This window comes from Eubalaena glacialis, chromosome 15 (genome assembly GCF_028564815.1).
Source record: "Eubalaena glacialis isolate mEubGla1 chromosome 15, mEubGla1.1.hap2.+ XY, whole genome shotgun sequence".
In the NCBI taxonomy this organism is placed as follows: Eukaryota; Metazoa; Chordata; class Mammalia; order Artiodactyla; family Balaenidae; genus Eubalaena; species Eubalaena glacialis.
The window spans coordinates 13,334,970-13,623,327 of NC_083730.1; the positions used below are offsets into that span (position 1 = coordinate 13,334,970).

The 288,358-nt window shown below is 44.1% G+C and overlaps 2 protein-coding genes and 1 pseudogene across 2 annotated transcripts; all 3 read left to right on the top strand.

The window, feature by feature from the left end:
* Window positions 1–1,168: 1,168 nt before the first annotated feature.
* Window positions 1,169–39,261, top strand: KDSR (3-ketodihydrosphingosine reductase). Its single transcript, XM_061169761.1, has 10 exons — window positions 1,169–1,419; window positions 6,461–6,550; window positions 8,560–8,616; window positions 12,945–13,010; window positions 13,203–13,298; window positions 20,460–20,651; window positions 26,232–26,315; window positions 28,979–29,062; window positions 31,568–31,669; window positions 35,377–39,261. The coding sequence occupies exons 1-10, from the start codon at window positions 1,312–1,314 to the stop codon at window positions 35,494–35,496; spliced, it is 999 nt and encodes a 332-aa protein (XP_061025744.1). The 5' UTR covers window positions 1,169–1,311; the 3' UTR covers window positions 35,497–39,261.
* A 6,440-nt stretch (window positions 39,262–45,701) lies between these two features.
* On the top strand, window positions 45,702–225,734 carry BCL2 (BCL2 apoptosis regulator). The gene is made up of 3 exons (XM_061169467.1): window positions 45,702–46,356; window positions 46,569–47,418; window positions 224,196–225,734. Exons 2-3 carry the CDS (start codon window positions 46,852–46,854, stop codon window positions 224,328–224,330), a joined length of 702 nt encoding a protein of 233 aa, XP_061025450.1. The 5' UTR covers window positions 45,702–46,356; window positions 46,569–46,851; the 3' UTR covers window positions 224,331–225,734.
* On the top strand, window positions 127,378–133,886 carry LOC133075859 (proteasome activator complex subunit 1-like; annotated as a pseudogene).
* Window positions 225,735–288,358: the final 62,624 nt, after the last annotated feature.

Below are 288,358 nucleotides of genomic sequence, written 5' to 3' on the forward strand. Positions count from 1 at the left end.
AGTTACTAGAAGATCCAGCGATTCCACTCCTAGGTATATACCCAAGAGAAATGAAAAACTTATACATGAATGTTTATGCTCACAGCAGCATTATTCATAGCAGCTAAAAAGTGGAAACAACCTAAAGGTCCACCAGTTGATGAATGGATAAATGAAATGTGGTGTGTCCACAGAATGGAATATAATTTGGTCACAAAAAGCATGAAGTACTGATACATTGTACCACATGATGAACCTTGAAAACATTATGCTAAGTGAAAGAAACCAGACACAAAAGGCTACACATTCTATAATTCCATTCATATGAAATATCCAGGATAGGCAAATCTATAGAGACAGAAAAATTAGTGAGTGATTACCTAGGGCCGGGCCAGGATGGGGAGGAACTGGGGGTGACTGTGAATGGGTAAGGATTTGTGTGTGCGTTTGGGGGGTGTAACTAAATGTTCTAAAAGTGACAGTGGTGACAGTTGCACAACCCTGACTATACCAAAACCCATGACCTATGATGCACTTTAAACGGGCGAATTGTCTGGTGTGCAAATTAGATCTCAAAAAGTTTTTTTTCTTTTTTAAAGCCTGCCTTGGTAAAGAAGATGAACTCTGAGCTCAACGAAACTGAATGATCTGGGCGATTTAAAAAACTCCATGTTAAGGCTTTCCCGGTCCTCGGCAAAGCGAAAGTGGGCTGTGACCATTTTCTAAGTACGCCAAGAAAATATGAAATGGAGCCCGGGATTTCAGAGCTCGATCCCCGGCCTTCCATACACTAACGAGGTGCCGAGATCCCGGAACCGGGGCTTAGAAAGCTCCGACCCGCCTCCTCCGGCCTCGGGCGGACGGCACCCGGAGCCACGGCGCGGAGCGGCCCGGCCCCCGGGAGCGCGGTTCGGGAAGGCCCGGCGCCCGCTCTCCGCGGTCCTAAGAAGCACCATCGCCACCAGCCGCGAGCGTCACCCAGAGGCGCGCCGGGGGGCGCCGTCCGGGCCCCGTCCGCTGCGCGCTCGAGGCAGCCCATCTCGCCGGCGGAGGGTGCGGGACCCCGGCCCGACGCTGGGAGCTCGGGGACCCCAAAGGACCCTCCGCTCCACCGGGCGGCGGCCGCGGCCCTCTCGCCACTGGAAGCACCGCCCCCCGCGTTCGCGCCCTTCGCAGGCTCCGCCTCTTCCCCTCCGGCCGCCGCCCCGCCCAGCGCCGCGAACCCAAACACCGGGCTCCCACTGCGCGCGGCCGCGCGTGATCGCCGGCGCAGCGGAGCCCTGCGCGCCTGTGCCTGCGCCGCCCGCCCCAGGCCCCGGCCTCGGCCGAGCGATGCTGCTGCTGGCGGCCGCCTTCCTCGTGGCGTTCGTGCTGCTGCTCTACATGGTGTCTCCGCTCATCAGCCCCAAGCCCCTCGCCCTGCCTGGGGCGCATGTGGTGGTGAGTGGCCTCCTGTTGCTGCGCCGCCGCCTCCCGGCCCGCTCGGCTGCCCCGAACCCCGGCGCGCCGGTCCGCGACTCAGGCCGGGCCGCCGATGTCCCCTTCCCCAAATGGAGGGTCACTTGCCGCCGTCCGCCCCGGCACTGTCTGTTCGGAGGGCCTCGGGGACCCGCCCTCCGCTGCCTCTGGCTCCTCCCGGGGCCGGAGAGCGGGGCGGCGCGGGCAGCGCCAGCGAGCTGGGTCCCCGCACTGCAGAGGCTCGGGAGGCGCTCGTTAATCCCCGGGGCATCCCTGGGATCTGGATATTTTTGTCCTCGGGTTTCCCGATGAGTCAACTGAAGAACAGAGAGGCTGAGAAACTTTGCCAAGGACACCGCGGGCGGTGGCGACGCCGGGCGAGGCGTGCGGTCCCGGCGGGGTCGCAAGGAGGCGGGCAGCGGGGAACCGGGTCCCAGCCTCCAGGACCCGCCGAGGCAGCTGGGAACTGGAAGGTGGCCTGTGCGAGTGACAGTTGCCAAAGGAATCCAGGAAGTGACTCACCTGGGGGGGTGGGGTGGGATTGGTCTAAACCCGGTGGGCTGGCAGTCCTGGCTAGCGGTGTTGGGTCGCTTCTGTCCAGTCTACACTGCCTGTCTCTTGTGAGCTCAGCCTGGGGTCGGCTGACTGCTGTTCCAGTGCAATCCTCTGCCATCGTTTCGGAGTCAGAGGGATGAGCCGAACGACCTGGCTAGTTAGTGCTTTAGGAATGAAGGGGATGTGGATGGATTTGGTTTGTTTCTTACCAGAAGCTCATGTCTTCAAGGATCCCTTTTCTGCAGGTGGGGCACCTTTCTTAAACAGAGGGAATGGCTTCTTACCTGCGCCCAGCACGTCACATTTTGCTGTGGCTTTCTGGTCCGTTTTCTTACTTGATTTTCTCACAACCCCCGGGGACATTGAGGCGGGAGGTTATGAATAAGCAAAATTAGTTACTAAGCTGGCAGTGCAAATCCTCCTGGTGCCAGAGGTGACATATGGGTGTCTCCGCTAAAATCCGAGCCTCTTCACTGAACTGGGATGGGATGGAATGGTCCTTGCTTTTAGTGTGCTTTAAATCGGGACAGAGTTTGTGAATGGGAACATATATTTTCTTTAATTTCTCTCAGAAAACTATTAGTGTTTTTCCATCTCCTGCTATTTCTGATGTGGAAGATAGAGGAGGAAGTGAGTGTAAATTCATTAGAGAGGGAGAGAGGAGCAAAATTTTACAATCATGCTGAAGTCTGAAAGTGTCACATCTGCAAGAAGACTTCTGCCTCAAAAGCGTGGCTTTGAAAGTTGGATTTTTCAGAAGTGGTGTTTGCAGAGCATAACTTGTAAAAATGGAAAGTCAAAGCAGTAATGAAAAATTTCATTCAGTGTTTATAAGGGACTTTCAGTTGATGTTGACTCTGGTCCTACCAGCCCTATCATGCTTCTGCAGGCCGTAGATAAGATAATAAACGCATCTGCTGGGGTAGATCCCGAAGAATTTCTTATTTTCACCATCCCGTTTTAATATGCCACTATAAATAGTGTGAGGATGACATGAATAATTCACATGATGTCACCATCTGTCTTCTTTTTGAATGTCATAAAAAGAATGAAAGTGTAATTTTTTTTCTTGAGATTTGTTACGACTAGACCCAGTCGTGTTAGAAAAGGGGCCAGTGTTTAGAACGTCTTGCTGATGGGGAAGCATGAGCAGGCTTAGGTCATAACTTGTTTTGTTTTTAGAGCAATTCTGATAAACTAGTGTTACCTCTCTAATGACAGTGGTAAACCTATTCAGCAAGTCTTACACAGTATATACTTATTTAAATCAGCTGTCTTTTTTTAAAAAGCTGTTTAATTGACTTGGTGAGAACTAGAAAATCAAGTCCTCCCTTTTGGAGAGGTGGGTGGGAGTAGCTGTCCTTGCAGCAAAGCACCCCTTCTGTTGCCCTCAGTAAGAGGTATATGGTGCGATTAAAGAGATAGTAACATTTATAACAATATTTGCAATGAACAGTAAGAGGGAGTGACAAAGAAAGGAATTAAACTGTTATCCTTAGGGTCTCACATCTCAATTTACCAATGGCTGGGCAACTCAATACATATTCACCATTTTTCTCAGCCATTAGGAAAATCTCTTATGTTTTCTTATACCATTCAAGAGTAACATACTCTAGATGGACTTATATATATTCTTAGATACCGTCTATGAATTAGCTGGCTTGGCCTAGAAGGTCAGTTTCCCATGAACCCTGACCCAAAAGTTGAAGTCTCATTCTTGTTTTTATGGACAGATCTTATAAGGTTAACCCTGTTCTTTGCTGTGCAGTAATTTTACATAGCTCGCTTACCTATTACAGTCTAGAAAAAAGCCAGCAATAATCAGAATAGCTGGCATCTACATGGCACTTAAGAGCATATAAATTTTCTCAATAACCTCATCACTTCAGCTTCTATCAATTCATTGAATAACAAATAGGGAAATTTTACTTACAAGTTTTTTTTGGCATTGTATTTTTTTTCAGGGAAATGGCTTCGTACACCATTTTGCAAATTAATGTAGACAAGTATTTATTTAGCAACTGCTTATGCAAAGTGCTGTGCTAGGAATGAGGGAGATAACTTGGACTTGGTGCTTGTTGTTGGGGAACTTAGAGTCTGGCGAGGGAGCTAAGGCAGGTACAGAAGTAACTGCACGAGGTAGAAAGTGACAGGCAAAGGACAGGACAGAGGGACAGAGTCCGGAAAAAATTCTTGGAGGAGGAGACGTTGGAACTGGCCTCTGCAAGTTAGGTAGGATTTGGAAATGCAGCTGTGTGGGAGATGTTGAGTGGAGGGACCTCTAGGCAGCAGGAACAACATCATGAAACAGCCAAGGACATTTTTAGGGATCTTGCTAATTACTATGGAATTGGAATATCTGGTGAAAATTAATAAGCCAAAACTACCCATGAAATATTTCAATAGCAAAGAGGTCCTCAGAGGCAACTGCTAGCTGGGGCAGCAGGTATATTTTTACAGTAACCTGTAGATAATTGGTTAATTTTCCCAAAGAAATCCCTTCATTAGTGAGAAGTTGAGGCTCAAGAGAAAGTAGGGGCGTCCCATGGACATAGGTACATTGTGTAGGAGGGTGTCATGATGATTTTAAAATCATGAGATCGATTGGTCGGAGATGTTCTTTACAGCATGATTTATATCTAACAGTAAAATATTCAAAATAATCTAAATGTCTAACTATAGGGAAATAGTTAAATATGTTTTGATATGACTGTTTAATGGAATATTGTAAAGCCTTTTAGTTTTTTAACCTCAGACATTACAATATAATGTTTTCTAGAGGAGGATGCAAAAGCGTGTAAGGACAGTTGCCTCTCTGACACTTGCTTTCCCCCCTCACCTGACAACTCCAGGCCCCCTACTCCCCTGGCCCATGTTATATGATGTGTATAGAGAAAATGACTAGAAAGATAATGTTACATTCGTATTATTAAATAAAATATATATTGAATCCTTCCTATATGCCAGGCACTGTACTAAGCGCTAGGAATACAGTGGGGAGCCAAAATAGAGTTGGTATTTTTATGGAGTTTATGGGGTGGTAATGGAAGAGATGGTTGTGAATCAAATAATCACACAAGTAAAGGCATGGCTGTTTGATTATGGAGTGATGTAAAGCAAAGAAAAAAAGGATGCAGTGCTGAAAAGTGGGTTGCGGTGGGGTAGAGGGCAATCCATGAAGGCTTTCCTGAGGTAGTGAGGTAGAGCTGAGATTTAATGGGTGAATCGATGCCAGTTAGATGAAAAGAGGGGAGGAGAGCATTCCTGGAAGGGAAAATAGAATGTGCAAAGGTCCTGTGGTTGGAGAGAGCATAGAACCAAAAGACAGCCAGTATGGCTGAACTATAGATGGTGAGGGTTAGACTAGTGCAAGAAGAAAAGCTTTACTTTTCAGTATTTCCATGTGATCCTGTATTACTTTATAATAAGCAGTTATTTAAAATATTGTTAAGTAAGTGCAAGTGATTATTCTTTTCATCTCCTGTAGAGCTGGTCATGCGTAGGAGATGTGTAGTAAAGAAATGGTTCAGTTGGGTTTGGACTCAAAGGCAGACTAGCGTATTTTTTTAAATTTTTACTTTTTAATTTATTTTATTGAAGTATAGTTGACTTACGATGTTAATTTCTGCTGTACAGCAAAATTTTTCATGTTTTTTTCCATTACGATTTATCACAGAATATTGAATATAGTTCCCTGTGCCATACAGTAGGGCCTTCTTGTTTATTCACTCTGTATATAATAGTTTGCACCTGCTAATCCCAAACTCCCAATCCATTCCTCCCCCACCCCCCTCCCCCTTGGCAACCACAGGTCTGTTCTCTGTGTTTGTGAGTCTGTTTCTGTTTCATAGATAGATGCATTTGTGTCATATTTTAGATTCCACGTATAGCGATATCATATGATATTTGTCTTTCTCTGTCTGGCTTACTTCACTTAGTATGATAATCTCTGCGTCCATCCATGTTGCTGTAAATGGCATTCTTTCTTTCTTTTTTATGGCTGAGTAGTATTCCATTGTATATACATACCACATCTTCTTTATCCATTCATGGATGTTTAGGTTGTTTCCATGTCTTGGCTATTGTAAATAGTGCTGCTGTGAACATAGGGGTGCATGTGTCTTTTCGAATGATCAGACTAATGTATTGTTTATTAGCTAGATGTACAGGGCACTTCCCCCTCTCGTCCACCCCCGCCCCCCCCCCCAAAGGCCACAGTGAACTCAGAAAAATACCATAGGTGTGCAATTGATAGCTCAGTACTGGAAACAATGCAGGCCCCGCTGACAGTGTAATCTTTTCATGTTTGCACTTAAACTCCATTCATTAGGTCTGGGATGAAGATGCTATAATAGCTGAAGATTTAGTTCCTGTAGGTTGGGTTTTAGAGCCCATCATAGTTATTTTAAATAAACTTCCCACAGAAGGGAAATTTCAAGTGCTAAGATTTCTTAATTTCTGCTTTTAGGTTACAGGAGGCTCCAGTGGCATCGGAAAGTGCATTGCTATTGAGTGCTATAAACAAGGAGCTTTTATAACTCTGGTTGCACGAAATGAGGTAAGTCTTCTAGGTTCATTACTATTCACCTACTAATTCAATGTTACATTAGTCACAGAGGCTATGCGACCGTCAGAGTGTTCACACCTGTGGGGAAATCGCTCAGGTCTGTGGTTGGAGATGTGATTCCTGAACCACTGGTTATTTCTTGTAATGGGGACAAAGACTTCTTGGCTGAAGTCAGGTTAGATCCACAAATATTTTTTCAGTGCCAGCACCTCTTATGCAACATCATGGACACTGCAGATCTAGGAGCGGCCAAAACCTAGTTAAGCGCACACCTGGCCACAGGAAGCCGGGGGGCCACCACCTCCCCGGAGATGCTGACAGCGGCCATCGTGGGGCTGGTTCCTGAGTCCTGAAGGATGGTGTGTAGGTGTTTCTCTATAATTTGCTTATGACATGATCTCCATCTCTAGTGAAACCCAGACCCTGCAGAGGAATCTCACTCTTCCCCAGGAGTTTAGCAAAACGTGTCTTTCTGTGCCGAGTCACAAGGTCTGTTTTTCTTTCTTTTTTTTTTTTAAGTGTCTGTTATTCTTGCCAGAGCCCAGAGGAGTGACACTGTATTCCCACGAGCAGTCATGGCATCCCCTTGCTCTATGGGCGGGGGAAGGACCACGGCTGTCCTGCCCAATGCTGTCGTTCTGTGCTTGGCCTAATTGCTTGGGTCATAGTGGGTGCTCCAGACATCTTTGTTGGATAAAGAAATGAAGGGAGAGATGATAGAGAGAGTGGGCGCTCCAGGGCGGCATCGTTGATTGGGGATTTTGGCTTCACCTGTGAACAAGGAGGGCGGTAGTGTGGTGGCTGCCAGGTAGGGGTGCCCAGCTGAGCAGGGCCCAGTGGGGATGGCAGGTCACGGAGGGCCCGGGGGAGATGTGTAAATAATGACACAGAATTAGGCTTGGGCGTCCATCATTTCTTTTCAAAATGAAGAAAGGCAGAATTAGCTACCTTTTATTTATCCCCTGACCCCTCCAACAACGCATCCGCTTTGGCATTGAAACCACCTTCCGTGACTGAAAACACGACTGTGATAAAATGGCATTTTGTGAGATTTAAACAATGCTGATATTTGACAAAAAGCAGATGAAAAACGAGGCGGGGAGGCCAGCATTTCAGGTGCTCAGAAGCTCATTCTGTGGTCCTGGCATTGCTGGAGGTGAATGAGCCTTCTGGCACTGAGAAAGTCTTTATTTTCTAATGTAATTTTCTCTTCTGATTTTGGCAAAGTCAGGTGGTGTACATCTTTATTAATAGAATAATATAATTTTATTATAGGCACTTTCTTGTTTAGAAAACCCACTTGTCTTTCAGAAGGATTCCCCCCTCCTTTTGTTCTTCTCTGCTGTCATGATGTATTTAAATTTCAGCTTTTATAGCAAATTAAGGCACTGTAAACCGATCTCTGTCTTCTTGAAAATGACTAAAACAAGCAGCATTGACACCTTGGAAGAATTACACGATTACAGGGGTTAGCTTTGCTTGTCCTCAGAGTATCTTTGAAAGTATCCAGGCATAGGTTTACCTAGTCCGTCTAAAAACTGATTTTGACTATATTTGCTTTTTAGTAGAGGAGGAAAACATTGGACGATCTCGTAAGAAAGCATTCTTGACATGGAATCACATGTACCCTTAAGTTTGGGAAGCACTGCATATCAGTATGGTTGTTCTTGTTTCATATCTAAGTGACGTCAAATTAAAACATTTATTAGAATTGATAGGGTGACCCTTAGCAATTAATACTGATAATAGGGATTTTGAGGTTCATTAATTTTTATTATTATCTTTCTCTGCAATGAATTTAAAAACTTGCTTTCACTTAGTCATAGCTTAGCGTACGTTACAACTATGTGTCCACCATAGCTCTGCAATATGGGTGCTGTCCTGCGTGTTTTTTGGCATTTAATAAATCCTGGTACAACTAATTGCTTTTTCTCTCCTTTTAAACAAACAAGTGGACAAATAGACAATCAGTAGAATTAATTGTTCTCTGTTACTTTCAGGACAAACTGTTGCAGGCAAAGAAAGAAATCGAAAAACACTCTATTAATGATAAACAGGTAAAAATCACTGTTCTCATGACGCATTTTCTATACTAATCAACACAGGTGTGCAGAGGAAAAGAAGAGGTGCTTCAACTGTGAATAGTTCACTGAAAGCACGTAAGCTTTTCCTAATTAAAATACATATTAGGCTGTCTTTAAAAAGATGAAATTATTTGAAGTGTCTAGGATTTCATGTTATTACCAAAAAGAACGTATAGACTAACACACACACACACACAAATGATCAAATAACAGAATGCTTTCCTAGAAAATGATTTCATTTCAATTATTTATTTAAATTAAGGGGAAGGAGGTATTAAAATTTTTTTTTTGGTTGTGGAATTTTTTGATGAATGAAATGGTATGTGTATATATACAATGTGTATTTTAGTATAAAACGTAATAATAAATTGATAGCCACACACTGATTACCAGCTTAAGAAACGGCATTTACCAGGGCCCCCGAAGGCTCCTCTGTCCCCACCATCAGCCTCATCTTCCTGTCTCATTCCTAGAGGCAGCCCCCAACTTGATTTTTGTGTTACTTCTTCCATTGCTTTTTAAAAATAATTTGACCATAAGTGCGTGTGACACTAAGGAGAGTATTGTTTACTTCTGCCTCTTTTTGAACTTTATGGCATCATTCTTATTTTGATAGCTTTATTGAGATATAATTCACATACCATAAAATGCACTGACTTAAGGTGTACAATTCAGTGGTTTTTAGCTTATCCACAAAGTTGCACAGTTATCACCAGAATCAATTGTAGAGTACTTTCATCGTCCCATAAAGAAAGTCCATATTCATTAACAGTCACTCCTTGTTCTCTCCCAACCCCCTCCTAGCCCTAGGCAATCACTAACCTACTTTCTCTCTTTAGGTTTATATGACATCATTCTTTGTGTACTCTCATGCAACTTTATTTCTTCACCTGATACTATTGTTCAGATTCCTCTCTGTTGCTGTATAAAGTAGTAGTTCATTCTTTTTTTTTTTTTCCTGCTGTCTAGTGTTTTCTTGTATGTATAGACTACCTTCCATTCATCAGTTCTACTGTTGGTGGATATTTAGGTTGTTTACAGTTTTTTTGTTAGTTTGCTTTGTGTCTTGCTATACTAAAGTTTATCTCTTTGTGCACTTGTGCAAGAATGGAATATACCTAGAAATGGAATTGCTGAGTTGAGCGTATGCATCACCAAAGTGTTTACACTCTCACCAGTAGTGGTCGATGACTCTTTGCCAACACTTGGTATTGGCAGACTTTCTAATTTTTGCCTTCCTGATGAGTTTTAAATGGTGTTTCACTGTAGTTTTAATTGCCTCTTTTCTTCCCACAAGAATATATTAGAGAACTTTGCATGTCAATGTAAATAAGTCGGCCTCATCTTTTAAAACTGCTGTGGCATAATATTGAGTACCCCAGAGTTTATTTAATCTGTTGCCTCTTGTTGGCTATTTGTATTTTTTTTTCTTTTGCAGTCTATGCTGCACATAAAAATCTTCATCCACCTCTCTTTGTGCACGTATGTGAGTTTTTCTGTAGTACCGTGGCCTCTGCCTGCATCCCCTTCTCTGAAGCCCACAAACATTGGCAAGCTGCCAGCTCAGCAAATCTCCCCAGTTTTTTGTTTTTTTAAATATCCCTGTAACTTCTGATAGAGAATGAAACATCATCCAGAACCACAGATCTGAAATGTCCTGGCTGAAGGCCAGTCACGCCTGCTGCTAGCACCATCTCTGCTCTGGGCTTCTTCCTCATTGTTCCCACTCCTTCATCTATCAGAAGGCTTCAGGTCACGTGGAAAGTTCTTGACTTGCACATCAAGGAAGACGAAGATCATCCGGCCTGGGCTGGGCAAGTGGGAGCCTGATCCTGCCACTGGGCCCAGAGCTGGCTTGTTACTCCTCTTAGCAAAAACAGTGCCTTGGGGGCATTCTTTTTCCTGGTAGTTTGTAAACATTTTTTTTGAAATGTCACTGACCTGTGGTATAGGTTTTATTCACAGTAAATGATCTAATACTGTATGAAAAGGCATGTTTAAAATTAATTGTATGATTCCTACTCTCTTTTTTAAAATATGTCTTCTGTATGATGATGGGATAAAATTCAAGGACAAGCCCTCTAGTCTGGAATATTCCAGGTTACGTTTGTGAAGGGGCTTGTTTCCTTTTCATAGGAATTTAGACCATTAGGATGGGGTTCCTTCTTGCATTAAATACAACTTCCTGCCTGATGTATCGGCCCTAAGGCAATGGGGCTCTTTTTATCCAACCCTTTGGCCTCACTTCTCACATCGTGGCTTCTTAGAGCTGGAAGGGATCTTGCTCGTCACTAGCCTGTGACACTGTTACTGTACAGGTGAGACCACTGCAAACGTCTCGGGTTCCGCTCAGCTGGTGAATGAAGGGACAGGATTGGAACCCCAGTGCTGCGCCTGTTCTTCCCACCACATCACACGGCCTTGGACTTGCAACTGCACCTGGGTGCCTATCGTGGGTGTGTGCGCCCTTCCATACACACGTGCTCTGTCTGCCTCTTAGCTTGGCGGCCAGTCTCAACAGTGAGGAAACCATGGAAAGGCTGAGAAACTGCAAACACCCTTCTGCTTCTCTCAGTGACCTCCTTGGGAACATAGAACATTTCCTATGTCGGAGGCCTAAGCTCTGATTTGAAAACATTGTCTGAAAAGGAAAGTTAAAACAGTAGCCCACTGTCCCCATTAGTGTTCTTAATTTCTATTTCATAAATTTCTATCAAAGTAAGCACCGAGGGACTCCCCTGGTGGTCCAGTGGCTAAGACTCCACACTTCCAATGCAGGGGGCCCGGGTTCAATCCCTGGTCAGGGAACTAGATCCCATATGCATGCCGCGACTAAAAAAGATCCCGCATGCCGCAACTAAGACCCAGCGCAGCCAAATAAATAAATAAATAGATAGATAGATAAATAAATACATACATACCCCAAACAAAGTAAGCACCGAGATACATGCTTTTTCCCCCTTTTCCCCCTCCTCCCTCCCTCCCTCCCTTCTCTCCCCTCCTTTCCTCCCCTCCTTCCCTCCCTCCCTCCCCTCCTTCCCTCCCTCCCTCCCCTCCTTCCCTCCCTCCCTCCCTTCCTTTTCAAAGACTAAATGGCTGAGCTCTTCCCACCATCCCTCTGTGCTGTGCATCCCTAAACATGGCCAGGTTTGTACTAGGTGGGCTTGGACTCAGCTTGGTGACCCCTCATCTAGAAAATCTGTAAATGGCAGGTCAGTCCAGAGTCAGGGACCTCAAGCAAACCTCAGAGTGAACCAAATGTGACTAGGCTCCCCCTCGGCTCCCACAGGCCCAGATCTGCCCTTGGCCTAGTAAGAGGATGCCACCAGCTTAGCCTCCCAGCCTGGCTGGACTAAGGAGGCTCCTGGGAGTAGATCCTGTTGACTTATCTCTTTATTCCACCTACTGGTATTGAATCCCAAGAGGGCAGTGATAGCTCTCATATTGCTCCAAAAGGAATATTTTTTTAAACGTATTTATTAAGCTTGCTATTATTTTTTGACCACTTTATTGAGGTAGGATTTGTGTACAATAAACCACACCAATTTAAAGAGTTCAGTTGGATGGCTTTTGACCAATATATCAATATATGCTTGTGAAACCACCCCTGAAATCCAGACACAGAGCATTTCCGTCACCCCTGGAGTTTGCCCTGCCCCTCTGCACCCCGTTTCTCCCTCTACTCCTCGGTGCACGTGGCTTCTGATGTACTTCCTGTCACTATAGGCTAGTTGCATTTTAAGAGGAGAGTTTTTACATTTCTTTTCTGTTTCTAGCTTTAGTGAGGCATACATAGACAAAAATTGTATATATTTAAGGTCTGCAGCATGACGATTTAATATATGTTTACACTGTGTAATAATGACCGCAAACAAGTGGATTAACACGGCCAACACCTCACGTAGTTACCGCTTTTGTGTGTGTGGTGAAAACACTTCAGGTCTACTCTCTTAGCAGATTACAGGTCTACAGTATTAATAACCGTAGTCACTATGCTGGGCATTTGATCCCCAGAACTTATTCATCTTCCACCTGAAAGTCTGTACCCTCCGACCCGCATTTCTTAAAACATTCTTTTGAGTTTGCTCAAAAGAGTTTTCTGCAAGAAAGTGCTCCCCCCACCCCGTTTGCCTCTCCTAATTGCATTGTCAGCAGATTTCAAACCCTGCAATCTGTACCTCCAAAACTGGACTCCTTATCTATTGGAAAAATATTGCCTTTAATTAAAAAAAAAAAAAGTTCTTTTAAAGGTGGTTTCAGACCCCTGCATAGCTTTGATTATTTTTTTCTCTTTCTAACAGGTGGTGCTTTGTATATCAGTTGATGTATCTCAAGACTATAGCCAAGTAGAGAATGTCATAAAACAAGTAAGAGGTTGGGTTAATTGGAATTAATCCGCTCGCCTTTTGATTGGTTTGCCGTTTTGGTGTGTGGCTTGGAGTTGACATATCTTCCCTGTAGATTTAATAGTTTTATAGATTTTATTTATTGGCATTGATTGGCTACTAAGGGATTCTTTTTTTCTCTTTCTTAATGTCCACTCTGATAAATTTTTCCAGGCACAGGAGAAACTGGGCCCAGTGGACATGCTTGTAAACTGTGCAGGAATGTCACTTGCAGGAAAATTTGAAGATCTTGAAGTTAGTACTTTTGAAGTAAGTAAAAATTTGTTTTTTCCTCAGTGGGGTAGCCCATGCACTGAAAGGGAGAACTCATTCATGGCTAAAGGCTTTATGAATGAAATAGGTGAAATGTGTTCAGATTTAACAGAAGCTTTAGAAAACTAGAGGAAGGCTGGACAAGATTTTAGTCACAGTGACCATCCAGCCTTAGAAGTTTAGACAAGTCTCTGGACCTTGGTTTCCTCAGCTGTAAAATGGGAATGAAACCTCCAACCTGACACAGATTACTGCGTTGATTCACTGAGGTCATATCATCAAGAGAGCTCTTTGTACGCCAAGAGATGCTGGATTTTCTTGTCAAGTATCAGTGTTTTTAACAATGAAAACCCAAAAAAGGTGAAGAGCAGACTCTAGAGTTTTGAAACCAAGAGACAAAAGATAATGCGTCATATTCATATTTATGTTTTTAAAAAGGTCAGCCAAAGAAACGCACATCAGATTTGAAGTCTTTCTTAGGTGCAAAACATGTTTTTCTTTTGTTGACATTGCGTCAACCATCTCTTTCTTACTGGTCTCTAGAGCCTTCCTGGTAGCCATGGGTTTTGAATGATTTGCTCTGTGAAGTTAAAATGCATCCCCCTTTTATGGACGAGGAGACTCCAGGAGCGGCAGTTTAGACATCTTGCTTCTGGCGGACTGTGGAAAAGCACCGTAAACTCTGTGATTAGGCGAGCTAGGCGAGTCCAGATGGAGATGGAAGCAGAGGGATTCCTTAGCGGAGACTCTAGTGTCTTAAGGCTCCTTTATCAACTCGGCATAAAAGCTAGTTGTCTTGACCTGTATGCCTTTATCTCTAAGTATTGACAGGGAGATTTTGAAGATTGTCTCAACAGCTGTGTAAAAAATCAGTTGGGGGAAATAGTTGTAGTCTAGGCATGAAATGATGAGGGGAAAGACTTCAGAGGTGGCCAGTGAAAGAGGAGTGTGTGTGTGTGCGCGCGCCTGTGTGTGTGCGTGCGTGCGTGTGTGTGTGTGAAAGATGATATAAAGGGAGAATCAGCAGACTCACCTGGACCGGCTGTGGACGGCAAAGAGGATCGAGGTGTAAGTAGTTATGTGGCTGTAATAAATAAACGCATAGTTGTAAAGCTAAGACCTCAGGAAGTGGGGTGTGTCCAGGGACAGAAGGGGAGGGATTGTTTCCATCTGTGTGTCTGATGGAAGTCCGAAGGTAATGGAGTGAATGATTTGTGGGGATTTATAACTGAGAAGAACAGAAGGAACTAAGAGTATAAGACCAGGTGACTGTATGGGACTTCCCTGGAGGTCCAGTAGTTAAGACTCCTTGCTTCCACTGCAGGGGGTGCGGGTTCGATCCCTGGTCAGGGAACTAAGATCCTGCTTGCCACTCGGTATGGCCAAAAAAAAGAAAAAAAGACCAGGTGACTGTGAGTGGGTATCAATGACAAGGAGAAAACATGAAGCAGGTGAGATGAAGGAAGAAGTAAAATACATGTATAGAATATGAAGCATGCTGAAAGATAAAAAAAAAAGCACAAATCTAATCTTTTTAAAAAAACTCACTTTATTCTCAACCTTCAGTCTCCATCACACTATCTCCTTCCTTCTGTCTGTCTCTCATTCTCTCTCACTTTCATTTAGAAAAACAATCGATTTCTTTCCCACCCACACCAGTACCCAAGCACACAGACTATTTGTTGCTCTGTCCTCAGCAGCATGGGACAGTAGGAAAAAAGCTGGCCTTTGGCATCAGACTAAACCAGTTTTAAATCTTAGCACAACTGGTTTCAAGTCTAACCGTTTACTAACTGTGATCTCAGGCAAACCGTTCTTTTTCCTTCTGGCCTCGGGTTTTCCTCCATCCTCGGCCTCCATCTCTGTGAATGGGATGTACGGCTCCCAGGGCTATGAGGATGAAGTAGCATAATTGGGTGCATAATGCTCAGCTCAGGGTAGCTGTGTGTAAATATTAACGTCCTTCGTCTTTTATTCATTCAACCCACAAATATTCGAGAAAGCCTCTAGTGAATCGAGTGTCATTCTAGGGCCCGGGGATGCTGTGGTGAGCAAGAGAATAAAGCCTTGGCCCAGCTAAGGTGGGACAGACCAGGCAGGATCCAGCGGATCAGCAGTGTGATTACAGATGTGCTAAGTATTGATACTCGGGGGAAAGGAAATGGGAAAGGAAAAGAGGAGGCTCTTTCACACAGTGTGGAAGGTGACCCGAAGGGCAGGTGCAGAGACGCCAAGAAGGAGATCCAGTCCGGAGAGCCAGTGGCTGCAGGGGCCCCGAGGTGGAAAGAGCCGGGCAAACTCCAGGAGCTTGACTAGGAGGCCAGGAGGCCAGAGCTTCCCGAGCCCTGGGCGTGTGGGATGGGGCCACTTTGGATATCAGTTGAAAACCTCTGAAGGGGTTTAAGCCAGGTTGGGGAATAGTGAGATCTGCATCGCAGCTTTTAGAGGCCCTTTCTGCCTGCTGTGTCAGGAGACTTCTAGGACTGTCAGGGGGATTAAGACAAGGGTTGGTGATGTTGGGAAGTGGATGGAGGTGCCGGCGTGGGTCACCGTGGAGTGAGAACAGAGGTCAGCACGGTGCAGGGGCTTAAGCAGCTGACAGGGGATGTTGGAATTGGCCTCACCTCCGAAAGGACTGGGCTTTAAAGAGGAAGGCTGGTTAACCCCAAACCTGTTGCTCTATTCCAGTGACAGGGCCTCGTTCCAGGGATTGTTTGCCGTGGGCCCCGCCGTCTCTGGCCATCGCCCCTCTGCCCCTGGCTGCCCTGAGAGGAGGCAGGAGGCCACCGTGCTGCAGAGGGCGTCCCCTTCGCAGGCCATCACGCGCCCCTCTGCTCTCTCCCACCTCGGTCTGGTCACTTGCCTTGTTCTGGTCAAGTCCAGGTGTGGGCTTATCACCGACACGCCCTGTTAGAACACACACTACCACGTTTGATGCATTTTCTGAAGATAAGAGTTCCTTTTTCTTTAAGATGAATTCTGTCTCAATTATGTTCTTTGGTTTGTTTGGAGTTTTTTTCATTTTAATTTTACTGAAGTTCACATGCATGTAAATCGCAGGTACACAATAGTTTGTGCTGTCATGACTCATTGCCGGGGGGGCTTAATTGAAGCACGTCCTGTGAGGCTCCACAGGGAGAGGACTCATGGAAATGTGCTCCTGGTTTCCTCTGGACTTTGGCCGGTGTGCCTTTTGCCCCGGCTGGTCTCGCTTTGTGTCCTTTCAGTGTGATAAGCCTCAGTCGTGAGCACAGCTGTGTGCAGAGTCCTGTGAGACCTTCCAGCAAATCGCCCACACTGGAGGTGGTCTTGGGGCGCGCCAACACACTTCTCTTAATTTTCCTTTTCAGTGGTTTTCTCTGTGGGTTCTTGCAGCTGTATCTTGTTTTATCTATCTGTAGATATCAATGAGAGTTTTTTTTTTTTAACATCTTTATTGGAGTATAATTGCTTTACAATGGTGTGTTAGCTTCTGCTTTATGAGAGTTGTTTTTGATTGGGATTCACTGCTGCTATAGATCCATTTGGGGAGAACTGACATCTTAATAATGTTGAGTCTTCTAACCCTTATAACATAATATATATCTCCATTTATTTAGCTTAAGTTTTCTTTAATCTCTCTCAGCAGTGTTTTGTAATTTTCAGTGTATGGGTCTTGCACGTTGTTTTTCAGTATTTCATATTTTTTGATGTTAGTGTAAATGGCTGTTTTCATTTCAATTTCTGAGTGTTCATTGCTAATATAGAAAAATACAATTGATTTTTGTGTACTGATCGTGCAGTGTTGCCAAGCTCAACTATTAATTCTAGCGCTCACTGGACTTTCTACATCCAAGATCGTGTCATCTGCAAGTGTTACTTCTTCCATTCCCATCTGGATGCCCTTATTCCATGGGCTGGAACTTCCAGTACAGTGTTGAATAGAAGTTGGTGAAAGCAGACATTCTTGTCGTGTTCCTGACCTTAGGGAGAAAGCACTCAGTCTTTTACTATTAAGTATGATGTTAGCTGTAGTTTGTTTTTGTTTTTTTTCTCTTTTTTAATTCTTTTTTTTTTTTTGGCTGCACTGCACAGCTTACGGGATCTCAGTTCCCTGACCAGGGGTTGAACCCAGGGCCACAGCAGTGAAAGCCCAGAATCCTAACCACTAGGCCACCAGGGAACTCCCTGTTTTTTGTTTTTGGTAGATGCCCTTTATCAAGTTTAGTAGTTTATCCTAGTTTGCAGAGAGTTTTTATAAGGAATGAATGTTGAATTTTGTCAGATGCTTTTTCTGCATCTATTGGGATGATCATAGAGTTCTTCTTTTTTAGTATGTTAATACGGTGAATTACATTGATTAGTTTCCAAATGTTTCCAACCTTGCATTCCTGGGATAAACACCACTTGGTTGTGATTATTATTATCCTTTCTTTGTTCTTGAGGGATATTAGCTGTAGTGTTTTGTAATGTTATTTTCTGGTTTTGTGTAAGGGTCAAGGTGGCCTTATAGCATGAGTAGGGGAATATTCCCTCCTTTTCAGTTCTCTGGAGGGATTTGTGTAGAATTGATTTTTTCTTTTTTAAAGGTTTGGTAGAATTCACCAGTGAAGCCTGAGGTTTCCTTTGTGGGAAGGTTTCTAACTTTAGTTTCTTTAACAGATGTAGTAGGGCTACATCTATATCTTCTTATCTATTTCTTTTGGAGTGACCTTTGGTAGCTTGTCTCTTTTAAGGAATTTGTCCATTTCATCTACATCGTTGAATTTATTGACAAAAGTTATTCATCATATTCCCTTATTATTATTTTAACATCTGTAGAGTTTGTGGTGATGTCACCTCTCTCATTTTTGATATTGATAATTTGTGTTCTTTCTCTTTCCTGACCAGTATGACTACAGGTTTATCAATTTTGTTCATCTTCTCAACAACCAGCTTTTGGCTTTATTGATTTTTCTGTTGTTTTTTTCTGTTTTCTATTTCATTTATTTCCTTTTATTTTTATTATTTCGTTTTTTTCTACTTACTTTTGTTTTAAGTTGCTCTTCTTTTTATAGTTTCTTTAAGCAGAAGCTGAGGTCATCGATTTAAGGCGTTTTCCCTTTTCTAACACAGATATTTAGTGCTACGGATTTCCACCTAAGTTCTGCGTTAGCAGCATCCTACAAATTTTGATAAGTTATATTTTCACTTTCATTCCGTTAAAAATATTGTATAATTTCCCTTTCCATTGTCACTTTGATCCTTGGGTTATTTAGAAGTGTGTTACTTAGTTTTTAAATATTTGGGAGATTTTCCAGAAATCTTTCTCTTTTTGATTTCCAGTTGAATTCCGTTGTGGTCAGCAAACATACTTTGTATGAGTTGAATCCTTTTGAATTTATTGAGACTTGTTTTATAGCCCAGAATATAGTTTATCTTATAGCCATTCCCTGTGCACTTAAAGAATATATAGGGTCAGCCCCCCATATCCGAGGATACAGATAGCTGACTGTACCGTGCCATTTTATATGAGGGACTTGAGCATTTGCAGATTTTGGTATCTGGGGGGGTCCTGAAACCAATCGTCCATGGATACCGAGGGTTGATGGTTTTCTGCTGTTTTGGGTGGAGTGTTCGATCAGTGTCGATTAGGTCCAGTTGGCTGATAACATTGTTCAGGTCTTCTATCTCCTTACTGTGTCTACTTGTTCTGTCAATTATTGAAAGTGGGGTACTGAAATCTCTGATTGTGGCGGTGGGTGGGTTTGTCCATCTGACTTTTTTAAACAGACCCTTAGTCCACATTCCTGTCCTCCAGCCCCACGCCTGCCCTCCTGGCCCCAGAGGTACTTGGTGCTGCTGGAGCCTTTTGGGGCTTCTGTGGTTTAATCTTGCTTTTTAGTTTATCTGCTCCTCACCTCACATTCAGCTTTCTGCCAGGTTAGTTCTCCCTCGTCATTCTTTTCAACTTCCAAAATGTCATTGCTGCTATTTTCTTTGCTCATGTGGATTCTTGCCTTGAAAAAAATCTCTATTGAGATTTTAGTGGGGTCTCCGAAGGGAGCTAAGGTTTACACATGGGTTCAGTATGCCTTCTTTTTTTGTCAAACCAATATAATGATATTAAAAAACATTTGGGGGAAAAAATGGGAATCCCAGAATCCTAACATAGTCACTTACAATTTTCTACATTTCTTTGGTTTTGTACCTGTGCACATGTACTTTTATTTAATATTCAAAGTAGCTGCAGTCACGGTGTAAGTACCGTCTGCCCTCTGCTTTTTGTAAACTTCTAAGTACTTCCCCCTGGCCTGCTGGTGTTTCTGGTCATTGTTTCTAAAAGTTACTTAATGCTGTTGAGTTAACATTTCATGATGGACTTAAAGTTTCCCAATGAAGTGTTTGGTTTCACATGGCGGTAGATCTAGTATTTTTACAAGACTTTTAATATAGAAACATTGTAAGGCAGTATCCTGAGACTTTCAGGTTGAAAATGTAAGGTTTTTAAGAGTTCCCAGGATGAGGGGAAAGTAGATCTTGGTGCCTCTGTGAGTTCTTACCCATCATAATATAAGAGCCGACATTTATTGAGTAATTGCTGTAGGTCAGGGGCTGTGCAGGCACTTGCCTTGTGTTTCCTCTTTCAATCCTTGCTGCAGGCCTGTGAGATCACACCCGTATTAACCCTGTTTTCACTGAGGAAATAAGTAGAGTGTCTGACTTTTCTGTTCATCATCAAATAGGCAGTAAATGGTAGAAACCAGGCTTTACACCACAGTCCCTGCTGTCAACCCCGGTCCTCGTCTCTTTGTGATCTTTCTGTCACTTAGAACTAATAGGGCTGGAAATACTTAGAAGCTCTTTCCTCAAAACTGTTTCTCGAAAAGTATTACCTGCAACATGCAGTGTACTTTTTATAAGGAGAAGACTAATTTTGACCAGTCTTCAGCAAAGATGTAAGTGCTGTCGTTGTGAGAATGTAAGGCTAGATTGAAATAGGCTCCCAGTGGTAGGTCCTGTGTGTCATGGTCACTTACAGCATCATTAGGCCTTTATTCGTTCAGCAGATCGGCTGAGCTCCCAGTCACTTGGGCTCCACTGACTAGCTCAGACTTGGTGAGAAGGCAGGATGCCCGTGGGATGCAGCCTTGGGGCGTTGACCTTGCTTAGTTCTCATGGCCTCTTTGTTCCCTGCAGAGATTAATGAGCGTCAACTACCTGGGCAGCGTGTACCCCAGCCGAGCGGTGATCACCACCATGAAGGAGCGCCGCGTGGGCAGGATTGTCTTCGTGTCCTCCCAGGCAGGGCAGTTAGGCTTATTTGGTTTCACAGCCTACTCTTCGTCCAAGTTTGCCATCAGGGGATTGGCGGAAGCTTTGCAGATGGAGGTAAGAGCTGTCTTCAGTCAGCCCAGCAATATATGTTCCCCTTTAGTTGGTAACTTCCTTACACATATCATTGTATTAAATTAGAGATGTGTAGATTTGGCATTAGTGAAGGAGAATTGACGCAACCCCTGAACTTTGCAGTTAACATGCTTTTCACTGCATAAAAATTTAATACACAGTTAGCACTACTAACATCTTTGCAGCATTACAGGCATACCTCAGAGATTTTGTGGGTTCGGTTCCGGATGCAATAAAGTGAATATCGCAATAAAGGGAGTCACATGAATTGTTTGGTTTCCCAGTGCATATAAAAGCCATGTTTACACAGTACTGTGGTCTATTAAGAGTGCATAGCATTATGTCTAAAGAAACAATGTACATTCATTCCTTAATTAAAAAATACTTTATTGCTAAAAAGCATTAACCATCATCTGAGCCTTTAGTGAGTCTTAGTGATAACATCAAAGATCACTGATCTCAGATCACCATAACAAATATAATAATATTGAAAAAGTTTGCAATATTGGGAGAATTACCAAAATGTGTCTTAGAAACACGAAATGAGCAAACGCTGTTGGAAAAATGTTGCCAATAGACTTGCTCAAGGCAAGGTTGTCACAAACCTTCAATTTGTAAAAAATGCAATATCTGTAAAGCGCAGTAAAGCAAAGCATAATAAAATGAGGTGTGCCTTTACTGGCCTAATACTGTTTGAGTTTTTGTAAGATATTTTATTCTTTAACTTTTTGTTGTTGTTGTTCTTTAACATTTTTAAAGATACTCCTTTAACAAAAAGATCTGTCCTTTATGACTGACTAATAAAACTAATGTGTTTGAAGAAAGAGCTGCTGTGTAGCTCTCAGTTTTTAGACAAATTCATTTAACTTGATCTCAGTTTCCTTGTTTGTAAAAATGAGAAACTAAAAATTGCATTTGGCTTTCCTGATACTTATATTTTAATATCCTAAAGAAATGTTGATGAATGTGAGTGCGTTTTATCTTCACAGTGAATAGAACATCTTGTGGAAGGAGGATGTGGTTAGGATTAGCATAAAATAAGCACTTGTCAGATGTGTATAACCTTCCTCCTCAGCTTCGTGAAGTAGACTTCTGCGTTGTTGTCACATGGGGATGCTTAGTGAGCATCGCACGTATCTTTCCAAAATCACGTACTTTAAGGTAAAATTCTTTCTATTTCTATATACAGTTGACCTTGAACATCACAAGTTTGAACTGCGCAGACCCACTTATTTGTGGATTTCTTTCAATAAAGACTATAGTACCTCATGATCTGAGGTTGGTTGAATCCGTGGATGCAGCTCTGTGGGTACGGAGGGCCTCCTGGAAAGTTATACGTGGAATTTCGATTGCGCAGGGAGTCGGCGCCCCTGACCTCCACGTTGTTCAAGGGTCAGCTGTATACTGAACTATAACACTACGTCATGATGTTAAGAAGTCCACAGGAAACTTCACTGTGGCCAATCCTCTTATAGTAAGAGTGCGATTTGAGAATCCCGTTTAATGATTAAGATCAAGGGTGGATAAATTTTTTTCCTGTAAAGGGCCAGAGAGTAAATATTTTAGCCTTTGAGGGCTAGATGGTGCCTATTGCAGCTACTCACATCTCTTGGGATAGCAGGAAAGCAGCCTTGTGCAAGATTCAAATGAACGGGTATGGCTATGTGTCAGTAAAAACACAGGCAAAGGGCCACAGCTTGCTGACCCCTGATTCAGAGAGCCCCCAGAAGAGCCCTTGGTGGTACATGGCAGAGTGCCACGCTGCCCAGATATTGGATGAGCAATGCAGTGCAGACGTGTTCTCGGGTCAGTGACAGAATCCCGACCTGCCACTTAGGGACTGGTAGACTGTGCTGTTCTTGTCCCAAAGGAACCAGCCACAAATTTCATTGTCATCAATGTCCTTGATACGCTTAATCAATAACAGGTCATTGTCATATATGCTCAGCCAATGGGGCGCGTATGCCTGTGAAATTTCCAACAAGAACACCGGTATTTCTTTTGTAGTTTTTACTTTGAAAAGTCCCTTTATGAATAACCATCTTATTTTTATAAACAGTTTTGTGAAATATACGAGGCAGATGTTGTTATGCCACCTTCTAGATAATAAAACTGAGTCTTCAGTAAAGCCATTGGGTTGCTCAGAGCCATGTCATTACTTTGTGACAGAAATAGTAACAAAGTCCATGCCTTCTGGTTCCGCCTTTTGGCTGCCTGTCTGCCTCTGTAACGTGTCTATAATTCAGGTCAGGGGTTGCCTCACCCCTTCACGTTGGTCTCAGAAACCCAGCAGGAGAAGGGATAGTTTGGAATTGCAAGGTCTGTGCACGAGGGCTTTTTGTCCCCGAGTCTTGTCTTGCAGAATGACTTCAGGATTCACTCATTTAGGGCAAAGTGTGTGATCTGGGTGGCCTGGTTTCATTTCGGGTAGAAAGAAGATGTTAACAAAGAAGAGGGAAAAGACAGGAACTGCTAGCCCAGACGAGTCCCTGAAGCCTCCTAATGACACATGTGATTCACAGGCTGCAAGTGGCCGGTCTGGACTTGCTGGTCAGCTTGACTTCGCTCCGTATTTGGACTCCATTAAAAATGACCTCACATAAACAAAAACTAAAGTAAACATGTACATGGAAAGTAGGTTTGAGGGGAAGTAAATTCAGTAATCAAAATCTTGTTTGTTCATAGCAGAACTTGCATCAAAACAATTGTTTCCTTACAAACTTATCCAAACTTATCCTGTGTTTTTGAAACCTGGATCATTTGGTCTGTTTGGCCAAGGTGATTTTTGTGTTTTTGTGAATGAAACCTTCTAGACTTAGTCAGACTCTAAGTGCTGTTGATCATTCTTTTTTGGTTTAATGAACTCTTAAATCTTCCTCTCCACCCCAGCCCTTGACCCTCAGACTAAAGTTGGACCTGGAAATGTTTTACATACAATGACTAAATTTGAAAGAATGCTTTGTTGGCTTTTTTTTTTTTTTTTTTTTGGTCGTCCTTTTTTGACTCAGTCTTTTAGGTACAAATACATCATTTAAAGATATTAGAAGTTGATCTTTTTGGAAAGCAGACTTCTGAGGTGGGGTGTAGCCAAAGCTGTGGTAGCAGAGACCAAGTAAAAGAAAACTAGGCGTTCCCCCTTTCTATTTCCCTTGGCCTCATGCCTCGCCCCCCAATCCTGTCTTTTCCCGCCATGGCCCACAAGTAAGCCGAAGCTTAAGTTCTGGAGCTTCATGTCAACAGCTGTAATCCTGTTTCCAGCCCCCATGCCTTTGCTTTGATGGAATGAGGAACAGCACACCTTAGGTGAGATAATTTTGGTAATAAGCCAGTTCTTGAGCAAGTGGGCGTCTTTCTGATTGAGAATGAGGGCAGGTAGAAGGGAGGGAATGGTAACAGGATGGGACTAGGGCAGAGCAGTGGGGGAGACAGAACGGTCAGTGAGCAAAACACGGAAACGCAGACAGGGGCTACGTAAACGGGAATCAGTGAAGTCCTGGCTTATAAATTCTTAGCAGAAATGGTCTTGAGGAGTCAGCACTTGTCTTAGCAAGAACCAGTGAAGCCAAACTAACCTCATTTCCTTTTCTGCTGGGGTTATGGGATTAGTCGATTAAAGGAAGGTTGTAGATATGGTTTATATAGATTTTAACAAATTATTTGACCATGAGTTTCAGGGGACTGTAAGCTCCACGAGGGCATAGTAGTAATGCAGTAAGTATTTGTTGGATAAATAAATATAGCGGTTAGGTTACTAGCCACTGGAGGTATCCAGCCGTAGGTTGAGAGAGTCATTTGGCTCCATGATCGTAGGGAGGATACCAGTACCCAGAAAGGGATTGGACTGGTTTCTCCCAACCCTGACAATCTGTGCCCACCCTGGGAAAATGCTGTTCTGGAAAGCTGTTTTAACCATTTGGAAGCTCGGCCATAACCTTGACTTGGGGAAGCACTGCTTTGACATCGTCTGAGCAGTCAGCTTCAGGCTTTGGGCGGGCTGTCTCATGACTGCGTATTGGCTTTTTTTTTTTGGTGGTGTTTCTCTCTGGTCTGTGCACAGCAAAGGGCAAGGCCGTGGGAGACAGTTTTTAAAGTCACCGTCTCAAAAACAAGTGGAAGAGGAATTGCTTACTCATCAGCCTGACTGCTGGCCCGAATCCAGAGCTATTTACCAGCACGGCCGGGCCTTGAAGCTGCATGCCCCGGCGACGTTGAGTGAATGCACTCTCGCACCCTAGGTGCCTGGAACCGAACCGGCAGGGACATCGTCCTCTGCTCTTGCACTCCCTGGGCTGGCTGGCCAGGCTCTTCTGCCTGCATGCTTCTCCTGCCCCTGCGGCTCCTCCACAGCCCTCAGGACCGTGCTGCACAGAAGGAAGTAGGGAGAAAAAAAGCCAAATGTAACACAGGACCCTGGGATGCTCTCAGAGGCTGTTGCATGAGGAAGCAATATAGTATTGTCACTTGCAGCTTCCTTAAGACGCACAGCGGTCTTCCTCATGACCAGCTGCCTGTCTGCTGCCAACTCCCTCAGGCGTTTCCGTGCGGCTAAGCAGTGAGCCAAAAGCAAACAAAAGTCATGGCAGATACTTGATGGTTTAATCCATCATGCTTAGCGTCACTAAGCATCAGGGCAAGATACGAGTGTGGAGCAGGGGGTCAGTGGGAAAGGTGTGTCCTGTCGGACCGGCAGGAGAATCTTCTAGAATTGTTGGGGGTGTGTTTATGAGTGAGGAGACCCAGCAGTGAGGTAAACAAGCCTAGGATTCTGTTCCAGAGAGAGCCAGGGAGCCTGGAAGAGAAGCTGGGAAGGAGTTTCCACGTATAGATACGGAATGAGATGGTTCACAGGTGAGGTTGTCCTGGTCTGACTTGGGGGGTCCCTTCGGGGGAGCGTCCTGTTTGCTGGTTCTGTGGTGGAGGACGTGACCCCTGAGCCCCTCATTGGCAGGGGAGTTCCTGAACCAGCAGACTTCTCAGGGGGTGGATATAATTCTAGACCTGGGTCTGGCGTGGCACACGAAGGGCATTGGGGAAGGGATTTGAATGATCTCAACATATTTTGTAATTGAAATCAACATAACGAGGGTTTGAGAAGCAGCCGTGAAGGAAAACAAACTCGTTTTCCTTCCTGATGGCCGAGGAGTAGACCTGTCCCGTGGCCTCGGCCACCGAGCCCAAGTGGTGTGCGGTGGGAGGGAGGACGAGCGGATTTCCCCTTAGCATCATCTGCTGTCCTCACGGGCAGCTCCCAGGCCCCTGGTCAGCGGGAGTGGAAGAAACTTAGAAGGAGGCGAATCTCCCCAGCTCAGGGCCAGCTGTTTTCTGGAATCGAGGTTGGGGTGAGCGTTTTGCCTTTACTTCTAAATGATCTTCAGGGCCAGGAGTTTCCTGGTTCACCTGGTGGTAGTCCTCTTACAGAATCACCCTGTTGGTCTCACCACCTTTTGAGAAAACCAGGGCCGTATTTAGAATGTCTGCCTGGAAGCCAGTGCAGGTTGATGAGGGAGGATGCGAAATTGTATCTTGTTTACTGAAGGGGTCCATGTTGTCTCTGAAATGCAGGTGAAGCCCTATAATGTTTATGTCACAGTTGCCTACCCACCAGACACAGACACCCCCGGGTTTGCAGAAGAAAACAAAACCAAGGTAAGTATGCCTCGCTGTGCCCTGTTTCGAGTTTTGAACATAGGAAACCCCTTTTGCCATTTTCTGTCTTTCCACCCTTCGGCCTGGGGGCATTTTCATCAGTCAGAAAATTGAGTTCCTTTCAATTTATGTGCTTGCAAGAGGCCTCCGAACTTTCTGGAACTTTCATTTGGAATCTTGGAGGATGTAGCCCTATTTTCAAAGGCCATTTTTGCTAAGAATCTTCAAGCTTTATTGAATTAATAAGGTGTTTGTTTTCTGATTAACAGTACAGCTTGTATTTTAACTAACAAGATAATACTCTTTAAAAATAATATTTTCTCCCCTGGCCTTAAATACATTTAGACACCTGAAATGGTTGCCGATACATTGTCTCTACGCGGGGGTCTAATGGGTGCCTAAGACTTAACATTTCCAAAACAAAACTTGCAATTCCCTCTCCTTCCCCCCTTATTATTTTCCATCTCATTACCCGGCGCCCACCATTCCCCCAGCTGCTCAGGCTGGAAACCGCGAGGCCAGCCTTGATTCCTGCTCTCACACCACACATCCAGCTGACATGCACATCCTCTGGGCTCTGTTCTCAGAATTTATCCCAAATCGGACCTTTTTTTTAAACTGCAAATATCACTACCATCCCAGCAGTGAGAACCACTGATATTTTTGCCTGAACTGCTCTCATGGTCTTCAGCCTGGTCTGCCTGCTCCTTTTCTTACCCCGCTGGAGTCTGTTCTTCATAAAGTAGCTAGTGATCCTTTTAAAGCCCAAGTCGGGTCTTGTCACTCCCCTGGTCAAACCCCTCTTGTGTAAAAAAAAAAAGCCAAAAAACAAAACTTAAAAAATCCCCCAAAAGATCAAAACCTCCTGTACAGCACAGTCCTGTAGAATGTTCTAGAATGGTGGAAATGGTCCTGCACGCTCCTGTATGGTGGTCACATTGTGGCTGTTGAACATTTGCAGTGCAGCTAGTGGGACCAAGGCACTGAATTTCTAATTTTATTTCATTTTAAGTAATTTAAAGTTAGAATTAAATAGCACATGTTGGTGTTGGCTGTGTATCAGAGAGTGCAGCTCCCCTAGCTCCCAGCGTGCCTGGAATACAATCCAGAGGCCTCGAGCCTTTTGGGTCCCGCACTGTCTGGACCTCGGCCACCTGCCCTCAGCATTTTCTCCTCTCCTTGGCCTTAGCCACACCGGAGCCCCGTCTACTCCTTGAGCTTGCCTGGCCTGTTCGCACCTGTGGGCTTTGCCTTTGCCATTCTCTCTCTGGATATTCAAATGGATCTTCCTCCTGTGTTTCTTTCCATCTCTGTACAGCCTTCACCTTGGAGAGGACTTCCCTGACCCTCTGTTATCTCAAGTATCCTTCCCATGAGATGTGAATCCTCTTCCCTGGCCTTATTTTTCTCTATAGTGTTCATCACCTCTGGACATTAACATTAATACAGTGACTGTCAGTCATCCTGAGCTGAATGCCAGCTCTGCACTTTGTTCAGATGAACCTGCCTTGACACGTGGTAGGCACTCTCTGAGCAAACAAAGTGGAGGAGGAAGGAATCAATCAGAACTTATCCCCTTGAACTTGGTATTGATGTGTTTTCTTCTCTTTTATAGTGATGCTTAGTAAGTGTGAATCTGCACAGCATAAAAATTGGCACTTATGCTCCATGGGCTGTATATTTGCAAAAAGATGTTTATGATTTAGAAGCTTTTTCTCCTATTCATTTCTCCTTGGCGCTGCCTCTTAAAAATTACTACTATTTCAAAGAAGTAAATTTAAGCCAAATGCCCTGTTCTAGAATAAGGGGAATCTGCTAAGCAGATTTGCAACATTTGGTAAGTGGTCTTTTAGGCAGAAGCCAAAGCTGACAAAGGATGGTGATTTCCCTGTGAAGATTTGATTTTGTTGTTAAATTGGGGTTTTTTGTTTTTCCTCCACTAAAATGTCGGGCTGACTTCTTTGGGTAAATAAAATTCTACCTTGATCTGCAGGTCCCATAGGGGGCGCCATAATACCTTTAAATCTCCTGAGTATCTGGCCACACATGGTTATGTTAGCCTGGGGGGTCTGGAAGAATCAAATGTTGGCACCTTCAAAAGGGCTTTTCTGTTAATTTAGGTTCATCAAGAAACACTTGACTTTTATGAGCACTATGCTCTTCTATTTTAAGAAAATATGTTCTGGTTTTTATTTTATTTTATTTTTTCAAGCCTACATGGTAAATAAAATTTGTTTCATGCCATTTAAGGCTTAAGTTTTGAAACTTCTAACTGAAACTCCCTTCTAAAGAATTTTTGAGCACATGTGTTGCATGTCGCTCCAAAGAAGATTTTTTAAAAATGAAAATAAAGACAGGGCAGGGTATTTTTTTTCATTTTTTAAACTTAAGCTCTGATGGTCCTCATTGGAACCGAGACACACATCCCACAGAGAGTAGCTGGGCCCTCCTTGTCTTGCTTCAGCTACTGGGCTGAATTTTATACAGTAACCAGTAATCAGTAAACTGATTTGAAATCTAGATAGAGCTAATTCTAAAAACAGGAATCAGTTCAAAGGTAGAAAACTGGAATTATGTATAAATTGGGGGAGGAGGGCTGTAAAATTATTTTTTAATTCGGTGGGCAGTAATGGTATTGATATGTCTATTTTTTTCACCTTTAGCCTTTGGAGACTCGTCTTATTTCAGAGACCACATCTGTTTGCAAACCAGAACAAGTGGCCAAACAAATTGTTAAAGATGCCATAGTAAGTAAAATCCTTGTTTCCTTTTATTAATAGTTAACATTACTGTATTTACAAAAAGATATTTTTCTCAGGGCTTATTTCAAAATATAAATTATTGGGGTTATTTGGTCAGTTAAATTCATCATATCTAATATTAGATTGTACTTTTCTTCCCTTATTGATTCCATGTTGATTAGTAGGTTCTGGAAAGTAGTAATATATCTTAATCTTAGGAACAGATTGATCAGTCTGAGAACTTTGGTTCTTTGAAAGGAAAATGAGACTTAACCTGTGATGTGTAAACGGTATGTACTATATACTGTATACAGCATGTTGTCCTCTTCTTTCCTGCAGTATTTTCAGTTTGAGATTATTTTAGGTGTCTTACTGCCAGATGTGTTGATTAAGGATTTTTCTTTCACCTTCCTGCTTCCCAGTATCCTTTTCCCAAATGTTTACTAGTAAGAAAGTGCCACAAGCCCACTGGGCCATCATCCTGTCAACTCAGCTAATGCACTTCCAGGCTACTGAGTTTATTCAGAGTCAAAAATGGTATTTTTAGAAACCAGGTGCTATTCTGTAGGACAGCGTATGTGCCACAAGCTTTTTGGCAACATTCCCATTAACCCACATGCAGAAAAGTATACATGTACAGGGGATGTCTGTAAACCTTAGGACCCGCTGAATTTAGGAAATTTGGGGACGATTGGAACGAGAAGCGTCAGGAGGCTGGGCCTTGGCCTGGAAGGAACGTCTGTGCCGTTGCATGTTCAGGCCGAACCGAGCAGAACACAGGAAGCATCGAAGGCTATTAAAATATCTGCAGACGTGGGGAGAACTTTGCCCTGATTGTGTTCAAAGGCATAGAAAGAGGGCACCAGCGGGTTGGGCGGACTTTGTTTTTCCTGCTTATCTCAAGTCAAAGCAAACACACTCCATGTTTTTAATGATCTGAAGCAGCTCGTCGTATTTTGGCAGGATTCATTTAATCTGGCGGTTCTCACGCTTTTTCATCTCTTGACTCTAAAGTTGTCGACAACCCCAGAGAACTTTTGTTTCCATGGGTTATACTTATCAATATTTGCTGTATCACAAATTGAAACTGCGTCATTTTAAAAATATGTATTCATTTAAAATAACAATGATAAATCCATTATATTTTAATGAACATTTTTTATAACAAAAATTATTTTTCAAAACAAAATTTAGTGAGAAGGGTGGCGTCGTTTTACATTTCACTGGTTCTTTAATGTCTATGTTAATAGAGGACAACTGGATCCTCATAGCTTCTGCATTCCGTCTGCTGTAACATGTTATTTTGAATGAAGGATATGAAGTAGATCTGGCCTTACAGAGACATATAGTTGGAAAAGGAAGGAATATGTTATAGGCTTCTCAGATAATTGTGCACATTCTTATTTATTTATTTTTTGGGGGGGACATAAAACCTAAACTGGATGAATAGTAGTTTCTTAAAGGTTAGTTGCAACGTGAAATTGAAACTCTATCAATGAACTTCTTGTTCTCTGTTACATGAAAATCCATTGGTCTGCCTTGCACTTTGAATGTTTTGTACCCATTCATGGTTTTGTAACATTATGCATTAGTCATTTGGAAAATATGGATTCCCTGAGTTATCAAAAAAATGACATTCATTACTGTCACTGCTGATCTTATTATAAAAGTCTTTCTGTATTGGGAAGCTGACAGTCTCAAAATGACAGATATACATTTTCCCAATTCTTAATTTTTCCTTGAAATCTCAGATTTGAACATTGATCACAAAAGCTGCCAGTTTTCCTTGACGTGACAGTCCTTTCATTCATTTTCTGCGAAGTATCTTCCAGATAACCGTGTTTGAGTAACCACAGATTGTCAGTCCATGGTTCTTGCATGTAAAAATAGTGTTCTGCAGAAATAGCAGGACCTTTCCTGACTTACACGGTTGGAGGAGGGCTCTTCTTCAAGGCATCTGTCCCCTTCCATGTGGATTTGTCACACAGAATATTAAGACGTGTCCTCAAGGGTTGAGATTTAACAAAACGATTAATTTTACTGCTTTGTCAGGGCATTTTTAAGCAAAACTGACATTTAAAAATTTTTTGGAGATTTAAACAATTTCTGTTTTCTTTGTGTATTTATTTATCACTGCAAGTGTGTGTGGCAGTGGAGAGGCACCACCAGTGTGGTCTGTGCTAATGAGACAGCAGTTTTGCCCGTCAGTGCAAGTGTCACTGGGTGAAAAAGGCATTTAACGTCTTAGTATCATCATGACAATCGTTTTGTCCTCGTGGAAGGGTCTCAGGACACTCAGGGTCCATGGACCCACGTTTTGAGAAGTGCCTGTCCAGCCATCCCAGCCCATCTGCTGAGGCCACGTTCGTCTCTGAGCTGGGACATGTGCTTTGTTACCCTCTCTTCCTACCTGAAGTGAACAGACACACGTCATTGTTTCCAATGTGATTGAGTTGATTCCTTCCCATGTCGCTACTATTGCCTCTGTCTTTTCTTTTCCTTCTATTTTAGCAAGGAAATTTCAACAGTTCCATCGGCTCAGATGGGTACATGCTCTCATCCCTGACCTGTGGAATGGCTCCGGTAACTTCCATCACTGAAGGGCTCCAGCAGGTGAGCTGAGCTGTGTTCTTAGGCCTCCGGACAGATGGACACACAGACAGACAACAGGCGCCTCTCAGTGAACCTCAATGAGAAAAGGCTAAAGGAAGACATAACAACTTTACATGAGGATGTGAAGAATTTTTATTGAAGTATCAACTTTTTTCTTCCTTTACCTGGGAGAAGTAAAAAGGAAGTAGGTTAAAGCTGTAACTTGAGGAATTTAGTCTGGGAAGAAGACTTTCATGCTGGGTACTGTGGATATAGAGAGAAAACACTGTCTCTGCTATTGGGGTGTTAATCTGGGTTCTCCTCTGAGAATCACTCATCTTCTGTGTTTGAAAAATGGAAATCTCTGTCACTAGGGGGATGGGGTGGACTTGCCTAAAAGTCCTAGGATATTAGACTGGAACACTTTCCTGTGAGTCAGGCCACAGAAGCTTAGGGAGATAAGTCAGGGATTCAACGTAATCCCTGCCCTCACGGAAATTATAGTTTGTCCAGAACACACACAAAAGTTAACTGCTCCTTGATGAGCCAGGTGCCGTGTTTGCTACTGGAGCATCAGAGGTAAGGCAACCTCTCTGACCTCAGGGGGCTTGCAGTCTAGAGGGAGAGACTGATAAGAATGGTGAGGCTAGTACAGTGCAGTGTAATGAGAGTTATAACAGAGGGATTGCTCTAGAAAGACCAAGCCGAGGATGATGGAGGGTAGGAGGAGGGCAGGGAGGGGTGGGAAGGCCACTGAGCAGGGGCTGCCCCCACTAGTGGGCAGTTGATGACACAGCGCTACACGATGTGCAGTCGACCACGTCCAGGCGGAAAGTCCCCGGGACTTAGGTGTTGATTTTCCTCCCTCTTCTCTTCTCACTCTGATTCTCTCTTAAGAGTAGACGCTAGGGACTTCCCTGGCGTGGTTCCCTAGTGGTTAAGACTCTGCTCTTCTGCTGCAGGGGGTGCGGGTTCGATCCCTGGTCGGGGAGCTAAGATCCTGCATGCCGTGCGGCCAAAAAAAGAAAAAAAAGGACGAGACACTACATTTCTTTTAGATGTTTTCCCTGGGCTGCGACTTTACGTCTGAAGTTCAACACGTCCACAGGAAGACTTTATAGTATTTTCCCCAGCATCCTGCCCCCTGCCTTCCGTCACCAGCTCTGTGTTCCCTGTCCCCGTGATCAGTGTTCACGTTCACTTCCGAGACCAACCAGAAGCGGGCGTGTCATCGCCCACCCAGCTTCTCCTGCCCCTCACGTCGGGGGGGCCGCTCTGTCCCCCGGCCCTCTCGTCCTGGGTCGGCCCACTTTCCTGGCCCTGTCGCTGCTCCTGCAGCTCAGACCAGGACACTCCGTGCTTGAGGCTCTGTGCGCCAGAGGTTGTGAACTGGGGAGCCACATGCCTGTGAAACGTTCTGTTTGGTCCACCTGCTATGAGCGTGCGTGTGGAAATAGAATAGTTTCAAAATTAGATTTACGTTCAAAGTCGAGATTTCGGACTTCTCTTGGAGACCCAGCAGCCCAGGGTCTGCATTCTCACCTGGCGTCACCAGCTGGCACGGGTGCACAGGACACAGACTCCCAGCCCCTGTGGCACGGCCCTCTGACCTCTGGCCCTGTCACCCCCTCTTCCTTCTCCTCCTGCCCTTCCTCTTCTTTCTGCTGCTTTGTCTTCGTCCCTCCATCCCCACTTTCCTTTGACCAACTTCCAACCTTCCTTCAAGGTCTCATCTTAAACGTTGCTTTTTCCAGAAATCTCCATGACTGGGTTAAATGCCTTGGACTCACGCCTATTTTAGCCTCTTATTATGCTGTAGTATAATTGCTTTTTTGTGTGTTTTTTTTTCATTCCCTTAAGTTTAAAAAAAAAATAATTGACTTTGTTTTTTAGAGCAGTTTTAGGGTTATAGAAAATGTGAGCGGAAATTAGTGAGTTCCTGCAGACCCTCTCTTCCCCTCCCCACCCCCATTATTAACATCTTGCGTTAGTGTGGCGCACTGTTGCAATTGATGAGCCAGTATTGATACATTATTACCAACTGAAGCCCATAGTTTGCACTAGGGTTTATTCATGGCGTTGTCCATCCATCCTGTGGGTTTTGACAAATGTAGAGTGACATGTATCCACCATTATAGTGTCATACAGACTATTCACTGCCCTGACATTCCCCTGTGTCCACCTATTCATCCCCCACTCCCTCCTTCTGAACCCCTGGCAACCATTGATCTTTTTACTGTCTCCAGAGTTTGCCTTTTCCAGCTTCCCTTTGGTTTTTACATTTTTCAAAATTATCCTTGCGCACACTTCAGAGAATCAAATCGTTTTTAAGACTCATTATGAGAAACAGCAAACCCTCACCCCATATCCCGCGTTTCACCTTTCTCAGAAGCAGTCAGGCTGTCCTCTTAGCTGGACCTTCTGACCTTCACCTCCTTATCTCTAGGCAGATACTTACGTGGCCGCTTCCACTTGATTTCTCAGTTCGGGATCAGGTATTAATTAGCTCTGCTCTGAAGGATGATGAGGATGGAGCGCTCCTTTTTTCACCCTGTTCGACCTGCTCACACCCGCCTCTCCTCCATCCCCACCCTCCCTTTTTAGTGATATTGTGATTTTGGTTAGATCTGTATTGAGATAACCATCCTTAGGGCTATTTAAATGCTATTCACAGCTGAGCTCTGTAATGCACATAACTCATTTTCCTTTCTTATACAACCTTTTGTTTTCCCCGAAACTATTGTTGGCCTTTTTTATGTATTATTTCTGTGTATTATTCATAATGACTGTCTTCATCTCCTCTCAGAAATATCAGATACTCTATCAGTTTCACCACTGGAAGGAATGCCTCCTGGTGCCTCCTGACCTGCCTGTCAGGACTGGCTGCCCCCAGTCAGGTGCTTAGCTGACCCCGGCCTCCCCTTCACGGTCATCCTGGGGGACCCCTCTGCCTCTCTTGGGTATTGGGTCCCCTGCCTTCTGCATCACAGGATATTGCCTTTCTTTGTTGACACCGCTCTCTTTGGCTGTTTACCTCTTCTGGTAGCTTCCTAAAAAAAGGGTGCTTGGGAGGCAAATTTTTTGAGGCTTTGTGTATCTGAAAATATTTCTCTTTGTAGTTTTATGCCTTTTAAAATTTCCACTTACAGGTGTTGTACTGAGAGTTCTTTAGTGGAAAGAGTGAAAATTAATGGATATGGTTAATTGCTGTCTTAACCCTGAAATAGTAATTGCCTTTTTTCAGTTGGTTGTCTGCCCTGGTGTGGAGTGAGCTGGTGGAGGCCGGCACCGGTCTTTCTCACCACGGTGCTCTCAGCGCCTAGAGTAGGGTCTGCCTTTTATGATCAGAACATAAACCTTAAACCAAAAAGCCTTGATGGTAGTTTGGATATTTGAGGTGCTGCGCTGGATCTACCCTAGCTCAGAGAACCCCAAGACGACTAAGAATCCCTATTTTGTTCTTTGTATAATTTGCATATATTAACTGGACAAATGTTTTGTCGTTACCTGTCTGGCAGGCCCTGTGCTGTCCAGTGGCTCAGAGCAGACTACTTCTGTTCTCTGTGTTCTGCTGGCACTTACGAAGTTTTCATTATACGTACTTATCCTTGGAGCAGATTGGAAGATGCGACTTAGAAACTATTTGTCAGAGACATATCCTAAAATCCCTTGAAATGGATGATTGTGTCGTCCTGTTGCATGAGCTCAAAGGTCTCTTTGTCTTGCAGGTAGTCACCATGGGCCTCTTCCGTACGATTGCTTTGTTTTACCTTGGAAGCTTCGACAGTATAGTTCGTCGCTGCATGATGCAGAGAGCGAAATCTGAAATTGCAGACAAAACTGCCTAATTCTTATCCCTTGGAAAAAGACTTTCTAAATAATTTGACCAGCTTGCTGCTAAACAGGACGCAGTTTTTGGCCTGCAGACATTCATGTCTTGCTTTCGAATCTGTGAGATTGGACCAGTGCTCTTCAGAAACCTGGCTGCAAGCAGGGGGATAGACGTTCAACTCCAGAGAATATTATTAATACTATGCAAATTTGGAGCAGGAGACCACTTGATTCTCCGAGGCGGAGAAGTGATGGTAAGGGAATTCATAGCGTGTGAGCAGGGTAAAGGACAGGATTCCAGAGTGATCACTGAAATTTTTTTTCTATTTATTCTTTTTTTCCCCGGTAGAGATCAAGTCCAGAAATGTACTTTCCAAGCACTTTTTTAACCTTTCATGAGAGGCAGTTTGTGGGTTTCTGGGGCCTTTTTTTTTTCTTTTTTCTTTTTTTCTTTTTAACTTGGTGTATTTTATTCCAGATGCATTTTATACATTGCCACTGTGTCTGAGTGCATAGTAACGTCCCTCATTTACTCTGTTGCTGGTGGACTCTCGTGGCTTCTTTCTCTTTGATCCCATAAAACTACAAGGGGGATGGGAGAGGGCAATGCAGTGGAACAAAGGAGATAAATATTTTCCAGTCGGAAAAAATAATGCTTTCTTGTCTTCTTTAGACTCAAATACTTAGGGCACTGTTCATTTTTCGTTCACCGGGAAAGGCAGGCTCCTAAAATGTTTTCTGAAGAGAAGTCAAATCTTAGAAGCTTAAAAGTTTACAATTTCTTCAGTAGCCATGATGACCTGAAGCTCACCCATTCCATTGTAGCGTCTTATTCTTCCCATGTCTTCCTTTCCAATTTTGCTTATACTGCTATAATATTTTTGTAAAAAAAAAGAGAAGACCAGTTTTTTTTGACTTGACTTTTTAAATTAATGAATGAATTTATTAAAGCAAATGAAAAAATTAGAAAGCGTGACCTTCGTCTCCTCGTAGCATATATGTAGCTTTTAAGAAAGGCTGATGATAGCATGTTTCAGTTTTATTCATTAAGAAAAAAAATGTAGGACGGCAAGGCTGATGTTGAAGATACTCGTTTTTGAAATAAAATGACCACCCTGTTCTTTCTGTGACTCTCCCACTGACCCTGAGGACATCCTCTTTGTACCACATGTTAAGAAAGCCCAGCCATCACTCTCACCGTAGAGACCTGGAAATCCTGTTGGTCCCCTGAGTGTTGTTTCGAGATGCCAGGCTCCGTTGTCCGTTGGTTGGATTTCCACAGCAAGTGCCTCTGATGAGTTTTAGCCACCGCTACCTGCTTCGCTCTGTCATTGTATGTGTTCCTCCGACTTGAGGGCAGTCACCTCCATTGTAACGCTGTGTCCCCTCCCCTTTGCATACACAGTAAGTTTATACATTACCACCTTCCAGTTCCTTTTGGTGAGAAAAGACCACAGCTTTTGAAGAAGAAACTTTTTTTTATTGTTTAAAAAAAAACACAAAAGACTGTTTTGGTAACAATACAAAACAATACAATTCTACAAAAGATTAAAGACCTAAAAATTATTGCAAATCTTTTTTGCTTTTGAGTTTTTGAACTCTTGACTTTAAAATGACTTAATTTTTACAAAGTAAGATGTCTAATGGCTTTAATCCATGGTGTCTGTTTAAAAGACATGAGAATGGCACATTTTCAAACACTGACAAAGACAGAAGAAATTATTATTTAATATATAAGTTGCTTGGGATGACTTCATTGCAGTTTATGGGGGTGGTTTGAACCCATAATGGTTTCATGAATCTTTCAGCCTTAGAGAGCCGTCGTCTGCAAAGTTGAGTCATATCGGGCAGCCTCTAAAAGGGAGTAAAGGCTGTGTTTTCCTAATTCACGGATACAAATTAATAGCTGGGTGCTTCTCAATTTTATTCTTTTCTCATAAATGTTTCTTGAATGTTGGCACCTTCTACTGAAGGTCTATATTAAAATCTAGTCCCAGGTGATGCCTCATTTAATAAAATTAACTATTTTGCAATAGTTATTTCAATATACATTTCTCAAGGTATCCTCAGAGAGAGCACTGTGACTCCAGGTCATCTACTGCCTGAACAAATTTACAAGCCCCTGTTCCACGGCGGGGAGATATCCCCAATCCAAATGAAGCTCAGGCATGAGAGCAGATTTGTGGAGGTTATAGTATCAGGGAATGGGCTTCTTTGTCAGAGATGGCAAAGGTCTACATTCTTGTAACCAAAAAGCTTTGAAAACTGAGGTGTTCCTTTTTTTCTTCCTAAATTTGGTGCCATAATTCATTTGATAGCAAAACCTGACTTAGTGAACTGACTTGAGATTATTATAGTTTTTATTTATGCCACTCCATGGGCTGTTTATTAATTTTGTCTGAAGAGATACCAATGGGTTTGACTTACAGGGATTGCCCCAGACTCTGTGGAGATGTTTTGTAATATCCAGTATATGCCCCATATTACCTTTTTAAATGCAAAAAAAAAATGATGAATTCTGAAACACATCTGGCCTGAAGGGTTTTGGATGAGGGATTGTAGACACTTCAGCAGCATCACATAACGATCTGGCTTCATCCAAAACATGAAAATATTACAAGGCAAATTCTATTTTTTATCTTTTTTGGCTCAATTCTTGTACAACCTGTTTTTATACTGACTTGCTTTTTTGTTCAGGGGAAGAAGAGAAAGCCTGAGTCAGATTGTTAGGGAAACTATTGGCTTTTTTTTTTTTTTTTTTAAGGATTGCATTGATTCAACACTTTCTATTGTACCCAGAAGTGGGTATGTCTTACTTGTGGCAGAAGAAGGTCAATCATAATTCTTTTGAAATGTGGGTTCTCTGTATGTGAGACATAGGTTATTGTGTGAGTTTCAGTTCCAAGTGTCTGCCTCTGCTAGGTTGGGGTGTACTGTTTCATTATAATGTATTTGTGAGTATATTTATTTTAAAATGCTTAACATTATTCAGCCTTAGACATTCCAAAATATGTTCAAGGACCCTCTATCATTCAAAAAGGTATAAAAACAATTCTCATTTATTTTTACAAAAACAAAGTCAAGAGAGTTGTTCTTTATATTTTAAAATTTAATTTTCACACCTGAAAGGAGAAGAAATTAAAAATGCTGTTAGTGATGGCCCCTTTATACGAACACATATATGTTTAATTATGTCTCTATTTGGATCTGTTAAACCATATATTGTTGATTCTTAGAAGTAAAAATTTGAGAGACCATTTCTAATATTTAGATGACAAGAGCATTTTGATCATAGTTGCTTAGATGCAAAGAATTGTATGTCTTTGTCTTTCTAGAAGAAGTCAATACCATAATAATTTTTTTTCTTACTGAATTGTATCATCAACAGATTTCATTTTATTATATCATATTCCAATTTAAATGTGTCTTAACTCACTTGAGGATACTTAAAAGATTCATATTTTTGACATAAAATGTTTTGAATCTTTCTCATTTCCTTATCTTCTTAGTGACTCAGCTTTGAAAAAATACCTACTAACCATAACCTTCCGTATTCTGGACTAAATCTTGTTTAGTTCAGACCAGTGATGGCAGATTTGGTATTTTGAAGAGGAGGTAATAGCTATTATATTTTACACTTGCTTGATGTGACAACTCTAAAGACATTTTTCAACTGATAAGAGTGCATATGGCTATTTTGATATATATTAGAACCTGTGTTTGCTACTTTAGAAGCTTTTGTGGCAGAATTGTAACCTGATTTTCATATCTTGTATTTCTGAATCACAACAAGAAATAAATGGGGAACACGCTTTACAGATTCAAAAACTTCTTTTTTAGAAATGTCCATTTTTTTAAAGAGATGTTTAAACAAAACAGAAACCTCTTTCATAATGTTATCCTAACCTTGCATCTTAAACCCTTGACAAGGCTTGATTTATGTCATTTTTTAGGAAGTAATATTTTCACGGTAAGTATTTCGTATTCTGGGCCCTTGTTTCAAATATGTTCAGTGTTTGACTCCAATGTGGGATATATGAGTGAAAGAGTAAGAAATGTGGAATTTAAGAAAATTTCTTAAGTAATTATGTTTCATACACAAATAAATTGATTTCCCATACTTTAAACCTTCATATTCCAACAATGAAATATCTCCTAGACTCTTGAAGGGCATAGAAGAGAGATATGGGAAAGAACACGCCTTAATATTTCTCCGTCCTTAAACAGAAAAACTTTGGTCACGTTGAGAAGAGATGCCTTGGGTGTCTTGATTGGCAAACTTAACCTTTCTTTAAATTTGAGCAACTTATATATGTAAATGGCATAGGATATCACTTCTATAATTTTTTATGTTTGGACGTTTAAAAAGAAAAACATTTCCTGACTTCTGTTCCACTCCTGATTTTATACACCCCATTTTTCCTCCTTCAACATGTATTTATTGAGTGCCTGTGACGAGCTCGGTATCCAGGCGCCAGGGATATGGCTTTGCATAAACAATCTGTCCCTCCCTCGTGGCGATTACATTTCTTGTTTATTTCCCTCCCCCCTTCTTCATCCCTCTGAAGGCTCTTACAAGTCTTAGGAGAGGAAGGGGAACCACTCCCCATTCCTTTCTTCAGGCCTCTGAATTTTATGCCACAATTATTTGAATGCCAGGCACTATTCTAGGCTGGGAATGCACAAAGGCAAATATGGTCCCTGCCCTCAAATAGTTTATAATCTAGGGAGAAAAACACATGTCAGAAATTACATGGTGATCCAACAATAGCTATGATTAAGGTACCATAACATTTGAAAACGTAACCTGTGCTAGTCACTGTTGAGTGCTTTGCATTTAACTCATTTAAATCATCCACTAACCCTACCAGTGGTACATTTATATCCCCATGTTATAAATGAGGGCACAGGCACAGAGCGGTTATAAGCAACTAGGTCAAGGTCGCAGCTGCAAAGCGATGAAGCCAGGATCGACACCAGTTTTCTGTCTTTGAAGCTCCTAGCCTCCGTACGAAACCTCTTCTAATGGCATAAGTGGAATCCTAGGACTGCCCAGGATAGTCGGGGATGATCTCACAGGGAGAAAGTTGTTGAGGTAAACCTTGGGGAATGAGTATGAATTTGCCACAGGAAAGTCGGGTTCCTTTCAGGGAGATGAGCAGATGTGCAAAGGCAAAAGACATGCGAGATCTTGGCGTATTCCAGAAAGCACATGGAGGTGATGTAGCTACAAGAAGGAAAAGTTGGGCTTTCCTGGTGGCGCAGTGGTTGAGAGTCTGCCTGCCAATGCAGGGGACGCGGGTTCTAGCCCTGGTCTGGGAAGATCCCACATGCCGCGGAGCAACTAGGCCCGTGAGCCACAATTACTGAGCCTGCGTGTCTGGAGCCTGTGCTCCGCAACAAGAGAGGCCGCGACAGTGAGAGGCCCGCGCACCGCTATGAAGAGTGGCCCCCGCTCGCCGCAACTAGAAAAAGCCCTCGCACAGAAATGAAGACCCAACACAGCCAAAAATAAATAAAAGTAAATAAATTTTTTTTTTAAAAAAAAAAGGAAAGTGGAAGGATTGGGTGGGTGTCCAGGGGGTGGGCTTGGGCCACATCATCCCATGCGCAGGAGTTGAGATTTCGGCCTCTGAAGAGCTTTGAGCAGAAATATGAAATGGCAAGATTTAGAAAGATCATGGTTCCCTTTGAAATTCAGGCGTTGCTGAGCCCTTGCGCCTTGGAATGAACATTTCTCATTAGTTTGGAAAAAAACGTATTAAGATAGAAGATAAACATATTGTTATGGGTTGAATTGTGTGTTCTCAAAAGATGTTGATGTCCTAATCCCCAGTACCTGTGGATGTGACCTTATTTGGGAATGGGGTCTTCATAGATATAACCAAGTTAAGATGAGGTTATTAGGGTCCTAATCCAATGTGACTGGTGACCTCATAAAAATAGGAGAAAACAGACACACACAGGGAGAATGCCACGTGAGGACAGTGGTACAGATCGAAGTGAAGCAGCTGCAAGCCAAAGATTGCCAGCCCCCAACGAGAGCTAGAAAGAGGTAAGGAAAGATTTTTCCCTAGAGCCTTCAGAGGGAGCATGGCCCTACTGACACCTTGATTTTGGACTTTGAGCTTCCAGAACTGTGGGAAAATAAATTTCTGCTTGAAGCCACCCAGTTTGTGGTACTTTGCTACTGCTGCTCTAGATAACAAACATATTAACCTTGATTTTTCTAAATGTGTTCATCAACAGTTAGTGTCTGGGAGATGCTGTGCTCTGTGCTAAAGAGCATAAGAGAATAAACATTAGTTATTGAACATAAGAATGTATATTCTTTGCCTATTTCCCCTCAATACTATGGTGTTTCATGTCAATCCAACAAGAGCAGTAAACATTTGAAACGTGTAAGACAAGTTCCTAATCTCAGTTGATTCACTTTAAATGTCAAGTCATTAATTTGAAAGGAAAAAATTGCCACGAGTGAGTTTATTGTGCTTTCCTTTGTAAACCAAACGTAAACATTATTTGCTGGCTGTTAAACTTGCGCAACAGAATGACTTACCTGCACTTCGTTGCTTGGTTTCAAAAGTTGTTGCTTAATGATTCCAAACATTGTTTTGAGGCTTAGGACCCACCAAAAATTAGCCAGGTGGGTTTTTCAGTTAAACCAAGGCTTGTTGGTTTAGATTTGGTAAAAGAGTTTCCTGATGAGGACAAAGATGGTTTGAGAGCACACAGTGGATTACTTGGATGCGATCACACTTACAGAAGAGGGGCTCTGGAGCATAAATGAGTCAGGAACAGTATTACTGTTAGTATTACTAACTAATACTAATAGGGAATTAGTATTATAATAATAACATTATTATATAATGTTTGCCAACAAAGTGTGTAAACCGTCTTAAAGCATATGGCCCTATTTAGCATAAGAGTTTCTAGTATTTAAGATACTTATGTCAATTATATCTCAATAAAGTGGGAAACAATAATGTAGAAGATACTTGAAATTGGAAATTCGTGTTTTGGATTGCTTATCTAGGCCTGTGAGATGTTATTTTTTAAGCAGTTCCTTTTTCTTTTATGCAGGCTATCTGCTTGTTTTTACTGTCCCTAGTCAGTTCATTTTGTTGATGGATTTATTTTCACATCAGTTTGCCTAAATGGTTTGGGGTCATGTTTTATATTTTTAACTCTTTCATCTTACCTATTAGTTGTCAATTCCCTCTCAGTAAACACTGTCTTTCTATCCTCGTTTTAAATAAAAATTTTAATAGTTGGGAAGATTTGATACATACCTATATTAAATATTAGTATTTATGTTCAGATTAGAATAATGTCCTTTTTGAATTTCATAAACTTCGGGAAGACTTATATTGGTGATGGATGAAGAGAACTTTCTGAATGATACTGTTAAACATCAACCAGTAGGTGGCAAAAACTGGCAATAAAAAGCTTTTTGTTTGGCAGATTGGAGAATAAAGAAGGGAAACACAGGCCTTTCAGACTCTTGGTACAGTCTCCATTCCCTGCATCTTGTTCTTTTCTCTTCCCGGTGCCACCCTACTGCTAGAAGCCAGCCAGGCAAAACCAGGAAAAGGACCATCCATTGGCTCTAAGTGGAAGACGTCTTGGGAAGTGAAAAGCCCACAGTGCCTACATTTTGAAGGTTATCGGAAGGTCTCTAGATTCACACCTAGGACTCCTGACTCAGACCGGTGCTCCCTCCACTAGCTCACCAATACTCACAGACAAATAGTTAAGTCACACACCTCCAAAGAATACTTGTCCTTACACTTTGGGTGGAATCTAATAAGCATGCAATATGAATGGAGGAACGGTTTCACTCTTTTGATTGAAAGAGTATCCAGAACATTCCTAGGGAATAGATAGCCTTAGTCAAGGAATAATGCAGACCTGTCTGGAGAATGTTTGGTTATGGTCAAGATGCCACTTAAGTGTGGAGGAATCTGTAAAGTGAGGCTCTGTGGAGTAAAGGAGAAAAAAATGCAGCTTTCCTTTTTCTGGGAATGGGATATGTTTCCTTCTGGTCTCCGTCTTTGCAGAAGTACAATCTTTTTTCCAGCTCTGGCCTCTCATTTCCTCACTGATGTGCTGGGTCTCAAGCACTAGGGCTTTGAATTCCTCTTAAGTAATTTTGGGGGGTTAGGACAAGGTTCTGAGAAGATCCCTAAACCATGATGTGTGGCATTAACACGGGCTTCTGCTATTCTGTGAAAACATATATCCAGGTCAGTCTTTACCCAGTGTCTCTCTCCAGGCCAGCACACCTCCCTGCCACTGCCATGGATAAAAGGGGACTTTGTTACAGCAGTTGGAAGGCAAGAAGGACCACCTTCCTTCATTCCCTCTTGCCTGGATAAGACATTTGTACCAGGCACCCTTTCCTATATGCAAGAGGTTGGCATGTTGGCCGATTGTATTTGATAAAATGAAGAAATGAAAATAATTTGCCGTGCTTATTTTGCCACAGAATGAATGCTTTTAGACTAGGAATGAGACAAAATATAGTGAGAACATATTTGTACACATGGCAGTACTCACTTGTCATGTTTCTATGACCTCAACAGGCCAGTGTCCCTATATGTTTGTACTTGAGTCCTATTAGGTAAGCCGCCGTGCTACTATTTTTTTCCTGGCACTTTATTTGTCAAAGACTCTTAGAGATAAAAATAAACACATGCAACTTGTTTGCTCTATGTGCTTTTCTCCTGGGAGCTATTCATCCTGGTGAATTTTTTTTTTTAAATGTGCACATATGTGTGTGTAATATATAGGTTTGTGTATGTATAGATAACTCGAGAAGGTGCTAACATCTAAGATTGGCTGCTAGGCGACCGCGGAGGCCTTTAGAAACCCACCCACCCTGGCTGGGGGGCTGCGGGCCTGAAAGTTGCCCTGTAGCCCCCCGTGGCGTTCAGCCCTAACCCAGTGCCGAAATTGTTAGGAGCAGAGGAAAAACATTTACTTAACCACTCGAAAGCCCTTGGTATCCCTCACTAATCCCTCGGCCGCGCCGCTGAGAGCTCTGTGTGGCCTCGGTCACGGATGGTGTCTCCGGAGTGTATGTTGTGCGTGGACACCTAGGAAGCAGCTTGAAAGTAAACACGATGCTTGGGGCTTCCCTCGCGGATGAACGTGCAGCGTCGCCTCTCTTGATGGGAGGGCAGCGCTGAGGTCCCTGGTAACACGATGTGTGGACACACACACACACACACACACACACACACACACACCGCGCGCGCGCACGGCTAGAAAGGGTCGAAGACCCTGGTAACACGATGTGTGGACGCGGACACACACACACACACACCCCGCGCGCGCACGGCTAGGAAGGGTCGAAGCGATTCCCGGCGCTCTTCCAGCGCTTGTTTTGTCGGCGTCCCCCCAGCTCCTGGCCCCGGCAGCCGCCCGACCGGCCGCGTGCGGCTCCCCGGGCGCCCCCGGCCCCTCGCGGGCCCCGGAGACTCCGAGCGCGCGCCGGGCCCGCCGCAGGCCCGACGAGGCCCCTGGCACACCCACCGCGCCGCGGCCGCGCGGGAGGCCTGCGCCACCCACCGGCCGGGCCCAGCGGGCGGGCGCAGCGGGCGGGGGCCGTCCCGGGCGCTCCCTCCCCGGCCGCGGGCCTGCGCGCCATGAGTCCCCGGCGGGGCGCGCCACTCCCGGGCCGGCCGCGGCTCCTTTAACCCGGCAAGGGGAGCGGGGCGGAGGGGGCGGAGGGGGCGGCGGGGCGGCTCCGAGGAGGGCTCTTTCTTTCTTCTTTTTTTGAATGAACCTTGTGACGTACGTACAGGAAACCAGTCGGTTCGAGAGGAGAATGAAGAGGCCAGGCCCCCCCGCGCCGCGCCCGCCCCCTTCCTCCTCGCGCCCGCCCCCGCCCCCGCCCGCGCCCGCGCCCGCGCCCGCGCCCGCCCGCGCCTGCCGCGCTCCCGCCCGCCGCTCTCGGTTTCCCCGCCGAGCCGCCGCCGCCGCCGCCGCCGCCGCCGCCGCCGCCGCCGCCGCCGCCGCCAGCGAAGGTGCCGGGCGCCGGGCCCTCCCCGCCGGCGCGGCCGTCATCGCCCGGAGCGGGTGCGCGGCGGGAGCGCGGGGGAGGCGGGCGCCGCCAGCGCCGCCGCGCAGGAGCAGGAGGAGGAGAAAGGGTGCGCAGCCCGGAGGCGGGGTGCGCCGGTGGGGTGCAGCGGAAGAGGGGGTCCAGGGGGGAGAACTTCGTAGCAGTCATCCTTTTTAGGAAAAGAGGGAAAAAATAAAACCCTCCCCCACCACGTCCTTCTCCCCAGCCCTCGCCGCACCACACACAGCGCGGGCTTCTCGCGCTCGGCACCGGCGGGCCGGGCGCGTCCAGCCTTCATTTATCAAGCAGCTTTTCGGAAAATGCATTCGCTGTTCGGAGTTTAATCAGAAGAGGATTCCTGCCCCCGTCCCCGGCTCGTCCACCGGCCCCCGGTCCCTGTCTCTCTCCCGTGGAGGCGTGAAGCGGTCCCGCGGACAGAGATCCATGTCTGTGCCCGCGCGTGTGTGTGCGCGTGTAAATTGCCGAGAGGGGGAAAATCACAGGACTTCTGCAAATACTGGACTGAAAACTGTAATTCATCTGCCGCCGCCGCTGCCTTTCTTTGCTCGTGCTCTTGAGATCTCCGGTTGGGATTCCTACGGATTGACATTTCTGTGAGGAGAAGTCTGGGAATCAAACTGGAAATTCTCCTAATTTTTACACCCTCCGCCCCCAACTCCTGATTCATTTGCAAGTTTCACAGCAGCTATAACTGGAGAGTTCTGAAGATTGATGGAATCTTTGCCTTATGCATTTGTTTCCACAGAAAAGGAAACTTGACAGAGGATCATGCTGTCCTGAAAAAATACAAGTAAGTTCTTTGCACAGGAAATGGGTTTCATGTAACTTTCAGTGGAAACAGTTGAGATTTTAACTTTAAGTGCATTCGAGTAAGTTTAATTTCCAGGCAGTTTATTATATTCTTTTTAGCTGTGTAACTTGTAGTGTGTGTGCCCTGCTTTCACCCACTGTATAAAGGGAAATGCACCTGATTTTGACTGATTAGTTTTTTTAACCTTTCAGCATCACGGAGGAAGTAGACTGATATTAACAATAACTAATAATGTGCCTCATGAAATAAAGATCCGAAAGGAATTTAAATAAAAATTTCCTGCATCTCATGCCAAGAGGGAAACACCAGAATCAAGTGTTCCGCGTGACTGAAGACACCCCCTCATCCAAGAATGCAAAGCACATCCAATAAAATAGCTGGATTATAACTATTCTTCTCCCGTGCGGGGCCGTGGGGCGGGAAGCGGGGGCGAGAGGTGCTGTTGGTACCCGGCTGCTTTTCCGTGGGGGAAGGATGGCGCACCCTGGGAGAACAGGGTATGATAACCGGGAGATAGTGATGAAGTACATCCACTATAAGCTGTCGCAGAGGGGCTACGAGTGGGATGCCGGAGACGCGGGCGCGGCGTCCCCGGGGGCCGCCCCCGCGCCGGGCATCTTCTCCTCCCAGCCTGGGCGCACCCCAGCGCCATCCAGGACCTCCCCGCCGCCGCCCCAGACCGCCCCCGCCGCCCCCGCCGGGGGGCCTGCGCTCAGCCCCGTGCCACCTGTGGTCCACCTGACCCTGCGCCAGGCCGGTGATGATTTCTCTCGTCGCTACCGCCGCGACTTCGCCGAGATGTCCAGCCAGCTGCACCTGACGCCCTTCACCGCGAGGGGACGCTTTGCCACGGTGGTGGAGGAGCTCTTCAGGGATGGGGTGAACTGGGGGAGGATTGTGGCCTTCTTTGAGTTCGGTGGGGTCATGTGTGTGGAGAGCGTCAACCGGGAGATGTCCCCCCTGGTGGACAACATCGCCCTGTGGATGACTGAGTACCTGAACCGACACCTGCACACCTGGATCCAGGATAACGGAGGCTGGGTAGGTGCATGTCTGGTTGAATGTGAGTCTGGGCTGGACCTCTCAGGTCTGAGATGCGGTGGTTGGAGTCTGGGTGGGCTACCGGACCAAGGGAGGCCGATGAGCCAACGAAATAAAATCAGGGTTGTGGCTTCCCTCCCTCTTTCCCTGTACAGAGGTCTCCCTGCCAACCCAACTGTGATCATTGCTTCCCGGCAAAATTGTTTCCCTTGCTTGCCAGCCATTGAGGTTCAAAGATCCAGTCTTTGATGTTCAGTAGGATCTTGGGGTAAATGGCATCCCTTCAGGGTTTCTCAAACTGGGGGTCCGAGGATCCCCCTCATCATGGTACCTGGCCTGAGTAGCCTGTTGAAATGGGACATTTCAGGGACAACTCGTAAACTAGGTGCCAGGCTGGGTCCTGGCAATCCGCATCAGAAATAAGCTCCCCTGGGGGTTTCTTCTTTGTACTAAAATTTGAGAACCATCCAGTTGGAAGAGCAGACTCTCCCAGAGGACCAAGGGCATGCCTTTTCTGACTCACTTGGTAAGATCTACCCAAAGAGGAAAACCAGTGTAGCCCCTTTCCCTGGAACACCTGGATGTTTGTAAAGAGGTAAGCTGTAAGTTGACTTTCCAAAAGTCCGGCGACTCCAGCCTCCAATGTGTGCCATATTCCTAGTGGGCATGACCTAGTGTCTTGAAGAAGACTCAGCTCTGGGTGTTTATTTCGTCAGTGACAGAATTTGCATTGGCTGCGTACCTTGTGTTCTATTTCTATAACTTGTTTGTGATTTTGAGGTTTACTGGAATTTTAGTAGCTTCTACTTTTCACCACCTAGAATCCACGTGATTTGATGGTCCCCTCTGCTGGCAAAACTTGCATCTAGAGTATCTATATAAAGTGTAGAAGAATTGATTCGTAGCTGTGGATTCTCGTGCTCTGACTTTAGCTGAAGTGATTGATGCCTGTATTTTTGAGGAACATCTGTGAACTGTTTTTTTTCTGGTACTGTTGTGCTAGATAGAGCCTCTATCATGTCACCATAAAGTTTTTTTTGTGTGTGTGGTTCTTTGGGGGAGGGGTACAGGCCCTAAGACTGAAGAAGTGTAATTGACATCTACACTTTAAATCTGAAGTGATTAATTTGTGAAAAAGTGAAAGAGGAATAATTCTTGTCTTTTAATCTGAAGAACTGTCTTTGAAAAAGGATGCAATTCAGTGCTTCCTTTCACAGTCTCTAGGGAGAATTACTAATGTTATTATTTTATAGGACCTAGCAGGAGCAAAAAGCTTAGAAGTCACTACAGGTGGATTCGATTTCAAGAAGCACATTACATATTTTACTACAGTTTACAAAGTGTGCTAATGGTAAGGGGCCAAAAAGAGAAAAGGCCAAGAAAAGTAGATGACTGACATGAACATCTGATCCTACTTGACCAAAGTTGACAAAATATTGATGCCACTGTTCAGTGTTTAAAAGTAAAACATCCCCATTTAATCTCTAAAATTTAAATGTTTTTTGTGAATTGTTTGTTTTTCGAGATCTCATATTATCAGATCTTTAGTAATTCTGGAAGAGTTCAGTGAAGTGTGTAAAGAATATTTTTGTTAAATGTTTGGTTAAGTAGGTGGTTTTATTTTTAACCACCATAACCAAAGAGGTAGGGACTTCCAGACGCCAAAAGGATCATTTTAAGACCAAAGTAAAACTAATATAACAGTTGACTATTACATATTTTTGTGAAAAAAATTTTAAAAATTTTCTTTCTAGTTGAAAGAAATCCATGGTGGTAACTGTCATGTGTCAAGTAATTTAATAAAAAGATGGGAAATGGAGACATATGTTTATGATAGAAATTAAGATATAATCTTGATCTTTATTGTCGAGTTGTGGTATATTAACATCTCATACAGTTGAATTTTCTTTTTAAGTGAAGGCTCACCTTTTCCTCCTTTCAAAATAGAGTTTTCTTAGTAGAGCCTATCTTTGTGGTCAACAGGTATCTGAGGTTGATAAATGTAGAGGCTACATTTTATGATGCCAAACCACAATGACGTACCGTAGAACATGATAAACTTTTTTTTGACAAAACCTCTTATAGTAAAAATAAATCATATAGAAGCACAAATAGCTGATGGTAAAATGTGTAGCTTTCAGGACAACATATAGATGGATGACTAAATAGGAAAGCAGAGGACTTTGGCAAAAAAAAAAGTATATATCAGGAAATGCAATCATAAATCGACACTTTGGAATAATAAAAGTGGTAGTACTTGAGAGCCTGCTGTACTTATCCTTTCAAAGGTGCATTATGAACCTAAATTTTTATTTTAAGCATTTGGCATACAGACAGATTTTCCTTCAAATTTGCGCCAATCAGTGTTGCATCTCTAATAATGTGTTGCGTCTTGCAGTGTAAAGGACTCAGTAAGGATGGTAAAATTTCAGAAGAGAGCTAGCACATTATTTTAACGTTGGACAATGACTTGTACTGTTTACAAGACTCAGTGGATCAGCTCATGTACTGAATCTATTCTTACGGGGGCTTTAGATTCTAAGTCACATTTTTTTTCTTTGCTGCTGCTACTTCTGAGGCCGAGGAAAAACAGTTTACATTCCATGTTCCATAACTTGGAGAAAGCAGGGCCTTGGATGATAGGTGTCTGAGAGATGGTCCTAGAAGTCTACAAATTATATAAAGACTAAAGAAGAAGTTGGCTGTGGAGTGGAGTATGGCTTTATTCCTAAGTCTGAATAAGGCTTCCAGAGGGAGGCAGCAGTTCTAGGAGATGTCTGAGACCCTGCCGCTCCAAGTGTAGCTCAGGGACCAGCAGCCTGGGTGTCACCTGGGAGCTTCTTAGAGATGCAGAGTCTCAGGTCCCACCCCAGAGCTTCTGAGTCAGAATCTGTGGTTCGCCACGTCTACAGGTGTTTGTGTGCACGTGAGAGTTAGAGATGCTGGCTGCCATCACCGACCATCGATTCTCGTGGACGCCTTTTAGGAAAAACGGCAACCTGGGATGGATCCTACAGTGTACCTTTCCAGTGGCCCCGCGGGTCCATAATATTACCTAGGATGCTGAATATTCCCCATGTATCCGCTAGAGTGATCTGACCCTTGGAAGAAATAGACTGGAATGCAAGAGAGACAGGAGAGAAATTATTATAAGCTGCATCCTCTCAAGAATGTTTTGCGTGGTAGCTATACAATTTGTGTTGGCCTTACAGACCCCATGAAAGTAAGATAGCTTTTCTACTCCAGTTAAAGACAGGAAATTTAGCTCTTTTAATAGCTCCATTCGGTATTGTTTGATCCCCTTGTAACACAGTTCAAATTCTGTAGATGAGTTCAGGGGCCCTGAGACCGCTTCACGACCAAGGGGCTCTTGCAAGCAGAGGGTTGAGATTTGGGCAAGTTGATGGTGAATGAACATTGATGGCGCCCTCTGAACTGAGAAACGTGACAACATTTCGCTTCATGTCTTAGGAGAGAGTGAGATGTTTGACAGCTGCAAGAATGAGATGCCGTAACTTGGATATTGGCTTCGTTCTGTTGATGACATGGTGGTGCGACTTTTTGTGTGTGTTTGTCATTTGGTCTTTGTGGTTTAGGAAGACAGGAACTTACTTCTCCACATCCAGTAGAGGGTGGCTTCCTTTTTATTAGTTGGTCAGCAAGCAGTTTCTCTTTTCTGTACGTAGTCCACATCTACCCAAACGTTTGCTTAGCTGGAAAGCAATACTCTTCTCAGGCCAGTGTACAAAATACATGAAAAAGCATCAGTTTTCTAGTGGCTGAGTTTCAGCTGCTTATAGCCAATTTTGGCAGCAAAATGATAGGATTAAAAATAGCCTGAAGATGATCCAGTCTTAAATAATATATTTAATGATGAACTTTCCTTGGGAAAGTGCATCTTTCTGCCTGCTAAGAATCACATGACCCCTTTCAGTAATTTATTTTGTAGAGAAAGATACATTATTGCTCCTAGAGTTTGCAGTTATGTGCTGTTGAGCGATTGCTTTTGGGGACTTTTGTAAAATTATATAGTTCACTCAGTTCTCTTTTCTGTTTTAGGGGCTTTGTTGCTGTTTAATGTCAGTCGAAAACATGGCTTTCTTCTGTGCATCCTGTTACTTTTAGCTGTGCTTTCTAGTGAGAACTGATTGATCTTTTTAGCAATCCTTGATTGAACCGGTACATTTCAGAATTGCTAAATGTTATTAGGCTACACAGCACACCAGGTAACAGAAAGCCACAGATTTTTTTTTTTTTTTAAGCCAAACTCTTAAATAGTTTTTCTTTATCTCGACTCCCAGTCCTAGTCAGCTTTTTGGAGGATGATAAACCCACTCATAAAGCAGGTGTGTGGGTGCTGTGTGTATTAATGGTGGTCTCTCCCACTCAGCACGTCCCCGCACCCATTTCTGAGGTCATCCATCGTGTCTTCGCAAGAGTTTAGCAAAGCAGTATTTCAGCAGAAGCGCATTTGTGCTGGAAAAACAACACTGTATTTGTAGTGTACAAGTAAAAAGGTTTTTTTTTTCCCCCAGAGATATATCCTATTTGAGGTTCAATTCAAACAAAATCAGTGCTTGACATCGAAACGCAGTTAACGATGAGAGTCAGCCAAGGACGGAGACAGTTATTCAACAGACATGACTGCAAGTCTTCTATGTGCCCGGCCCTGGGTTAGTTTGGGGGTCCAGGGAGGAAGGCTTTTCCCCTGCCCTGGATGCCCTCACAGACCAGGGCTGGAGATGTCGTTGTGAACTCAGTTGCCACACAGCCTGACAAGATGATTCTAAACTCTCAGATTTAGAGGGAAAAAGAAGAAACAAAACAAAACAAAACAAAACCCTAAGGATGTGTTATTTTGCATACACTTCAATCTTTGTCTGAAAAAGTTATTTCTAACCATATGGTTGTTCATGTGTGCATTAGGCCTGATTTAACTAGGAGGAGAAATGTAGATGATTTAAAAAATACTATGTTACACGGACATACGCTTAAGAGAACTGAAAGGCAGGGGGAGTTCCCTTGGTAAATATTTACCCATTAGGTGCTCTTTCTACATATTATGAAGACTTAATAAACACTAGCCTGCAGTTTTTAAAGTATTTCATTAATTTTTTTTTTTTGGTAAAAGACACCCGAGACTCTGATGAGGTTGATTAGAATAGATTAATTTGAAGAACTATCTTTCTTAAATCATTCTGGTATGCAGACAAGTCCAAGTCGATTTGAACCAGAACAGGGGAGAGATTAAAACCAAAGCTTTTGTTTTGGTTTGGTGTTAGGTTCTAGCACTGTTCTGTTTATTAAGAGGCTTCTCTTCCAAAACGCTACTTATAGAAATTCCTAGTCCACTGTGACATTTGTGTTCCTGAAGAGCAGGTGTTTACCATCTAACATCTTTTATGCGTGGTCCTCTTTCTTTAAATGGAGGTTGTAAAACTTCTGAAGTTACGACAAAGCCATTTTCATTTCTAAAAGTATTTTTGTAGATTGTTGCATGTTCTGATCTGTGCTCGATTTTGTAGTGCCAACACGATTTCTCTGCCCTTTATTTGCCAGGCAAAAGATAAACCCAGCTGTCCTTCAGTGAGAATGATGGCGGAATGACTGTTTCTCCAAAGCCGTGTGGGCTTTCTCATCGGGGACCCTCCCCCCTCCTGCCAACCTCCATCACTGACCCCTACCTGCCCATCACCCCACCACAGGGAGACCTCCAAGGGGTAGCTCCTTGTCACCTTCCAACATGTGAAGGGTGGGATTCACCTGAAGGAAAGAGCATTATGTCTGGATAACCAGCAAGAGGGGGCAGAAAAGGGGTCTGCCCAAGGTGGAATATTATAACCCTTACTCCAATCTTGCTACAGGCAACCGGGCAAGGAAAAATTCTGTCATCAGATATGATGCTTTCCCTCCAGAGATCATAAATTCCAACCCTGTGCAGGGAAAACATAGAATCTGCTGGAAGAGTTTGTACTAGCTCTGATCTCTGCAATGTGAGAGTAGAGTGAGGGTATACTCTAGCCTTAGATAAAGTTTGACTAACTAAACAACTAAAATAGCTTATACTAAAGAGTACTTCCCCAAACGCCCTCTTAAACATGTTAGAAAGAGAATCTCCCTGACATGCTGGTGTGGCCATTGGTAGCAGTTACAAAAGCACTAAGGGCTACTTGGCTGATTTTCTTAGGCGATTGACCAGATTCTACGAGCAATTTCACTGGCATCAGTATTTCCATTCTGCTCCTTGTTTTGCCTTCAGAATTTCAGGGATGGAGCCATATTCCATTTTTAGTTAATAATTGGCTAATCAGCTCTCTGGAGCGTCAACGTAATGAGTCAGAAGCTTATGACTGACCCCACTCTCCTTTTTACTCTGTCTCCTGAAACCAGCCCAAGGACCCACTGTGTCAAGTGAAGCTTAAATTTTCCAAGGGAGATTTTACCATTGAGACCAATACATCTTTCTTGTGACAGTTCCAATTACTATATTTCTCTATTTTTTAAATGTCTTTTCTTAAGCTGTTAAAGAATATGGAGAATTTATGACTTCTAATGCTTGGAGCACCAAACAAGGCATGAGTGTTGCAGGTTGTCTTTTCTTGACTTTTTCCAACTCTTCTTCACAAATACTAAGATTTCTTCTGCTTTACAGCACGATGAATGTCATACCTATGTATTACCTTTGAAATTCAATTGCAGCTGAATATTCTACTGAGATGCATTAGAATTTTCAAAGGGAATATGGGACAAAAACTTAGTCTTCTTAGTTCAATGCCTTCTTACAATTAGCATAGGAATAAAGTTAATTACAAATTATGTCATCATCTTTAGATATTGATATTTTATCTCTTGGGAAAAAAAGAAAGTCTATAAAGGATGCCAGTTGGCACCTGTAAGTCTAAAATTTCAGGACTATCTCCTTGCTATTTTCTTTTTTTTTAACATCTTTATTGAAGTATAATTGCTTTACAATGGTGTGTTAGTTTCTGCTTTATAACAAAGTGAATCAGCTATACATATACATATATCCCCATATCTCCTCCCTATTGCATCTCCCTCCCAGCCTCCCTATCCCACCCCTCTAGGTGGTCACAAAGCACCGAGCTGATCTCCCTGTGCTATGCGGCTGCTTTCTACTAGCTATCTATTTTACATTTGGTAGTGTGTATATATCCATGCCACTCTCTTCATCACAGCTTACCCTTCGCACTCCCTATGTCCTCAAGTCCATTCTCTACGTCTGTGTCTTTATTCCTGTCCTGCCCCTAGGTTCTTCAGAACCATTTTCTTTTTCTTTTTTTTTAGATTCCATATATATGTGTTAGCATACGGTATTTGTTTTTCTCTTTCTGACTTACTTCACTCTGGATGACAGACTCTAGGTCCATCCGCCTCACTATAGATAACTCAATTTCGTTTCTTTTTACGCCTGAGTAATATCCCATTGTATATATGTGCCACATCTTCTTTATCCATTCATCTGTCGATGGACACTTAGGTTGCTTCCATGTCCTGGCTATAGTAAATAGAGCTGCAATAAACATTGTGGTACATGACTCTTTTTGAATTATGGTTTTCTTAGGGTGTATGCCCAGTAGTGGGATTGCTGGGTCGTATGATAGTTCTATTTTTAGTTTTTTAAAGAACCTCCTTACTGTTCTCCATAGTGGCTGTATCAATTTACATTCCCACCAACAGTGCAAGAGGGTTCCTTTTTCTCCACACCCTCTCCAGCACTTATTGTTTGTAGATTTTTTGATGATGGCCATTCTGACCGGTGTGAGGTGAACCTCATTATAGTTTTGATTTGCATTTCTCTAATGATTAGTGATGTTGAGCATCCTTTCAAGTGTTAGTTGGCACTCTGTATATCTTCTTTGGAGAAATGTCTATTTAAGTCTTCTGCCCATTTTTGGATTTGGTTGTTTGTTTTTTTGATATTGAGCTGCATAAGCTGCTTGTAAATTTTGGAGATTAATCCTTTGTCAGTTACTTCATTTGCAAATATTTTCTCCCATTCTGAGGGTTGTCTTTTGGTCTTGTTTATGGTTTCCTTTGCTGTGCAAAAGCTTTTAAGTTTCATTAGGTCCTATTTGTTTATTTTTATTTTTATTTCCATTTCTCTAGGAGGTAGGTCAAAAAGGATCTTGCTGTGATTTATGTCATAGAGTATTCTGCCTATGTTTTCCTGTAAGAGTTTGATAGTGTCTGGCCTTACATTTAGGTCTTTAATCCATTTTGAGTTTATTTTTGTGTATCGTGTTAGGGAGTGTTCTAATTTCATTCTTTTACATGTAGCTGTCCAGTTTTCCGAGAACCGCTTGTTGAGGACGCTGTCTTTTCTCTATTGTATATTCTTGCCTCCTTTTTCAAAGATAAGGGGACCATATGTGCGTGGGTTTATCTCTAGGCTTTCTATCCTGTTCCGTTGATCTATATTTCTGTTTTTGTGCCAGTACCATACTGTCTTGATTACTGTAGCTTTGTAGTATAGTCTTAAGTCAAGGAGCCTGATTCCTCCAGCTCCGTTTTCCTTTCTCAAGATTGCTTTGGCTGTTCGGGGTCTTTTGTGTTTCCATACAAATTGTGAAATTTTTTGTTCTAGTTCTGTGAAAAATGCCATTGGTAGTTTGATAGGGATTGCATTGAATCTGTAGATTGCTTTGGGTAGTATAGTCATTTTCACAATATTGATTCTTCCAATCCAAGAACGTGGTATATCTCTACGTCTGTTTGTATCATCTTTAATTTCTTTCATCAGTGTCTTATAATTTTTTGCATTCAAGCCTTTTGTCTCCTTAGGTAGGTTTATTCCTGGATATTTTATTCTTTTTGTTGCAGTGGTAAATGGGAGTGTTCCCTTAATTTCTCTTTCAGATTTTTCATCAATAGTGTATAAGAATGCAAGAGATTTCTGTGCATTAATTTTGTATCCTGCTACTTTACCAAATTCATTGATTAGCTCTTGTACTTTTCTGGTAGCATCGTTAGGATCCTCTATGTATAGTATCATGTCATCTGCAAACAGTGACAGCTTTACTTCTTTTCCAATTTGGATTCCTTTTATTTCTTTTTCTTCTCTGATGGCTGTGGCTAAAACTTCCAAAAATATGTTGAATAATAATGGTGAGAGTGGACAACCTTGTCTTGTTCCTGATCTTAGGGGGAATGGTTTCAGTTTTTCACCATTGAGAACGACGTTGGCTGTGGGTTTGTCATATATGACCTTTATTATATTCAGGTAAGTTCCCTCTATTCCTACTTTCTGGAGGGTTTTTATCATAAATGGATGTTGAATTTTGTCAAAAGCTTTTTCTGCATCTCTTGAGATGATCATATGGTTTTTCTCCTTTAATTTGTTAATATGGTGTATCACGTTGATTGATTTGCATATATTGAAGAATCCTTGCATTCCTGGGATAAACCCCCACTTGATCATGGTGTATGATCCTTTTAATGTGCTGTTGGATTCTGTTTGCTAGTATTTTCTTGAGGATTTTTGCATCTATGTTCATCAGTGATATTGCCCTGTAGTTTTCTTTCTTTGTGACATCTTTGTCTGGTTTTGGTATCAGAGTGATGATGGCCTCGTAGAATGAGTTTGAGAGTGTTCCTCCCTCTGCTATATTTTGAAAGAGTTTGAGAAGGATAGGTGTTAGCTCTTCTCTAAATGTTTGATAGAATTCGCCTGTGAAGCCATCTGGTCCTGGGCTTTTGTTTGTTGCAAGATTTTTAATCACAGTTTCAATTTCAGTGCTTGTGATTGGTCTGTTCATATTTTCTGTTTATTCCTGGTTCAGCCTCGGAAGGTTGTGCTTTTCTAAGAATTTGTCCATTTCTTCCAGGTTGTCCATTTTATTGGCATAGAGTTGCTTGTAGTAATCTCTCATGATCCTTTGTATTTCTGCAGTGTCAGTTGTTACTTCTCCTTTTTCATTTCTAATTCTGCTGATTTGAGTCTTCTCCCTTTTTTGCTTGATGAGTCTGGCTAATAGTTTATCAATTTTGTTTTTCTTCTCAAAGAACCATCTTTTACTTTTATTGATCTTTGCTATTGTTTCCTTCATTTCTTTTTCATTTATTTCTTATCTGATCTTTATGATTTCTTTCCTTCTGCTAACTTTGGGATTTTTTTGTTCTTCTTTCTCTAATTGCTTTAGGTTGTTTGTTTGAGATGTTTCTTGTTTCTTGAGGTAGGATTGTATTGCTATAAACTTTCCTCTTAGAACTGCTTTTGCTGCATCCCATAGGTTTTGGGTCGTCGTGTTTTCATTGTCATTTGTTTCTGGGTATTTTTTTATTTTCTCTGATTTCTTCAGTGATCTCTTGGTTATTTAGTAGTGTATTGTTTAGCCTCCATGTGTTTGTAATTTTTACAGGTTTTTTCCCTGTAATTGATATCTAGTCTCATAGCGTTGTGGTCGGAAAAGATAATTGATACGATTTCAATTTTCCCAAATTTCCCAAGGCTTGATTTGTGACCCAAGATATGATCTATCCTGGAGAATGTTCCATGAGCACTTGAGAAGAAAGTGTATTCTGTTGTTTTTGGATGGAATGTCCTATAAATAGCAATTAAGTCCATCTTGTTTAATGTATCATTTAAAGCTTGTGTTTCCTTATTTATTTTCATTTTGGATGATCTGTCCTTTGGTGAAAGTGGGGTGTTAAAGTTCCCTACTATGATTCTGTTACTGTCGATTTCCCCGTTTATGGCTGTTAGCATTTGCCTTATGTATTGAGGTGCTCCTATGTTGGGTGCATAAATATTTAGAATTGTTATATCTTCTTCTTGGATTGATCCCTTGATCGTTATGTAGTGTCCTTCTTTGTCTCTTGTAATAGTCTTTATTTTAAACTCTATTTTGTCTGATTCGAGAATTGCTACTCCAGCTTTCTTTTGATTTCCATTGCATGCAATATCTTTTTCCATTCCCTCACTTTCAGTCTGTATGTGTCCCTAGGTCTGAAGTGGGTCTCTTGTAGACAGCATATCTATGGGTCTTGTTTTTGTATCCATTTAGCCAGTCTATGTCTTTTGGTTGGAGCATTTAATCCATTTACATTTAAGGTAGTTATTGATATGTATGTTCCTATTACCATTTTCTTAATTGTTTTGGGTTTGTTATTTTAGGTCTTTTCCTTCTCTTGTGTTTCCTGCCTAGAGAAGTTTCTTTAACATTTGTTGTAAAGCTGGTTTGGTGGTGCTGAATTCTCTTAGCTTTTCCTTGTCTGTAAAGGTTTTAATTTCTCTGTCGAATCTGAATGAGATCCTTGCTGGGTAGAGTAATCTTGGTTGTAGGTTTTTCCCTTTCATCACTTTAAATATGTCCTGCCACTCCTTTCTGGCTTGCAGAGTTTCTGCTGAAAGATCAGCTGTTAACCTTATGGGGATTCCCTTGTATTTTATTTGTTGTTTTTCCCTTGCTGCTTTTAATATTTTTTCTTTGTAGTTGATTTTTGATAGTTTGATTAATATGTGTTTTGGCGTGTTTCTCCTTGGATTTATACTGTATTGGATTCTCTGTGCTTCCTGGACTTGATATACTATTTCCTTTTCCATGTTAGGGAAGTTTTCAACTATAATCTCTTCAAATATTTTCTCAGTCCCTTTCTTCTTCTCTTCTTCTTCTGGGACCCCTATAATTAGAATGTTGGTGCATTTAATGTTGTCCCAGAGGTCTCTGAGACTGTCCTCAATTCTTTTCATTCTTTTTTCTTTATTCTGCTCTGTGGTAGTTATTTGCACTATTTTATCTTCCAGGTCACTTATCCGTTCTTCTGCCTCAGTTATTCTGCTATTGATTCCTTCTAGAGAATTTTTAATTTCACTTATTGTGTTTTTCATCACTGTTTGTTTGCTCTTTAGTTCTTCTTGGTCCTTGTTAAACGTTTCTTGTATTTTCTCCATTCTATTTCCAAGATTTTGGATCATCTTTACTATCATTACTCTGAATTCTTTTTCATCTGCTGTGTGTTTCTCTGTCTTCTCATTGTGCTTAACTTACTGTGTTTGGGGTCTCCTTTTCACAGGCTGCAGGTTCGTAGTTCCCACTGTTTTTGGTGTCTGCCCCCAGTGGCTAAGGTTGGTTCAGTGGGTTGTGTAGGCTTCCTGGTGGAGGGGACTGGTGCCTGTGTTCTGGTGCTTGAGGCTGGATCTTGTCTTTCTGGTGGGCAGGACCGCGTCCAGTGGTGTGTTCTGGGGTGTCTGTGATCTTATTATGGTTTTTGGCAACCTCTCTGCTGATGGGTGGGGTTGTGTTCCTGTCTTGCTAGTTGTTTGGCATAGGGTGTCTATTACTGTAGCTTGCTGATTGTTGAGTGGAGCTGGGTCTCAGCATTGAGATGGAGATCTCTGGGAGAGCTTTCGCCGTTTGATATTATGTGGAGCTGGGAGGTCTCTTGTGGACCAGTATCCTAAACTCGGCTCTCCCACCTCAGAGGCACAGGCCTGACACCCCGCCGGAGCACCAAGACCCTGTCAGCCACACGGCCAGGTACGTGGGGAGTTTCTTGCCTTTGGGAAGTCTGAGGTCTTCTGCCAGCATTTAGTAGGTGTTCTGTAGGAGTTGTTCCACATGTAGATGTATTTCTGATGTATTTGTGGGGAGGAAGGTGATCGCCATGTCTTATTCCTCCGCCATCTTGAAAGTCTCTCCTAGCTATTTTCTTTATGAATTCCTGCTGGGATATGTGTCTATCTACTTCTCTCTCTCTTTTTAAAGCTGAAAACTTTTAGAGGTGGTTTGGAGCTATTTTCTAACAAAATTTTAAGTATAATGATGCAGAGCCACTTACTAAATATTTAAGTAATAGTATAAGAAGAAAACGATGTGATAAGAATCTGCCTGCCAGTGCAGGGGCCCAGGTTCGAGCCCTGGTTCGGGAAGATCCCACATGCCACAGAGCAACTAAGCCTGTGTGCAATAACTACCGAGCCTGTGCTCTAGAGCCCACGAGCCACAGCTACTGAGCCCGCGTGCCACAGGTACTGAAGCCTGTGTGCCTAGAGCCTGTGCTCCACAAGCGAAGGCACTGCAATGAGAAGCCTGCGCACCGCAACGAAGAGTAGCCCCCGCTCACCTCAACTAGAGAAAGCCTGCACGCAGCAACGAAGACCCAATACAGCCATAAATAAATAAACAAACAAGCAAATAAATAATCCCTTAAAAAAAAAAAAAAAGGAGAAAACCATAAGAAGAAGTCTTAATCAAGGAAAATGAGCAGTTGTTTGCAAATCTTAACCTCAAGGAGTTCCTAGCAACCAGGGCAGTGATGGGAACGGAAAGTATTATAAAGATCTTGTTATTTTGTAGACCATGCACACTACCTTTTTCCATTGAGAAAACGTTTATTGAGGGCCTACTATTTGCAAAGCTCTATGCCAGATGTTTCACTTGAGTGAAAAATGTGGACGATAACCTTTGCCTCTAAGGAACTTGCCTACCAATAGTGAGACTGAGACAAGTACTGTGTAAAGTGCTGTAATCCTTTACACACTTCAGTGGACAGAGCGATCCAGGCCAGGTAGAAGGGGATCTGGAAGAGCTTTATGCAGGAGATAATAGTTGGGAGATGTGGGGAGAGGGCATTCCAGGTAGCTGGGCTGGAGGATGCAGAGCAGGCAGGAATGCATGAGGCGTTGCTGGGGGATTGTAAAGAGTCTGAGAGATCTCTGGTGAGATAAGACTGGCCCTAAGTTGAGAGGTTGGTGTTTAACTTGGTAGATGTTAAAAGGATATCGAAAGGGTTCTGAGACAAGGCGGGATGTGTGGGCTTGTGGAAGATTGACAATGACTGAGGCTGGACAGTGGGAGGCCAGGCAGGAAGTTGGAACCATGGCAGTGGGGGAATGTGGACAGGTGTGGGGGGCTGGTGGAGAAGTGGACCCAAAGGACTGAGAACAGATTGAACGTGAGAAATGAGGGAGGGAAAGAAGCAGAGGACACAAGTTCAAAACCCAGCTGGCTCAAAAAATGATATTGTCCTTCAGAGAGAAAGGAAAGATAAGAACAATGACTGTTTTGTGGGATACATGTGATGAACTTAATTTGGACATTTTCAACTTGAGCTCCCAATAGGATATCCAAGTGGAAATGCCCAGCAGCAGTTGGTCTTAAGGATCTAGAAGAGAGAAGTTGGGGCAGGAATACCCTATGCCTTTTCCCCAGACCATGTAGATTTCCCATTTTCCTCTTTATTTCCAAAAGTGGTCCTAGCTGCCCCTGCTGATTCTACCTTCTTTTATTACTGCTGTTTCTACACCGCCTTTCCCCCAAAGTCCTCTGAGGACTTCTGTGGATTGAATGAAGGTGATTAACTTGAAGTTTTACTGTTCAGAGCTTGGTTCCCCACAACCAGTTTGCCTACTTAAAAGATAATTCACCTTGAGTCAGATGAGTGTCATTTCAACCTCCTAATAGTGTCCTCCCTTTATAGGGGTCTTAAACAGTCAAGGTGTTCTCCTTCACTGGCAATTCCTTACTTAATAAAATAGTCCTGGGACTTCCCTGACGGTCCAGTGGTAAAGACTCCGAGGTTCCACTGCAGGGGGCGTGGGTTCGATCCCTGGTCAGGGAACTAGGATCCCACATGCCGAGTGCCGCAGCCAAAAAATAAATTAATTAAAAAAAATAGTCCTCCTATTACATTTAACCTGCACCCAGCATAGTAGATAATAGGTGCACAGAATGATTGTTGATTGAATAAATGGATTTTGATCACTTTGGACATCAAAGTCACCCTAACCAACTAATGTCCCACCCCACTTATTAAATAGAGTATGTGTGTCCCACTCCATAACATCCCATTATAGGGACATATGTGTTCCAAATGTCCCATCCCACTGATCCATTAATATTTAGTAGCAGTGAACAAAGAAAAATACCTAAAGTGTTTTGATTTCATCCTTCACCATTGAATTGAAAAAGTTTGTCATTCATACCTGAAAAGGAATCTTCTAGATGTTGCTTTATAATAAACATTCAACTTTCACGAAAGTCCTTCATGCTAATATTAGAGACTAGCCCATTGATTGTCACATTGTGTCTGTTTATACAAAAAATACGTGCACACAGTCTGCATATATGTGCACAGTTGCTCTCAATTCTCGTGTTTCTCGTCTCAGGCCCAGTTCAGACAGTCAAAGTCTTGACATCTAAAATTATTCATTATTTTTTTATCTTATCATTAAAAAAAGCAGGGCTTGTTCATGGTTCTCACAGTGGGGACAAAGTGGTTTTTCCTCTCTTGTTATTGTTGTAGTTAAAGTATAAAAGAACTATAGCATACAAATCACAAGGATAAATGGTCCCCTAGTTATTCTCCCCTAAAAACAAGCAGCCAGTACAAGGTGGGAGTTGGTACAGCTCAGTGTTCCCAGAAGAAAGAGAACCTAGGATTTCATTTCTCCAGACGCTGACCAACAAGAAGACCACCAAGGGTGGCACGGAGCAAACCACTGTCCTGGCAGCTTTGGGCTAAGTTCTCTGTTCTGGTTGAAGCAAGCATCACAGCCTTTTTGTGGTTTTTAAGAACTGGTGGAATTTGCATTTTGAGAATCCTCGTTCCTTGGCATGAAGCAAACTCCAAAGCATCGTTGCTCATCATTTGTCATCTGTTGGAGAAAGATTGTATGATTTGTTTACTTGTAATGAAGCTTGACCATACTTCTCCAGGGGCTTTTTCAAAAGAGGGATGTGTCAGCTTACAGATCTGTCCCCATGAATGAAACCACAAGCAAATTCTCTTTCCCCCCCATCTTCCATTCTTCCCTCTCGTTTCTTCCGTGGCCATCTGTGCATTATGTTACCACTGCCAGACCCTCTTCAAGTGGCTTATCTATGAGTGAATTCAGAAACTTCAAATTATAAAGGACACCCAGATAATTGGCCCGTTCTCCAAAGTGTCTGTCCCCTATGCTGCTGCCAGATTCCTTCTTAATGAATCCGTCCAGTGACAGTGGGATTCTTGAGCTCCTCCGGATCCGTGAGAAAATGAGCTTCCCTGCTTTGTAACAGCTTGCGGCTCAGGGGAAAAAAAATGACAGCCATTGCACAAGTTTCCTTTGAATGTAGTTTTCTTTCCCATAAATGATACTTTGAGAATACACTTAAGGGGTTATTAGTTTTCTATTTCATGCTTGGCCTGTGTGTGAGAATAACACAAGCTGTCACTGCAAATCAGTAGCTAAACACGCTTTGTCCGGTTAATGTGAGCATTTAATATTTGGCTCAATTAAAAATTAACTGATGAAAGTACATGTCAAATGGAATTTGAAAATACCTTTTGTAGGGAGTATTGAAAGGGCATGGCCAATGAGTAAATTAGTGGTTTTCAAATATGGAAACTTTGGGGAAATTTAATACGAGTTGAGACACTTGACTCTTCCTTCAAGCTCTCTACCTGTTTGGCTCGGAATGAAGTTGAAAAAGATGTCCTCATTCATATTAGGAAGGGCCCACTTGCATCTCTGTGTTTTCCGGAAAATAATTGCTCTGTGTGTGTGTGTGTGTGTGTGTGTGTGTGTGTGTGTGTGTGTGTTGCATCACACAGTTAAAGCAGACAGAACAGGAGATGGGTTATTCCTTTATCGCGCACATTTTTTCCCCATTGGCTGCATGCTGTAGGCCAGCCTGGGGAGGTGAGAGCTGCAGAGAGCTGGCCTGCAGTCTGGGGGGGTGGAGTTCATGAAACAGCAACTGCAGAAGAGCGGGGTTGGGGTAGGGGTTGGGGAGGGGGGAAGCTGGGGGGTGAAGAAATGCAACGCCAGTCGGGGCATTTATTAGAGTCAGGGAAGTTTTCCCAGGAAACGGAGCTGAAGCCTGGAGGATGAGCTGGAAGTAACCTAGGGGTGTGGGGAGGAGGAGCAGAGATGGCCAGCAGACAGAACCTTGAGAACAAAGGCCAGAGGCAAGAGAGCACGTGGGGAGTTGCAGGGGCAGAGGAGCCCAGCCTGGCTGGCATGAGGAGTGCCAGTGAGGCGGATCAGAAAGGTGAGGCTGGAGTTGTACCGCCATGGCGGGGTTTATTCTAGAAAGGTCACTCTGGCTCCACTTGATTAAGGAGACTGGCGATGTTAGTGACAGGTAGGAGGTTGGCTCAGTAAACGAGCAGACACCATGTTCCTGGTGAAGAGGGACGGTAGTGAGGAGCGCAGGGAATTGCTAGCTTTGAGCGATGATTAGGACTGGAGTGGAGAGGTTTTTAGGAAGATGTAGTGATTGACTGAATGCTTCAAAGCGTTGCTCATTTCTTCTTCGGTTACAGCGGTCTTTCTTCTCTCGTCGCTTTGAAAAGAATATGGTCAACGTTCTGGTTATAGAAGAGTATTTTTTAAATTTGCCATTCTCTTAAATTAACGCTGCCTGGTTGAAAACTTAATTTTGTTGGAATTCACATTAAATAAATAAATAAATCTTCGCAATCAATCAATCAATCAATAAATCGCAATAAATCTTCATTAACAATCAGTTAATAAAGGTGTATTTGAAGAAAGAATTCAGTTATGAAAGCCAGTTTCCATAGAATTATCTTCCAGGTGAAAACATTACAACAGTAGTCTCTTGCCTTGATGGAGGATTTTAAAGTTTCTGAAGGAATTGGGATCTGTTGGCCCACTTGATCTTCACAAAACTCTAGGTAAGGCCGGTATTATTGATATATTCCCACTTCTCTCTGCCTTCCTCTTCCCACATTCTTTTTGTTATTTGTTTATTCACACGTGAAGAGAAAACTTTGACTAACAAAGCTACGTGAGAGCCCATAAGTCAAGAGAAGCGGGAATTCAGTGCCAGACTCCAGGATATTTCTTTATACTGTGGTACTTCTCAGGGTGTGTTTTCATAAGGACACCAATTCCTCAATAGAAACCTAATCAAGTATATCTAATTTTGGAAAATAGTATCCTCTACTGCTCTTTATCTCAAACATTTTCAGGAAAATTAAAATGTAGTCTCACGTTTCAGGTTATTTTCCTTCCTTTGATACAGCTTTTGAGATATGTTTCATGTTAACGTCAGAGGGACATCTAACAGTTTGCCATGTGATGCCCGTGGATGGGCTAGTGAGCTGGGCGCACTTGACCTTGAAACGCCTTCTAAGGGGACGGTAGTATGGTGGATGTGAGAATTTGCTAAAACTCGACGTGAGGGTTCTAGAAAACAGCCCCTTTCAGCAGGGGGCAAGTGGAATTATATATAAACTATTGTTTCTGATTATTGGCATCTAACTAGCAATCTATGTTTTTATTCACTTTTAAGATTGGGCTCCTGTCTTTAGGTAACCAACATAAATTTGGTGAGTGAAGTGGTTTTTGAACTGAAAAAATGGTGGAGCTTTCATCAGTAGGATTTCCTCAGTTCCTAAAGGGCATGTGGCTTATGCATTAGTTCAGCTTCGTTCATTCAACAAATAATTGTAAGAGTGCTGGGGCTATAACAGAAAACAGAACAGCTGTGGACTGTCTCTCATACCTCGTGTGAATCCAGCATTGTGGGGAGGTCAGAACAGTAAACAGGCAAATAATTAACAATGTAATATTGGGGCTACAACATAACAAAAACAGGGGAATTCAATACAGGAGTGCTGATGGGGCAATATTAACTTCGTATATTCGTTTTGAGGTTCTTCTAGTAGTATCGCAGTTTACCCGGAGGAGGCTGAAGGGCTTTTTAAAAATGAATAGCTGAAAACATAGTGTTCTGCCTTAAAATTAATATATTAGTATGATACAGCCCGTACATCAGTTTAAAATGGGTTACCATGCTCAATATAGGATTAAAGAAGACCTACTATTTGGGCTCAAATGTTTGGAGCACTTTCCCCATTACCCCTACTGACCCTGCCAGATCCCCATTCCCCTTTCCCACAATGTTGGTCATTGGCTCCGTCACTGACAGTCAGGAGGAAGGAAGGAAACTAACATTAATTGAACCCCAATATGTGCCACACTCTGGGTTTAACACTTTTATGGATAGAAGATTATTTAACCCCAGTAACCTCCCCCGAGGGTAGGAAGTGGAATTACGGATGAGGAAACAGAGGTTCTGCAAAATCAAGTCACCCTGCCTAGTAGGAGGCAAAACCAGATGCTTTTTAAGGCCATCCAAGTGGTCATTGATGTCCTCTGAAACTTGGAGAAATTTTTGAAAATTTAAAACAGAAACCTATGAAAAATAACAATTTGATGCATGTGACTTTTTGGTTTCTTTTGTGTCTCTTTAGGAAGCCAATTAGCCGTCTTTACTTTAGTAACTAGGAGGTGAAATCTTTCACTACATGGACTTTTTAAAGTTCTTTTATAGTTAAAAAGAAAAGAGAGAGACACACACACAGAAACAAAATGTTTCTGTCTCTCTCCTCTTTGGCTCCAATAGTCTGTATAAATAGCCTTTGAAAAATAAGTAGTAATCACTGCTTCATACCAAGACCAGACACCTGATTCAGAAACTCTCCCCGGGGTCAGTGTGTGTGTGTTGGAATAAGAAACCCACAGTGCTTTCCTGGTTCAAGAGAAATGAGCTCACTGTCCGATTGTAACCTGCCTAATGCCTTAATCAAAAGTGGGAAAAGTCTGCGGTTTTACCTCTGGTGTGATCCCCGGCCCTTCACTGTTCTTATTTTAGGCATGACCTCCGTGTTTTTTTCCAGGAGTCCAGAGGAGGAATGACATGTTACTCCAGTTTATACGATGACGGTGTATCTGTTTTTATATTTAGCTGTAAATTTTATTCTACTCATAAACAAACCCACCTTCAGCAACCACGGTGCATCAAGGGGCCGTTCTTTCCATCCCCCTTGGTTTAATTTGGGTACCTTTGGCCTAGAACAGCACAGTGTTTCCATCATAACATTTGACCAGGATCTGCAGGGCTCAGGGAGTGTCCTCATGGGCCAGGAAACTATTTTCTTAAAAGAAACTTAAACACCAAATTCTGACAAGATAGGAAACTCTTACTAGGCTCCTTATTAAGCAATCTCCTTTTTTCCCTGCAGTCTCATTAATTTTTATATCTCTTGGTGTGATTAAACACATATAGATGGAATCTTTACTTTTAGGCTCATGTGCAGAATGAAGTAACTCAAATTCAGGAGGGGAAAAAAACTGTTTTAAGAGGTTTGTTTAATAAAGCATATATGAATTTAAAAATTAAACATTTCTCCCAGGCACAACATGTATAACTTTTAGAGTAGAACTTCATGGTGTTTCATAAGAAAGCAAAAAAGGAAGGGGAATTATTATTCAGGCAGAGGGACAACAGTAACCTTTCATTAAGCGAGACAGAGTTCAACACCAAACTCCCCAAACCCTGGGTTCTGTGTTCACCGAACTGAAACCCCACCAGCTATACCCTCTCTCTTTTATGGACCAGACTGCTTTAAAAATATTGGTCCAATATAACCTAAAATGTTTCATTTATGAGCTATAACCCAACAGTATAATATTTAAAAGGATGCCTTATGTATCTTTTACAAATCCTTAAGATAATTAGGATCTTTGCTGTTCTCACAGCTAAGTACGTGACCCTGGGGTTTTCTGGCTTGATCTCAGGACAAGAGAAAGGTTTGGAATCTGTGCCCAGGATGGGCTGCTTGGTTTCCGGTGTGAAGAGAAAGCCCTCCTTTCCTCTGTCCCAGTTCTCCCTGGGATTATTCATAGTGTCCACATGGAAATAAAGAGTACCCCTTTGTCACCAGCATTGTCATTTGTGAATAAAAGGCCTTTATGACCGCAAAGTCCATTAACGCCCTCAGAGATCTCTGTTTAAGCAATTCTGATGATCCTCAATCCAGCTAGGAACAAGGAAGTAATTTCAACCCCTGCTATGCAGAAGGATGACACAAAGTTCACGTGCTAAATTAAAGGTCACATCCATTACTCATAAGAGCGTGGCCATCATTCTTAACAGGTTTGCTTTAAATATATATATATATGTGTGTGTATCTAGTGATAAAACATATATAACTAAAATTTACCATTTTAACCATTTCCGAGTGCACAGTTCAGTGACATTAAGCACCTTCACACCACCATCCATGCCCAGAACTTTTTCATCACCCTGAATTGAGACTCTGTACCCATTAAACAATAACTGCCCACTCTCTCCTCCTCCCAGGCCCTGGTAACCACCATTTTATTTTCTGTCTCTGTGAATTTGACTACTCTAGGTATCTCAAATAAGTGGAATCATACTTGTCCTTTTGTGTCTGGTTTATTTCACTTAATGTAACGTTTTCAAGGTTTATCCCTGTTATAGCATGTGTGGGAATTTCATTTCTTTTTAAGGCTGAATAACTTTCCACCTGATTCAAAAAATACACTTTCTCACAAGATTAGTTATCATTTTTCCGCAGCCAATAGAAACTGCAAATAGAGTTATTTAGTACTGAGCTGGCAGAGGAGGCCAGCAAATTATTAAAAAATTATTTTAAGAGTATGATCGTAAGAAATAGGATAACAACGCTATTAAGACTAGCCCAGGAACTAAAAAACACAGCCATGTGAGGCCCCTCTGTGTGGGGCAGACAGTAATGAAGATCTCAGCCGCCCTCGAGGTTAGCAGTGGGGTGTAAGCAGGGGACAGTCTTACTTATTCCTAAGGATGCTGCTGACTCATCAAGACAGGCTTATTTTCTGTAGGAAGTGTTAAAGAGTTCAGGGAAAGTGGGTAATAAGTTTCAGAAGTATCTCCATTCCAAATGGTTAAAATTTTTTAAAAAGTTTAGGCTTCAGTCATCTGAAAAATCCACTTAAGTGGAATGATTCATTCCAGAGGATGAAAGAGAGGAAGCAAAGCAATAGTAGTGTGAAAAAAATTAAGTTAAAAATAGACCAAAAGACCTTAAATGATATTTACCTGTTACATTCCATTTCTTCTCCTACCTCACTGTTTTGAGTGGAGAATTAATAGGAAATTGACCCAAGTGGATATGGATATTGTGATTTCTGGGGGAATTTTTGCTGTAGTACTCTACCTAAATTTTCCTCACTGTGCACACAATTACACTGTTTGCATATTTAGAGTAGCCGCGTGACATGCAGAGTGGCTCGTGTGAGGAGCTGCCTTACAATGCCTGAACTCTGAGCATCTGACTCAGGACTTCAGTCTGAAGCCATCGTACAATCAAATGTGGTCCTTTGTTCATTTCACATTCTCTGTGCCTGCTGGGCATCTGGATGTGATCTCTGGCCTTGTGGAGGGCAGTCTCCTGGGGAGACAGACACACAAACGAATATGATAATCCAGTGAGTTTTTTCCTGAGAAAGTTAAGGATGGCTTCACAGAGGAAGAGCCATTTGGCCTGGGTCTTGAAGGATAAGTAAGAGCTTGCTTCATGGACAATGGGAAAGGCTACCATGTGCAAATCAACAGAGTCAGGGAAGGTTGTGACAAGCTAGGCAGTGGTACAGAGGTCAGCGTGACTGGAATATAGGTGTTATGGGGTGGAGTGAAGGAGGTGAAGCTGAGGGACAGTTGAGGCTGACTCACCAAGGCCCTGAGTGTCTCCCTAAGGAATTCAGATTTGATCTTTCATGCCGTGGAGAGCCGGTGAAGGTTTCTAGCAGGATGGTGGTGGTGGTGGTGGTGGTGTGTGTGTGTGTGTGTGTGTGTGTGTGTGTGTGTGTGTTGGGGGGAGGGCAGCAGGGAGGCAGATGGGAAGATGGGGCAGGTGTCCATCTTGGGATGGAGCTGGGCACCTGCCCCTGCACACCTGCCCCATCTTCCCACTGAGATGGGACAACCGTGCCAGTCATTTCAAAGGTAGAGTCAGCAAGGTTCATAGGAGTTGAAGAGTACGGATGCGACTGGACCATCACTGAATACTCAGGGCTTAGCCCAGGACGAGCACAGAGTAGGTGCCCAGTAATGCCAGCTGACTGCATGGACAGCTGCCCGTGTGGACCTACTACGCGGTACCAGCAGCATTAACGGGGCGCCCCAGCTATACTCGTGGTAAAGCAGATGTTCCTAGGATACCTACTCCGTGCCAGACACTTGCTAAATGTCCTGTCTACATTAACGCATTTATTTCTTCTGACAGTCAGAGGAGGCTGGTGCCGTTTTGTCCTTTGTCTCGCAGATGAGGCTTGGAGAGGCGACTAACTACAGTTGCTTTGGTGGTTGAGCTGGGATTTGAACCCAGGCGTCCATGGAGTACTTGGTGCTCTTCCTCACGACTCTCTGTCACCTCCCTTCTTCTGCAGTTTCCAGAAAGCTGCTTCTATCACGGCCCCAGAAGTGATGATTCGGGGCAAACGTAACCCGCGGCAGGATGCGGAGAAGCCTGTTTAGGAAACCATTTATCTCCCGTAGACGTAGACATACCATCTGAGATGACCTTAGTAGAAGTAACAGTGCAATAATAGCGCCACAGTCTTTTCCCTGGCATAAGAAACCCCTTTTGTAATGAAAATGGAATTTCTCTGGGAAATCATCCTAGAAAGAGATAGGCAGCTGAAATAAAATAACAGAAATGTTAAATAGTATCAAATTGTTTTCCGGGTGTTTTCCCCTCGACACTTGCCTGCCCAGTTGTGCCATTTACTTTGTTCACTTGCCACCTGCAGCCTGGGCCCCTCGGTCCCAAAGGAAGAGAGACCGGTGTGTGCGTCCAGAGTCGCTCCTTTACCTCGAGGGTGCCCTCCACACACCAGGCTGAAGCGAGAAAGGGGCCATTGGGGTCAACACTGCTTTCAGGGTGGCAGCCTGTGGTTTTCTGGAATGAAGGGTGGTGAGTTTGGTTTCCCCGGTGGCCCACGAGCCAGAGTCTGAGCTCCATGACGTTCAGGTGCGTGTGCCTGCCTGGATCAATACAACCCCAGCAGAGGCTGTGTTTTCAGGCCACAGGTCAGAGTCATAGAAAATAAACTCTTGTCATAACAAAGGAGGCAGCAGCCAGATTACATCTCAGAGTTCCTTCACTCGTGTACCCCAGAAGACACTGATTTTCATGGCAGTGTGGGGAAGGAGTCCATTTTTATGCTGATTCTAACTGGGGGTCTGTCTTGTTCTCCCACCCTCATAAATAGTGATAAAGCATGGTGGCCAGCGCAGCGTGGAGGAAGAGCACAGCCTGGAAAGCCGGCCAAGCTCTCTTGGCTCCAACTTTATGCAAATTTGCTTAACAGGATGCAAATGATTTCGCAGGAATATGGGACCCAGGGATAAGTGCTCATCTGTTCTCAGCCCTCTCCCTGGGCTTTTAGCAGCGGCTGCTTTAGAGGCAAGGACAAGTCTGCAGTGAGGCTGGTTAAAGAGAGTTTGGGAAGCAAGGGCTCACAGCATCGGTAGAGACCTCGCCTGGCATTTCGTCCTGAGCAGCAGCGTTTCCTCTGGCAGCCTGAGAACCAAGACTTCCATGTTGTGAGAACAGGAAAAGGTCAACACAGGCTAATGCCTTTTATTTATTTATCTTTTGGCCACACCATTCGGTATGCGGGATCTTAATTCCCCGACCAGGGATCGAACCCGGGTCCCTGGCAATGGAAGCGCAGAGTCCTAACCACTGGACTGCTAGGGGTTTCCCAGACTAATGCCTTTTAAAGCCCTTTATTCTTCTTCTCATCCCAAAGATGTTCCATGATCCCAGTATACATCCCATCATTTACGCATCCCACACATTGACTCACTACGAGACAGTGTGCTAGGTACTGATCCAAGGCTCATGTGCGCCATCAAAGTGTGGAACCCAAATGCCGTGTCTAAAATCTGCCCCTGTACCGTCCAGTTTGGTAGCACTAGCCACAGGTGGCTACAGGGCACGTGAAATGTGCCCAGTCCGATTGAGATGTGATTGGAGTATAAAATACACAGCAGGTTTCAAAGACTTAGTATGAAAAGATGAATGCAAACTATTCATTAGTCATTTTTCTGTTAATTGCGTGTTGAAATGATAATATTTTGGATATATTGGTTGGAATAAAATATATTCAGTGTGGCTACTAGTAAACTGAAAATGACATATGGAGCTCACATTATATTTTTATTGGACGCACTGGTCTAGACTGCTAACTGTTTATTACACAGTGTGGTCCCTTCTGATTCCCGTATTTGGATGTTATCCTAGAAGAGGGTAGAAAGACTTTTTCTTTTCCCACAGATGGAGTGCAGCATAGACAGTTTCGTGGCACATTGTGTAACTTCACCAAGTACGTTCACACCCAGGTTCTAGTTGATCCCATTGTCGGTCCACTGAGGTAGGGAGGGAAGGCCTGGCCACGCTTATTTTATAGGTGAGTATTTTTCAAGTATAATTTCAATCAAGTATAATTTAAGACTTTTGACTTATAGTCCAATGCCGGTAAGAAATAAAATTACCCATGGAAATATTTACTTGTGTTTCTATACCAAAGATAATAGAACGGGGTCCAATTTAGAAGTAAATATGTGTGTGTCTGTGTATGTAAATGGACACAGGAATATCCTGCAGCCTAATATGATGCTTTAATCAGAGGTTGTAGCTAATATTTAATGGAAAGATTTGACTCATGTTGAATTTTTGCATCCATCAGGTCAAGGTCAGGGGAGGGTTAGGGCATGTTGTCATGACAAGGAGATCTTTTCTTCTGATGGAAGTCAGCTATTGTCATGTCAGATTCCTGTCAGCACGAAGCAGGGTTGGTGGATCTCACCAGTCAGGAAGGTCTGAGATTGAGTTCGGTCATTCACAGGATGGAAGGACAGTCATCCATGGGGTGGAAGGACAAAGCAGGACCCTGGACTAAAGAGGCAAGGGATGAGATCCAGGAAGTCACATCTGAGGTATTTTACTCTCAACACTTCGAACAGCAAACATGTGGGGTTTTTCCTTGCACCAGCAAGCAATTCTCCAAATCTCTGGACATCAGCGAGGCGTCCTGCACTTTAGTTCAATTTGGACACTGACTGCCTGGAGTTAGCATCAGATCCCACACGTTAAGGGCTCAGTCCCACAAGACTGCCCCACTTTAGACACCAGTTGAAAGTCTGGGCCACCCAAGGGTTCCTATAACTCCTTCCTCATGCTCGATAATTTGTTAGGATGGCTCACAGGACTCAAGAATATACTTTACTTACTGTGACTGGTTGGTTATAAAAGATACAACTCAGGAACAGCCAAATGGAAGAGATGCATAGGGCAAGGTATGGAGGAAGGGCTGTGGACCTTCCATGCCCTCTCTGGCTGTGCCACCTGCCAGCGCCTCAGTACCCTCACCAATCTGGAAATTCTCGGAACCCCGTAGTTTAGGGGTTTTAATGGAGGTTTCATTATGTAGACATGATTGATCAAATCATTGGCCATTGGTGATTAACTCCATCTCCAGCTCCTTCCCTTTCCCTGGGAGGTTGGGGGTTCCAACCCCCTAATCATGCCTTGGCCTTTCTGGTGACCAGCCTCCATCCTGAAGTGATCTAGGGGCCCCAGCCATCTCATTAGCAGACAAAAGACACTCATCACTGGAGATTCCAAGGGTCTTAGAAGCTCTTGTGTCAGGAACTGGGGACTAAGGCCAAATATTATAACAGAAGCTCCTCTCACCCCATCACTCAGGAAATGACAAGGATTTTAGGAGCTCTGTGCCAGGAACTGGAGACAAGACCAAATACCTATTTCTTATTATGTCACAATGTCACACACCCAATATGGACAAAGGATGGAGAAGTACACTTCTAGGGAAGAAAAGAGGAGCTGTCAAGGTCAGGAGCAGGAGGTGGGTATGGCCAGTGAGATTAGTGCTGCAGTATTGAGGGCACTTAGGGCCAAGGGTCTTGCATTGTATCCTCCTGGTCTTCCCAGGAACCTGCTGTTTGTGTGAGTCACACACTACTCTGAGTTTCAGTTTCTTCATATGCAAACCAGGGAGTTGGGTTAGAGGGTCTGTCACTAAACTTTGGTGATTCTATGAGTTTTGAAGGCCAGAGAATCAGCAGGTATAATCTTAACAAGCTATCCATCATGGCATAGGGGTTTGGTTTCTACCACTGTTCTTCCTTTTGTCTAATATACTTGGGGCCACTGAGATCCATGGCAAATACAGTCCTTGGTCTGGACCATTCAGTTGGTCCCGAATGAGACGGGTTGAGTCTAGGGTTACTTTACAGCTGTGGCCAGTACACACGTTTTGTAGTGGAATAGCTAAAAACATGTATACTTATTTGTCTTTCTTGGCTCTCTGTGTTCTCCTCCTCCTGATACTTTCTGTGATTTATAGTTATTTCTCGTCTCGTATCTTGAGAGTCTAGTATTACACAGGTAGCCGTTTTCCCACATGGATCATAGGCTTTAGTTAATCACTGCTGTTTTCTGTCTGCAACTATTTTCTCTACCCTCTACTTCCTGTGAATTAAAAAGCTTCTGGGCCACAGATGAACACCGTAAGAATTTAACTGCCTTTTCTTCTCAAAGAAGATATTTCAGTTGCTTAGTAGGTGTGGGAGACAAAAGCCCTTGGGTCTTGAGATAGCTTTGTATTTTTTGAGCACCGCTCCAGGGGCACATATCCCCTCGGAGAGCCCCAGCCATCTCTCCCACCTCATCTACTCTGCTCAGCACTGAGAAGCCTGGCACGGTTTCTGTTGGAATGAAAAGACTGGCTGAGCCGCCCTAGACAACAGTCCCGCAAAACACTGTGGCAGAAGGTTTGGTCTACATACCAAGGCAGCCAGCGTATTAATTGCATTCTCTGTGATCACAAAAAAGGCGCTGAATTATTCTCTTCATGCTTTAAGAATGACAGGCTTTTGCTCTGCCAGCTCTAAGCATCACGGTATCACATGGAAAGGAGATGCTAGATTTGACTTAAAAAAGTGTAGACCTGACGATCTCTGGTCGGCAGGCAGCTTGTTCTTAAGAAAGATGTAAAGTTGAACTGTTCCATAACTGGTACCTGTAGGTCAGGAGCCCGGTGAGGAAGGGTTTCCATGAATTGACGTGCGCTACGAAAGCGTTTCCCATTTTGAAATCTTAAAATTCTGAAGTGGGACTTTTCGGGTTGCCTTGCTACAGTTGAATCCCATTTTCCTTTGTGTTTGTGTGTGAACAGAAGAAAAGTGGTCCAGGTGATTTCCGTGTGTACTTATCTTCCCCCAGGCCCTGTACAAACACGCTCGTGCGTGTTCCGAATCTCCAGGGTCCTCCAGACGCCGTGCTCTTACCTGCTGCGGCTCCTTTGAGCCCCGTGTCCCCTCTGCTGGGAGCATCCCCTTGTTCACAGCCCACACTCACGCCTCCGCCACCCCACGCCTGCGTGTTTTCTTCCTGGTCACTCTCATCTCTGAACCTGCCGAGGCTTTTTCGCTAAGAGCTGTTTGTGATGATTGAACTCTGTTGGGAGGAGAGTAGAGAAAGCAGGTGTCAGCCCGTGTAGTGGGGATTTTCCTATGCTGAAAATTGTTATTCTGTGCAGCACCCCGCCCTCCCTTCTCAACCCCCAAAAAAGAGAAGTAGAGCGCTGATGTTCGGGGTTTGAGTATGTTTTGGTTTAAAATGTTCAGTGGATCAGAGAACGTTTCATTCTGGGCAGTGCAGCCCAGAGGAGTATTTTGATTTCCTCTGATTAAACTTTGCCTTCTCTTCCTTCCCATTTCTGCGGCTCATGTACTGTCTTGCAGGGCGGAGGGGGACGGCCACTGAGAGCCTGGCTTGGCCCTGATGGGAGGAGGGCTGGGTCCGACCAGGGGCTGGCGTCAGCTCGTGCGCATGTCACGTGTTCACGGGAGTCTTGGAGTTCAGCATGACTCTTCTTTTCGGAACTTCCCCATTAGAGCGTACCCCCAACCAAAGGGAGGCTCCAGCAGCCACCAGGTCGTGGTATGAGAGCCACTGTGGACATTACTTGTTACCTGCAACAGGAGGGAGATGCCCAGGGCCTGAGAGTCTTCTGTCTGGGGGCCCACTTGCCTACTGCATGCGGTAGAGCTTGCTCTTCTCTCCTAGTGCGCGGTGTGAGAGGGCGCTTCACTCAGTAGAACCTTCTGCAACAGAAACCTTTTCTGACAGTCCTTCCCCCCCCACCTACACACACCTATTTCACTCACAGAATCACCCAGAACTTTTTTTCTTTTTTTAATTTTATTTATTTATTTATTTATTTATTTTTGGCTGTGTTGGGTCTTCGTTTCTGTGCGAGGGCTTTCTCCAGTTGCGGCGAGCGGGGGCCACTCTTCATCGCGGTGCGCGGGCCTCTCACTGTCGCGGCCTCTCTTGTTGCGGAGCACAGGCTCCAGACATGCAGGCTCAGTAATTGTGGCTCACGGGCTTAGTTGCTCCGCGGCATGTGGGATCTTCCCAGACCAGGGTTCGAACCCGTGTCCCCTGCATTGGCAGGCAGATTCTCAACCACTGCGCCACCAGGGAAGCCCACCCAGAACTTTTAAGCCAACCCTCAGTGGTGTGTCTTGTGGCTGAAGAACCATTCATTCAAGACACTGGTGAAAATGGTTCTGTCTTTGCTTTCTTTCAAAGACCATTCTATTTGCTGCCCATGTACCGAGCACCTGCTGGGTGCCACACGTCTATGTGTGAGCCCCGCTCTTTATCATCAGACTGCAAATCCCAACCTAGAATTGTATATGTAAGTGCAATATAGGAAGTCTGGATTATTTATTACATATATTGCACAATCTAGAATTTTCTAAAACTTTTTGTTTGTTTGTTTCAATGTTCACCTTAACCTATTAGATTGCCATTCTTTCATATCTAGGAAGACCATAAAATTTATTGTCCAAGCTGAGATACTTCTGAGAGTGAAAAGAGGTATTAGGAATTATTACTGTGGGATATCAGGGTAAACTGGGATGGTCCCAGGCAAACTGGCACCTATAGTAATAACACTGGGCATATCCATCTTTTTAAGGATTGGACATGACTTTTTTTTTCCTGTTTTGTGCTGAGTCCTTCCAGCATTTTTCCGAAAACCAAATGAACTGTTTTATAGGTTTCTGCGTCCTTATAAATCACCTTCCAAACTTATTCACTGGAACTACCATAGCTGATCTGTTCAGTCTTTTACTAGGTCTTATCCAGACACTGCATTTCCACCCTCACGATGCAGCCACCTCGCATTTTCCCACTGCATTGCTCCCCTGTGAGCTCAGCACTGCTTTAAAGTGGCTTCTAGCCTTCTTGGACTGTAATTGAACTTCCTTCCCATGGGATTCTTCTCTTATACAAATCCACTTCTTTGTTTAGGAGTCTAAGAATAGGAGGAAGAGACATAAGCTAGACTCTGTGTCTAACTGTTTCAGTAAGGTTGTCTTCCACCTTTCCTACGTGAGAAAGGAATGCATCTGAAAAATCCTTTCAGCAGTTTTTTTCTGTTTTATTGAGGGGAAAAAAAGAATACTCATGAGTACCCCAGGACCTTGTGAGTGTGACAGAAAGGGTTCCAAACATACTAAGTAGTTCCGAGACTGTTGGCGTGTCTTTGTGCTGTTGAACCTGCCCCTACTTGCACTTTTACGGGTTGGGATAGATATTCTTTGATTTAAATTGCAAACTCCAAGGGGCTCTGTTTGTTTCACTTTCTGTGGATGATGCCCAGCGCAGGGCCGTGAGTCCATGTCAGTGTTGGTTTCCAGTGCTAATGATGATCTGTTGAAGAGCGTCAGGCCCTGTGTGACAGTAGCTGCCCAACTAGGTAATGTTCCCATCAACACCGTTTTGTGAGTCTTTGATAAGAATGAGTGATGACTTTTTGAAAAATGTAGAAATTTTCTTTTGTAACCACAAACTTCCATCTGCCCAGTCAAAATAATAATACATTTAGGGAGCAATTTAGAGATTCTTTCAACAAATAAAGAAGAATGAAAACCAAACAAACATGCCCCAAGAATTTGATACTGGAAGAAAATCAGCTTCATCTTCCTAAGTAACTCTTGTGAAAACCTTATCCATTTTTTGCTTTTTTGCACTTTTCAATCTGCAGCTCAAGTAGGCCACAGGAAAAGGATGGCGTACCTTCAAAGAGCCAGTTGGGTTGGCTAGGTTCTTTGTATTCGTGGAAAACAGCTGTGGGTGCCGATGGTAGAAGCCAGGCTTTTGTTCCGCGCAAAGGTGGGAAGATTTGCTCTTGAGACGCTTCACTGTTCTGTGGAGGAGGAGTTGGCAGATGTGGAGCTGCTTTATCAACATCTTCGAGGTGTTTGATATGTGTTGATAATTACCTGGGAAAGAGAGATGGGCGGGATGACAGTGGGAGGAGGAAAGAAACATTCATCCTACACGGTACTCTCACATCTTCTCTTGTTTTTGTGTCTGTGCTGTGGCAGATTAAATGAATTGGGGTATTTGTTTCCATTGCCTTCTACCAAGTAGAAGTACTGGTATAAGCCCTACGTTCCATTTTTTTCCCCGCCAGCTGAAGCGTGAATGAAGTCTGCGAAAGGAGAGCTGTCCAGAGCAATGGGTTATATTTCCCTCCTTCCCTCGTGCTCTCTCAAGCGAAATGCCAGCAGTGGAGTTTAGCCTGAGCTTTGTCGTAAAGAACTGCAGCTCTCGCCCTTCTTATGAATGAGGTGTTGAGGTGTTTTCTTTATTTCAAGTTAAAAACGAGTTTAGGAATTCTCTTTTGCTTTGAAAAACGTGTTCTGGAGGAAAACGTTGAGTAAATGGTTTGGAAGGTCCGTTCATACTGCTTACCTTGACACAGCTCTGTCAGTCTCTGTCTCTCTCTTTTTTTTTTTTTTTTTTAAAAAAGTAGCTTTATTTTATTATTTTTTTTTAATTAATTAATTAATTAATTTATTTTTGGCTGTGTTGGGTCTCCGTTTCTGTGCAAGGGCTTTCTCCAGTTGCGGCAAGCGGGGGCCACTCTTCATCGCGGTGCGCGGGCCTCTCACTGTCGCGGCCTCTCTTGTTGCAGAGCACAGGCTTCAGACGCGCAGGCTCAGCAATTGCGGCTCACGGGCTCAGCCGCTCCGCGGCATGTGGGATCTTCCCAGACCAGGGCTCGAACCCGTGTCCCCTGCATTGGCAGGCAGACTCTCAACCACTGCGCCACCAGGGAAGCCCTGTCTCTCTCTTTCTTTGACTCTTGCGAGGGACCTCCGTCCCCGCAGCTTGAATATCACCCATATGCAGCTGCTTCTCAGATGGGTATTTCCGCAAACTCCAGTTCTGCTCATATACTATTTTCCTGATGAACCTTTCCACCTGGATTTCCTGTTGGCAGCTCACATTTTACGTGTAATCAAAATATTTAATTCAGGACTAAGCTCATCATGATCCCTCCAGCACCTTTCTTGGGCTCAGTGATTTCTCTTCAGCTGACCACTGTTCTCCTGGTCTCCCAGGCGCAGAGCAGAGGCTGCATCTTCCAAATTCTTCCGCTCACTCACTACCAAGTTCCTCGGTTCCGCACTCATCTTGCACCCCTAATTCGTGCCCAGGCAATTCTGTTAACCCGCTTCAGTTTCTCCTTACTCCAGTTTATCTTATGCTTTGTAACAGATTTGATCAAAATTCTTCCCTGATTAAAAAAAAAAAAAAAGGCTCCTCGTCTCCTCCAAGATAAAGGATTCTGCTGCTTAAGAACCTTTTAATCGTGAAATTTCAGCATTCAGCAGCCCCTGCTACCCCTGAGCAAGCTTTCCTACTCCTTAAACCCATCCTGTCGTCTCTGCTCTGGGCATTATACTTTCCTGCTATTTTTACATCCCAGAAGGCTCTGCTTCCACCCAAGTTTTCCGAAAGTCTCTATCCCTTCAGGCTCAGACCTCCTGGAGGAAGGTGACTCCACTGACTAATGCATCTCTACCTCCTTCCAGCCTTTGTTGTGACTCCCTTCAAAGCTTTGTGAGGTGTTCTCTGATATGGCTTTGATATACAAACATTCGCTATCTTTTTTTTCTTCCTTGCTGAGGTTATAAACCTGTTGATGTCTTCTGCGTTTCTGTATCCACAACGTTGCCTAAAAATAGTCTCGTACCTGTAATGATATTTGCTGAACGAATGAATGAACAAATGAAGTATAGTAGCTTTGCCATCTCTTATTTAAGACCTGTTTACTTCCCTCTATGCTTCATTCATTCTTTCAACAATCACAAATTGAGAACCTGAGCAAAACAAAGATCCCCGCCCAGAAGTTGCTTACATTCTAGCTTCTTCCTAAAACAAGCCATCCTTGAATGCACCCTCCTCATCTCTTGAAGAAACAGGAAGCAGTCATTTTAAATGTGATTAACTTTATAGTTTGTTGTTCTGTGATTAAACTCAGTTTCCAAGAACATTATGCCTTCTTGGTCGTTTGCAGCTTTGAGGATCTGGTTCTTAAAATTGGTTCCATGTCCCAGTGGCTGTAAGGATGTTGAAAACTCTACTTCTTTTCCCCGCCTGCCTGGGAAATCGAGTCATTTTGCAATGGCAAGAAATGGTGCCCTGGAGCTACTGGGGTAGAAGAAACAGAGGGACAGATGGAAGCAGCTACCCATAGGCAGAGGCAAATTGCTCTGAAACAGTGACAAAGGTCTCCTAGATTTCAGTCTTATCTGCAGCACTGAAACTCTTGCTAGGCTGCTGCCGGTTTACTAGTAGCAAGTCGGTGCTCATCTTCCTTTGGTTATTTGCTACGTCTTATAAAACAAAAGCAAAAATAAAACAGCAGTGAACTATATCCTGGCATCAATACAATGGAAAGCAACTGGTTTTCAAAGTTTGATCTGTATGTTATGGATGAGGAAGAAAAGACTGTTGTGTGGGTCCATGAAAATATGGTAGTGTTAATGGCAAATGCATTAATGGAGAATGTGCCTAAAATCTGGATTGGATCAGGACAACTCTCTATTTGTGATTTTGAATGACTGTGGGTCACACACTCACAAACTCAGACTACTCTAATGTGCGTTTTCATGTAGGACTTTATAGTCATGAGTTCTTTTTTTATTGTAACTGCAGTGAAACTGTATTTGTGGAGAGAGATTGCTTTCAATGCCAAAACCCAACAGTTTGGTTTTCAAATTCCTGAAAACTAAAAAAAGAAATCTTGGTGACATCAGTGTTCCAAATTCAAAATATCCACAAGTGGACTCATCAACTTCCTCCTTGAACCCGCTGTTCCGTCTCTGTTCTGTCTGGTTAATGACATCGCTGTCTACCCAGACAAAGCCCAAACCCTTAAGTCATTTTCAGCTCAGTTTTCTCGTCTGTAAGGTAGAGCTTTCCTGGAGGTAGATCTTTCTCTTAAGATCCTTTCCAGCTCTAAATCCCTGTACATCTGTAGTTCTGTGATTCCTTCTTTATACGTATGCTCCACGCTTTTGAATCCCACCTCTGAAATCTCTCTCACCTAAGTCCGCCCACCCACTCTTTTATTTTTTTTTTAAATCCTGCTACTGCTGTGACTCAACTTCTCATTACTTCTTGACTATTCTGTAATCTCTCAGCTGGTCTCCCTGTCATTTTTAAAAAAATAATTTTTAAATCGACATACAGTAAAATTCACTTTTGTGTACAGTTGGTGATTTTTGACAGATGGATAGAGACATGGCCACCACCATAAGCAGGACGCAGAACCGTTTCCTCACGCCTAAAAAAATTTTCTTATGCTGCCCCTTATAGTCAAACCCTCCCCCACCCTTGGCCCCTGGCAACCACTGACTCTTCTCCATCCCTTTTCCAAAATGTCATATAAATTGGTCTTTCTCTCTCTGAGCGCCTGTTGCCAGTCCGTCCCTTCTTTTCATCAATGCCATATCTTCCTAAAACACATCTCTGCCCTAGACCTCGAGAAATCCTTAATTTCTCTGAGCTGCCATTTCCTCGTGACAGGGCAAGAGTATAAAATGATTAGCCTGAAGAATTCTAATACTTTCTATATGAAGGTTGGCTCCTGAAGAAGACCCTTTGTCTTGCTAATTTTTTTTTTTTTTTGGTGATAAACAGAACAAAAGTTTTCTTTTTATGGACACTCATGGAAAATCATATCGTCCTGCTAATTTGAGTGACTGATGTGGAGGCCAGAAATGCAGTTAAGTTGCTCTGAGTAAGAAATGGTGCCCTGGAGCTACTGCGGTAGAAGAAACAGAGGGACAGATGGAAGCAGCTACCCATAGGCAGCAGACCAGACCGTTGGGGGCAGTGATGTCTGCAGAGGAAGTTGAGGATAAGTGTCGTGGAGTGTGCAGGTCATCGCCCGGTGCCCTCAGGACCCCTTCGTTAGAGACTACATTCCCTCAAGTCCCCCAGAGCTGTCAGGGTGCCTTTGAAATGGGTCTTCATATTGAGAAGGGAGTCAGGGGACCCAGGTCTACAACGGGAACAATAACATCCACTGCACGGGGTTATCATGAACGTATCAGGGTTTAGTGAGTGGGCACCGTGCCTGGCAGACTTTGGATGCTAAGGAAATGTTGACCCTCTTCCCACAGTTTTGTGCCATCTCCAACCTGTCCTGCCCTTCTTCCCCAAATTGCCCCAGATCCCAAATAACTCTTTAGCTTGGTGTACAGGGACCTCCTGGGCTGACCTCCTGGGCTGGCATCAGGTCTCCTCCCAGCTCACCTCTCTCTCCTCTGCTTCCTGCCCCGATCTCGTGCTCCAACTGCGTTCACCTCCATTTTGTTGAATCCTCTCCCCCCTTTAATCCGAATTAATCTCTCCTTTGTCTACGTTCTTTCTTTGTTTTTATAAAGTACATAGGTTTTGTATCATAGTTATTCACCTATGTCTCTCTCCTCCCTCTTGAGCTGTGTAAAAGGGTCTCAATTCATGGCTGATGAAATGAAGTTAATTCCTAAATAATCACAGCAACTTTGAGAATAGTGAAAGGAAAGTAAGGCATTTTTCCCCCCATCGCGCTCCCATTTTTATGTTCACGTAGCAGGCCTGTGATGGGGCAGGCTGTACTCTTACAGATTCCCTGCAGTTGTGAGTACATCAGGCGGTCTGCTTTCAAAGAGCTGTCATACGGTCGGAGCTCCTCAGGTGACCCTTTAATGTGCCCAAGATTAGGACACAGTCCAGGTAGACCCAGAGGAATAAGGGTATCCTTGCACTGACAAAGCCAGGCAGGCTGCTCTTGCAGAAGGTTGGGGGAGAAGGCCCCCTTAGGGCTTTGGGAACCTGACGCCACAGCCCCTGCCCCTACATCCCCATCCAGTCACGTGTGTGCTGTCAAATTTAAGTTGCCGGCAGAAGGCAGGGAACACAGAGACATGCTTGCTAAGGAAGTTGAGTGGGTGACCTTCCAGTATCTTCCAAGCCCATGCTGAGATGCAGAGCACCCCCATACACACACACACACTTGCCCTCCGTGTAAACTGGTACCACTTTCACTTCACTGTCTCCCCGGACACCACGAGCCTGTCTGTAAAACCCAAGCTCAGGACTCTGTTCCTGGGTAAGAGCCGTAGCACATGGCTGACATATGTTCAGTCTGCGGCCCACACAGGCGTCTAGAATACTTTTCCCATCCAGTGCCTCAGCATCAATTACCCATCTTGTATTTGCATATGTTCCGTTTCCCAAGATTGTGGGGAGGATACAGTCTGCAGCTGCCTCCCACCCAGATCAACTCCAGTGAAGGCCGTGCATCCCCGGGGAAGTGTGAGGGGAATCGCAAGGGCCTCTTCCCCTACTCTGGGGCTCGATTCCAGAGGTCAGCCAGAGAAGGCAGCAAGACAGAGACACCCCCTCCCCGACATTTCTCTTCTCACCCCTCCCATCTCCAGGGCAATGGTCTCCAGTGGTGAAGAACAACCCTCCTTCCTTGCCAGGGGAGCTGAATACACACGGCTCTTGGACGAATGAGAAGTTCCCCTAATGATCTTTATTCTTCCATTTAAAAAGAATCCTTGCTCCAGCCTCCTTCCCTCCAGCAGCTCACAGAAGCCCCACCTCAGTCCCTGGGGTGGTATAGCTGCAGGTGAGCTGGCCGTGGTGGACCCTGAAAGACAGAGCGGGGTGGGGAGCCTGGGCTGAGAGACCTCTGGAGGCTCCTTCCTTAGGGATGCTCTGCAGCCTGTTGCCAGAAACACCTTTCCCTTTTTTCCTGACGTCTACACTCGCTGGAGTGGAGTCTGAGGGGGAGCCAGCCCCTGTATCCTTTTAGGATTCTCATAGTCTGGAGCCGGAGCTGCTTAAACCTAACTTGGGCCTGGTGGGGGAGGAGGGTAGTTTTGAGTAAACACTCACATTTCTCCCCTCCTTCACCCGGAATACACTGCAACCAAAAATTTAATCAAGATGCCCCCATGCCATTTTGAAATAAGATGCTCACACTACCAGGGAAGCACAGAGTTCTCTGCTCTGAAGTTTTATGCTCTTGAATCATGTATTTGAAGCTAGCTTTTTTGGATTTAAAATTTCAAAACGTTAAATACGGTCCCTGTTCATCGTTGGGAGCCCTGTGGGGTAAGCGTTGCAAAGGCTGAGTCTGTTGCAGGCATACAGGGCCCAGGGCCCAGCCTAGCAAAGATCACCTTGTTGTGAATGACCCTTGTGAAGGGCCTGAACATTTTTGGTACAACTCAGATCCTAGGGATGTCTACTTCTGGGGCCCCAAATAGGGGCGAGTGATGGGCACAACATTTGGATCCTTGCTCAAGAGCCCTGCAGGACTACTTGTGACCCCCTCCGCCTGCCCCCGAGCCCCCACCCCCCGCGTTTGGGGGATTCTTGGCCTTCTTAGCCGGGAGGAAACCATGGCTGATGATGGGATCCTCCCCTTCCCAGCAGCATCAGCTCAGCCCTGGTCTCATTCATCTCATAGGGTTTCCATGAGCTCTGTGCCCAGGGGGCACCCCCGCTGGCCCATCCTACAGCTTATTTTTAAATGGCCTGGGACATCTTGACCACACTTTTGGTTGCTACAGACTGAACGTTTGTGTCCCCACCCCCGAATTCATATGTTGAAGCCTAACCCCCAATGTGATGGCATTAGGAGGTGGGGTCTTTGGGAGGTGATTAGGTCATGAGGGAGGAGCCCTCGTGAATGGGATTAGTGCTCTTAGAAGAGAGGCCCCACAGAGCTCCCTCGCCCCTTCCCACACGTGAGACACAGAAGATGGCTGTCTGTGCACCAGGAAGTGGGCTCTCCCCAGACGCTGAATTTGCTGGCTCCTTGATCTTGGACTTCCAGCCTCCAGAACTGTGAGAAATACATTTCTGTTGTTTATAAGTCACCCAGTCCGTGGTATTCTGTAATAGCAGCCCGAATGGAGTAAGACACAGGGGTTCTCAGCCCTGGCTGCACATTAGCATCACCCAGGGAACATTTAAAATCCCAATGTCCAGGCCACTTCTCAGACCAATTTAGTCAGAACCCGGGGGGGGGGGGCAGAGGAGTGGAGGGTGGGACCCAGGAATCAGCGTATTTTAAAGTCTCGAAGATGCTCCCCCAGGCAAGGCTGAACCGTCACCTTCATCAGGGCTCTCAAGTGGACATCGTACCCTTTTTGTTGACCTGCTGCAGTTCCTGTGACAACTGGGTTCTGGTTGCCCAGGAAAGTAAGGCTTCTTTTCTGTCACCGCAGAGTCTGAAGTCAGATTTTTCCACTGGGCTAGGAAACAAAAGCCAAGTTTATTTTAAAAGTACTCTTGATCTACCTAAAACTAGGAAGTATAAAGAATCCTGTGGGAGCAGTTCTCACATTTGGATGTGTCTTTGCTTCCTCTGAACTAAGCCTTGTGGTTTTATCCATCACCAAAGGGGCTGTGACTTCCTAGGTCTATAATTGAACTGAAAATTCTGGAGTCGTGCATTGGGTGACTGGGAAAGTGATTGAAACAGTTTTTTTCACCAGACAGTGAACAGTAATTTGGAGAGACTGCAGGTCCCTGTAAACCGCATTCTTTTCTGTCGTGTTTCTAGATGGGGGATATGTGTCTCACAAGCACAGGATTGTTCCTGGTTGATTATGTCCCGTGATTGTTTGTTTAAAACTTTAAAAGAAGAAGAGCAGATACAGTACACTGGCACTCAGTTAAACACGCAAACATTTTTATGCTAAGAAAATAAACAACTAAATTGGTTGGTTGTTTTATTACCAAACTGGTCAAGTTGCAAAGGCAGGAAAGAGTCTAGCTCCCAGACTGGTAAAGGTTAAGTATTCTCATCAAGGAAGACTGAAAACTCAAAAAGCTTTACTATTGGTTGAATTTCACTGAAATCAGAAAGTGATCCGTTTGATACCTACCGACCAAAGACCTTTACCAGTAACGTGGAATATTTTTAAGTCTGAGAGACGGGCTTTTCAGAACCCTGCAAATGATGTTTGTTTTGGCGTTTGGCATTTTTGGTGCCATATTTATGGCCTTTAGGCCCTAGTGGGAGTAGTTTTCTGCTCCTAATTACCCAGAAGGCAAGAAAAACAAATCACTCCAATAGAAAAAAGGGGAGGGGAAATATGTCTTGAAAGTTTCATTAATTGCAAAGTGAAGTTAAATGGAGCATTCACTAAAAGTACTTCTCAGAACCTGTGGAGGGTTTCTCAGAAAGAACCCATTAAAGCTGGATCCTCTAAAGCAGTGGAAATCCCAGGAACAAAAGCCAAATGCCTGGGAATTGAGTTTCAGAAGAATTTCCGAATTGGTGCAGCTCAATAATTTACAAAATAGAATGGAATCACTGACTGTTCTAAAATCTGTTCAGCTAAAATGAGATAAGACATTTAGCTTACATGGACCATGCACATTCAACTCTTGCTATTATTATATATATATTTTTTTTACTGCCATTTATTAAGCATTTTTCTGTGAGCCAGGGCCTGTGTTTTGACATTCATGATCTTACTTTTCGTGATTACAAAGATTCAGTGCCTTTCATAGAAGTCATCATGGAAGGGTCCCAATGCCAACTCTTTGGTGTCTGGAGTTAAGTATAATCTGTAATATGATTCTGTAAAATCTGCCATCTGAAATATTATTTAGATGTATGTGAAAGCTAACCTTGAAAATCAGATTTCCATTCTATCGACCTGCTTTACAAATTGGACCTCCATTCAGGAGGAAAAAAGAAAAATAAGTGAAGTCCACTTTCTTTTTAGCTTAAACCATGGGTTAAACTGGGGGTTTGGACAGATTATTTTCAAGGCCACTATAGGCTATAGCATGCAAATCTGGGGTTTTGAAGATTGGAAGCAATTCTGATAAACTTCCAGGGTAAATTCTGATCCTTCGGCACATGAGAGAAATAATTGCTAGCTGCATCTCATGGATTAGAATTGTAGTTTAAAGATAATCAGAATTGCAGTTAAATATCATCAAAGGGTGACCTGGAGCTTAACTTTCTTTTTTTTTTTTATAATTAATTTATTTATTTTTGGCTGTGTTGGGTCTTCATTTCTGTGCGAGGGCTTTCTCTAGTTGCGGCAAGCGGGGGCCACTCTTCATCACAGTGCGCGGGCCTCTCACTATCGCGGCCTCTCTTGCTGCAGAGGACAGGCTCCAGATGCGCAGGCTCAGTAGTTGTGGCTCACGGGCCTAGTTGCTCCGCGGCATGTGGGATCTTCCCAGATCAGGGCTCGAACCTGTGTCACCCTGCATTGGCAGGCAGATTCTCAACCACTGCGCCACCAGGGAAGCCCGGAGCTTAACTTTCTTAATTACACATAGCAAGACCTTGGGATACCAACCCTTATTGAATTGAGTGATTAAGTCAGCTAATATCAATGCCCTTTTACTCAACTATAATCTTTAATTTACCTGATCAGCATTGAGCTCACCTTAGCTAATGAAGGCTGCAATCAAAGTACAAACAGAATACTTAGTAAATCTGATAGCATTAGTTACTGCTATGGACTAATTTTAGTTCACACTTTACTGTAAGAAACTCCTGTTGGTATTTATGTTGAGTATGGGATGGAATTTAAAAAAAAAAAAAAAAAAAAAAAGAAACTACTGACAGCCAAATAACGGTGAGCCCATGTGGATGTGCTGGCTTCTCTCTCTTGGGAATATGTTAAAGTTAACTTCTGGTTTGGGGATGTACCTTACAATAACAGTTGCTGCCATTTCTTTTCTTCATTTGCCCAAACAGAAACTCCGTACCCACTAAACACTAACTTCCCATCCTCCCCTCTCCCCCAACCCCTGGCAACTGCCATTCTACTTTCTGTCTCTTATGAATTGACTACTCTAGGTACTGCATATAAGTGGGATTATATTTGTGACTGGCTTATTTCACTTAGCATGTGTTCAAGGTTCATCCATGTTGTAGCATGTGTCAGAGTTTCCTATTTAAGGCTGAATAATATCGCATTGTATTTATAGACCATGTTTCTGTTGGGTACCAATCAAATGGTAGAATTGTTGTAGATGGAATGCCAAACAGTTTTCCAAAATGTTTGAATTAGTTTACACTCCCGCCAGATGTATGAGAGTTCCTGATATTTTGCTTACTCTCCAAACTTAGAATTGTCAGTCTCTTTATTTTAGCCTATCTGCTGTGTTTATAATGGTATCACAGGGTCATTTTGTTTTTGTTTTTGTTTTGCTCTTTGTGTTTCTCTTATTATCAATTACTGATTACTAATTGTTTTTCATATGTTTCTTGACTGTCCTCTTTTGTGACATGCCTATTCAGGTCTCTTAGCCATTTTTCAACTGTGTTGCCTTGTCTTTTTCTTGTGCATTTGTAAGCGTTCTTTACATCTTCTGGACTGAACCTTTCACTAGTTGTATGGGTTGCAAATATCTTTCTCCCCCTCTGTGACTTACCTTTTTATGCTCTTAACAGCATCCTCTGATGAAAAGAAGTTCTTAATTTTAATGTAGCCTCATTGATCATCTTTTCCTTTATGGTTAGTGCTTGTTGTGTCCTGCTATCCCAAGGTCATGAAGATTTTTCTCTAATATTAACTTCTAAAAGTTGTATTGTTTTGCCACTTAAGTTTACATTTATATAGCACACCTGGAATTGAGTTACATGAAGGTTTTGAGCTGGGAGAGCAAAGTTTTCTTGTTTCCCACATGGTTAGCCAATCAACTCAGCCCCGTTTACTGGGGAAAGCATCTTTTCCTAATGCTCTGTGGTGTTAGATTTTTCAAAAATTCGATGTCTCTGTATGTGTGGGTCTGTTGATGGGCTCTCTGTTCTGTTCCATTGGTCTGTTTGCTTCCACTTGTGCCAGTGGCACACTCTCTTACTTGTTATAGCTTTATAAGTCTTAACATCCAGTCGAGTAAGTTCTTTGCCTCATTTTCTTTTTCTTAAGTGTATCGTGGCTGTCTCTGGCCTTTTGGCTTCCATAGGACGTTCAAAGTCAGCTCATCAAGTTCCACAAAAATACCTATTGGGATTTTGATTTGAAGAGCATTACTTCCTGATAATTTCTGAATACAATTCATTTCAAAGAACAGGGGGGGTCGAAAAATGAAGAAAAGAGTAAAGGAGGACACACTTTGGCCATCACCAGTCAGGATCTAGCCCTCTTAAAATATCTTTTGGTTTGAGTTGCATTTATTGGGTATGGAATTGTAGAAGTTGGTTCCTTTTTGAGGGACTTTGGGCTCTTCGGGAAGCAAACCTTTGCCTCCACAGTGTGTGTCTGTACAGTGGGTAGAGAGGATGGGCAGGATGTCCTGAAGATTAGGGGGAGTCCCCTTGTTAAGAGTCCATCCCATACAGCTTGTCCTGCAAAGATGGTTATTTAAAAGAATTTACCCTCCTCCTTTTCACTGGCTTCTTTCTCTTTTACTGCTCTTTGGCTAAGAAAAGGGTGCAGCATGAGAAACATGGCCAGTGGAAGAAAGCACATTTTGCAACACCGGTCATGGGAGGATTTGTTATTTCCCAGGGAATCTGAGCCCCTTGGTAGGACCAAACTTCAGTTTGTCTGTTTGTTCCTTTATTTGTCAACAGATGTTAATAAGTGCCTTCTCCGTGTCAGACAGTGTTCTTGGTGCTGGGGAACAAGATAGACAGGTCCTTGGTCTCACAGACTTAGTTCTAGTAGCAGAGAAAGCCAATAAACGATGAAGGATAAAATTTAACGTCGAGCAATGATAAATTCTATAGAAGAAAAAGGAGAGTAAAGGGATGGTGGAAGGGAATGGAGGAAGGTAGCCTTGAGGATGTCTGAGAGACACGCCTTCCAGGGAGGCCAAGGTGAAGTCCTAGGGCAGGAGCAGGGCACCTTCAGAGCCTAACAGAGGGGCTCAGAATGAGGGGAGAGGTGGTGCGAATTGGCCCCGGCCAGACCCAAACCCTGCTTTTCATAACAGATATTTAGTAACACTCCTTTTACTCTCCTGCAATGAAATTTGTAGAAAATACAACCTGTCCACCCACATAAATTACAAACCATCAATATAATGCCTTAACTGTACTATAAAGAAAATACAAAAGGACAGTCACTTATAATAAGCATCTCAACATGTCAGCGGAGGCATGACTACATGGGAAGTCGTAACAGGTGGTCACATTTTTGCATGTCCTTGTAAGATCCCTGGGAACGTGGCAGTAATAAAGGCAGGGGCTGCAGATGTGTTATATCGCGATTCAATGACAGTCAGTGTCGCTATTAGTGATGTGATATTTCTGATATGGTGAATACTTCTTAGTCAAGTTCCCAACAAAACAAAGTATGTTGTTCCCTGTTGCATTCCTAGCATTTGGGTGTTCATGAAAATCGTGGACAAAACTCTTCACATTGACATGAAGTGTAAAATGGCGTTAAGAATGTCCAGGGGGCGTTGGGAGCTCACAGGGGGCTTGGGGCGTTTCTGGGCTGTGTGGGACCATCCCATGCGTTTCAGGTTGTCTGCCCCCAAAACACCCCTAATGACCCCGTTTGTCATGTGACGTCCGGAACAGCCCCTACGGGTTCCCCCGGTGCCCCCAAGGGCGGTTCTGTTCCCACTGGGAACCACGGTAGGGCCTGGTAGACTCTGGCAGGGATTTGGATTTTGTTTTGTGTGTGATGCGAAGTCAGTGGACAGCTTTGAGCAGGGAAGTGAAGTGATCTGGGTTTTAAAGGAAACTCCTGCAGAAGAGCAATCGGGGGAGACTGAGGTTTCAGAGTCTCTCGGCAAGAGCTCACCCCCCCTTCACCCCGCAAGAGAGCTGCAGAGGTGAGAGCTGACCTTAGTCTTTCCCTCCCAGAGTCTGTTTGTCTGTCCCAGAGCATCTAAATCAACCATCCCAGGGCCTCCGTAAAGCATCTCAGCAGAACTCTGCTGTCCACTGCAGGGTGGCATCCCTGTGTGGTCCTCTGAGCCCCAAACCCTTTGTAAGTGCAGGTGTTGGCTGTCACCTCAAGCAGCTTTCAACAGCATCGCCCTCCCATACACACCCCTAATCCGTTTTCACTCCCCTTCCTACAGCAAAGATCAGATCCATGCAAAGTGGTTGGAAGTAGCTTTGTAGTTGAACTTCACACTTGGGTTGTTTTGCCAGGCAGCCTCTCCCTCCCAGCCGGACCCCCTCCGGCGCATACGCGCCCTCTGGCTGAGCTGCCGTCTGCTCCAGGGTTTGCTTTGGGCCTGCGATTGCAGAAGCGTTTCCTGTAATTGGAGTCCCCTGTGCCAGGCCTAGCAGACAATAGGTAGATAATTGGATAAGTCCTAAACTGGAAACTGCAAACAATAACAAAGAAAACTACATGTACTGCAGTGTGTGCGCTTCTCCGAGCGGCGATGTTTGCATGTGAAACTACTTAAAACTTGTCCTTTATTTCTCAACAACAGGGAAACTCTGTTAGTCGTGAAACCCAGGGCACTCTCACAAAGTGTTCTAGAAAAGTCACGGCTGTATGGTATTTAGCACCAGAGTGGAAGGCCACGTTCCAAGTTCTCTTCCATCTTGTGGCCCATGGGTTTTGGGTTGAAGGCCGGTAAGGGTAGTGCCCCTTGGAACCTGCCATGCTTGGGTGCAGGTGGGGCAGGGTTTGGGGGTCAAAGGACCCCACTGGGATGCCACCCTGCAGTGGACAGCAGAGTTTTCATGAAATCTAACATTATTGACCATGGCCTCAGTAACTGAATGGTCTTCAGGTTACCCAAACTTTGGCCATCAAAAATTATTTCCCGATTTTTGGATGTAAAAGGATATTGGAGCCAGAGAGTGGATGTGTATACCATAGTAGTTGAATAAATACTTCCTTGAGGACCACACACGGACTTTGAAAGGCAGAACCTGTTTCTGTTCTTGAGTATATTGGTGAACGAACGTTTGGGTCCTAGAAGGTAATGATAGCAGGGCTACGCTCTTTACAGCTTGCGTGTAGCTGGACTTAGAATTTTCTGTTTTAAAAAATCAAGCATTTATTTAGATGTACCAATTAGGTTGACAAATACCTGGATTCAGCCAAGAGCCTGGAAGTTTCTTCTTTTGGGGCAAGGTGGGGCTTGTGGGAGAAATCTCTGCCGGCTCGGTACACAGGGCCTTCACTCATATGTGGCAGCTTGAAGAAAACTTGACTGCGCCAAAAATAAGGGGGGGAAGAATCCAGATATCAGCCTTTGTGGATATCCAGTGTGGGAAAAGTGTTGTTTAAAATACCTTTACAGAAGGTCAAGTCCATGGTAGGTGGGCCTAGTCAACGTTTACCAGGAGGTCTCAGAAATCAGTGTATGAAATGATAGTCATGAAGAAATGATCCCCATTTGGCTAAATCAGAAGATAGTGAGAAAGAAATTCTCTGTCCATCTTTCCTGGTCCTGTGGGGGATGGGAAATAAGAAGAATCAGAGCCTCAGAAATCGGGACTGAGGGAGTAGAGTATGAAAACGTCCTCTTAGATCCCTTCTTGAAAAAAAAAAAAAGCCCAGAATTTCCAGAAGTGGCTTTGTCCTCCTCACAAATGTGTTTTTCTTCCTTTTGGAGGCATGTCATCTTAATCATCTTAGTTCATCCTTTGGACCCTCTCCTTACTATTCATCTGATCTGAGATGTTTGTAAATCCAAGAAACAGAAAGCATCTTGATCAGGAACATCTAAGAAAGATCTCATTTTCGTCTGCTACCATTGCTGCAGGGTCCAGAAAACCGTGGAGACCGAGCCTCGGAAGAGATGAGTCAGGCGAAAGGCTTGGGATGGGGGGGTCAGAGTGGGTGTGGGCACAGCCTTTGATCACAAACCATGGACAGTTAGAGCTGGAAGGAACCTCAGTCACCTTGCCCAGATCCCTCACTTCATAGATAAGAAAAATAAGGTCTCAAGAGTTAAAGAGCCTGCCAGGGGTTGAGCCAGCTAATTGGTGGCCAAGCCAGCAATCTAAGGGCAGATTTTTGATGAGGAGCTTTCTGAAGATAGGCTCACATAACTGAAACGGAGACAGTAGAATGGACTTGAAGGATTTTTTTTTTTTTTTTAAGCGTAGGCTGATTTAATTCTTTATCATTGACAGTTTATTTTGGTTTGCCTTTGACCTTCACCACCCCAGCTGGGCAACGTAAATTGTGGTGGTTGATTTGCTCTCCTGGACAAGTTTGTGAAGGCCTCTCTTTTTAAGGAGTTAGCAGGGTTGAGAAGGGAAAGTGTTTGCTGTACATTGCATACCTCTACTCTGTGATCCAGTCCAGAATGGCCTTGGAAGTTCTTAGTAGGCTGACACAAAGCAAAACCCGGACTCCGGTCTGCAAAAGTTTGCCTGATGCATCTCCATGTGCACTGGTTGATTGGTTTTGCAGGAGAATCTCACCAAGACAAAGCATTCTGACACTGGCATTAGCCTCGCTCTTTATGCATCCAATTTATACGCTCTACATTGTCTATAAAATTTACCGCTTAAAAAGAACTATCCTTTCATCGAAAGTGGACTTGATGTTTTAAAAATCTATAGCATTATGGAAATGTTGCTGCATTACCAAACCCTCCTAGAAGGTTGGAAAGCTTACTTTTATTTGATCCCCGTCTTTCCTGTGATTTGAGACTGGGTTGTAAACAAGCCATAATGCAAGGGGGCTACCAGGAGACATACAACAGAAGCAGGCTCAGAAATAGAAATTGAATTTATAGGCAGTGAAATAGGATAATTAGTTTTTATATTTAAAAATATCCTCAAACCAGCGGAGTCTGTTGTCTCAGATGGAGAAAGGAACTGAGTTTGAATCCAAATACTTCAAATAATAGCTTAGCGGAAACTGTCTGCTTTGTATAAAATAGATGCATAAATCTGTGTATGTGTGTATATATGTATGTAATACATGTATATTCCTCTCAAACACAGGAACTAAAGTGTCCGTTTAAATCCAAAAATTCAGATTGCACAAATCGTTTATACTTATAATTCCTGGCCTTAAATGTTGTTCATATAGCTGGTTACCCCACTATGTGCATGTTTTCCTCTGAGTAGTTACTTGGAGTTCCAAAATCAAACAAACAAAAACCTTTTCTGCTTTTTGCCTGGAAAGCAGGAACTGTATCTGGTGTTTACTCAAAGTTTTATGTTTTTTTATCCAGCTGTTGTTCACTACAGAATGTACATTTAAAACCCTAGATGTAGGTAAAACAATAAAAGACAGGAGGGTATGAAGTGTTGGCTGATGTTAAATATGTATAAATTCAACATACCTTCTGTAAGGACAGTGTCTTAGCCACTGGTCTCTGTCGTTCCGAATTGGCAGAAACCAGATCCTGGTTTTGGATCTTGAACCGATTTTTTTTTCTTCAGGGTTGCATCACGACTTTGGGAGGGCATCCTGTCTGAAATGTGCTGTCTCCCCAGTCTGGGTCAATGGGGACAGAGAGAAATAGCATCTGTCAGCTGGGCTGAAGTCTCCCACATGTGGAGTCGGTCACTGGTTCTTTGCTGAGGGTTCAGCTAATGAAACTGCCACTGCTGTGGCATCCTTGTTTCCACAGAGAAAAGTCTAAGAATGGGATGAACTTGTAAACAAGAGGAAACCGTGCCTCCTTCCTTACTTGGTCTGCCTTTGAGCAAAGAGAAGTCAGAAGCACAAACCCCTTGGTACCTGCTCTGTGCATCATAAGAGGGTTTCATCAACCCTGCGATCTTTGTCTCTTTCTCTGCCTCCTGTCGTAAATCTCTGTTTCAAAGGAAAGAAGAGAGAGGGTTGTTAAAGCATAACCCTCTAGGTCAGCTCTTATTACATCAAACTCCAAGATGACGTCCAAAGCCTTTAGTTGAACTGAAATGCTAGATTGATTTGAAATGAACTGAGCCATCCGTTGCCTGGGGATAGGAAATCTTTCTGTTGTAAAAAGGTGGCTGGGTGGTTGGTGTGTGGGTGTGTTTGCCTATGTAGAAAGTGGGATGGGCTTTGGAATAGTATTTGCCTTGTGGGGACTGAACACAGGAAGCAGCAAAACCCCCCCAAATGCACCTAAAAACTAGAGAAAGTTAGATAGGGGAGCTCGTTCATCTTTTTAGAGCAGTTTTCATTCAGGTACAATTTCTTTCACTTGCTTGAAGTTTTCAGTGTCAGATCAAGCTTTCTGTCTTGCACCCCGATACCTCATATGCTTGTTTGCCGTCTGTTCATTTCCATTGCAAACTGCTCTTCACACAATGTTCCTCGGTGTTAATTAGAACATGTGTCTCTTTGTCATTCATCTGGGGAAGGGGTTAATGATGATTTATGTCCCTTTAATTGGTTTTCCTCCAAACTGCTATATGTCATTTATTATTTTATAAGAGCTCCAAGAGAATAGAAAGAGGAGGATCACCTCATTTTTATTCTTCATAGCATTATTTAAAAAACCCAATCTTGGCCTAAATGTTTTGGTGTTTTAAAAATGTGGTCCTTCATGTTCGTATTAAATAGTAATACATATGAGTGTGTATTTACTGCTTACCCGTGAACAATTTATTATTATTTATGTTTGTCAAATTATTTTTGAATAGGTAACATGCTCACATGGTTCAAAATTCAAAAGGTCCCAAAAGGGGCTAGCAGATGCAAACTATTATATATAGAATGGATAAACAACAAGGTCCTACTGTATAGCATGGGGAACTATACTCAATATCCTGTGATAAACCATAATGGAAAAGAATATGAGAAAGAGTATATGTATATAACTGAATCACTTTGCTGTACACCAGAAACTAACACAACATTGTAAATCAACTACACTTCAATAACAAATGAACAAACAAACAAAAACCCCAAAAGGTCCCTAAAGGTATGCAGGAGAGGGACTTCCACTTATTCCTCTGCCCAAGCACCTGGTTGCCTTTCCCAGAATCTGTGTTATCAGAGTCTTGTTATGTGAGTGTATATTTATACTTACGTATACACATATGCATCCGTATATATGGGTATACGTATATGTACACGTATGCATACATATGTGAATATACTTATTTTCCCCTTTCTTATATATGGCAAACATAAATGCTGTTCTGCGTATGGGCTTTTCACTTAAATACAGTCTGGAATTCAGTGCATATTAGTAAGATGAGTGAGCGTCCTCTTTCTTTGTTACTATGGCTTATTCACTAGTCCCTTACTGATAGATATTTAGACTGTTTCCAATTTTTTCTGGGACAGATAATGATGCAGTGAATAGCTTTGTATTAAATTATTTTGTGTGTCTATAGAAAGAAATCCTAGAAGCAGAATTGCTGCAACCAAAAGTGAGTGTGTTTGGCATTTTGATTGGTTCTGTCAAATCACCCTCCATAGGAGTTAGCAGTTTACAGCCCCACCAGCTGTCTGACTAGTCGTCAGCCTTTTTTACATTTGTGAAAATAATAGGTGAAATAACTCAGTTTATGGTTTAATTTATCCTGTCCTTTCTCTTATTTTGAGTGATGTTGGGTATAGTGAACAATTTAAAGATAAACACTTGTGTGTGTATATATATATATATGTATAAATTACAAAGATGGAAACCTATCTGTGCATCCCGTCAAAACACCAATAAATTATATCTGGTTTCTAGTAAATTAGACAGCTAATTTCTATATTGCTGTGTGATTAACAGCAAATACTCTATGCATGTTGTAAGATACCTAATATTCTCCCTTATATGATTACCAAAGCACACTGCTGAAATCAGGTTTCAACTGAAATTATTTTTGAGGATGATGCATTTCAAACTAATCTAATCCAGGCTTTGGTTTAAGAGGGTACATTACCTGATATCTTTTAAGATACAATATTTTAAGTCAATTAAACTCTGACATATTGCTTTTTACTAAAAGTACACAGATTCTAGGGAAATCACATTTTGACAGACATGATGGGAAAAAAACTCTTTTTAGATAAAAAATGGCCACTTTCTCCTGGTTGGTTTTCTTTGTGTTGAGCTCTGCATGAAATCTCTTGTGGCTGTTTGTGCTGTTGGCTTGCTATAATAACTGAATTCGTCTGGACGATCCCATGACTTCTATGGGAGAGAGAAGGCAGGTAGTCTGTTATCAGGTTAGGTCTCCTCGTTCATATTCCTGCCTTGTTCTCACAAGTCACATAAATCTCTATAAGTGGGAAAATACATTGTCCATTTCTTGGTAGACTGAACTATCTTGCATTTTAAAAAGGCAGGCCTATAATTTACATAGTTAAAGACTGAGTAGTCATCCATGCCTTGCATGGCATTTTTCTCTCCCCTCAGAGTCCCTAGCTGTGGTTTCTTCAGGAAAAGAGGTGGCTTCTTTGGCCAAGTAGGAGTTTGAAAAGTGAGTGGCACTTGCTGGGTTATAACAGTTGGGGTTTCCCTTTGGGATAAGTATATGGGCCATTGCAACAGACTTGGTGAATGATAAAATTGGAATATTTCTATTGTCCAGCCAGGAAATCAACTAATCTCTAAAACTGAAGTTGCCTTAAATGTTTACTGGCACGTTTGAATTGCTGAAATAGTCCACACTGTCATGAGACCAATTTCCATCCTCCCTCCAATCTAGACTTCGCAAAATTTTAGAGCCAGAAGGAGATTTGGAGGTGGTCTAGCAATTGACCGCGATTTTGTAGGTGAGGAGACCAGAGCTGAGGGAAGTTTAGGATCATGTGAACGGGTGAGTGAGTGAGTAACAAAGCTGGAAACTCCTGAATCCTGGCCCCAGGATCCTGCCTAACTTGTTCCAGAAGTCTTGCTTAAACAAGATTTTACTTTTAGTAGAAAAGTAAAAAGAGCGTACTTTTAGTATGCTCTTTCAGAAGTCAGTTCTAACATCTCTTAGTAAAACCCTTTGGGAGGTGGTCTTTTAGTAAAACCCTTTGGGAGGTGGTCTTTAAGTGGGGTTGGATTCACTGAAGCCCCTCAGCAGGAGAGAAAAACCACAGAATGCCCTTTCTAAGAAACACCTAGACAGTGCAGCCGTTGAGACAGACACATGGAAAGATAAGGTCTTCAGGGATGCTCCCCGTCACGTGGAGATGCGTCTACAGGACAGTGACAACTTTCTAGTGACTTCTGCTGTGTGTAAAGAGAGAAACAAGAGCAGGGCAGGAATGTTGGAAAAAATAAAGCCTTCATCACCAGTTAGCTGGGACTGTCAGAAGTGGGTTGCTTCACGTGAAGCATTTAAGGAAACCTCTTAGGAGAACTTTTTCCCATTTTTAGGAAGGAAGGAGGAGGGGGGAAGAGAGAAGAAGAGAGAGGAGGGAGTATAAGAAGGGAGAGAGGGAAGGAGAGCAGAAGAGAGGGATGGAGGGAGGAGCATGGGTCTTACCTGCATCACAGGTCATGTATCTTCTCAAAAGCCTCTTACTTGGACCAAAGGGACCGTTGCCATTTGGTGGAAGCTGCCTTAACCATAGTCCAGAGCCTTTAAGTATTACAGATTTGTCTGGTACCTCCCAAAGCTGTATGTGCAGCCAGAGTCCATCATCTGAGGTTTAGATGCCTGTAGCTAACCATGGATTGCCTAGGAGACATTTGAACCTCAGCAAACCTGGGACCTAACCTACCATCTTACCTCCACCCCCCAACCAGCTCCTTTTTCTGAACTCCTTTTCTCACTGAGTTGCGTCTTGGGCTTCCACATAAGCCAAGTCAGACCTTTGGGAATTATCCGTGGTTGCATCTTCTCCACCCTCTCCCCGGCCAGGTCCACACGCCAGGTGGATTTGGCCTCCTTTGTGTCTCCCGAATCCTTCCTCTCCTGCTTCCCCGCTGGCACCATTTTGGCTCACAGCCTCCCCATTTTTCTTGAGTTGCTGCAACAATGTTTAAGTGGCCTCTCTGCCACCCAGTTTGTGCCTCTCTCCAACTTGTCTTCCAGACGGTTGCCAGAGAACTCTTTCTAGGAAAGCCTGCCCAATCATGGAATTCCCCTGCCTGAAATGCTCTATTTGCTGCCTGTTCCCCGCAGAGAAACTGTCCGGACTGGTCCACGCTCACTCCTTTAGCCCCGTCTCTTCGGTTCCCCCGCCCCTCCAGGATGCCCTGTGTACAGCAGTGTGCTTTCCTACCCCCTGACCTTTGCATGTGCTGTTCCTTCCGAGTGGCACATTCTGCTCCCCCCTGCTTCTGTCTTCCTGGTCGAATTCCTGTGGATCTTTCTGATTTCGGCTTACATGGTGCTTATTTAACAGACACTTGTGTACATTTGCTGTGTGCCAGGCACCGGTCTAAGGGCTTTATGTATATTCATTCATTTACTCCTCAAAAGTACAAGAGGAAGGAAGAAGTATCCCATTTTATGGATGAGGAAACTGAGACTTTGGTGAGGGAGCTTTTCTCACTAGCCCACTGGCTGCAAGGCTGGGCCAGAAGCCAGCTTTTGCCACTGCTTGGCACTCGATTTTGATTTGTATGCAGTGTATCTCTATACGTGTGTGTGTATAACTTGTTTTTTGAATAGGCGTAAGTACATGTTATTAAATTCAAAAGATACAAAGTATACAATGACAGGGAAGTCTCCCTCCTACCCTTGTATTCCAGCCACCCACCAGCCTTCTCCCTGGAAGAACCTAGTGTAACAAGTCTCTTGTGTGTCTCTCCATGGGGTGCACAGAAATACATATGTATACTCTATGTAATTGTGTTTTGACATTTGTGATAGCATATTCTGCTTGCCATTTTTACTTTGCTTTGTTTGCTTAGCAGTATTCCTTGGGGCTTGTTCCATATCAACACATTAAGAGCTTCCTCTCCTCTTTGATGGCTAAATAATAGGCCATTATAAGGAGATGCCATAACTTATTTAATCCGTCTCCTTTGGTTGGATATTTCGGTGGTTCTCAGACTTTGCCTGGTACAAACATTGCTGCAAATATTGGCTTTCTATAGGCATCATTTTGCATGTGTATGGGTTTATCTTCAGGATAAAATCCTGAAATTGGAATTTTGGGTCAGAGGGTAAAGACAGTTATAATTTTGATAGATAGCGCCAGATTGCCTTCGTAACGGATGTATCCATTTAGTCTCTCATTAGTAATTTATGAGAGCGCCTCTTTCCTCATATCCTCACCAATGCTTGTAGAATAAAACGTTTCAGTGTTCACTAATCCTAATATATTGTTTAGTCTGCATTTCTCTTATGAGTAAAGTTTAGTATCTTTTAATGTGTTTGTGAACTATTTTGATTTTCTTTTATATCAGCTGAATGTCCTTTTGGTCTTGTTGGATGTTTTCTTATTGATTTATAGGCATTCCTTATATATTAATGGAATTAGCCTTTGCCTATGATTTATGTTCCCAGTAGTTCTCTGGTTTGTCTTTTATCTTTGTTTACGGTGTATTTTTCCCAGGCAGAAAATTTTTATTTTCATGTAATCAGATTTATCAGTTTTTTTCTTTTATAGCCTCTGGGATCTGAGTCATAGTGAGGCCGGCCTGCCCCACACCTAGATTATAAAATTCTCCTCCATGTGCATGCATGTATGTATAAAGTTCTGATTCTCAGAGAATTCTCAGAGAGAGAATCAGTAGAGTATAGGAGCTTGGAAAACGAATTCTGGAGTCAGACTGATCTGACTTTTAGCCCTGGTTTCATCTTTAACTAGTTCTGTAATCTTGGGTGACATCTTTAAATGGGTTATTAATATCTACATCCTAGGGTTACTATGACGATCAGATGCAACAACACAGGGAAGTGTCTTGTGTTTGATTACTGATGGCTGCCTTTATTGTGTTATTGTTTCTCTCCGAATTCCGTAATAGCTGCAGGAGGACAGAAGCCCTTTCTCCTCTTTCCTTTGCATTCCTCTGGCCCCGTCAAGCCCTGCCCTTACCCGCCCCACTCCCAGCCTGAGTCTGGGGCTCTGCTGGAAGCGCATGAGTGCTTGTTTGATTGCTTCAGTGTTTATTTTGATTCGAGTGGGAAAGGGCTGGAGTTCTGGCTGGAGCCACCTGGAGTGTCACAGGTGCTTCTCCACGGCGTCCCCACTTGTCACGCATCTGTTCTCCCAGCCCCGGCGCCTCACCGGATCTTGAAGCTTTGTTTCTCTCTATGGGTCATCAGTGAGAGTCCTGCTTTTCCTTTGAGCCACCTCGCGGCCCCTGCACTGTAGGTCCCTTGCCTCTGTGCCTTCCCCTCCGTGGACAGTCTTCCCCTGGCCGCGTACGCAGTCGCCCCCTCTCCCTTTGCTGTATCTCGGTGGGCTGGTGCCTCTCCCGTTCTCATTCACAGGCAGAGAGGACTTGATACAGTGCACTCCACATGCTACGTGCCCAGAAAAGACTGTGACCGAGTGGGTGGGAGAGTGTAGGTATTGATTGTAAGAGCCGTAAGCCACTTGGTGTGGTCTCCATTTCCATGGACCATATAGAAAGGATAATCCCAAGTAGTAAGGTTTTTAGTGGATGATGGCCCTAAAAATTTCCATAATGTCAGCTTCTGTTAATATTTACTAAAATTTTAGTTAGTTGTCACAGATGCTAGCTCCTAGATGCTAACTCTTTAAAAAAGGCTTGAGATTATGCAAGCTGTTCAAAGACACTGGTATTTTGGAGGCAGAGCTGAGAATTAAGACAATTTCCTGACTTGCATCTCTGTCGCTCTCTTTAATTCCTCCTTTGCCTCTTTAAGTATTTCCTTTGTGTACTTATTTTAACATTGTCCCCTTGACATTCCAGTGGTAGGAGATGCAGCAAAGCAGTAAGATTATCTCATATTTTATTTTGCCATTATCCTTGCCATTAATAAAATAATGCTTGGAGTACAAGTGTCGAGTTTTACGGTGAGCTGTACCAAATTTTAGTCATGACTAATTGGAAGCATGCTGGTACACTGCCCGGGAGAGGGTTCAAGGGCAAAGTGCTGTGGGGGATAGATACCAAGGTGAGTAAGTCACAGCCCCTGAACTCAAAGGCAGGACCCACTGTGTGTAGGCACTTCACTTATAATTTTACATTTGAGATTTTCCACAATCCTAAAAGACGGGCGTCTTTATTCCCAGTTTATGGGTAAGGAAGTTGAGTTGAAGAGAAGTTGACACAGACTGCATGGTGGTCGCAGAGCTAGGATTTAGATGGTGACCCTGGTTTAAAGCCCGGGGTCTTCGTCCATTTTGCATTTCCTTCCAGGAACGTCCAGCCTGGTAAAGGGGACAGAGGGACAAACAACAATGTGACTGTTTTCAGTGAAAAGTAAAAATAATGACATGAAAATAAGAGAAATAGACCGATACCCTTGCGTTCTCTTTCTGGTTGGCGACTTTGGCTCTAAATTCCATCGTGCAGCTCGTATGGTGAACATACCAGAGAGAAAGGTCACTCATCCACTGTCCTGCTCCCCAGCTCCCACCTTGATAAAAGAAGGCTCCTTACCACCTGACTTCCCTGCAGGTCACAAAACAGGTTTTTAAAATATGTACTAAAGAAGCCCTGCTTGTTCCTTCCTGGCAGCAATCCCGGTGGAAGTACAATTACACTGGCACTGCCTGGAACCCCGGGCTCAAGGAGTTAATTTTTAAAAAATGCTTGAGGTTCCTGGGTTCCCATGGTATGTTACTAGAATGTTCTGTAGCTTTAAGAACTCTCAGCGCTCATTTCCCCCCCACATATTAGGGGACAGGTCAGCTCACCATCCACACTGGATGCCCCTAAATGCTGACACTGGCTGTGCTTTTTCTTGGAAGGATTTCAGCTCCTCTGTGAAAGATTTCAGTTATCTCCTCTCTTGCTTCCAGAAGTAGCTTCTTTACCCCAACTGGAAAACTTGCTGTAGTCCTAAGTGTTTTGGAAACAAAATGTACAGTGGGAGAATTCCTGCTTTGTGACTACTGGATCACTTTGTTCCCTGGCACAAGAATCTCTCCTTTGTATTAAACATCTGAGAACAGAAGTTCTCAATAACATTTTTATATTCCCTGTTGATATGAGTTCTTTGTTTGGGGACAACAGTTTGGTGCTGATTCCTCTGTCAAGTTCTGATGTCCTTTCCCCTTCTTAAGTGACAAGGGTGCTCCAGACCCCCAGCCTGGAATTACACTTGTGTCGTGGGATGAGAGGGTGCCTCCCCACCTGGGACTTTCTTATTGGGTCTCTTCTGTATCCAGTGAGTGGTCCGTGTCGTAGTGGGATGGATGGCTGGTCAGAGCAAAGGCACCACATCTGCTGGCCTGACCTTGAGCTGAGTGGCTGAGCTAGCCAGATACAAAGGGACCAGATGGGCAGACAGACTGAAATAGCCCCTTATCCACCTCCTGCCTGGAAATGCAGAAGGGCTACCCCAGAGGTCCAAGGAGGCCTAATTTGGTCCCAAAAAACGACACTTACCCTGAACAGGAGGTTGAGTCATGACCCTGGCGTGAGTTCCCGACCTATAGCGTTTTATCGTCACCAGCTTCATTTGCACGTTCTCAGGTCCATCAGCCAGATCAGCAACAACTAACTGGTAACAAATACCCTGAACAAGAAAGCACTTCTGATCGTTTCCCTTTATTTTGTACTTGTACAGGGTACTTGTACTTTTACTCCAAAGAAGAGAAGTATGTGCTCTCCCATCTTTAGGCAAACCCAACGTTATAAAAATTCAGTTTTGTAAGACAAAGTAGGATGGAGGTTCCTTAAAGAACTAAAAATAGAATTACCATATGACCCAGCAATCCCACTACTGGGCATATACCCAGAGAAAACGATAATTCAAAAAGACACATGCACCCCAATGTTCATTGCAGCACTATTTACAATAGCCAGGTCATGGAAGCAACCTAAATGCCCATCGACAGACGCATGGATGAAGATGTGGTACATATATACAATGGAATATTACTCAGCCATAAAAAGGAACAAAATTGGGTCATTTGTAGAGACGTGGATGCATCTAGAGACTGTCATACAGAGTGAAGTAAATCAGAAAGAGAAAAACAAATATCATATATTAATGCATATATGTGGAACCTAGAAAATGGTACAGATGAACCGGTTTGCAGAGCAGAAATTGAGACACAGAAGTAGAGAAAAAACATATGGACACCAAGGGGGGAAAGCGGCGGGGGGGTGTGGTGTGATGAATTGGGAGATTGGGATTGACATGTATACACTGATGTGGGTAAAATGGATGACTAATAAGAAAAAAATAAATAAACATTAAAAAAAAGCAGTGTGAAATCTAAGGTATTGTGCATAGCTTAAGATATCTGATTACTTGTACATTATAAATTAAAAAAAAAAAGACAAAGTAGGACAGTTTGTTTTTCAGAAAATTTACCACCATGTTCAAAATGGTACAGATAGAATAATAAAAATATGATTTATTCCCCAAGAATGTTTACATTTCTGTGTAAGTTTCAAGGCTATCCCCTTTTCTTATTTATTGGACTAATACACGTTGAGTTGTCCTATGCAAGGCAGGTCTGCCCTGCGTGGCTGGCCTGTAGCTAATACAAAGGAGCTCATTGGCTCTGGTATTTTATCTCTTTGGGTCAGAGATATCTCCCTTGCCCCTCATTTCTTCAGTAAATATGATTTTTGTGCTTCCTTTGGGCCAAGCACTGCACTGGTTTTCTCCGAGTCTGCCTTGTTCCTGTTGGGAGAGGTTGGAACAGCGGTGCTGTCTTCGCCCTTGGAGGAAGGGGCGATGTCTGGTCTAACCCACACCCTGGCGGCCGGTCCTTGGTACAGCCAGGAGGGCTCCTTGGAAGCTGACACACCCACAGAGGCCCCATGAGCCTTCAGCACTGGGATAGATTGTATTATCCTCTAAGTGAAAGACATTCTACTCCTCCTATTTAACCTTTCCTTGCAAACTAAAATGGGAAAATCACTCCCTGGACAGACCAGCTCAAGTGATAATAAAAAATATCCTTTGCTAGGCAGCCCGACAGTACCTGCATTAGTGTTTGGATAAGAACAAGCCCCTCGAGGGGGAATGGAGCCCTACTCTGGACCTTAATTGATATTTGCGTTTGTTCTGCTTCTTTCAATTCTTGGTGGAAAAGTGATTTGCAGTGCAAAGTGGCTTTCCATGTTATAGGCGCTGGATTATGTAATACCGTTCTTATCAAAAGATCATTTCTGCTTGTTTTGCCTTTTTTTTTTGCTCCTGATCCAGCTCGTGTTTATTTTTCTTTTTTGTTTTATTTCTTCTTGTTTATACAATTATTGTTCCTCTTACTGCTCCCACTTCGTCAGTCCCCATCATCTGCCAGGGGGATGGGGAGAGAGAGGATGCACTTGGTCCTTTTTTTTTTTAATTTTAAAAGTCAATTGGCTGGACATCTTTAAGAAATCGTCACCTTTTCCCTAGTGAGTTTGTTACATAATGTGGAGCCTCATTAGTTATAAATCTGACCCCCAAGAAGTTGGGTTATGTTCCTTCCTAGCGATTAAGGAAGCATCCTGGCTGGGTTGTCCCTTTGGGGTCTGTGCCATCATCTACCCCTGCTGACCAAGGTGAGCCTGGCTCATGAATGGGGCAGCTCCTTACAGAGGTACCCTGTAGTATAAGAATAGGAGCTACCAAATTCTCTTTTTCGTAAAATGAGGTTGTGAAGCCCTCCGTTATGTGCCTCTTAAACAGTTTACCTAATAAAGCCAGAACCTGGTGATCCAAAGGGTATTGGCATATCTTCAGTTACGTTGCAAGGGAGCTCCACCTGTGTCCTCATGTGGTACGTTGCTGTGTGCGTGCGCGTCTGTGCACACATGTGTGCATATGTATGGATTGAGCAAAAGGAGACAGTCCAATGTTAGGTGCTATAGGGCAAGACTTGTTAGGCTTACATCATAACTAAAATGACAATTTGTTTATGGCAGTATTGATGTGATCAAGAACAAAGCAGGTGAGAAGGAGCTAGACATGATCAAAGCACATCTAATAGCTCAGGTTTCTGGAACATCTGAGTCTCAGGGTTTGGTCTTCATGACGATATGTTGAGAGGTGATGTTTTAAAAGCAAGAAGGGGGGAAAGGCCAGCTGTGGAGAATGGTAACGGAGACAGTGAGAAAGCAGATGTGTACGCTTGAATGGAGCCCCTTCTAAATGGAGCCACACTCTCCTCTGTCTGTGGGGCCGGAGGGAGAGTTCCCTGAAAGGCCACATAATAAAAATCAAGCCAACCTGTTCCTTCTGTTCAGTATAGATTCACGCATGCAGTGGCTTTGCCAGTTGTGACTTGATTTCTCGTGGGCACAATTCACACCTGTCTTGGGAAGTCCACTCGGGGTGACCTTGCCACCTGCAACACGGAAAGAACAACAACACTCGCTGAGTCTGGACGTCTGATAGCCAGGAGGGCAGGGCAGGTAACCCCCTGGGTGGCTGGGAGAGGTCACCCGGAAACTGAGTGCTGGGATGGAAATAAAAGCAAACACGTTCCCCCGGAGGCAGGGCATTGACCGCAGTCAGGATCCGAGTCCTGATAAAACGCCGCCCCTTTGTTCCGCTCCCTGCGTGTTCGTCCATGTGGTGGCTGGTGGGTGTGTCATTCAGTGTTCATCACCTGGCACGGCTTCAGCGCCAGCACATGGCGAGGTGCTCCGCAGCTGCCACGGGAGCCGCGTGCCCATGGGCGAGAGTGGAGACCTTTGGGGCACACACACCGTATTTGTCTTCTGCTTTGTCTCCCTCCCTGGGCGAGCTGGGAACACCGCCCCGCTGTCCTGCTCCTTCTGGGACGGGGGCTGGCGCCCTTGCACCGGATTCCACGGTCATCAATAGGCCTATTCATGTGGGAGGTGACTACACACTTTTCCACAACATCACAGGCTGCTGGGCTCAATGTGACCGTTCTTCTTAGAGCGAGCAGAGGGCATGGGACCTCTTCCGTCCTTCTGTCCCTCTGGGAAAGTCATCGCTCGCATCACAGATCCAAGGGACTTGATCCAGGCCACCGGGGAGCACTTGGCATTTCTTTTTGCGGGTTAAATAAAATTTGATGAGCAAATGATTGTGATTAAGCTCCATTGTGAGGTCTTCCAATACTGTGTAGCGTAATCATGGAAATCTTTGTCAGGCATTGTTTTGCGTGTTAATCTGAGAAGGAAGCCAGTGACAGGCTTTCTGAGGTTCTCTGTTTTCATTGTTGTCGAGTCTTAATCATCCAAGTCAATAGGGAAAATTACTGTCATTGATGATGCAAACCCAGAGAAAGTCCAACAGTACTTGAGAGGGGGCCGGCAGGCGTGTGAGTGCCCATGTGTGCAGACATTCAGCCGCTGTGCGTCCCTGAGGACAGACAGGGACGGTGTCCAGGGAGTGTCCACTGCAGGGGTGAGGACGGGGCCAGGGGATCGGGCAGAGGGGATGGTCATCAGTCCTCAGAGTATAGCATCAGCTGTGGAGAAAGCTGACCACGTTTGGCTGGGATGCCATCCCAAGGCTCTTTTATTTAGACTTTTCAAAGGTCAGAGTAACCCACCTGCGGGGTTAAAAAGCCAAATATTGCTACAAAAGGCATTTGATACAAAATAACGGCCCGTATGCCACTTCCTCTCCTCCCTTAGCCCTGCTTCCCAGAGGCAATACCTTTTAAGCCTCCCACACTTTTTAAAAGTTCTTAGGGTGATTACCTTCATCTCTTTAAATAATATATGTATACCATTTGGACTAAGGTCCTAGGGCTGCTGTAACGAAGTACCACAGAGAGGGTGGCTTCAAGCAAGAGGAATTTATTCTCCCACAGTTCTGGAGGCTGGAAGTCCAAAATCAAGGTGTGGGCAGAGACATGTTCCCTCTGAAGGCCCCAGGGGAGAACTTTCCTTGTCTCTTCTGGCTTCTGGTGGCAGCTGGCCATCCTTGGCATTCCTTGGTAGGCACCTGCATCTCTCCAATCTCTGCCTCTGTGGTCACGTGCCTTCTCCCTCTGTCTGTCTTCACGTGGTGTTTCCCGCTTCTTGTGAGGACACCAGTCATTGGATTAGAGGCCACTCCAAGGACCTCATCTTAATTTGATTACATCTGCAAAGGCTCCATTTCCAAAAAAAGGTCACATTGGCAGGTACCAGGGTTAGGACTGGAATGTTTCAAAAGGGGACACAATTCAACCCCTAACATCACTCTTTCTCAGTTTGTAATCATTTGGTTTTGTTAACTTCGTTCCAGGGTAAATGGCTTTTCTCTGCCTTCATCAGCCCCATTTCTCCCACCAGCATCTTCCCTCCACGGTTATGTCATCCTTCCCAGTCCCTCACCTCAAAGGACAGTGCTTAACATTTCAAACACAGTCTTCATTTCTTATTCCATTAATCATAGAGATTATCATTTAATGATCCATTAAAAAATGAGAACATTAGCTCTTCTGACTCCCTTCCCCTCTCCCACCTCCCAGCCTCCATCAACTAGTGCCAAGGTTGGTAAGACCTCGGTTCTTTTTGGTTAACTGAATGGTTAAATCCTTTGCCATCTGTCCCCAGATGCAGAATCGGTGTTTGTCTATAGCTTCTATAGAGAGGATCTACAAGTGGAAAACCAGTAAACAGAGTTTTCATTCTTTATTATTATGCCTATGTCTGTTGGATTATATTGTCTTTGTATGCCCTCTGGGTTTTAACGAAAATGCTTTCTACCTTTTGAAGAATGACAATGTAAGTGTATGTTTTATAGTACTTTAGAATCTACATTTCATTTGATTTTAGATGACAGCATACTTTTCTAGCTTAGTTTGGAAACTCCATTAGTACAGCTTGAAATCCTTTTGCATTACAGGTTGAAATGAAGCTTTGTGCCTTATTAGGAAACATTTGATCACATGAAATAATACCCACTCTTTATGGGTCTCTGCTCTTTAAGAGTTTCTAACAGCAGGTAACTCATTCTCAGGCAGAGCTAGCCAAACCTGCGGATTTCAAAAGTCTTTTTATTTTACTTTTTCTATTTAAGGACCAATATAGAGGTGCTAACTTCTTATTTTGCCAAGTTGGGATATTAAGAAATCAGCTACTATTTACTCTTGCTGGTAAAATAAAGACTATTTAACACCAAAAATAGGAAGGGCATAATCTTAGAATAAATTACACTATTTTAAATGGAATGAATTTAACTTAAAAAAAAATCACTACCTTCCCTATTTTCCCCATTTTGTTTAGACTGGTAAAACCAGACTGGATGGAGGGTATCCTAGATCAACCTTGTTTCACGGACACACGTTTCGTTTTAATGGATGTTTGAACGTAACTGGTTTTTTTATATACATTTATTTATTTTATTTATTTATTTTTGTCTTCGTTGCTGCGCGCGGGCTTTCTCTAGTTGCGGTGAGGGGGCTTCCCATTGCGGTGGCTTCTCTTGTTGCGGAGCACAGGCTCTAGGCGTGCAGGCTTCAGTAGTTGCTGCGCGCGGGCTCAGTCGTTGTGGCTCGTGAGCTCTAGAGCGCAGGCTCAGTAGTTGTGGCGCACGGGCTTAGTCGCTCTGCGGCATGTGGGATCTTCCCGGACCAGGGCTCGAACCTGTGTCCCCTGCATTGGCAGGCGGATTCTTAACCATTGCATCACCAGGGAAGCCCCTGAACGTAACTGTTAATTTCTCCACTTATTCTTGGCTGCTTAGGTTAGTTCATTAGCACCTGCTATGAAAAACACTCAGTTCCTAGGGACAGGCTCCATATGGGGTGAAAAGGCTGTGCTCCCTATTCTGTGACCCCAAGCTAGAAATCAATCCCTGTATCCCCAACTGTGTACCCCTAGTCCAGGCCACCAGAGCCAACTCATAAATGTGGGTGTTGATCATGAGAGCAAACAGGTGGAAGGGATTTAAGTCCACATATGCAGATCTAGCACTTGTATGTAGCCCTTGAGTGAGTCACCCTTTCACCCTGCCTTAATTTCTTTTTCCATAAAGTGGTCACAAGACAGTATCTGCCCATCTGTGTTCTCCCAGTGTCATTTTGTAACTGAGGTTCTGTAACTGGCAAACTTAAGTATTTGATGGTTGCACAATGACAGCATTTTTATAGTATTCTTAAACTAAACTCAATCTAAAACAGAATGAGATTACCGGCTCTATTTGTCCCATTAAATAAATTTGATTAATTAACCATCTGGTTAAGTTCTTTCTCTCCTTGAAGCACTTGTAGATTGAATATCACCATTGCAAGGTTTTACTATGTTCCCTTGCTACATACAATTGAATTTAGTTTTCGGAAGGTTAATGTTTTTAATATGACATTTTGTGAAGTCCCTCAAATAAGAACAGAATTAATTTCTTGCTGTGAGGTTTTTTGTTTTTGTTTTTCTTTTTGGTAAAAAATGTTGGTGTGTGTGCCCGTAACCGACCACAGACGATCGTAGTGAGGGTAACGTACAGCACCTTGTGCTGCCCTAGGACCATGTGGTTTAGGACACTGATTAGGTGATCTTTACAACATCCCTGAGAAGTAGTTAGACATTGTCTTCCCACGTTTTTTACACAGGGGAAATCCAAGATAGACCAAGGTTAAGACGCGAGTAGGCCAAGTTTACTCAACAAGTCAGTTGCAAAGTGAGAAAAGGAAGTCCAGTCTCTTGAAACCACATTGCCCATCCTGGCTAGCAAGTGGTGTCTCTCTGAGTCCATATCCTCGACTTGCAGGATTCACACTAGACCATTTTGGTTTTTGAAGAACTGAACAACTGACAGTTGAATGAATGAATCAAGCATGGCTTTCCAAGTAGAAGCACAGAGTTGTGTCCCTGGAGGTTTCGATGCTCCAAGAAATGGAGGGAGAGCTGGCTGTCGTGCTCCTGAGGGCAACCCAGCCCCCATCGAGGGGGAAGGGGCTCTAAACTCGCTGCATCACGGAGCTTGGTCTGTTTGTTAGGAGTAATGGCCTAGATCGAGCAGTCCTCATTACCACCCTGTTTCATTGGTGACCAGTACCAGATACTACGGAAAAGATCTGGCTATAATCTATGGAGCTGAAAAAGGTGACAGGCGCTGGCCTTACACTGCTCTAGCTCTATGGCAGTTGGCTCTTTTGGACCTCAGCTGTGCCATCAGTAAAATGGGAAAGCGATGAAAACGATGAAAGCAGAGGATCAGACCAGACTTTCCCACTGTATGTACTTTGATCAGTCCAGACGCCCCCAAGAGGAATCAGACTTGCAACCAAATGCTCTCCGGGTCTAAGCACTCAGCAGCCGGGGTACAGATCCAGGTACAGGCAGGGCAAGCCTCAGTAGCTTCTTGTTCTGCTCCTCTACATTTCATCTCTGCCCGAGTTCCCCGTGACCTTTGGAAGACCTCATCCCTCTCTGTCTTTTTGTTCCCATCGCACGGTTTTTGCTGAAATCCAGGGAATGTGCCACAGGTGTGCTGTCAGGATGGTGCCTTGTGGCAAGCTACCTGAAGATACGATCTTCACTGGAGTTGAAGTCAAATTCTTAGGGTGCAGAATGAAGACAGTGCAACTCAAAGGTTTGGACCACCTCCTATTGCATCTTTTCCACAACCCATATTTGGAATATATGTATTAACTCATAATACAAACGTTGGGAAGTTTCACATAACATTGGACTATTAAAAAACAAACAAACTGGCATTGATGATCCTGACCCCAATTATGAGATGTACTCATCAAAGAAAGATGGAATTCAGTGCAAGCAAATTTTAGTTTTTGTCCTGTCATGTTGTACGTGGGAATTGTTATAAAGTAGAAAAACCACCAGGCATCACTTTATCTCCGAAGCAAACATTCTAAATAGTTGGGAATTTGCTGCACATAAAAGGAAGCTTTCTCTCACGCCAAAGCTGGCCAAACCAATTGTAACTCCTAAAAGTAAAGCCCAAAGACAGAATAATTGAAACAAGCTTTCAGTGGGTGGAAAATAAACATTAACTTTATATGTATTTCAAAAATGTAAAAGACACAGGTGGGAAATGAATCCTCCTTGATAAGAAAGAAATGCTTAGTAGGGTAGAAAAAAAAAAGAAAACATTCAGTAGTTTTTGGAACTGTGCAAGTCCAGACAGTTTCTTTCTTTCCTTTTTTTTTTTTTTTTCTGGTTAGCTGCTCATAGCCACAAATATGTATATTATTTCCTTCTTGCCCACAATTATACTAAGAATCATCTTTCTAATATACTGGGGAATCCCAGATAAAAATCTCATTTTCCTAAAAAACAGACAAGTCTTTAACGCTAGCAATTAAATTATTCAATTATTCACATCTAGAAGGTCAAAGAAATAATCAAATTGTTATAATAACAGAAGTCTCTAATGTTCACCTCAAATAGTTTTCTCCCCAAATTTCTACTGTAAACGGCTGATGTTCTTAGAGACGTTTGGTTTGCCCCGGTCACTGATGTTTGGAAGTAGCACTTAGAAACCTCCTTCTCTCCAGTGATTAGGCTGACCCAGTTATGCGATGTAGTGGTAGAATCACAGAATATTTTAACCCTTTCTTGTATATATATTTTTATATGGGACGTGATTATTAACTACTTTGAATGTACTTCTTATGCAGGCATGTCAGAATAGGAAACCCAGCTTAAGCTCCGTAGTTGGTGGCAGGTCTTAGCAACATGTGCCCAAGACAGCCTGCCTGGATTCAAGCCTCAGCTCTGCCCTTTTCGACCCAGTTCTCGATGTTTCCTTTTGCTCATCTGCAAAGTGCCAATTATAATAATAACACCTCCTCATAAGTGCTGTTGTGAGTTAATGTGAGTCAAGAGCTTAGAACAGTGCCTGGCATGCCCTAAACCCTATGTCAGTGACAGCTATTGTTATTTTCACCATGAGGGAAACAAGGAACTGTGTTTTCCTCCAGGGATGATTCTATTTGCCATTAAAATATGTTTTTGTTTATAGAATTGGTAACTGTTGTCTATGCATTCATGTAAAGAAAAACAGATCTGAAATAGCAGATGCTAGGAAGCTATTTATTTTGCCTATTCTGCTTCCTTCTTAATTTCTACCCGCTGTACCTCTTTTCTTCTAGAACTAGATCTGATAGATTTCCTAGGCAGAACTTCTCTGTGCCGGACCTACACAGAACTGACCCGTTCAAATTTACTTGGATATGGGAGGAAGTAAATACTACTTTTAAAAAAAATCAATATATTTATTTGGCTGCACTGGGTCTTAGTTGCGGCACGCAGGATCTTTGACCTTCGTTGCAGCATGCGAACCCTTAGCTGCGGCATGCATGTAGGATCTAGTTCCCTGACCAAGGATCGAACCCAGTCCCCCTGCATTGGGAGTGCAGAGCCTTAGCCACTGGACCACCAGGGGAGTCCCTAAATACTACTTTTTTTTTTTTAAGTCTTTTTTTTTTTTTTAGTTGTATTTATTTATTTTGGTTGTGCCTGGCCTCCATTGCGGCAGGCGGGCTCCTTAGTTGCGGCTCACCGGCTCCTTAGTTGCGGCATGTGGTATAGGTGCTTTCCCACTAAGACATGAGGACTTGTGCATAAAGTGAATAAATAAAGCGCGTTTGGAATGTTAATGAAGCAAGTGATAGAGTAGGTGTTGTCAATTTGCTTGTAAGTAAATTTTCTGTCGATAAACTATGACACGAATGATCAAGATTTAACAAATTCTGATTCCTTGTAAATTTTTGCTTCTTATATCTAATAATCTTAGTGAACGAAGATCTCATGGATGACTTTTTAGAGATATAAGAAAAACTAGCATTTTTCATATTTGAAGGATAAAAGATTGGTTGAGGCATAAATTCACTCTTGTAACTCATTTTTGTCTTTTTAAAAAATTTCCAGGTGGGAAACCTAATGAGTGCACTATCTGACACTGACTAAAAAACGTATCTTGACATTCAAGTATAAAATACCCTCCTTAGTCATTCTTTTTCTTAAGGTTACACAGTCATGGTTGACTTTTATGTACAAAAATTAAAAATTTCCCCTTCTACCAATATTGAAACTCCATGTTATCCATAAGCTGAGTTGCACACTAATTATTATAAAGAGCAATATAAATCCTCCCAGGCCAGTATTTTGTCTAATTTGATTTTTCATGGATTTGTGACTATTATTATTTGTTGTTAGTTTATTGTTGTCAGTTTTACTACTCGGACTTATGGACCACATGTTGCTTCAGAAGCTCCCCCATAGACACTACTTCCACTACTAAGTGGAAAACTCACTTATTAGTGTTCAAAATACCTCAAAAATGCAAATAAAAAGTTTTTGAATTTTTAAATTTAGATTACTGAGAAATGAATATGAGAACGTACACTCGTATATATCAGTTGATTATATCTGCAAGTCTTCTTTCTTCATTAAAACTATAAGAGTTTTGAAGAGTGTATGTTTTTGATATAAAATGAAAATATGTCACCACCACCATCATTATCGTAGTAACTGGGCTTGTGCCCATCGTAGATTTCATGAAACATAACCAAACACTTAACGAGAGAAGCCAGTAACTTCTAACGTTAAGTGGTCATGCAAAACTTTGCAAATATATTATGTGTGATAGTCAATATTAGCAGAATGTAGCTCTCATTACTTGATTCAGTTGGTTCAATTTTCATTAATTAAAAAAATTTTCATTTCGTTAACAGTGAATTCAAAAATTCACTCTCTCCTTCACATTCACAAGTGATAGAGTCTTTTGATGGAACAAAGGCTTGCTGTGTGTTCTTTCTTCCTTGCAGCACTGGCCATAGTCTCTGCCACTAATTTCAGATATGCAAATTCCTGGTTTCGTATGTAATTCCACATGCTTTTTCTTGAGGGCCTCTTTGTGGAGGGAGTGTAATACACTAGCAGGAGGATGTGTTTAGGAGTCAGACTGTTCTTGGCTCAAACCCTGGCACAGTTTCTTGCTTACTGTGTGGCCTTGAACTGCCTCGTCTTTCAAATACCTGACCCAGGAGTTGTTGAAACTTTTGAGACAGGACATGTTTAAGAGTTAAGTGGGAGGATGGCGGTGTAAGTGTATGGCATTCGGAGGGTTCTCTAAGACTTCCCTGCTTCCCTCTCCTTCTCTCCCCCAGTGGGGACCCGCTGCTGTAAGCCCTGACTACAGTGTACCTGGATGGCAGAGCATAGGTGCCTGAAACCACCCTTGCCTTTAGAGAGCCAAACTGTGTTGTACTGTGACATCTTTGGCTGGTCCCTTCACCGTAGGGGCCTTGGTTAACAGCTCTGTTACATTCAGGGGTTGACCTTTACTTTGTGATTCTTTTCTAAGAGCACTTCCAGATCTGACCTTCTGTGAGTCGATGATATTATGAAGCAGTAGGTTAAAGAAGAGGAAACTCACAAGAGGGTGTTAAATGGGCAGAATCGACCACAATAACGTATAGCGAAGGAAGAGTCAATTAGATTTAAGGACAGATGAGTTGTGATTAGACATGAATCAGAAATTGCTCTGAAGTCGAGTTCCCCAGTATGTACTCTACAAAACACTAGTTCCTCAAGATGGTAACATGTATGAATCGAGAAAAGCTTTCTGAAAATCACATGGGAAATGCTGACTTAAACAGGTTTGTTGTCTGTAGGCCCTTTCTGAGTCTTTCAGATGCTCAAATGCTTTCTGATTCTGAAATGGGGGAATATAGTCTGAAGCTTTTCCAAAACGTATTTCATCATAAAATCAGAATTATTTTGCACCCAGGTAACCTCTGGCTGGACTAGTGTTTCATGGGAGGTATTTTGCAAAACGCTGCTCTGTGGTTTTAAACCAGGAATGTGGTAGAACACAGGTACCATTGACTCAACCTGCTGAGCTGAGTATATACTGAGTATATACTGAGTGTTGACCAATTGCAAGGCCCCGTGGAGGCCAGAGATGAGTAAGATCCCGTCACCGCAGCAAGTCTGGTGACCGGGCTTCAAGTGTGGCACTGGTGGCGTGGCTGCTGCAGGAATGGCCTGAAAGACAGTATCCTAGCAGATTGCTGATGCAGAATCAGTTGAGGCAGCATCCTGAGGGTGAAGAGTCCTGGTTTATGCCTTGTGTGTATTTTTCTCTTTCTCTAAAACTCTTATAATGGTATTTTTTATTCTGTTCACATTAGAGAAATTCCAAAGGGAGAATGAACGTTCGGTGCCCCACCTCAGGCAATGGGGTCAAACCAGTTGGAAGTTCATTCAGGAGATTTTACAAAATTGACTCTGAGCTTTTTTGAGGACAGTCATCCCTCGGGGGGATTGGTTTCAGGACCTCCCACGGAACCAAAATCAGAGGATGTTCAAGTCCCTTATATAAGATGGCCTAGTGTTTGTATATAACCTACCACATCCTCCTAAACACTTAAAATCCTCTCTAAATTACTTATAATACCTAATACAGTGTGAAGGCTGTGTAAACAGTTGTAAATACAGTGTAAATGCTGTGTAAATAGTTGCCAGCCTACGGCAAATTCATGTTTTGCTTTTTGGAACTCTCTGGATCTTTTTTTCGGAATGTTTTCCACGTGCAGTTGGTGGAATCTTGGATGTGGAACACGCAGACACAGAGGCCACCGGTGCCCGGTTGTCACCATCACATGGACACTCGGCTCTCATGTCAAAATATAATCCGAGGAGAGGAGCCTATAAAAACAACCACCACACACACAGGCAACCGACTCCGTTATGCGAGGCGTGGTACTTAAATGGCGGTTGAACCTGCTGGCATAATCTGCATGTGCCTTTCTAATGGATGAAATACGGACTAGGGCCTCGTGGCAGGTTTTACTGAAACGAACCTTTCAACCTCTCACAGTCAGATCTGTGGACCGTTTCACCGCTGGATTGTTCTGCCGGTCGGGCCTTAGGAAACATTTTGGCAGGTTGTGCCGTTATTTTGCTCATGTTGTGAGCAGCATTTCTCTTGACCTTTTGTTATTTACTGAAACAGTCCGGCCTGTTTTCTTTTAAGAGAAGCGTGAAATGAAGGGGAGTCAGCACAGGCTGACTTTGGTATCAGAAGACGGACTTCAGGCTGCTTGGCTTCAAGGAGACTTTTCAAGTGAAGGGGTCATTGGCCTCCTTGTTTCTTATTCCCACGATTTTGAGGGGTCTTTTGGGGGGATATTTTTCCTCACTGAAGCAGATGCATGTAAAGTTACTCATTTATTTTAAAGATTTCACCACCTCTAAAAACACAACCCTCTAAGAGTTTTCTTCTGACATCTTGCGCATGGTGGGTGTCCAAAGCCTCTCCTGCTTTGAACAGGGGTGTGACGTGTTTCAGGGGAGGACAGCTCTGGACTCACTCCTGACCTCTCACGACTTTTGTGTCTCACGTGTTTCTCAGTATCTCACAGGGGTTCTTTCTCCCTTCTTTCTGCCTATATGTGCCCTCCACACCTGTCTCACTGGTACTTTTCTGCCTTGCCCCTGGTAGAGGACTCCCCATTCACTTCAGGTAAAGGAAGTACCAAGATCCCATTACATCACTGAAGACGAGAAAATGTGTGTGTGTGTGTGTGTGTGTGTGTGTGTGTGTGTGTGTTTAGATACACATTTGTTCCTATCTCCCCATCTATTGACCAACTACTGGCCTCTTTCAGCCTCAGAGAGAAAATTCGATAGAAAATCATGTCTTTTCGTTGGGATCCCCATGGCTCTTGTAACTCAGCTGCTCACATTAAAAACATCAGTCACATTTTTGTCATGTTTATCCTCTTGGCCAAACAGAATGACCCTGACATCCGTAAATCAGCCTGAATGATTTCTGTGTCATTTTATAATGGCCTGTGGGTTTGAGAATTGCCACAGTCTGAGAATGGGCCGTTGCTTTGGAGGTGTTTCATTCACCCTTCAGTCATTCAGTCAACAAATACCCACTGTCCTTTCCTTGGTATTGGGATTCACCGGTGAACAGAAGCCACAGGCTTCTCATGGAGCTCATATGTGAAGGCAGAGATACAGATAATACATAAGTAAACCAGAAAGTTAGGAGCCGGTAGACATCAAAAGAGTAACGCCAGGTAAGTGGGGAGGGGTGAACTGGTTTAGATGGGAGCATCCCTGGAGATGTTGTTGGACCCCAGGCCTGTAAGATGAGGAGGGACCCTAAACGTCCTGGGGGAAACTTCTGGAGACAGAAGGAAGAACAAAATCTTGGCCTGGTTCCACCCCTCTCCCCTCCCTCCCTGTTCCTCATCCGGTGACCTCAAGTGTATGTTTGCCGCTTGAGGCTACGACCTGATTGCTCTTTAAACCCCTGTGTCATTGGGAACACCCAGGAAACAACAGAAGGACGCTGTCTTATTGGAATCCTGGTCGTAATACACAACCTGCTGAATCCAGTATGAAGCTTTCAGAAACCTAGTTACCCCTCCCCACGCCCCCAGCTCTCTTATTCACACAGGCTGCAGATCAGAAGCTAGGTTGACTTCATTTCTTTTCTGTTGTGGTTATTGTTGAAGTATAGTGGATTTACAGTGTTGTGTTAGTTTCAGGTGTACAGCACAGTGATTCAGTTATACATACATATATACATATATATCATATATATGTATTCTCTTTCAGATTCTTTCCCCTTATAGGTTATTACAAAATATTGAGTGTAGTTCTCTGTGCTATACAGTAGGCTTCTTAGAGAAAAGTCATAGGAAATCCTTTAAAATCCTCTGACTAGAAAAAGAAGCAGCCTAGAACTTCAAAAACAATTAGGCGAAGTTGCGCAAGCTACTGCCAGACAAACACGAACTTTCTCATGGCACTTTTTAAACTTTTTATTTTGCAGTAAATATAGACGCAAGAAGTTGCAAAAATAGCACAAAGAGGTCCCATGTACCCTTCACCTTGCTTCCGCCAGTGGTAACATCTTGCATAACCATGGCATAGAGTATAATGTTTAGAGTATATACATTAGCAACACCAGGAAATTGACATTAGTATAATCTCCAGACCTTATTCAGATTTCGCCAGTTTTTACATGTGCTTGTTTGTGTGTGTGTGCGTGTATGGGTACTTTACCGCATGTCCAGATTCCTGTAGCTACCACTGCCATCAGGATACAGAACTATTCCATCACCTCTAAGAAACACCCTTTGTCTCATGGCACTTTCGTGTATGAGCAATCGCAGCAGATGTCGTCCTGCTTCTTGTCTGGATTATATTCTGGATGAATCTGCAGTGAGAGAGGTTGGGTAAATCTCTGAAATCTATCGCTTGGCTTGGCTGCCATGGACTCTGCATAATTGACTTATCAATGGCGATCCTTGGTCTGACTTGTAGGAAGAGCAGGTATAAGCCCAGAACAAAAAACCACAGGTTTGAATAAATAACCCCAACCTTAGCAAGGGAGCCCGTTAGTTGATTTAAGAGGCTAAGACCAGTCATGTGACCTCAATAGTTTACTTCTAAGAATAAAACCCTTTTTGATGCCACGTAACTTTGGGGACTTAAGATATAGGGGACTTCTAGTACAATATTTCTTGAAGATGGCCGAGTAAGAAAACACACCGGTAGTGGGTATACAAGTTACCTCATGAGTGGATGCATTCCTTATAGAAAAGAGAAGAAATTATAGAAAGATGCCTCTTTGTATGTGGAGGGAAGAAACCTTTAGGACGTGCAGCTAGAGAGAACTTGAGGTGCAGGCCGAAAGGGAAACAGCTATAAACAGATTGAAGGAGAGACAACGGATTTAAGGGAAAACATCTGCCTGCATCTGACATCCAAAAGCTGCATCTGTGGCCTAGGATCAATCTTGTAATGCTTAAAAAAGGAATGCGAGGGGGCCCGAAGCAGGCTCTGAAAGTTTCTTTTTTTCCTCGAGATTTTCTGTTTGCTTTGCCCAGAATGCTGCCAGGATCTGATGAAATAACTCATATGGTCCCGTTTCTTGATGCTGCAGTAGCATTCCTTGGAAGCTAACTTTAGAATGATTGATTTAAAGGACATTTTACCTGGATTGTTCTAGACACACTAATCAGAGGAGCCCATTTACTTTGCTAAACAAAACCTCTGGAAATCTCCAGACGGAATCTTTAAAGATTTCGTATTTCAAGTAGAATTTTTCAGTGTTAAAGAAGCTGGAGACCAGAAGTAAGGAGCAGATAAGTTCTTGTGAAGCCTCAGAAGAGATGAAGAGCATCTCTCTCGATGCTAGATTGAACTTCAAATTTGTCAGATAAGTCCCTGACCTAAGTATTATTTTTTTCCCTTGAGTCACTTGTTTGTATCCTGTAGGCACAGCCCAAGAGGCTGGTTTAAAGGGAATAGAGACACAGATGTAGAGAACAAAAGTATGGACACCAAGGGGGGAAAGTGGTGGGGGGGAGGGGTGGTGGTGTGCTGAATTGGGAGATTGGGATTGACATGTATACACTGATATGTATAAAATGGATAACTAATAAGAACCTGCTGTATAAAAAAAATAAATAAAATAAAATTCAAAAAAAAAAAATGAACAAAGGGAATATAGATCAAGTGTTCCCTGCAGGTAGGCCCGTTCTCCGTTTCTCTGAGTGGAAGCCAAAGAGGATTGTGAGTAAAGGGTCCTACTCTCCACTCTCACATGTCGCCTTTCCTCCTCACCCAGTCTGCACAGCAGGAGGCCGATACGTTTATACTTCACGTTCCGAGATTTTTCCCTTGGGGATGTCAGGGACCTGATCCATGCTACCGGAAGATTGTCATAACTGAGGTGGAGGAGGTTGTCCTCCATTATTGTCAACAACCTTTTGGAAATTTCGCAGTAACTGTCTTTACACTTCCTGCTCAGTGTCTACTCCACGTGTTCCCTCTTTTTAACTCGTCTTTATTTTTGTGCATCTTACTCCCAGCCAAGATCGCAGTGAGCTTTGCATGTGCCACTGCCACATATGTTGTCAACAATTTGGAATTGTATCAAATAGAAATTAAGTTTGTATAAATGATATCACTTCCCGTGCGCGACGCTGTTTGCTAGAGCTCCGTTCTGAATGACGATGACAGTGGCCTCAGTGTTTGGCAGCGGCGGGCGGGGGTGGGGATGTTGCAGTGAGAGTGACTGATAACAGGCCTGGTGGCTCTAGAGTGTGGCAGACAAGCAGTAAGTGATGATCACCTGCTCTCTGTGCTCAGAATCTGCGGCATATTCATTTTCCACTCTCCAACGCAAGCACGTAATAGACTCAACGCTTGCAGAAATAAATCGGGCCAGAAACAAGAGTATCCCCTGTTTCCCAGCTTTCTCCTCTATAAGGTGGATGTCCTAGCCCTGTGTTGAAAGTTAGGGCAAGTTCCAGTAACATCAGATCATTTGCCTCAAGTCACGTAGGCGACTTGAACTTGGTACGTGGTAGATTTGAACTCAGTATTTTGACCCCCGCAATGGTACCTTCCATTTGCGAGTCAGAGGGTCTGATTTTCTTAAAGCACAGAGTCTTTCTACTTGTTTGGTCTGGGTGTTGAGGAGACGCTTGGCATAAGGGAAAGGCTCCAATTTCATTTTTCTTTCTTTCAAGTAATCTCTAGAAGTGTACTTGACACCCTGGCGATGACTGGTGCAGTCTGAAGATCCCCGCCTGAGAGCAGCCCGTCTCACGGATTGTCAGCTGGGGGTGCTCATTTCTGTGTTGTTTGCTGTGCGTTTCCTCATACCTCGAAAAGCGCTAGTTGAATTTTTCCAAACCAAGCGATTGACCTTAGCACTTAGCATCCTTTGAGTTTACACCATAATTCAAATCCAAATCCTTTTTAAAAACACCCTATTGGGACTTACCTGGCGGTCCAGTGGTGAGGACTCCGTGCTTCCACTGCAGGGGGCGCGGGTTCGATCCCTGGTTGGGGAACTAAGATCCTGCATGCTGTGCGGCCAAATAAATAAATAGATTGCTGATTAAAAAACAAAACAAAACTGTATCACACACAAAAGGTGGGCTGATAGTGAGGCAAAGAGTAATGACGGGCAGGGCACTCTCAAATCAGGCCGGGTGACAAGCTGGACATCTTGTTTCCATCAAATTCTCGTAGCTGCCCCCTACTATTCTGTGTGTTTGCCGGGCTTTTCAGATTCTGTTGTGCTCGTTGTAGCTGGATGTTTTCCAGAGGGTCATCAAGAGAAAGGCGTATCCTCTGCATTAATAACCTTTGGAAGGATTTTAGCAGTAAAATCAGAGACCAGATGATGTGGTGGAGAACAGGAATGGCGGGTTTGCTGGGGTGGGGGGGGGAGCATTTATTCCCCCTTCCAGGAAAGTGTCAAGTTCACCATGCCCCAGCACCAGACCCTTCACCCAGTAACTCTGAGATCTCATATCAAGTTTACTCAATAATCATGATGTAAATGGCAAAACTACTACCCTCATTTGGGGAATAAGAATTGTTCCTGTTAAAGGCATACAATATACAAAATAAGTGACTCCAAGCTCTTACTTGGAGTAACAGCTAATTTCTGTATGTGCTTTCCTATTTTTTTGTTTTTTGTTTTTAATGAATTCATTAATGTGGAGTTCCAAAACAACTCTTGAATGTTTACATCTAATTATTGAAAAGTACAGGTGCCATATGAAAATTTAAAGAATATACTGAGATGTATGGCAAAGATAAGCACCATAGATGAGGACTCAGAAAACTATGGCCTGTGGGCCAAATCTGGCTTGCCACTTGTTTTTGTAAATAAAGTTTTATTGGAATACAGCCATACTCATTTGCTTATAGATTATCTGTGACTGTTTTCCTATTATAACAGCAGAGTTGAGTAGTTACAATAGAGACCAGATGCCTTTGCTCTCTGGTCCTTTACTGAAAGTTTTCCAACCCGTCAGAGACATCTCTATGATATTTATTTACTCACTCATTCATTTATTCATTTGTTCAGTGAACACCAACTTTGTTAAAGAAATGTGAGAAATGTAGAGATGAAGAAAGCAGGGGGAGGGCGGGTGGGGCAGGGATGGATTGGGAGTTTGGGATTAGCGGATGCAAACTAGTATATATAGGACAGATAAACAACAAGATCCTACTGTATAGCACAGGGAACTATAGTCAATATCCTGTGATTAGCCGTAATGGAAAAGAATATGAAAAAGTATATATGTATAACTGAATCACTTTGCTATGCAGCAGAAATTAACACAACATTGTAAATCAACTATATTTGAAGAAAACAGATAAAAAAAAAAACTAATACACATTGAACAGCGGTGGGGAGAACAGGCATTTCTTGTCTCTTTCCCAATCTCATATGAAATGGAACTGAACGATGCTCTTCATCAGATTCAAGGCGTTCTCTCCTAGTCCTGGTTGGCTAAGAGATTTTATAATAATGGGTGTTAGATTTTATAATGTTTTTGCATCTCTTGAAATAACCATATAATTTTTCTTTCATTCTGTTAAATGGTAAATTAGAATGTTTGATTTTTAAATCAGTCACTTGTTTTAAATTAATCTTGCACTTCTGGAATACAAAAACTTATGAGGAATTAAAAAAAAAGAAATAAAAGAAAGCAGTCCCTAATGTCCAAGAACTTACCATGTAACGGAGACGAGTCATGGGCCCAAATTGCCACCTCTGGCAACATGTATGCGAGACGAGAAAGAACTAAATTGCTGTGTAGTTCAGAGATGGTGGAGGCCCTGGGCAAAGGGAAGGAATTTGGGATAAGCAAAAGGATATCGCTTTCATAACTGTGGCTCCCCGTGATTTCCCAGTGGGAACTTCATGAGAAATAAGAGTCATTTCCTTCATGGAATTTTATAAATTGTAGTATCCAAAGGGTGGAAATGATTTAGGATATTGCTTAGCGTCCAGATTTCTTTATCTGGAAGCATATTTCCTCTGTAACTATGAGGATAATCGTATTTCTAGAAAATTTTTAAAGACTTGAAGGAAGGCTTCCTTCTTCAGAGTGGGAAGACAGAGGGAATTCCTTTTCTTTTTTACTTTACTGTTCCCTGAAGAAAGTAATATTAAATGGTATGACTCTTAAGGGAGGGATCTTGGCAGGAAACCCCTCAGATATCAGATGGATTCAAAACAAGGTGCAACTGTAGACCCCCAGCCATCAATAAGCATGAGTCAGTGACTCTCAGAAGGCCACAGCCAACAAGTGTGAAGGGAGCTTTGGGTGAAGGTTCAGGTCAAATGCCACCTCACCCTGGAAGATTCCACGCGGGAAGCCTTCCCGAATCCTTCAGTTGGGGTTAATGTCTGCCTCTTCATTTGTGACCTGCTTGAGGGCAGGGTTCCCTTTCTGACTTCTGTATCACCAATAGCGACTACTCCACTATTTCTGTTTCCCAAGGATCTATTGAGTTAGAGCGAGTTGAATGCCGACTGACACTGTGTATTCAAAATCTAGGTGGCCGATTTGGGTAAAGGACCCAAGAATTTGCGGGTTTATCTAAAAATGAAGCAAGTGATAATCTTTCCATTCTGCTGCCATCAGAGGATCAAAAACGTTGGCTAAATTCTGGCCACCCATTCTCTATATTCATGACAATAACGCTGCCACAGAGCGAGTGCAGCTTATTTAGGTTAGAACACAACCCTGGGACGTTTCACCCACGGAAATCATAATATTTTGACTGATAAAGTGAATAAAGCTTTCGGTGAGGAAGCTACTGAAAGAAAAATGATACTGGACCCCAACAGGTAATTTTAATCTTAGGAAGCACCAAGCCGAAATATTTCATATTTCCTCCTCCTGAGTCACAGGGCCCCTGAAGTTACTCCCCACCCTGACAGCATCCCCTGGGGCTCTGGCCTCCCGTCACCAAGGAGCCCAAATCAGCCTTCCATGTCCTCAAGGGTTTCCTCAGTGCCCGGCTTTCACAGTAGCCTGGGTTCCAATTGACAGGGGTGTCCCCAGGTAAAGACTAGAAGAGGGACACACGTTCCGGAAGCTCATCTTGCTTGTCCCCTCCTCTCCCTCAGCCCGAAGAGGAAAACGCAGGCTTGGCGTATGAAGAACACACTTTAGGGCATTTACTGGCAAATAGATAAAGTCACTGCAGACACATGCGGGTGCTGTCTTCTATCAAAACCGTCTAAAAAAACACTGACTCTATTGTCTCCTTCAAGCCCCGCCGTGTATTTATGAATGGGATTGCTTCCTCATTTGCTTTTCGTGTCAGTAGCTGGGAAGTCAGAAGGCGTTACCTCTAAAATGGGGAAAGAACACTGTGAATCCATACATTTGCAGCCAGCTGCGGCAGGAACCAGCACATAGAATCACTTCACCCTGTCCCTACGGGATGTTTTCCTGAGCTTCTGATTTATAACGATCACTTTCGAAGGCCTAGAAATGCTTAGGTGAGATGAAATTACTGATTCTCCTAAAGTTCTGTTTGCACTGGAGTCTTTCTGGACGGCTGCTGGTTCTGTCCTGTTTAAAGCATTCGGTGGCGTGAATCCACGGTTTCTGCCCACATCACCGCATTCCTGGGATGCCTTTCACGGGCCTTCGAAAGATCATCTGACAGCCGCCTGTGAGGTCAATGAACTTTATACATAATTAAACCTTCGCAGTTAGGAGAATTAATTTTTTTTCTCCCTGAGAAGCGGAGAAACAGGACATGTTGTGTTGCCCTCTGTTACTGAGTAAAAGTTCTGTGGAGTCATCAGGCTAGTTTCACATGATTTAACGCTGAACCGAATAAGAAAGCGGTTGCATCCTCTACTGGGCCTCACAGAATAGTCACCACCCACACTGTTTATTCAGACTCGGATCTTGGCCATTTGGGGTTTAAGCCAGAAGAAAGGGGGGGAAAATCTAACCCTGGAATGAACGCTTTTGAAACTCTGTATTCTTGATGAAATGTGGCCAAGGATTCTTTAAAAAATCTATTTAAAATCAATTACTGGGATCATATTTTCATTTACAGTGGATTGTTAGCAACAGCTAATTTTCTCCGTTTCCATCCAGCTTTGGAGTCTAGGCTGGAATTGGAATCATCGGCCTGTTTTGCCTGGGTATCTGATGCCACCACCCAACTATGTGTGGGTAACTGGGCAACTCTGACCTTTGACCAGCTCTCCATAAAATAACAAGGAAAGGTGTGAGGAGGCAAGGAATCGAATGAAAACAAGCCTAAGGGATTGTAGCAAGTGTGCTCCCCCGGGGGGGGAGGAAAATATACAGGAGGCGTCTGTCATATTGAGAGGAAAGAGAAAGCAAAGGGCAGGACCGGGTATGCCTGGGAAGATAGGCACCAGGACCATCTGGCAGGATTGCAAAAAAATCATCTCAGATATGTCGGATTGTTTCGGGTTTTAAAGATCTCCAGAGGAGATTCTGGAACCTCCTTTGGTTACCCACCCTCCTCTTTGGCAATCTGTACTGTCAGGAAATTCTTTCTTATTTCCAGCCTAAAATGTGCACGTGGTGCTGCTTCAGAGGCTAAGTTGTTGGTGGGGACCACCGCATCTCCCCACAGCATACGTGACTCCGAGGGTGGGATGGGCATATGAGTTGCTGCTAGGTTGAAGCCACAATCACTTTGACCTCCATGCCCATCGGTCCCCAGGGCTCAAGAATGGGGCTGGGGCTGGTGGCAGGCAGGAATAGCGCTACTGAGACGTCCAGATACCAGGTACTGTTACCCAGCATTTTGTGTACGTCACCAGGAGGAGAGGACATTGTCGTGACACGTCCAGGAATGAGCCTCACAACATGTGTAAATATTAATACGAACCTTCTCTTTTGGATTTTAAGAGATCCAATTTTTAAGGAAAAACTCCTTCAGGGAGACAGACTGTAGAATTTCACTGGCCTCAAGATGGTAGCTCAGCTCCTCAGTTTTATAAATAAGAAGAGCTGAAAGCCAGAGAGCATGAGGGACCAATCGCGGACCCGACTTCAGGTCTTATGCCCCCAGCCCAGCGATATCCTGCCCTTCAGAGGCTGGTGCTCTGGGGGCGAAGTGATGCTGGCACTGAGGTCACTTTTCTCACTTCCTCTAGCCCTTTCCTCCTCCTGGGCAGATGCACGGGGGATGGCCTCCACGAGTGAGTTACAGATTCATTGAAAGGCTGTCAGATGACCTGGGCAGCCCGCCTCCTTCCCTTTTTTATCGAGTTATGCCATTGCCCTACCTCACGCTGCGGTTTGTTCCAGAAGGGAAGAGGTCATCTTCCCCTTCATCCGCCCACCCTCATTTGCACTGAGTTCCAGTTCCCTGTGTGTATAGATTACTGAATGAGTGGCGTGAGCATTGCAATCTGATGAGGAGGGCTTTGAGCCCGCAGACAATAAGCCCTGTGCCCACCGCTCCCAGCCCTCCCTCACCTCTTCCTCTGTCAAGTGATCATAACACTTGCCCTACCTGCCTTAGGGGCACCTAGGAACAAATGATCATATCTATCGATATCTTTAAAATATGCAAAACACGGGGTTCTTATACGGTGAAATAGTTCAAGCAAACAGGAAATATAGAGAATAAGATAGCAAGTGCATGTGTATGTACCATCGCTCTGTCATGTCTTTATGCCATATTTGCTTCAGATCTTCTTACCTACCTTTAAAAAGAGAGAGAGAGAGAAAGCACTTCCCCAGTCCCATTCCCCTTTTCTGTGAAGCATCAATTTAACTTTGATGTACATTATTACCATGCATGACTACATCTTTTACACATATGTGTATCCATAGACATTTACATTTTTAAATGTTTTCAAACTTTATCTAAATGATATCACTGGCTTTGTGTTCTACATTATGTTGGTAAAATTCATCTGTTGTAAAACATGTACCTCTACTTCATCCATGCTGCATAGTATTCTACCAAAGGAAGGTTGCTAAGGTTGTTTCTAACTTTTAAAATGTCTGTTTGAAGAATATTATAGCTGTTTCTAACTTTTTGGCATTACAGATAGTGCTACAACATGTACATGTTCTTTGCCCACATGTGGGAGACTTGAGCTTCTCTTGGAGATGTATCAATAGATAGATAGATACATACATACATACATACACACACGTACACATATATACACACACACACCCAATAGCAAAGTCATAAAGTTAGCACATCTTAAACTTCCCTACATGTTGCCAAATTGCTCTCCAAAGTGATGGTACCAGTTCACCACCATATGGTCTCTCAGTATGGGTCATCACCATATTTAAAATTATCTTATGCCCATCTGATGGCCGGGTAGGTTTTAGATGTGATTTCCTGATTACTAGCGAGGTTGAGTATCTTTTCACTTGCTTACTGAAGTCAGGTTTCCTCCTTTATGAATTCTCTCTTTTTATCCTTTGCCCATTTTTCTGTTGGTGTGTTTGTTTCCTTACTGATTTATTGGAGTATATAGTGTATTCTTGATACCAATCCCTTGTCTATTATAGGCATGGCATGTATCTTCTCTTGGTTTTGTAATTTTGTTTTGTTGATGATGTACTAAGAGTTTTTCGATTTTCATTTTGTTTTATTCTTATAACAAGTTTGTGAGCTAAATCCTATCCCTATTCCTATTTTATAGATGAAGATAGCACCTTTTAGAGAGTTGAAGTAAATTGACTGAGGTCTCACAGCCCCAGTGGTGGGGCTGGAACAAGTCCACATCTAATTCCAGAGTGCTCTTGAAGACATAAGCACTGTGACTATCCCCATTTTACAGATGAGCACACTGAGGCCCAGAGAGGTTCAGTGACTTGCTCAGTGTCACGCAGTGTAGCAGTGTTAGAACCAGGACTATTCTTCAGGTCTCCAGACTGCTAGCACAACTGTATACCTAGATAGAAAGATGGGGAAAACGGGCAAATGAATACCACATCCACACATCCTTTTAAAATGTAACTTTAAAAAATGACGAACTATTTGAAATGCAAAAGAAAAAAGTCACAGAGAATAATACATCAACCAGTAGTCGCCCTCTACTCACAGTTAATAAATGTTGACATTTAGCCACATTTTTAAAATTTTTTTTTTTTTTTTTTTTTGCAGAAAATGTTACAGTTAAAGCCTCTTTTCTAACCCACCCTGATCCCATTCCCCTACAGCTTTCCTAGAGGTAGCCAGTGTTCCAAAGTTGTGTTGTTACATACATGTTGTTGCATTTGGCTCCTGGCTGTGTGTCATGAACAATAACTCGTATTATTTTGTGAGTGTAAAACATTTACCGTAGTGTTCTTACTCAGTAATCCATCTTTCTCCAACTTGCCTTATCACTCAAAATTATGTTTTTAGGATTTATACTAATTAATTGATGTAGAGCAAGTTTCCTTACCTGCTGTATTAATTCCTTTTAATGAATATATCATGATATATCCAATTCTCTAATTGATGGGAGTTTAGATTGTTTCCACCTTTTCATTTTACAGACAGAGCTGTTGTGTACTTCTTTGGGCTTGTTTCCACGTGGACATGTGAGCTTCTCAAAGGTATAGATGCAGACGTGGATTTCTGAGTCTTAGGGGACAAACATCATCCACTTTGGTAGATGTTGCTGAATTGCTCTCAATTTGCACTCCAGAACCGTGTATGAGAGTTCTTGTTGCTCTGCATTTTCTCCAGCTCTTGGCATTATCAGGCTTTTACATTTTGCTAATCTGTTAGATTGAAAGGTATCTTATTGTGGTATTGATTCGTACTTCTCTGATTTCTAGTGATTTATGCTTTTCTTTCTCATGATTGTTGGTCATTTGGGTTTCTTTTTCTATGTATTGCCAGTTTATAGATTTTGCTCATTTTTTGTAGTGGGTTATTTGGTTTTTTTCCTTACAGTTACCAAACGTTCACTATATATCCTGGATACTTAAAAAAAACAAAAACAAAAACAAAACTACTGTCTCCATTTCTTGCCTTTAACCTTTGTTTTCTGGTGTCTTTTGTCACATAAGTTTTAAAATCAAATTGGTCAACAGTTTTTTCTTTTTTTGCTTCATGGTTTGTGCTATTGTGTCATTGCCTAGTCTGCGATTATAAAAATAGTGTCTGTATTTTTTCCTAAATATTTTAAAGTTAACTGTAATTCTCTTGGAATTCATTTTTGGATATAGCATGAGTTAGAGATCTATTTTTTTTCCCTGTAAATAACCAATTGTCCCAGGACCATTTAATAAATAGTTCAGTCATTTCCCACAGTTTTATAATGTCACATCCCAAGTTCCTATACGCAGAGGGACTCTCTCTATTACGCTGGTCTAGTAAGCTATATCTGCACCAATTCTATTGTATCTTAATTATAAGGCTTTAATAAATGTCTTGATATCTGGTAGGACAAGTGTCCATCTTACATTTTTTCAATATTGTCTTGGCTGTTTTTTGACCTTAATTCTTCCATATGAATTTTAAAACCAGCTAAAAATGTTCATGAAAAACCTTTCTGGGACTTTAATATGAATTACATTCAATTTATGTATTAACTTAGGAGGAACTGGTGTTGATGTTGAATCTTCTCATCTCTCAGCATGAGATATATCGCTGTTTATTTACGTCTTAGGACTTTCAGTGAACTTTTATAATTTGCTTTCATTTAACTCTTGCACCTCTTTCTTTAGATTGAATCTAGGTTTGTCGTAGTTTATTGCTATTGCTGATGGGATCTTTTAAAAATTACATTTTCTAATTGGTTGTTGCTGATAAGGATGCCATGGATATTTGTATATTAATCTTATCTCCAGCATTCTTACCAAACTCTCTTATGACTTGTAATTGTTTGTAGTTTCTCATGGATTCTCAATGTAGACAATCTTATGTGCACATAATTCTTCTTTTGTTTCTCTATTTCAAATCCTTATTTCTCTTACTCCTTTTCCTTTGTTTATTGTGGCAGCCAGATATCTCACACAATGATGAGTGGAGTGGTGATAGAAAAAAACATATTTGTCTAGTTCCTGACTTTAAAGGAAATATGTTCCTAAGGTTTATCATAGATTTTTAGTAGAAACTGCTTAGTAAAAACTTCCTTATATTCTGGGTTGGCTAGGTATTTTATTGTACTTTTAAATTGTGAATGGGTACTAAATTTGATAAATGTTTTTTCTGCATCTATTGTGATGATTAGTTTTTCCTTCTTAATCTGTCAGTGTGGTGAATTACAGTAAGACTTTCTAATGTTGAATCTTCCTTGAGCTTCTGGGATAAACCTTACTGGTCATCACAAACACACACACACACACACACATGCACACCATATATTTACCATGTGATAAATATGATACATGCAATCATGATATATATGATACCTGAGGTATATATCAAAAAACATATTTTAAAATAAATATACATTTATACACACACTACACCGCTTGGTATGTTTGCTAATATTTTATTTAGGATTTTTGCATTGATGTTTCTAACTGAGATTGACCTATTGCTTTCCTTTTTTGTACTGTCTACTTCTAAAATATAGCTTTAGACTGAACTTATAAAAATACATTTTTATAAGTATTTATAAGTATTAAAGTATTAAATATAAGTATTAATATAATTTTTATAAGTATTTATAAGTATTAAAAATACAAATACAGGAGCTTTTGTTCTTTTTCTGTTTTTTTGGTGTCAATTTTGGTAACATATTTTTCTAGGAGATTTTCCATTTCATCTGTTTTTAGTTTTACTGCTTTAAAGTAGAGAATCGAATTCTCATGCTTAAAAAAAAAATCTTTAGTTATGGCTCCTTTTCATGCCTAATAGTGTTTATTTGTGCCTTCTTTTGTTTCTCTTCCTCATTCTTGTGGAATATCTACCTATTTTATTTGTTTTTTTAAAGAATCCACATTTGTTTTGTCCCTGTGTGTATTGTTTCTTTGTTTTTATTTTATTGATTTGTTATTATCTTTATTATTGCCTTCCTACTACTTTATCTTTATCCATTTGTGGAAAAAGAATTTTCTTCTATTGTCTTTGAGTTTACTTTATTGCTTAATTTTTTATTTTCTTAATCTAAAATTTTTCTTGTTTTCTGATGTTGCATTTAATGCTAAACATTCCTTCTACTGATATCTAGGGTTTTAATTATTGTTCAGTTCCAAGTATTTTGTTACTTTAATTTTGATTTTATTTAATAATTTAACAGCATGTTTTTGAAATTTCAAGATGTCCTGGGGTTTCGGGCCTGTGGTTTTGTTATTGATTTCAACTTTTATTGTATTTTGGTTGATGAGTGTGGTCTGAATGTTAGCACTTCTTTGAAATTTGTTGAGACTTGCTCTGTGGCGTAGAACCTGGTTAATTTTTGTGAACATTTCATGTTTATTCTTTATTGCGTGGAGGGTTTCTTCATATCCATTAAATGAAGTTAGTAATATGCATTATTTACTTTTGTCCTATTTTTTTAGCTTGATCTATTGATTTCATAGAGATATGTGCTAAAATCTCTCACTATAATTTTGAATTTGTTACCTTCATATAATTAAATCAGTTTTGCTGTATATATTTGACATGGTGTGATTAGGTATATGGAAGGATTGCTGGTGAATGTATCTTTTTATTACTAAGCAGTGATCTTCTTTATCCCCCCAAATGCTTTTGGCTATTTTAAAGTCTATTTTTTCCTATTAATTGAGTCATTCAATTAAAATAAATATTTATTGAGCATTTATTATTTGTAGGAACACTTATTATTTGAATACAGTTTTTCATGTTTATCCTTATGACTTGTTTTAAGCTACTCTCTTATAAACAGCTGGAGTTTTACAAAATTCAGTCTGAGGATTTCTGCCTTTTAATGGATTAGTTTAAGCCATTTACATTTATTATGATAAGTCATATATTTGGAATTCACGAGGAATCCGAATGTTTTCCATCTGCCATGATTCTTCTTTACCTATTTTTTCTTCCTATCCTGTCTTCTGTTAGATTACTTGAGTTTTCCTGTTGATTTTGCTTCCTCTTCCCTATGCCCACTCCTTGCTCCTTGTGTGGCACTAGGCTCCCCAGCCATAGCCACGCCCGGGGCCCAAGCCCAGGTGGATATGTTTCACAAAGACCAGTGCAAAAGACAGAACCTACCTAGGAGCTATTTCCCCAGGAAGATTTTTGAGTCGGATAAATTTTTGAAGGAAACAACTCTCAAGAAGCCAACCTGAGCTATCCGAAGGCTCTGTTGGACATCTTGGTGCCTGTCCAGTCCAGAAGACGGAGAAGGAGGAATGGAAGAAACAGCAGGAGAAGGAGGATAGGGATGAAAAGACAGAAGGGGAAGATGAAGGCAAAGGTCCTCCCAGTGGCCCAGTGAATGGCAAGGAGAGGACTGAAGTCCTCCTGCAGGGGCCTGAAGCTGGGGACCACAGATGTCACTGAGCAGTCCACAGGGTCACCACCTGGTTGCAGCTGCAGATACCTGAGACTGAAGATGGGAAAAGTTTTGAAGAAGGTGTTTGAGCTGGTGAACACCCTTCACACCAAGCTGGAAGGCTTCCACAGTGAAGTAGAGTACCAGGAACTCGCTGATGATCATGGAGACCCACAAAGCTTGTGCTGTGTTATATGATGTCATCCTGAAGAACTTCAAGAAGCTCAGGAAGCCCAGGGGAGAATCAAAGGAAATGATGTATTGAGACTCTCCTCTCATTCTGTGATGGGCTCAGTAGAGACCTCCCTGCCTCTTACTGGAGACTCCAGAGCTCCCCCTACCTTTCTCCTGTTGAAGTTTCTCCTTCCTCTTGCCTCCCAAGCACAAAAATATAGTCATACTGTTAAGACAATGATTACTGTTTCCCTCTTGATTTGTAACGTATGTGTTTTGTTCTGCATCTCAGCTGTTACCCTTAAACCTTAAAAATTATATTTGCGTTCACAGAGTCTAAAATTAAAGTGTTATCTGTATCTCTTTGCTTCCCAGACAATGTAATACAGATTACTTAGAACACTTTAACCCAGCTTTTCTCTCTCTCACATATTCTGTTATGACACCGTCAGCTATTTTATTATCATCTATCATTTTGTTTCTATCTGTTTTGTCCACATACAATTATTTTTTTTACAAGTCTACTTTTTAAAATTTATCAAAATAGATGTCATTTTATTCACATTGTGGGTAAGACTATGAAATCCAGAACCAGACTGCCTTAATCTGAATCCCAATTTAATTATAAATCACTTAGAATGGTGCCTGGTACACAGTACAGAGTGAGCCCTCAATAAATGTTATTGATGTTGTTTCTTAGATTCCATTCCCCCTTTCTCAGTTCAAATTCCTTCTTACTGAAGTACATCTTTGAGTAGTTATTTCATCAAGGGTTTGGGGATATGAAACTATCTCTGTCAGTCTCTTATCTGAAAATATTATTTCATTGTCTTCCGATATCTGTTATTGATGAGGTGCAGTCAGTGTCAGTCTGTCTTTTGTTTAGAAGGGTTTTTTTTTCTTTTTAGTGAAAAGAAATATCTTTGTTTTTCTTTTTGTTCCTGTCTTTGATGATCTGCAGTTTCACCACAGTCCTGTTTGGGATTCAGTATATCTCTTGAATCTAAGGATTCCTGATATTCATTGATTCTGAAAAATACTGTCATAATCTCTGAATATTGTTCCTCCCAGCTCTCTTTATTATCTTTTTCTCAGTCCTCTGTTGTAGGTTATTAGATCTTGTTCTTCTCTTCTTCTTCATGTCTGCTAACCTGTGTGTTAATATTTCCCACATCTCTACTTTTCTGTGGTCTATTTCTTCAGTCTCCCCCTACCCTTTCCATTCCTGTCCTCCTAAGGTATATAAGGTTAACATCTGGTATGCATCCTTCCACATGTCTCTCCAAGCTCATATATAAACACACAAAAATCCAATAATACCTTGTGCATTACTTTACAACTTACTATCTCTCTTAATAGTACATTAAGGATATCTTCCAGATAAGTAATACAAATTTAACTAATTTTTTTAAAAAATAGCTAAGTAAGTTCCATGGTATGGCTATACTACAATTTATTCAGCTGTTCCACTATTGATGAACATTTAGGATATTTTCAGTTTTATGTCGACATAAACATTGTAGATAAAAACATTCTCATACATATTTACTTATGTGCTGGTTCCTTAATTTCTATGGGAACAACTTCTACCCCATCCTACTTCCCCTAACCCCCACTTCCCAAAGAACATCACTGTCTCTATTTTAGCTTTTTCTTCTGGCATTTCTAAATAATGTCTATGCTGTGATCTTTTATCAATTTTACTCATGATGTCTTAACTTCCTATTATAGTAAATACAGATTTAGCTCTCTTACATAACCATATCCGCTGCTTTTCCAACCCCTTTCTCTCAATATAATTATATTGCAATATTGGGTTAAATCAGTTGTTAGTGTTTTCACTCTTTGGCCTATGGAAATAGTGTTAGCAGTTAAACTTTTTTTTTTTTATGAAGTTAATATCTGCCTTTTAAAAAAATTTTCATTGGAGTATAGTTGATTTACAATGTTGTGTTAGTTTCAGGTATACAGCAAAGTGAATCAGTTATACATATACAGACATCCACTCTTTTTTTAGACGCTTTTCCCATATAGGCCATTACAGAGTATGGAGTAGAGTTCCCTGTGCTATACAGCAGGTTCTTATTAGTTATCTATTTTATATATAGTAGTGTGTATATGTCAATCCCAATCTCCCAGTTTCTCCCTCCCCCCTTATCCCCTGGTAACCACAAGTTTGTTTTCTACATCTGTGACTCTACTTGTGTTTTGTAACTAAGTTCATTTGTACCCTTTTTTAGATCACATATAAGTGATATCATATGTTAATATCTGTCTTGTTTTTTTTTCTTAATTTCCTTAGTGTTCTTCGTCCTTGTAGGGAAAGATGTTCCCCCTATATCTTTCATAGTCTCCCTGTACACGTTTCCACAAGGCCGATCACATCAGAAATCCATGAGTTCTTCTTTTCTTGGTAACATCCCTTTTTTTCTGGACTTTTTTTCAGGCCTGTTGCACAGCTGTCGTGCTGGGATTTCTCTTCCTTGTTATTCTAGAACTTTCCTTGGCCTTTCTTCTGAGCTGAATCCCCTTTCGTGATCTGCTCCATTGAGGAAGCACATCCTCCAGCAGGATCAGAATTACAGCCTGGTGCCCTGGTGGTGGCCCTCACTATCTGTCTCTCTTGATCCACTGGTCCAGTCCTCTCCCTTCACTACATCACCCCTCTGCTTTAGTCCTTTGTTGGATCACATAAATTTCCTCTTTTTCCACTTACACATTTTTGTGGCTCCCAATCTATAAGCAGCCTTTCCAAAATGGATCCAAGAGAGATAGATTCACACTTCAAATGTCCGAAATGTCTTTATTTTATCTTCTCACTGGAAGGCTTGTCCATCTGGTACAAAGAATTCTAGGTCAAAACTAAATTTTCTTCCAAAGGGTGAAGCCATTGCCCTATTGTATGCTGCCTCTCAGTGTTGCTGCTAGAAGGCTAAAACCGTTCTGATTCTTGATGCTTTGTACCTGACCTTCTTTTTCCTTTCTCCTGGGACCTTGTAGAATCTTTTCTTTCCCCCAGTAGTCTAAACTTCACAATGACTTTCCTATGTGGGAGTCTGTTTACTTCTATTGTACTGGGCAATCAGTGTGTTCTTTCAATCTGTCGAATGTGCTTCTGCTAGCTCGTCTTTCTTTCCAGAACTCCTATTATGTGGGTGTTGTACTTTCTAGACCAGTCCTCTAAATTCCTCCTATTTTTCTCTCCTGTTTTCCATCTCTTTATCATTTGCTCTCTTTTGGGGCAATTTCTTCAACTTCAATTTCCAACCTGTCTATTGGGTTTGCAGTTCTGTTATTGTTTTAAATTTCCTCTTTTCATCTATAAATAGTTGGGTTTTTTTAAGCATTCTGTTCTGTTTTCATGTGTGTGACATTCTCTCAGCATTCTGAAAAAAAAAAATTATTCTCTTTTGAAATTTTCTTCTCCATTCATGGCCTCTATTTCCTCCGTGTTGCCTTTTTCTGTTTGTTTTGAACTCTGTCTTCCCTATAGAGGCTTTCCTTGCATATCTGGTAATCCTTGAGTGTCTGGTCATGTTTAAGAGTGAAGAACTAATAAGTTTATTGGAAGCTCTCAGGATGTGCAGGGCTTGTTGACTTTGAGCATTATCATAGAGTAACATGATAATGCCATTTGTTGGGGAACTTCTAATGTCAACCCCTAAAGTCTCCTACTGAAGAACCTACAGAGATGGTGAGATTCTCCAGGGAACACCCTTCCAAACTCTCCCCTGGAGGGTGAAGCTCTGCCTGTTCCAGTGCTGAGAGCTGAGGTGAGGAATCAGACTGGAGAGGTTTGCATTCAATATACATATTTTCTGCTTCGTTTGATGTGTGGCATCTCCCAATCCAGGAACCTTGTCTCCAGAGACCATACCTCCAGTTTTACCCGTTGGGGTAGAGGCTGCTGCCCGGAAGGGTGGAGAAGAGGAGGGGATCTGGGGGTCTGGGGATATAACTGGTTCTTAAACGGCTTTCATCCCATCTCCTCATTTTAGTCACTCCTCCCTTCCCCTCCCTTCCCATTTCCAAAGGTAACTAGTGCCTTCTGTTCCTGGACCCTTTGAGCATCTGCTACTTGGTTCCTAACTCTCCTTATTCCTAGTTTAGGATTCTGCCTCTTCTGTTCTGCTGGTTCTCTTACCACTTGTCCAGCTGTTTTCCATCTTCCAAAATCTTACTGCTGTTACCCCTTCACTTGTTCTTCGTGTCCTTCTGGGTTTATGTCTTTTAAATGGTCACTTTCTCTAGTTTTAGTGAGGTTTCAGAGAGACCAATGTTAGATATGGTGTGTTCAGTTCTCTGTTTTTACTTGGAAGTCCTGTGTTACATTTTGGTTGATTTCCTCAAATCTCTTTTTCCAGTTCACTAATTCTATACTTGTGTCACTCTGCTGTCTAACTTTTCCATTGAGTTATTTTTAGTTCTGTTTTGTTCTTTTTCAGGTCTGCTATTTTCTTTTTTTATTTACTCCTATTATTTCATTATGGTTTTTAGTCTTTCTTTTATCACTTTAATGATTTTAAGAAATCTTATTTCGTAGTCTGTTTCAGATTGTAGTATTTTTCCAGTTCTTAGATTTTACCTTAAAAAATATTCTCTTTACGACTGTTCCTCATGGTAGTTAATTCCCTTATGTGTGTGTGTGTGTGTGTGTGTGTGTGTGTGTGTGTGTGTGTTGTCAAGTTCATCTTCATAGAGATTTCCCTTCTATGGGAATCTTGTAAGTCCTGAGTTGTGAAATCGTCCCTATGTAGTGGTCACGTATTTGTTTATTCTGGTGATCAAAGGCATTTCGATGGTCCTGGAATTGTGTTTATATTCATTGCTTGTCCCACCCCCCCACATGCAGATAATGTAAATTCTGATCCTACAACTGAATGTGGTTCGTGTTTAGGGTTTTGATTTCTCAGAGGCTCCCTAAGCTCTGGATATAAGGCAATTGTCTGCTCTTCACCTTGAGGCCAGCAGGCAGTGTTTTGGTCCCTTTTTCATGGATGGGTGACTTTAAGATTTATGAAAAGGGCTCCGTCCCGCCTCCCTCCCTCCACCTTATGCAGGACCAAGGCCACGTCTCTTCATGGGCATTAGAATTTAATCACTATCCCCAGATCCCCAAGGGCATTTGTGGGGTTCTGAAACTCCCTTGGACCCCACGGAGTCAACTTTTTGTGAAAGCTCTGGCTTCAATTTTTCTTCATTCCTGTAGCCTATGCTTTTCTCCCTTTCTTCTTTCCTTCTAGGCACAGCATTGTGATTTTTCTTAAGAATTTCGTATCTTTGTAGTGGAAAGGAACCCATCAGCCCAAAGTTTGCCATTTTGCTGGAAATAGCTCAACATCCACTATTGAGCTAAATCTAGAATAAATAAATAGATTCATTAAATTAAACTAAAACCTGGAATTGACTGTAAAGGGCCAGAGATTGAAAGGTTCTTAGAGATCTCTTCATCCAACCCTAGCATTTTATTTAAGGAAACTGAGGCTCAAAACTGATGAAACCACTTGCCCACAGACACATGGCCAGTTAGTGAAAAAGCTGAGGGTAGAAGTCAAGGTGGCCACTTTTTTCTCACCACATCACAGGGAGGAGCACTGTCGTCTAGCAGCCAGCGCTCGTCTGCTTGCAAGACACCCCAGTCTGATGATGGCTGTGCCTTAAATCATGGTGAGATTTTGGGAAGGACACATAGGCCATTTGTGTTGGTTTTGTCATTTTAAAATCTTCTGGACTGTAAAGTAATAGAGCTTATAGAATCACTTAAGTGGTTTATTCCTCTCCCAATTTTGTCTTTTGTTTTTTTCAAAGAAAAATACCTTTTTCCCTCTCCTTTCTTCCTTTTTTTTTTTCCCTTTTAGGACCCAGTTCAGGTTCCATCATCTCCCAGAAACCTTCCCTGCATCCCATCGAGGGTTTTTTTTTTTTTTTCCCTTCTCTAACTCCTTTTGAAATTGTCATTTGAACCATGTCACTGGCACCAGATTACGAATCTGTCCGACCCTGTTTAATTATCGAATGTGTATGTGCTTTGTCTCCTCAACTAAATCGTAAGTGCTAGTTTGCAGAAGCCATGCTTATGTATCTTTACCATTTCCCAAAGTGATTTTCGTGATTAATTGATGAGGAAACAACTTAGAGGAAATGTGTTCCCTGAGATAGAGCCTGGGTTTGGTGTCAGGAAGCCTGGATTCTGCCCCTTTTCTTGGCATCAGCTCCCTGGTGAATTTGAGCAAACCGTCTTACCTTGTATGGACAGGCCGCTGTGGTCCGACAGTACACGTGTAGATAGAGTGGTCATATAATTTATCATTCAAATGGGGACAGTTATGAGAGTGAAGGGGGAGGCACTATTAATAATTTTGCAGGGACAACAGGTGTAAACTGGGACTCTTCCTGACAAGCAGGGACATATGGTCACCTTATGTCATAGATCACCTTGGGCTCTTCAGAAAACTTTGCACAGCTGCCATCAAAATACCAGTCTTAAAATAAAAAAATTATCATCCCTTGCAAGAGCTTTCCTCCACCAGCATGACTTCACAGGTAAGAGAATGTTTAGTTTTCCCAGACGTTCATGTTTTCTCAGCTAATTTCCTGGCCTTAAGTGCTTGTTATAACTGAAGTTAAAGTAAATGATGGGTTTGAGAATTAGTGCTGCTAACAGACAAATGCCTTTGTTTTCCATATCAACCCATTCTCTGTCCTGGAAAAAAAGAACAGCCCCGATTTTGAGAGCTCTGAGCCTTGTTTTCTTGGGTACTTTTGAAACATAGGATCTTACCTCTAGTACATCCAGTGATAGAGGGAAGGGTTATGAATGGCTGTTGACCCTTAAGACTGGGTATGTCTTCATATAATGGTGTATTCGGTGGCTTAGCATAATAGGTGAGGTAGGTCTTTAAAAAGACACATTACAAACACCATGGCTCACTAGCTGGCTTGCTTCTGCAGCTCCTGCCAGAGTGCTCTGTATAGAGTAGGTACTTCATAAGTGTTTGTTAGCTTGCAATTCCGAGGAACACTTGGAAGACAGTGGTGGCTAGTAAACTCACTTCCCAATGCTGGTAACTCCATTCCTGCTTGTGCTGAGGGAGTACTGTTGTGGTTGGGCCGTGGTGTTGGAATGCAAAGACAAACAGATACTATCTCCTTCCTCCAGGATTTTATATCTAGAGGCAGCCTTGGAGCTGTAAACAACTAAGTCTAAGAAAGTTCAGGAGAAAGAACAATCAGTTTTGACCTGGGGTAGTCAGGTGGCATGTGAGCTAGGTTTGAAAAGTAGGATTTTACCCGAGGACAGAGTTGGGTGAAGGCCATTTCACAGAGCGGGAATGGCACAAACAAAAACCTGTAAGAGTCCAATTGCTTGGTATGTATGGAGAATCAGAAGAAGTCCTGTGTGTCTGGAAGATACGCGTTAATAGTTGGGATGTCGTTTAATGTCAAACTAGGGAACTCGGGTTATATCATGCAGACAACAGGAATTACATAAAGTTTTGGATTCATGCAGTGATATCAAGCAACTCATGTGTTAGAATGATAGCCTGGTTGTAGGGAGACCGGTAATGAAGAGGCTTTGGTGTTCAGGAGAGATACCAAGGCAGGGGAATAAAAAAGGAGGAGCCAGATAGGAGATAGAGAATTGGCAGTTGGTTGGATGTAGGGTTGAGGAGGAAAGAAGAACCAAACAGGACACCAAGGGACTGAGAAGATGGTGACCCCAGGACGAGACTGTGGAAAGCTGGAGAAGAGCAGAGCTGGGCTGGGAGAGTGCCCTTGATTCCTAGGGAGGTTTGTGAGGAGATTATGTGAAATAGTACATGAAGAAACCTTGAAAGATGATTTGCATGAAATAGATGTTGGATAAACACTACATTGAAAGAAGGAGGGAAGGAAGGAAAGGAAGGGAGGAAGTTCTTCCTCTCTCCGCTCTGTGGGATATTTAGGGGTTTAGGAGATCCAATGGGAATCATGCACTGGGGCTCTTCCCATTAAAAAAACTTGCCAATTATTTCATGTTAATTGAGCGTACAAACCAGGAGAGGACTCAGATAGAATGAAAGACCCGAATTGGTTGGTATCAGACTGAGGAGAGGTGGGCTTTGAGCCAGACTTGGAGGAAGAGAGGGCTGTGGGGTGATGAAGAGCCACACGGAGACCCAGGGAGTAGCCGCCGAGAAGGCAGGAAGGTGGAAGGGAACACACCACCCATATGGAGAACGGGAAGGATGCCCATTACCATCAGAGGTGGTCTCGCAGGTGGAGAAATGTCCTGGGTCAGTGATGGGCGGCAGGGGGCGGCGTCTTCCGGGGGGCAGCTGGGCTGTGGCTTACTTTCTGACGAGCCCACCCCGAAACTCTATCGGGAGGACCCTGGTTCTCTGTGACAACCCGTCCAATCCCTCCCCAGTTTTTTCTGACCATTTGGAAAAACAGCAGGGCAGTGCTCTGTGTGATTAGAAACTAAGTCACATCGACTTTTCCTCTTGAGCCATTTCAGGATAACTCTCCATAAATCCTTTTATTGGAAGTACCGGCCAGTACTTTGTCTTACAAAATGCCTTTTGGTTTTTTTGCCTCGGTCTTTGATATTGGGTAAACATTTTAGTTTCATGATTACGTGGTGTTTAGATGGCAGTGCATGAATTGGCATTACTAAAATTGTTTGCCTTCAGTTATATTACATCTGCTTCAGGAATGCCAGAAAAACATAAACATGGCTTATTTAGTAAACTACCTCAATTGGAACATCTGAGAGAGAGAAGGCACAAAATTTGGCAGTTGGCATGATGTCTTCTCTTGACTCAGAGACTCTTGAAGCTGGGAAGTCCTTTGGAAGCCTTCTACTACCACCTTCTCAAACACGGTGCCGCCCATCCTCTTCCTGAATACGTCGAATGAAGGGGAGTTCTCAGAATGTGCCAACTTTTAGAAAAAAGCAAACCACAATTGGATAAAAAATTTTAAATTAATTTCTCCTAACACTGATCAGAAACTTTTTAAGTTGGCTACAGTATAAAATGAATGCAAGCCAGAAGTTACCTGGGAATATTTTTATGTGATCTACAACATTCCAGTGTTTGTTGGATGCAGTGCTTGTCAATGACTTGTCTTTTTTGGGTGGAGGAAAGCTTTTTACATCATTGTATCACATAATTTCTCTTTATCGCCTATGGTTTCTACCACTTTGGTCTTTTCCCTTGGGTATTGTACCTTTCTTTGACATGGCTTGCAAGATGTGGCTGCATTTAGGGGCGTGATATTCACAATGGGTTGGTCTCTCTGTACAATTACAGTTGTCTGTAATTTTGGATTAAATCAGCCGACTGACATCTGGCTGTGTTTTTGCGGGCATCCATATAAACTTTACAAAGGGCCACTGAGATTAGCGGTTCTTCTTCATCAATGTTTCACTTATTCATCCCTTTATTTAGAAAACATCTGAGGCCCACTATGTACCTTTCCATTTCCGCCATTTCCTCTTAATTGGGGGCCATTATCAACTCTCACTGATACTACTCCTTCGTAAATGGCTTTTAATCTCTGTCTTTGGGGACCACTGCATAATATCCTAAAACATCACTCATCATTAATCATTAAGTGACCCTTCCCACTTAAAAACTTTCATGGCATAATTTTTTAAATAATACATTTTTTTTGTTCTGATTACAAAAGCAAGACATGGTTTTTGCAGAAAATCCGGAAAATAGAGAAAAGCAAAAAGAAGAAAAAAAATCACTCATAATCTACCACCAAAACAGCAGCCTGTTGTTACTATGTTGGTACACAGCCTATAAGTTGTTCTTTTGTCTTTCCTGTTACTGAGAGCCTTCCCAGTCTGGTCCCAGCTTGACGTTGCAGCCTTCTCTCTCTAGTTGCTTCCTCTCTGGGGACCTGTATTGCCTTGCATGGGACTTTTTATATTTCTCTCTCAATGAATTCTTCTGATTCTATAAACAATACAGGTGGTTGTAAATACTTTTCAAAATATATATAAGAAGTAAAGTAAAAATTATATTTAAAAACATCTCAACACCCTGAAATAAAAACCATCGACATTTTGCAGACTGTCTCATCATCTTCTGTTTATAGACGTGTGCCTGAGCACACACACATGATTTCCTATAAATGAGATCGTGGCATCCATGTGGTTTTTATGGTTGCTACCTTCTTTCATTTTCACTTATTTCTTTCCTCTCACTCCCTTCCTTCCTTCCACCCTAATCCCTCTCCCCCATGTTGCCAGTGTTATCAACCTTGTGTGTCATCCTTCTGTGTTTCACTCCACTTCACTCATATAATTATATCAAACATTTAGGTAGATAGATGGATAGGCACAGAAACATGTGATTTTGGTCATTACCTTATAAAAATCAGATCATATCATATGTCCCTCTCTGCATCTTGTTTTTTTCTCACTTCACAGGATACATTGTTGAAATTCCTCTGTTCTTTCTTTTTCATGACTGCATACTATTCCTTGGTTGACCATGGCATAACCTATTGAATGATTTTACTCCAAACAGTGCTGTGGTCATATGGGCATGAGATGACTTCATCAATGATGGTATTTTTGAATTTGGATAGATATTTCCAGATTGCTTGCTAAATGGTATAGCAATTTCTGTTTCCACCAGCAGTGTATGAAGTACCTTTTTTTTGCATCCTTCTATGTGGCTGTGACATTGTCACCACCAAGGAGCAGTGCCCCTAAATTGCAGGGAAGGATGGGGGGACAGGGTCCATTTGAAGTCCCAAACTTCAAGACAAACATGGGGCCACAATAAGACCATCACAGTAATATATATAAGAGAATTCATTAAGAGGAGATTATGGTTTTCTAGAATTGGGTTCTGGGGAAGAAATATTTATGGAAATGAATCTTATGGCCTGAAGTGTTATTTTATGTTTAGGATGGTTTTTTTTTAACCTGACAACATTTGGTTAGCATGGCAGCTAGAAATTTTCCTCTTGGCTTTCATTTTTTCTTTACAGTTTTTGGCAGAATTCAAAAGGTGAAACACATCACACACAACTTCTGAACCTTTGCGTTCAAAATATGCAGATGGGGGACTTCCCTGGCAGTCCAGTGGTTAAGACTTCGCCTTCCAGTGGAGGGGGTGCGGGTTTGATCCCTGGTCTGGGAGCTAGGATCCCACATGCCTTGGGGCCAAAAAACCAAAACATAAAACAGAAGCAATATTATAACAAATTCAATAAAGACTTTAAAATGGTCCACATCAAAAAAATCTTAAAAAAAAAAAAAAAAAGCACATGGATGTATGGCAAGATGGGATCTGAGTAAGAGTTCTCATAACATGGTTTACATTTCCAATGCTTTAAAAATAACCATCCATGTGGTGTTAGAAGTCCGCAAGCAGTGGGTGGGTTGGATCCTACAGACCATCTCCTGAGCTGGGCTGTTTGCTGTACCTGCTCTCCTCCAAGATGGCAGCTCAACCCCTCTCTTCCCTCCCCACTGCCTGTCTTCCTCTAAGTCTGGACTGTCTGGTGCTTTCTACTCTTATCCTGGATGCCAAGGTCTGCCACCACTTCTGCTGTCCTTCTTGCTTTTCTTCTTCTTTTCCCTTCTGTCCCTCTCACTTTCCCACAAAGAGGCTTGGCATTTGCAGCCAATGCCTGCCGTTGAGATGGCGCTTTGAGGCCAGCAAGCCCCCCCTCCCATATCATTTTTGATATAACCTCAAGGTCATTGGCCTGTGTTAGCTGTTTCCATCCCTAATTTTTCTGTTGATAGGCTCTCCACCTGACAGAAAAGTTTCTCCCAGCACCCCCCCTTTAATTTTTTATCTAACATCATTTTGGGACCTTGAGTCCCTGAGAGCCTGAGGCTTCCCTGTACTTCGAGGTAGAAATAGATTCTGTCTCCTAGAGAATTCTGACCAGCCTGTTCTGCAAAAGAATGTTGGCTCTTGGTATCCCACCAAGAAAAGAACCTCTGGATTAATGTGGGTTATTAGAGTTGCATGGAGAACAAACGAGGTGATCTAGAATCCAGTTCCATCATTCTTCAGTATAGTCTCAATGTCAGGGAAAGTCTTGAGTAGGATTCTGGTTTTAACGTCTTAATTCTGAATTTACTCACCTTTGTGGATTAGACAGAGCCTAAACATTATTTTGATAGTGTTTGTGTGAGTGTGTGTGTGTATGTGTGTGTGTGGTTTAATATGTACAACTTGGCTGAACGCAGTAGGTCTGTGGTTTATCTTTTACTGAGAACTGCTTTCCCCCCCCCCTTTTCTAAGAAAATGCTAGTTTCCTAAACTAAAGTCTTTCTTTTGAGTTTGTTAGCAGTGAGGGGTGTTGTGTGAGGCCCTGTCGGTGATACTAAGATCAAACAATCCCCCAATTCAGGTGACTTTCACACAAGTCATAGTGACTGAAATAGTATTGAGCGTGTGATGCTGGTGTGTGACATGTGAATATTTGTCAAGAAAAGCACCCAAGTCACTACAACTGGCTGCAAGAGTAAGTGATTTGCCTGTTTTACTGTTTTTACATACATTTTTATTTGAGAATCTGAAACCAACCTTTATAGTTTGGGGAGGGAAAGTAATATATTCAGTCAGCATGAATCTGTTTACCTGCTTTTCCCTTTCACTGTGTGTAAGAATTCAGGTCACTTAGTCTTAATCAAGAGCAATGTATAAATTAAGGGACATGTATCTTAACAAGTTTGAATTTTCTATATGTTCTTTCTCTCTCCCACTCCCCCTTCCTGCAATTCCTTTCCACACTTTTTCATCCTTTTTGTAAAGGTAGTAACCTATATTTGATAAGGCTTGGAATTCCGACCTGAGATACCTCGGTCCCAGTTGTGGCTTGTGGCTACTTATCACTATGAGACTCACTGTCTAGCCTTGCTTTTCTAATCTCTAAAATGGAACACCCTAATTCATGTGCCCATTGAAAGCATCATAACTTCCTTCCCTTTCCTCCTTTCCGTTGGAGAAACTCAGAATTTTCAAAACTATTAAATTCAGTATTTTTAGGGCCACTTAGAAGTTTCCTGTAACCATAGAGAGCAACTAGAAATGCAGTGTTCTACTCTCATAGTCATTAAAATCCCCCACCCCCAGAGCAAACTGGTTACATTTCTGATAAAACCTGTGCAAGGACCAGGAGAATCAGAGATGGTCTGTCCCCTGATTTTCATGATGTAAGAGCTTCCCTCTGGTACCTCGTAGAAGGGCCTTTGCTTGGCGTGGCTCTGCTGTGTTGGCAAGGGCGTCCTTAGCCAGGGAGAGCCAGAGATTGCAGCTAAGTTAGAGTAACGCCAAGCGCCGTGATATTTTACATTCAGGAGAAAAAGACTATGCCTGTCAGCAACATCTCTTATTGTCAGGTGCCGATTTCACTGTATGTGTCTGAAGGACTAAAATCAGGCCCCATTTCCTAAAATGTAGACAGTAAGGGGTTACCAAAACTACAGTGTTCCACCAAAGAGAATTTTAGCAAAGGATTGAGGTGACCACTTAAAAAGCAGAGTTGGCTTAAAACTGGAAATAAAGGATGCCACCCACAGAGACTCCCGTGGGCTCAGAAAACCAGAAGAGGAAGGTTTGGGTGGGGAGAACAGGACCAGCCATACTCAAGAGGCAGTTTTCTGAGGCTCTGGAAGGATGCAGAGGAAGCAGCCCACAGCGGGACGGCGGACACGCAGAGGACAGAGCAACGCTTGAGCCTAAGACTTGGTATTTGGGGCGAGGTGGAGAGAAGTAAAGAGAAGGGCCGGAGATTCAGAACCGGGTCAGGGAACAATCAGATCACGAGTGAGGACGGAGCTCGTGGGTTACAAGCAGTGACAGGCAAGGGCCCCGCCTTCAAAGTCGGGCTCAGCACGAAGCAACTGGACTGATTCCGAGGAGTCCTGCAGGAGTGAATGGCAAGAAATAAGAACCCGCCACCCGGTCTGAATGGCAGGGAAAAAAATGAACTGAGGAAAGCAGAAGGCTTAAGGGCAAGATAAGCTTGTTCTGAGACATATGACTGAACTGAAACGCAGATAAAATATTATCTGTTAATCCAGTATCTTTCATTAGTTAGAAGTTCAGTTTCTTTGTGTCTCATTCACAAAAGAGCAGTATGCATTTAGGGGAACACATTTGCTCCCGGAATCGCTGCTGGAAACTCCTTGCTGATGAGGGTGTTACAGACTAAGGAAGTTTTAAGCAAACACATTGGGAAAGTGCGACACAGGAATGAAATCTGAAGCCAGCGATAAGATAATAAAGACTCAATGCTAATGTTGCCTTCACTATTTTGTAAAAAATAAAAGACTGTTCTTCCTGGGCCCTGAGTCCACACTGCACCCCTCCCCTACCACCAAGGTTATAACCAGGGGGTGAGCCCCGAGGCCTCCATGAAGGACCTTCTGTACACTCACATCTGTCCTCTGTTCAATAGTCCAGGCCCTTCCAGGCCTCCCCAGCCTTCCAGAACCTTCCAGAATCTTCCCCATCTCCCCTTCACTGTCCACAAGTGTACTTAGGGCATCCAAATCCTGGAAAACATTGCCTTTAACTCTGCTGCTCCTTTAGGACTACAATCATCTCTCCTCCCCATGTTTTTAAGCTTCTTAAAAGCTGGCTTGTCCGTCTCTAACTCCAGCCCTTCACCCCCTACTCCCCCTTCCCACCACCCCTCCCACCTCTCCAGTGGGTCTTCTGTTTCCATCGCTCTCCTGAAACAGCTGTCTTACAAGGGGATTACCAATTTCTGAGGACATCCAGAGCCATGCTGCTTTACTTTTCTGCAGCAGTTGGAACCCCAGGAAACATCCCTCTTGAAACACTAGACTTTCTTGCCTCTATTGCACAAGGCTCATTCTTCCTCCCACCTTGCCGAGCAGCCCATCTGACCAGCTCCCCAGCTTTTCTTTTTTTTTTTTTTTTAAATTAATTTATTTATTATTTTTGGCTGCGTTGGGTCTTCGTTGCTGCGTGCAGGCTTTCTCTAGTTGTGGCGAGCGGGGGCTACTGTTTGTTGCGGTGTGCAGATTTCTCATTGCGATGGCTTCTCTTGTTGCGCAGCACGGGCCCCAGGCGCGCGGGCTTCAGTAGTTGTGGAACATGGGCTCAGTAGTTGCGGCACATGGGCTCAGTAGTTGCGGCATGCGGGCTCTAGAGCGCAGGCTCAGTAGTTGTGGTGCACGGGCTTAGTTGCTCCGCGGCATGTGGGATCTTCCCGGGCCAGGGCTCGAACCCGTGTCCCCTGCACTGGCAGGCGGATTCTTAACCACTGCGCCACCAGGGAAGTCCTCCCCAGCTTTTCTTTCTCCTCCTACTTGCGTAAATCCAGACGTGCGGCCTGGTGTCGGCCTTCTGCTCTCGCCCTCTCTCAGATCGCGTCTCCTCCCGCTCAGCCTTTCTGCTTGTGTGGAGATGGTTCCAAACCCCCTACCTCCTGACCTGACAGTCCTCCCGTTTCCGTCCCATATTTCCGACTCTCTGCTGGTCACGTCCACTGGATGATCCATCACCATTTCCAACTCAGCTCTGCCTCTTCCTCCCCCAAACTGCGCCCTCGCCCTGACGTTGCCAGTCTCTGGTCACGGGGGCACCTCGTCCTGGTCCCACGTCTCAGCCAAGTTTGGTTCCACCTTCTCTCTTTCTTCCACACCCAAACCCTCTCACCTCATTTCCTCCAATTCCAACTCTGTCCTCACGGTGTTGCTAGCTGTGAAATCCATGGACAGGCTACTAAATTCTTACTTGATCTGTATAAGCAGAACAGTTCTAGGTCAAGTGAACGTAAGTCAAACTTGAATCATAAAAACCGAAAGTCATGGCCCCTCAGTCAATTCCCAGACTTGGGCCAGTTTACAGAGCCAGGGCCCCTTGAATGAAGGGGAGGCTGGTTCCCCTTGAGGAAGCACCCTGCTACACTGCCCCAAATTTATACTCTTAATCTTTCTCCCAGCTTTCCCCAAAGGGACCTACAGCCTTTCACCAGGGTGACGGCGTATTGGGGAAAAGGAAACACTAGACCTTTTGAGGACTGCTGGGCATGGGCACTGAGCTGACACTAATCCCAGGAGACCCAAAGCCACCAGACTCTGGGCCACCAGTGAGACCAGGGGCTTATGGAATCAGGAGATCCCTGCGCTTTTAGCTCCGATGCCATTCCCACAGCACTTTGTGTTCCCCTCCCTCTCCTGGGTGCCGCCCAGGCACCACTGGGACCTTCCTGTTCCCTGGCTCAAATCTTCTGCTGGTGCCCAGTTCTCTGGAAGAGGCCAGCCTTCCTCAGCTTGATCGTTAAAGGCCCTCAATGAAGAATCCCCCTCTCTCCCAGCCTTCATGGCTGCAAGTTCTCAACCCAATACCCTTCCCTGCATCCCCTCCGTCCTGACGTACAGTCCCCCAAACACCGTGCACCTCCTTTCTTCTCGCTTTGCTCTTACACTGTTCCCTACACCTGGAATTTCTTTTCGGCTCCCATCTCTGGATTTGTGTGGTGCCTGTTTTTAGCACAAATATACCATGCCCCCTTTAAAACCTTTTTGCTCCACTTTCACTCGTAACAACCAGGGAAATGAGCTAAAAAGTGTGGATGGATTAATTCGCCAGTGTTGGGGACAGGAGGAGTCCTTCTACGAGTGGGTTGTTAACAATCTTCATAAACAAAAGATTGCCTTGTTTGTACCTGTTCTTCGGAGTCAGCATTTCTTAAATCTGCTCAAGGTGAAAGGGAGTGCTTTGTGTTTAAAAAAAAAAAAAATCATATGGGAAGCACGGAAATAAGAAATGTTCACTTTGTTTAATGCGTGAGTCTATTCCACGACAGGTGGCTTCTCGACGTGCACAAATAAAACAGAATTGGTCGGTTGAAACCTATCAGCAGAGCAGACAGGATAATGGCCAGGTGGCAGGCCCAGGAGCAGATGGGGAATATTTACTTAGGTCTTCAGTTCTTCTTGTTAAGAGTCCCTCTAATCAAGTACCTTCCCTCGGATGTGAAATCAACTGCCAGCGTCTTTGAATATTAGTCTTTTTTTTTTCAAGGAAATTCCCATGCCAGTTTTTCTCTTTCCAAAGTCGAGGTTAGAGTAACCAGTGTCAGTGGAATCCATGCAAGCCTGAACATCCCAAGTTTCCTTTCAGACTTTTATTCAATGTTTCCAGATCTCATCGTCAAAACTGAAACAGCACAGAAATTAAATTGAAAATATTATAAATCCCAGGGATTTTTTTTTTTTTTTGATGCCAAGTAAGGCAGCGCCACCCTGGGGAGTCTGTGCAGACTTTATGGTGAAGGCAGGACCTCCCGGTGATGAACTCACTCACCCAGCGCTCTGGGGGACCAGGCAGCCTGGAACCCTTGGTGTGCCCTTGGGTTTTCAGAAAATCATGTAATTCTCCACGCAGCATTAGCCCTTGACCATCTTTGAGTTATTCTTCTCCTTTGACTAATGTGACTTGGATCCGTTGCTGGTTTTCTTCCCGCTTCTCTGACCACTGCATTTCCCTTTCCGTCTCCGAACAGTTACGAAGCATTCATGGAGCGCCTACGGGGTGGGAGGGGTGGGAGGGGTGGGGGGCGTGGGGGGCAGAACCACGCCCACTTGCAGGGACGTCTACAAGGATGGATGAGACTGGCCCTGCCTCCGCCTCTGCTTCTTCCGTCCTAACGCTGAGCGTGCGGAGTGATCCCCGAGCCCGTCCCTTTTTCTCCTTTCCTGTGCCTTCGCTCCTCCACAAAGGCTTTTATTCTCATGGCTTCCATCATAAAACTATATCCCCAGTCCGAGTACCTCATCTGAAGTTGAGTAGTCTATTTCCTCTTGTTTTCTCCAAAATTCATTGGGTCCTCAGGACAACCCGCTCCCCATGAGCGCTCTCTGCCTCTGTGAGGAGTGGCATAGGTTTCCTTTTTTTTCCAGACCTGAAATCTGGAAAGCATCCTCCGTCATACATTTCTCCTCTGCACCCAGGAATCAGCATTCAGGCTTCCTCTGACCCACTCGTTGATTCTTTCCTCTTTGCCATTTCCACTGCCTCCCTTCTACCTGGTCCTGATGGCCGCCCAGCTGCCTGACCCGTCAGTGAACTCTGCGCATCCAAGCCAACATTCCTTTCTTTAAATGCCATCTTATCAGTGTTCCTCTTGTTAAGTGGCAGAGATGATGTCTTACTCTTTTCTGTCTCTGACAGCATCTAACTCACCTCCTTGCACACAGCAGGCACATAAGCAACGCTTGTTGATCTCTTGTGGCAAAAGCATAGCTGCCTTTTAGTTCGTCAGCCTCAGCTTTCCGACCTTCTTTACCTTGTGGAAACTCCGAAGGATGATCCCCGCGGTGACAGAGTCCCCATTGTCGTAGCTGTGGGGGAAATGCAACATGGCAGACAACAGTGAAATGGATCCACAAGTTGGGAGATGAAATCAGAGAGAGCAATTCAGGAACTGGAATTATTTGATATGGGAGAAGCAGAGATGGTTAGAACTTACAGGGGGAAGATTTTGGTGCCCTGGCTCTCTTGAGACAGTGGTATACACACCAATTATGCGTGTCCTTTACTACTCAGCCCTGGACTGTCTGCCTTGTATTGCCCGTGTTATTCCTCTTATCTTGGCTTGTGTTAGAGGAGCACAGACAGAGCGCCAGGGCCATCACGGGATGCTGTTGGAGGACGCGGTCCAGGACGCCCGGGGGTTGGGATGGCCGTGACCGAGCACATCTGGAGGGGGAGATGTGGACACAGGGATGGAGGTGAGGTGACCCAGACCTCCTCCTCCAAGAGGTTAAGCTTTCATTGAGTCAGACCCGGAGACAGCAAACTGTAACAGAAGAGGCAGAGGGGAGGGGACAGGAGGGAAGTTACAGGTTCAAAGTAAGTGACGATTTCCAGGGAGAATTGTCAAGCCCCGAAACGAGTTACGGAGAAAGACGTGGCCTCCTCTTTCCTGGAAATGCTAGAGTCGGAACAGACAACCTCTTCACAGTGGCCTGAGCACCGACTTCTCTGGAGGCCTGAGGATGGGGAAGAGGACCTTCTGGCTCCACATTCCCACAGCCCACTTATCTGGATCGCTTGGTTGGCTTTGCAGAGTTAGCTGGCTGCAGGCTGCTGCTTACTCAACCACAGAAGTGAAATTTGTTACTGATGAGAAATAATAAAAGATCTTTCTTTTTCTAGACTTCCTCTATGGGTGTTGTTGTTTTCTTTCTAAATGGGGGAGTTTCTTTTGCTTTTCTTCCTTTCGTGGCATTCAAATTTAGCTTTTGTGTATACCCTGCCCAGTAGTTCAGAGTAAGTTGATGAGAGAAGCCAACCCAAAATATGATGGATACTCACCATTTTCTTCAAAGATGGTGTGTGGAGTGTATGTATGGATGGGAGAAGTTAGGCTGAAGATGTTCGAGAACTCATCAGCATTAACAACGGAGACCTTTGGTGATGTCAGAAATGTTATCTATTTCTTTGACTCAACAACCACTTATGGAGCACTTACTCTGTGCCCTGCACGATGCTTGCCAGTTTCAGAAGAAACAAAAATGCATGAGACCTGATCCCTACTCTCAAGACACTTACAATGTAGCAGGGAAGATAAACTGTGTTTACAAATCACCTTATGTATTACAAAGAGAGGATTATTCTGGTTCAAAGGAACGCTGTTGTAAGGGATGACATCATGGTAGAATTATAATAATCAATTTGAAATTCTACTTTTTCAACCTTTGTCATTTCTACCTTGGATTAGTCTGATTTTTTACCTTTTTTAAAAATACATTTATTTATTTATTTATTTTTGGCTGCGTTGGGTCTTCGTTGCTGCCCGCAGGCTTTCTCTAGTTGGGGCGAGTGGGGGCTACTTTTCGTTGCGGTGCGCGAGCTTCCCATTGCGGTGGCTTCTCTTGTTGTGCAGCACGGGCTCTAGGGGCGCGGGCTTCAGTAGTTGTGGCACACGGACTTAGTTGCTCCGCGGCATGTGGGATCTTCCCAGACCAGGGCTCGAACCCGTGTCCCCTGCATTGGCAGGCGGATTCTTAACCACTGCGCCACCAGGGAAGTCCCTGATTTTTTACTTTTTAAAAAATATTATTTCTGAGTAGGTAATAGATTCACAGGGTTGTACACTGAAACAATTTAGAAACATTTTTATTGATGAGTTTCACTCCCACTGAGTCCCCATCTACCCCAGTTCACTACCCCCTAACTCCCTTGACACAGGTAGTTATGTATGTTAATTTCTTGAGTACATATCCAGTGTCTCTTCATGCAAAATAAGTATATATACATATGTATTTAAATTTTTCCTTTTTCCTACATAAAAGGCAGCCTTGTTCTTCACTTGGCCTGTTAATTTATCTCTGTATCTTGGAGACTGTAGCATGTCAGTGCATCCTTTTTCTTTCTTCATGGGTAGGCTACTACCTTCATAGTATTTCACTGTTTGGGGAATATCATGGTGGTATTCATTATCTATCACTGCATGACAAGCTGCTCCAGAACTTAGTGGCTTAAATTAAAACAATGGTTTTATTTATTCACAATTCTTTGGTGGGCTATTTGGACCGGGGTCAGCTGAGTGATTTTTCATGGATTTACTCATATGGATGAGGTCATCTGGGAGTTTGGCTGGGCCTAGATGGTCCAGGACGGCTTCACCCACATGTTGGTGGTAGATTCCACCACCGGCTGGATTAGGTGTCTCCAGGAGACTAGCCCAGGCTTCTTCCCATGGTGACTGGATTCCAAAAGCAGAGAGGGATTATGCCCCAATAAAAAAGGGCTTATGAAGACTCTGCTTGCAGCATATTTGCTAATGTTGCATTACCCGAGCAGGTCACAGGCCCAGCCCAACATCAGTGTGGAAGGATCTACCCAAGGGAGTGAACACCGGGAAGAGGGATTTGTTGGAGGTCATCATGTAACTATCTTCTCCACATGTTTAATTAACCACCCCTAGTGATGGGCACCTGGTTATTTCCAATCGTTTGGTACTACAGATAATGCCTTAACAGATAACATTGTTCATCAGTCAATTCATATGTGAGCAGGATACATTACCAGAGTGTTGCTGCGGCAGAGCGTAAATGCTTTTTAAATCGTCTCTCTATTCTATTTCTGTGGTGTTATTTCTCTGGTTATTTTAAACTTGTATTCTTCTGACTTGTGTAGGAGCTTTGAAAATGTGAAGAGTTCAGATAGGAAATACGTATAAACTGAATTAATTAGAAACTCATTCCTAAAATGAGAAAAAGGACAAAAGCTAGACTACATATCAAATAATTTTGAATAGAGTAACATGTATTTGAATGAATATGTCTATTATTATAATACTGCTTTACATTTCTGTTGTGTTTACAGTATAGAAACGGTTTGCTTATAGTGTCTCACTTAGTTCTCACAATTCTATGAGTTGAAAGTATAATTGGCCCCTATATATATATATATCAATATATCATGTGTGTGTAGGTATAACATACATATATATTTATACTTCTTTTCTTTTTTAAGACTCAGAGAAGTTACATGACTTGCCCCAGTAGCAGGTTATAGCCAGGATATGTATCCAGCCCTGTGACAAGAAACTTGACCTCTTCCCATGAACTACCTCTCTTTTTGTAGGGACTTGTGTCATGTCTTAGCTTAGCCTCAAATGACATTCGTTTGCTCCACTTGTTGATTGCCACATTAATACATCCCAATCACATGAGATGTCTTCTCAGGAGGCTCTTTTTTAAAAATTAGAAATAGGTCATTTCTAAGTTCTGAATACTTGGGAAACATCCCTCAAGTTTTCTCTTGTTTTGCATGTGACATCGTTAAGTTGAGAGCTGCGTTTCCTGATCTGAGTCACTAGTAAATCTTGAAAGAGGAATTCTTTTTAAGCTCATGTGCTTGCTTTCAGCCTTCAGGAAAGAGGAGGGAGTTATTTTTAAATAAAACCTTGTCTTGGCCCTCCTGCAGCAGACATGGAAAGTAGACTGTTGAGGGTTTTTTTTTTTTCATTCACACTCAGACGTTTTCATAGGGGCTTGGTCACGGCAAAGTGGGCCCCACGTACAAACCACCCACTTCCCTGAAGCTTGATTGATGAGCAAAGCTGTTCTGCCCAAGGGCAGCCTGTGTGCCGGAGCCTGGATGATGACAGGTCCGACATGCACAGATTTTAACCCAGGTCTCTCGTCCCGGGGCTTCAGGCTGCGGGCCAGGACGTTTGTTCTTGAGGCAGGAGAGAGGAGGAAGGATCCAGATCGGGGAGCAGGGCAAGCTGCATGGATCAGGAGCCACCCCACATTCTAGAATTTCCGAAAACATGGCAGCTCAGGCCGAGGTCATCGTTGTCAAGAGAACTCCTGCTGGTGCCAGGTGCCAGGAAAAAACCTGCAGAACTGTGATATGCAGGTAAGTGGAAGGATGCTTAGGCCAGGCCTGTGCAGATAGGAGGGGCCCCGTCTGACTAAGAATCTCTGCACATCAAAGAGAGGCATACACTTAAAGGAAGAAAGAAATTTGATCCCAAGTCAACGGAACCTATGACGGAAGTTTGGAAATACAGCCAAGCAATGACACTGTAAACAGGATGCGTCGGGACCGTGTCTTTGCACGTTTGCCTCCTCGTTGCGTCCAGCAGAGTGTCTGTTATAGAGTAGATTCCACATACGTGTGGAATCCCCAAATGCTAAGGTTCAAAGTAACCTTGGAAACCATCTTGCCCAGGCTCCCCATTTTAGAGACAAGTAAACTGAGGCGCACGAAGGTTTAGGTAAACGGCCTGGGGTTGCTCGCCTGGTAGAGCCAGGTCTTCTAAATCTTAGTAAAGTTGCGGATTGTGCTGCCAACGTTCTAACGGAAGTTAAGGGAAGGAATGAGTAAATTAATTTCCTTTTAAAAAAAACTTACTTAAAAGTTACTCATGCATTCAAGTCACATAAAATGATCCACTTAATTTACTTAAACATCTGTTGACCGTAGAGATCACTCCAGCAGGTACATCCTGTCGGGGGTGGTGGGAAAAGGGGGGTTTATAAGGATGAATTGGTTAGTGTCTTTTGTTTTTGTTTTGTTTGTTTATTTTTATTTTATATTGGAGCATAGTTGATTAATAATGTTGTGTTAGTTTCAGGTGTACAGCAAAGTGATTCAGTTATACATATACATGTATCTATTCTTTTTCCAATTCTTTTTCCGTTCAGGTTATTACAGAATATTGAGCAGAGTTCCCTGTGCTATACACAGGGAAGTAGGTCCTTGCTGGTTATCTATTTTAAATATAGCAGTGTGTACATGTCAATCCCAAACTCCCAATCTATCCCTCCCCCCTACCGTTTCCACCTGGTAACCATAAGTTTGTTCTCTATGTCTGTGAGTCTATTTCTGTTTTGTAAATAAGTTCATTTGTATTATGTTTTTTAGATTCCACATATAAGTGACATCATATGATATTTGTCTTTCTCTGTCTGACTTATTTCACTTAGTATGATAATCTCCAGGTCCATCCATGTTGCTGCAAATGGCATTATTTCATTCTTTTAATGGTTGAATAATATTGCATTGTATATACGTACCACATCTTCTTTATCCATTCATCTGTCAGTGGACATTTAGGTTGCTCCCATGTCTTGGCTATTGTATACAGCACTGCAGTGAACATTGGGGTGCATGTATCCTTTCGAACCATGTTTTTCTCCAGATCCCACTCCTGGGCATATATCCGGTTAGTGTCTTTTGAAAGATCTTCAGGAATCTGGCTTTCAAGACATTTTGACCATCTTGTAGAAAGTCTTACATGTCGGTGTTAGATGAAAAAAATGGACTTTTCTTAGAGTGATTTGTTATCCGCTCAAGGTGGAGATAGCCTGGTGGGGAAAATTCAGCCCGAGGCTGAGCATTGGCTTTGTGCACTGTAGTGAACCGGATATCAGTGTAGCAGGAGGAGCATAAGTCTTTAAGGAAGAGGCCCCGATCTTGCACTTGCTTCCTCTGCAGTGCGGCAGGCTCACTGCCCGCTTCAAGCAGCAGGTGCCTGACTTGTTCCAAACCCCTGCTCGATGGGGCTGAGGGCTCAGCGGATTCAGACATTCAGGCGAACGCCACCCCTTCCTTCAAAGCTTGGTTTTTCTTCCATCACGTGGTACACTGTCAATTTTCTATCATCTTTGGCTCTTGACTCTCTGGGACGGCCGGGAGAAACTTTCGCAAGTGCCTTCACAGAGGCATCTGCCAGAATCTGTTGTCAGGAATAAATTCTGACACCTGACAAAAGAGTGACTAGACTAACTTTCCTCTACCAGGGGTAAGGGGTAAGTCGTTATCTCCCTTCTTTGGCTATAAATCAGGTATTGTTCTGCCAGCCATTGAGAACATTTTAGAAGCCCATTTATCAATATCTACAACACTGCCTCATATTTGGTTTCCTGTGTCGTAAAGAAAAACCTGCGAATAACTAAAAGTAGGGATTCCAACGAAATGTGGGTTCTACTTCGCTAGATTTGGTGTGAGAGGCTGTGTAACTCTAAGAATACCGGTAGTGGTATCTATCTACGTTCTAAGAATTAGGGAGGCGAGGTTTGTACCGAATTAAATCACCCTGTCATATCTGTGAGGCTTCCTGCAGAAAGAAGGCAAAAAGAAACCCAAACAAACAAAACAGGAACATGTTTGAAAACAGTGAGATGTGTGCTTCCCGAGCAGTAAAGATCTTGAAACGGTCCTTGAAAATTTCCTTGCAGACCTGCTTGCTTGCTTGAAGGATGCTTTTTTGTGGCGGGAGGGTGTTGTTTTGTTGTTATGTTTTGGTTTTGGTTCTTACTACCATGTTTACCCCGTGTGCGGTTGCAGATGTCAGGGTTTTCTTGATAACAAGGGGAGGGGAGATAAGATGCCGCCGCCTGCAGCACGGGGTAGGTGGGATGAGCCCAGCTAGCCGTGTGCGTGTGTGTGTGTGTGTGTGTGTGTGTGTGTGTGTATGTGTCTATCTGTATGTATGTCTGTGTGTGTCTGTATGCGTCTCTGTCTTGGTGTGTATGTGTGTCCATGTGTCTCTGTGTTTGTGTGTATATGTATGTGTGCTTCTCTGTGTGTCTCTGTGTGTTTGTGTGTTCATGTGCCTGTCTGTGTGTATCTTTGTGTGTCTGTGTGTACCTCTGTGTGTGTCTCTGTGTGTTTGTGTGCCCGTGTGCTTGTCTGTGTGTGTTTGTGTGTCCATGTGTCTCTGAATGTTTGTGTGTCCGTGTGTCTGACTGTGTGTGTCTGTGTGTGTTTGTGTGTCCATGTGTGTCTGTGTGTGTTGGCGCGGACACAGGTACCTAGGATTTTCAGGCTGAACCTTCCTTCAGCATCACTGTTCTCTTTTCCTCTAACTGAAACTACTTCACTTTGTTGTGAAAGCAAACACAGCGACTTCCTTACAAAATAAAGACCAAATAATCTGAAATGCTCAAATAAAATCTACCTTATGACCCAATATTAAAAACATAGACGTTTTCCATGGAGAAATTCCCACCCCAGGCTGAGGAAGACAGGCCAGTTTAGCTTGAGTTTCTTGCTTGTTTGTGTTTCTTTTCCACCCCCTGCCCCCATTTGCCAACGATAGATGCTGTCTCACCGACTACACATCCCACCTCTCCATATCTGCCCGGTAATGAATGGCTTTCATTTGAACTTAAAATATGTGGTGGTGATGGGAGAAGGATGAGGATGAGAGCTTGAACGTGACATTATCTTATGGAAGCTTTCCTCCCTGCCTCCCTCCTCTCTCTCCATCGCTGTTCCTGTCGTTACCCTCGCTTCCCAGACGTGAGCTTGCAAAGGCCAACCCTAGCAGTGATCGTCAGCTCCCAGGCAGTGTCCCTCTGAGGCAGCCCCCAGCCCCCCGCCCCCTGCTAGGAATTTCACAGAAAGTTTGGCAATAGTTTGGCTTCCCAATGCATCCTGCCCGACTGCCGCAGAAGGTGGTACCACAAGAGCTCCCAGGTCCTGAGTTCTCACCAGATGATGGTCACAGTGCTAGGGGCTTGCCTTGCACTATCTGAGTCCCGAAAACCGCGGGCAGGTACCGGCATTCTCCTCATTTTCAGACGAGGGGGCCGAAGCTCAGAGAAAGTGAATGGTCTGCGGCCGATGGCACAGCTCCGAAGGGCCAGCCTGGGGCTTGAGCCCAGGGTAGACTCTGAAGGCCAAGCTCTCGTCACTGCAGCATCCTTGGAAGAAGCCAAGCACTTAGGAGCACGTTCAGGTCTATTTCAACCCTTATGAATTTGGCAGCCACGTGTCACCAAGCCATAACTTTCTTACCTGCTTCAGGAAAATGTTACTTTTTCTCACCTGGTTTGATATCATCATCCTATTTCCTATTCTAAGAAATCAAAACAAGGGAAAGACAGATTTGAAGAATTGTTCTTGGCCACTTCTCGTTGTGAGGTGCAGTCTGGGAGATAGAGGTTAGACGCTAAAAGATTGGGATTATATGAATTATATATATATATATACACATATACATATATATATATATGTGTATATATATATATATATATATATATATATATATATAAATGATTAAGAAGAAAAGTTGGTGCAACGTGGAATTAAGAAATCCAAGAAATCCAGGAAATCCAAGCCAAGGGGAAGTCATAGCTATAATGCTTCAGGTTTATCTGTGCCCCAGCCTTCTGGAAGGGTGTTTGTATTTTACCCCGTGTGATAAAGGCCCATGTGATTCTTTCTTGCTGCCTGAGTTAACTAAGCATCTTAACAGTACAAAATGCTCAGCTCTCATTAATTTTCCATAGGCTCACTTGACTTTGATGATTTCATTTGAAGGCCCCAAAAGACCATATAGAGGGAGAAACAATCACATTGTATCTCTTCCTCCAGTATGTGTATTTCAACCCCTAATGATGCCTTTCAATCAGGAAAAAGGTTTTAGGAACCAAATGACTAAATTACACAACTAAACTTTCCCCCTCCTCCTTCATTAATAATTATTATTGACTCTTTTCTCGGCTAAAACTCATTTCAAAATCTGCACAAATGAACTTTTTCCATAACTGAACCTTTTAAAGGATATATTTGAAATATCTTGAAGCCTAAGGGAATAGCTTCTAAACAAGTGACGCATTGATTTCCTCTTACCCTGAATTATTTCTCGCCTGATTTTCCTGAGGTTGTTCCTGAAACATTCTTTGTGGTTCATTGAACACAAAAAACAAGCCGTGTACCAGGTCTGGTGGGCGGTGGAGTGGAGGTAGTTCTAGGGGTTTTCATGGAGGGTAACTTTTGTGGGGGAAATAAGACACTTGGACAAATAGCCGAAAGGTAACGTAGAGAATTGTCAAGTGCTGTCATTTTAAAGCTGATCATTACAGACCTAAAAGCTGGTTAAATTACAGTTTTATTGAATGCTAATAACGAACTATTACTCCCCTCCTGCACAGAATTTCTTAAACTCTTTACTTTCTCTGGCTTATAATTACGGTGACCACTTTTTCCACACCAAAAATTAAGACACATGATCTGACAAAGGATTCTTGTACCACTTCTAGGTGTGAGACCACCCATAGTTAGATTTTTTTTTTTTTTAAGCAGGCTTTTTTAGGCCGGCTCTATAAAAAATAGAGGTTTGTTAAATAGGTGTGTTTTTAGACTTTTCATTAAAAACCCACCATACAAACAGTATTTTATTTTGTATCTGAATCAACATGTTATATCCTAAAGCACAATTTTACAGCCTAAGGGTATGTGTTAGCCTATTCATAAAAATATACTGCTGGATAGAGTAATAATACCTGCCATTATCCAGGTATAATAAAAAGGTCCCAAGGGGTCTGCTCCAGGTCTTTAATTTTCCTTTTGAAGATAAAGCTCCTTATTTCACTTTCAAGGGTTCAATGTTTTTGAACCTTGCAAATGATTACCGTTGAGGCGTGCCAGATGTGAGCAATTGTGAGCAGTAGTTCTTGAAAAGAGGGTGAAGGAGTGACTTTTTCTTCCTTATTTGCTCCCCTATTATCATCTGTGGTTTCTGTACATGTAATTTTTCACAACAGCAAGGCCATGTGGAGGGATACTGGCCGGGCTGCCATAGTCCAGGCATGGGACTTTTGAACTTTCAGAGATAAAATAGGCCAGTGTTGATCATTTGAACTCCATGAAACCAAGGCCTGCTTGACCAAATATTAAACAACTTACCCGGAGCCACACAGCTTGTTGGTGGCAGACCCAGCTCCTTATCCCCAGCTCTCCGACCAAGGTAGGTTTCTCTTCCCCAGGATGATGTTTTCTTCTGTTCGGGACTCACTCTGGTCAATTCCCAACCACTCTGATGTCGGGGCAGCCCCAGCCCTGGAGAGGCGATGACAGGAGAGGTGGCCTTGTGGGCACCCTCAGGCTGACCCTCAGCTACCTGGAAGTTGAGTTCAAGGCCAGTTATATATGGTGGTTCCCACTTTCCTGGAGATCATTGACCTGCTGATCCGGGAGCCCTTGGGACCAGACTTTTCCCATTGATTTGAGGTTGAAGTATCACAATAGATAGTTGAACAACTGCTCTCTTCCATAGATGATTTTGATCACTTATTTTGTAAGAAGGCTGCATTTGTAAGTTGATTGTCTGAATGCACTTTCAGAATACATCTCTTCCATCAAAAACATACCAGACAATTCAGCTATTAAGATAATTGACCTTTAAATTTAACCTTGTGTCACTGTAACCTCTCATTCATTCATTCATTCATTCAGTGACTATTTATTGAGCACCTACTGTAAGGCAAGCCTTCTTCTGGGTGTTGAAGATACAGCTCTGAACAGAGAAAAATTCCAGCCCTTTGCTTAAATGCCATTGGATGGTGTTAATAAATGTGCCCCCAAATTAAAACTCTTAGCTTGCTAAAAATGTGGATTACCATAGAAGCAGCATACCGAAGGAATAGTGAGCTGACAGTAATTGGGTATCTACAACTTTGCCATGTGCTGTGTTGGGTACTTTATCTCATATAATCATCATAACAACCCTGTGAAAGATGGATATGATTATCTTTATTTTTTACAGATGAGGAACCAAGGTTTAGGAATGTAATCTATCTTGCTCAAGGTCAGGCCAGTAAGGAAATAAATCTACATTGGTCTTCTCACTAACATGCTAGATGTGATCATATCATTTTAGAACCATGTATTTGATGTCTGGCCACTGTACAATCATGGAAAGATAGGTTGAAAAACCTTAGGGCACATTTTTGCCAATGTTAATAATATATATCTAGTAATGTTATTTCAGTGGACTCATTTGAAATATTTGAAATTTAGTTATTAAGTCCATGTTCCATTTATGTGCATTTATTTAATTTTCTGAATAGCAGTAATCACTGTAATACCGTCTCCTTTCATAACAAGCATCTTACCTAGAACACCTCACCCCAGATTAGCTGTTCGATGACCGCAATGACATGTGCTTCTCAGATAACACATGACCTTGCATTTGGCTCAGAACTTAGTGGTTGACTGCTAAAAATAAGTCTTTAATGGTTGACTGGGACATTCATCATGGGGGGCTGATACTTGGGAGTTTTCTTCTTCGTATCATGAAACATGTTTATGTATAGCTGCAGAATTGATGAACCTCGTTTCTTTGATGAAATGCATTAAGGATTTCAGAGATATTTTTGTCCCCAGAAGTAGTTAACAGAAGTATGGGATCTGCTAGTGCCTGGGGACCCAAATGCTTCTGTGTGTCTCAACGCAGAGAGGAGACTGGGGCCGTATTTCTGGGGAGGAGTGAGAGGAGGGATTATGTCTGGAAGTTGGGGCAGCGGCAGGGGGAAGGTCTTTTGCTGACTTTGGTCTCGACCAAACAAGGGTTGATGTCCTGGCCTGTGCTGTGGCCGTGGTGTCACAGGCTGATGTCATCCCAGGAACCCAGCTGCCCTCCGTGCTTCTCACTGATTGGGGGAGGGGTATCCAGAGACAGGGGCTCTTCCGCAGCCCCCTCTCCCCACTGTCTCTGGTCGTCTCTCTAGTTTGGGGTCTTTGCCGAAGAGTTTTTTTTCAGTTCACCTGATCACCCCCAGTACTTCCCGTCACGCTTACGGTAATCCCCAAACTCCTCGTCCTGATTTACAAAGTGTTTCACCGCCTGACCCCTTCACAGCTCTCAAGCCCGTGGCTCACGAGCCACGTGGGCTGACTGCTGATCCGTAACGCAGCAAGCTCCCCTCTTAGGGCCTTTGCTACCCGTGACTTCTGCCGGGATTATGGTCCTCCTAATTGTCCTGGGACTGCTCCTTCTGGCCTTTCAAGTCCCTGTTTAAATGTCACATCCTCAGAGAAGCTCCCCCTGACCACCCAGCCCTCCCCACTCCTATCACCCTACTTTCATCTTCTGGATGTTTTCATATTATACAGTCAGTGCTTGGCATGTTTATTCTTTCAGCTCCTTGAAAGCAGGGACCATGCGTGTCTTATTCTCTACACCACCTCCCAGCACCCAGGGCAGCGGCACATAGTAGTTGATTGAACAGCTGTCAGATGAAGGAAGGAGGTCCGCAAACTGTAGGTGACTTAAATATCACAAGCTATGTTTTTAGGAGTTTTTTTATTGGAGTATAGTTGATTTACAACGTTGTGTTACTTTCTGCTGTACAGCACAGTGAATCAGTTATACATATACGTATATCCACTCTTTTTTAGACTCTTTTCCCATAAAGGTCATTATGGAGTATTGAGTAGAGTTCCCTGTGCTATACAGTAGGTCCTTATTAGTCATCTATTTTATATCTAGCAGTGTGTGTATGTCAATCCCAATCTTCCAGTGTATCCTTCCCCTCCTTACCCCCGGTAACCATAAGATTGTTTTCTACATCTGTAACTCTATTTTTGTTTTGTAAATAAGTTCATTTGTACCGTTTTTTTAGATTCCACATATAAGCGATATCATACGATATTTGTCCTGCTCTGTCTGACTTACGTCAGTCAGTATGACAATCTCTAGGTCCATCCATGTTGCGGCAAATGGCATTATTTCATTCTTTTTTTTATGGCTGAGTAATATTCCATTGTATATATGTACCACATCTGCTTTATCCATTCATCTGTTGATGGACACTTAGGTTGCTTCCATGTCTTGGCTATCGTAAATAGTGCTGCTATGAACATTGGGGTGCATATATCTTTTCAAATTATGGTTTTCTCCAGATATATGCCCAGGAGTGGGATTGCTGGATCATACGGTAGCTCTATTTTTAGTTTTTTTAAGGAACCTCCATGCTGTTCTCCATAGTGACTGTTTTAGGTTATTTTTAAAATAATGCGAAAGAAATAAAAGCCAGGTCCTTTTTTTCAAAATTTCCTACTCACCTCAACATTGAGCTCCTTCTGACTGGTCAGAGATGAATCAGTCGTATACAACAGCCTGTCCTAAGGGCATCCAAACACACTGCTCTTTTACGCTTTGCAAACAAACCATCCTAAAACCTTACTCCCTGGCACTGATTTCAGAATCTCCACTTAATGCATCAGGAAACTTTAGGGCTTATCCTGGACTTCAGGACTGGTTTCACTTCTTCTGCAAGCAGCTGCTCTGCACGGATACCCACAGTGAGTGATTTCCCTGAAACCTGCCTCAGATGCTCAAATAGAGTTTGATGGATTTCACACACACAAAAAGCATTTTTTCATTTTGAGTAAGTTAGTGGTGACACTATTGAATACAAATGATAAGTTCCTGAATATCCTGGAACCTCATGAAAATTTTTCTGGCTAGAAAGTGGGATACAGTCAAAGATAGGCCTATCATAGACCTACCAAGGGGATTTATAGCTGCTAAAAGACAGATTCTTAAAGTGGTTTCATTTGCTGGGACATCCTCATGGTTTCTAGAGCTTGGAAACCATCACCAGGGCCTTGACCTTCAGAAAGGGGGCTGGGAGAAGGCCTTCGTCCCTTGCAGGGGGAAGAGATGGTACAGGGGTTGTGGTCCTGCTTTCTGAAAAATGAGATGTGGTCTCCGGTGAGTAGAGACTTAACTCTCACAATACTGTTGGTGTCTGGCTTCTGATGCTTTATGGAACATGTCTTTGTGCTTGGAGGTGTAACCTTATTACTTTGGGGAGGAAATGTAGATTGAGTTTCAAAAATCTGACTTTTGCAAAACTTTTAGAAAATTAAAAAAAAATAAATGAGGGGCTACGTTTATATTAGCAAATCACAGAGAATATATACTGCGGCATAAAATCATTTAGTCAAGCTTTGCATCGAAACCAGTGACTTAATTACTCTAATCTCAGTGGTGTCCTGTTAACTGGGAGATCTTTATCAAGGGTGGATTTAACAAAGTTACTTGGGATATTCTGACTACAGGGAATGATGGGAAATAGCTCTTTTTCAAATTTTTTATCCTGGTTGGCAGGGTGGGTGGGGTGCAGTGGGCATCTATTCTTTTGCTCAGTTTGATGGTAAAGAAAAGAACGAGAACTTTTGATGGTGAGATCAGGGGTGAGTAACATGGTAAATTCCAGTTTGTCTGAAGTACAGTAAATGGCTCGCATTAGCTAGAAGAGGGAGGTGTTCTGGTTAATTCAACCCTCTGTTTAACCTAGACCACTTCTTTATGACTAGTTTTTACAGAATTTAATACAACAAAACACACCTAACCCCAAAACTACACCAGACACATACATATCTCTTTGAATGATTCAGAAGATATTTGAGGGTTTCCCCAAGCCTCGGGGTCATCGAGAAACACATCAGTTATGTTGGACGTGGCCGTTGGTAGGGATTTAGGGCTGAGAGAAGGCTGGCCTGTTACTGCTGGTTGGAAATAGCACTTGCATTTCCTTGGGGGAGGGATGGGGGAGAGGGAGGGACGTGGGGAGCTTTGAATCGTCACTGCTGTTGGTCAGAGGTGAAGGACAGTTCTTATTTTCCCAGGTCTCATCAGGCAATCTGTGAGGCTTTTATTGGGCTTATAAATACTCACAAATACACAGACCCTAAAGTGAGATAATGTATGTAAAGTATTTAGTGCTGAATTGAACACACAGAGAAACCCTCAGTCAAGGCAAGGTAACTTGAACACGTTTATCTGTGATTCCTTTGGTTAACTGTTGCTTTTTTCTTCTGGGTGTCGGAGAGCTCTTCCCACACCTCCTTCTTGGCTGGAGGAACTTTATTTGCCCGAGCGAGGACCGCTGGCATTATTTACATTTTTTTAAATGAAGCGTCTGCAGATGAGAACTGCAAGGAACTATCATGAATTTAAGGGTAGATAGTGAAATCAGTTAATATTACGATTTCAGATTGTACCTTCATCTCTGGGACAAGAGAGAGAATTAGGCAAGTGTGAAAAAGTCTAGGTTTCTTGTTTTTTGTTTTTTTTTTCATACTGTTAAAGGAAGGGTAGAGTCTTATAAATTTTTTGGAGGGTAATTTGACCTTAATTTTGAAAATACTAAGTTTACGTACCCTTTGATTCACCCATTTCACTTCTAGGCGGTTTTCCTGCATATATGTAAGGACATCCATTGTGGCATTATTTATTTTGTTTTTGCAGCAAAAGCCAAAAAACCAACAAGCAAACTGGGGGGAAAAAAGAAAAATACCTGTGTAGGGGACTGGCTAAATGATGGTAAATTGTTTCTATGAACTAAAATTCAGCTGTTAAAAACGTGATCGATAGACATGAAGTCACATAGAAAGATGCCCAATTATTGTAGAGCGGAAAAGTTGAAGTCTCTATAGAGCATTTGATCTCATACATGAGGAAAAAAAATAGATACATGTATGTATGCATGTTTACCCATAACATTTTCTGGAAGGATATACGGTATATTGTTCTGTTATTAAGGTATAATTTAATAGTTATGAGTACTATGAGTTACAATGAATAATTATGACAAATCAATACAAATTAAGATTAGTTGATATACACCTATTGTTTATAGTAAAATGGGTACTATTAAATTACTTAAAAGTTTGCTCTTTTATGTTCGTTAAGGATTTTCTAGTTTGCCTTCTAATTTGCTTATTCAGACCTTTATGCATGTCACATACATAGTTAAACTTCAGTCCAGCTTAGGGTCATTCATAATTTCCAGAATGATGCTTTGACTATTTCTCTGACAGTGGAGGAGGTGGTGGTGATCACGCTGGTCATTACTTACCGAACGCCCACCTATGTGCCAAACACTTGTACTTATATTTTCTCTAGACCTCACAAAATTCTGAAAGATGATGAGGAAACAGAGGCTCTACCAACTTAAGTAACTCGCCAGGAGGTTGGAGCCAGGAAGTTTGGAAACTAGCAGTCAAACTGGGTCTAACTCCAAAGACCATGCTATTTCCATATGTCCTTCTGCCTGATATGTGGCACTGGTGATTTAATTTTTCAGAGAGTCTGTTTTGCTGTTGAAACAGATAATTTTGGAAAAAAAAATGAACAGAAAACATGCTTTAATTGTTTGTTCTTATTCTTGCTTTCTAGCACATTCCACTCATCATTGTTATTAACTATTTCTTCTGCGCTTCACATTTGTCTGAACTTGGAACATATGCTTACGAAGCTGTTGGAAACTTCCCAAGCCTATTTGATTCTGCTGATATTTCCATAGTGTGAACTAACCCGGCGTTTTCGGGGCCCAGTGCAGTGTGCCATCTGAGAACTACTCCAGCCTTCAGGGTTGGACCTGATTCAGATGAGAATGCCATACCATTGTTTATTTTCTTGAAATAAAGAACAAAGAAAAATACAAGAGTGAAATCTGCTTTTGAAAACATTCAAGTAATGTAATTTTTATTAGTTGAACTAATTTTAGGCTTGGCCTGGTTTTGCTTCTAGAGATTTCCACAGTTCCATAGGGTTCACCCAGGGTGGCCATGTAGCAGTAACAATACCAGTCACAGGACAGTCCTTCCGAGCCCCCATCTCCCTTCTTGCTTTTCTGTTGTCTTTCATCCATTCTTTCCTTCAGCTCTTTCCTGAGATCTGGTCTTTATCTGAAGGTGATCCTGGCATTTTCAACCCAGTAAGATAAGTGGGGTTGGCATAGGGGGCTATGTCCATAAAATGGGCATCTGACCCAGTTTTAGGAAAGGCTTATCATTTAGAGGAAATGATAATGATTCTGAGTCCCGAAAGAGAAATAATAGAGGCGCCCAGTTATCTAGGAAGAGAGATCAGAATGTGTAGAAGCCCAGAGGTTCTCCCAGAGAACTCGGTGTATCTGTGCAGCTGTGTCTCCAAGTGTCTGACCTTCTCTTTTGAATGAGGTTATTGACTACAGATTAGGCCCTTGACCTTGTTAAAAGCTCATATCATATCAGTGTGACTAGGGTACAAAAACATTCATGGAATAATTGACTTTTTTTCTAAAAACTCCTACAACATCATTATTGATAGTGTGAGTATTTATGACTCCTACATCTTCCGTATCTGTCCCATCTTCCTAAATTCACATTGGCAGATGACGTACTTGGTCAAGGAGAAAACTTTAGGGACTTGTGTAGAATGAAACGATAACTGCCGATTCTTGAAAAGGGACTGTTGGTATAATACCCTTTTTGCAAAAACAGGGAAATGCTTAAGGCTGGAGTTTCTGTTTTCAGTAATGAAGATGGATAGTCAGTCACAGGAGGAGAGGACAAAAGAAAACAGAATACCCCAGCCTTAGGCTATGCGTTTGGGCTTGCTTTGTCACTGATGGAAACATCAAATGACAATTCTTCCTTCACTTCTCTTCCTGCGTCCAGCACTAAGGCATGCTTCTAAACCTTGCGTTGTGTTAACTCCTGACAATGCATAAACCTGGTTCCCCATTTTATATATGCCATAGTTTGGGCTCTCATCTACTCTCCAGCAGTTCAAGGAAATCTTTCTTTGGAGTTCTTTTCCCTATTCTATTTCCACAGCTAAATTTGGTTTTTTGCCCATGAATATGAAAACTGAAAGAGTGAAGATCAAATTTGAAAATGCATGTGTGCCAATGCACCAATCAGCCTGAAAAGATAAGAATATATATGTGTGTGTATATATATATATATATATATATATATATATATATATATATATATATATATTCTTCAGAAAATCAGCTGAGAAAAAGAGGCAATTGTATTACAGCTTTAAACTGACAGATCTATTCTGGTTCAAGGTCAGCCATAAGTGGAATTGTAAAGAAATGATAAAAAATAATATACAATTAATATTCAGGGACAGAATGGTCATATCATATACAAGATGAATTTAGCTAAAAGAGAAACAGTAAAATGCTATTCTTTTAATAGACAACAAATGTCCACTAATTATAAATTAAAGAGAATCAGTAGTTCCCTTAGATAAAAAAAAACCTAGTTGGAAACTGAGAATCCTGTAGTAAATACTAAGCATTGTAGGGTACATTAGTCACATGTGTATAATAAAGACAGTAAATCGACATAAGTATGGCTATGATGAAATGTTATAAAGCACTTTGAACTCCACAGAAGTAAGCAAAGTATAAATAGACAGCATGCTCAGGCAGAGAGAAAATCAAGTGCTATTTTAGCACTTGGGCTAGTGATAATTTATTGTTCAGGCTCTTCGGTTCAGCCAATGTTTATATGGTGCTGTATATTAACTGAGACAAAAATAGTCTGTACACATTACTGTCCTGCACAGATTCCTGAGTGATCAGCAGAAACTGTTCCAACTGACCACTCCCCTACAAGCAAGGGATTTATAATATTTTAAATATTCATCCTAAAAATCCAAGCTGTTTTGACAATTTGTTTGGTAATATATCTGGTTCAAAGAGAAGCGGTGTGGCATAAGTAATGGAAAAAGACAAAGTGGTTAACATTACAAACTCAGGGCCCAGAATGCCTGGATTCAAAGCCCAGCTCTGTCACTTACTGGCTGTGTTGACCTTGGGCAAGTTACCTAACCTCTCTGTGCCTTGATTTGCTCGTCAATAAATGGGGTTACTGATAGTACTGACCTCACTAGGTTGTTGGGTAAGTGAAATGACCTAATACAATGAAGCGTTTAGAACAGTGCCTGATGCGGAGAGAGTGTAAACTGTCCTCATGTCTTTTCTCATCCTTTCCCTTCCGTGTGGATATTTTTCAGTGACCATTCCTTGAGCACTTCCCATGTGTCAGGCACTTTGTTCCCACCCCGCTTAGCCTTGCCTGTACCTTATGAAGTCACAAACAGTCAAGCATTTGAACCCAAGTCTATTTGATTCAAGACCCATCCTTTTTATCATGACACTAAGCTGCTTTTCCCTAGAAATACCTCTTTCAGAAAGCCTTTTGAGTTCAACTCCACCCAATTCTGGCTCACTCCTCTATCCGTTTGAGCTATATTTTTATTTGTGACATTGCATATGTTTGATCTTCTTAGTTTATATCTCCCCAACTAAATCCTGTGTTCTTTGAGAGGAAGTGTCTCTCATAACTCCTTCTGGGCAACCTTTTTGACTGCCTTTCAGTCTGATTATATCAGAATCAGACATGGCTGAAGGATTAAACAGATCTGAATCTATATCAGCTGTGAAGTTTTCCATATACCTAAGGAGCGGAACAGATGCTCACTGCTTCCGTAGAAATCATGCACAACATCCAAGCCCTGTAAAATGCAGGCCATTTCTGAATCTCATCGAGTCTTCACTCAAGAAAAAGTGTAGTAATCCAAGAAGTAGCCATGGAAGCCTTTCAGCTATCTGTTGGGCTGTCACCGTGGGGAGACTAAAAGTGTGACCTCCAGGAGACTCCCAAGGGTGGCATTACTGGCTGAATTCAGCACGGTCCAAGGTCTAAGCTTCATCCTGGCAACTCGAAGATCTGATTTGTTCAATCCGCAAGGACAGATTCGTCTCTTAGGGACCGACTCCCATTAACAGCCCACTGGACAGGTGTTCAAACCAGAAGGCCAGTGTATTCATTTGTAATGAGACATCGTGTGCTTACCTGCCCCAGCCCATGCTCTCTCTCTGGGCAGGTTTTCTTCGGAAGCCAGATAGGCTTCAGAGGTAGCTTGGTGAACACAGAATCTGAACAAGGAAAGTTAGGAGACTGGGTTGGTTTCAAGATAATGGCACCAAGGGCTTCCCTGGTGATGCAGTGGTTAAGAGTCCGCCTGCCAATGCAGGGGACATGGGTTCCAGCCCTGGTCTGGGAAGATCCCACATGCTGCGGAGGAACTAAGCCCGTGCGCCACAACTACTGAGCCTGCGCTCTAGAGCTCGCGAGCCACAACTACTGAGCCCACGTGCCACAACTACTGAAGCCCACGTGCCTAGAGCCCGTGCTCCGCCACAAGAGAAGCCACCGCAGTGAGAAGCCCGCACACCACAATGAAGAGTAGCCCCCGCTCACCGCAACTAGAGAAAACCCGTGTGCAGCAAAGAAGACCCAATGCAGCCAAAAATAAATAAATAAAATAAATAAATTGAAAAAAAAAAGATAATGCCACCAAGATGACGTCGCGTGCTTACTCCTAAGATTGCCTCGGTTAGTTGACCAAGGCTGGCATGGAAAGGACCAAGGTTGGCCTCCCTGGCTCACTGACCAGCAATTGACAAGTCTCCGTTTTGATTGGCAGAGTCGTCTCCTACTCCTCCAACCCGTCGGGTTGGAGTCAAAAGATTTCAGGATCGGATACACTCGGTTTCTTTAAAGTGCCTTTACTTCTCCGTTCTGGCCGCCATGTATGCGTGCCTGTGTGGTCCTGGAGATGGCGCATATCTGAGGGCCAGGGCCCAGGGCAGCCTCTCTTCCCCGTGGAATGGAGTGTTGGTGCTCCTTGGCAAGCCGCCTTCCAGTGCAGCTCATAGTGGGGCAAGAAGAGAGGGGTACAGTTATTCTTGCTAAAACAGATCACACCACTTAAAGTACACAAGAGATAGGAAGGAGAAGAGAGCAAAGGGATTCTCTCCAGGCAAATGTTGACTCTTCCAACTGTGTGATTACAGATAATGTCCATATCGAGTCCTCAGACACATTTGCTCAAGCCCCCCAACCCTCATAAAAAAGGGTGATGTCACGACTTCCCCTTCCTCTGAACTCCTGCCGCACATGTCCCAATTCAGATGCCACCTCTCGTCTTCGGTCACCTTTTTCAGAGCTGGTTTAGTTCTTGATGTCTTTGAAACTCCTCTCATGTAGAAGCATGAGAGCTTCAGCTCTCCGAGGTACCCATGGGCACAGCTGAGCTGGCGGCCACGAGGGGGGCCCCCTCTGCAGCTGTCTCTCACGAGGAACAGCTGTCCTGAGCCCACTGTCCCCTAAGCATCTCTGTGCCCCCCGCCCCCCTTGTGGCAGTGGCTCAGCTAAAGTGGAGTCTCGTGGGGTCGGGGGCAGGTCCCACAACAGCAGGTCCTACAGGAGGCCCGATTTCCTCACCTGGGGGGCCTGGAGGAACTGACACCCCACCTCTGCTCTTCTCTCCTCGATCTTGGCCCACAGCCCAGGAGAGGGGTGGGCAGAGGGGTCTTGCCCTGCTCTCCCTGGCGGCCTGCTCTCAGGGCAGGCCCTTGCCCCTTCTGCACTCTCATCTGCCAACTGGTCTTACTCCATGGAAAGCCTCGTGTTTGTTATCCTTCCCCAGCACGTCCTGGTCTGTGGCAATTAGTGGGTTGAGGCCACTATGGATATTCAGTATGACATGGATTTGCCCAGTCGCTGGTGACCTGCGTGCACCAGGCTTTGCACCACGTGCTGGAGATGGGACACATGCTCTCCGCGGCAGTGCCGCGACCTCACTGGGTCGCAGAAGCCTCCTAATGCTTTAGTGAGGCTCTGTTTCCAGCCCACTCATCCCTGATGGGCTGCAGTCCGTATTAGATGGGGAATCCTTTGCAATGAGTTATCCTTAGACAAATGACCAAAGTGGGAACATGAGATTGTGTTGGTCTGAAAGACTGCCTTAAGGAGATTGGCGCCGAGCAGAGCTCTATGTAAGATTTCCTGTCCTTCTTGTGGGTGTGTGTAATGAAACTGGGCAGCTGGTTTGCAGAATGGGTGATCAAGCCAGTTTTATGGGCTTCTTTATGGTGTTGATCTCACCAGGAGAGAGTTTGCACAGCCACTCCTGTTCCAGGTTGTTTGATATGCAGGGAGGCCATGGTAGCTGTGCTTCTTCCCGTTACCCACCCCATGGCCTCCCCGGTCCCAAGGGAGCAGCGTATGTTCTCCCCGAGCCCCTCTGCAGAGACCAGACAAGGCACACTCTGCCCGTCTAGGGCTGGATCCTCTCCCCGTGTGGTCAGCTGGTGTAGTCGGGTGTTTTCTCGGCGGATGTGGCTGGAGTGTCACCTGAGGCCACCTCATGCTTCTTCATGGTGCTCAGTTTAAAACAGTGGCAGGTGGTCAGCCATGAGTGTGTTCAGGTGAGCTTCTGGATTCTGCAGGTTGTATCTGGCAGCTTTCAATAAGGCTGGGCTCCTCCATCCTAGCTGCATGCTAGAATCACCCGGGAGTATTTAAAAGCCTGATGCCCAGGCTGCATCCTGAACAAATTCCTCCAGACTCTCTACAGGTGGGACCCGGAACTCCCTGAGTGATTGTGTGAGTGATTGTGTTAGCAAGACCTGGGACTCACTGCTGTAAGGAAAGGAGAGAGGATGAAGGCAAAGCAAGATAAGAGGAAAGAAGGGGACCGAGAAGGAGAGAAGAAACAAAGGGCTGCCCAGGTGTGGTGGAGAGAGGTGGTCCCTAGCCAGCAAGGTCCCGGTACTCCCCACGAAAGGGCAGTGTGCCAGCCCAGCCCCCAGCCCCCAGGACGTGAATGTGAGGAACCGAGGCCGTGCTGGAGTCCAGTTGTGGTCGAATGCGTCTGGTCTTACCATCAGATGGAACTATTTGCCAGCTGTGTGTGCCTGGACACGGGGCTCCCCTGAGCCTCCCTGCGGTTGCAGGTCCTCTCGTCCTCCCTGCGGGGCTGTGGGACCATCAGATGGAACTATTTGCCAGCTGTGTGTGCCTGGACACGGGGCTCCCCTGAGCCTCCCTGCGGTTGCAGGTCCTCTCGTCCTCCCTGCGGGGCTGTGGGACCATCAGATGGAACTATTTGCCAGCTGTGTGTGCCTGGACACGGGGCTCCCCTGAGCCTCCCTGCAGTTGCAGGTCCTCTCGTCCTCCGTGCGGGGCTGTGGGACGGGTTTGATGGTGAAGTTGGCACATGCCAGGCGTTCCGCAAGTGTAGCTTCGTAATAAGAAGCATTAGAAGAAATGTCTATTAATAGTTCCATAAAAATTTACCAACTCTTCTCATCAGTTATTTCTCTCTGCTCTCCTGAAAGGCAGCGGTTCTGAAATAATTGGTTTAGGAGCACTAATACAAAGTATAGAGGCCAGGCTCACAGAAGGACCTGTATTTTCACCAGCCCCCTGGGTGATTCTGATACAGCCAAAGCCGGGGAGCCTTTCTGAAAGGGAAAGCCGGGTCCTCGCCCTCTGTAGTGAGGACACAGAAGGGTCACATGGAGGCACCGGGGATGCTCTGCAACGGAGCCTCACCACCTTCTACTTGGTTTGCTCTCCCTCCTAGTTTCCTGAACTTTCTAATGATTTTGGTGAACCTCTGCCCCACCCCTACATAGAAAAGAGGGCCAGCAGGCACACAGCAGGGTAATCTTGGCGAGGTTCCACCTTTCATTTACAAGTCAAACTGAGACGGACTCTAAAACTGGCAACCTCCGAATTAGTAACCCCTCGCCAAACAAGGCAAAAGCCTTTTCATTTCTGACTGCAGAGGCAAGAATGAGTTGTCTCTCTCCCTTTTTGTACTTGACGGCCCTGAAAGCGTCTCATTCGTAGCCTTGGATCATCAGCTCTGAGAGTGCAAAGTGAAACAAAGCACCCTCTCAGCATTAATATTTATTTTTAAAGGCATGAGGAGCCCCTTGGACCACAGTGAATCAAAGGGTCAGTGCACTGACAAGTTTCCGTGGGTGTCGTGAGAATGTCGGTCTGTGGGAGCCCACAAGGACCCTCAGTGGATTTTTTGCTTATTGTTTTTGTTGTAACTATAATAGGAAAAAGGGTGTGTCTGCTCATAGGAGCAGCTACTGTAGGGGCCCTGCACCAAAGACTTGGGAGCTGGAGGGGCGTGGAGTGTTGCTGATGGAGCCCCGTAGCTAGAAGAGGGTCTATGGAGGATGGATGGGAGATCTACCTCCTCTCCTCTGTGGTCCCCGCTGCTTCTCCGAGGCAGAGTTCTCACTAAGAGCGGCCCGGCCACTTGGCTGGCTGGTAGCAAATCATTCACGTGGCCCTGGTCGGCCTGGGAAAGTGGAAAACGCCATGGAGACTAAGCCCGATGGGGTGGGCTGACAGCCCGCCTCCACTCCCGCTCCAGGGGAGTAAACGCTGCACTGTCTCACAGGGGAGCGGCCAGTGGTTCATTTTCCATTTCATGAAGGGGGGGGGGGTAGGGATTCCTGCTGCAGTTTTTGCTTACGGAGAAGAATTCTTAGCAGCACCAAGGGCTTCTGCTTTATGGGCGGGATTTTAATCACTCTCTTTCCTGCTTTTCGCGATGTGGCCAGGGTGCTGGTGTTTGAAAAGCAGCTTTATAAATGACCTTTATCTTCTTACTACTAAAACTCATTTCCCATAATCTATCAGGGGTTAATAAAATATCTGCTAGGTATGTTTAGAGGATTTGGGAGAGAGAAGACGGGAAAAGAGGGAAGGAATGTTGCAGAAATGTAAGGCTTTAAAAATCATGTCAAAAATTGTGCTTAATTGATAGATAGCATAGATTGCCATATACTTAGTTAACGGGGAGATCCTGGAGTTCTTTCATAAATGAAGGGGGTATTAAACATTCATAAAAATACCTTTTGATATGTGTCAAAATACAGTTCTCGTTGAATGAGAAAACAGAAAGCTAAATGAATGAACAGTCAGAAAAATGGCACTCACGACAGTAATGAAATTTAATATCTACTGAGCACCTACTGTGTGCCGAGTTCCATTCAAAGCACCGCACATCTTCATAAGCATTCATTTCATCTTCGTAAGAACTCTAACCTATAAGTTAGATACTTTTATTATCCTCCTCTTAGAAAGGAGGATGAGCCAACTTGAAAAAATCTCTGGACTCAAGTAGTCAAGGGATAGTTCTTCAATGTCAATATCCATGCAAAGACCAATGGTAATATTCAGACCTGGAAACAATCAGGCCCCTTGCTGAGATGTGCTTCCTTTCTAAGGTGGAGTTGGGGGCTCTCCCTCCCACACCCCAACATGTGGTTCTCTGGGAGACAAAGCTATGGGATTCGAACTTCTCCGGCATCATCCATCTTTCCTCACCTTTACAAATGGCACCAGGAGGGGACGTGTGGAAGGGCTCCTATATAGAGCCGGCGTGGGCTCTTCCAAAGATGTGGAACCAGATGAGAGACTCAGGTGCTCTGGAGGCATCCAGGGCTGCCTTCTGGAAAGCTAAGGTGTCCTGTGTGTCTGAGGATCTGGCAAGGCTGCCAAAGCAGGCAGCTTTCCTATAGCTGGTTTCCAACTCTCTAGTCTCTTCTGCCCATGCCTTGAAAACTACAATACTTTTTCTTTCCCCAGCTGCAGCAACTTTGCTGAGCACCTGCCTGGCTCTCAGGAAATGTTCTTTGGTTGGGGGACCATTCATTCTCGCTCTCCATTGCAGAATCTTTGTGTGTCAAGTGCAGGAAAGTAGGTAAAAACAGCTGCTCGGCACCCATGCTGTGCTTCAGGAAACCTGTTCCGAGGTTCCCAAGCTGGCTCAAGAATGAGCAGAGAGCAAGCCAGAATATCCTTGCTGCTTTACTTTAGTATTATTTTTAAATTACGGGCTTGTGCTTTTCCATTCGTTTTAATTGAGTCAAGTCCCATGACTTTTGTGATTCCCAAATCCTCCATAAATTCACATGCAACTGGCATTTTTCCCCCTTGAAACCCTCTCCCTTCCCTGCCTGGGAACCTGCCCTTTAAATTTGACATGGCTCGGATTTTAATCTCTCCTCAAAGGCACAGTGACAATTTCACAACAAAGCAGGGAGTTGGGTGGTGGGAGAGTTTTGTTTTCTGCTCCCATTAAGAGAGCAACTGTTCTCTCTTTGTCCCGTGGGGCCAGCTCTTGGCAGCAGGCTGGGGAGACCTCGAATTCGGTGTCGCAACATCCATCAGACCCAAGTGAGTCTGGGCTCCTCGAAGGTGAACTGCAGCTGTTTGGATAAAATTCTAAAATCTTGTTTGTGTGATTCTCAGCCCTTGTTTTACAATCGCTCTTCCTGGCAGAGAAACCAGGAAGTTTTACTTTCCCAGGATCCCAGGCAGGTAATTGTTTTCCCAAACCGCATTTTAATCTTGGATGGAAATGGACATTCTTCGCCCTGAGAACCTTTGCCCACATCTTTAAACCGTCTGTATTCTCCCTGTGCCTTGGATTCAACCCTGAGATGGGATTACAGATCATCCCTCCCTCCCCCTAGATGCATTTCCCTCTCTGGGTGTAATTGAAGGCCATTTACATTTCTAAACAACGGTTATGAGCCTTTTAGTCTCTTGGAATCTTGGAGTGCTTTCCTATTAAGCGGCTGGCTGTAGCCAGGTGGCCTGTGATCTCCAGAGAGTAAGAATTGACAAAATCTGTTACGCGGCCGTGCCATTAAGTACCATAATCTGCCACTAGCTGGTAGTTTATGCCACAGCCAAGTGTTTTCATGGCCCCTGGTCTCCTGTTGATTTATCATGAGGCCCCTGGCTCAGGGGACACAACCCAGGAGGACCCCAGCGTCCCCGATTCTCTTGCCGCCCTGCAACACTGGGTGCTTTGGGAAGCGGCTGATGACCAAACACTGTTTAGAGGTGTGTCCATCCTACACGGCCACGCCGGTGGGCTTGGTGGTGCTGTTCTTTGGAGGAAGAGGAGGGGCGGGTTCATTTTCCACTGCTGTCTCTTCCTGGCGGGGAGGGCATGCCCCTCCCTGGTGAATGGCCAACCTGCAGATGGGGAGGCTCGGAAGCTCGACCCCTCAGACACATCTGGTGGCCCTGCTCCTCCAGCCCCTCTGAGAGCACATCACCACTGCTCACCCCAGAGTCCAGGGCTGTGTCCTGAGGGTCACTAAAAATGTAAAAGCCTAAACTCTTGAAGGGCGACTCTAACTGGCCAGAATGCTTTTGTTATTCATCAACAAACATCCATTCGTCAAGCCTGGCGCTAGTTTCTCCGACACTGGCCAACTCACCGTCCAGTTTAGAAGGTGAGCCCGGGGAGGTGGGCGGTGAGAAGTGTGGCCAGGAGGGCCTCTCGGGCGACAGGGAAGTGGCCCGTGGTCTCCCGAGGTGGGCTGCTTAGGAGAGCAGTGAGGGAGAAGAAAGGGATTTGCAGGCTGAGTGGACAGCGTGATGGGGGAGGTTCAGGGTGGATACTCAGAGAAACTGCAGGGAACCCTCTGGCATATCGTCCTGGAGGGGACCACCTGTGCCTGGAATCAGAGCCCCCGGGTTAGGTTTTGGTCTCTTAAGGGTTCTGTGTACTGTTCTTTATATTGTGGTAGAGGTGAATGAGATGAGATGTGCGAAGGTGTGGCTGAACAGTTAACCCTTCACCTGCCCTTAGCAAAGGCGTGTTTGGTTCATTCTACCTGAGCGGGGGGGGGGGGGGGGGGGGGGCTCGGTGGGGGGGGGTGGTCCCAGGAATTGACTGAAATCTGGGTATTACTGCCCTTGCCCCTTACCACACACCTACCACTCACTCCCTCCTTCACTCACTTATTCACTAACTCATTCATTCATTATTTCAATTACTCATTCACTCACTCACTTAATCAACAAACATTACCTGAGCAAGCGTTTACTGTGCACTGGACACTGCTAGGCCGACGAACTTCCCGTCACGAGCCAACAGTAGGAAGGTTTTCAAATCCCAGTCCTCAGATGCCTGACCACCCGCATTGGCCTCCTAGGCCTCCGTCCACACGCTCAGAGGGTTCCTAGAGTCAGAAAGGTGTGGAAAGAGGACCAGAGGCAGAGCCATTTCTCCGGCCAGGTCTCATCATGATGGAAAATACTGATTAGTCTGCAAGTGATTTTATCACCAGGGTTCTCAGGACACTGGTTTCCATTCCCGCCCCTGCTCCCTGTTTCAGTAGCATGATGTCCTGTTAGTGGACCGCGCAGAATGCCGACGGGCACCAACTGCACGGCTTGTCCGCGGAAGCACACGAGCGGACGAGAGCGGCAGTAGCGCGAGCTGAGATCGTTTCGTTAGACTTAGCTTTGCTTGAAAATGCCATCCACAGCCTTCCCCCGCCTTCCCATCATCCCACATCAACTTCATTCCCATCATCCAAGTCACCTTCATTCCCTTTAGCCTAAGTCAAATCTCTGGTGTGAGAACTTCCCTTGTGAGGCTTCAAGGATTCCAGTGAAGTGAGTGCTACTGACCCAGCCCCTGGTCACTCTGTTCTGAGAGGTGCAGGCCCCACAGAAACCTCGAGAACAGAGCTCCCCTGTCCCACAGGTTCTAAAAACGTGTCTAAATAGATCATCTCCTGTGTGGTCCCAATAGCTTCATGGTCCCACGTGGCATGGGCTCCAGGCAACCTAGTCTCCCTGGAAATATTTTTGGTCACGTGTCATGGGAAGAGGAGAGAGCAGGGGTCAGAAAATCTGAATTTGAATCTTATCTCTACCATCAACTGGCTGACTGGTCCAGGCCACTTCTTAACATCTCTGAGCTCAGGTTTCCTCACCTTTGAGTTTCTTCTCAAACCCATTGGTAAAACAGTTTAGTACCAACAAGGGACCTCAAATGAACTAAACAGGGCTGGAATTCATCTGGGATGCCCCAGCACAGCTGTGCCAGCTGCGTGCAGCCAGCTGAAGTCTATTCTGATTGGCTTGGGTGCACACCATGCTGGTTGTTAAATATTTTGATATGACTCCTGGAAATAATTTATGTGAAAGAGCTTGTAGACAGTACAGCACACGAATAGCTAGTTTGATGATGGCGTTTGGGTAGTCACCACTGCCAAGTTTAACTTTAAATATATATTTTTCTATCATCTGACAGATTAGTAATCTTCAAATTAGCCTCTACCTTTTAAGGTTCAACAAAGGAGAAGTAACGCAACATTTAGGTTCAAACATTCTTATCTAGTATTTTTTCATGAGTCCTAAGAATTTGGCTTCCTGATTTTCCAGGGGATGAACCACTTCTGAGCCTCAGAGAGTGACGGAAGGACCACTCATGTTGGCCTTTTGAGTGAAGATTATATTTGAGCAAGGTGACTTTTGACAAAATATGATAGACTTCTCTAGAATGTCAGGACACTCCTTCACTTTGATTGGTGGTTCAGCATGACATCTTAGGTGAAAGGGCAGACAATAAACATTTTTAAAAAGGGGTATGGGGACTTCCACTGCAGGCGGCACGGGTTCGATCCCTGGTTGGGGAACTAAGATCCCATATGCCTCGCGGGGGTGTGCTCTGTAGTTTTAATGGAATGCCATAAAATGCAGCGTTTTGCTAGAGATGACAAGAGATGTGATTACATTTAAGGAGGGCCACAGAGACCCTCTTTAGGCCACTTATAATGGAAAATGATGTTCCATTTTTCAGTTGGGTCTCAGAAAAGAAATGCACAATTTGGTGCTTAATTTTAGACTAGAATATAATCAACAGGAGACACATCCATGTGCATCAGGAAAAGAAGAGTAGGGAGACAAAAATAAAAAGCAAACACGGCCATCCCCTTACTCCCACCCCCCATCGTGCTGAGGCACCTGCTAGAAGTTCTAAGTTCCAATCTTGTTTCTCAGAGAGTAATGTTTTGGGTTCATAGTCTTGTTTGGGTCCCTTAGCTTTCAGTGAAACAACTGCTACCCTAGAAAATAGGTAATCTGGCTTTCAGAACAGACTGTGCTACCATCTGACATATGACTCTGGACAGGTCATTTACCTCTGCTAGGCCTCAATTTATCACTATAAAATGAGGGTCAAGTAATACTGACTCTATAGGGGTTTTATAAAGAATTAAATGAGTATATGTGAGTGTATGTACATGATTTTATATATATATATCTCCCTTGAGAATTAAACTAAAGCTATGTACCTTCTCCCCAGAAAAATTCACGAACACAGGAAACTTAGCCAACTATTTTCAGGGAATTTATGGACTCCCTGAAGCCATAGGCATCCTAATAAAGGGTTCCGTTATCTAAGGGAAGAAACGCTGGATCGTATGTTCCTTTCTCTGCTAAAATTCTTATTATGTTTTTCTCACTTAAAAGGAAACTGTAAGTCAAATTTGACTGTAGTCCATATTCTACAATAAATATTTATGATCACTACCCCCTAAGATTTCTAAGCTCAGTTAAGAATACACCAAATGAGGGAATACCCTGGCAGTCCAGTGGTTAGGACTCCGTGCTCTCATTGCCAAGGGTCCGGGTTCAATCGCTGGTCGGGGAGCTAAGGTCCCACGTGCCACTCAGCGCGGCCAAAAAGAAAACAATATACCAAATGCTAAAAAGTCTGGTACAAAAAAAGGCTTTATATAATTATTATAGTTCATAGTAACAGGGTTTGATATATAATAACAGGAAGAACTTTTATATGGACATGTATTAATTTATTTCTAAGCTTAACTCAATATGAGGAATATTTTTTCAATTCCTCACTTGCATAGGGTGGAGATGTGCTTTTTCCTTTCAGTTTGTTTTTCCACATCTATTTAGAGCAACCAAAATAGGAAAACCACTACACAGGTCCTAAAATTCACTTCCTCCATCCGTTTTCTGTACTCTGCTCCAGGTCTGATGAATATAACTTTTTAAACATGTCATTTATTTTTATTTTTATTTTAGTCTAAATGTCCCTTCAGAAACACCAGGGGGAAATATTTTTAGCTTAACTAAGAAAACAAACATGTTTAAACAAATAACACTCAAAATGTTCAGGTAGAGTTGGTATTTCTGGCGTTGGTGCATTTTAACAGTGAGCCCATAAGGTATACACTAGAACAGAATTTTTCTTCATCTTAGATGTGTTAATTTCTTCCAGGAATAAGACAAAGAGAACAATTGAGCCCAACTTTTATATTGAAGCTAATGTAGCTTTGAAAGGTAATTTCAAGTTAGACAATATACTGCCATTTTTTCCCAGTTTTTTTTTTTCCCAGTTTTTAAGTGCTATTTATAGACATCCTGTGCAGAGCCAGTGGAAATGCTGATAATGGTGCAAATGAGGAAAAAGATGAGCTAGAAGAGGAATGAATGCTGAGTTGAGCCCCGTTTGTGCAAAGATAGACTTTTCTGCCTTCATGACCTCCTAGGTGGCTTTTTAAATTTTCAGGTGGGATTGATGGTTTAGGATTCATCACATTCCATTTTGATCCTTACTCTGAGAGCATGAGCCTTGGCTCCCTGCAGATCCTCGGTGGGAAAATGATTATCTTTTGATTAAAAAGCAAGATCCATGTCACCAGCTGTTCAGGGCCAGCAGTCGCAGCAACCTTCATGTCCTCATTGTTCCTGCTTCGTAAACAGATAAGTGAGGACTAATAAGAATGAATTAGTAGTTACCCAGGGAGGTGCTCCCCTGGCTTCAGAACGTGTTCATTCAGATTGCGTTCATTCGCTGGGCTTTTCACTGCATAGACCTTGAGGAAGCCCAGGGCTCTTCATCTTGGGGGTCAGTGGAAAAATCTGTGCCTTGGATGCCTTAGCCCAACTGCAGGTCAGAGTTGAAATCTCGGTTCTATTCATTATACGTATTATCTCCATCTCCTAGAACTTGAAGCATGTTTATCATATATATTTGGCTAGCTTTCTTCCAGAAGGTTCTCCAGTTTCATTTTACCCGTTGCATTGTGTAGTGCTTTTGTGAATGCACTTAACTAGACTTGTACAAGAATAAATGACGTTATCAATCTGTTGGTTGTTGTCAGTAACATCCCTTCTCCTCTCATGATTATAAGTGCTTTTCTTTTGCAAGCCTTCTGAACCCTACTGGGCCCCCAGTTGCTAAGCATTTTCCTTACACTTTATCTGAATTTATCAGGATCTCCTAACCTCCCTAACCGGGGCAGTGAATTGGGCTCATTCACACTGTGCTTGTAGAATTGCAAGATGGACACTGTGAAATGTATTGGTGGACTATTTAAAGCCTTTCACTTCCTAAAAGGTTAAAAGGCCAGATCTTTGAAATTAAGGGGTTTTTGTTTTTGTTTTTTTTGTAACCCATTAGGCCAACATGGGGACTAAAACTTGAAAAGTACACATTAAACCATCGGCAGGGTGATAGCTCCACATCACACATGACTATGAATACATAGGGAAAAACATGGATTTTAGACTTATACAAAAAAGTTCACTTTGAATTCACAGTAGAAGAAAACATTGATTATAACAGTGAGAAAATCCCACAGAAACTCAGTTTGTAATATTTTATTAACATTATCTCAAAGATAAATTAACCCTTTTCCAATCTTCTCAAAAAAGTCTATTTACCAAGAATACCTAATGAAGGGTTGTCTTCTGATTCTCAGTTTTTGGAAGAAGGCACCTGATTGGTATAATTCTCTTTGTACCAATGCCCAGCCAACTGCCAGCAGCAACACAGTGACCTTTGATGACCAGCCTGATTGATGTCATACACCCTTTTCATGTTATCATTTGTACCTGTGTTTCCTTATGTGCAAAAGAGAAGTACAAGTGGATGAAGGTTTCAGAGGGAGCACGCGGCCGCATGATTTGAAGACTCAAGTATAAAGAGAGGATGCGAGGGAAAACTTGTAGAAGGACAATGAAGCAGGGAAAAAGAACTCCAAAATGGGACCCAACTTACTGGTCATGTATCAGACTGTGACTCTGCATCTCACCGTGTTAGTGGAGGATTCCCCCTGACCTGGGGCTGGGGTCTGGGCCTTTTCTGAACACCAGGGATGGCAGAGAGGAAGCAAAATGTGGTGCCCCAGAGCTCTGCAAGGATAAGACAAGGTCGAAAACAGCAGATCAAAATAGAAGTAGGTCCCCGCTGCCCAGGGTATAAATGGCTAACACTGCACCCTTACTATGCATCAGGCACTGTTCCAAGCTCTTTGCTGTATTATTGTATCTCATCTAAAATCCAGATTCATGGGAATTCCCTGGCGGTCCAGAGGTTAGGACTCCGCGCTTCCACTACCGGGGACCGGGGTTCGACCCCTGGTTGGGGAACTAAAGATCCCACAAGCCTTGCGGTGTGGCCAAAAAATAAATAAATAAAATCAAATTAAAATCCAGATTCCTAGATGTTGCCCTGTCTGCTAGGTGTTGATTAGCTCCATGATTGATTCATTCTTAATACAATACTAGCTAACATACAGCACTTACCGTGTGCTGGGCCAGCACCGCTTTAAGCATATTACATACAATGACTCATTTAATCCTCACAAGAACTTAATGAGGCAGGTACTGTCATTATCCCCACTTTACAGATGAAGTAACTGAGGCCCAGAGATGCATTTAGCACCTTGCCCAAGATCATGCCGTAGGAAGTGGCTGAGCCAGGATGAAACCCATGTTATGCTCTTAGCTGCCATGTCAGGCTTCCTCTCAGGTGCTGATCACTGATTATAATCATAATCTGGCTATTGATTATATGAGTTTGGTCGTTGTAATCACAAAGAGGACATCGAAAAATGTAAAAGAATGTAAACAGGTCACCTTTGCTGTCCCCAAAAGATCAAATTTTAAATAGGGTTAAAATTACTTTGATGATGTCTGTTGGTATCTATCCCTAAAAGAAAAGGCAACTCTTTGTCTGCATTTAATTGAGAAAACAGGCCCGGTTCCTTTTGACAACTCCAAAGAAGTCCCCCATGGAATCAACTGGGGAACTCATGTCACTAGACATTATTGGGTGTCTACGTTGCCTAGAGACCTGTGGAGCCCTTGTCAGACTTTAAGGATCAGGAGTTCCTGGAGTTCCTCCAAGACAGTAAACCAGAGCCTCAGAATCAGACCCGTTGATTCAGTGCTGTTAGGCCAATAAGCAGTTCTTATCAAAGATAGTTAAGACCCCAAGATAAAGACTCAAGCCCACTGAGGCTGCCAGTGTGCAGGATGCCATGTTGTTTATGTTTAGCTGTTGAGGGTGACCAGCCCCTTTGGTTTGGATGCACTAGAGAAAGTGCAGTAACCACTGGCCAACAATGTCTCTAGATACCACCCTCGGATTTCCTTTCCTCTTCCCATGGATATGCAGACCACCTAAAAAGCCCTGCTATCCCAGGAAGACTTTATACTTAACAGAAGATGAGGGAACCTATGGAAATTAATGCTACAGAGGGCAAATTAATTTACCAGCGAATGGAGCAGTCTCCATTTCCTTCCAACTGGAAACAGATCAGAAGCTTTAAGGCATTAGAAAATGCAAGCTACATAACAAGATTCCGAGTCCAAGCATCTCATGGATTTTTGGCTCTTGATGTCAGCTAGGAATGATTGTAACCCAGGTGTGACTCTTAATGCAGAGTTGGCAGTCTTTATTAGAACAGCAGCCAGCTGCAACAGTGACCTCTAAGAATATGGAAACAGACCCTCCAGGGCTGCCATTTCTCAGCTCAGCTTTTGGCCTGGGCAGCCGGTCCCAGTGCTGAAAGGGTAGCAGCTGCTTATGGTCCAAGGACACTTAGGGGTTCTTGGCAACAGAGGAAACAAGGACATATAGGAGCCCTTGAAATGTCCTCTAGTCAGCCCGGCTGCCTTTAGGCAGGACCATCTAACCATTTCAGACAGATGAGAAGAATCCTCTTTCAAAGACCTCTGGAGAAGGAACTCCAGACTCCCTTTGGCAACTTTCACTTTAGCAAAATGATCTGTGGTAGCTAGGCTGTCCCTGCAGCAAGGATAAGAGCCTATCTTAGAAAGTTACATGATTTAAAATGTTATAGATGGATGGATGGATGGGTAGGTAGATAGATAGATATAGATGATGGGTGGAGAGAGGTACATAAATAGATGATGGAAGAAGGAAGAGAGAGAGGGAGAGACAGAAGAAGAGAAAGAGTGGGAATAGGTGATTGTGAAAGACAGATAAACCCCTAGCAATGAGACATAAGAGAAATATTTATTACAGAATTATTTGCCAGGGAGTCCACTAAAACCCATTCAAAGCAGATGCCACCTTCCGTCATGCTCCTGAAGCATTTCCCACATGCCTCTATCATAGCACCTTACGGTGTTGCAACATTAGAACGGGGTAGCTGTTGGTCTCCCTAGCTGGAATGTGAGCCCTATAAGGCAGAGATCATATCTTATTCTTCTCGTTAGTCTCAGCATCTAGCCCAGTGCCTAGCTCCAAGGAAGGATGGGAGGGAGGGAGGGAGGAAAGAAGGAAGGAAGGAACGAATGAAGGAATGAAGAAGAGACGGAGGTAGGTAGGTCAACCAATGTGATACATAAACTTCTATCCTTTAAGGAGTGCATCATTCCTAATGCTATAATCATCAACGTTTTCCTACCCGAACTTAACCTGATGGCCTGTTTCCCCTCAGTTAGCGGTTAGCTATCACACTCAAAGTCAATACGATTATATATATAATCTGCCCGGTGTTGGAAGCGTTTGTTAATACTTAACCCCATTTAACACCTTTCTAAGGAATACCAATTCATTATGATAATGTTTCTCTCTGCAATAATTTCCTCCCAAATGTATTTCGTTAGAGCTCATTGTTTATATATATATACGTTTTCCATAGTTCTGTTGTATGGTCTCAGCCAGTGAGAGCTGGTGTGACAAACGGTAAGGTATCCTCTCGGCCAGTGACTATGAGAGTACCTTCTACAAATGTCTTCAGCCAGTGAGTTTTGTCTGCGTTTTCTATTTTTGAGTATGTTCTGTTTTCTCTGACACTCTGCCTTTGACACACGATGGCTGACAAAAGGCATGGGAGTGAAAGGACCAGCTCCAAATGCTGGGAAGCACTTCCCACTTCGTGGGAAGTTGAGGGAAATGAAGCAAAGATCAGCTGGAAGTTCAGGTTTGCTGGGAAGTCCTGTGACCTGGCGAGGGACATCATCAGTACCATTGGAACATGAAGGGAACTGAGGAAGAATCAGGGCTGGAGGTGTGGCATGACTTGGGGGGGTTCTAGGAGAATGGGAAGTGACAGTGTGATGGTGGGGACATCACTGTGACCCTATATGCCCGAGATCGTGTCGCAGAGCCAGTCAAGGATACGCATGTATGATCCCTCCCCCCCGAGGGCTCCTAGCAGCTAATCTGTCTGGGTGACTCTCCTTCCTTTTCCCCAAATCCAAACCCTCTCATCGTTCAAGGCTCAATCCAAGGTTTGGTTGGCCAAGTTTCTCCTTCTCCGCGGAGTATCCTTCTCCTTCCCTTGGAGCCGTCTCTCCTCTCCTTAGCACCCCCTTATGTCCCTCTGTCCCAGTGACTGTCTGTCTGGGGCATCATACTGGGCAGTCTGTAAAGCCCTGAGTGGCTGTCACCCCATGGTCCCTTCTGGGTAGGGCAGCCAGCAGCTTTCTCACACCCGGGGGCCAGGCTTTGTGTCTTGTGGGCCTGCAACCCTGACCATAACTGATACTGGATTAAGGCCCATGGTTTAACAAAAAGGCAATGGGCTTGCTCTAAGGTAGAGAGCATAGCTTGGCAGGAGATCTGGTACAAGAACTCTGCTCATTTGGGGCACTGGTTTTTGACGATAACTGGTCCAATTAGACCTTCCCTGGGAGTCATCTCTATTTTTTAACCTTGTCTTATGGTTTGTTTGTTATTTGCACTTTCCCCTGGGCTGAGGTCTTTTTCATTCCTTTATTAGATCCAAAGGTCCTCAAGGACAGAGTCTTACCTAATCTTTCTTTTCTCCCCATCGGTACCTGGCTCTTGGCATTCGGTAAATGTTTGTCGAGCAGGTGAATGTGAAACACCTGGGCCTGATGCCTTCACCCAAGGAGTAAATTATTCCCGTGGTTTCTTTTCAGGGGTACAGCCCACAAGAATGAGAGAGATTTGGGGTCAGAAAGGTCTCCCAGCATTACTGGCCAGTGTGGACAAGGCCACTGAGCAGGGCAGTAGAGGCAGGGGTAGCAGTTGGCGAGGATGTGGTTGGAGGGATAAACACAGATGGTGCCCTGTGGGCTACCCAGACCCGGGAGGTCTGAGGCTTGGGGCCTGGGAGATGGGGACAAAACCATCCCAAAACAATGAATATAGAGCCAGAGACATAAAAAGTGACAGCGGCAAGTCCAGGGAGAAGGACAGACGGAGTTATACCAAATACATTCATCGCAACGAGACGACTTCTCCCAGTACTGGTCAGCCCCGAACTCCTGTCGGTTCCCCTGGGTTGTAACTTCCTCATGAGCAGGGCTTCGAGTTTGTTCATCTTGGGATGCTCAGGGCCTCGCAGGGCCTACAAGGGACCTGGCACATAGTAGGCTCCCAGGAATGGTTTTTAACCTGAACTGAGTTGATAAAAGAGGATTTCACAGCCTGTTTTGACAGCATATCCAGCGGCTACCAAGGTTTCTATCACCTTGAATATTATGAAGTTCTCTCCTTAAATCTAACTGTGCTTTCCTGACACAGCTTAAGTCCATTTCCTCTCAAATGGCTTAAAATTCATGGGATGATTCTTCAGCCCTTTGGGAAGAAGGAATGCTGTGTATAAAGCCTGGATTCAATAAAACCAGATTTTTAAAAAATAGCTCTTAGCATCTTCTACTACAGACACTGGTCTGGGCGGGGCTTTTTATTTTATTGAATCCAGCTGAATAGCTTGACTACATTAATAATGGGGCTTCATTTCCAACCACTGGCTCACAATCTCTTCCCCTAAAAGCCTTATGGTACTTAAGCAACTGCTAATATATGAATAATTGCTGGTGGCATCATTTCCTGCTATGATTTGACCACCAGGATGAGGTTTTTCTTCTTGTATCTAATCTGATGTTTTCAAGAATGCCATGTGTGGGTCTGCAAGGTCATATTTAAAATATAGTAAACAGATCTAACTGCAGCTATGATTTGGATTGTATTAGGTTTCTTTATGTTGAGAAATTAAGGATTTGGGAAGATGCTGTTGGGTGTATAGTAACATTGGTCTGAAGGGGATTCTACCTCAAGGTTGCCCAGAGGTTTGAACCTGGAATTTCTGCTGAGCATGGTCAGTGCCATTCCGCGGGGTCCCCGGGAGGGACTGGCAGATTTTATACCCTTCACGTTAAAGATGCTATTTATTTAGCTCCCACATAGCCATACTTCTTTTTGAAGTTTCCGTGCAAGATGACATTTAACCATCAGTTCTGTTTACGTTGGACTTGAGTGACGACAGTTTTTAAGTATACCTAACTGGGACAAGATAGCCCTGTAGAAGATGGATACCTAAAACGCACCTGTTAATAGGAGTACAGCCTAGCACCTAAGAGCACAGCCTGGAGCCACGTGACCTGAGCTTGAATCCAGCACTTTCTAACCATGTGGCTTTGGCAAGTTACCTATTCTGCCTCAGTCTCCTCCTGTGAGAAGTGGGGTTAAGAACAGTACCTACTGCATACAGCATGAGGTTCGGGTGAATTGATGTTTGTCAGATGCTTAAACATAGTGCTCTGTGAATGCCTGTTATTGCCCATGTTTGTCATTTTGTTGAAAATTCAACAAAATATTTATTCCTCTCCACGTAGCCTCCAACTAGGATGAAGAGTAAAGTTTCTCTTTCAGCTGGCATGCAGTCACATTGAACAGAGAACTAAGAGTTTGTTAAGACCTTGCATACAACACCTTTTTGGCAAAAGTAAAGTATTTCTTCTAACTGGGAAGTTCACGTTGCCCATTGCCGTGGGGCTCGGTACTGTGGGGATAAATGGGAATAAGATAACGTGATTCCCCTCCCCAAAGAATTTGCAGTCCAACTGGAGAAGCATGACTGTCGTATATCAAGTGGCAAAATAAAACTGGAGAGCAGACGAAATGAAATATGGGAGGAGTTGAGGAGACATAGATGCTAAGACAGCTGGACTGGTCCAGTCAGGCTCCCTGGAAGGTTTTCAGGTGGGATGAGCTGAGGTTGAGGACGGGGTGGAGACTCGGGTGATGGAGGTAACAAGGTGCCGTGGGGCGGGAGAGACGGAGGGTGGTGATGAAGGGTGTTGGGAGGTCGGAGGGAGTGGGTGAGGCTCTGGGGTGGGACCGATTCAGCTCATTGGAGAAGCAGTGAAGACACTCCCAGGCTGTAGCCGCGGATATGTTGCACAGTTAACATAGACAGCACCGGAAAATAAAGTGAGAGAGGCCAGACTATGGAGGTCTTCACAAAGCAGGCAAATGAGTTTTTAGATTTGGTTTAATAGAAAAAAGGAAGTGAGAAGGAGGTAGGAACCACTATCTGGTGCGCTTGGCAGCTGTGTCACCCGACGTCCTTCCTGCAGCAGCAGTGTCCCCAGGCCGGGCCCTGCGCATTCTCCAGCGGCAGAGGAGTGAAGACAAGCCGGGGAAATTAAAACATTTTAATATATGTGAGTTGTCCAGTCCAACCACAACACATCCCAGGAATGTTTTTCTGTTTTAGGAAATGAAGTGGTGGGTTGTTTGGAGGTGGTGAGGGTGCGAGTTCTACTTCTTTACATCTGAACCTCCACTGGAACAGAAAGAGACACAGTAGTTTTTGTTTAGATGAATCCTCATTGTATTAGAGTTTTATGAGTTTTTCTCAGAGCTCCTTGATCATCGACTCATACGAAAGAAATGTATTAGCTCGTTTGCCTGTCTCTTTCCTCCACTGGTCTTTTATTTTCTCTTGTTGGATGCTGTGCTTTGGTTCCTCCTCCTGGGCCCATTCCAGGCTTGAGTAAGGAGCAGGCGGTCCCCGGCAGCCCATCTGTATCATCGCTCGGTCCCTGTGAAGTGGAGGGAAATAAACAGCACGTGGGAGGGGGGAAATCTGTGTTCTAAGAACTGCTTTGGTTTACACATCTATAGATACACTCAACCAGCACTGCGGGTCACATGGACCGGCTGTTGAAGCTGAGCATGAGTCACTTTTAAATTACTCATAGAGAAGGAAATATGTTTCTAAAAGCCAAGCACCGTTGGCTTACACACGAAGCCGGGGGAGTGAGCAGGCAGCCTCATAAAGCACTCAGGCCTCCTGTGACAGCTGGCGTGCACAGTGCATCTGGTGGGAAGAGTGGGTCCCGGGCCTCAGAGCTCTTTGCCACGTGTTGTATTTGGAGGTGAGAATCTTCATCAGTGGGAACCCCTGCATTGGGGCAGTGGGTGCTTGGGATCAATTTCCCATTGAGACAGTCTTTCTCTCACCGTCTCACTTGGTAATTGGCACGAGAACTCTTGATTAAGGCCTTCAGTAACACAGTCTAGTGGTGGAGACCAAGCCATCTGAGCCTGAAATATGGAGAAGTATGTCAGTTCAGCGAAAGGTCAGGTAGGGCAGGGCCAAGGAGAGGAGGTCCAAGGGCACCATGGAGCACGTGAGCTTCAGCTGAGTCTTGAAGGGCTTAGTTCTTCGTGAAGGAGAAGGAATTCCATCCCAAGCAAGATGGAAAAACCATCTGAGCAAAAAGAAAGCAGAAATGACAAAGGCTACCCCTTCATTTTATCCGTTGGGAGTCTAAACTTTCTTGACACACGAAAATAGAGAAGACAAGAGAACCATCACCAAGGAAGGCCAAAGCACTGCTTACTAAATTGGTCCAAAGGAGGGATTTCACCAAATGCAAATTGAACAAAGAACAATATGTGTGACTCAAAATATCCGTTATGCTCTTAATGTGAGAGGGTGTGCGGCAGGGAGGTGACCTTTGAAAGGTTTTAAAGTTGTAAACTTCTGTGACCACATTGTTTTGATTGCTGGAAGATTTAAGAAAGGATTACCTCGCGGCACCATCTTGGAAAAGTGATTAACAGAAAAAAAGAAAAAAAAAGAAACTGCTTCCTACATAATGTTCCGGGACTTTTTTCATTCTGTTTTAGCTTTGAAGATGTACAATTCAAACGTCCGTGAAGTAGCTCTACCTTTCCTGAGAAAACAGAAGTCTAGAGGTGCAGGCGCCTGCTGCATCTGGGCTTCTGCTCCTGGCCCCTCTGCCAGAATTTTGGTTCCCTGGACCCAAAGGAAGCGCATTTGGCCTCGTTTCTCCCCCCCAGCCCCGCCCCTGCCTTGCCAGGAGGGCGACGGTCGTAGCAAAGTGGAGCCACCGTCCCTCACCCTGAATGTGTGCCTCTGGGCCAGACGTTCCCTGAAGGTCTCCTCGGAAACTTGGGAAACAGGAAATGTGAAGAAAATTTCTAATTTGCCTGGTCATGTGAGCTCCTCTTTCGATGTTGCAATAGAATTTTGGAAAGGAGTGCTCTGAGCTGGGTTGAACCCTCCTCATCAGAGAGCCTTGGCTCCTTTGAGAATATGGTCGATTTGACTATCCCGCCTCAACTTCCCTCTTTCTAAACATGTAAACCCTGATGCCTTAAAGAACAAAACCAGAAAAGAAACCCACTGGGTCTTAGTTGCATGGTCAAGTTGCCAGCTGGGCTGCTGAGAGGGGCCCACGTGCTTGTCCCTGAAAAGCCCCTTGGCATTTACTACAAGCTCCCATCCCTGCAGACGTGTCTGTGCAGGCTCACGCAGCATCTTCGGAACCTTCACAACCTGTGTTTGCAGTAGATGATTGATGATGAGGCTTGCTTCCCACACATTTGGCTCTGATAATCTCCACGCTAAAACATTCAGATGCAAATAATTTTAAAACAAAGTGGCTTCGAGGGATCTTTCTGGGAGGATGGAAAAGGCTCCATATCTTGAGAGGGGAGTGGGTTCCAGGGGTATTTGCTTTTGTCAAAATTCATCACACTGTACACACACGCAAAGTGTTCATTTTGCTGTTTGTAAATTAAACCCCCATGAACATTTTTAAAATAATAAAGTGGCTTGAGCTTGGGGAAAAAACTAAAAGTGACTCCATTCAAGGGATTTAGAAACGTTAAGAGTCAGCCGGTAGAAACTAAGAAATATTCGTGGGCAGTCCCCCCATCCTCCGTACCGCCGTCCGGGAAATCTTTGCAAGGTGAGCAGATTCAGCCCAGCTTGTAGAAACTACAGCTGGTTCTGTGCATGCGTCTGTGTTTTCATATGTGGTGTTTTATCTTGATGTCCATTTTTGTTTGGCTTATTTCCCTGTTTAATTGGATTTTTTTTTCTATTTCCTGAATATGACTCCCACATAGTCCCAAATATCCCAGGCCCTATAGAAAGTGAATGCCCAATAAATGTCCACCCATCCCCTGAGATGCAGTGCTTCCCCTTGCTCTGGAACATTCTACTGAAATTAGCCAGTGCATGTTGGCCTTAAATGCATATGTAAAAATGGAAAGTGAAAGGAGAAACATCCCTACTTGCACTAGTTTTCAGAAAATTCCCAGCTATGTCCGTTTCTAAAAAAAAAAAAATCCATTTCAGAACTTTTACTTTGGAAGAACTATTTTTGCCCCATAAGAAAAATAAAACATGTGCTCAGTAAGTAGTGCTATTTATTTTAAAGAAAACAGGGTTCATGATTCTGTCTGAATGTGGGTGAATGGGAGCAGAGCTTTCCTTTGCTTTCTCTCCCTCTTTCCTCCTCTTCATGGCCACTCAGAAGAACAGGTGTGGAAATTCCCGCAAGTGTAAACTGTGACCGTTTACACGTTTGTATACGGAGTTTCATGTTGTTTTTTTTTTTTTCTGACAAGTCAGTCTTTCTGTCATCATCTCATCTTGAAACTAGAGAGGAAGGGAATGGAAGAGCAAATTGCTAATATCAGAGGCTTCTGGAAATTCCCCTTTTATGGTACATGAGTCTTTCTTAAGAATAGTTCTCTTTCAGTTGTGTTTTTGCAATTTTGGTGAAAATCACTTGCTCGGCCCTACCTCTGGTTTGCTTAAGCCTGATCCCAGCTCTCTTTAGAGCAGAGGCTGGAGAAGGCGTTAGGCAGAATAACTTGATTTTCACCGCTTGGGAGAAAAAGAGCCCGACTGAGATACTTTTTTTTTTTTTAAGTAGATAACGTGAGTATAAATCGATAGTCACATAATTTTAAATAATTAATTTCTCCAGTCTCTTTTATAAACTGATGAATCTCACGTGAACTAATGACTCGCCACTGCCTGAATGGTATAAAATACTCCTGGCATTTTGTGTGTTAATGGATACCCTTCAGTTCCAGTTCCACCCTGGCTGAATGGAAGCTGACCGACCTGTTTTCAAGTCAGTACAATACAAGGTGATTCTCAAGCAAAAAAGCTTTTTTCCCACACTGCTTCAGAGGATGCCTTCTTGAAGATGGATGTAGGTCTTGGATCCTGGGGCTGGGACAGGCTTATGTCCGATGTGCCCGCAGGTGGAAGGGCCCCCGGAGGAAGGCAGATCTCACCGCAGCTTTGGGGACCAGCTGGCAGGCTGCCTGGGGGGCTCGGAGGGCCCGGCACAGACTGAGGCCTGGAACGTGCGAGAGCGTGTGACAGCCAGCCCCAAGGCCGGGCTAGAGGGACTATGCTAATTAGCGAGATGCCTGCTAGGGCCGGGTCACTGGGCGGCCAGGTAAACAGTACTGGGCTATCTCTGCGTTGGCAGAGGGGGGCAGTGGCTCAGTGCCTTCGCTGCTGAGTTGCTCTTGGCAGTTACTTATTAATCGCACCTCAAGGCACCGCTAGGTTAGACAAGAAAAATACCCCTCCAGGAGCCCTCTGCCTTTCTCACTCCCCCAGCATCCTTCCCATCCACTCCTGCAGCGTGGGAACCAGGGGGGACCTCCTACCTGGGCACTTGTCTGGGGACAACTAGCTTCCCAGGCCTCCGGGGGCCACAGCCTGTTCCCACCCCAATCACAGGAACCCTAGACTCTAGGCCAGGTGAGTTTAGACCCAGTTGGAGCTTTTCTTATGAAATGTCTTGACTTCTGAGTTTCTTTTTCCTGCTACGTTGAGCCCCGAATATGTTTGTTTTCTTTCTAATTTTGGCTTTTGAAAAAAAGAAAAAAGAATGTTTGGTAGAGTGTAAAAGTTTTCTCATATCCAGATTGGAAACTCCCCGGTCACCCTGAACCCGGGCAGGTGTCTCTTTGTCTCTCTGTCAATAAACAGTGCGTACTTGGCCTGGACAACCTCCGATGGCCACGGTGGGCCCGGGCCCGTCTCGGTATTCAAGGAGGGCCGAGCCGCCCTGAGTCAGAAGCCGGACCTGCCTCTTGCTCTTCTTTTTTTTCGATCTTCTGATAGAGACCACATAGTGTTCTCTTCACGGTATTTTGATGACATATGACGTATAAGCCCAGGTGTGACGTTTACACCGTGCATGGCCTTACAATTATAATAAGTGAGAGAAGATAAAGCCAGCTGGAGTTCAAGGTTAAAGCCAAAAGCAGCTGATACTAATTTTCACTGAAAACAGGGTCACAGAGCCGGGCATAGGTGCCCCTCTGGGGGACTCTCTTCCGTTGTCACTTGCGTTATTTTATAGACCAACCCCAGGCACGGGGTTTCCATGAGAGAAGCCACCTCTCGAGGTACAGACGTACTGGTGACACACACTCTGAGGACCTCCCTTCCCTGGGGCCACCCTCCACATCATGAGGTGTCTGGTCCTGGCTTCCATGCTGGCTGACATTTCACGTCTCTGGGACTCAAGTTTCCTTGCTTAAAAAATAAAGCGACTTGGCCCCTTTTCCTTCATCTTCTTGCATTCTGGTTTTTCCAGATAGAGGACGCCAACCCCCAGTTGAGTACTTAGTTCCTCAGAAAAAAAAACTGTCCGACCCACAATTAACGTAATTGTTTATTTGTGTGAAGGCTTTCTTATTTAGCTCCCGGACTCGCTGTCTGCATGTGCTGGAGGGTGGCCCCGGGCTTGGGCTCACATGAGTCGCTGCTGTGTCTTTTTCTCACAGAGCAGCCAGCTCAGAGGAGAGAAAATGGAGGAGAAGATAGAGGGCAGAGTCTCCACTGGTTTACTCCTCCAGCCCGGAGGGAGCTGCCTCTGGGCAAACGCTTTGACCCGCATCTCTGGTCACCCAAGAAATCGGGAGACCAGCACTCTGGGTGCAGAGCCCCTTGGGGTTATAAGTCCACTGATTTGCAGGTCCTGAGCAGAACAGGAGAGGGGCCCCCCAGATCAGGACCTGGAAAGGGGTTCCCTGGCCTCGTTTCTGTTTCTGAGTGGCAAGTGGACGGGTAGGCGGGCATGTAGCATCCTTGCAGCACTCAGGTCAGGGCGAGGTGCAGGGGGAAGCACGGCTCCCGGCGTTTGGGTACAACCTCCCAATGCTCTAAGGCAGGGCTTCGCGAGACGGCACAGTGGCAAGGTCTGGAGACGTTTCTGTTGTCCCAACTAGGCAGGGGTTTCCACTGGAATCTAGTGGGTGGAGGCCAGGGGTTCCGCTGAACATCCTACGATGCCTCTCCCAACAAGGACACGTCTGGGATGGTCTAAGTCCCGAAGCCTAGCCATATTCTGTAAATTGAAAACACTGGGCTGAGGTGAATGGGAAAAGTCATTTGCAATTTTCCCCGCAAGGGACAATCCCTCTCTGCTGCCGGAGGGGGCTTGGTGTTAACTCTTGCTTCCTTCACCTCTTTGTGTCCCCCCCACCCCGCCCCCGTCTTCTGCCCCCTCAGCCTTTCTTTTTTTTTTCCCCTCAACAAACTTCATGAATATTAACTGGGGCATTCAGGGCCAAAAGGGCTTCTGGTCTTACTTGGGGAATACCCTCAGGCAAGACAAGCAGTGAGACCCGGAGGCCCAAGAATGCTAAATGCACCTTCCTCGGTCACACCAGTGGTCCACACCAGGGTCCCCGGAGACCCAGGTGATGAACCTCCGACCTGCAAAGAGAAAATGGGGAGGGGGGAGCGAGGGCAGAAGAGAGAGGCTATGCCAAGCACTCCAGGGACAGAAAGGAGGAGAGGGCCCCAGTGGACCCTGGCAGGCCCTGCTCTCTTCCCCACCTCCACGGCCTGCCCCCCTTTCTTCCCTCCCCTCTCACCGGCTTGCCCTTCTCTCTCTGCCTCTCAGCCACCATCCTCCCCTTCCCTCTCCACACCAACAGGGGGCAGCAGACAGCAGCAGACAGAGCCCACAAGCCACAAACCCAGTCTCCGAACCATCCCCTCACCTAGACTCCAGGGCGCCCTGAGGCTTCCATCCCAGCAGGTTGGGTCTCTGAGACCCTCCTCTTCCACCGGCGTCTCTCCTCACCCTCAACCCCCCGAGACGTCCCTCCCCACTCCGTGCATTGCACAGCCCACGCCAACCTGGCTAGGGGCTGTTGTTGGCTTCATGACACGTCTGATAGTATCGACTCGCAGTATGGTTTCTCAGCCTTTCCAGCGAGGATATTGTGCCTCTTCAAGTTGAGCATCCGCCCCTTGAGGCAGGAGCTATGCTCTGCCCCCGCTGTTTCCCCACAGACCTCAGGGTCTGCGCTCAGTTCTGTTGATGCATGGAGAGGGCGCTGACGTCTGCTTCCTGCCCACGGCGCCCCCTCCGAGGGACCCTTGGCGAACGTTATCTCACGGCATTCTCACCCCAGCCCTTGCAGCCGATGCTGCCATCCCCTCATTTTTTATAGATGAATAAACTGAGGCTCAAAGGGATTAGACATCTCAGCCAAGGTCTTAAAGCTATGACGTAGCAGACTCGGAAATCCATCTCAAGACTCTAGACTCTACCACACACTGCGCTGCTTTCAACTCCAAACGGTCCTGAGACTCTTACAATGTGTCATGAGTCCATCTTCCTTGAGCATGGCACAATCTTTTTGGATTGTGTTGTTTAAATCATTTTGATTTCAATTTATTTACTTATTCACCCCACAAATGCTTACTCAGCTTTTACCCGCGGTGCCAGGCACCGTTAGAACCTGGAAGACAAAGATGAAGATGACAGAGGCCCTGCCATCGAGGAGAGGAAGCAGACATGTAGTGGAGAGCTCAAGAGCGAGCAGAGATGGGCAGAATAAGAAATGGGTGTGGTGGGGAGGTGATGGGGCTTGGTCAAGAAAGGCTTCACAGAAGAGGTGGTGTTTGAGCAGAGTCTTGAGAGGCACCAGGATGTGGTGTGAGCTGGGGTCAGCTGGAGGTATGAGGTTTCAGGCTGATGCTGCCAGTAGCACAGAGAGTTGAAGGCAGGAGGTGGGCATGGGGAGAGGTGGGTCTGGAGGCATAGGTCAGAGCCAGTTCACCCTGTGGCCAATGGGAAAGCGCTCGGGGCATTGGAATGAGAGAGACGGACGCAACTGCTCTGTTGTTTAAGAGGAAGCCCCTGGGAGCAGTGCCAAGGGCAGGCTGGAGGGACAAGGGGAGGTAGGGAGATCAGGAGCGATGCAGAGGGCCAGAGGGATCTGGCAGCGGTGAGACTAGAAAGAGGAGACATCCGCACGGCAGAGATGGCAGTGATGGCGCATGGGTGGGGAGGGAAGAGGGAGAAGTTGAGGGTCACGTCCGGGTTTCCAGCTGGGTTGTAGGCTATCAGGGGAGCTGATCGGGCTTTTAGAGAGATTTGGGGAAAGCTGAATGAGCTCCCTTTGGGGTGTGTTGAGCTTGAAGTACCTGAGTTACATGTGGACATATTTTATTCTAAATTAGGGTTGAAGGCTCATTAAGAGATTTGGGAACCAACAGCCTAAAAGCCCCTTAGCGAGGTTGTAGCTGAAGTCAGGAAGGGTGTGAGGTCTCTACTCCTTGGGGAGGTAGGTAGCCATTTCCATAAACCTGTGTGGAATAGTATTGCATTATCTTTGTCCATAAACTAAACTTTGTCCCTAAACTCCAATAGCCCAGAGTTGGAAGGTTCAGGTATGTGATGAATAAGTGATTTTCATCCTTTCTGTGCACCGTTAAAGAGTTCATGAATATCTCCAGCATCTGCATTCAGGCTTCCCCTTTCCAGGGCCATACCTGACTTTTAAATATTACTGTCTTATGGAAGGTTCTTCTCCCCTTGACTGTGTCAGCTGTCCATCTCCCTCTGGACCTGCCATTGGCTTTTTGAAGTAGCCGGCTCTCATAGAATATTCCAGATGGGGACCTCATGGCTTAGTACAAGGTCAGAGGTTCTTTCTCTTGGGTTGGAAATCCCTTCCTGATGAGGACAGGCTCGCCCTTCTGCACCGAGGTCGTGAAGGAGTAGCTTCCGCTGCCTCCGGAACTCCTCCAGGCTTGCATCTGGTAGCTCAAAAGTACTGAGTCTGGTTGGAGTTGTTTTTTCAAGAACTTTCCTTGACTAATGATGTAAGTAAGTAAGATCCTCAAATCAAAAACTACAAATCCTGCAAAAAGAACTTTACCAGCTTCAAGCTTTTCACACCGCTATTTTCACATTTGCATTTCCTTTCACCTCCCAGAAAGGGAAGGGAAATTGAGATCTCTGACAGTTAAATGGAAAGATGAGTGAAAGGGAATCACAATGACTGATGCCAGTCCCTGCGCTAAACGCTTCACGGAAGTCATTTATTCTAATGACAACTCTAGAACTATTTTCTGTATTTTATGAACTAACACTTGGAGGCTCAGAGACGCTGAAGACCTCATCTACCGACTTAGATTTAAGCATTCCAGGGAAAGAAAGGAGAACAACGAACTCATCCAACTCATTGACATAGCTGGGAATGTGCAGAGTTGAGGTTCCAACCCAGTTCTGTCTTTTTTTTTTTTTTTTTTTTTTTTTTATTTATTTTTGGCTGCGTTGGGTCTTTGTTGCTGTGCGCGGGCTTTCTCTAGTTGCGGTGAGCGGGGGCTACTCTTCGTTGCGGTGTGCAGGCTTCTCATTGCGGTGGCTTCACTTGTTACGAAGCATGGGCTCTAGGCAGGCGGGCTTCAGTAGTTGTGGCACACAGGCTCAGTAGTTGTGGCGCACGGCTTAGTTGCTGCGCGGCATGTGGGATCTTCCTGGACCAGGGCTCGAACCCGTGTCCCCTGCATTGGCAGGCGGATTCTTAACCACTGCGCCACCAGGGAAGCCCTGACCCAGTTCTGTCTTATTCTAATGTTTGTGCTTCATCCTGTCCCTCAAGCTGCCTCCTGAAGGGGTGGAAGTGGAGTGGCAGAATCAGGGGCCAAGGGAAATCGTTTTTCAGGTGACGGAGAGTGGCAGGCAGTGGATCTTCATGCGAGCAAATTGGATGCCAGTTCTGAGCTGAGGCTATATGGGTATGCTGGCCTCCTGTATCCACTGCTGAAGGAGCCATGGTCAGATACATAGGTAGAAAATACCAAAATTGAAGACATGATGAGGCATTACCACCTGACTATCCACCATCCTGAGGCAATGGGTATCTTACAGTTTCACCAAACCCACATAATTATATCTTCCAATAAGCAAGTAGGTGCTGACAGTAGGCACGTGAGTTGTTATTATCTTTTTGCCTCCCAGGAACACTTTTTGCACTTTATTATTTAACAGTAAGAACATTTAAGAGTAGCGCTTTGTAGATAAGTTGCTCGGTTAGGTTGACAAAAGCTGATACACAAATGCTAGGAGATTAAAGAAGAGATTCGGTCATCATAATCCCTTCTGCCTTCACGTGACCTGACAGTAAAATCTCAGGCTTTTGGACTAATTTTGGGGAAGGTTTTGACAAATTAATGACAAAATGTATAATTTTAGAATTTCTTGAAAGAGGTATGTTTTAAAATTTTCAAATACCTAAAATTGGGCACACAAAGTGTTGCCAAGTGGCAGCTCTGTTTAGCAAATAGTGACCACATCAAAACAGCAGGCTCAGTTTGGTGTGCTCTGTTTCTGCGCCCATGGCAGTTACATCGCTTTGGTGTCAAATGCATGTTTTTAAAAATCTTGAACACTGTTTTCTCTCAGTTAGATAAACAAAGTCCTTGATGGCTATTTATAACTATTCGTTACTGAGTCTCCCCTAAGCTCTACAAAGCAGTTAGAACATGAAGGGGATGTTTTGCAGGTTGGCTGTGGAGTAAAGACCATCTGTTTTGATCAGTCTATCTATCTCCCACCCAAGCCCCTACTTGAAGTTCTGAATTCGTATTTCTCAGATTGTTGTCCGAAGCTGTGCGGCCAGCTGCTGTAGATGACATCTGCAGGGGGCAGCTACTGAGCCTCCTCCTTTCTGTGTAGGAGCCTGGCCTTGAGAATTCACCGATGGGCCCATTTCACCCTGTTTTCTAGCTTGTTCATCCAAGGGCTCAAGGCACCACTGAAAACCTTCATATCACAGAGAGCCAGTGTTTGAGGGGCATTTGGTTTCAACTTGCTTGTGTGTGAACATTTATATTTATAATCATGCTAATCTCTAAGGCACTCAAATCACATTAAGAGCTTTAGCTAAGGCTGCCAAGGAAATGAGCACGTATCCACATGGCTGGGAAGGATGAGACATTGGGTTGGGCCTGCAGAAATGGAATAGGCTCCGACGTTCATTTCAGTGATCTTTTCCATGAGATTTTGTTTGGAAAGACATGCAGCCAGGCGTTCCTCATGTACACGTGTCCCCTCCCCCTCCAGCTTGTGCTGTCACTCTCACCCTGGCCCCTCACTCACTACTGGCCACCTTGCCTGCATGAACTGTGCACCCCGTTCCATCTTTCTGGGAACCCTGCTCAAGGCCCATGTGTCTGTGCCATCCTCTCTGCCACCTAGGTCCTTGCTTCTTGTGTCACTCCCTCTTGGCTTCCCACATAAACTTGACTCCAACTAGAGCGAGAGGACGGGCGATTGTCTCCTGAGGCCACCCCAGAATTGAGGTCGTGCTAGTCACAGAGCTGATGCCCAGGAAATAATGCAGGACAGACGGCTAGTCTGGCAGGGGGTGGCTCAGTGTGGTGGGAGGAGGATGAGCCACGGGGGGAAGTAGCTTAGGGTCATGACAGACACCGTCGGTGTGGGGAAGGGAATTTTGGTGGAAAGTCTGAATAGGTTAATTTGACCCATCTCTTAGGCTAATTTATAGAAAAAGCACAAGAAGGGGGAAAATTCCCTTTGAGCAATGAGAGAGGTGAAAGCGAAGCAGGGAATGTCCCTTATTGCATTACAGAAGAGGAAACCCAGATGACTTCTCAAGTAGTTTATTGAAGCTACCATGAGAGCTCGGTGTAGTCAGGATGAAAGAGGCCCGTTTGCCTTCTCGGTGGACATATGGCTTAGGACTCTTTGAAGAGTGTTGCCTGTCAAATTGGAAGAATATGACAGGAGTCGCCCAGTGGAGGTTGGAGAATTCATCTCCATTCTCGCAATCTGGATAACTCCTTCCTAAGCAGTAAATGTTATGCCAGATTCCAACATTCCTAGAACGTTTACTGCCAGAAGTTCTCCAAAACGTTGTTCACTAAGCTTCAGCGTTTTTAGGACTCCCCATCTAAATCTACCTCTTTATCCCTACATGGAGACTGTGGGTGTATTAGCCTGAAACAGCTCACTAGAAGGCTGAGCAGAGTCTGGTTCTAGAATTTGTGCCAGGCTCTGGGAGTTCAGGAAAGGCTCGGTAATGATAGTTTCACAGCATAGGGAGACTATGCCTTGAGAGAAGATAGATGGGAGCAAAGACAAACGCTAAGAGAAAGTGGGAGGATAGCAAATTAAGAGGGATAAAGGAAGAAAAAAAAAGAGTAGATATACATAGCAATAAAAGAAGAAAAATCATTACCATGTGCAGTGGACAGAAAAGTGACTTTTCTGTTTTTCTTTGGGCCCTCCTAGACCACCACTGTTGCTAGAAGGTGAGAGCAGAGGGCCTTCTGTGGAATCCACTCTGGAAAAGGAGAGAACCCTTGGGAATCTTTCTTCCAGATCTCCATGTCTTCCATTTCCAGGCTGACTGAAGCAAAGTGGGGAAAAATCACATCTGGACAAAGGAAACTTATTTCCTCAAATCTAAAAGACTTATGTCAAGAGAACCCTTACTGTAGAGAGCCATAGCGTTAAACACTGAATTTGATTCCAACCAGTAATTAGATAAAGGGTTAGAAATCAATATTTTGTGTGCCATCTCCTTCCTTCCTCACTGCTAACCCTCAGCCAGGCCACTATAATAACAGTGTTATTTTTCATGCCTGAAAGGAAAATCAGAGACTCCATCAAGAAAAGTCTTTTAAAGGAAGGCTGTGTTATTGCAATATTATTTGGACTCTCCCTCTGAATATATGAATGATTCCAATTTCTCTTAATATGGGTTGAGGGTGGTGAATTAAATCTCGCTGGGTTAGAGAAGCAACTTAGAAACAAGTCAAAGGCCCCTAATGTCAGCCAACATTTATGTTATAAATGAGCTTCATTTTTTTTCCTCATAATTTTTACTTTTTTGAAGAGACAGAGCTGTTATAAATAAGCAAGTCATGGCTGTATTCAACTTATGACATCTTGGCTCTTTGCAAGCGCGTTTAGCTGGGAGTCATAACTTCGTTCAGGGAGGCCGTGTGAGAGAGTGGAAAGGCAAGATGCTTTCTGTCAGGATTCTGGGTCCGAGTCCTGGTTCCGCCATCAGTTAACTATGTGTCCTTGGAAAAGTTACCTATTCTTGGTCATCTGTAAAGTGAGGGTGACAAGAGTCATGACTTATCTATGGCTTGTTGGGAGGATCAAACCAGTTGATAGATATGGAAGAATTTTATCAACTGCAGTGTGCCCTGTGAATATTCGTTTCCATTTTTTTTTTAATAAATTTATTTATTTTATTTTATTTATTTTTGGCTGAGTTGGGTCTTCGTTGCTGCGCACGGGCTTTCTCCAGTTGCGGCCATCAGGAGGCTACTCTTTGTTGCGGTGCACGGGCTTCCCATTGCAGTGGCTTCTCCTTGCAGAGCACGGGCTCTAGGTGCGCAGGCTTCAGCAGTTGTGGCACGCGGGCTTCAGTAGTTGTGGCTCGTGGGCTCTAGAGTGCAGGCTCAGTAGTTGCGGCGCACGGGCTCAGTTGCTCCACGTCATGTGGTATCCCCCCGGACCAGGGCTCGAACCCGTGTCCCCTGCATTGGCAGGTGGATTCTTAACCACTGTGCCACCAGGAAAGCCCTCGTTTCCATTTTTTAATAGGTACCGTTATATTAATGGGAAAGAGACAGTTATGGTTTCATCCTCAATATACATTTGCTCTTTATTTAATAACACTTTTTATGTCCTACTGTGTTTCAGCCAGCAAACCAGAGACCAGGAGGATTCCATTGCCACTTCCTAGACTCACATTGCAATGGTGTGAGGTTTACTCCTTATCCAGCGCCAAATGATAATTTTTGGCCTTTAAAAATAAAGAGAAAAGGCCAAGAGCCAGAAAGATTAAGGATTAAGTTAATTTTTAAAATAACAAATCTTTCTGTATATTCTCTTCTCCTTTATATGGTGCTGGTAATTTTTAAAATTAGATTTTCCTTTGGGCATTTCATACTAAAAATGATGAAGTTCCCTGTCCCTTGTAATTGCATTTCTTTTGATTTTCTTTTATTATGACTTGCATATCACTGACACTTTTCCCCTGGAATGTTAAAAGTATACATCATCTGGCTAAAAGGAAAAAATACTGTCTTAATAAAAATGGAAAAGACAGAGAAAGTGGAGGTTCCTCTCTTTTGGTTCCAAATAAGACAAAGTCTTCATTCCCTTATTCTTCATACATGCCAATGTTGATGTCATGGAACCAAACCAGTTTTGAGTTATCTGAAATGAAAAAAAAAAAAAAAAAAAAAAAAGCAGTTCAACAATCTTCTGGATTGAGAAACAAATTTTCTACAGCCTGATAACCCAAAAATGACTTGAAGGCATTTGCTCTGTAACTTCTTGGGTCGGGGGTGGAGGGTGGGAAGACATTCTGGGAAAGACTTAAGGAGGAGAATTTCAGTTCAAGGGATGCTCTGGGAGATCCAAGAAGTGCTGGAGGGGCCACAAAGGAATAACATGGTAACCTTGAGTACCATAGGGATCTATAATCCACGGAAGAGGGATGAAAAAATCCCGTATGATTCCTTTGGTTGATGTATTAACATATCATTGAAAGTTACCACTAATGAATGTTATTTATGAGTGATAAGCAGCATACATCCAGGGAAGGTGTCTGTTAGTTTTTCACAGAATCATCTTCGCGTTATTGAAATACGGCTTTCATTCCATTTGAACTGTAGTCCTAAATCGCTGTTGCACAGAGTCCTAAGCAGGAATGGATAGTGGGAACTTTAGGAACGCTACCCGGGAGTCTCATTTCTGGTGCCTTGAAGGTCTGGGTGCTTGTTTCTGTTGATGCCTGGAATAGCAGGCACATTCCTAGCTTCCCTGTTAGGGCTGTGGCTTCCAGTTTCTTCCACTGTGACCAGCTGTAGGATTCAGGCCTCCATTGCACCCAGAATAGATGGAATGGCAACTCTGGGACTTTTAATGAGAACCAAGAAGGCCCTAGTGGACTGTTTCTCCCAGTCTCCCAACTATGTAACCCCTTTCCTCCCTGCTTTTGATGCACAAACACAAAACGGGGTCCCCGAATCTACAAGTTATGAACTTTAGGACCCAAAAGGGCCTTCAGAGGACAGGTGGGGGCTTTCTCTTCCTGTCACAAATGAGGCCCTTGAAACCTGGAGAGGTGACTCCCTTGGTGGCAAGGAGGAGGGCCTGAGCCTGGGGTAGCTGACACTCAGACCCCATAGCTTTCCCCCTGTGTGGGTTGTCATGACAGCAAGGATGGTGTGATGGGCTTCTGAGCCAAGGCACAGCTTTGCTCAGACTCTTGTCTTTGAAAGGGTGTGCTCCCTTGTCCAACATTAGAACTTGGAATTTCTTACTTTCTTACCAAAAGGCTTGTGGACTTGATGGCAGTGAAATTATATATTTTTTAACTGACATGACTGATGTAAAACATTATACTCGTTGCAGGTGTACAGCAGTGATTATGTATATATTGCAAAATGAATACGTATATATTGCAACATGATCACCACGATGTCTATTAACAATTCATCCATCACCACACATAGTTATAACTTTTTTCTAGTGATGAGAACTTTTAAGATCTACTCTTTTAGCAACTTTCAAATATACTATACAGTATTATTAACTATAGTCACCATGCTGTACGTTACATCCCAGGACTTATGTTACATCTGGAAGTTTGTATAAAAGGTCTTGTAGACATGATGGCAGTGACATTATAATTTTTAGCATTTAAAATGACCCTTAAGGGCTTCCCTGGTGGCGCAGTGGTTAAGAATCCGCCTGCCAATGCAGGGGACACGGGTTCAAGCCCTGCTCCGGGAAGATCCCACATGCCGCGGAGCAACTAAGCCCGTGCGCCACAACTACTGAGCCTGCGCTCTAGAGCCCGCGAGCCACAACTACTGAAGCCCGCGCGCCTAGAGCCTGTGCTCCGCAACAAGAGAAGCCACCCAATGAGAAGGCCGCTCACTGCCACGAAGAGTAGCCCCCGCTCGCCGCAACTAGAGAAAAGCCCGCGCACAGCAGCAAAGACCCAAGGCAGCCAAAAATGAATAAATAAATAAATAAGTTAAAAAAATAATAATAATAATAAAATAAAATGACCCTTAATAAAATGGCCTTTTCCAACTGATGTACCAAGTAGTAAAACTTACCTAATCAAATCTGTAAGTCATCAACCATGAACTTATGCCTGGGGGTCAGATATCCTTGAAAAACCCTCCAAGTGTGAGTGGAATAACCTTAATATTTTTTTTGCCAGTTTTGGGGGTTGTTTTAATTGGTGAGGATTACCTCAAAAGACATTTAAGTGATGTTTCAGGTTCAAACGGAAATGAAAAGCACGTAAAACTGTAAGACAAGAACTCCAAGAATTTGACAGAAGTGAAAACTCACAAAGAAAATATGCAATTAGACGTTTTTCATTCTGCCCATTTATCCTACTCAAATCCCTCTCCAGTTGCCTCACCACTACCCCAGGCATTTAACCCTGCAGGGGTTAACAGATTCCAGCCAGGATCTCAGGCCCAGCCTCCTATCCAGCTGCCATGGTCGGAGGGCAACAAAGATGCCTCGCCTGACCCTGCACCATCTCCTGCAAGCTTCAGGCCCATTGGTGCCCACGACCGGGGTCGTTCCACCAGGTCATTCCATGGGAGGTCCCCATGCAGCCCTTCCCATGGCTGCAGAGACCTCACCAAATAGCCCACGTGCAGCCCTCTACACATCCAAGAGGGTGGGGACTCACTGTCTCCCAGGAAACTCGGAGCAGGCGTGTCCCAGAGAAGGGCAGACAAAGGGAGACCAGGAACCAAAACATTGGAACTAAGAAATGAACCTCAGCCGATAAAACGCAAGACAAGGAGAGAACAGCAAAGCCACACAAAAGACCAAGGCAAAGAAGAAAAACAGAAAGGGGACTTTGGGGGAAAGGGCTCTGGGATGGAAGGGTGGTGTCCTGCCTGGGTTGGTGGAGTCAGGCAGCCAGGTGGTGAGGCTCCGAGGACGAGCTCAGGCCCAGCACCTCTAGCGCCTGTCCCTCGCGCCCCGCTGGTGGGAAGTCAGGTCCTGTGTGCTCAGGGGGGCTGAGCTCAGAGCCGCCGCGTACACAAGCAACTCTTCCTCCACTTGCCCATCTTTAGCTTGGTGTGTTAGAGGCCTTGCCCTGAACATATGCTCTCTCAGCTGCAACTCCTGAAACGTTTTAAAAAAAAAAAAAAGCCATTCTGACTAAGTCTGGCCTGACTGTGGCGATCACAAACTCACCTCGCAAACTTCCAGCTTTCCAGAAACAAACCGAACATGAAAGGATTAAATACCCAGCGAGCAGGTGGGTTTTGTAAAAAGCTCTGTGGGGAGGTTCCTAGGGATTTAAAGGCCTCTGGCTTTGTTAAGTTCTGAACAATGTCCAAGTTGAAGTCAGCAGAGAAAACTGTTAGTGGTCATGAGATGGAGTGGGTGATGCCTGGATCACACAAGCGCTCTCGGGCTGGGTCTGGACCGCATGGCTGGCTCTCCTTGCCTCTCTCTCCGCCCGAGACCGGGGTCAGGGGGGCGCTGCTGGGGACACTTTGATTCAGCAGGAACCCTTGAGCAGAACCCTTGGAAGGGTCGAAATCCACTCCCCACCATGGAGGCTCTGGAGTCTCCTATCTTAACATCCTAAATAGGCTTCTAGCTGGATTTGTTTTTGTGACGCAAGGAAACATTCTCCTTCACCTTCCAGATGTCCCGGTGAAGCAGCCCCATACGTAGGAGGGCTTTTCCCGAACACTGTGGAAGGAGTTTCTCCTTTGGGGTTCACATCTCTGTCTACATGTCATTTTTAAATACTCTTGAGGTGACATGTGCAGGAGCAGCCACCAGGGCCAAACCACACAGTGAGGGATTCCAGAAAGCCGCACACGTTCCTGGGGGATCCAGACTGCAGAGCAGCTGGGCTGGTGGGGGGCTTGGGACCTGCGTGTGCTCCCTGATCACGGGGGCTTCTTCCCTCCACTCGGCCGCACCTGCACACACAAGCCTACCCGCCACGGTGTGGCCCCGACCCCGACCTGAATCCCTTGCCCTGAAACACCAGCACCTCTTTCCTCCCCTTATGCAAGTCCTTCAGGCTGGGCTCCTGTCTAACTTTGTCCCCTCCAGCCCATCTTAAAGACTGTTGACGGGTTTATCAAGCCTTCCCTGTCACCCTTCAGGACTTTCTGTTTAACCTGTCTGACTTACTGCTTGTCTCCTCAAAGCCTGGATCGCCTACTTCTTTTCTGTCTCCAACAGGAGAAGCAAAGTGAGTTGAAAAAGCTCATAACCAGGAGTTGCACAGTTCAAACTGCAGCTGTGCGACCTTGGGCAAGTCGTGTAACCTCTCTGACCCGTCTCTTCTGTGTAATATCGTTTATGAGAGCCGCCTCATGGGGGTGGGCACACAGTTAGTTCTTGCTCCTCATCCCGGAAGTAGACACTAAAGAAGTACTTGGATAAGTGGTTTGACTGTGGATGGAATGCTTGCTTCAGATGTGTCTGAAGGAGAGATCAAAGTGAGAGGAACCAGGGCCGTACTCGTGAAAAAGCCCCATGTGGTGCCACCAAGAGCCTTCCAAAGTGAGTGAGTGTGTGCCGAATTTATTGTGAAAAGCATGTTGCACGTGGATCCAAGGTTCATGCACTTGGCCAAGGGGTTCCCTCGGTGGAAATAACAATTTGTTAGAACTAAAGTCCCACCTGAAGGCTTCGCCAGCCCAAACTTGAACTTCTCCTTATGACCTTAGGGGTGAGCAGTGTTTCCAGTGGGACGCTGCCACCTCTGAGTCATCCCGCTGCGAGAGTGTTTGCTGAGTCCTTGATTTGAGGTTGGAGGAATTGGGTTGGAGGAATGCATTGTCATACAGACGCCGCGGTCCCCCGCGTTCTCCCTGGGCGCCGAGCGCAGTGCTGGGCACGGAGCAGGTGCCGGCTGCATGCCTGCATCGTGGAGATCAGCTGCAGCTGCTCCGCTCCAAGGCATCAGTGACAGGAGGAGCTGTGAGGCCTGGCACATGAACGGGGCACTGGCCGCCGACCTGCCGGGGCCACCTGGGGGTCCTGGGCTGGCCCCTCGCCAAGGAGGAGCCCATCCTAGGTCCAGCCAGCAGATGCCCAAGCGCCTCTGCGGGTGGGTCCCTTGGGCTCCGCGTGGCCAGCTGCACGTGTGTCTGAGCACGTGACGGGAGTGCCAGTGGCCTGGGAAGTGGAGCCCCAGGGGCGTGGCCTCCCCCTCTCAGTGCCCACTGCCAACGACACTGCAGGCCTGTTCAGGGCGCACATGTCATGTTGCTACCTTGCTGGTTTCCACAGCAGGCTTGCTTCACTGCGAGGGGCGTCCTTGTGTGGAGTCAGCAGTCCCCTGGAGGCTGTGCTGAGGGAAGATCCAGGGTTGCTTTCAGGATCTCTGTCTCTCTCTGTGTCTCTCCCTGTGAGTCTCTCTGTGTCTGTCTCTGTCTCTCTGTCTCCATCTCCCTCTCTCTGTAACTCTGTCTCTGTCTTGCGGTCTCTGTGACTATCTCTGTGTGTGTCTCTATCTCTGTCTCTGTCTTTCTCTGTCTCTCTGTGTATATGTCAGTCTCCTTCTCGCTCTGTCTCTGTGTGTCTGTCTCTGTCTCCCTCTATCTTTCTCTGTTTCTGTTTCTCTCTTCTCTTTCTCTGTTTGTCTCTCCTCTCTGTCTCTCCCTATAAGTGTCCCTGTCTCTGTGTTTGTATATAAGGCCCTGGATCGTTCTGGCAACAGAGAGCACACACTGTCAGATGTCCTTCACCGTGAGCATCTATTTAGACGAGTGGCTGCACCAGCATATCTGGATCCCTGTTAATGAGCCTGAAACCAGAACCACAGCGCTGACCTCGCCCGGGTTTGTACATCTCAGCAATAACAGCTGCTGCCGTGAACGGAGACTTTGCGCTTTCCTTGTGATGGGGAGGTCTGCTCTCCTCCCTGGACGCAGGAAGACTGTCTGATGCGGAAGGAAGAGGGCTGTCAAAGAGCCAGGCCGTGCACCTTGAAATGCATCTGTTTTGGTTCCCATTGAGTCTTTCCAGGTGAACTGAACTCAATCATAAACTACAAAGTGAAAGCAGATTTTTCGTAGCACACCCATATGGAGCCGACTGAGCAAGCTCACCGCCATGCCCCCCCCTGTCCCCAGGCGTGGAGGGCAGGCTTGCTGTTCTCTTACTGAGAGGTGGACGGATCCGTGGTGTGCGGGAGAGGCTTCTCTCACAGGCTGCTTGGGGATCCCCTTGTCATTCTCACCATCTCACAATGACTCAACGGGGCTGCAGAACTGGGGAGCTGGGAACAAGGGTACGGCTTATTATATCCCGAGGTGCTTTTCAGCGGGATGCTAGCTAGCATCCTGGGAGGTATAAGCAGAGCTGGCGACTCACTTGCTGCCGACTGAGAACACCAGGACCAGCAGCATCGTGGGGGGTGGGCTGGGGGCAGGTGGGGTCCTGGACAGATGTCTAAGCCTGTCATCAAGGCAACGGCCAGTGTGGTGTGGAGCTTCCAGAAAAGATGCCCCTGCTGATTTCTTAACCGGTCCTGAAAGCAAGCGTCAGAGCAGGCACGGCTGGAGGCTGGCGGAGCCCCGCTCAGGATGGCGCCCTCGCAACTCACTGGGCTTTGCTCTTTTCACTCTGACACACCCCCTTCAGGTCTGAGGCCACTTTCAGCAAGTTCCTATTAGGAAATGCGGGTTCTTTGTACTCTGCACCACCACCATCCTCAGTCAACACTTGCTGATTTAAACAAGTGAGGATCAGACATTCGGCCCTCGACTCTGGTCCTCCACGATTGATAAATGAAGGACCCTCTTTCACCCCGTCCCCCAGCAGCAGTGTCCTGATGACAGCATTTAGGCCAAGCTGCAGAGCTAAGCAAGCATCTGCTTTCAGTTCCCATTTTTGGTGTATGAATTAACTCTCGCAGTGGCAGGGAGAGGGGGAGAGGGGTAGGTACCTTGGCCATGCCCTGCGTTCACAGACCACGTGGCAGGCACAGCCCAGACAGTGACCTCCGGGGAGCGCAGGTGCTAACCTGCCGCCAAGCGCACAGGGACGAATTCATGCTCATATAAAGGTAGGCCTGGACACTGGCGAGGGGGCCGCACCTGTGAGCAAGGGTTACAGAACAAGCGAACCCTTCTGTCCAATTCCGCGTGGCATAAAAATAGTTTAGTGCCCTTCTTCATGTAGTTGTAAAAAATATAATTTTTTAAGAATAGTTGATGTACCTTAAAATTCAGTTCAAAATGGTTGACTTACTGGTTTTCGGTTTTTCTATTCATACGGTTGTACAATCATCACTGTTCCCTAATTCCAGGACTTTTTTATCACTCTGGAATAAAAAAGTCCTGTACACGTTAGCAGTCACTCTCCAGTCTTCTCTCTCCCCAGCCCCAGGCAACCACGAATCTACTCCTGTCACTATGGATTTGTCTATTTTGGACATTTCATAGAAATGGCATCATTACAATGTGTGACCATTTATGCCTGGTTTCTTTCACTCAGCGTAATGTTTTCAAGGTTCACCCATGTTGTAGCTTGTATCAATGCTTCATTCCTTTCTATGGCTGAATAGTATTCCACGGTATGGATGGTACCACCCTTTGTTTATTTGTTCATTAGCTGATAGACATTTGGGTCATTTCCACTTTGGGCTATTATGAATAATGCTGATGTGAATATTTGTGTACAAATGTGAACATATATGTTTGTGTGAACATATATTTTCAGTTACCTTGGGCATATATCTAGGAGTGGAATTGCTGAGTCATGGGATAACTGGTCAACCCCTTGAGGAACCACCACCGTTTTCCACAGAGGCTGCACCGTTTTCTATTCCCACCAGCAACGTGCGCAGTCTCCAGTTTCTCTTCCTCCTCGTCAACACTGGCCATTGTCCACTTTTTACTTTAAAGCCATGCTAGTGGGTGTGAAGTGATATCTCATTGTGGTTTTCATTTGCATTTCCCTAATGATGGATGAATGTCTTTTCTTGAGCTTATTGGCCATTTGTATATCTTCTTTGGTGAAATATCTATTCAAATCTTTGCCCATTCTTTAATTAGGCTACTTGTCTTTTTATTGTTGAGTTGTAATAATTACAACTTTTTTGCTCAATGTACTTTCGTCCTAACAAAATATCATAAGGTGATATTTCCCCCCAAACAGTGAAAATAGCATAAGCCCAAAGCAAGAAGAGGTCAAGCGCCAGAAAAGGCAGGGCACTCTAGCCAAAAGAAGGTAGTGGAATGAGGAAGGTCAGGAAGAAAAATGAAGTAACTTTGTTTTAAAGCCAAAACACTGCAAGGCGGTTTCCTGTGGCCTCTGTGCCTGTGAGGTCCTGTGGAAGGCACCCTTCAAACGAGGACAGCAGACTTGGTCTCCCCCCTCCTCCCCAGAGCCCTGCAGGGTATACGCACCTACACACACAACGTGCTTTGAACGTGTTTAGAGAACTCTCAAGCTCACCAAAGCTGCTGTGAATGCGTGAGAATATCAAGGAGCAATTCTTACAAGGCAGGCCTGTGTCTTATTTAGCTTTAAGACTCCTCAGCACCTTATAAAAAAATGTTTGGTTCCCGAATGCATCAGCAAGTCAAAGATGAGATTTCGAGGTCTCGTATAGATACGGCTTTATTCTCGTTTTGGTTTATTATCCGAACCTGATGAACCAAATGACCCAATCATTTAACATAGTTTTTAGCACATTTTGCTATAGATGCATTACTTTTCCCAATTCCGCAGACATCTTTTGAAGCTCTGGACTGGTCTCGCCTCCTGGCAGGAGGGACCTAAGCCCACAGGTGGCCAAGTCCCCACTCCCTGCAGTATTTGCATGGCTAGTGCAGCCGGGAATCTGCCACTGTACTTCTCTCCAGATAGCAGTGTACCCCAGCCCCAGGGCGATTAGACTAGCAGAGCCTCCCGAGACTCCTTCAGCAGGTGGACAGGGCCAGCGGCCTTTGACCTGGCTCTGTGGCTGCAGGGTCCCCAGAGCAACAGACGCCTTTGCAGATTAGTTTCAAACTGTGCCCTGCTCTAAAAGGGAAGGAACCCTTGGGGTTCTCATTTTTCTGCCCTCCCTCGCTCCTGAGGGCCCCTGCCTGATTTGCATCCTCAGCTCAATTTGCATCACAAAATACACCCAAACTTCCCTGGACCCGCTGTGGTAGGCAGGCAAGTTGTGTTTTTTTGTTTTGTTTGGGTTTTTCATCTCCTGCCATTTCTCTAGCAGGTTTCTGGTTACATCCAGATGACACTTAGATTAGGTTTCATTTTATGTCCTTGGCCTATGATTCAACTAGCCCCTCCCCCTGGGCCAGAGTCCTCCAAGATCAAGCCCCATTCACTGGTGGGGGCTCAGGGGGCGGCCCCTGCAGTCCTCGTGGAAGGATCACCCTGCTTCTCACGCTCACTGGGCACCTCGATCTGCAGGCCAGGCAGCTGCGCGTCCTTCAGTTATATGCTCTGGGGTTGTTGGGGGTTTTTTTCTCCTTCCTTTTCCCCCAAACCCGGAATCAATATTTTGGGAGTAAAGGGGATGGGGAGGAGGGAGGAAGAGCCCCAGGGGACAGAAGTTTGCAACCGCCCAAAGCAGTTTTGTTCTCCAGACGGAACCCTCCAGACTCATTCAGCACCAAGTGGCTGCAGAGGAAACCCTGCCGGGCCAATGATAAGGGGGAAATGGAGTCACTTCCTTACCAGCTGCTTTATTCAGGTAGAAACAGTCCTCACTTCCTCGCGTGTGCTGTGCTGGCCACCGCTCCCAGCGGCCTGGCCGCCTGCTTCCCCTTTTGATCTCAGCCACAGTGGGCGTCGGAGCATCACCGCCTCCGGGCTTTAGGGAGAGCCCTCCTCTCTGCTGTGTGTGCCCCCCTCTCTCCTGGGGCTTGTATGTCAGTTGGCTCTGGGCGTTGGAAAACCATAGATCGTGTTTACTGGGAATGAGTCTCAGACTCCTTAGTAGAATCCAAGACTAGTGACCACCGGCGGTCTTTTTTTTTTTAATTTTATTTATTTATTTATTTATTTATGGCTGTGTTGGGTCTTCGTTTCTGTGCGAGGGCTTTCTCTAGTTGTGGCAAGTGGGGGCCACTCTTCATCACAGTGCACGGGCCTCTCACTATCGCGGCCTCTCTTGTTGCGGAGCACAGGCTCCAGACGCGCAGGCTCAGTAGTTGTGGCTCACGGGCTTAGTTGCTCCGTGGCATGTGGGATCCTCCCAGACCAGGGCTCGAACCCGTGTCCCCTGAATTAGCAGGCAGACTCTCAACCACTGCGCCACCAGGGAAGCCCCACTACCGGCGGTCTTTATGTTCCCATGAAGGTCCAGGATCAACTTGGGGCCGCTGATCATCTCCCCTGTCTTGTACAACGGGCACCAATGCTGCCTCTCTTGTCGTGCCCAGGATTATTTTTTTTCATCTCCAGGCAGCATTTTCAGTCTTCATAACGTAGCTGGAATCTCCCTGACAGAGGGGTAAATGGTCCAGTGAGTTTGGAAAATGCCCGACAGCTTATCCCTCCCTTGGAGACTCACAGGGCATACGTGTGGGATGATATTCAAAATAGTTAGCCACCGATATGGCATAGACACTGACCAGTGAGATCCAGCGCTGACCATTATGAACCATCTGAACATCACTTCCTCACAGGAAGACACTAGAGGCTGCTGCTGCAAAAAAAGGCAGCGGCTTTTGTTTAAGCCCATCATTTATTTGTCCTTTGAACATGCTCCTTTTAAAAAATATCATCTCTTAAGATACATTTGGAAAACCTGTTCTCTAGTAAAAGAAATCAGTGTATTTCAGTTCCACAGACATTTGCTGAGTGCCGAATATGTGACAGACACATGCTCCAGGGATCCAAAGATAAATAAAACATGGTCCCTGCACCTCCAGGTGCTAATCGTTGAATGGGGGAAGACAGACATGTAAACAGGGACTAGCTGAGGATTATTCAGCTCAACCCAGGGGCTTGGAGAAAGTTGCCTGCAAAACACGATTGCACTGAATTCCTGAATGAACTAAAATGAACTTACATGTGACAGAGCTGAGCAGGAAACTAGGTTGGGGCAGAGCATCGGGAGCCTTGGATGTCATGTTAAAGAATTTGGAGTTAAGCATGGAAGTGACAGATTTGATTCTGAATAGATCACTCTGCCTGCAGTAGCGAGAGGAGATTGAAGGGTAGGGCATTAGACTAAAGGCAGAGAGATCAGATGGGAAATCCTAGCAGTAATCCTGGGGAGAGAAATAGTTAGGTGGTGAAATCAGTGGTACATATACTGTCCTGTGGAATCCCCTTGCCCTTACCACTTCAGAGCTCTCTAGCTTGACCTCCAACTTCAGGAGATACAGCATCTGGATCTCTTGCCCCAAGGGCTTTCTCTGGCCTCTAGAGCCCACTTTACCTGTGCACCTGACTGGCCAGAAGTGCTGGGATATTGATACCTCCATAGGAGCAGCCCTCAGCCAATGAATGGAAGGAGGTGGTGTATAAATACCCCAGCTCCCTAGCTGCTTACTGGAATAACGAAAGGTGCGTGTTCTGCACTGACCCCCAGATTTCCCAGCAGGATTCAGTTCCAGTTGCCAGCAGCAGTAACTTGCTTGACAAGGTAACTCATGGCCACTTTACCTTTTCTGTCTCACTTCCCCACTCTCCTGCTAGTGTTTCCTGGGATCACCTCCCACATAAACTGCTTACACTCCAGTCTTTTTCTTAGGGTCTGCTTCTGGGGGAACCCAACCTAAGACTGTGGAATTTACCTGTGAATGAATGGATGGGGGAGAAGAGGAAACATCTATCTGGGAGACCCTCAGGGTGTGGGTTTACTTGACAGTGTGGACACTGTAAAGGTGGGAAGAGAGGCCGGCTTGCTGGAGGGGCTTTGATGACTCCAGTCTGGACAGGCTGTATTGTAAGTTCTGGTGGGTCATCTAAGAAGACGATTGGAATAGGAATCTGGCTGTCAGAGGAGCAAGTGGGGCTGGATATAAAGGTTTCAGAAACATCATCATGGAGGGGGTGTTTAAGACCATGAGAGTGAAGATTAGCCAAAGAGAGAGAAGACAGTCCAGGCCGCTCAGGGAGCATCAAGTACCCATCAGGGCAGACAGAAGAGGAGGTGCCCATGAAGAGATGGAGAAGAAATTCTCCAGGAGGCAAAGATTTACAGTGATATCAGCATCCAGTGTGTCAAAATGCTCAGTCAGGTATGATCTGAAAAGAAGTATTCAGTGGATTTAGCCACATGGAGGGTATTGGTATTCTCGGGAGAGTGGTTTCAGAAGTGCAGTGGAGGACTTCCCTGGTGGCGCAGTGGTTAAGAATCGCCTGCCAATGCAGGGGACAAAGGTTCAAGCCCTGGTCCGGGAAGATCCCACATGCCGCAGAGCAGCTAAGCCCGTGCGCCACAGTTACTGAGCCTGTGCTCTAGAGCCCGCGAGCCACAACTATTGAGCCCAGGTCCACAACTACTGAAGCCTGCGCACCTAGAGCCGGTGCTCTGCAACAAGAGAAGCCACCGCAATGAGAAGCCTGCGCACCGCAATGAAGAGTAGCCCCCACTCGCCGCAGCTAGAGAAAGGTCACGCGCAGCAACGAAGGCCCAACGCAGCTAAAAAAAAATCAATTAATTAATTAATTTAAAAAAAAATTTCTCTCTTTAAAAAAAAAAGAAAAGAAAAGCGCAGTGGAGGAAGTGGCCAGGCTGAGTGGATTAAATGTGGTGGAAAAGCAGCTGATGAGAGTAGGTTAGCAGTTTGTCTTGGGGGGAAAGAAGAGAAAAGGTAATGTTTAGGGTGGAACCCAGCATCTGCATGGACATTTTGAGGAAATCTGAATGTTTATATGCCAAGGAAATAAGAGACAGAAGGTGGATGAGGTTGACATCGTAGTTGGGAGCTGGGGCAATTGATGGAGGAAGGTTCCAGAAGCAACAGGAGACAGTGGAATAAGGGAGCAGGGTGTAAAGAACAGGGGAGGACAGATAGGGATGTGAGTTAGTCGGTGCTCCCAGATAGGAAACTGGGGTGATTCTCACCCAATGGCCCGATTTTCTCAGAGAAGAAAGAGGTGACATCAGCTGTTAAACAGTGAGGGGACACATGAGAACAGTGGTGGCAGTTTGGAATAGTCATGGAAAGGAGCAGAGCCAAGCTCTGACCCAGGGTAAGGGAGTGCTCAGTGCTTTCTAGAACTCACGAGTCGAGACCATGAATTTAGAGCAGCCCCCATCTGCCTGGCCAGACGACTTTCTTCAGCAACGCTTGGAAGGACAGAGGTGACTGGGGGGCAGGATGGGGTCAAGGTTGGATGGGAGGAGCAGGGTGAGGGAGGCAGGGAGGAGGGGCGCAGGGAGACAGAGCCGAGTGCCTGCCAGGGTCCTCAGCCACTGAGCACAGGAGGCCGGAGATGCGAACGCAGCCTCTCGTCCTCCTCCGCCTCATAGCAGCTTATCAGCACACACTGTGGGTAATTTACTTACCCAGTCTACATTTCATTTGCCTCATTTATATAAAGGGCGTTATCATTACTAGGTATTACCACACCAGTGCAGGAGATCTGAACTTACTTGGAGGTAACTGCCCGTTCAGTTTTGAGTTACTATGGTTTGCCTTTTCCATTTTCTTTCTTTTTTATAAATTTATTTTATTTATTATTTTTGGATGCGTTGGGTCTTCGTTGCTGTGCGTGGGCTTTCTCTAGTTGCGGCGAGCGGGGGCTACTCTTCATTGCGGTGCGTGGGCTTCTCATTGCAGTGGCTTCTCTTGTTGCGGTGCACGGGCTCTAGGCGCACGGGCTTCAGTAGTTGTGGCTCGCAGGCTCTAGAGCGCAGGCTCAGTAGTTGTGGCACACGGGCTTAGTTGCTCCATGGCATGTGGGATCTTCCCAGACCAGGGCTCGAACCCGTGTCCCCTGCATTGGCAGGCGGATTCTTAACCACTGCGCCACCAGGGAAGTCCATCGTCTTTTCTATTTTCTAACCCTTGCCCTCAGGTTGTCATGAGGGAGGCGGTCCCCATGGAGACAAAATGATAAAGCCATGACAAATAGAAAATATCAAAGGCATTTGACAGCAGTGTTCAGTTTCCTGTTAGCACCGTCTGATTTTCTTTTTTGTTCAGCCGACAGGACCTTCTGCTCTGTGCAAGGTAGAAAATGGCAGCGTGCCTCCATTTATTTTAGTTCAATGTGCACACAGAGGCATCCCCTCTCTGGACTGGAAGCTCTTTGAGGGCAGGATGACTTCCCCCCCTTAGGGTCTCCCGTGATGATATAATGTATCCACAGAAGTCAGCTCAAAGATTGTGGAACGTAGCTGAATTTCTGATTTGTCTACAGCCAACCAAGACCACATTAAGTTTCCCCACGGTGCAAGGAGCAATGAGAGCCAGCATGGAGCCAGGGGCCTGGACTTACAGACGCTGGTTTCATTGTTACCTGTTTCACTCAGTGTTATGTTGGGAACATCTCTCCTTGCCAATAAATATAGGGTATAATTTTTAGTGACCGACCCATATTCCATTATCATATTTTCATATATTTTTGTTGTTTTCAGGTTTTATTAATTTTTTCAAGATAAATAACTAGAAGTAGAATTACTAACAAAACGACAATATTTTTAAAGCTTTTGCTACGCATTGCCAAATATGAAAGGTCTCTCCATTTACCTCTACCTGGGAGTCTATCAGTTGTGTAAGAGTATCTGGGGCTCCCACCCCCATCCCTACCCCATCCTTTTCAGCAGAACTCAGTATTCTTTTTCAGTTTCTGCCAATCTGATTCGTTTTTAAATCTCGTTTTATTTGGAATCAGATTTAAACGAAACTTTTTGAAGGATTCTGAAGGGGAAAGGAAAATTTTGGAGGGTGGGCTGCCTTGAGGGACCTGTATGTGTATGTCTGTGTCGGGGAGGGGGGAAGGAGAGAGAGAGAAATAGAGGAAGAGGGGAAAGGAAGGAAGGGAGGGAGGGAGGAAGAGGGAGAAGGGGGTGAGAGTGGTCCCAATGCAGGAGGGATGATATACTTTTACCGCCTCCCCCCAACTTTCCCTGGCTTAGGAGTCTTGAGTCTGGTCTGTTCCCATCCGTCTGTCCCGCTCACATCTCCCTGGCTTACTTCCAACCCTGCAGCCAGGGTCCGGGGTTGGGATGTTGGCCGCCCTGCCCCACTGATGCCAGCCCTGGGTGGAACTCAAGACTCAGACCATCTGTGGCCTCTGAATTTGTAGTTTGTGGGAAAGCTGTCTGCAAAAGAGCACGCAGAGCTGGGGCACTGCCTGCCTTCTCTATGATGTGAGAGGCCAACAGGAGAAAGGACCCTTCCCTGGGGACTTGCTGTGCCCATCCCTGAGGTCAGGCAGAGCCCTTGCCAGTCCTGACATGAGCAAGGGCTGCCGTGCCTTCTGAATATATAGGCTGGGATTTTGTCCGAATCACATGACAATGGCCCAGGTTTTCTTTTTCCCTCTTTGTTGCTTTTAATACATAAAATGAGCATGTGTTTATTTAAAACAGCTTTCAAACTTAAACAAATAATGACAGACTGTTCAAACAGACTTCGGAAATCACCCTAATCAGGATGTTTGAAAAAGCAAGAAGACGACTCTCCATGAAAGTAGCTTTTAGGATCTTCAGTCCTGAAACAACAGGCCCTGCTCTGCACTTTAGAATCACAGATGGGCAAACCGTAGGAGCCAGATTCCATCTCAGGGGGTTTAAAGAACGCCCCTCAGCCCTACAACCTGACTTAATAATTTACGAGGAAGTAGAGTTGGGCGTGTGTTATCACCAGAACACATGACGGGTACGTTTGAATTCACAGTTTCTATAGAAATCACCAAGCATCTTCAGAACCAAAAGCTGACACCTTAGAGGGAGCTAGTAAATTGTTTCTGGAAATTAGCAGGCTCGGTAGACCATCTGGAGGGAACGGCAGTTTTAGGAGGGATGTAGCAGGTTAGCAAGAGGACAGGCCAGAGAACAAGGTACTGTTTCCACTAGTTCACACTCTGGGCCATATTTACAAATGGCCTCAGTCACCTATGTTTATCTTCACAACAACCAATTTTATGGGTGAAATAAATGAAGCTCAGGGTTGGGTGATTTGTTCAAGGTCATAAGCAATAAAATGTCAAAGCTGGGATTTCACCCAGACCCTCTCCCCCGAGTTCAGAGCTAATTCCCAGATCCCTGGGGCTGCATCATCGTCTCTGTGCTCATTCTTTGGGTTAAGAGATGCTTCTTTAGCTCATTCCACTTTAGAAATGATTTTTTTCTTTATAGTGCACATTAGAAATGGGCCATGAGGTCCGTTAGAAGCATAGTTATTAATGTGAGGGGCTGGGGCTTGGGAGAGGGAATTATTCTGGCCCCAGAGAGTTGGGGGTATTTGGAGAGGTTGTTTCTTCTCCTGCTGGTACTGTGCACCAGACAAAGCAGCCTGAGTTTGTCGCTGCTTCCTCCACTTTCCCAGGATGGCTCCTGGTCTGGAAAGGTCAGATGGCCTAGGCCTTAGTCTGTTTCATATTCTTCCACAGAAAACTCCACTGATAACTAAAGGGATGCTGGGTCCAACCACTGACCCTCTCAACATCAAGCCGAATTGCATACTGCCCAGTGCTGGTACTCTGAGGAATTTGGGGTGCCCTTTGGCTGGGCTCTTGCGGGTTCCAGCCTGCCCATCCCTCAGGGAGAACAGCACGGAGGGGAGGGCTGTTTGTTAGACGTTTGCTGTTCTGTCTGTGGGATCCTGGGATGTACTTTGCAAGAGGCAGTTTCTCTAAATACATCCTGACCCCTTTCTGCCCCATTTATGCCACTTACATGTAGGGAAAGTAGGAGGTGTCTTGACAAACAGCCGTGATTGTCAGCTCAGCTTTGCGCTAAGGGCACTAAGCACATATTTCATTTATGTCTATTGCCTTGCTTGCTAAGGCTCAAACTTAGAAAATGTTAACAATAGATTAAGAAAGAAGAAAACCCTTGCGCCCTCTCCTGGTAAAAGTTAATCCAGTACATCTGAAGGTATAGCTTACTCACTTATGGGGAGCAGTTATCTGTCTAGACTAACTAAGTAATCTTGTACTAATTTGACCAAAGCTATTGACACACTAGATGGACCATTGGGTCTTCCTTGGGCTGTGATTACAGAGTTTCTTCTAAACCTTTCTTTGCAGGGCTCCTCAGCCTCAGCACTGTTGGCGCTTTGGGGTGGATAATTCTTTGTGGTAAGGGCTGTCCGGTGCCTTGTGGATACTGAACAGCATCCCTGGCTTCTACCCATTAGATGCCAACAGCACTCCCATCCCAGACCATGACTACCAAAAATGTTTCTAGGCATTGCCAAATGTTCCCTGGGGGACAAGACCAGTGAGCCCCACTGCCCTAAACCCATGTCTGCCTTTTTTTTTTTTCTTTTTTGGCCACACCTTGCAGCTTGCAGGATCTTAGTTCCCCGACCGGGGATTGAACCCACGCCCTCGGCAGTGAAAGTGCCGGGTCCTACCCACTGGACCGCCAGGGAATTCCCTCTTGTTTGCCTTTTGTAAAAGGTGCCACTGGTCACAGGGCAACCAGTGAGAGAGTGAGGGTGGCTCAACACAAACCTTTCGTGACTGTGGGGAGCAATTTTGATGATTGGTCAACTGAGTTCACCTCTGGGAATTTGTCTAAAAAAAATCCAAACAAGTAGACAAGAATTTATGTATAAAGCTGTATCATAATGTTGTTTATGAGAGCAGAAGTTTAAAACAACCCAAATAAAGAATTGGTTAAATAAAGTACAGCATAGATATAGATATATAAACATATATGGTGGAATACTATGCAGTCATGAAAAATAATTGTGTAAGTTTATATTCAATAACATGGGACTTTTCCCTAATGATGCCTTAAACTCTCGAGACTACTGCAAGATGTCCAGAGGTTTTTGTATACAAAAGGAATAATTTCAAGAAGGCAGAGTAAGCATCTAGGTGAAGTATTAGGCCAAACACAGAATTCAAACCAATGTTTGACTTCAGAAAACTTTACTCTTTAATTGAACAAACATTTCTCAAACACCTGCATGTACCAAGACCACACATAGCACTGGGGAGACAAAGACGATACCTGGTCCCTCTACTGCAATACTTGCCCCAAACAGACAAAAACACGGTAAACGTCGTCAGACCCTCCTCCCCACCGTGATGCTGGACGTCTCCTTATGTTACTGTCTCCCATCGTGAAATCGTGTGCTCTAATTCCAGGTTTGGGGGCCTAACCGGAGCTACATCTTGTTTTCCTCTTCATGCCTGATTAATCACACCAAGGGAACAACATTTCATTTACTGCTTTATATATTCAGATATATTTAGAGCTGTCCAAATACTCATTGGGTCCAAACATGGAATCTAATCCTCCCCAACAAATCTAAGAAATGAGCATTCAATGGTCTCAGCTTTTTTCCTACAGCACAGGAACAAAGAAAATGAATCCATAAGATGGGTATGAAGAATAAATAAAATAATGCATGTCAGGCATTTGTTACAAGTGCCTGGCATATAGCAAGCACTCAATAAAGGAGTAGTTGGGTTTTTTTAAAAATTATTTTTACGAATGGTCATGCTAGCTAAAATTGCAAAGCCTGCCGTATTTCTAACAACTGCCTTTGCTGTTTTATCTTTTCCCTTAGCACCTACCACTCTCTAATACACTATATGAAACATGTAGTTTTGTTTACTGTCTATCCTACTCCACTGGGTCAAAGCTTTTGCGCTTTTAGCCTATTTCATTCACTGCTGTATCTCTACGGTGTCTGGTACATAAGTAGGGTCTCAAAAAATATTTCCTGAATGAAAGTGAAAAGAGTGGGTCTGAAATCATTGCCCCCAAAGTGCGTTTGACCTTTCCCCTCACCCTCCCGAAGGTGCCCAGGCACTTCAGATGCCTTTCTCCCTGCCATCTGGCATTCCGTCCGTGCCCGCTCTAATATTCTTTTTCTTCCCTCCTCTCCCCACTGCAGGATGCCTTTGTGGAGCTGTATGGTCCCAGCATGCGGCCTTTGTTTGATTTCTCCTGGCTGTCTCTGAAGGCACTGCTCAGTCTGGCCCTGGTGGGAGCTTGCGTCACCCTGGGTGCCTATCTGGGCCATAAGTGAAGTCCACAGGCCTGCCACAAACACATATGCAAAAGGTTCACTAAAGCAGTAGAAATAATATGCATTGTCACTGATGTACCATGAAGCGAAGCTGTGGTCTCTTAAAAACAAAAACAAACCACCACCAACAACGAAAAAACAGCTTTCAGGCTCAACGTCGAATCAGCTACTTACTGCCAAAGGGAAATACAATTTATTTTTTACATTATTAAGAAAAATAAGATTTATTTATTTAAGACAGTCCCATTGAACCTCCTGTCTTTGGAAACCCTACCACTAATTACTAAGCCCCACCTGGATGGCTCCACCTGGTCTCCTGTGCCTATAAACACGGATTTCTGTTCCATGTTGTTGGCCCAACTGACTCACCATCTGAAAAGCAAACAAATTGACAAAGGACTTGACTGTTCCAGAAGCTGGGTTTCTGGCTGCTGGAGGTTAGGAAGAAGGTATTCGCTTTCTTTGCCTTTTTTTTTTTTTTTTTTTTTTTTTTTGCCCTGGAGGCTGTGTTCTTAATAGAGGGAAGGTCCTTGGAGGGGAGACCATTCTTCCCTGGCCTGCAGAACAGGCACTTTGCATATGGTACACACCCGGTTGGAAGAAAACCATCGGGAACTTCAGATGGACTTGGTATTTGCCAAGATCTCCACCCCGAAGGACAGTGTTGGGAAAAATGCCCTTAAACCAGGAAAGTATTTTTTTAAGCTACCAATTGTGCCGAGAAGCATTTTAGCAATTTATACAATATCATCCAGTACCTTAAGCCCTGACGTGTATATTCATATATTTTGGATACGCTCCCCCTCCAAATACTGGCTCTGTCTGTGTATGAAACAGAATCCTCTGGAATGCGAGGAAGTGAACGTTTCGGTGACTTCGGCATCAGGAAGCATCAGGCCGCCACAAGTGCCTGCTTTTCCGCAAGAGGCCGCGGTCTGCTCTGCCTTGCCCCAGCTCGGAGACCTCGTCCTGGAACCCAGCCTGGGCACTCGCTGGCCTGCTCGAGGGGTTTTAAACAGAGCGGTGTGGTCTGCGAATGTCTGGAAGGTGACGGAGCTCAGAATCGCGCGGGCAAGGAAAGAAGGCAGGAGGCCTGGGCCTGCTACCCTGGGGCCCCCGCTCCACGTGGAGCGTGGAACCTGGGAGCCAAGGCTCCTCGGGCGTTCATCACTGTGGAGGGAAGGAAACAGGCACTGCGCCTTTGCTCGCGGAGGGAGGTGGTGATGGCTGGGGATCCCGCCCCCCAAGGGAAACGCTTGCGTGCGCCTCGGCCACGCGGCTGCCAGCCTGCCCGTGCAGCTTAAAGCAAGATTTTAAAGACTTTGGGGAGGGTCATAAATCCTAAAGGAAGCGTTAAAATGGATTAACTGACCTATGTCTGTGGAATTACGATGTAAAACATTATCTTGTCATTGTAGTTTGGTTTTATTTGAAAAACCTGATGGGGGGTGGGGGGGGGAAGTTCCAGGTGTGGAATGTGGGGATTATCTGTACATCCTGGGGCGTTAAAAAAGAAAAAAGAAAAAAAAAAAAAAATCAGTGCTGGAAAACGCTAGAGAAGTAGCAAAAGAAGTGAAATCTCCAGCTCATAAACTAGAAATATTTTTTCAAGTTTAGAATCAGCCTTGAGACATACGTGGAATAACTGTGGCATTATTGCATTATATACCATTTATCTGTATTAACTTTGGAATGTACTTATGTTCAATGTTTAATGCTGTGGTTGATATTTCGAAAGCTGCTTTAAAAAAAAAAAAGATTACATGCATCTCAGCATCTTTTTAAAAAATTGTATTTAGTTATGGCCGCTACACTATTTGTTAGCAAAAATGATCATTTTTTCCATTTGAGATTTTTGGCTCTTAATTCTTTAAAAGCATTTCTGAGGAGGTGAGATAAGCCCTGGGTCTCAGCTACCTGAGAAACCCTGGAGCATGCTGGCCACCCAGCCACTTTGCTTGAACCGAGTTACGTCCACTTCCATGTCAACAGAATTATTTATTGTGAGGGACGTATCTGTTGTCCCTTTGACCTTGTTGCTTAGGTTTACTTGTCCTTGGCCAAATCAGAATTTAACTCACATCATTTAGGATTGCATACATGTTTGGTTAAACCCATGAGGTTCATTCGGCTGGAAATCCAGATGGAAAATGACCAGGGGATTAAATTCTGGCTCCGATGGTTTGCCCTTTAGAGATGGCTTCCGTGCCTGTTTCCACGGAGACCTGTCTGGAGCCCTCCCACCCTCCTTCCGTAGGGCCTTTCTCCGTGGCCGTCCTCAGGTCCTTCCTGAAATGCAGTGGCGCTTACGCCCCAGACGGAGAAAGCAAGAAACCCATGGTATGAAGCCAGACCTCCCTGGCGGGCCTCAGGGAACAGGACGATCAGACCTTTGAATGATTCTAATTTTTAAGCAAAATATTATCTTATGAAAGGTTTACATTGTCAAAAGTGATGAATATGGAATATCAAATTCTGTGCTGCTATCCTGCCAAGATCATTCTAATGGAGTCGGTTTGCAGTACACTCCAAGTGGCGAGATCCTCCAAGCTGCTTTAGAAGTAACCATGAAGAACACGGACATTTTTAATATAAAGCTTGTTTGTCTTTTGTTGTTGTTGTTGTTATTGTTATTGTTCAAGCTGGGATTTGCAGAGTGTTCTAAAAATGTATATATAAAAAAGGTCACAGGGGCTAATTTCTGACTGGTTTCCTCTTGCTGTGGGGTTACATTATCTGGTTTTAATGATAAATGTTCCCGGCCACCTGACCCCAGAACTGTACAGTATTGTGGCTACACTCTCTCTAAGAGTAGTTGAAGTTGCATTTTTCTTGTTGTTAAAAACATGTTAGAAGCAATGAATGTATATAAAAGCCTCGACTAGTCATTTTTTTCTCCTCCTTTTTTGCATTGTCTCAATTATTTTGCAGTTGGACAGCAGAGACCCATTCCTACCTAACAGGTGTGGAGGAGGGATTCACACCTGAATTACCATCAGCGTGGTGCACATGTTGGCCCAGGTCAGGGTTCAATAGAGCACGTGCACTTTCCAAACGGAGGTTGAGGGCTCTAAAAAAAGCCACAAGGAGAAAAGCACCCAAGAACCTCCTGGGTCCTCCCAGGCCCTCGCTGCACAGACAGCCCGAAAGAGAGATCAAAATGACAGCTCGCACCTTCTGCAGCAGACACTCATCTCAGATTCTGCAGGCTTAAGATGTGGCTTAAAGTCACATTTCGAATGAAGGAAGCACTTTGCTATAGTTCAAGCCAAAAACCAACAGCCTCTGCCCCAGCTCACTTATCTCTGTCTATTCCGATATGACCTTCCATTAAGATGTGACTTTATTTCATTAGTAAATGTTTATGCTTATCATTTAAAGACCTAGTCCTGGCCCAAGGTGGGAAATTAGGAAGTGATCATAAATCAAGAGGAGTTCTAATAATCAGGATTAGACTTAAATATGTAGGACAGTCCCAACACACGTCTGGGTTTTTCGCATCAAGGATCTATGGGATAAATAGAATTGCAAATTGTCTATATTGTAATTAAACTTATGCTAAAATGATGAACTTATACATGTGAACTTAAATTCTAATTTCGACTGTACTTCTAAGGCAGCGGCTGTTTTTATATACTTCCTTATCACTTATAGTTAGTAATGGACACCTCCTCTATCAGAAAAAAACAGGAAGGGCTTGAAATATAAGCCATTCTAAGGAAATTAGGGAGTCAGTTGAAATTCTATTCTGATCTTATTCTGTGGTGTCTTTTGCAGCCCAGACAAATGTGGTTACACACTTTTAAGAAGTACAATTCTACATTGTTAAGCTTATGAAGGTTCCAATCAGATCTTTATTGTTATTCGATTTGAATCTTCCCAGGGATTTTTTTTTTTTTAATTATTATGGGACAAAGAACATTTGTTGCAGGGTTGGGAGGAAGAATTTTCAAATGAGCAAAACATTCCCAAGATTGGATCAGGGTGTGGAGGCTTTCAGAATAGCCAGGACGGTAGGATGTGAAATGCAAACAAGTGAAAACTTCACTAGGATCAATGTGATGCCTCGGTGAAGGACCTTATGCAACAAACAAGAAACATTTTCAAGCTCTGTGGTATATTTAGCTTCTAGGGACAACAGAACAACTCAAAGTCCAGCTCTGTATGGCAATGCAGATGAACCAAAACTCTTTGAAACATCTGCCATCAATGGTAATGGTATTAATTTCAAGCCTGGACATGTCTAATGGCTATTTAAACAATAAATTTGTAATTTTAACCAACAGGATATTTAATGAAAACCTTCTGGTTGGTAGGGACATCTATTTCTAAATACTTATTATGCACAATACAGGGAGAAAAAAAGTGAGACTGAACTGGGTAAGTAATAATACAAGTTCCTTATCCTTACCCAAAGAATCATTCTGTTCCATGTCTGTGCTCATAAGACTGGCCTTAGACAACCATGAAATATGCATCCCACGGGGCACAAAGAAAACCAGATGGAGTATGAATGGTATTGCCCCAATTCATCATGACTACCCCAGAAAAATAACTGAAAGGCAATATATATCCTATTGATGACAAGGTTGTTTTGGGTCCCAAGGTAAGCTCAGCAGACAGAAACACTTGTGGAAGATGGAAAGGCTTAATCAAAAAATCCCGGGACTGTTACTAAATATGACTATAGTATATTAGTAACTCCGTGTCCCTAAACCTTTTAGGGAATCTGCAGTGAGCCCTCCAGCCAGCTCATTTCATTAAGTTTTTGCCTCTGGGGTAGCATTTAAAGGAGTGATAGCCGATCACATTTCTTTGGAGGAAGCTTGTGTTTATTATACTATCTTCTTAAGTTTTCAACCAAGTTTTGCTTTTGTTTTGAGTTACTGGGATTATTTTTGTTTTCAATAAAAATAAGTGTATAAAAAGTGGTTTTGTATTGAAAGCTTTTGTTATCAAGATGTTCACACTTCTCCCTTCCATGGACTATTTTTAAGATGGATACTTCTTAGGGGTGGCTGATATCCTGCAACACTGTACACACACAAAAAACTATATGATAAGTGTACTTTAGATAGTTAAGATAAAGTAAGTCTCTGGTTGGCCAGCATTAAATATAATGGCATTTTCTTTGTATTGTTGGGGAAAGCCCCACTGCCATTCAACTTTCTTTGTCTGTCCAGTTAATATTGTGAAGAAAAATAAAGTACAATGTGAGATATTGGTTGTACCCTGGAATTGTTTGTGATGCGGTGATGTGATTTTGCCCTGTCATTCAAAGACCTTCTTAACAAGCCAGTAGAGCCACCCGGAGCCTGACTGGTTATGAAGCCCTGGGGGGGCCAGGCTATGGGATTGCTCAGCGGGTGAAGCCACCTTAGAAGGAGGTTTTGTTTCCTCGTTACTAACCCTTCTGGTTTGGTTCAAGGTGGACCAGCCTTGAGCTCTACTCCCATTGTTGCTGCCAGGTGTGCTCCCTCATACCAAGTGAAGATCCCAACCTCTGCTCCGTAAGATGAAAGATGGTATAAAAAGGAGAGAAAGAAGCTAAAATTCTGGTTTGAAGTGAGCGTTTTAAGATAACCAAAGCAGTCACTTGTTTTGGAGCATAGAAATCCTGAATAGCCGGGCACCTATGTTTCCCTCTTACACTGCTACCCTAGGAAGGCATCAATCCTCCAAGGCTCTTCCCTTCAACTCAATTAAAAGGACTCCGATAGCAGCATCTGCTGGCTGCCAGCCCTGTACACGTAACACCACCAGTTCTCATTACCTTGGAAGGTGGGTACTGGCTTCTCCTATTTTATAGGCAAAATCTGAGACTCATAAAAGTTAATATGCCCAAGTCCTCAAACCTCGTGAACTGCAGAGGCAGGATTTGAGCTTGTGGTCCGGCTGCCTCCCAGACCCTTGCTTCTCTTCTATCAGTGGTCTTCAAACAGCTGCACATGGAGCCTTGGGGCACCACATTTGCAAGGGGTAAGCAAGCTTGGGGTGTTTAAAGGAATCAACGTTCTTGGCATGCCAGGGATGCTCCGTCCTAAACTGTCCTCCGTGCGAACACTCCTGAGGTCAGGCCAGTTCTCATCTCCCACCTTCCCTTTCACAATCATCTGTCACAGCTCACAAAACAGAGGCGCACACAGCCGTCCCTCCCGGAATCTGGCTGTGAGGCACTGCACCCTGTGCTGGGCTCCCTTGCCCTAGCCACGGGGGCCAATCACGCCCGTCTCTTCCCAACTCCAGTGAAGTCAAGTTCGGTAGCTTGAAATCGGCCCTGGTGGAAGTATTTACACCATGGAAATGAGCACAAGATACAAAATAGAGCTTTTTTCCCCCCTCTTCTTTGTTTCTTTTTCTTTTTTTTTTCCAGAGAGCCAATTTACCTGCACACCTCTGGGCACTGTCCTGGGGATTTAAAACCCTTCAGTTACCAAAAGGTATGATGTGAAATCCTTGGGCTGTATTAGACACTAATGCCTGGGAAACGAATCCTTTTGCAAATCACTTTTCCAATTGGTTGCTTTCAACAAAGGTGAAAGAACACCTAGTCAAGACGGCCACCTGTCAAGCTGGCAGGATGTGGGGGTTTTTTTCTTTTAATATGATTTCAGAATATAACTCAGAAATCCAGAGTTGTGTAACATTACTATACAAAACTCCTTCCACTCCCTCGTACTTGGTATGTGAACAGCTCTCCTTGAAGCTTACATCCATAAAAACAAAGAATGGGTTTGATGGTGAACCCTAGCTCTTTCTAGTAACAGGTCATTTCTATTTATAGATACTTGTCCTTCTTGGTGGGGAGGGGGAGGATGACAAACCAGCCCCATTTATCTCATTAACACTTGTATTTCCAATAAAATTAAAAATTTAGATTTAATAATGGTTTATCAAAATGTGTAATATATTTGTATATTTTTATTAGTTGGGTAATAATAATAATTGTAATTATTCAATTATTCAACCTAGGAACAAAAAAGTAAAGCCTTATGGTCACAAAAATTTGTAGTTTACTTTCGTTGTAGAAAGTTATGACAGGTTAACCAATTTTAAACTTTCAGTTGTAAGACATATCATATTAGGATAAAATGGAGGGTAGAAATATGAATTTTAGGGAAGAAAAGGAAAAACGTAAAACTTCCTGGGGTCAAAAAATAACTTGTTCCTGTTTTTTTCATGTAATTGACGCTGAGTATTATGCAAGATTATTGTTATGGTATTTAGATTCCACTGTCTATAATGAAAAAGTGATGCAACAAAGTTATTTGTACAATGTCATTTGCTAAAATAACTTCTCAGACAAACTTGTTATTAGTATGTGTCAAAATTCTATTTCAAACTGGCCTCAATTCAGGGATTGCCAGAGACAGACAATCCAGAGGGAAAAAAAAGTGGTCCCACAACCAAAGAATGCCCAGAGTCTGACTGATGTGTCTTAAGATAGTGAATGGGGAAGCCTAACTTCTCAGGATTTCTTAATTCCATTAAAGTCTACCTGGAAATTACTCAAGCATTTTATCAAAAATCATAATTACTTCACGGAAGGGGTTATAAATTACATCATACAAAAAAAGTTCTGCCACAGATAGTTTTGGGACAATTTTCTTTCCCATACTATTCACAATGCATTGGAAAGAAAATCCTTTGCAACTATTTATATTTAAGTTTTAAAAGTTAAATGTCAACTTGAACATATGGAAGGGTGGTAAATGCCTTTTCAAACTCCTTTTAATGGAACATTCGCAACTGTTGGAAGACTCCTGCCCTGTCTGCCCCTCTAGGCACTCCCCCTGGACTTTATTGGAAGCTCCAAGGTGGATGGGGGAGGGGCAGAGGATACACTCCCTCCCCCCCAGGACCCAGCAGGTAATTGGGTAATGATAATTGTAATAAATATTCATTCCAGGAACAAAATAAATAAATAAATAAAAACAAAGCCTTAGCGTCACAAAAATTCAATTAAATGCACAGGCTCACTTCTGTCATAGAAAAGCATGAGAGGCTAGTCAATGTTAAATGTATTATTTTTGTTGCAAATCTGTGTTTTAAAATTCCTTTTTTTTTCTTTCACATTGAAAAACCACAGAACTGCAGCTCATTGCCCATCTCACCCCACTTGTCATTTGTCTGTCTGTGTGTCCTTGGTTGTATGATCCTGTATCATTCTTAATCTATGCTGCTGAAATATCTGAGCCCACATCTGTAAGAAAAGGCAAATCCCAAAGCAATCAGGGCCTGTTCTTTCCTTCTTTCTTTCCTCACCCCCTGGAGAACTCTGACTGGTCTCCCACAAGTTGATGAGTGGATCCAGTGGTCCAACAAACGTTTGTTGAGCTCTACTCCTAGGACAGGTGTGGGACAGAGCTCTAGGATTTAGGAATTATTAAGACCCAGTCCTTAGCCTCAGGAACTCCCTATCTAGTGTCTTGTCTGTTTGGCTTTTTTTTTTCTTTTTTTCTTGATAAAATATTTATCAAGTCCAATTGAATAAGCTCCTTGTTTTCTGGGGTCATCTTACATCAATCAGGCTAACTTGCTATTTATATGACTACACATTCTCTTTCAAAGTGGGTTGTTTAGGCGCAGGTTCCCACAGACAAAAAAACGTAAACATTTCTCTCTTTCTAGCCAAGATTTGGAACTTTCTGTCTGAAACAACTGGCTTAGATGCTACGTAGCTGTGGATTTTTTTCCTGCATTCTCTCTCTGTTTTTCCAAACTTTTGAGCCCACTTCATCTCAGAGGCCAGTAAGCAGGAGGGAGTAGAAGCTGCAAAGACCGTGAGGAGAATTCAACAGCAAGTAGACCCAGGGCGGCTTTGATCTTCTCTCCCAAGGGGGACATCATCTCCTGTGTCCATGTGGAACTCCTCAGCCAGGGTACAAAAGAAAGAAAAGGAGGAATAAAATATTTATAGGAAAATTATTTCTCACAAGCAAGCATTTGTTCTAAAAGTTTTTAGAAATATAATTATTTGTCTCCTTCTTGGGTTTTTCTGTTTTTAATATGAGACACTTTCAAGTCCCCTAGTTAAGTTTCCAGGAAGCAATAATCCATGTTGCCTTGGGTGGAGTTTAGGAAAGAAACTAGGTCTCAGGAGTGAAAATGTTTCCATTGAAATTGCCACATGGAACTCTTGCTGCTTCTTTAATGTTCTTGCATAATAAGGCCCCATTCCCCAGGGCAGCGTGGACCAGCTCTCCACTGGCCCTCTGCTGCAGGACTCTCTGTCCTCTTTGAGACCCAGCTGACCTCCTGGCCTCACTTACCCTCACCTATCAAGTCTTATCCAAACGGGAAATCTCTGGACCAGTGCCATCCAACAGAAATAAAATGTGAGCCCCATTTGTGATTTTTCATCTTCCAGTAGTCGCATTAAAAATTAAAAATAGTACATGGAATTAATTTTAATAACATTTTATTTAACCCAATATATCAACATATAATGAATATGAAAATGACTGAGGTCATTTTCATCCGTTTTTATATGAAGTCTTTGAAATTGGTGTGGAATTGACAGTTGGAGCACATCTCAATTCAAATGAGCCAGATTTCAAGGTCTCAATCTCCGCATGGGGCCGGTGGCTACCATGTTGAATGGCACCACTCTAGACTCTGTGTACAGATGTTTTACCGCCCACACACGAACAACATGCCTGTAAAATGCCTTTCTCTGTCTGCCCCCATTTAGCATTACCCCCATGCTAATTAAGTTGGGAAGGCTGAAAAGCATCTTTCTCTCCGACTGCCTCTGTTAGGGGAACCACTGACGGAAACCGCCCGCCCTGGCCAGGCACAAAAGCAACCACTTGCATGAGTTACTTCACAACAGGAGCTCCTGGTAAGGAACGTGGAACTAACAAGCTACCACCAACAGAAGAATTTCAGAAAAGTCAAAAGGAGAGAGGAGATGCCAGTCCATATGTCCTACCAACTCCCAGGACCTTCCTCGCTGGAATCCATCTTGGCTGAGCGATGTGCACGCCTCCAGGAAGGACCCTGAGTCAAACTATGGGCCAAGCAAGATGACTGGCCAGAGACAACCCGGAAACGAACCCCATTACCATAAAACCTGAGACCGCGAGCCACGTGGCAGAGCAGTTCTCCTGGGTTCCCTTACCCTGCTGCTCTCCGGCCCAGGCGCCCCTTCCCAATAAAGTCTCTTGCTTTGTCAGCACGTGTGTCTCCTCGGACAGTTCATTTCCGAGTGTTAGGCAAGAGCCCACTCTCAGGCAGGCCCTGGAAGGGGTCCCCCTTCCTGCAACACCTCAAACCCTCTTTTCCAGACTTTCCCAAAAGAATTCTTACTTTTGAAACATTTGCTGTTAGGTCAGAAGGGAAACCAGATTGCGGTATGTTCAATGAAAGTATTTCAAGCCCTAATGGTGGGCTTCAAACACTTGCTATCAGAAGATCTGGATTCAAATTGTGGCTGGCTAAAAGTATGAGCTTGGGTAAAGCATTCCACCTCTTAGAATCTTAGGTTTCTCCTCAGTTCAGCAGAACTGTACCGTTTGTCCTGTCATGTCCTACCAACCTGCTGAGGCAGTGGTGGGAAGATCAAAATGGTGAATGTGAAGGGCTTGAGGTGCCACCCAAAATAGAAAATCACATTATTTATTATTCCAAACTATTAAAAGCTGTGCAGCCACAGAAAATAACAGCCCGCAATATTTACAAAGACAGAGTAAGGATTTATATTAGGAAGCTGAATCAAAGAAGCAAATTCCTATAATTACCTACAAGGTCAACAATTTTCTTAATTATTTCCAAACCTTGACTTTTCATTTTTATTTACTGAGAGAGACACAGAAAGGGAGAGAATGATAAATGACCCCCAGGATAATAATCAACTGTGGTCCTTGGAGACAGGTACTCATCATGAGAATACATCTTGATAATGCCTAGCTATAAACTTAGTAACTATCTTGATAATGGCACTGCAGAGAACATTGCACGTGGACCTTATTTTCAAAGACCAACAATTTGAGACGTCTGTGGAGAGTTCCTGCAATATCTCTACCCCATAACCACCTGGATAGTTCCTTGCCCTGATAGCTTTCAGATTAGTAACATTAGCTTCTAACATTTCCTATGACACCACTTAAAACTTACCTTCTCATTGTTTTCTTTAAAATGAGATCTGTGTGCAGGGGACTAGGGAAATATGTTGTCTTCATTCCTAAATGGTTCTCTGCTCAGTGTTACTTAAAAACAAAATTCCAGTTTTGGACTTTTCCCATTTGCCTTCACTAATTACTTCCCCTGTGTTCCACCCAGCAGTACCACAACTAATTCAAGTTCGAACAGACTTTAGTCATTATGTCATCACACTCATCCCCTACTCGTGGGGAAGCCGTGTACATACACTCCACAAAGACAGAAACCAAGAAGGGTCTTGGGCTTCCCTTAGCCACAGTTGTTGTCACTCTGATCTGTTCACATGTGACCAAATTCATCCACGTCCATGTCCAGGAACACAGAGCATGTTCTTACTCTGAAATCCACACCCGCCAGTTGCCTGCTTCACAGCCACACGGCTTGGTGACATTTTTCATTTGCCACTGTCACATTATATGAGTGCCTTAGGTGCACCTACAGCCATTCAAATGCCACCAAGACCGTGGCTGTGCGGAGCTGGAATGCAGGACTTCAGTCACACGTCTGTGGGTCCCCAAAGCCTTCTGGGATAAAGGACTCAGAAGCATCTCCTTGGGTTCCGGCAATCCTAAAATGCTGTACCATAATTTCTAAGAAGAGATGCAGCCACTTCCAACCATGCCAAGTTGGCTTAGTACAGTGTAGTGGGTGTGCTTTAAGTCAGACGTGGGATCCAGCCCTGGGTCTCATAATATGACTTTATAAAACACATGATAAAACCATCTACGATTTACTTGACATCTACTTTGTTAAGTGCCTTAGATACATTGTCTTATTTAAACTGTCACAGCAGCCCTATGAGGTGGGTACCATTATCGTTGCATTTTATAGGTCCCACTGGGTTAAAATCAAGGTGTCGTCAGAGCCATGTTCCTTCTGGCAGCTCTAGGGGGACTCCACTTCCTTGCCTTCTCCAGCTTCTAGAAGCCTCCCACATCCTTGGCTCATGGCCCCTTCTTTGCATCATTCCAACCTCATCACACCCCTCTCTCACTCTCACTCTGACCTTCTTGCGTTCTTCTCATAAGCACCCTATGATGACACTGGACCCACCCAGACAACCCAGGATTCTCCCCATCTCAAGAGCCTTAACTTAATCACACCTGCAAAGTCCATTTTACCATATAAGGTGACATATTCATACATTCCAGAGATTAGGATGTGGACATCTCGGGAGGGTGGGGGGGTGTCACCATTCAGCCTACCACAGTAGAAACCAGGGTTCAGAGACGTTAATTTATTTTCACAAAGCCTCACAGCTCATAGTAGTGGAGCTGAGGTTTGAGTTTTCCAACTACATCAGACTTCCCTTTCTGAGTTCACCAGTAATGCCTTTGAGGCCAAACTCAGCACAGTGTCACATGTGTAAAGTATAATCTTCACCCCTGCACTGCCCCAGTCATGTTGGTCCCCATGACCACCAGCCCGCACAGTCAGCTCCCAGTCATCCACACACCTTGATCCAGAAGCCCTGGCGTTCAGGGAGACCATCATCTGCAGGGTCAAGGTCTGGTGCCAGAGCTGCCCCTCTGCAAAGCTCAGCCTTTACTTCCCAGCCGCAGCCCAGCAGTTTCCTCTGGTTTCATTTCATCTTGCTTCCTGTGCATCTTCCATGCACACCTCACTCCCACTCCAGAGCCTTTAGGATTCTTCCCATGCTCTGTCCTCAGAGCACACAGGGATAATACCTTTTCTACAGATGGTTCTCTCTCCATTTCCTCCTTAAAATACATCAGGAGTTAGGAAGAATATCTGGTTTAACTGATAATCATTTCCAAGGAGCATGGATGCACTAGCCCCTGGCTGGTCAGGGTGCTGCAGACTAGAAGACCCATTCCAAAGACCGCATAGCACATGTCCAGGCTGAGTCTGGGCAGGAGGAGGGCTCACCTTGAGAGGAGGAAGATACTCTTGACATTGCCACCAAGGCCTTGCCTTCTGCACCACTTTAACCCTCCTTCTTGACTATAAGAGAACTCAGGGAGCCCTTGCTCAGCCATGCCGGGCAAAATTACAGGAGACCAGAATACTACTGTTGGGTTTGCTAATCCTCCAACCTCTGGGCTCTGGCCCTTATTTGCCCCGCCCTGTGGTATTTGATGGATGCTCCGTGCCTCATCTGTTCTTCTTGGACTTGGTCTCCTGTTTTCTGAGTCCTCCCCATTTGGTTTGCTATTCTGGGATGTACCTTCTTATCGTGTAATTCACCCGGTACACTGGCCAGAAGTTCTTCCACTGTCCCAATACTCAGTGTCTGTTCGATAAAAATCACACCCAAGGGGCACATCAGCCTTTTACGGTGTCTTCGCCAACAAGTCTAAGCCCCAGAGTTAGAGAAACACAACTCACTGTGACGAGAGAAGATTCCTTGCTGCTTTCTTTGGTGCTTCCTTTTTGCACGTGGGTAGGCAAGGGCTCGGTGGAACACAAGGAGAGGTATTCATTACAAAGAGGAAGTTAATAAGAGCCACGGTGAGCCCAGATTCTTTCTTTTATCTTCTCTCTATACCATGGTTTGGTTAGCTTTTGAAATAATTGCAGATCAATTTCACTTAATTAATAACTTAAAACAGTGGTCCAGAATCCCCTTTGATCTCCATTGGGATAAATTCCTTGTATCCAAGGGAGCCTAGCAGGCAAGGTGGCTCTCAGAGGAGTTTCTGGGCCCCTCCTCTGGACGGACCTTCTTCAGGAGTCCCCAAGTCCTGAATTCCCCATCTCTAGTGCTCTGTGGCTCTTTGCATTTGATTTCTGCACCTGAGCAAGGCTTCAGCCCTGCCACCCAAGGTGAATTCTGGTCCGCAGTGAGATCTCACACCAGGCACTGCATAAATCCTGGACACAGTTGAGCGAGAAAGACATTTATTGTCTGTTTTGGCTCTAAGTGAAGCTAAGAGTCTACGAAGAACATTTGGAACACACATGTGTGGTAAGTCTCTAGCACTCTCTTCCCACCCCGAGTCTGACCAATGATGCTAACTGACCGTGGATGTTACAATGATGGGTCCTGTGACTCCCCGGCCTTCTCATGTAATTGATTCCAGTTTTCCGAGTGTCCTTAGTAGCATAACAATATTACTAACACAATCCAGGATAGGGAATAAATAAAGCAATGTTTCTCCAAAACTTAATCTAGACTTCCTTTTTTTTGTGAAATTCACAGGTCACTAAAAGCAGGAAAAATAATTTAGACATAATTAACTATAACAGGTTGAGCATCTCCAAAAAGAATCAGTGTTTTTATACCGCAAACCATCGTTGTATTCGATTCCTTTACTTGCAAAAATCAAATATGCATTTGATGTAGAAATTGTAAAAATCAAGATCGAAATATAGGATATCCTCAGGATTCCAAAACAGCCAAGAAATATATTTTTCATAAATTCCTGGGTATCCTTGGAAAAGTCATTTAACCTCTTTGGGTCTCAGTTTCTTAAAATTCAGCAAAGATGAAGTCCCTGTCTGGCTAATCTCTGAGGCAGTGCCGTTCAACAGAACTTTCTGTGATGACAGAATGTCCTATATCTGAGCTGTCTGATACAGCAGCCACCTTGAGCACCTGAAATGCATCTAGTGTGACCAAGGAACTAAATTTTAAATTTCATTTAATTTTATTTCATTTAAATTTAAATAGCCACATGTGGCTAGTAGCTGTGCGTTGGACAGGGCAACTCTAAGGGGTCCAGATTGACGTAGGGAAAATTACAAGTGGGGTGAAGGCTGATGTTCTGCGACTGAGTGGCCTTGGGTCTACGATTAGCTATTACGACTACAGGGCGCTATGCCTCTGCTCTCAGACACTTCCAGCTGAGCGAGGAAGGGACGGCTGCAAGGCCCAGTAAACCACACGCTTGCTTTATGATGGGCGAGCCCACTTAGCATCCAGTGGAGAAAGGAGAGAGGAACTGGGTGAGCACTTTTCAGTTACCACTCGGTAGCTCATGACATCAGATGAGAAAGAACAGAGCAACTTCTTCCACGATCCGTTTGGCCTTCCTGGATGTTCGGGGTTTTTGGAGAGAAGGTGGGAACTTAGTCCAGTTAGATAAGAGAGCTGGCTCCCTGCCGCCAATCAATCAGAAAGCTTTTAAGACAGGAGTCTATGAAATATGTATTAGATGCAAAAAGAAAAAAGAAAAAAAAAATCAAATACAGTAAAGTTTTCAACTTAGAAGCACTCCTAAGAGCCAGAGACCTGGTTCTCAAAACATAAAACCTGCATTAAGACCTCATTCCGTGTTGGACCCTAATCCACCTTTCCTAAGGGATCAGTGAGGTCCCTCAAGGTATTTCCCTTTTTCAGGGTAGGGGTCTGAAATATGGTACTTTTCTGCCCTCCCCCAGAGCTGATTTCCTTTCTGAAAGAAACAAAAGCAGCAGAAACACTCATTTGTGCCATTGTGTTTTGCACAATCACTCGCCTTTAAATTGCCACATGAAAAACACTTTTCAGGCCCCGTGGAGTTAGGTGATTACGTTTAATATAACCTTCTGGGTTTTGGCTTCATGCAAATCAACAAAGAATATGGAAACATGTAATTCCATACTGCCCAAAGTAGTTCTACAGTTTGAGTCTCAATTAAAATGTTTGTTTACTTATCTGCTAATCTCATTATTTTTTCTCAAATCGCCCTCCCGTGCTCGGGAGTTCAGACTCTGAAGTTCAGCCATTTCTGAAATATGACCAAAATGAAACCTGGAGAAAGAGAGTTTTATTCAACAAGGGAAAAGAAATACATAAACCCCAAATGAAAGGCCTGGAGTATCCTTTAACTTTTTCTAACAGAAAACCATTTTCTATGGAGAAGGTATGTGCACAAAGGGGTAACTTTTTAAGAAATTTACCAGTGATTTTATCATGGTAAGTTGAGCCACGATCCCAAGGAGAATACGTGCTATTATTGCTAGAAACGCATAGAGCCTGTATTTATTTTCAGAGGAGTTTGGTATCATTTTTATTAGTTGCTCTTCGCAAAAAAGCAAAACAGAAACCACCCCGAATCTCTGGGAGGTAGATCAGATTTTATCTCTTTTTTTTTTTCTTTCCAAATGAGGAAACCACACAAAGTGATTTGCCCTGGGGTCAGCCAGCCCATCGGTGGCTGGACTCGGGTTAGAAGATCTGGTCTCTAGATTCCCAACCTGCTGAATTGTCCCTGGAGCCAATCCTGTCCCCAGTGGGGACTCGCCACGGGGCGCTGTGCAACCAGTAAGGATGCCGACAGACGCGTCCTTCTCCCTAAATACTCCCGGGTTTTACCATCGTCCAGTCCCCGAGGGCTCAGAACTGCCGCACCAGTGAGACCTTCTCCCGCGGTTCTTCTGGCTCCTTTGTAACTAACACCACCTGGATGGAATCCAAGATCCTTCTTATTCTGAACTCTCTTCTATAGCAAAGAAGTCAGATGATTATTTTTACTGCGATCTGGCCGTAGCCCCCAGGCTGTTCTAAAGTCCCTGTTGGTTTATCTCCCCCGAGGCAGAATGATATGTGGACAGAGCAGGGCTCTCCCACATCTACCAGCACACAGATGTGGTGGGGAGCTGGGGAGAGTCCTTCCCAAGGTTGGCACGGGCTTGACACGCAGGGTAAGGTCACCCCCGTCCTCAGGAAGCCTAGAGAAGGGCCGCTGCCCAGGTGAGACCACTCCTGCCTGCTCTCCAGTCACACGGAGAGCAACCCCATGATCCCAAGGCTCCCTGAGCTGCAGACTCCAGGGAAGAGAATCCCAGCTTCTAGAAGGGGACAAAGCGCGATTAAGAAAACAAAACAAACAAGAAAACTTAACAGGTCAGTGTAACAAGAGCCTTGGCTCTGCACCCGAATTTCCAGGTTGGTATGTTACCCCCGTTTCCCAAAGAGTGTTCTGTGGAACGCCAGCTCCACACTTTGAGAAATAAGTCAAATAAGTTCGAGAAATACCACGTTTTACATTCCCCTCTTGTCGAGTCACATCGGCATATCAAAGGCTATGAGAAGTTCCACGATGAAGACCCTTTACTTTGTTCCACCCAGGGCTCCTGAAGTTCAACCAGGGGTAGGTCCTTCCTTGCAGGGGACGCAGAACCCACTTTGGGAGATGCGGCCGTGGTGTCCCAGCCTGAAGTCATTTCTCACCTCCCAGGGGCCTCCCCTCCAGAAAGCTTCCTTTCTGCTCGTGGTGTCACCTCTCCAGGCACTTTCCTCCGCCCGAGGCCTCTTCGATGGCCCAGTTCTGTCTCCTTCTGAGATGCCTTTCTGCTCGGCCCTTGCCTCTCTTTTGCTACCCTCTCCACCTCGGTTTGGGGCCACAGTGCCTTCTAGTGTTCTCTCGTGCCCTCTGGCATCTTCCAGCAAACCCCCCCGCGCCGTTCACGTGTTCTAAACACACCATTGTCCACATCTCTCTGGTGCTCAAAGACTGGCCACAACTCCCTGTGGCCTCCTGAAGCAAGACTGGGCTCTTCTGTTTCCTCTCCTGTCACCAGTGTCCATACGGACCCCTCCATCCACCCACGTCTCCCCACTCAACTCTATACCCTCCACTTCCAACAGGCAGGTCTCACGAGAGGTGTGATTAAGAACAAAGGTTTGGAGATAGATGTGAGCTTGCATTCTATTTCTTTCCCTTAGGAACCCCGTGGCCCAAGCCTCTTTGAACCTTGGTTTTCTCATCTGCAAAACGAACATGATAATCAACTCTCAGGGCTGTTGTAACGATGGGGTGGGATAACGTGGGTAAATGTGTCACCTGGCAGGTGGGAAGCTCAACCAGTGTTGACCACTCTTCTTAGCCAATGTCCCCAGTTGACCCTGCTTCCAAACTTGCATTTGTTCTGACACACGCACACACACTCTCACACACACTGATACATACATACACCTTCTAGAATTCCTTCCCCCTCCTGTCCATTACCCAGACCATCCTCATCCTTCTGGGGCCAAATCACACCCCCCGCCTTGTGAATCCTTCCCTGAAGACACCCGCGCAGCAGTCCCCCCTCCTGGATTTCTCCTGCGCTCATGGCCTCAGTTGTCCTCTAATGTTTCCAAACACGTTCACCTGGTTCCCCAACAGGACTGCAAATTCTTGAAGGCCGGGGCCTCATCCTGCCATCTATGTGGTCCCATGGACCCCTGCTCTACAGAGATGGGGAGCTGACCGGGTCAAATAGTCACACTAGGATGAATCTAGTATCTTTTCCTCCAGGCCCTTTGAAAGCCCTGTTAGATCTCAATTTCCTGTAACTTTTGAAACCTGACCTTGGTGGCATATTCCAGGGAAAAAGAAAAAAACCTCAAAAACCTACTCTTTTTTTATATCCCAAATACCAGAAGGAAAAGCAGTGAGTTGATGTGGGGGACCATCATCCACATACACTCGGTGAGCACCGTCTCTGTGCAGAGCGCTCTCTGGGGCTCTGGTCAAACCTGTGCTAGAAGGAGCCTTAACCGTAAGGATCCAGGTTAGGGGACCTGAAATAAGCACCCAGACTTGTTCAACTAGCCTGTTCCCACCCCCATGCTCCCAGCATCCCCACCCTCTCCTGCCACACATGGGGAAACAAGCAAAGGGAACATAGTCCAGTAATTCCACCTTAGGGGGCACTGGAGGTGCTGGAAAGCAAGGTGTGACCCCCTCAGCCCACTCACTTCTCCCCAGCTAAAGGCTTGTTTCACTGGTCCCCTGTCTTTTTACTGTGTTGGTCCACTTAGAAAATGCTTCCCAGCTGATATCAAAGGGAAGTAACCCATTGGAAGATTCTCTTCATTTCAGGGGTCCCCTGGGACCTCTCAACCACCAGCCCTGCCCCTCAGGAGGTGGAGAGACTCCGTTCTTCCCTCGCCAGGAGGTTCCCAAAGCTGCCGCCGTGTCTCTGCTGAAGCGGGCCTGGATGTGCCCCACTCAGAGGACTACCTGATTCTTCTGACCCTTTTCATGCAATAGGGGATTTTCTCCAAATTCTATTTTAAAAAACAAGGTCTTTTCTAACCCCACTGGGGTCCCAGGGAATCCAAAGGAGCCTTCCTGAACCAGCTTCTAGTCCAAGCCAAAGGGTTTCTCCTTTTTTATTCTTAGCCTTGCGCCCCTGCTCAGAAGAACTTTGTCTCCTGTCTCCTCCAGATCACTAACCAGCGTCTTTCGAAATAATTGGCTCCGGCCCTCTCCAGCCACGTGGGGCTGCTCCCTTCTCCTTCTTCCTGGAGTATTCACACGCGTGCACGCGCACACCTACACGCACACACATGCACGCAGGCACACGCAGTCTCCCGCCACGTCCGCATTCCAATCTGTGACACTGTCCTCCTTCCAGCTTTCATCGTGGGCGCAGACAACTTTGCGCAGCATAAACTGCAATGCCCAACAAAAAAGGCTGGGGTTTTCTTATCTATCTGTCAGCGCCTCTTCATTACCGCTGAGCTGATTTGAAACGAGGAGATTCTTTGCCTCCCACCTCCACACCCTAGGAGGATCTGTTTACACAGCAGATGTCCATCCACTTGCCCACCGTGTGGTGACAAGAAGCTGTGGCTTCCCAGGTGGGCACAGGCGAGCAAGCTCTGCGGGTGTCAGGAGCCATGGTGAGGAGTGGAGACGCAGGGCAGGCAAAACACCCCCAGAGGAGCCACAAACGCTGGACAGAAAAAGATGTCATGATGATGGAGGGACCCCAGAACGACGAAGAGGTGCTTGGGCTTCGCTTCCAGTCCCAGGGCTTCCAGGGGACCTTGGACAAGTTATCCGTGAACTTTCACGATCAGCCTCTCTCCCTCAACCTTTCCTTCCCACTTGAATTCTTGGAATCATGCACAGCAGATAAACCGCTGGCACTTAGAGTCTCCTCACCAAATTACTGGTGAGCAACTGGTGGAGGGGGAGAGGCGGTGAGACGAGAAAGGTGGATTGGGGGCGGTGCTAGGGATTGGATGTGCGCAGCAGAGCCCGGGGGGTCAGACTGGGGACGTGCCTTGCTGGACCACATCTGTGTAAATTCGGCAATGGCACAACACAGAAGGCTCTCCGTACAGCGTGGGAAGAGGGCGGGTCCTTCTTCTCCCCTGGGCTCCAGGCCCAGGAAAGAACGAGAATCAGGTGACCCGTGCAGAGAGGCTGCAGCAGGCAGTCAGGGACACTAGTTGGCTCACCTGTGGCCCCGGGTGAGATGCAGGGACAGCGTGAGTGCAATGTTTAGTTCACACGTGCACGCACCCCACGGAGGTTTGTTTTAAAGCATCCTCCGTTCCTCACGGCCTTTATTCCAGTTGGAGCTTCAACGTCCTTGAATGTGCCACGTAACTGTCGAACCCAGTTCAGTTAGGGATTTGGAGCTTCAGTGAGCCTCCCCCTGATGTCAGGGGGCAGAGGTGAGGGGACCACGGGCTCAGGCTGCAGGGGTCCCCCTGCCCTATGGCACGGAGCCCGGCTGTCGGTCCCTCATAGCTGAGCACAGAGGAGCAGACAGCAGGGGACTTCAGGTCCCCCGAGCCAGTCACTCCTCTCCGCCCAGTCCGGGGCAATGCCGGCAGTGCCCTCAGCAGACCTAGTGGAGAAGAGGGCCCCGGCGTCCACGCCCTGGCCAGCCGGCTCTCCTTGGTCTCGGCGTCCTCGGGCTGCTCTGCACCAGGAGCTGCAGCATCGGGCTGAGCAAGCCCTGGGCTGGGGGTCGCCCCTGTGCACACTTGGGTGGCACCTCCCCATGCACCCCTCACTCCGGTTTCCCTCTCCTTTTCTCTCTCCTGTTCTCAGTCCCTTGAGGGTTTTTTTTGTCTCTCCTATTCTTTTCCCTTTTTCTTGAGCCCTAGAACTTGTGTGATCACCACTTTGGCTTATCCTACCTTGGAATTTAGAAAGAACCTGCCATGGGAATTCCCTGGCGATCCAGGGGTTAGGACTTGGTGCTTTCACTGCCTTGGGCCAGGGTTCCATCCCTGATCGGGGAACTAAGATCCCCACGAGCCACATGGCGTGGCCGAAAAAAAGAAAAAGAACCTGCCGTGGATGGTCCTTGGGATGTACAGTCCCTCCACAGGTAAGACAGAAGCCCAGGATGGCATGGCCGAATTGGCTTATAATCAGGTCAAAACATATGTTTGATAGCTTCGCTGCTTCCATGACGTCTTACACTGGCCGCCCAGTCAGAGGGCTGTGATGGAGAGGAAATAACTGAATAGCAATTGCTCAGGAGCGAGGGGCGCTCGTGGAGTTCACGTGAAGGGAAGGCTAATCACTCTTCCACGGCGAGAGCTTCAGGGCAGGGTGAGGACCTGACTGGCGAGTTGTTGGTGGCAGTTTGGGGATGCAGCTGTCAGAAAGACTATTCCTCCCTGATGGAGCAAAAGCCTCTGTGAATCCACCAGACACGCGGCAGCGCTGAACTCACTGTCAGCCACGCGGCCGGGCTCATCCACTCATCCCAAGTGGGACCTGCGGCCTGAGCCCTTCAACGACAGCCCCGGACACATCTTGAACCAGGAAAGGAAGCCAGGGGCCCAGGCCAGACCCCAGGCTGATGACTGAATGAGTGAAAGGGAAATCAGCCACCGTCCTCCCCCCACACAAAACTACAGCCACACCTAATTCAGACCAACTTGGAAACTAAAAATAGGTGATGGAGAGGAGATGGAGGAGAAGACAGCCCTCGAGGAAGTTTGGTTTTGACCAGAGGGGTTGGACAAGCCTCGTCTCTTCCCTCCGTTGGCAGAGCAGTTGATTGTGCAACGTGTGAGGAGCCCGCACCCTTATCTGGGCCACCAGTTAAACTGGCGGAGGAGCTCTGCTCACAGCGGGGCCGCTCTGAGCCGGCGGCCTGGGACGGGCCCTTCCGGGTGCCGGCTGTTGGCAGCAGTGCCCGCTGCCCCGGTGCTCCTCCAGTCCGGGCTCAGGGCTCCCGCCGCTCCCAGAGGCCCGGGAGGCCTGCTGGTACTCACACCCACCACCCTGGCCCTGACCCTGACCCTAACCCGAACGCCTGCGAGACTGCCGTGTAGTCCTTGGCTTCCCAGAGAGAATCAAAAGTCGAGTTAATAAGTTAACTGTTTACAGGCCACCGCGTACCCTTGAAAGATAAGGGAGCCCTCAGCCTGGGGATAAACATTGTCCAAGGTCAGAAGTCTGTGAGGCAGGTGTCTTTGGAAAATGCTGTTTCCTATGGTCAGCGGGGCCTGGGCCTTCCAGGTTTCCCGGATGGAAGCATAAAGACCGGCCCTGGGCACCCGCTGGACAGCATGGGGCCACGGGGTGCCCGCTGTGGGGATGCTCGCCCCTCAGGCTGGTCGTGAATCTGTCTCCTGGCCGGCCTCCTTCTGCGGCCCTGCTCCAGGCCATGGCTCTCCCCTCTCTTGGCCCAGTTTCCCATGAACACTGGAAAGATTGTGGTGTCTGCATTCGTGTGCTTAAAAATAAAAATGATTCCACACCATCAGTTTAAGAATCCCGGAGTTCTGATTTTCTCTAATGATAACTTAAATAATAATGCTGTTGCTTCTTCCTCTTCTTTTTCTCTCCTTCTTCAAGTGTCAAATTCTTTCAAAACCTTTATAACACTTGGTGTCCCTGCTTGGGACATGGCTAAGCTGAGCGTGGGCTTCATCTGCTATTTGGTGCTCGTCCCATCCTGGCTTTCAGCAAACAGCTTCCAGCTGTGAGAAGTGCCCCTTGGTCACCAGGACCCAAACCAGTCACCAGGACGAATTCACCTATTCTAGCAATGCCAACAGTCCTTAAATTAAAGATATGGGTACAACTGGTCTACTTAGAACGAACTTGAGCCAGGAGCCCCGAGACCCAGGGATCAGTCCAGGCTCTGCCTCTAACGGGCTCTGTCTCTTTGGTCAAAGCACTGTCTGTCCCTGGACTCGGTTTCCTGAGTGGTAAAATGAAGACGCTTCCTCATCTGTACAGTGACTACAAGACTGCCCAGGTCCCTTCCACCTACTGAAGACTATGCCATCAACTGGATTCGGGCCCAAGCTGGACAGTACACAGCCCTCTCTCGGGGACACCTCTGTCTTTCCTGCCTTGCACTTAGTTTTTGTCTAGAAAGCTGTAAGAGTCGAGACCGTGAGAGAAGGCTGAGTAGCCATTCATCCCCCGAATCAGGGGTTTGGATCAAGTTGAAGGGTGGAGGGTAAACTCAATGCCTAGACCTGACACGTTAACCACTGGATGAATTATTTTCACTTCTGTTAAAAAGTCTTCTGCTATCGCTTCACGGAGAAGCCTGCCGCATCTTAAAACCGCCAGTGTCACGAGCTGTCTTATGGAAAGTGGAAATGGGCAGGATGTGGTTTGAACTGACAAAAAAATGAGGCAGCCCATTCCTCATCGGGGAGCTTGAAGGCTCCTCGGTGGGGAGGCGAGAACAAGAGATTGTGTCTTTCTGACTTGGAGCCAACAGTCAAGCCTGGATCAGCCAAACCAGTTGCTTAGTGCCAAGATGGTCAAACAGCCACAAAACACATACACACACAACCACCACAAAAAACAATCAACTAACAATATTTCTTGTTTTTGGTAGTAAAACTTTGCATCTTTAGAGCAACGTACACACTTCAAGACACGTTCACATACATGTGAGGCTTGCAGTCACTTACAGAGAAACGCACAGCTATGTCGATACTCCTATTTTCCAGATAAGAACACTGAAGTAGGGTCTGGTTATGAAGACCAGTTACAAAGCCGGCTCAGGAATCCCGGACTCCTGACACCTGATCCAAACCTAGTGTCTTCTGAATTTATGTGAACAGCGCCCCGTTTCGGAGAGAAAAGCAGGTTCCCAAGGCATGTGCCACCATAGCTTATACCAGCAGTCCCCAGCATTTTTGGCACCAGGGACCGGTTTCGTGGAGGACAATTTTTCCACGGACGGAGGCGGGGGGGTGGGGTGGGGAGGAGGGTTCAGGCGGTAAAGCGAGCGATGGGGAGCGATGGGGAGCAGTAGATGCAGCTTTGCTTGTTTGCCTGCCTCTCACCTCCTGCTGTGCAGCCCGCTTCCTAACAGACTGCGGACCAGCAGCAGACCGCCACCCAGGCGCTGGGGACCTGTGCCTTACACCATATCGCACTGCCCTGACCGGGGGGCCTCATCCCTGCTTTACCACGTGCTCACGACACCTGTCACCTTACCAGCCCACTGAGTCACTCAGTGAAAGTCTGCAAACTCAACAATTGATTATAAATTATGAAAACACACACTCAAAGGTCACTAATCTCCAAAGATTTAGATACAGAATTCTCTGAGCTACCACAGGATCTTGTGGTAAAAAGGTCTCTGCCGTGCCCCCCTGAGCCAGTTAGAGAGATGAAAAGCCTTTTTCTTCGCTTTCCTGGAAAGGAAAAGCGTTGATGCGAAAGGAACAGGAGTTCAGTGAGTACCTAGAAATCGATGGCGGTCCACAGTTCCCAGAACCGTACAAGTCACCTGGCTAGATCACTTTCTAACCCAGGACCATTTCCACCAGATAGCACTGCGTCCCAGCTGCAGGGACCTTCCTGGTCAAGTGTTTGTGACACCTGACGTCTTTGTTGAGAGGAACCGTTTTGAAGAACGTGACAATCCCACCACCTTTGTTGATTGGCTGGTTTAGCCACAGTTTAGACTGTTTTCCTTCCAAACGATTTGGTGGGAAGTGACCTGAGGCCTCTGGGTCTGATTCCTCATCTCTAACATTGGGGTGGATGACAGCACCCATGTCGTGGGTGGTCCTGAGGATGAGCGATGTCGTCCTGTAGGTGCTCAGAGTGAGCGCCCTGGTGTCAAGTGAGCGCCCAGTATGGGGCAGCTACGGTCCCTCTCGCAGGGTTCTTGAAGCAGGTAAGCGTTCTTAAACCATAAAACCCCCGCCTGCTTTTTTTCTTCCAAGACATTATCCAGAGCAACAGACCTTGTTTAATGTTTTCCTGGCTTCCTTCCCTCTGTTTGCAATCTCTGGGGAGGAAGGGGGCTGGGCAGAGGGAAAAGGAAGGATGTCCACATCTTGCAAACACGACCTCTGCAAATGCCTCCGATTCATCCACTGCACTCCACCCAAAGGACTTGTTATTTTTAGCACACGTAAGCATTTAATATATGATCAAGGTGACACCATGCATTGGTGGGGAAACAAAGGACCAGGCCATAAATGAAGCTGGAACAACCAGCTAATTATATAGGAAAATGGACAGATCAGAAATTAATGCCCTCCTAAATCCAAAATCAAACAGATGTATTTCAGAATGAGGAATGCCTTTCTAAGGGTAAAAGTGAAAGAAAGACATACAGATTTGACCACATAAAATACAAGCCTGGGAAAGTCACAGAAATAAGGTTAAAGAGTAATTGTCACACCAGATTAGAATATTTATAACATATGTGAAAGCCCATTATTCCATTGGGTTACTTATCTTTTTATTCACTTTTAAGAGCTCTTTGTATATTAAGGAAATAAGCATTCTGTCTCATGTGTGTCATATGCCATTATCTATTTGTTTGTGGTATTTCCTGTCTCTCAGAAATGTTAACTCCTATGCAGTTAAATTTGTAAATCTGCAGAAATTAATTATAAGCTTACTTCACTGTATATATATATCTATATAGTCACACTTGATGTCACCTGAGCTCTGTGCCTTGCCAAGAATAGTATAAACAGTGCCAAAGAGCTGTTTGTTGTTGTTAGTAGAGAGGGATTATACAGAATTTTGGATCTAGAGTCTCCTGCTGCCTTAAAAAAAAGGGAGGGGGGCAGCTGATAAATATTTTTGTTGGAATTTTGACATGAAGCTGCCATTCTTAAAGCCTTCAAGCCCTGTCTGTTTTCAATCCATGCCCTCATTTCTTTGTCTGAAATACCAACCAAGTTGCCAACTCTCACTGAATGTCTTCAGAGGCAGAAGCCAGAAAAGTTGTCGCATCCGTGAGTGATAACATGTGACAGGCTCCGTGTGGAGTGGCAGACACCGAATGTGCAAGCTCTCCCCCATCTGGGTAGGCTAGATAGCAATATACCCAATTCCTTGACTGGCTTCCATTCTGTTTTTCAAAGCTGGGCATGTGGAATTTCCCAGGAAGAACTAGAACAGGTAGGCATGGAATTCAACACTCCTGGTTTCATTAGGTGTCTCTAAATCTCCATGAAGTTTTTATTAGTTCTGGTAACCAAGAAAGAAAGAAAGAAAAAAAAGTCATTTGTTAAAGTCATAACGCTGCACTAAATGGATAAGGTCCTCTAACTGACCTCAAGGAAGCTCAGGGACACCACAGATCAGCTGCTAAATGACTCGAGATGTTTCGATTTAGAGAAGATGTCTGGCTCCCTAACAAATTTGTCTGCCCATAAATTTCTTGATTAGGCTAAAGGCCTCTGCCAACATAGCCAGATCTTCAATTCAGTACGTCCTTCACTTGAGTTAGTATCGTGACTGAAAGCATGTTTGATCTGGGTGACACAATATTTAAATTTAAAATTGTGCTCATAGTTCATTTCCAAGAGATGCATTTATTAGTCTAGGTGGGAGATGGAAATCACGAAGGTTGGAGCCATGATGCTCTTGGAGGTTTATTAATGGGAACTGTGGGCCAGAGGCAGAAGCTCCTTCTGACTTCATACTGCCTGCCAAGGACGACTTGTCTCAAGTACATCAGTGCCCCTTGTGGGAAAATACTGTGCAACATTTATTTTTGATGGTCCAATTCAGGCTCCACAAGACACCACTGAAATGCCCAAAGTAAATTAGTATTAATCACTGGCATTGAAGATAATACAAGAACTTCTCACTGTATCTCAGTTGTCTGTTCAAAACCAGACAGACAACTGGTTAAGAAGATGCGTGGAATTTGGGGCTTATTTACCAACTTTTCCACTCTTCAACTGTTGGAAGTAGAGATACATGGACAACATAGTCACTTTTGAATTGCTATGTTTCCCTTTCATTTTTTTTTTTAACCCCTAATATTCTTTCCATCAAGAAAAACAAGCCGATAATAGTAGAAATGTGAAAACTCCGCTTAGAAATGCTCTTTTAAAAAAGCAAACAAAAAAAACCTCAAAAATTTTTGGTTTTCTAGAACTTTCTTTTCCCAAGAAAATAACCTATTTTCTTCTGGGTAGTTAATTTCCCCTACCAAGTATAACTAAAAGCTCTCTCACCCAGGAAGAGTCAGGACAAAAATAAATAGGTATAACCATGGATCCTGCCAAAACAGAATTGTTTTGGGATAAAATTACTTCTGCAGGTGATTCCTTAGCAATGGTAGTCAAAACCATTGACACTGGATCAAATATTCCGAGTGTCTTAAATTAATTGAACATTAAAGAAATAAGACCCAGCTACTTGACTTCTAACTTTTGTTTCTGAACATGAAATGGTATATTTAGACTCTCTCTTAGATCTTCTTGTGAAACAGTTACTCCCCGGGTGGGCTAGTGCTTGGAAGTATTGTTCTCTGGTAGCCTACAATTTGCAAATGAGTTGGTACTTTGATCTTCTTATCGTATTATGAATGTCCTTCCTATTCCTTGCCCTCCCATCAGCTTTACAATCCTCTCAATACCATAGACAAAGGAAAGGTTGGCCCCTCTTGTAGCCAACTCATAGAAGATCTAGAATTTCACTTCTGTGGGGCAAGCACACCCTATTTCTGCAAAGAACAAGCATACCGATCATCCCTCAGGTGATCTTCCCTGGCATAAATGGAGGAAATCCTTCTTTAAGTTCCCCTGAGGTATAGATATTGCTTGTGTAGTGTGGACAATTCTCATTCCACAAACTCAGATATGCAAGAAATAACACATATCTTTATGTTATTGAAATGAAATTAAACAAGACTCTAAAACACCCTGACAGCAGGCTGGCAGAAAACTTCATCTCATTCTTGATTAGTAAGAGGAGTTCTCCCTTTCCCTAGAAGAATCCAGAAGGTTCTTGCCTAAAAATGGAGGATGAGGGCTTCCCTGGTGGCGCAGTGGTTGAGAATCTGCCTGCCAATGCAGGGGACACGGGTTCGAGCCCTGGTCTGGGAAGATCCCACATGCCGCGGAGCAACTGGGCCCGTGAGCCACAGCTACTGAGCCTGCGCGTCTGGAGCCTGTGCTCCGCAACAAGAGAGGCCGCGATAGTGAGAGGCCCGCGCACCGCAATGAAGAGTGGCCCCCGCTTGCCACAACTAGAGAAAGCCCTTGTACAGAAACGAAGACCCAACACAGCCAAAAAAATAAATAAATAAATAAATAATAAAAATAAGTAAATTTAAAAAAAAAAAAAAAAAAATGGAGGATGAGCCAAGATCTCCAGTTCGTTATGGCTGACACTGATGTCATTTCTCAGAGCCAAGGTGAGCTCTTGAAGGCAAGTTACCCTACTGCTTCTGGGTCAGGCTTGGGCAGGGATCTTTGCCAAGACTGGGAGCCCCAGGGCCCAAGACTGAGCCTCATTTGGTGTCCCACAAGCTGTCTCCCCAGAAGTTCTGTGCTGTCACCAGGCACTGCCAGGGAGACAGAATTGGGTTCTGCTTCTCTCCCTTGAGGGAGACCACCATATTGCCCCCATATGACACAATATGTCTCCTTCCCTGTCTCAGTCTTGTTTTTTGCTTCACTCAGAGCCAAGCTTTAGACGAGCAAGTCTTCTTTTTGTTCTGTCTGGTGGTTTTCTCTAGTTCAAGAGTGGTACTCATCAGAGGACCTAGCTTGTATAGGTATCTCTGGTCTGACATTCCAGCTTGCAGTGGTCCTAGGCTCTGCCCACTGCCACCAGGGCCGTAGCCTCTTAAAGCCCAAGATCTAGAACACCATGGATGGTGAATGCCTTGGGGTGAATGGCAGCTTTGATTTTCTCTTATATCCTTTCAGGGCTTTAATCCTTTCCCTTTACCTCAGCCATACATTTGTGAAGTTATAAAAGGGAGGTTTCTCCAGAACCTCAGCTGCCATATTACCCACATGATTTCTTACCATAGACTCTCTTTTTTGTTCCTACTATAGTCTCTCCCCACCCTTTTTTGTTTTGTTTTTGTTCTCTCAGTCCTTCCGGTACTTCTATAACCAAATTTCTGTATTAAATCCTCTCCGTTTGACATACCTACTATAATTTCTGTTTTCCTGACTGGACCTCTGATACATACAGATGCAATTCCTGAGCCTGACTCAGCTCCTCGGCCCTGACCTCCACCTTCCTTCTCATCGCCCCACTTCAGGGACCAGTAACTTGGGCTGAAAAGCAGGCTGTGGGTAAGAAAATACAAAGCTGAAATAAGCCCGAGTAACTTACACACATCAATTGCATAAATTAGTGTACGGGAAAGAAAAGTTTGGGAGTCAGTACGAGGTTCAAATTTTCTCTTCACTTGCAGTGATACCTTAGGCAATATACTTCGCTGCTGTGATCTACGCTGAACTGTGTCCTCCAAAAAGATATTTGAAGATCTAACCCCCAGAAGCTCAGAATGTGACCTTATTTGGAAATAGGGTCATTGAGATGTAATTAGTTGAGATAAGATCTTACTGGAGTAGGGTGGGTCCTTAATCCGATATGACTTTTATGAAAGAGGAGATGACACAGACACCAAGATACATATAGGGGGAATGCATGGGATGACAGAGGCAGAGATCAAAGTGATGCAGCTGAAAAACAAAGAACCCAAGGATGGAGAGCCACCAGGAGGAGTCAGAAGGAGGCAAGGAAGGGTGCTATCCAGAATCTCAGAGGGAGCACGGCCCTGCTGTCACCTTGAGCTCAGACTTCCAGCCTCCAGAACTGTGAGAGAATAAATTTCTGTTGGGTTAAGCCACCCAGTTTGTGGTACCTTGTTATAGCAGCCCTAGCAAATGAATACATTATCTGAGTCTAAGTTTCCTCATCTATAAAAGTGGGATAGTAACACTTTTATAAAGTTGTTTTGAAGATTAAAGTAAGATAATGTATGCAAAGCATCTGGATGGTAGAAGGCAAACAAGACATAGTAACTTTTATCATTATTTTGCAACATTGAATTAGCTAGTTCAGAACCCCTTTCCTGTAAGCAGTGCCTGCTTCCTACACACACACACACACACACACACACACACACACACACACACACTGTTCTGTGCATAGCCCTGTGCTATGTTGTAGCAAAGTCTGATGTGCTTTTGTCCACTTCAAAACCTCCAGGATGTTCCTTTCAGCCAGGCTTGACTTGTATAAAAGGTCTGGCCACGTGTGAAGGGATCTGAATTGGACGATGGCCCTGGATAGAGGTAGGACTGTTGGAGAACATCATATTCTTAGCTTGGCCCCTGCCCCACCTGGAAACATGGCTCCCTGTGGCTTTAACATCTGTGGCGTTAACTTACAACCACAAAGAGCTGAAGTTGAATGGAAAGTGTCCTTGCTTGCCAAGGCGTTTGCCCGTGATTGATAAAAATGGCCGTAACTTCCCTTCTTTTGGTGTGCCTTTCACTTAAAAAAGAAAAAGATTGCTGGCAATATCTCGAACTCAGACGGAGGGAGACAGCACAGCTTGGGTTGGGTCTGAACCTGCGTGGGGATCACGGGGAGAAGGGGAGCCTGTGGGACCTGGTTCCCCACACAGTACTCCAGGCTGTCGCTTGCCAGTCTTACTGCCACTTAGGGACACTAAAAAATACGTTTTTAAAGGAAGTAGGTAACTTTCCCAAATGTCCATAGTGTGAATGAGTAACAGAGGGGTTTCAGCCTCACACGCATGGGCGAGGAGAGCCCAGCTGCCGAGAGAATGTAACGTGCCCGCCTCGGCGTCCCCTCGGTTCTGGCCACCAGCTGCTCAGAGCGGAAAGCAGAGCAGCCACAGGCCGGAGATGCTGCTGCAAATATGTGCACGGAACCTCTCGCCAGTGCCAGCGCCCCTCCCTCTTCTCCAGATGCTGAGAGCAAATCAGGACTCGGGAAAAAAAAGCCTAACTCAGGACTGCCCTGCTCTCTACCTGAGTCATCTTTGAGCCGTGGTTGGATGGAGCTTCAGAGCCGTTAACGGCGCAGCTCTCCAACAATCACAGGGCCGCCCAGGAGAAGCAGTGCCTGGGAAAAAACGATGAAGAGCAATTAGGCAAAATCCTGAATTGCAGAGTTCTCACTCCGCAGAGAAATGCAAATTATAATTTTGCCTCCTCCAAAAGCCCACGGCCTGATTTCGCGCTCCATCTGCAAACTGCTTCCATCCTCCGAAGGGCCTTCCCCAACAAGCTTTCCTGGACAAGCGGCAGGGGGGACTCGCTGGGGGTCGGCTCAGCCTGCGTGCGCGTGCAACCTGAGGTTGCCCCAGAAAGACAAGCAGAACGTGAACGGGAGGGATAGGGAGAGGAAGAAGTGGCAGGGGGGAGCGTGGGGGGGGGGAATACAGCAAAGTCCCACCGGTGTGGCCACATGCGGCAAGAAGCTACCTTCCCTCGGCCTGGAGCAGCCCTCTGCCCTCCATGCTTCCCCAGGACCCCAGACCTGCAGACGTATGAACATCACCCATCCCTCAGGCCTCAGTCCAAACACTTCCCAGGTGGGTGGGCCACAACTCCCTCTGTGCCTCCCTGCGATGGGCCCGGTGTCCCGGAGATCCTGGGGGCAGGGGCTGTCCTTCCCCCTAACAAAGTGCCTGGGACACAAGGTCAAGGAGCTGAGTAAAGGAGGGCAGCATGGACAGAGAGTGGGCTCCTGGTGGGACATCTGCCCATGTGTCGCCTCGTGTTCGGTTCAGTGGGCTCTTGGTGCTGTGACCAGGACCCCAGGCAGTCAGAGAAATGTCAGCTGGGGGGCCGCCTGGGCCCTTCTTCTGCGGTGCAGTGGGGTTCCCTGCCTTTATCACATTTGTCAGGCCCCATCCCACTTGTCCCTGCAGATTTTGCTCCAGACCCAGTGAGCTCTCGACCCAACAGGACATGGCAGGGTTTGGCGACAACCCTGTGATGTGACCACAGAGCCTGAAGGGTAGCAGCAGGGGGCTGGCCCCTCCTCCTGTGATCCCCCCACAAGGCCAAGCCCTCGGCCAACCTCCCCTTCTCCTCCGGGCTCTTCGGACCCTGTTTCTCACCTTCTGGGTCGCAGAAATTTCCAGGCTCTGACCTATAGGACCTGACTCTGCCGCAGGCTGGGCTCTGGAGAGGAGCTCCCCGGGCAGGCAGATCTGCACCGGGCCTACCGAGCAGGAGCCCGGGGCAGCGGAGGAGGGGGGGTGGTGGGATTGGGGGGTGGGGGGAGGGTGGCAGGACTCGCCTGGACCGCACAGCCTGCCGGGCCTGCTGGGGGAAACGGGGGAAGGAGTCAGCTCTCGGAGGACCTTGAGCATGACCTTGAGAATTTACCCTGTGGTAAAGGAGAGCCATTAATAAGTTTTCAGCAGAGGAGACACATGGTTAGATCTGTGTTTTGGAAAGATAGCCCCCAGCTTTGAAATTTTTAGCTATAAAGTGTTGCCTAGGTTAATGAATCACTTTTTACAGGCCTTGTTCTGTCTGTCCTCATCCATCAATACCCATCTCTAATCCAATATCCAGACACCCAGGGCACTCAGATTTATGGGGATGTGGGAGAGAGTCAAGTGTACAATGGGAATTCGGGGAGAATTCTGAACAGGGAGCCTTTGAGGTCCCCCTGACCTGAGGTGTTCTATCACCCCTGTCCCAGGGTAAAATCTGATTTCTCCATAAGCCATTTGGATTTTTTAAATCTCTCTATTTCATAACCCACCAGAACTAGGTTGCTATATACTTGTTCAGGAGAGGATGTGTATAAATCATTTGATTATTACTGGGTAAATCAAGAGCATCTGTATGGGTAGAGAGTCTGAGGTCCGGTGTTGGCGATTTGCAGCACTATGAATAGTATCTTCACCTGTGCGGCATCACAGAGCCAAGAGGCTCCCACCGACTGCCACCTCACTTGAGCCTTGTGACCACCAAGGCATGAGCTCCAAGGTCAGCCTGCCTGGATGGACCCCAGCCCTACCATTTACATGCTGTGCAACCTTGGGCAAAATACTCTACCCCTCTGTGCCCTCAGTCATCTCCTTTGTAAAACAGAAATTGTAGCAGAATCCACCCCATGGGGGGCATTGTAAGGACTTAATGAGTCAATACACGCAAAGTGTTTAGAATAGTGTCTGGCACGAAGGGAGCAGATTCTAATAGAATATTAGATTATTCTTATTATAAGAATATAATATAATAACAATATAATATTCTTATTATCATCCCCCCCCGGCCATGGAGACATGACCAGAATTGGACCTATGTTTGTTACTTTCCCATAGACTCAATATGGATTCATGGCCCGTCCACATCCAAGCAAAGAGCCACTGGGTATGGTCCAGTGTCTGTGAATTTCCCATTGGTGCTTTTTTCCAGCTTGATTCCAGATCGCCTGCTTGTCTCTTTGGATTGTGTCAATCCCCATCTAATTAGTAATTAAGATATTTGCAGGGATTTAGGATTGGGTGCCTGGCAATGAATTACTCTAAGTACCTGTCTGATGTGAATTAAACCCGCGGCATTTGTATTTCAAGTTTCCAGAATATTCTAGGCACTCCATAATGTTTGGTGAATGAGTAAGTGACATGAAGGGCAACAACAGAAGGTACCATCTGGGCTAGTGCAGATTCATTATTCCATTGCGTACATCACACACTGAGTCAGCCCCTACTGTGAGTAGTTATAAAATGATCTCATTTAATTTACTAAGTGTAAACCTTAAATCATACTGTAAAGCTGAACACAGTCATGAAATCACATCAGTTAATTCTGGTCAACTGACCAGATACTCTGCCACTTGATAAACTTAAAATGCAGTGTTTATTGATGTAGATTAACCATGACTTAAGAAAACTAAATTTACAGACTTACACAATTGGCAAATTAGAGGTTATTTGACTTACAAAACCATTCTTCAACTTTACAAAAAAAAATACCCATTGGAAGAATCTATAAATTTCAAACTCTCTGTGAGTAGTCAAAATATAATTCAATTTACTGAAATTCATTTTTTTCAGGAATATATCCACTGTACGAATAAATCCAGCTATAGGATATTGCTGCTGAACTTAGTAGAAATGGCCCAAGAGCAAATGTAGATGCTAATGAGTATATAGAACTTGTAAAAGAATAAAATGTAGAAATGTATTAAAGATGAAAGATGGGAAGAAGAACCAAAGATGACCAGGAAGGAAACCTAAGAAGAGGAAGAATGTCAGGAAGGCTAACAGCCAAATGGAATCAAGGCTTGTGGGGGGGTATCCTAAGGACAACAGAAGGAGTTTATGTTTTCACACCTAGCTTAGAAGAACAAAGAAAGACCAGACCCGACGGGGCAGGCAGCAGAGTGTTAGCAGGTAGACAGAAAGAAGCTTCTTAACCCTCAAGCTGTCAAGTCCAGTGTCCGCTCAGGCAGGATCTTGGCCCTAAAGGGTAGACCCAGATGCCACAGGACTTTGATTTAAAACCCAGCTGCCACCGCTCATGAGCACCACTGACTGTCCTGGCCACCATGCTTGGGCTCTCCTTCTGGATCTTAGCTGGGAATGGGCTCAGCCTTTGATTCAACCTTTGTCTCTCATTCTTCAGCTGAATATTTTGGCCATTTTAAGACCTGAGATCCCATGTCTCTGAAGTCTCCCAGCCAACATGCACCTTGATTACTCTTGCACTCTTGGGCTCAGTTCTTAACTCTCTCCTCCTTGGACAGAGCTGATAGACTGGTAGCACAGAGGCATGCCGTAGACTTTATCTTGATTATAGCAGAGCACTTGATCAAGACTCTCATTTAAATCCTAGTGGAACCAATCGGAAACGCGCGTGCTCACGCTAATAGGATTCAGTCAGTGTTTCCCAAGAGTGTGTTATGAGACTCCACCAGATAATACTCCCCACACAGACACACGTAAAAGGGTATTCCACATTCTTAATGATTCACTGGGCACAATAATAAAAACTCAGAACATTTTCTTTTAAAGTAAACCTTAACAAAAAAAGAAAAGTAAACCTTATCAATATTTAAAGAAACAGTTCTTCCATCAGACATACTCTGCAAAACCCTGCATCTGAGCCGATACACAGTTGGTTGAATAACTGTACTCAGAGACCACTGCTCAGTGTCAACTTGTGGAGACATTTCCAATCCAGATCGACAGGCTCTGTACTTGGGCCTGGTCAGTTCAACTTTTTTTTTTTTAAGCAATGACTTGGAGTAAGGGATAAAATCCATGCTTATCAATTGTTGGTGGAAAGACAGTTAATAGAACAGAAGGCAAGGACAAAAGTCAAAATAATCTGAGCAATGACTACTCATTGTTCCTTTTTGGCAGCATTTATGTTTAAAGAATTAATTGCACAAGAGGGTAAGAGGGGAGAGCTGATTTAGCAACAGTTCATGCTTGGACCACAATCACAACCTGAGTCAACACCATAATGGTAATACAACCCAAAGCCACATGAATAGAAGTTTGCTGTCTGGACCATGTCTGGAGTGTATATTCCATCCTAGATACTACATTCTAAGAGGGCCACTTGAGACTAAATTATGTGTAGAAGAGGTTGGACAGGGGGAAAAATGTGAGTATATGATAACTATTTGAAGCCATTAAATATGCTTAGCTAGAATAAGAGAAAGCCAAGAGGCCAGGGTATTGATTTGTCTTCAACATATAAACAATTATCTTGTGTACGTTGTGTAAGACTTTATCTGCGTGTTCAAAGTCTAGATAGTGAACCAAAGGGTAGAAGTCAAATTTCACTCAATATAAGACCTTTTTATATTTCATATGGTCCAATAATGGAATAGGCTGTCCTCATAAGTAGTGTCCCTTCGTGGGAAGTGTTTAAACAGATGCCAAATGCCCAGGTGTCAGGGCTAAAGAAGAAGGGGTGACATTAAAGGACGCTTTCAGCTCAGGTTCTAAGATTTTTTTCTGGTCATTTAAATATTTACTACCTCATTTTGGGGGGATGATAGTTGGGATTACCTAGCCTGTCCTCGACACAGTTCACAAAATCGTATCCCATGCCAAATCCTCTATGATGTTTCTGCCTTTAGTTCTCAGTTCAATCTGAAAAAGAAACACTAGCAACTGAGACCCCCAGCAGCCCTGGTGCAGCCCCTGCCCTTCTTAAACACTGTGTCCAGATCATTCTTTAATGCCGCAAGACATCTCCATATCTCTCCAACAAATTCCTCTTGCCCAATCTGGCATGACTTGGTTTCTATTCCTGACAAATTAAAGAACTTTAACTATGACCCCTAAAGTCTAAAGTCTAGTGCCTTTTACAATCTTATCTCACCAGAGGATCGTTCAAGTTAATTGAAGCAGGAATTTTGGTCATAGTTTTATAATATACTTATTTCCCATCCTCACACCTTGGGCACCGAACTCCACAAATATTAAAGCAACGCGACAGGGAATCTGTGATTAGCCTTATAGTAATTCACCCTCAAGTGTGTATGGTCTCTGGAAGAACCCAAAGAAGGCTGCCGTGAACAGATTTATTTACATTTTCATTATTAAAAAATACTTGTCCTGCAAGACACATTTTTATTTGGAAGGCAGCCTTTCATTATGCAAATACCAATTTCTCTCTGAAATGTCTCCCTAATGGTGTAAGTCTTATACCAATCATTTCTGGCCTGGAACCAAGAAAATGGCACAGCCACTAAAAGTTCACTCGTTACACAGCTGGTCTGACAGTTAATCAATGGGCTTTATTAGGCTGGAGGGCAGCAGGCCTCCCCAAGCCAAGTTTAGGATCCAGTTGGGTCTCAAAGGTTGGGGGCTTCGAATGAAGCTCTGACATCATGCTGTTAACCCCCAGGCTCTTGGCAGAGAAGAGGTTTCTATTTTGAAAGTAATGGCCTCATGTCTCTCGTGAACAAGTCCTGGTAAAGATCAAAGCAATCTTTCATAACCTCATTTTGATGAGTTCAGGGAAAATGAACCAGAAACATGAGGATTAAATGTCCCTTAAAACTCCCCTTGGGATGTAAATACTGAGAAGAATGTGCTGGACCAAACCATGTATGGGATTTTATCAGACCCCAACCATGTGGGGGAAACAGAGCAAGGCTTCTGACAAATTGAGACACATCTGGGTTTGTCTCTACCTAATTGGTCTGTATTATGGTCCTTAAGGGGGGGGGGGGTCTCATCATGGAAAGGGCATCTGTGCTCTCCTGGCGGCGCTGCTCCCACCTACAAGGCTTGTTCTCTTCAAATGGACCAATTGTAACTCTCTAACATTTAGGTTGTTACTTTTGCTTTAAATCACTCATTACATGAAGCAATTCCGCCCAGTTAAAGATGTCTGGTAGGGCTCCAAGCTTATAAGGAAAAATGATTTTATGTGTTAATTTCTCACTAAAAACACAGCTCTTTCAAAGGGATTTCTATAACATATAACCAAAGAGGAATGCTAATTCGATCTGTCTCTTGTTTTGTTTTGTTTTCAAATATCTTTTTATCTAATCTAAACATTTATCCTGAAATTATTAACAACTCCTAGCCTACATTTAATCTAAAGAATACCCTTAAAAGATAAGAAAAAGGGGATGGTAGAGAAAAGAACATCTGTGAGAGGAAATAAAGGTTGGGAATAATCCCTTGCTTAAACGTGCAATGAATGTAAAACCATAGAGGGTTTTATTTGTTCATTATTATTGAGGTGAAATTCACGTAACATAAAAATAACCATTTTAAAGTGAACAACTCAGTAGCATTTACTACAGTCACAATGTTGTATAACCACCACCTCCGTCTACTTGCAAAACATTTTCACTCCCTTAAAAGGAAACCCCGTCCCATTAAGCAGTTGCTCTCCAACCCTTCCTCTTCCCAGCCCCTGGCAACCACCAGTCTGCTTTCTGTTTCTGTGGATTTAACTATTCTGGACATTTCATATCAATGGACTCACACAGTAAGTGACCTTTTGTGTCTGGCTTTCTTTCACTTAACATATTGGGTTGGCCAAAAAGTTCGTTCGGGTTTTTCCATAACCTTGTATGAAAAATCCGAATGAACTTTTTGGCCAACCCAATAATATTTTCGAGGTTCACCCGCCTTGTAACATGTATAGATACTTCATTCCTTTTTATGGCTGAATAATATTCCATTATATGTACCACATTTGTTTATTCATTCACCCATTGATGGACATTTGGGCTCTTTCCACCTTTTGGCTATTGTGAATGGTGCTGCTATGAGCATATGTACACATGTGTGCAGATGTATTTATTTGAACACCTGTTTTCAATTCTCTTGGGTATATACATGAGGAGCGGAATTGCTAGATCATTTGATGCTAGAAAGCACTGTAGCTATACTTTGCATGTCTATTTTTTTTCAACACTGTAACACACACAGGTAACAATTCCCACCGCTCCTTTCATCTTCCACCATCACCAGTGGACCCACCGCCCATTCCCCTGAATTGGAACTAAACTGCTCCCTGGCATTTCAATGTCCGAGGCCACAAAGAGAATAAGAAAGAGGGGAGGTCAGAGTGAGTGCTGGAGGGCTGGCGCTGACTATCCAGGGGAGCTAAGAGAGCTACTACACTAAGAAGGAACAGTGTTCAAAGAAGCTGGGGGCTTACCCCTAGGGTGTCTATTTGTACTTCCTGCCCCATGGTCAAGGTTAACAAAGGACTACATCAACTCCGTATGGGCAGAATCACCAAGGAGTCACACTCCTCAAAACTAAAAGTTTGGATCATGTTTCAAGCAAAGAATCAACCAACTGAGGTGCTGGTAAAAGGCAAGGGAAATATGGGGGTAGAATGGGTAGTTATTCGACCAACCTTATTCTTATGACCAGCTGCAGAAAAGCAGACTGACATCTTTAATAATTTCCTCCCTTTTTGTGTTTAGATAGAAGTTATACCCCTCAGTATATGCTCTCCAAAATGAAAACCTATGTCTACAAAAACTGGTACACTTATGTTCATAGCAGCATTATTCATAATAGGCAAAAATGGAAACAACCCAAATAGCCGTCAACTGATAATTGAATAGATTGTGGCTCTCCATACAATAGAATATTATTCAGCCACTGAAATAAATGAAGTACACTAGGAATGGAAAAATATGATATATCCCAGATGCAATAGAAATGAAAATACTCATAAGGGAATCTGCTGCACAATTTTATGTCAAAAAATTTGGAAATATAGATAAAATTGCTAATTTTCTAGAAAAATATATAACTTTCTGATACTGAAAAAGAAATAGAAAACTGAAGAAGGCAATTTTAGCATTAAAAAAGTTGATTTGACAAACGTTCCCACCTCCTGACCACCTTCCCCCTACAACACTAGTCTTAGATGATTTTAATAGTGAATTTTACCAAATCTTCAAGGAAAAGATCATCATTATAAGCTCTTACAGACAATAGGAAAGAATAGCAGGTCACTTGATTTGTAAAGCTAGTATAGGCTTGACACCAAAATGAAACAAGGGCAGTACAAGAGGAAAAAAACCAACAACTATAGGGTAATCTCTCTTATAAATGTAGATTAGAAGTCCTAAATAAATATAATTAACATACAATTCCCTCAAAACGGAAGCACTTTTATAACAAAATATATCGTAAAGTTTGAGATTAAAAAAAGAAGAAGAAACAGGCTTAGAGAAGATAGTTGCACGATCTATAACAACGGACCTGATACATATTTTATTTTATCAGGGAATTTATATTTAACGGAGAAAGAACCTAAATAAATAAACAAATAAGAAAATGAAAGCACTCCAATAGGAAAGTGGGGAAAAAATGAGAACAGGTAATTCAAAAGTGGAAATCCAAATACCTTTATTATATATATATGTATGTGTGTGTGTATATATATATTTCTTATTTAAAAGATTACTTAAATAAAATTATGGCATTCATATTTTATAAATTTTTTCACTCAAGGTAGGCATTTATGAGAATTCCACTACCTCTTGAGAGTGAAAGTTTATAGAATATGAACACCATAATTCTATTTATAAAAAAATTTTTAAATAGGATAAAGCAATACTATATCACTTATGAAAATATTAAAAATGTGAAAAAAAGTGAGAAGACTGAAGCTTGCACAGGGAAGCTATGACAGTGATGTCCTTCAAGACAAGGCTGAGGGTGTCAAAGAGCACCAAAGATTTAGTTGTATTTTATTCCTGGGAAAAAAAATAAAAGTGTTGGCAGTTGTTAATGGTTTGGTATGGATTCTTCTACTCCATTTGCCACACTTACATAGGAATTACAATTTTTTAAATGTTCCTCTCTTTTCTTTCTCTTTTATAAAACGTGAGAAAGACAAACTCACCATTTGATCTATCCGTTATAAGATGTTGCAATAACAACATGAGAAAAATAATGGAATTTTCTCTGTACAAAAATCACAGAGGGGAATCCCCATGCTGGATTCCTTCCAAAATAAGCTTTTTTAAAAAATAAGTAAATTCCTGTAGTTTTATTTTCAATTCAATTTTAAATTATACATGCACTTCCCTCTCATGAAATAAAGAGAAAAGACCATGAAGATTCACTTATAATGACTTCAGGTCTTAAAAAATAACTAACGGTTGTTTTTTTCTCCTGGCATCGCCATGTTCTTTGCAGTGTTTCTATACCTTTGTGTAGCCATGAACCTAAGCCTCCCAAGACCACAATTGTGACACACACTTGTCATTCACAGGCCAAGCCACAGGATGCCACTGTTGGATTTGTGCTACAATGGACTTTTACTTAAGCTGAGCTGAATGAAGAAAAAAAAAAATCTCTTTTTCATAAACAGACACATGACAACCATTTAAGATTTAAGATTCAAATCTCATGAGTTCTAATTTTAAAAATCCCTTTAAGTTGGATTTTGAACATCACATATTGAAATTATATGTCTTTTATTAATTGCATTCCAGAATCTAATCAAAACAAATTATTTTGGAACAGTTTAAAAATGGAGCACCCACTCATGTTTAGAACAAAGCTCTCTGAGAGTTATACTCTCAAAATCCGTTTCTACGCCAGCTATGTGAAGTCGACTGCTCCATTTATAGACTCAGAAGATCTCTGTGATATATCACTTGCTAAAACTAACAATATATTCACTAGTATTTAAACCTATCTAAAACTGTTTGTTTTTTTAATGGGGCCAATGTATGTTTAAAAATCAAAGTGTTGGGTAAATCAAATTGCAGTTTTCCTTTGACTTACCCAAAGATACTTTATTTGCATTTCTGAATTGAACCACGACTTATAGTTACACCTGGCACTTTAAAATTTCTTTCTGACCCTGTTCCAGACTCTAGCAAGTAATTAAAGGTTTATAAGTTAACAATTACAGGTCCCAGAGAAACTGATATTTAAAGGGAAGCATTCCTTTTGTCTTACGAGTAAATAAAATATACAATAAGGCATTCCCAAAGTAGAATGCATCCTATTAAAAAGTGACTAGATTTATGAATATCTGGTCTATGCATGTGGGAAATAAACTGTAATCACTAAAAGAGACTGTAGCCTAATGAGGGACACATGACACATCCATATGAAAACACTGTCATTAGGAATATGGCATGCCAAGATATTTTAAAGGGCCCAGCTCAGAAGAGGAGACTCCCCGAGGATTGCAGTGTCCAGGAAGAGCTTTGGAGGGGACAGCACCTGTGGCGAGACTGCAGGGTCAGTGTCACCTCCTTGTAGAGTTCCACCATCCTGCACTTGGCCCAGCCAAGCCAGTCCCTTTCCTCTGCTGACTCAGTCAGCCTCTGTCTTCTGAAGTTTTTCATAGCTCTTTGAACATGTGTTAAGTTATAACTTTCAAAAATTGTTCATTTATTTAAAATACTAGGCACAAAGCCTACAACCAACATGGTATTGTCCCTGGCCCTGAAGCTTATGGTCTAATCCATGCATTGCAGTTTGCTCACTCGTCTCTCTCTTTCATGGGACTAAGAGCTGTGCAGTGTCCCCAGAGTGGAGGACAGAGCAGATTGTGAATAAATGTTGGCTAAATGAATGACGTGCCAGGATGCGGTGGAGGTAGGAAGATAGAATTCAGCACAGTTGTCCAGCCAACGGTGCTGGGAGCTGGGATTAGAAGGATGCGGTGGTGACGGGAGAAAAGGGACAGTTAAAGAAGAAGATGAAAGAGCAAAGGGACGTGTTCCCCACAAGCAGTTGGGAGAGGGCAAAGCCAACATCCACTGCAAGGCTGGCTTTCCCAAGCGGGTTTGTTTGTGTGCTTGTTTTCTTCACTAACCCTTGGCACTGGCAAACCTTTTAAGTTACAGAATTAACCGTGTGCCCACCTAGTTTTTGTGCATAAGCTTGCCTCTTCGGCAGTAAACTGTCATCCTGCAATAAAGGCAAGGCTCCTTGAAAGGTCAACGTGGAGGTCCCCTGGGTGGGTTCTGGTCAGTGTGCTCAGCCAGGGGAGAGCAGGGCGCTCTGCACACATGAATCACGGTGCGTTTGTCCCAGCCCTTCACAGGCACCCGAGCCACAGGTCTCAGTTAATGCAGAGTTAGAGGTGACTCTTAAGGGTCAGCATGACTCACAGGAGTGGGACATGAGCACAGTGATGGGCTGACTGGTTGTAAGGTAATAAATTTTTAAACTTAACTAAAATACCCTGAGTCTGAATTCAGGATATTGGTTGTCTGAGCAACAGAGAGGTTAAAGCAGCAATAAATTATGGCTGGTCCAATCAAATAGAGCTGTTACCGCTTTACAACCGGGCACCAGCGCCCTCGGTGTTGGCTGCCAAACACAATTCAGTGTGGAGAAATGATGGGCAAGCTCGAATCAAAGGAAAAGAGAAGACCATGGTCAAGGTCCAAGCTCCGAGCAGACCCTAATCTCAGTTTAGAGAAGAGAAGACCTAGGTCCTAATGTCTGCCCTTCCTGATCATGCGGCCTGTGGGGCGGCTCAGCTTGCCCCTGGGAACCGCAGACTGCCCGCTTCAAGCGAGAGATGTTGTAAGGCTCCAGGGAACACTCTTTTTTTTTTTTTTTGGCAGCACTGCACAGCTTGCAGGAACTTGGTTCCCAACCAGGGATGGAACCCAGGGCCCCTGCAGTAGAAGCACGGAGTCCTAACCACTGGACCGCCAGGGAATTGCCCAGGGAACACTCCACAGAAGGAAAACACTCTACAGAAAAGGTACTGCTATTTCTCATATGCCTTCCTCTCTGTCTTCCAGAGCACCACTGGGAGAAGTCAAACCCGTGTTAATCACTCGCACGTCTGAATAACCTCATTTACCAACGTTTTTAAAAATTCAGGTATAATAAACACAGAAAAATGCACAGATCTTAAGTGGTCTATTAAGTTTTGACAATTGTATATACCCATGTAACCACCACTTCGATCGAAATATAGAACATTTCCATGACGCAGGAAAGTTTCCTTGTGCTCCTTTCCAGGCAATTCCCACCCTCACCCCCCAGAGGCAATCACTTTCTGATTTTTATCACTTTCTATTTTTTACATTTCATATGAAAGGAGTCAAAAAATTTGCATTCTTTGGGTTCTGGCTTTTCTTAGCTCAACATAATGTTCATCTATTAATATGTTGTTGCATGAATCAGTAGTTTGTTCTTCTTTATTACTGAGTAGAGTTCCATTGTATGAGGTACCAGAATTTGTTTATTCAACCTCCTGTTGATAAACATTTGAGTTGTTTCCAGTTGTTGTCTTTTACTAAAAAAGCTGTTGTGAAGAGTCATGCACAAATCTCTATGTGCCCACATTTCCATTTCTCCTGCGGAAATACACAGGAATGGAACATCTGTATCATTGGGTTATATATATGTCTAACTTTATAAGAAACTCTCAATTAAGTTCCCCAAAAATATGATATCATTTTACGTTCCCACCAGCAATAGATGAGCGTTCCAGTTGCTTTACATTCTTTCCCAAGTTTGGCATTGTCCATTTTTTGGTTTTGTATCATTTTCAGCAGGTCTAGCAGATACAAGATGCTACCTCATTGTGGTTTTGACTTGCATGGTGACTGATGACAGGGGATGCTGAGCCCCTTTTCATGTCTTAAAGCCATGAGTGCATCCTCTTCTGTGAAGCGGCTGCTCAAGTCTTGCTCATTTTAAAACTGGGTTGTTCATCTTTTTACTGTTGATTTGTAAGTTATTTATATATCCTGGATTCAAGTCCTTTGTCAGATATTTGTGCTGCAAATATTCTTTCCCAGTCTGTCCAGGATTATCTGGTCATTTTCTTAGCAGTGTCTTTTGATGCATAGAAATTTTTAATTTTGATAAAGACTAAGTTACCAAGTTTTTCTTCGGTGGTTAATGGTTTGGGGGTTCTGTCCAAGAAATCTTTGCCTACCACAAGATTCTGAAGACAGAGTCCTATACTTTCTTCTAGAATTTTATGGTTCTGGATTTTATATTTAGGTTTATAATTCAGCACAAATTAATTTTTATTCATGGAGTGAGGCAGAGATTGAGGTTCACTTTTTTTCCATATGAGTATACATTTGTTCAGCAACATATGTTTAAAAGACTTTCCTTTCCCTATTGGACTGACTTGGTACTTTGGTCAAAAATCAATCGACTATCTATGGGTGGGTCTATATCTGGAGTCATTAGAAATAATTTTTTAAGCAACACACTCACCTGGAGAGCAGGCCTTTCAAGACTTCCTAAATTTCAGTCTTTCCTTTAAAGGGAGTGATAGAGAATCCTTGGTTTTGAGAAAATAAAAGCACGTGCTTGTTAAATTACAGTACTTTGGGGGACAATATTTTCAGACACCAAAAGGAAGCAACGTGTCAGGTATAAACCTTCCTCTACACAAAAAAAGAAGGACACATTTGTTTTATTTTTCTTGAACTAAAATTCAATCTGGGGCTTCCCTGGTGGTGCAGTGATTAAGAATCCGCCTGCCAGTGCAGGGGACACGGGTTCGATCCCTGGTCCGGGAAGATCCCACATGCCCACGGAGCAACTAAGCCCGTGTGCCACAACTACTGAGCCTGCACTCTACAGCCTGTGAGCTACAACTACTGAAGCCCGCGCGCCTAGAGCCCGTGCTCCGCAACAAGAGAAGCCACCGCAATGAGAAACCTGCGCACCACAACGAAGAGGAGCCCCCGCGCGCCGCAACTAGAGAAATCCCGCGCACAGCAACGAAGACCCAACGCAGCCAAAAATAAATAAAATAAAATAAATACATTTATTAAAAAAAAAATTCAATCTGCCTTTAAGCCCTTATACCTCCGTGCTGGTAGGAAAATCAATCCAAGTCTGTCTTAAGATTTCTCCCTCCCTGTGGTTGCAAGAGAATCTTTCTTTCAGCAGGCTGAAAAATTGTGGGGGGAGGGAAGGGCTAGGTGGGAGGTGGGGACTCTATTCTCTGGTCCTTAAAGGGAACAACTGACATCCTTAAGGATCAAGCCTGACCATTTCCTTGAAGGCAAGCTGGAGTGAAACAGAGGTTGAGGTTCATTTTTTTCCTATATGGGTATCCAATTTCCATGCGGTATCCAGGGGCCATGCCAGGTGGAATACAGGGATCCCTGCACAGGCTGGGGGTCTCTGACCTTCCCCAGGCTGCCCCTGTAGCCACTCCCCTCGGATGCGTTTTCAACTCCTTGAGTGTCACCAGCTTCTATGGAATATGGCAGTGGATATTTGATATTTTTATCTACCCAATACATTTCTCCTTCTTCCAGCAACAGCACTTCAATTTCTCTTTGGGAAACCATCCTCCCCATAAGTGATTGACTGAGCTCCTGACCCAAATTCTAAGCCAATCCAAAGCAAGGAAAGTCAGCCCCTGGGATTGCTCTCTGGGAAGCTCTGCCTGCTGAGCTTCAGCTCGGTGTGCTGAGGACTCCCTGCTTAGTGGGATTATCCTACATGGAGAGAATCTGACTAAGAATGAAGCCAGCCCAGAGGGCAGCCAAGCCATGAGAGAGATCAGAAGAGACCAGTCCTCCCAAGCAACAGAATTCACCCATGCCTGAAGCTAGATCCACAATTACGTGAGCCATTAAATTCTCTTTAACAGTCAGCCTAAGTTGGATTCTGTAACTGCAATGAAAGGAGTCCTAATTGTCCATAACTTGGGCAGCCCAACAACCTCTGCCCTTCCCAATCTAGGGATATGTCTCTTCTTTTCCTCACAGCTTCTACACCTACTTCTCACTTCCAGAACAAGTCCGTCAAGAAGAACAGAAGTCAGGAAGAAGGCTGTCTTGAAGGAGCTCCCACTTTCTTACCTGGCATGCTTCCTACCTACTGGGAATAAGGGTAAGGAAAAGTCATAGTGAGGATAAACACAACTTAATATCTCAATATTTCAAACCTCTTTCTAGACCTCTTTCTGTCTCCTGCTTTCTTATCACTGACAAATTTTCTCTCCTTCCTTCCCTATCCATGTAATCCTCCTCCCCAATACTCTTGCTTTTAAGCTGATAAATGCATGAATCACTTACTTTGGGCCCAATACTGTTTGGAATCATAAAACATGGTCTCGCCCCCTTGGAAAGCTCAGCTGTAATGGAGGAGAATTGGGAGCTAGGAGAGAGTAAGTGAATCCATTTTGAATTTGAAGAAACTGATGATGCCATTGAGAGACTCATTCCGGGAAGAGGAGGGGCTGGCAGACACGTAAGGTGGGGCTTAGCCGATGGTGGGACAGTCAGAGGAGAAGACTGATAAGCATGGTATTCTGAAGGAGGAGATTTGAGAGTCCATTATATTAGACAACATTTCTGTCAAACAATACCTGAGAGATCATCTAATCTGACACAGATAGCTCCTTTTATTTCTTTTAAGTAAAATTAAATCCAACCCTAAGACTCAATTTCACAGTGTAATCAATGAGATAACAAAGCCAATAGTTCCCATGATGTGCTAGAGTCAGGGTGCCACCCCCCGCCATGTCTTACAGGGTCTATCAAACAGAGGAACTCAGCTCTTACCTGCTTTATTAGTTTGATTACTCATGTGATCTTATAAAACAATCTCTAAATACATTTGACAACCTAAGAATTAAATTCATTTCCCTTGCAGTGCTAACATAATTTCTTCCTTCTTTTAAGCCCAGTCTGCTTCCCCAGATTTCCGCCTTTTATCCTATGGTCTCCTTTGCTGCCTTTAGGACATCAACTCACATTTCTGGGTAAAAAGCATCCGGGCCTGTCAGTTCAGCTGGACCTGTATTCTGCGCTTACGTCCAGAGTCTCTCGCTGCCAGGACACTCCACCTGGGTGCTCTGCTCACAGACCCTCCACCGGAAGGAAGAGAAATTCAAATTACTCCACTAAGTGGCAGTGCTATGGTGCTAGTGGCTACGACGAGGCTCTTGGCTTATCTGATTTATGTTTTCCACATTCCCTGATCCCCTGCATGATGGAGTGAGGGCCACTTCAACAGATGCATGAAATGACTGAGCCGCAGGTAGACAGCACTCCACACCTGCTCAGAAGCTGCAGCCATCAGGCTCACAGCTGTGCGCTGGGTGAAGATGGACATCCGCCTTCTGCTTCCGAAGACTCGGTAGAAAGTGGAAACAATCACCACGTGATTCGCATGCAAGGACGATCCTTTACGGTGGGCCTCAAAACTGGAGCTGCATCACAGTCCCCTGGAGAGCTTGCTAAAACACAGAGCCCTAGGTTTTGCCTCCAGAACTTCTGATTCAGGAGGTCTCGGGTGCAGCCAAGAATCTGCGTCTCTAGCGAATTCCTGGTGATGCGGCTACTGTTGGTCCAGGCATCCCACTTTGAGACCCACTGCTGCAGACGAGGGTGGCATGACCTTTGCACTGGTTTTTCCTTCTGCCTGGAATACTCTTCTCCCAGGAGGCCCCATAAATCTCTCTCTCACTTCCGTTAGGTTTTTATTCAAATATTACCTTTGCAACGAGACCTTCCCAAGTACAATTTCAAACCTCCTCCTCTACTGGACATTCTCTCTCCTCCATCCCTACTTTCCCCACAGCACTTCTCACCTGGATGAGTTCCCTAAGGCTGCTGTGATAAATTACCACAAACTGGGTGGCTCAGAACGACACATTTATTCTCCCACAGTTCTGGGAGTCAGAAATCCAAAATCAAGTGCTGGCATGGTGGATTCCTTACAGAAATTCTCAGGGAGAACCCTCCCATTCTCTCTCCCAGCTTCTGGTGGTTGCTGGCAGTCCTTGGTGTTCCTTGGCTTGTAGCTGCATCATTTCAACCTCCACTTCCTGGTTCACATGGCCTTCTTCCCTCTGTGGCTGTCTTCACATGGCCTTCTTTTTTTTTTTTTTAAAATAAATTTATTTATTTATTTATTTTTAGCTGTGTTGGGTCTTCGCTTCTGTGCGAGGGCTTTCTCCAGTTGCGGCGAGCGGGGACCACTCTTCATTGCGGTGCGCGGGCCTCTCACTATCGTGGCCTCTCTTGTTGCGGAGCACAGGCTCCAGACGCGCAGGCTCAGTAGTTGTGGCTCACGGGCCTAGTTGCTCCGCGGCATGTGGGATCTTCCCAGACCAGGGCCCGAACCCGTGTCCCCTGCATTGGCAGACAGACTCTCAACCACTGCACCACCAGGGAAGCCCCCACATGGCCTTCTTATAAGGACACCAATCATTGAATATAGCACCTAATCCAGTATGACCTCTTCTTCAGTTAACTGCAAATACACTATTTCCAAATAACCTCACATTCTGAAGTTCTGGGTAAGCATGAATTGTGGGGGGACCCTAGTTAATCCAGTACATCACCCTTTAACACAGGATATTTTAAATTTATCTTGCTTATTTTCTAAGCCCTCTTCCCATGCAACTGTTTAAGCACCATGAAGACTGGGGATTTTTTTCCTTTTCTTTAAAAAAAAATCATCAGTGACCAGAACAATGCCTGGCATTTAACAGATACCTAATAAATATGTATTGAATCAGTAAATGAATGCATCATAGAAAAACGGTATTTTAAGACAAAGCATGGCGTAAGGGCATCAAGACTAAGAATTCCAGGACCAAGCTCTGGAGAGCTCGGCCGTGGAGAAGTGAGGGAGATGGGGAGGGGCCACCTGGGGAGGAAGAGGAGAACCAGGACACTGTGCTGTTCTGATAACCAGGTGAAGAAAGTGCTTCAAGGAGGAGAGAGCATCATCCGTGTCTGATGGATCTGTCGAGTGGAATGAGGATTGAGAATTCAGCCACATGTAAGTCATTGTTGACCTTGACAAAAGCCATTTTGGTGGAGCGGTGGAGGAGAAAGATGGATCAATGCATAGAAAATCATCTGGTTGGAATCATACCAAGATAATCGTGGTTGTCACCTGAAGGCTAAAAATACTGCTGCCATTATTATCTTCTTTTTGCTTGATTATACCTCTTTTAATCTAGTGAGTGTCAGCTGATTTTAGAAAAATAAAATAATCTTAAATCATAGATGATAAAATAGAAAAAAAATATCTGGAATTGTTTAAGGTTTAAATTTTTTCTGATTTACTTTTTTTTTTTCTAAGCATACAAGTACATCCTATATTGAGTTCATATCTTGGGTATCTAATCAAAGTACTTTAATTTAAATTCCAATGGGAACATTTTAAATTTACTTTATAGCCTTGCTTACTGTTACTATTTCTTTTTTTTCTTTTAACATCTTTATTGGAGTATAATTGCTCTACAATGGTGTGCTAGTTTCTGCTTTATAACAAAGTGAATCAGCCATACATATACATATATCTGATTTACCTTTAACCTGCTTTGCTCATCTGCCAATGTGTTCACGAAATTTTAGAATCGGGCAAAATTGAATATTACCATTTTCAAAGTGTTTTGGCATAATGTAAAACACCTTTTATAATTTATTTAAGCAATCCACTATTGTTAGCCTTTTGAGTTGTTTCCAACTAAACTCCTATTGTTGGACATTTTGGTTGCTTCCAACTTGGCCCTAACAAACCAACACAAAGTCAGAATAACTGGATGAAAATAAATCGCAAATAGAGGAGGGGGGAAAGGAGGAAAACAACTGGAGAAATTCTGGAAAGACAGACCAAATTGTTTAAAGAAATGAAGTGTTTTAATAATGCCCCTTGGTGCACACAGTTTGCCAATATTTGTTGAAAGAAAGAGAGAGAGAGAGAAAAGAAAGAAAGAAAAAGGGAAGGAAGGAGGAAAGGAGGAAGGGAGGAAGAGAAGAAGGAAGGAAGGAAGAAAGAAAACAACCAACAGTGATTAGAAATTATTCATTTTCAACCAAATTATAATTAATATTTTTAGAAATTATCTACTCAACTAAGTTGCTTTCAACAAAATCGTGTGTGCATGTCTCCTTCGGGTCAATGCTTATGTAGCCACTTGAAGAGCTGATGAGCATCCATGGTGTAAACTGAAAGAGTGCTTGTTATCTTAATATTTGCAAGATTGCCTTCTAAAATCCAGGTCTTTCTTTCTTTTTTTTTAATAAATCTATTTATTTATTTATTTACTTTTGGCTGCGTTGGATCTTCATTGCTGCACACGGGTTTTCTCTGGTTGCGTCGAGCGGGGGCTACTCTTTTGTTGCGGTGTGCGGACTTCTCATTGCTGTGGCTTCTCTTGTTGCGGAGCACGGGCTCTAGGCACGCAGGCTTCAGTAGTTGTGGCTCGCGGGCTCTAGAGCACAGGCTCAGTCGTTGTGGCGCACGGGCTTAGTTGCTCCGCGGCATGTGGGATCTTCCCGGACCAGGGCTCAAACCTGTGTCCCCTGCATTGGCAGGCGGATTCTTAACCACTGCACCACCAGGGAAGTCCGCAGTGTCTTTCTTTCAAATCTCAAATCTGGTAGTGGCCCTGATATAGTCCTAACACAGTCGACTGGCAAAGCAACCAGAGGGCATTACCTCACTCTTAGCACTCAAATCCAATATCTGACTTGGTCCCGAGGGAGTGAATTCAATCCTTTCTCCTCCACATTGATCACAGGTCCCACGGTGGCCTGTGCAGAAAGGGAAGTCGGAGGAGTTGCCTGGGTTCCAGCATCCAAAGCTTGGCTGGTACATAAGAGAAATGGAGAGCCACTCTCAAAATAATGTGTTTTCTCCTGCTCCAAATCTATCCTCAAAATAGTAAGAGGATACTTCATATTTTTCAAATGGAAGTGGTCTCAAAGCAGTCAGGGGCCACTGTCAAAGCATTCACGACGTTGGTCTTAACTTTGACCAGCCTTAACCTGTCCTCTGAAGCAGGGCCGATTCTCAGTTCAGACTGAGAAATAAAAACAAAACTCAGCAGCGTATTTGCCCATAAAGCCACAATACGAATTCTCGTTTCTAAGGAAGATGCATTCACTTCTGGCACCTAAAGTTGCTTATCTGGTTCTTCAGAGTTACAGAATTAAATTCATTCCCTGGTATGAATCAAGCCCAAACCATCAAGCATTTTTTATCTCAATCTACTGCCAGGAACCAAGGTGAGAAACCAGCCCAAGTGAATTCCTTAGAATACACTCTATCCCCCAAGAAAACTGCAGCCTATTGTATCTCTTCTCTGGGCAACATATTATTTTTCTTTTATATATGTGTGCTTTAGCTGAACCATCTGATAGTAAGCTTCAGACATCATGACATTTACCCCTAAATACTTCAGCAAACATCCTGCGACTCAACCACAACCCTATTATCACACTGAAGAAAATTAACTTTAATTTAATAAGATCTAATGTACAGTCCATATTCAAATTCCACAAGCATCTTCAAAATGTCTTTTATGCCTTAAAACGTTTTATCATACCCTTGGGTTCGTAACTTGTTTCTGGTTTTCTTGTCTCTCTTAGTCTCAAAAAATTTTAACTTAGAAGAGTCCCCCCACCTTTTCGTTTTGCCTTATCTGTTTTATATTACTTGGATTTTTTTAAGTTCACACAAACTGTCTTATAGAATCTTCTACCTCTTGGGTTGTCTAATTTTTCCTTGATGATTAGATTCAGGTTAAACATTTGGGGCCAGAATGTTATACAGTTGATGGGTGCACTTATTATATTTCATCAGAAAGCAGGTAACCTCGTGTACATTGTACCAGTGCTGTTTGATTATTCTGTAGCCAACTTATTTTTTAAAAATAAAATGAACAAACCACACAGTGAACAAATCTATATTTTCGAATTGCCTCTATGTGCAATGAAAGCCCGGTGTATCTTTCAAAACAATCTTCAGGAGCATCAGCTTTTGAGATTTTTTTAAATTCCACCATAAGTAACAAGACTTCTCCATTACTGTAAAGGGGATGTTTAAAAAGCCTATGAACTAATGCTATGTACCTTTTGCAGAATCTGGAATTTCTTCTAACAAGACCAAAACCAAACCAAACGAAACAACACCTTGCAAAAACAGAAAAACCCAATCTTTACAAGCTGTGAGTTTTCAAGCCAAATTCCAAACTGTGCCAGATCGCTAAGGACAGGAGGCCGGGGGGTTGTAATGCTGCCTCTGCCCTTATTGGGGGATGGTGGTTGGTCACCTTGCCCAGGCCCACCTCACTCACCTAATGGGAGTCCTGCACCCTCTGCCAGTCAAGCCCAACCAGGAGATCCCGGGCTGAGCTGCTGCTTACATTTGGAAACCACATCAACAAACATCATTGCTGCCAACTGGGAAACAAGGTAACCTCCAGCCCGAAAACAGGCTGGGGGCTTGGGCTGAGTATTCTTTATCTTGGGGTTCCTAGCCCATGGCTAATCACATGGCTCTACACAGGGGCTTGAGATGAATTTGTTGTGACTCCTCCATCACCCCAACATGACCCTTGTATGAGGTGTGATTTCTGGGGTTGGAAATGTCTTTTCTGTGTTCCCCAGATCTTTCTTGTCTGCTAGAGCTACAGAAAACCCTGATTTTGTGCTTCACCCATTCTTTTGAGAACAGTGATACAATATTTCTGTCCCTGAGAAGCCATTTACCTGATGAGCTAGGTCATAGCAAAGTGTGTAAGGGCCTTGAGGGAACCTTGGGGACAATAAATTCCACGTTGGGTGCCCTTCCTGAGAGCGACATTGGGGCTGGTTTATGGCTGCTTGAGCCATCTCCCTGACTATTGCCATCTTGTTAATTGTTTTCTGGCTGTTTTGTACTTCCTTTGTTCCTTTCTTCCTTTCTTGCTATCTTCCATTGTAAACTGATGATTTTCCACAGTGGTATACTTGATTCCCTTCTCTTTATCTTGTGTGTACCTACCAAAGGGAAAGGGTGTTGTTTTGTGGTTACCCTGAGGCTTCCTTGATATATATAAAATATAACAGTCTATGTTAAGCTGTTAATAACTGAACTTCCACTGCACACAAAAACTCTACCCATTCACTGACCCCACACACATTTTATGTGTTTGATGTCACGATTTCATCCTTTCATATATGTATTAGCAAATTATTATAACTATAGCTATTTTAGTCCTTTTTTCTTTTAACCTTTATACTAGAGTTAAGTGGTTAACACACTACTATATTACAGTATTAGAGTATTCTGAATCTACTTACTTTTACCAGTGTGTTGTATATTTTCAGATGTTTTCATATTACTAATTAGTGTCCTTTCGTTTTAGCTTGAAGAGCTCCTTTCAGCCTTTCTTGTAAGGCAGGTCTAGTCGTGATGAACTCCCTCAGCTTTTGTTTGTTCAGGAAGGTCTTTATCTCACCTTCATTTCTGAAGGACAAATTGGTTGCATAAAGTATTCTTGGTTGGCAGTTTTTTTCTTTCAGCACTTTAAATAGATCATCTTCCTCTCTCCTGGCCTGAAGGTTTCTGCTGAGAAATCCACTGATAGCCTTATGGAGTTTCTTTGTATAAGAGAATTTTTTTTTCTCTTGCTGCTTTAAAAATCCCCCTTATCTTTGATTTTAAAGTTTTATTACAATGTGTCTTGAGAAGATCATTTTGGATTGAAATTATGGGGTGATCTCCTAGTTTCATGAACTTGAATGTCCAACTCTCTCCCCAGGTTTGGGAAATTCTTGGCCATTATTTCTTTAAATAAGTTTTCTGCCTATTTCTCCCTCCCTTCTCATTCTGGGACTCCAGTGATGTGTACATTGTTTCTTTCAATGTTGCCCCATTAGTCCCGTAGACTTTCTCATTCCTTTTCATTCTTTTCTATTTGCTCCTCTGACAGGATAATTTCAAATGATTTGTCTTTAAGCTCAGTGATTCTTTCTTCTGCTTGGTTCAGTCTACTGTCGAAGCTCTCCACTGAATTCTTCAATTTGGTTATTGTATTCTTCAGTTCCAAAATTTGTTTGGTTCTTTTTTGTGTTTTCTATCTCTTAGTTGAACTCCTCACATGGTTATTGTATTGTTTCCCTGATTTCATTAAATTGTTCATTGAGTTGTTTCTTTTATAGCTCTCTGAGCATCTTTAGAACCATTATTTTGAATTCTTTGCTGGGTAATTCCTGAATCTCCATTTCTTGGGGGTCAGTTACCAGAAGTTTACTGTGTTCCTTTGGTGATGTCATGTTTCCCTGATTTTTTGTGATGCCTGTAGCCTTGTGCAGGTATCTGCTCACTTGAAGAATCAGACACCTCCTCCAGCCTTTATGGACTAACTTTGGTAAGCAAAGACCTTCACCTGCTGCAGGTGAAGGCATACTGGAATATGGTGAGCCCCTGGGTCTAGTGGTGAAGGGCACCAACTGCAAGGGTATGTGGTGGCTCTGGGTCCAGGGAGCATGATGTTTTGTTGGCTCAGGCCAACGGAGTCCACAGCACCAAAAACTGTGTGGTCCTTTGTGAGTACTGCAGCAAGTCCACAGTGGCTACAAGGCCTGTTAGGGTCCTCAGTGGCACCTCCAGGTCCAGCAGCTAAGGACCAGGGCAGGCAACTATGGTGGCCAGAGTCAGTGGTGTGCACCCACTCAGCTGCAGGGGTCTGTGTAGTGGCAGGGGCTGGCTGAAGACACACACACAGTGCTAGGGGTCAGGTTCAGCAGCAAAGGCCAGGGCCAACTGCAGGCGCTCTGGCAGCTGTGAGGGCCCTGGCTGTCAGCATGCACTCCTGTGGCTACAGGGTCTCCCAACAGGTGTGCACAGGGCAGTGGAGGCCAGCGACAGGGATCGGGCCAGCGGGATGCAGGTACACAGCTGGAGGGGCTAGCCCCAAGTATGTACACAATAGTGGGAGTCAGCCATAGGGGTCTAAGCTGGCGTCTTGCACTCATGCAGCCACAGAGACCTGGGCTGGCTGCTGGTGCAGATCCCAGGCTCGGGCAGGGCAGGGCAGGGAGGGAGCAGGGAGGGATTCAGTCTTCTGGCATCTGCAAATGCAAACACCTGTGGGGTGAAAACCTGTGAAATCTGCAAAGGGTTCTTGACAGCTGTGCTGGGCATTGGTTTCTTCAGTGGCAAGTTGCTGGGTCCTCTGCAGAGCCGGTCACTGGGAACTGCAGCCACTCCCTGTAGCCCCTGCTCTTCTCCCTGATCCTAACCATCTCTGTAAGTCTCAGCTTTGCAGGTTTCTGGGTGGGGTGAAACCAAAGCAGATCATTGGTGCTGTGCCCTGAAAAGCTGGGAAGGCTGCCCACTCACCCACTCTCCTTTCCTGTCGAGGGGAACTCTTTCTAGTGGGGAGTTCCCTCTGGGCACTGAGCAGGGCTGGCCTAGAAGACGGATGATGCAGGCAAAATGAAGCTGTTTTTCTTCCCATTTTGCGTGGTTATCCTCAGGAGTTTTTCCTACTGTGTTGCTGAAGTTTCTTAAGTGGACTCCTGAGCTCTCCCAGAGCTGTTTCTGTCCATGGATAGCTGTCTAATTATTGATCTCTGTGAGGGGACCCAGGCTGGGGTCTCCTACTTTGCCATCTTGGTCTTGCTGGGGTTTCATCTTTGTGTTAGGAAGAATTGTGAGGTAAGGAAGGGAAAGGAGATTTTTTTAACATGCTTTGAAATGGTTAGAATCCTTTCCCTGCTGAAATTTCAGGCTTACAAAATGGTTTTCAGGAAGAGAAGTAATTTGTCTGAATAAGTTTGAGTGTGTGTCTTAGGATTTGGAATTTGATCAGAGCTTTATTATGATCAACTACATAGAGGAGATGGTTTGTGCTCGGGCAGCCCTTTCCAGACTTATGGCATCTTTCCCTAAATACAGACCTAGTTCCGTCACACTTGATGGATATTTCAGTCCACACAGCTCCTTCTCACCTCTTCTCATTTTGGGGAGATGCACTGTTGATAAGAAAATGGGCTGAACATTCAATCAATGATCGTGTCATAAATATCCTCAAGTTGTATAAATAAAACTGCTTTTAAGTGAACTATATTTTCAGCTTCTGGCAGCAGCAACCTTAGCAAATGCTCTTTGGGGAAATGCCCTCAATAAATATTAAATTTGAAAAGAGTTTTGTGAACTCGGACTCATACATGAAGTAACAGAAGACAGACCTTCTTTAAAATCTATTTGCATATGCCATTTCTGTTTTCAAGGTAATGAACTGTCGACTCATTGAACTTGAGATTCACCTTTCAGTTGTGAATCCAATTGCAGAACCAAAGGATAGGCGGGTAAATGTGAAATGAAGAGCAGTCCTGGTGAAAGTGAGACATCCTTTGTTCTGTCATTTGTGGGCCCAAGAGCTTCATGTCCTTTGTAAAAAGCCCCCTGGCAGTGTCTGAGAACATACTAGCCTCAGAACATCTCAGGACTGTGCTTCAGAGAGAGAGAAAGAGGAGAGGAAGGGAGGGAGATTCTTTTTACTGCATTTCCCCTTGTTTTCTCTCCACATGAGAAAAATGGTCTTCATGTGACAGAATGCATTGAAGAGGCCCGTGTTCATTGTCTCTGGCGTTGACTCTGAGGGAGGCTGCACGGAGTGGTGGTAAATAACTACGTAACTGAAATCGCCTTGCTCTGTATTACCTTAGGAGTGGCTTGCCTTGTAGACGCTTCAGATTTATGGAGACAGATTACACCTCCGTGTGTAAATCACTTTGTAAAAGTAAATCAGGCAGTTTTCCATAATTCCTTTTGGCCTCTAGAGTACAATTTAATACACTAAGGCAGTAATTTACTATTAAGTGGGACCCTTGGGGCGACTTTTTCCTGGGGAATCATCTTCTCATTGGGAGACTCGTTCATTAGGCTACAGTAAAGAAGCATCCCTATTTTCTCTCTACCCTTGTCATTCTTTGTTTATGTGTCCAAAAGGGGAAAGTCCAGGCTCCAGGTTTGGAAGGTAGATAGTCGGGTTTTGTGTTTCTGGCATGAGGAGGGGTTATCTGTTCTCAGGAAACACGAGGAGGCACCACAGTCAGGACAACGCCATCGGTCTTGGCCTTGGATCCCGCAGGATTTGCTGCCTTCAATCATCCGGGCTTTATTTGTCTGTTTGAAGAAAGGCCAGCCTCGGACCCCGGCACTCAGGTTCATTATAACATCATGAATATCAAACATTATTTTCTCTAAGACATTTAACTTGCATTTTTGTTTAACTTAGGACGTGGCCATCTGTTAAATGTTTTAAATCATATTTCCGATTTGCAAAAATATTAACAACCGATTGGTCGCTTAATCCTCAACGGCTAAAACGAAGAAGTAGAATCTGGAGGGATGATAGTTCAGTATAAAATTGTGCACTGAAATTAAAAAGACCCATTTAAGAATTGGTGGCTTAAGTTTATTTAAAATGTAATTACTGTTGGCCTTTGTAATTTTGCTCCTCTTTCATGGACGAAGAAAAGAATTCCACAAACAATGCCAGTCAGTGGAACCTAATATTCAAGAGAGGATTTGGGTGGTTCAAGACGAAATTAAATCACATGCTTGGGGAGGCTGCATTATAAGCAACCTCCAAGCTTCATTCTCGATTTTCTAGTTCCTCATCTCCTGCAGCAGCATCAGCAGGGGTACCCCTCCTCCCCATCTCTAGCCACTGGTTTAATTGCCCCTCTGGTGACCAGTCTCCTAATAGCTCTGTAACCCTCCTCTTACATCTACATTTTTCTATTTCATTATTAAGTCAATGGGATTTAGACCACCCTTCTCCTCTATAAGGGTCTCTTCTCACAGCTCTACTGCTTTACTTTTGAATTTAATTTCTTCTCTCTGGCCATTTCTCACTATGTAATTCAAAGACAAAGGGGCAAGAAAAGACTACTCAGGATTGCACAGTCATATTCCCCATGAGATCAAGGTTCACATCCTTATTTCAAAGGGCTGGGGAACACTTCGTTAAGCCGCGGTAGAGAGGAAAGTTGGTTAGAGTTGTAAGTTGTCCTGAGTTGTTTTAGAAAATGGGGCTTGATTACAATGGAGATGTTTAAGAAGTAGCAAAAGGTCCAGAAAATTGTGACACAACCATGTGTAAATCAAGCTCTGATTTGCAAAGTTGTCAAAAATCATCCCTCTGCCCAGTTGGACCCGGGGAAACCCTGCTCCATCCCATCCCCTTTCGGGAGCTGTGCAAACCTGGGACTGGCTGTGGACAGAACACCTGGATGGGCTCTTGTCCCACCCTCTGCTCCCCTGGGCAGTTGTCTGCTTCTATTCAGCGTCCTGCAGACGAGGTAAGAAGCCTGTCCTGTAGGTCTGAGCACCCACCCTACTATGCAGGGGGATTGTCCAAATCGTCCCATAAGTGACTCAAGCTCTTATTTCCCTTTGGCTCCCTGTGCGTGTAGAACCAGCACAAACATGACTTCAGCAGGGTGGACACGCCTGGTGACACCGCTCTGTTCGTTGCTGTCAGCAGAGACTTCAGCTGAAGTTTGGTGGTGTTGCTGCATCAGGAAAATAAACCAGTGCTTTCCCACTCGGAGTACGCAGATCTGTGGACGTCTAAATTGCTTCTAGATCTTTGCAAACAGTTACTGCAAGCCTGGTATTTTTCAAATACCTAATAATACAGTAGTGCTTTACATAACTGTCTTCCCTAACATTCGTAGAAAACTATAAATAGTCCTCTTAATATGCACAGAAGTACTTTTATCCCAGATGTTCCCATGGTGAAGGGACTGGAGCTGTAATTTCCACCTATTTCAGAAGCATTGAGACATGGAAACTTTACAAGCACATTCTTTTCTTTGGCCTCCTACAGATTTCCACACCCCCATCCACCAAGCGAGTTCAAGACAACCTGATCTCCCTTCGCTGTGGTGCTCAAGGGTGCCTAGAGCGATTCTTGGGTATTTTTACTCCCTCTGAAATACACCTCAAGCAAAGTCCTTCTGGGAGAAGTGCTCTAACCTCTGCTCCAGGAAGGATGTGTTTTGTGGGCCCTTTGCATCCTTGTTCTGTTTAAAAGACTGCTGGAGGCCAGTGGAGCTGTCTTCCCAGGGTTACTTTATTGGTTACTTTTCTTTACTGCTGGGTTTTCATGCCTACTTACAAAACCACTGATGTGTGGACCCAGCAAAGAATCTTTCTCCATAATTTGGATTAGAACCTTGACCAATAATTACTTGGAGCTTTTATTAGGCTGAACTAAAATCTGCAGTACAGATATACCTTGTTTTATTGTACATCGCAGATACTCCATTTTCTACCAATTGAAGGTTTGCGGCAGCCCTGCATCGAGCAAGTGTCTCAGTGCCATTTTCCCAACAGCATTTGCTCACTTTGTGTCTCTGTGTCACGTTTTGGTAATTCTTGCAATATTTCAAACTTTTTTCATTATCATTGTATTTGTCCTAGTGATCTGAGATTAATGATCTTTGATGTTATTACTACGACTCACGAAGGCTCAGGTGATGGTTTATTTTTTAGCAATGAAGCATTTTTTAATTAAGGTATGTACTTTTTTCTAGCCATAATGCTATTGCACACTTAATAGACAGTATAGTGTAAACATAACTTTCATATGCACTGGGAAACCAAAATATTTGTGTGACTTGCTTTATTTTGATATTCGCTTTTTTTTGCAGTAGCCTGGAACTGAACCCGCAATATCTCCGAGGTTCGCCTGTATTATTTCAGTAGACTCATTTTCTACTAGAATGAAAAATATATTTTAAATCATTTTGGTCCTAACTTGCACCCCTCAGTGCATTCTAAGTGCATCTTTAAAGGCACTACGGATCTGACTGTTGCCAACCTTGGGCACATGGTTGGAGAGGGTGCAGGCTGAGTGGGCCTGGGGGAGGATCCGCAGCCCCTGGGCTCATCCATGAACTCTGCAGGATGACAGAAGGGCCGCCCTCTAGCCTTCTGGGTGTTAGGGACTCTGTCAGGAGGATCAGTATCAGGAAGACTCCCAAGGAAGCTGGGGATCTGGGGGGTGTATTTTACTAACCCAACTCTTTGTATCCCTCCTGAAAGTCTTTGGGTCCCCACAGCAGTAGACACTCCAGAGTTGGGTTAATGCAAATAGATTTCCAGATTCCCAACTTCCAGGCACTCTGATAGATTAGCCTGGTGCTAATCTTCTCTGAGAAAGGACCTGGTCTCCTTTGACAACCTCCTTTTCCAACTGTTTTTCTTCCTCCTTACAGAAGAAAAGCGTGCTTTTCATAGATGCCCCAGAATAAGAATTAGAGTTCCAAACCAAGGGCAATCTGACACATTGGTGCTTAATCGGGCATCATAAACTTGCCATCTACACATATTTCTGTTCAGGAAAAGCATAGCTTCAGAGTTGAGGTTTTCAGTCCAAGTCAGGTGTTCGGACTACTTTAAAGATCTCTCCTCTCATATCCCCTGACTACTGACAGAGCACTTGCCTCTGGAGGGAAAGCAAAGCAGGAACATAGGCAGTGGGGGCAGGCTCTATGCTTTCTTTCCGCTGCTCTCTGTGAAGTGAGAAGTTATCCTGGAGACACAGCTTATCACATTCACCTGAATTGAGAAAGGAAGGCAGACTCTTTCTTCTAACAGGAAGCCAAAGTTAATTTGGTTGACGGATTGGACAATAGAAGACTGACTTTGTTAATTCGTTTATATGGCAGCTGATTTCCATAAATTAAATGAACTAAATGATTGCTCCAGTGTCTTGAATAAAATAGATTTTAAAGTCCTGGATAACTACCATGTTCCTGAGACTGTGCTAGGTACTAGCACAGATGCACCACTTATGGTCCTTGCAATCACAGAAGCTGGAGGCTACATGGGAAAGAAAGACAACACGATGGTGCTCTAAAGATTGCAATAACCTCATCAAACACCGATCTTTAGGTCAAAAAATAAAAGCATACTTTCCTGGGAAAAAAAAAAATAAAGTCCTTGATAAGATAATAGCATTTTATCAAAAATATCCTATCAGTAAAGACATACTGAAATTAACAGAATTTAGATTTTCATAAATCTTTTCGTTAATATTGGGTGGAATAAAATGCCTAAGGGATAGATAATAAGTATAATTAATTGTCATTTACTAAGTCTCAATATAGCCTTCCTTTTTGGTTATATTTTCCCAAAATTGAGAAACTAAATAACTCCAATGACTGGATAACAAATCTCTTTGTAAATCAAATGGTTTCCTTGTGGGTTTTTTTTTTTTTTTTTTTTGGCTTTTAATAAAATTGAAGGAGGACTTAATTGAGTTGTCAGCTGATAGATTAATAATTTTTGAAGATGGATTAGTATGTGATTTTTGAAATATCTCTTGGAAGAAGTTCAAAGAACTGAGAGCCATTGCTGTAACAAAATACCTGCTATTTATTTACGGGAACAGAGAGTTGTAGAACTTACATGTGTAAGAATGAAAACTAGGAAGAGAATTGAAGCTGAAGTTTTGTCTTATTCTAGCAATCAGTAATATTCACCTATGGATGAATCCATCTCTTTAAGAGAGGCATCTCCAATAACATTTTACTGTTATATGTAACAATTATATATCAAATCAACATTTGCCATATATTTATATTGTTTTGATCAATTGTGAACTAATAATAATTATAGCAATAACTCAATTTTATCCAGATAAAAGTGAATGCTTAGTGCCTTATGGTCACTGGAAAATTTAAACAGTTAAAAATTTCAATTTATACACATACATCTGTGGCAGAGAAGCATAATCGGGTAATCAATTACTACTTTGAAGCACAGATTTTACATTGGGATAAAATTCTGTGGGAGAAATAGAATGGAAATGTGAGTTTGAGAAGAAAAAGGGAGGACACAGACGTCCCAAGGGTTAAACAAGAGTGGGGTTCACATCCTTTTTTAAATGAATGATGGAGGTTTTCATCTCTTGTGGTATTTAGACTCCATTATACATGTTTAAGCGTTCTGAGCCAGTTTGTTTTTCAAATGCCAATGTTTACAGCACGCTGGAAAGTACATCTTTTGTGACTACTGTAGCTTATGATGAAAAATTTAAATGTCAAACAAAAAATGTGTGAGGAGTATCTAGTTTTGTTTTGTTTTAATTATTATATAAGCTCCAAGAGAACACTTTGAAATCCACTGCTCCCAGAGACTCAGGTTTCTTGATATAAGACAGGACAGTTTTTCTCTCTCCTCCCCTTAGCTTCTGTTAACAAGCAACCTGCCTCCCAGGGGCCATGTGGGACTAAATGTCCCCTTTCCTGCTTCCTGCTTAAGCTTGAGCAACATTTGGACCCTTTTAAAGGGAAAATATTGTGTGGATCTCTGTGTTGGCTTAAATTATTTCCACAGTAATGTTACTTACTCCATATTTGATCCTTTATACTCATAGCCCTTATACACTGATTTATAATGACAAATTTACAATCAAAAACAAACGTCAAAACCAACAAAATTAAAACTTAACACAACTGAAGCTAAACTGCTGCTCTCCGTGAGCATATAGCACTGATTGCTGGGCCTGCCAGTTTTGTTGTTGTGGCTTTCGTTCTGACGTTCCCTTATTCCTGGGGTCTGTAAAATGACTCATTGGCTGTCTCCCTTTTTCTCTGTTCGACTACTGTGAAACCCTTGTGGACAGTCAGCGCAGGTGATGTCAGTAAGTGGTGTCCCTGGGCCTCACCCAGTAAGATCCCTCCTCTACCAGATCCCACTGTCCTGATCCAATAGCCCAGGACAATTATATGCTCCTGGGTGACAAAAAGATTTTAAACACGAATGCAGGCACCTCAGTACTAGAGCAGGATTTATTTTTTAAAGTGGTCATCAAATGACCCTGGGTTTACTTCCATTAAGATTTTTTTTTTTAAAGTTAGCAACCAAATGAAAATGTGAAATTAATAAAATACCTGTGGTAGAGAACTTATGGGCCCCTATCATATCCTCCGACTCTCAGAGTTCCATAGATCTCAGTTTGAGACACGAACACCGCAATCTCAGCTCTTACCTACAACCTGAACGGGTACAAATCTTACTAATTTAGGCAGGTCCAACAAGACATGTAGGGAAGAGAGGTCATGGAAGGTTCTTTCCATCTAATCCACTGTAAGCAACCCAGGGCAAAAACATCTCCCAATTGCTCACCGTGCCTGGCAAAGTGCCTGGCCCTTGTGGTAAGACTCCATCATTTGTTAAAGTGATTTGAATAGAAGATCCAAGTTATTAAGTCATCCAGGATGGACCTCTGATGATTGGCTTTGTTTCTAAATACCTCAAGCATAGGTTACCTGGGCTTATGGCCTCTATCAATCCCAACCGGACCCACTACAACTAGATTGCTGTGGTTCCTATAAATATAAAATAATAGAAATAGCCTATGAGTTATATATAGTATATGTTACATGTTATGCAACACATAAAATTATACTATAATATATAATAAATGTAAAATAAAAATATAAAGAGACACTGGGGAGGGGTGGAGCTCTGGTAAACTCATCTTGAAGACTTGGAAACCCATCAGGAACAGTTAGGTTGTGTGCTTCTGTTGAGTGGTTTTGGAGGGAGCCTATGGAGCCTGGAGTCACCATTACTAACCCTGATGGGATCCTAAATCTTTAGATGTTTTGCATGTTATTCTCTACCTTGTTCTTAAAACAGCAGCTTCCAGGACCAGGTTTTCCTTGGAGAAAGGAGTTTTCTCAGTCTCTTCTCCAAGTTTTTGATTAGTACATATTTTCCTTGTTAATAGAGGG

Coding starts and splice junctions, on each gene's coding strand:
- KDSR (XM_061169761.1), top strand. CDS start 1,312: ATGCTGCTGCTGGCGGCCGCCTTCCTCGTGGCGTTCGTGCTGCTGCTC. Junction 13,011..13,202: donor TAGAGAATGTCATAAAACAA/GTAAGAGGTTGG, acceptor AAATTTTTCCAG/GCACAGGAGAAACTGGGCCC. Junction 20,652..26,231: donor CGGAAGCTTTGCAGATGGAG/GTAAGAGCTGTC, acceptor TCTGAAATGCAG/GTGAAGCCCTATAATGTTTA.
- BCL2 (XM_061169467.1), top strand. CDS start 46,852: ATGGCGCACCCTGGGAGAACAGGGTATGATAACCGGGAGATAGTGATG. Junction 47,419..224,195: donor TCCAGGATAACGGAGGCTGG/GTAGGTGCATGT, acceptor TCCCCACTGCAG/GATGCCTTTGTGGAGCTGTA.